Source organism: Thunnus thynnus, chromosome 15 (assembly GCF_963924715.1).
Source record: "Thunnus thynnus chromosome 15, fThuThy2.1, whole genome shotgun sequence".
Taxonomy (NCBI): Eukaryota; Metazoa; Chordata; class Actinopteri; order Scombriformes; family Scombridae; genus Thunnus; species Thunnus thynnus.
Genome location: NC_089531.1, coordinates 13,165,093 through 13,409,607, shown reverse-complemented (window position 1 = coordinate 13,409,607; position 244,515 = coordinate 13,165,093). Strand labels below are relative to the sequence as shown.

Sequence of the window (244,515 nt, the reverse complement as noted above, 5' to 3'; positions counted from 1 at the left end):
AGTTATTTGAAGAGGGGGTAACAGTGGTGCTGAGACAAGTAGGACCAGCCATGCATGTTTAAGCACTGTATGAGCCTTTCAACTAGCCTGAACATGAACCCTCACTGCATGACCTCAGCCACTCCACAGTTCAACAAGACGAGCAAGGGCTCTTATAAGTATAGTTGGATCAATCAATGTAATAATTGTGACAGATTATACACAGTTGATATACCTTCAAAAATATAATTTATTAGTACAGTTAAAGCCCAACTGTGGGACTTTTGTCTCCCCCCTCTGGCAGTGAGAGTAATTACAAAAGCACTGTCAACACATGCTTACATCATAGGCTCCACAGCAGCATACTCTGTCACTACTGTTGCAACTGTAAAACGGTGGATATTTTTTTTTGACATCGTACAACCCCAGTGAAATGGAATGTTTTACTATCAGAATTTGATCCATTTGGTCAGAACATTTGAAAGTGCAGAAGAGCCGCATGATTTAATTATTTTATCCCCATTCAAATTAGCCAAGAGCTAACTGGACGTTAGCCACTCAGCCAGTGGAAGTCTGGTTTGCATGCTCTGCCCATAGAGCATGCGCAGTATACTATGAAATACAGAGAGATTTATCTGGCAGTGGTAGGCTTAATCAGCATTGTGTGAACTCTGTTGTCTTGTTTTTTATGAATATGTATTATTGATGTCCAAATTATACATATGCATGTGTATGTTCTATGGGGGTTTTGCACATGATTGGTCTTCATATTTGCATACATAATTTTTTATGCTCCTATTGCATCCTACAAACAGTTAAACAAAAGGCTGTGGGAAGTTGTGACCTGACAAAGACTATGAGTGGCAGCTGGTATTCTAGTGTTGATAAGTTTAGCCAGTTAGCTTGATAAGTTACTAATACTATTAATTAAACAACTATTAGACCGCCCAGCTGCTCCTACTTACCGCTAGAAGTTAAATACGGTACCGATAACCTGCCAAGCTGCCAATAACCCACAAAGTAAGTTAGTGTTGGTGTCTCTGTCATAAGCCTGGTTGCCTGGTGGTAAGCCTTGTTGTTTTTCTAGGAGCCTGCTGGTCCAGGCTTTGAGGCTGCAGTACTGTTTACTGGGGTTTGGGTTAGGGTCAGAAATACAGCTGCAATACACTTGGAAAATAATAGAACAACTCAAAATATGTATGTTTTAATGTAATGTTAGTATATCAATCAATGTGTCACAAATTTATTGATAAAATAAATATTTTAATCATGATAATTATTTGAAGTTTGAGTTGTTTTGCATCACTGGCATAGTTTTTTTTTTTTTGAAACAGAAAATGTACCTGTATACCTGCGCAGAAGGAGGCTTGTGATTTTGTCCCCCATCACTTACACTGTAAGTGCATTATGAAGGGATCTTATAATGGTTGATATGAACAGGAGGAATGATTATGGCAAGAAAAAACAATTTCAATGTTAATTTGGGCATCTGACTGTTGTTTTAAGACAGACTTGAAAAACTGTGAACCCGTCCCCTAAGTCAGAGGTCATTTATTTTTTCACTTAACCTTAAAAACTATGCACAAAAAGCATTTAAAACCTCCATTAAACTCCAACAATCAACCCATGAATAAATCCTTTAAAATAGTATAACCCTCAATGTTTTATACTATTCTTTATACTTTCAAATTATTTTTTACAATCTAATCAATAAAATTACATTTAAAAATATAGATTTCCAATTGCTTGTTTTATCTGACCAACAATCCAAAACCCAAAGATATAAAATTTGTATGAAATTTTAAAATGGCAAATATTTGACATTTTGCTTAATTAATTAATGATTAAATGATTATCAAAACTGTTGGCTATTTATTTTATATTAATCAAATAATCAATCATTCTGTTTTTCAAATAATAAATGTCCTCTTCATGAGTAAAAATAAAAAAAGCATATACTTGCTCTTTAGAGTTTACTGCCTTGCTCAAGGGCTACTTGACTCAAAGACTTTTTTGTGTAATTGAACCTCAGATATTCGACCTCACAAACTTGTAAAGTTGCTGAGAGGTGTCAACAGCGCTGCTCTCCCCTGGTTTTTCCCTGTCAGTGACTCGGTCAGTCTCTAAATCATTGTATAGACTCCTACAGCAGATCACATTTCACCTTTGTCGGCCATGCACTCTCTGAAGCGGCAGGTGTCGTGTTCACGGTTCCACTAATGACTCAGACGCTCTTACAGGCACACTTGAGAAGCTGCAGTCACAATTACTGGGACGCTCCTACTGTAGCAGCTGCTCCTTGCTATAGTTTAGTGTTTCGGATATCATGGTCAAAGTTCATCGGTAAATGGTTAATTTTTTAAATAAACTAAACCTTTAACACATTATAGTCTTGACAGACAACAAGGACCAAATTACCAAATCATTTTTTTGTCATTTATGTTAGTCTTAAGCCACCGCTCCTTTTTACCATTTCATAGCAACGTATTGGAGTGCTGTAACTTTGTGAAATGATGGAGACAAACGCTGTCACAGAGGTGCTATACAAATAAAGTTTTATTGATTGTCAGAATAGCTGAAGACTGAACAAGACTGTTTTTCAAAGTGCATGAAAAGTGTTTCTTTTCTTTTATTTGAAAGGCACCATGTACAGTTTTAAACATAAATGTTACCATTTGATGCACTGTACCAGAGTTAACTTATAGCTAGTTTTCATCTGCAGTCCCTTGTCACAATTAAAACATATTACAGCACAATGACAAACAGTACTGAGCCAAAAAAAACATAATACAAAGAATAAAGAATAATATAGAATAAACATAGTACAACAGATACAAAATAATGCAGGATAGATAACACAAAGTTACACACAACAGCCCATCACACGTAACCACAATGTCAACTAGAATGACCAGTGAATACCAGTTAAAATCAAGAATATTTGTGTTAATAAGGATAAAATGTAAAATCAGTGGTTACAGAGCTGACTAGATTTTTATTTTGGTTATAAAAGTACTGAAGAAGCCGCAGCTCTTCATGTCGTCAGGTCGGGTGTTCAACTGAGTTGTGGCTGTTACAGAAAATGCTGACCGTCCAAATGCAGTGTGACGATACGGTACAATCTCTTTTAGAAGATATTCTGGAGGATTTTATAGAGTCCACAGAATGAAAATGCACAGAGTCACATAATGAAGGACGGGCCAAACTATTTAAAATATCCTAAACAAGGCACAAATTTAAATGTAATCTAAAATTCTCAAAACTCAAATTGAATTTCTTCAGTATCATACGGTTGACGTACTGTATTGGAGATGCAGGGTTTTCTCTAGATAGTGGCAGTATGTAATAGATAAGACCTTACTGTGTGTTCTGTACCTGCATAGTGCTTTCATTAAATACTACAAATAACAAAGCAGTTCAGTGAGAGCAACCTCCATCTCTCTACATCATCAACTTACAAACATGTCAGTGTTTTGGTATAAATTTTAGGTCAGAAACATTCATATGTCAATCACAGAAATGACATTACAGAGTATAAAAAAATGCAACCAATCTGGAAGATGTGTTATTTGGTCGCTCATGGTTTATTCCTGCCCGGTTCTTGTTTATGGGTGGGGTCCAGCAGCTTTCGAGTGCACAGTTTCCTAAAAGACACAATGACATCATTATTATTATTATTTTTATTATTACAGCATTGTATGTATGCTCACTTTCTGCTAATTTTAGATTTTTTTAGATAACCTTGTGCTTTTTTCTGACTTACATGGCTAGTGTGTTCTTCTCCACATAATCACATATCTCTCTGCGCCCAAACAGTTGTGCTGTCAGAGTATCAATCTCTCGTTTCCAGGCATCAGACTCAGTTTTTAAGGCATCTTAGTGACAAAGAAAACAAAAGGAAGGCTTCAGATCTATTCTGTAATTCTTACATTTCACCACACGGTGGCACTGAAAGCTGAGTTTAAATTATCTGTGAAGTAGTTGTGTGTTATACCTTTGATCTTGTTGTTTTCATTCTCTATGCTGGCCAGCTCATCATCTTTCATTTTCTACAACAGTGTGCGAGAAGTGTCAGTATAAACACAACATGACATGAAACTTGTGATATACAAACACTGAATATTTACATGTCAGCTTTAATCCTCTACAATCACCTCATACCTGTCAGACCAGTGGGAAGGCTCTAACAACAAGATGTGTCATGTGGTGAAAAAAAATACTCAGATTTAATTAGGTTATATACATAAATGTAGAAAATACTCAATTACAAGCAAATGTCCTGCATTTAAAATCCTACTTAAGCAAAAATACACAAGTATCAGCAGCTAAATGTACTCATTCTACAGAAAAAATGGCTCCACTGATAAATTTATTATTAAAGAATAGGTTCACACTTTTTCAATTGTGTCTTAAAACAGCAGTCAGGTGTCCATATGAACACTGAAACAGGTTTTCCTTGCTGTAATCATTCCTCCTCTTCATACTGGCTGTTAAAAGATCCTCTTCCGATGTGCTTTCAATATAAATGATGGGGGACAAAATCCACAATGTGTCCACAGTGTCATTTTGTTCAAAAATGCATTTAAAAGTATATCTGAAGCTTATATGAGGCTTCAGCAGTCGCATAAAAGAAGCAGCAGTAGCAGCATCCCAAGTAAAAAGTGCAATATTTCCCTCTGAAGTGTAGTTGAAAAGAAGTAGAGGTGTTAAGTTTAATAAAAATTGAATTACTCAAGTGAACCTTAAAATTGAGAAAATGTACTTAGTTACCTTCCACAAACTTCCCAAGGCTGTGTGAACTTCGTTTTCATAATGCATAGGATGATAAAAGTGGTTTTACAGTAGATGCAGGCTAAATATGTTTCCCAAAGGGTGCATAGTGTAGTTCACTGCCATATTAAGTGTAAACAGGGAAGTGGTAGCTCTGCATCATCAACAAATATATAAACTGGTGGTGAGTATTTGTTTTGCTTCCTGCCTTTAATCATTGATTTACTGATGTGTTTTACATGTTTTGTCCTTCCTCCGTAATGGTACTTTTAGCATTTGCAACAGTAAAATGTAAATGAAGAAACACAGTGAACATGTGATAAGCCATGCTTTCCTGTTATGTCATATTGTGTGGATTTTTTTGAGGAACAGAAGGGCAGATGCTGCATGAAAATTAAAAAAAACAAAACTTTTCACCTTTTCTGCTTGGCAGGCGTCATTTTCTTTTTTCTTCTTCTCAAACTCCGGAAGCACTCTGGCCACCATGCCCTCTATTTCCTTCACTAAATTATTCCCCAGAGCCACCAGCTTTTCCAATGTGTTTTTACGATAGTCTTCATCTGTATATTGAGTATCAAGCTCTTCTGACTGTGCTTTCAGCTTTGCACTCTCTCTGTTTAGCAACACCAGCATTATAAATTGTACCATCACAAACATCAGCAGTGCAATCAACACCAAGCTGGATAAAATCAACAGAACTCGCATTGATGCTGTTTTGGTGGCTGTGGTGCGGAAAGAGTCAAACAAAAGAACAAAGAGAGAACAATAAACACACGTGTAGATGCAGAGTGTACATCCAAGCTCTTATCACAGTGTGATAACAAACGTCATTTGACTTCAGACTGTCTACTTTCTGAGTCATATGTCCTCTTACCTTCTCTGTATGTAGTCCACTTTAGTTCCTGCTCTCACAGATTTTCTCTCCCTGAAGACTTCAAACTATCAAGGCAAGACAGAAGCTGCAGGCTGTCACTTGCTTTACCGTCAGTGTCAGTCAGCGTCCTCTCACATTTGCCTCCACCCTCTTTCTTATCAAGTTGGTTTTGAGTTTCCCATTGCAAAGAGACTCAGCAATTTATTTAATATTCAGTGTGGCTGGTACGGCGAGGCGATGTATGAAGTACAAATGTGCCCTCTGTATATGCAAATAAAATGATTTCACTGTGTAATGAGGAACTGTGGATTTCCCACAAGAGAGGAGCTGAGGGCTTGTTGGAACAATTGATCACACCTGTAACTAATAGGACTTTGTCAATGATTCTTGGAGGACCTGGAGTCTTTTACACAAAGCAGGTGTTTTGATTCATCTAGATTTTTCAGTAAAACATGGAACAGATCTTGTTATATTATTGCATGTATCAGACTTTGGTGGATTCCAGGTTTTTCCTATCAAAGTTCACATCACTCCTGCCTCTCGAAAAAGGTTCCTGAAGGCAAGGCTGAGCTGGCCTCTGACATGGGGCTCAGGGGGCGGGTTTAACCTGTCCACTTGGAAGTGTTGATTCCTTCTATCATTGTTAACATCACTGTATACTGAAAAGATGCAAATAGCAGGTTTGAAACCCATGCCCGCATACTTCACAGTGTCAGTCTGGTCTCACCAGCTTAACTGGAATGAGATGAAATGATCTGGCTGTTTGGGCAAACACTATGTCACAGAGCAAAGTTTATTACCTACAGTAACCATTATCTATTAAGTTTTTTTCTGTTTGTTTTCCCCTGTATGTAATCATGCATTCACAGATTTTCTTTATTTCACTTTCTTTCAGGTTCATCATTAAACTTGCTTGGTTTTTTAGCTGCAACCAAGGAGAGGCCTGACTTTCAAATGACTTTGGCAGTTTCACAGTAAAAGGCCATAGTGTATAGTACAGTTTATAGTGTAGTACTTATATAGATTATAGTATGAGAGGAGTTCTGGTATGTTTGGAGACTGTATGTGTTGTTCTTGGTCAAAATCCAAAGGTGACTGAGCTTTTTGTATTGCTGCTCCCAGACTATCACCACTCTTAAATCCCAACTTAAGACACACCTTTATAGAACTGCCTTTGAGTCCCCTTAATTTTTAATAGCGCGATAGAATTGTTAACTTTTATCATGTTAACCGACTTCTTGGTCATTGTACTTGGATGACTTGTTGGGAAAAGCACAGGTGTGAATAATAAAATTAATGATGGTTGAGTTCCATTTAGCTGCTTCAGTTTCAGGGTCCTGCTTTTGTGGATACTGGCTCACTGTCACACTGCTATGGTTTGTTGGGACAGTATACAGTATACAAATATACATAATGGTTCATTTGGTAAAATCACCCAAGAGTCAGAAGAGTGATGTATCTGGTATTAATATGACTTTGCACTGCAACCAAAGTGTGTATCTTTGATTTTGATGAAGGATTAATTGTTCCTTTCTCCTACTTGTTAAGTTAATTAAAGGTGACATATCATGCATATTTCCTGGTCTATATTTCTATTCTGCTGCTCTACCAGATTATATTTGCATGATTTACAGTTAAAAAAAAATCCTTATTTATCTTTTACCGGCCCTTTATGCAGCCTCTCAGTTCAGCCTCTGTCTGAAACAGGTAGTTTTAGCTCCTGTCTCTTAGCTTCCGAGGCTACATAAACAAACAGTAGTAGTAGGATTTTACTTCTTTTTCTTGTACTTTACTCAAAATGTCAACTTCTGTAGTACATATATGCAATACAAGCCTGAATCCGATTTGAAACATGTGAGTGGACAACGTGAACAACCTGTGGGACAACCTTAGCAACAAAGGCTAGGAAACGGACTATATTTGTGGGCAAGAAACAAACGTTTGTGTGAGCAATCTGATGTCATCACAAGGAGCAAGTAATGGTAACTTTTCAAACGAAGCGTTCAGAGCAGGTTGAAGCCTGTGCTCTTGACCATGTTTAATATAGACGTCCAACATCACAACAGTATATAAATGACAGGGAATCACAAAAAGCATGATATGTATGCTTTAAACCATTTAAATACCCACTGGATTATCTGGAAATAAAGAATCACCACAAAGCTGAAAACAGGGCATGTGTGAAAACAGGGTGTTTCTTAGATCAAGAAAAGTTGACATTTTGGAGATGCATGGTTATCATAGCAGCGAATGAGCAACCAATGAGAAACAAGTACAAGTATGAAACAAACATTGACATATCTGTGTGAAATGTGTGACTATGGGTTTTATGTTAACAACAGCTGATACATGTGCTAACAAACGACGCTTTTACCTTTTGCATTATGCTTTTTCAGATTGAATAAAGTGATCAGATAAAAACTTAATCTCTCTTAATCTCTCTTACTTTACACAAAAAGTAACAGTGGCACAATATAAAAAAACAATCCTACCACGTCACCGTGTCCACAAGTCTCAGGACAACAGAAAAGGGCTCTACTTTTCTTTATAAAAATGATCATGATAGCATTGTGGCAGCGCTAAAGCATTAAGCATTCAAACAGCTCACACCCACCCATTAGTCTTTAATTTTTCTTCTGGGTGGCGACCAAATGTCCGCAGAGTCAACAAGTGTTTTATTCTAACACTGACCAATTGCATATCAGTTTCAGAGCTGAAAAAGCAAATATCAAAGGCCACACAGGGATGAAGAATAATAATAAAATGATGATTTAATTTATTTTTTCTTCACTGACACGAAGTCCTTTATGATCTGATATATTACATAATATATGTAATTAATTTGATTCAGTTCCCAGGGGCAGAAACAAAAAAAGAGTCACATGTCGATGTATTGCTCACCTCTGAGCTAAAAGCTCCCTCAAAGCTGATTGGTCCGTGAGTGGAGAGCAGGATTTAAGCATCTTTAAATCCTGAACCTGAACCCCTGAATGCCTGCTGACCAGCTCAGGTGAGAATCATTTAGATATTTAGAAGTGTTGAATGAACAATTTTCTAAATATATATTTTTTTAAAGATATTTTTGTAAAAGGTATTGATTTTTTATGTTAAACCACTTAACATAACCTAAACTACAGTGATATTGTGAATCTTCTCAGGCATTTTTTTCTTTTTATGTGCTTTGTTTTTATGTTTTTAGATGCAGATTTGGAAATTGTTGACATTTTATTCTCATCTATTTTTTCTTGTATTTTTATTTCTACATATTTTTCTTCTGTATGTAACAGACAATACAGGGGAGAAAATGAAATAGGAGAAATGGGGTTACAACACTTTGCTGTTTATATGTAGAGACATGTAGTATTTCTCTTTATGTCCATTTTGTAACTCTGTCCAATGAAATGTAAAACTATAAACTATAATACATAACTATATATATAAAAACTGACTTTTTAATCCTTCTTCTAGGACCTCTTCACTGACAAACATGGGGTTGCTTGTTCTAATCTTTTCAGCTCTTCTGCTGAGTGGTAAGTTATCAAGAATTATTATTATTATTATTAATCTGGATCACAATAAAGTAAAATTTAATTTGAAGGTCTAATTCCTTGAATGAATAAACATACTTTGCCAATAAAGATGATTCTGATTCAGATACAAGTCATCCTCTGCACTAATAAGAAAATATTTACAACATACTTGGTTTGTTATTGTCATAAGTGTAACAAAATCTCAGAAAAGGAAGTAATGAGATTAGAGCTTCAGAAAATAAATCAGCAACTATCTTGATAATCAATTAATTGTTTCAGTCATTTTTCAAGCAAAAAATGCCAAACCTTTGATGGTTCCAGCTTCTCAAATGTGAAGATTTGCTGTTTGTCCTTTTCATACATGACAGTTCGTTGAATATCTGTCTCTATTGTGGCTCCTAAGAAACTATGAACACCATTTTTTTGGACTATATTTTAATATTTCATTGACTAGACGATTAATCAAGAAAACAATCAGCAGATTAATTGATGATCAAAATAATCATTAGTTGCAGCCCTAAACCAGATGTTCAAATATGGTCATGTATGCTCATACTAATATTCTGGAGAAACACAGTTGTTGCAATTCTGACATTTTTTTATGTGTGTTAGCAAATGAAACTTTGTTAACAGAAACAGTGTCTCTCTGAATTTTATGTAAATAGATTTTTTACTTTTTTATAAAGGATTTTGCACAGGAGGACCAGCCCCTCTAACACCAGAGTCAGGCACCTGCTGGGTCATGGGCAACCTCCACTACACCTTTGACAGCCATTACTACACCCTCATGGGCAACTGCACCTACATCATGGCCAGCAACTGCCATGTTGACGGGACCCATCCGGCCTTTGCGGTGGAGACCAAGAACATGAACGTGGGCAACGTACAGGTCCCAACAGTGGGGGCGGTCACTGTCCATGTTTACGGGTTCAACATTAATATTGTCCGTCTGGAGCTTGGTGTCGTGCGAGTGAGTTATTAAAGTTTCTTTTGTTGCATTGTGTGAATGCTGAATATTTTAATCTTTACAAACTAGCAGGCTCTTTTTTAAACTAGGCATAAACAATAATATAACATTTTTATTTTAACAGAAAATGTTTAAATTTTGTGATCTGCATCTGGATCCAGATTTTCATCAAACCACAAAACGCAGTAATGAAAACACTTTTAGCAGAGATGTTTCATATAAATGTTTGTATAAAATGAAACTAATATTTAATTGATTGATTTTCAGGTGAACTATCAACAGTGGAATCTGCCAATCAACCTTAACGATGGCAAGGTGAGGCTGTTCCAGAGAGGCCTGTACGTCGTCATGGAGACAGATTTCGGCCTGACTGTGCAGTACGACTGGCAGGAGTACCTCGCCATCACAGTGCCGGGCAGTTTTGCTGGCAGCATGTGCGGCCTGTGTGGCAACTTCAACAACAAAAAGGAAGATGACCTCATAACTCCCAGTGGTTCAGTGGCCAGCAGTGTGACAGCGCTGGGAGAGAGCTGGAGGGTACAGGGCGCCACAAATGACATCGACTGCCAAGACCAGTGTGGCAGCCAGTGTGAAAGCTGTCCTCTCAATGAATTTGAGAAATTAGAAAAGCAAATTTTCTGTAGCTTCCTTTTGCAAGATATTGCTGGTATCATAGGTTGTCTCCCTGAAATCGACTCAAGTGTCTTTGAAAGCAACTGCATGCTTAACCTCTGTAGGGGTGAAACAGTGAGCACGTACTTTTGTAAAGCTATTCAAGGCTATGCTGACATCTGCCAGAAGTCTGGGGTTAAAGTGCCTAATTGGAGGATTTCTTCTAAATGCCGTGAGTAATCTAAAAATTATAAAAATACATGTTAAAGGAGGAATAGTCAAGTGCTCATACAAACATTGAATCACCTTGCTGTAATCATCCCTCCTGTTCTTACTGACCTTTAGAGGATTTCTTTCTAGGGGACAAAAATGTAAAAATCTTTTCAAAGGTTTATCTGGCACTTATATAAGGCATATCTTCCAAAGTTACAGTTGTTTTAGTCCCAAATTCTCTCTTTGTGCTTCCTTGGACAGTGTTTCTCAGTTGCAGTGGAGGGATAGTATGAAAAGAGCGAAATTTGTGCTAAAACGGGTGTAACTTTGGAAAATATCTACTTGATTGGACAAATTTGAGCAGCCTAATCCTTATATTATCATTAAATGAACTTTTTGCACAGAACAAGGAATGTGGATTTTGTCCCCCGTCACTTACACTGAAAGTGCATTAGGAAGGGATCTTTTATTGGCCAGTATGAACAGGAAAACATTGAAACAGAAAAACCTGCTTCAATGTTCATATGAGCACCTGATTCTTGCTTTAAGACAGACGTGAAAAATTGTGAACCTGTCCTTTAATACGAGTGAATAACTGGAATCAAACTGAGGCTCTGTCTCCTCCTTGTTTATACAGCTTCACCAAAATGCCCAGAAAACAGCCACTATGAGTTCTGCGGGAGTGGCTGTCCTGCTACATGTGCAAACCCAAACACTCCCCTGAATTGCAACGCCACCTGTGTGGAGACGTGCGTCTGTAATGACGGGTTCCTGCTCAGTGGCACCAAGTGCGTCCCAAAGGCTCAATGTGGCTGCCTGTACGAGGGCCACTTTGTGGAAGCCGGAGCCTCTTTCTGGGGTGATGAAAACTGCACCGAACGCTACACATGCTCCGCTGGTGGACATCTGTCCCTCAAGCAGAGTAGCTGTCCCGTTGTGCAGCAGTGCAAGGTGGTGGAGGGGCTAAGAAGTTGCTATCCTGTGGACTATGCCACATGCATGGTATTTGGTGACCCACACTTGGTGACCTTTGATGGGCAGCACTACAACTTCCAGGGTACTTGTGCATATCAGATGGTTGGCATCTCCTCCAATCAGACAAGCCTGGATTCTTTTAGTGTTGTGCTGCAGAGTGATGGCCGAGATAAGAAGACTGGGTCTGTTGTTAAGCTCGTAGAGGTCAAGGTGTACGGATACACCCTAGTCATCAGTAAAGAACAACCTGGCTCTGTTTTGGTAACTAATTTTCTCATTTAAAAAAACATACTTGCAAGCCTGCAACTAACAATTGTTGTTCAAAATCTATTAATGGGCAGATTATTTTCTTGTTGAATCGATTGTTTGGTTTATGAAATATCAGAAAACATTTACATAGGTCCATCACAATTTCCTAGAGCCCAATGTAACGTCATTAAATGCCTTCTTTTGTTCGACCAGCAGTCCAAAACCCAAAGATATTCAGTTTACAATAATAGTAAGACGAACAGCAAATCCTCACATTGGAGAAGCTGGATGCATGAAAAGTTTAGCAGTTTTACTTGAAAAAAAGTTTAAACAATTGATATATCATCAAAATGGTTTCTGATTAATTTTCGGTTGATCGACTATTTGTTGCAGCCCTACATACATGTACTTTCTAATTCTATTAATTCATCATTAAATGTACAAATTACTTTATGATCATTTTTCTGTTTCATTACTATGTTTTAAAGGTCAATGGCGAGCTCTCCAACCTCCCTGTGACACTGGACAGCAACAAGCTCCAGCTTTACACCAGCGGCTGGTTTGCTGTCATCGAGACCGACTTTGGGGTGAAGGTGTACTACGACTGGAGCAGCATAGCGTTTGTCATTGTTCCCAGTACAGTCATGGGTGCGACGCAAGGTCTTTGTGGCAATTACAACCTCAACCCCAAAGATGACATGCAGATGAGAGATGGGAAACAAGCTGCCACTTCTGAAGAGCTAGGTCAAAGCTGGAAAGTCAGCAAGATCCCCGGGTGTGTGGACGGCTGCAGCGGCCCCTGCCCGGTCTGCAACGCCACTCAGAAAGCTCAGTACAACACCAGCAGTTACTGCGGCCTCATCCGCGACCCTGCAGGCCCGTTCCGTGACTGCCACTCGAAGGTCGACCCCACAGATTTCCTTAATGACTGCCTGTATGACGTCTGTCTTTACCAGGGCAGTAAAAACATGCAGTGCAAGACTTTGACTGCATATACAGCAGCCTGTCAGCTGAAAGGTGCCACTGTACACTCCTGGAGGTCGGCTCAGTTCTGTGGTAAGGACATCAATTTTGTATCAAGTCATCAAAACAAATTTTTATACACTCACTGTACTGTTAAACAATCTCCACCCTGCTTTGGTTCTAGATGCCCAGTGTCCATCAAATAGCCATTATGAGCTCTGCACCAACGAGTGTCTCAGATCTTGTCAGAATGACTCTGCTCTATGTGGAGCTCAGTGCATGGAAGGATGCGCCTGCAATGAGGGTTTTCTTCTAAGTGGAGATGAATGTGTTCCTGCCAACCAGTGTGGCTGCATGTATGAAGGCAAATACTACCAGCATGGACAGGTTTTCTACCCAGATGACCTTTGCCAGGAGGAATGCATCTGCAATGGCACAGTAAGGAGGAGAATCTCAACAATTTCATGAAAAGAGGGAGATTTCTGAGCACTTTCCTCATACACATCTCACTTGGCATGATGTCATGTAATATTTTTCTATCTAAAAAGCTGACTTTGTTGGGCAAGATCATTTCACCCAAATCACAAAAAACTTTGAAAGAAAACAGTCCCAAAATGTATAATTAGGAGTGTGAATTGTGTTGAGTAACTGGGACTTTGTTTCTGGAGTTAAATAATCCAGATGAGTTTTCAACTTCCCTTTAGTAACGCTTTGAGCAGCTCAGACTGGATTCAGTTCACCTCCATTTGTCTCCAGGAAAGTTGATCATTCAAAACCTTAGCACATACATCCAAAACTACCTGTATGGCTTGATTCCACTAGAAAATTATTTTGTGTCTTTATTATAACTATAAAATAAATAACACAAATTTTTCCACAAAGATTGTATAAAGCAGGCATGTCTTTCATTTTAGGTGGAGTGTAAGAACTTCTCTTGTGGTCTATATGAGAAGTGTGAGATGAAGAATGGCGTGCGATCATGTCAGCCTTTGGGAAAAGGCATCTGCTCCATCTATGGAGATCCACATTACAATACCTTCGACAACACCACATACGACTTCCAAGGCACCTGCACCTACATCGCAGCAGAGGGCTGTCACCTGAGTGGCACACGGCTCACCAGCTTCTCTGTGATGGCGGAGAATGAGAAATGGTACCGTTTGTCCGACAATCCCGAGGTTGCAGTTGCCAAACTTGTAGCGGTAGAGGTTTACGGAACCATCCTGATCCTTCGGAGGAATGAAGCAAAAATGGTTTGGGTATGTCACTAATATTGTCATTGTTTAAGGGCTTAAACTGAGCTTTGATGCACTTAGATAACTGTGCAAATGAAAATAATGACAACAAGAGATATTTAAAGCAGTCAAATGAGCACAGGTGTTCATAATTATTAGATACAACTGAATGACTGCATGTCAGATGATTTGAGGAAATTATGGATAATCAAAAAACTTTTTCTGTGCAGATAAATGGAGTCCTACATCACCTTCCGCAAAAACTCCTCAATGGTGCAATAACTGTTTATCAGGAGGGGGCTAATGATGTCATTGTGACTGACTTTGGCCTTAGGGTAACTTATGATCTGGTCTACCACATCACTATCTCTGTCCCTGGAAACTACAGAGGCAAAACCTGCGGTCTGTGTGGCAATTATAATGGCAACAAACAAGACGAGTTCCAGCTGCCGGACGGAAACGTGACCAAGGACCTCCAGGCGTTTGGAGCAGCATGGAAAGTGCCTGTGCGTGATGTCGTCTGTGAAGATGGCTGCAGTGGCGACCTTTGCCCTAAATGTGACAACTCTGAAAAAGCTGTATTTGAGGCAAAATGCGCAATCATCACCAATCCTAAAGGTCCTTTTGCTGGCTGTCATGATATAATTGATCCCGCCCCCTACTTCAGAGATTGTGTCTATGATGTTTGCATGGCTAAAGATGATCAAGCTACACTGTGTCACAGTATTGCTGCATATATGTTGGACTGCCAGGACTTCGGCACAAAAATTGAGAGCTGGAGAAGTCCTTCTTTCTGCCGTGAGTCTGCGCATTTTACTACTACAATATCTATCTCTAATCCACATCTGTTCAAAATTCAATTACATTCACTAAAAATAAGAAAAAAAACAACAACTCTTAACTCATATTATTTGTTTACAGCTTTTAACTGCACTGCCAACAGCCATTATGAAACCTGTGTACTACCTTGTACCTCTCCATGTTCCGGTCTCCCTGACACCATCTCATGCAACACGACTTGTGTTGAGGGCTGCGCCTGTGATAAAGGCTACTACAACAATGGAACTGGCTGTGTGCCCTTCGACCAGTGCGGCTGCTATTATAAAGGCATAACCTATGAGGTGAAGAGATAATATATTATTCATTTATCACAGGTTGATCTGATAAAGTAAAGCTGCAGATTTAAGACTGAAATCAGTCCATCAATAACATAATTTGGTCAAGCTTCTTTGTAAACGTTTGTTTGCACAAATCAAAAGCAACACAGAACTTCAAATGACATGTATCAATGCTGCAATAATGACATTTAAAGATTTTAGTTAAAAAGCTTCAGCAGAGCACTAGCTCTACTAGGTGCATGAAATTATTACTGTTTAATTATTTGTGCTGAAGAGGCTTTCAGGGAAGTTTGTGACCTGGTTTTTATCTTACTGGATGTGTTTTCACCACAAGAGCTGGAATTTTGATGATGAAAATAAAAAACATGCAGGTTTAATGCTGGTTTAACTGCTGTACCCCAACTACACTACACTCTATAAACTAAAAATTAACAAGAAGCATGATATGACCCCTTAAAGCACTAACCTCACCATGTATTTTCTGTCAATTTCAGGTCGGAGCGTCCATTATAACTGATGACTGTCACAGTATTCACACCTGTCAGGCCTCTGGAGTCGTCCTGTCCACGAATATGACATGTGACCCCAATGAGATCTGCCAGGTCAAGAACGGCGTGATGGGCTGCTACCGTCAGCAGTGCTTTTTGCAAGCCAACGGTACCCTTACGGCATTCAGTGGTGAAGTTTGCACAATCACAGTGCCGGGTTCCTATGAGATTATCCAGAGCTGTGACCAGTCACGGTCAGCAGACTGGTTCAGGGTGGTGGTGAAGTTGGAGACTTGCACTCCCGGAGTCAACACAATTGTGGCTGTTCATGTGTTCTTCAATGGAGTAATGATCACACTAAACACCAAACACGATGTCTGGGTGAGTGTCTGGACAAAGCCATGACAATATTCTTACCTATCTTACCTGAAAAATGTATTTATTACTATAAAGTGCTCAATCTGTGTTTACAGATTGATGGAAGGACCATGACTCAGACCACTGTCTCCCAAAATAATGTAACAGTGGAGGTTTCCAACAACACAGTAAGCATTTACAGCGCCTCCAGCCTTCAGCTGTCCTTCAGTTTAACTAATGAACTCACCATAAGTGTCAGTGACAAAGTTGCTGACATGGTATGCGGGGCATGCGGGAAACTCAGGCCTATTGACACAACCCCACAAGATCTGAGAGAGAGACTGCTGGGCTCTTTTCATGAGCTGCGTAATGCTTGTCCATCACTGGACTTGGTGCAGTGGACGGCTCCTGATTTCCCCAAATGGTGAGTGACATTATTTACTTAAAAAATGGCTGTTTGTAGTGTGGGAAATTTTTACCTGCTCAGACATTATCAATATAGTACTGATCAAGTTGTATAATCATTTACTTTGGAAATTAATCATTCAAATATCATTTGTAAAATCATTATTCTTCTATTCCAGCCTTTCAGTCTTACTGAACGGACAAACAGTCAAGCTTAATCATTTATTTTTGTAATGTTAGATGTGCCTCAGAATATAGGCACAGGCAATACAGGCATGTATGTGATGTCTACTCTCATAAAGATATTAGCCAATGCAAAACATCATTAGTTTCAGGATGAAATGGGGAAGTGTGGGGATGCAATAAGGGAGAGCAGGATGGTGGTGTGGTCAATGAAGTATGGATGGACAAGACAACTCTCTAACAGAAGATATAATGATGTTTTGATGGAAAACAGCTAATCATGGTGAAAAAATACCCAAGGACACAAGATACGTAAATGTGTAAGGTTACAAGAGGTACAGTGATGAGAGTGGGTTAATGTTTGACTCCACAACAGGAGGGGTAGAAAAACATTTATTTATAAATAAATGTGCTTCAATGATACTTTTTCAGTTGCTCCATTGACCAGATCGGTTTACATGTACACTATTTGAATTTACAGTAAACCTATTTCTATCTGGCCCAGCTGAAGGTTTTATCCCACAGTAGCACAAAAAGAACAGAAATAGGAAGCAGTTCTCATAGACTGAACCAATTCTCACTGTGATTGTCTAATTTTTCACTCACCACAAAAAACCCCACACATTACGACCTTAATAACAAGAAAATAGCCAAATTAAATTAAATTGGTTATCTACATGTTTGCTACACTGACATCAAACATATATGATTGCACCTATGTTTTAATAGTAAAAGATTTTTAGAGCGTCTGATTGCAAATATATAATATGTTTGGAGCTTGTATGCAAATTAGATGATGATCATTATTCTTTTTTCTTCTTCCTGGACTTCTATATGCAGATGATATGATAATTATTATTACTAATATATTATATTTTAATAGCAGAAATGTCCATTTAACTATCTGATTAATCTAATTTGTCTCTTTTTTTCAGTGGGTTGTAAATTCCTGTCCTGCCAGCTTTTTATCAACTGTATTGATCAAGATCCTCCAAAGTGACAGTGCCATTGATTTGTGAAATTATCATCAGTTGTATAAATAATCCTATACAGTATATCCATATTAATCCTGTTTCTTGCCATGTTTAAATTTACAGAATTCTAGAAAATATGTGCACTGTAATTAGTCCAATAACATATATTTTGCACCATTGTACAAGGTACAGCTTTCAACTTTGCTGATATTTTACTTGTGTGTAATTACCAATATATTAAGTGCTGCCCATAATAATGACATGCAGAATACTGTATGCTCAATAAACTATTTGTTCAATGTCCGTGTCCCATTTGTAATTATCTGTGTGAGAATGTGATACAAATCTGTCCACCAACCATTATAACAAGCTGCTGTAGCATCAACATTTTTAATTACATTTAAACATATTTAAGGCAACAAATTACAGGAGCTTTTCCCGCACAGCACACTGTTAAATAGTCTGTTGTTTGGTCAATAAAGATCCCTTTCAGACATGTTTTCAAACATAAACATATCCATACTGCTTTAAATAATAATGTGTATCTGATATGGCTTTCCCACAAAAAAGTTGAATTATCTAGTTAGAAATTCTTTCCCTCATTGAAAAATCCAGAATTTATGATTATGCAAACATTTTTAATTTCAAAAGTTTAACTGCTGGATGCATGACATCTCCAACACTGAAAAGTCCAATATGTGCACTGGAGACTTCAGGTTTCCACATCACACTTGTGTAAGTTGCATACTGGATCAGGATTGGCTCCAATTAAGTTGTGATGTCACAAATCATGCTCACATGCCTTAAACTCAGATTCAAGATGAGCCTAGATTTTCTCCTTTAGCAGATGAATGTAGAAACATCCTTCTAGTGTCAAACTCTGCATGTACATCATTCTGCACAGTGGTCAAACATCATAGTGAAGTAACAATAAGCAAAACACATTTTAGAGTGGAGAGCACTTTAAATAATATAAAATATATCACATACACACCATGTAAGGTGGAAAAATCAAATATATCCCTATTTTAGAGGAATTTTATTGTTTCATAAATCAAATGTCTACCTGTAGTATCAACTAGAAGTATTGGCTTTCTTTCAACAATTGCTCTTGCACATTAAAGGAAATGTACTTTTTATTTTAATTTGGTATTTTTTTCACTTGCGATTTCCATGTGTACCATATGTTTGCATGTACTGATATGTTTTCTTACTACTCCCCTTCACAATTTGAGAGTAAACATTGCAAGTGGACATTACATAAAGGAGAATGCATCAATGGAGTGACAAAGTAGCAGACCAAAAAAATGATGATATTGACCCATGTCCAATCAATTTAAAGATACAAAACAATTTAAAAAAAAAGATCAAAAAAAGAAAACTGATGTATTGCCTGATAATCTTTGCTCATTCCAAACATAATTATTCCTTTGCTCTTTTGGAGAAGCAATTTATTTAACTAATTTTATTACTTTTCTTTGTCTTTTTCTTTTACCCAGAGAGACAGTATTCCCCTCTGAACATAATGACACAGTTTAACCAGGGATGAAACAGCTGTGGCAAATACATGTGGGATAAGTGAACCTTGAAAAGACATTTTGGATTGGCAAAAGTGACAACTTATTTTTATTTTTTTCTGTAATGTAAAATGTCTTGTTTTCTAAAAGGGTAAATAAATATTAAGACTACTAATTTATGCAACTTTGTACAGCATATCTGCTTGTCATTTTGACATCTAGAAGACATCTACATTGTTTGATCAAATCAATTTATTTCATGCATTCATACATCATACAGTTTAAATCATATAGAAATAAATGAGTCAAATTCGTATTCACCGTTGAATGTGAAGTTTATTATGCAGTTAATTGATCAACTTATTTCATTAAAAGTTTGATGAATCTAATCAACAGTAATATTGCATTTGGTGCTGATTTATTGTTGAATTTCTTGTAGATGATGATATTGTTGCTTTGTTCTTGGGGTGTTGAGAAGATGATCCTTCATTTACAACTCGCTGAAAAAGAAAATGGATTAATTGAATTGTGTTAAATTGCAGTTCACATACAGTAAAATCCTCAATCTATGAACCCACCAGATCTCAGACTATGATGATATTCGGAAATGCTTTATAACTGTTTTTTTTTCGTCATTTTCATGCATCATGAACCCAACTATAATGATAATGAAAAATATAAGATTTCAAAAAGTAATTCTGACTCTTAACCCACTGTCACATGTTTAAAATTCATCTCATCTGATACTCAAAGCTAAAAACAGGAACTACATTATAACCAGATGCTGCTTGGACCAGTCTGTATTATACTCACCAGGTGGGGAAGTCTTGTGCAGCAAATGTGGCCATGTACTCCTGCATCATTGCCTGCGAGAGGCCCATGGTGTCTCGGGAGGGGAGGAATTTGTCACATGCTCCACACAACTTGCCTACCATGCTGTCACCCGCAGTTACAATGACTTCCTGGGTGTTACTGTAAGACAGCTGGAAGCCTGACATCCCCTCAATCACTATAGTTTTCTCAATGACTCTCACAGAGAAATTATTTCTGTGCAAGCTGGGGAGAGTAACCTTTTTGCCATTGACCTGTAAACAGCATCAGAGTCAGATTTTATTGTTAAATGTGGGTGTGTTCAGATATCAAGAACACCTGGTATTGTTCATATGATGGGTGCATGCTTATAGGAATAGTTTAACATTTTGGGATAGGTGCTTATTTGCTTTCTTGAAGAGCTAGACAAAAAGACTGATACCACTTTCATATCTGTCTTCTCAATATGAAGCTAGAGCCAGGGGGTGGTTAGCTTAGCTTAGCATCAAGACTGGAAGTCACTGCTCCCAGCCAAAAAAAAGTCCTGCATTGTATCTTGTCTTTTTTTTTTTTTTGGTTTTTATACAAGTTAAATTGATATAATGTGTTAATTAGTGAGCTTTAGAGGTCCTGGTGGATTTTCTCAAACATTTTTTATCCAGTCTTTATGCTAAGCTAAGCTAATCATCTCCTGCTTCCAGCTTCACATTGAACCAACAGATATAAAAGTAGTATCAATCTCTTCTATCTCTCGGCAAAAAAGTGAATATGTGTATTTCTCAAAATGTCTAAACAACTCCTTTAAAAATACTTACCCAAGTGTCCTGTTTGTCGTTAATAGTGACACTCAGGTCACTGAAGTAGACATAAACAGCAACAATGCTCTTCTCACCAGTCACACTGCATTCTTGGAGCTGGACCACAACTCTGAACCATTCAGCAGATGATTGGTTACAATGTGTGATGATCTCATAAGCCCCCATGACAGTGATAGTGCCAGTCGGCCCACTGAAAAGAGTTATGGAGCCTCCAGCCTCGATCCGGCACTGTTTGGGATGGCAGCCCATGATACCATTCTTGATCTGGCAGTACTCTGTAGCACTGCATGAAAAGTCCTCACACTGGACTTCACCAAATGCCGTACAGCTGCATCTCTGCTGACAGTTGTCAGATAGCACAGACTCTCCAATCTAAAGAAGAGAGTAAAGCAATATAAAGTATATTATTCTTACAATGTGTGATATACTGAGGACAAATTGTTTTTGTTGTATCTCTCACACTGACATTATGTAGACCTCTGATACTGTACATGTTTGGTTGCTGTAAACATCAGGCATAACTTGAATATGTACAGTACTGTATATGTAAGATTTTGGATTTGTTGGGTCCATTACCTGCAAACTGTTAACAAATATACTGTACATTTCCAGCATGCCATATATTTTAGACAGATTTTCAGATAGCGGTTTGAGTCATTGGTTTTTATTAATTTCCAGATGCTAAAGAAACCAACATGGAGAGACTTAACACTTGCTTGAGATCAGTAAAAAGATCAAAAGTTTTGAAAAAAAGAAACATTGTCACAGGAGTTTTCAGAAACCAAAACAGAGCTTAAAGAAGAGTGAATATTGGACTTAGGTTTGTAAGGTCATCAGAAACATGCTTTCAAATGAGTGCAAATGTTGTTCCGTGTGTGTATGATGTGTGAATATGAAACTGTTTGCTAACAGATTCCATAGAAACTTTGATACTATATCTATGTTGTGTTGACAGCTTGTTGCACCACAGAAGACAGAAAAAACGTACAAAAGTCTTAATATTCACTGTGATTGCTTAAAATTTAAGTTTCAGAAATCAATGCAGACTAATGGACACCTGGAAAGCAGGTATTCAGTCTGAAATCTTATGACATGTTTTGGAAATTAGCAGTAATGTAGTATCTGTGTTTGTACCAAAACTCAAACCGGAGGCTACTTCAACTTACCTTATAGGTACGTCCTTTGTAGTAACAACCGCACTCCTCCTGGGCAACACAGTCCGTCCCATTGAAGTAGTAGCCTTCATTACAGGCGCAGCCCTCAGCACAGGTGGTGGGGCAGGTGATGATGTCGGTGAGACCAGGGCATGGAGAGGCACAGGTTTCAGAGCAGATCTGGTAGTGGCTGTTTGCTGAACAATTAATAGCTATGAAAGAAAGCATATTAGCAGATTAATTGATGCAACAGTAGAATATCATGAAATTCCTTGAATACTAAAAAGCAGACAATGTATCTGTATAAAAAAGTGTCATTGTGTTGCACACAAAGTGAATATATATTCGATGTTAAAAGTGCCCTCTGGTGTTTTCTTGTAAAGAATCAAAACAACAGTACGTACGGCAGAATTCTGCTGTCCTCCAGTTGTCAATTTTCACTCCAATAGTCTGACAGTCAGTCATGTAGGCTGAGATACTGTGGCAGAGAGCATTGCGGTCTCCATGAGACATACAGACATCATAGACACAATCTCTGTAGTAAGGCTTAGGATTTAGTCGGCTCTGGCAGGCAGCAAAGGGGCCATGAGGATTTGTGATGATTCCACAATCCTTCTCAAAGATTTCCTTTTGTGCACTGTCACATTTGGGGCACTGGTCGCCGGCGCAGCCATTTTCACAGACCACTCCAGGCACGGCCACTTTCCAGGCTTCTCCAAAGGTCTGGATGTTCTTGGTCACCTCTCCAGTTGGCAGCTGGAACTCATCTGTTTTGTTATCGTTAAAATTGCCACATAGACCACAGGTTTTGCCCTTGTAGTTTCCAGGAACAGTAACTGTGACGCGGTAGACCAGGTCATAAGTTACATTCAGGCCAAAGTCGGTTGTGATGGCATAGTGAGTACCCTCTTGGAAGACTTGCACTTTTCCATCGAGGTTAAGAGGAATGGCTGTCAAGGCGCCATCCAGCTGGAGAACAGAGAGAAAAAGATCAGCTGTGTCCCTTTATAGTATGAATGGAACATCAAGTAAATTAATCAACTTTACTAACCATGACCGTGTTAAGTTGATTCCTTCTAAGGATCAGGGTGTGGCCATACACCTCCACAGCAACAAGCTTGGCTACAGACAAATTTGGTGTGTCTGTTCTTGTCCACTGCTCATTCTCCACCACCACAGAGAACTTTTCAAGTCGTGTGCCCTCCAGATGGCACGATTTAGCTGCGGAGTACGTGCAGGTGCCTTGGAAGTCATAGTATTGGTTGTCAAAGGTTTTGTAATGTGGATCACCTGAGATTGTGCAGGTTCCATTTCCCACTGGATGACATGATAGAACATTGTTCTTCTGCTCACATGTCTCAAATAGCCCACAAGAGTGTGGCTCACATTGCACCTAAAGTAACAGTGACATTTTATAGGTTTTTAGAACAATTAAAATTGATAACGAGTCAAATTTGATATAAAATGCTATTGTATATAAAACTCACTGTGCCATTGCAGGTGCACTTCTGACGACAACCTGCTGACAGAAAACTCTGTCCCTTCGTATAATATTTGCCTTTCTGCATGCAACCACACTGCTCAAGAGGCACACACTTGTGTCCACTCAGTAGGAAGCCATCTTTGCAAACCCATCCTTCCTGGCATGGCCTCTTGCAGTCACTGGGAGGTAGCCCCGTGGCACAGGTTGCATGGCAAACATTGCCGCAATGTTCATATTTACTGTTGTCAGGATGCATCATCTTAGATATGGGACAGAAGTCTTTTGCCCTCCACTGGGACACATTCACTCCTTTCTGTTGGCATTTTATAGTGTACTGTCTGAGATGGCTACACCAGGAGCCTCTCTTGCCATTGTAAAGGCACATATTGTACACACAACTCTTGAAAATGCTGTCAGGATTTATAATGGCATGGCATTCACGGAAGGGGCCCATAGGGTTTTGTATTAAACCACAGAACTTATCTGACTCATATTTCTGGTTCTGGGTGATGTCACAGCTGGGACAGTCACTCTTGTTCTTGCAGCCATCAACACAGCCTGGGATCTCGGCAACCCTCCAGTCTTTGCCCAGTTCCTCTACAGATGCCGCCTCTGTGCCATTCTTCAGCTGTAGGTCATCTTTGGAGTTGTGATTGAAGTTGCCACACAGGCCACACATTGCATCAGCATATGTACCAGGGACTTTGACATGTACTGCTGAATGCCAGTCATAGGAGACTTGCAACCCAAAGTCAGTCTTGATCTCAGCAAAGTCACCAATTAGGTTGACTGTGATGTTTTTGAGATGAGTGACAGGCAAGTTGGTGATTTCTCCATTTATCTGCAAAACAAGATTGTGTAATTCAAGATGGGAGATACTTTTAGCACATAAGATGAAAATAATCAACCATACAATGATACATTTGATACACTGTATCTCACCAGGACTAAGCCATTGTGCTTTCTTGTGATGACAATTGAATTTCCATAAACTTTGACCTCCACCAGCTGTGCACCAGAGCTAACTCTTTTGCCGTTGGCATCATTTTGCACAAGAACCTCAAAGTGCTGTAGGGAAGGATCTTTGGAACAGACCCCAGCCAGCTGATATACACAGGTGCCCTGGAAGTTGTAATTATTCCCATCAAAGGTCTCAAAGTGAGGGCCACTGGTCATGCTGCACTCAGCGTAGGCCATCGGATGACATCCGCTAAGGCCATTGGCCACCTTGCACTCAAACCCCTTGTGACAACCTGGGCTCTTACAATTAACTGTCTTGGTAGTTTGGTTGCATGTGCACTTCTCGGTACAATGGTTGTCAGTAAAGAAAGACGCTCCAGCCTCTATGTAGTGGCCTTTGTACAAGCAGCCACACTGAGCCTTAGGGACACACTTGGTGCCACTAAGCAGGAAGCCCTCGTCACAGATGCACGTCTCCACACAGCTTTTGTTGCACTTTGTGGCAGCATCTGGGTTTTCACAGGTGGCAGGGCAGGCATTCCCGCAGAACTCGTAATGGCTGTTCTCCGGGCATGAGGGTGGAGCTATTTCAGAAAAAATTACAATAGGTCAACATCACAGAATGAGGGTCTAAGTCAAACCTTCAGCTTGCATATCATGTGATTTAAATGACTGAGAAACTTAATGACTGACTCCTCAAACTCATCAAAATAATTACTCACAGCAACGGGCGAGGCTCCTCCAGTCATAAATTTTGATTCCCGCCCTCTGACAGGCATCCGCATACACTTGCAAGGTGTTACACAGGAAGGTCTTCATCCCCTCACCCATGCACACATCATACAAACACATTTCATGAAAGACTTTGGGGTCAATGACAGCACGGCAGTCACTCAACGGTCCATTCATGATGTGAGTGAGCAAAACACAGAACATCCTGTCAGTCAAGCTGTCAAAAAAGCTGTCACTGTCACAGGTGTCTGACTGCCCGTTGAAGTCGTCTTGACATTGAGCATCATCTGGTACACCACGAACCCTCCAGCTCTTGCCCAGGGCCACCACACTGTTGGCCTGTGTGCCATTAGGAGTCACCAGATCGTCTTCCTTTTTGCTGTTGAAGTTGCCACACAAGCCACACACCCTGCCAGAAAAACTGCCCGGCACTGTGATGACAAGATACTCCTTCCAATCATACTGCACGGTCAGACCAAAATCTGTCTCCACAATGACAGACAGGCCACTCTGGGATAGCGTCACCTTGCCATTGTCCAGGTTGATAGGGAGATTCCACAGTGTGTAGTTCATCTAAAACAAATTGACAGGTATTTTAAATCAGTTGAATGAATAACATTTCTTCACAGACTCCATGAATAACACAAATAGTTCATTTTTAAAAAGACCTTACTTACCCTGACAAGGCCAAACTCTGACCGCACAATGGTCATGGTGTACCCATAGACTTTAATGATCACCTTGCCGACAAATGTGACTTTTGAACCGGCAAGTTTGTTATTCTGAGCATCAACCTCAAAAGCTGGATGTTCTCCATCAACCTGGCAGTTCTTGACCATTGTGTAGGTACAGCTGCCCATGAAGTTGTAGTAGTTACCATCAAATGTGCGGTAGTGGGGATCACCCATTGCCCAGCAGGTACCGGTTTGGATGACTGGTTTTTTGACACATATTGGGGATTTTCCTTTCATCTGGCACACTTCATCTTCTGAACATTTCGTGGTGCTGCAGTTATGTTTTTCTGGCACAATGTAAGAGAAACAGAGGATTAATGAACAATTTGACTATACTATACTACCATGTCATATTATGCTACACTATGCTGGACTGTATCATTCTATATTGTTATACTATATGCTATGCTGTAATATACTGTACTGTATACCAAACTATGCTATACTATACTATGTTATACCATGTTATACTTTGCCAAGCTATGCTATGGCGTGCTATACTATTCTGTGCTGTACTGTACTCTACTACTACGCAATGCTATGCTATGCTATACTACGCTATCTTAATACTATACTATGTCAGTCCCTCCAGACAATTACAATTTTGCGGTTGCAATAATTAAGGCAAATTCAAGTAATCTCCGCAATATTTGCAAGAACTTGCAATTTTGCTTAATTACCACAACTTTTCTGCACGAAATGGCCAAATAAACAGACCGCTTGTGATTTGGAACAATTGTCAGAGGGACCTCTATGTTATGCAATGTTATATCAGGCTATGCTATACCGTGCTATGCCATGCTATGCTATACTATACTATATTATGGTATGCTATGCTCTGCTGTACTGTACTGTACTGTACTATACTATACTGTTATTCTATGCTGCCATGCTATGCTATCCTGTATTGTACTGTGCTTGATGACATGCCATTCTGTTCTTTAATGTAGTGCATAATACTATAATATGCTGTGCTATATGCTCTACAGTATAGCACTATACTATATTACACTATGCTATGCTATACTACACTGTTTTACACTCACGTTACTTCACAATGTTACATTATGGTACGTTATGCTATACTACAGTATACTATTTTATGTCATGCTATGATGTATTATACTAAGCTGTTTTATAGTTTGCTATGCTATACTATATTATGCTATGTTTAACTGTGCTATTAGTACTACTATACTATACTATACTTACTATTATACTGTACTGTACTCTACTACCATGCTATGCTATGCCATGTTATATTGTCTTATCCTTACACTTATATATACTATGATATGTCATGCTATGCTATGCTACATACTATTTTATGTTATGCTATGATTTGCTATGTTACAGTATTCTGTACTTTAATGTACAATGCTGTGCAGTGCAACACTATGCTAATGCAGTACACTCATTTTTTAATTACCTGCTGGGTCAGCAGATGCAGGGGATCCATAACCGTTAGCATAAGCGACACCAAAACTGTAGACGCCAAATGGAGAGCTGGGGTGAGATATCTGATAGAAGTTTGCTCCGCTGCTGTAGTACACCTCAGCCCAGGAGAAGTCAGTCCCATCTACTTTTTGCCAGTTAATGTTTGAAGACTGGGACTTGGGGTCAATTTTGATGCCACCCAGGTCTTTGCTCTTAGCCACAACTATGATATTGTTGTAGAAATCCCTCTGTCCCTCCAGGGAGTAGGAGGTGCTGAATTGACTTGTTGGCAGTATAGTCATGAGGAAGGGATCATAATAATTGTGTGTATACTCAGGGCCCCCATTGAATTGGAAGAGGACCTGGACGCCCTTGTCAGATGTCAAATACATAGCTTGAGGCCATTTAGATTTGAGCTCAAGAGTTTGTCCTGCAAACATTTGGTAACTATGGACCTTTCCATCTACATTCATGGTAATATTGGTGGACTGAGATGCTTGGACGAAAACACTGTCATGTGAAGATGTAAAGATGTAATGATAAGGCAGGGGTGCAATGATAAATTCTTTTCCCCAGCTGTTTACAGGAAGAAGTTGTTCATAGACGTGGTTGCAGGTGGTGTACTTCTGAAAACAGCTATGTCCCGAAGAGACAGCAACAGGAAGGCGTGAGACTACTTCAGTACCACTCAGATTATCTTGACTTTGAACCTGAACACTCTCAAACGCCTCTAGCTTTATGGTCATCTTGCTTCCTCTCCTGTAATATTTCCCTTGGAACCTAACAGAGCCCTTCAGGAAAACCTCAACAGTGTTGGGTTCCTTGTGGTTGGTAATAGAAAATTCTTTAAAACTGTCTGTCTGAGGGCTGGAAGGAGTGAATATGATGTACTCTGTCCCCCAGTCCTTTATTGGGTAAACCACAGAGGTGTCTGCTGTGTACTTCTTGAAGTTGAGAGACATCACGGTGACATCTTGGCTAGCCTCAACCAAAACCGTCTGATTGGACTTTTTACTGCCTGTCATCTCTACGCTGTCGGGCAGCTTGAAAGATACACTTTTACCAGGATCGATTTCCTTTTCATAGACCTCACCCACAGCAGTCACCTTCACCTTGGTGCTGCCCTGAGAAGTAGGAAGAGCTGCAACCTCAACCAAGAAACGAGTATCCCTACCATCATGCCCAACATTGTGCATGAAAGATGTGGCAAACTCTCTCCCTGCTGGTAGAGCAGAGCAGAGTCCTGCAAAAAAAATCACAAGAATGAATAAATGGAAATTAAATTGCATAAAACTAACATCATCATCTCATCATTAAATGCAAGAAAATATTGTAGAATTGTTTGAAAAAGTATTGTTTCCCAAGTTTTAGGTGAAGGTGTATTCCTTTGAAATTTGAAATACAGGAATATTATATTGTATATAAACGTTACCATTTCCTAAATACCTTTATGTGTACTTCCTTATTTGCATACAATGAAAGCATGAATAGTTGTAATAAGTAGTTTTAAATCTTTTTTGAGAAAACAAAAAAGATGACTTACCACTCAGTAGTAAACCCACAAGACAGCCGACCAGCCCTTTCATCCTTAGACCTGAAATAATGTAAACATGTTACGACCAAAATTAACCTTTTTTATTACAGTATGATGACAATTGTACACACACAAGCACCGGTCTTGGAGACTATTAAACACTTTCTTTTTGACTTGTCTCTCTTTGTGTCACTCTTGAAATTTTAAACAATAAATATAGAAATTAACTGTGTGTAGTTATGTTATGTTTATTTGTATAGTGACAAGTATAAAGCATGAGCTAATGCCACATACCACAGCATTTAATGCCTAAGCTAGTTTGCAATGCCCGTCCCTATTGGCCTTTAAAATATAAAACTCACTAAACAGCACAAAACACAAAGAATTTAAAAACAATGATACAACAAAAATGTCATAAAATACCAAACATCAGATCATTCATTTAGAAAAATATGTAAAATGTTGGAATAAAATTTGTAGGATGGCACCGTTCACAAAAATCTTAGGGGTGTGTTTGTTTTAGCCCAAACAGCAGAACTCCAGTAATAATAAAAAAGTGAAAGACATGTCTTCAATAACTTTGATGATCTTTATTTGCAACTAATAGACACAAGTTTGCCTCCAGGCTACTAAAAAAAGAAAACTGTAGCCCACCTAAACTTTGAGAGGCAGATTTAAGATATTCATACATTTGTAGTAAGTATAAAAATCTTTCAAGCAACATGAAAACAATCATTAAAATGAATCTTACCTGAATCAGAAAATCAGGGATCTGGATGAGTAGCATCATGATTGATGGCCTTTTATTTGTCTCGGTGATGCGGAGAAAGCCAATCAGGGAGAAGGTGTCACGTTACCTGCACGGATGCCAACTCAAAAACCGCCCAATCACATGGCAAAATTTTTTTTTTGCATGTGGACATCCATCACTTGTCAGGTGAAAACTTTTGTTATTCAAAATCATCAACTTGTCAGGATCACATTTCAGGCTTGATGGCAGCTGCATTTTTGACATTATCGAGTAGATTTATACGACTAAGAGGTGGGAGATGGTTGTTCAGAGTATTGAAACATCTGATTAAATGAAACTTATAAACTTATAACAGGGTGTATAATAAATGCGAACAGGTTATTTTAAATAGGAGAGGGATTTTTCCATGCAAATATTAAAAAATTACATCTAAGTTTAAAGTTTCAATCTAATATTAAGAACAAAATACATAGAGATCTGTCTCTTTTGGTCAAGGACCTTTGATACCAAACAACAAAAGAAATGACAATTAAAAATAAATTTGACTACAGGAAAGCAACACAAAGGATAAGTGCAGTGAGTCACTGTTTAACAGCTGCAGATTGCTTGTTCATGATAACACTGCATATGTTAAGGGTGGTGAATAGTCATATCCAAAGTTACACCCCAACAACCACCAGAAAACAAAATAGACCAATCAAACAATGACAGACACCTCTATTTTGATGTTAAGATAAATTTATTTGATATATTAAACGTTAAAGATAAATTATATCAGTAATAGTAGCTGGATTGCAATCAATCTTCAGCACCTCCCTGTTGGCACAATGCAATCAGTGGAAATAATTGTGTGTGAATTGTTTGAATTTTAGGGAGTGAAAAACTATTTCAATGATTCACTAATCCTTGGGATCCGCTCACATGCAACAAGTCAAAACACCACTTGTGGATTCTTAAAAACAGTCACGTGAGAGGACATGTTTTGCATTTTTGGTGTGTGTTGACCATCCTTTGATAAGAAAAGGCACACTCAGACAGTTTTTGGCAGCAGGGGTCAAGGGAGTTTACCGTAAGGGCTGTTAAGTTTTGGGAAAGAAATCTGGTTTTGATTATCATGCTGGTCTGTGCCATGTTTCTCATGTCACTTATCCAGTCAGCAAAGCTTTTCTGAATCATTTGATCACACCAACGTGCTCAAGAGAAAGAGAGAGAAAAGTGTTTCCCTAGTTTTGGTTCATTTTAATAAATATGATATAAACATTCATGTTTATTTCATCCAGTATGAAAAGTGTTGACTGCACATGGAAATCAGACTTCTGACTTTTTTCAATCAGTTCATTCTTTGCTCCTGTAGCCGCAGACTTTTGAGACTGACCTTGGAAAAAGAGCAACTTGTAGAAAAAGTTTTGATGGTTTTGAAGGTTGCACACATCAGCAGATATCACTTAAGTTCAAACTCATCTTGTTTTTGCACCTATACCATTTTTTTAGCCCATGTACAAGTACTTACATTTCGATACTTGCCGATAGAGTATTGATATGAGTACTTAATAATACCATTACAGTTCTAACAATGACTTTGAAAACATGTTTTATTTTCATCAGATGCTCCTCACTTTCTGACTGTAACAAAATTAAATATACAACATGATGCTGTTGCTGACTCTTTGACATTCAACTTTTTATTTTCCTAAACAAACATGGCACTGCAACCACGTTTCACTTAAATGTAACCTGTAACCCATTCAGTAGATTTCAGTACCAAACAACACACAACTGTAGCAGAACAACTAACATGATATGTTATCATATGTTAGTGCTGTCTGTGAGGACTAAGCCTTTTTCAGAAAAGTGACAGACAGGATCTTTTTGATGAAAAGAAGCTTCTCTGCATAATCAGCTGTGAGCTTGTTTCTGTTTTCATTTATATTATGTGGCACTGAGTGAAACAGCCTTTCACTTTCCACACTACTTCATGGTACTGAGAGGTGTCTGCATGACATTTGTGCCAGAGTGGAAAACCACACTTTGTTAACCACCCAGTACTGCAGTGGTTTGTCTTCCCAAGAAGTTGTGGTCTCTCCAAACTGAATGGCAGCACCCACTGGTGCACTGCTCAGTATTGTTGATGCTTGCTCATCTGCAATCACATCAAACACACTGTCCAGACTGCTGCCGGTCTGGGCCTTGCCTCGCCTTCTAGCAGGTAGTTCCCCCAGATTTTCCTGCTTACTGATACTAGCCACATACCACATACCCGATATTGGTATTGGTATCGGTGCATCCTTTGTTTCTCATCATCCCCCCACACACACCAACACCTCTTCCACCCCCAGATCACTTCAAAGCATTTCCCGCCCACAGACTCAATCCCCTCGCTATATAAGCTGGTTGCTGATGTGCTCACAGTATCTTTGATTGACTTGCTGAAGAGAAATTTGCTTTTTTAAAAACTCCAGATCACCACCATACAGTTATGTTTTTGATTGGAGGCTTTGCAGGATTTTGGATAATTGCACTGATGACTCTTCACAGTGCAAATTTGGGAGGTAATTTCATCCTAAATGTAATTTTACTTGTTGTAAACAGTTTTTAAGCTGCACTGCTGTAATACTATGATGTTCTGTTTCCACAGAGACCCAAAGAAACTCTCTCAATGAGCCAGACGTCCCTTTCCCGCCTGCCCGTCCCACTGCTCAGAATCTTGCTGCCATTTGCCATCAGGGTCACGGTCGCCCCAGATACCCGGCCAGCTTCTTCCCGGGCTCCGGTGCCAGCCACTTCCGCCGTCGTGGAAACGCCATCAACCGGCTGGAGTCGTGGTACAGTTTGTGCTGCAGTGGACAGGTAGCACAGCAGAGCAACCAGATCCTCTGCTGCGCCCAACAAGCTGTGAGTCTTTTTCTGTGTTTGTATGAAGTTTGGGGAAGAAAGAGAGAGAAAGAGAGGGCAGATAGTAGATGTAGATAGTTAGATGAAAATAGGAGACAGACACAACTTTGACTGTGGAAGTATTATTTTGCACATATTTCACAGTTTCATTAAATGTTACAGTGAATTACCAAAAACAAATAGAACAGATTTTTGTGATTTTTTTTAATCTGCTGCACTAATCACAAATGCAAAAATATCAGGTGTTTTCCAGATGTTTTTCTGTTATCTTTTTGCATTTTATGTGAAATAATAGATAAATAAAAAAGCTAAAAACTGAATTTAGAATATTCCCCATGCACATACTGTTTTGTAAATCAGTATATAAAACAAACAAACAAACAAAATGAGAAAACAAAAAAACCTTTTGTAATTACTTTTTTAATTTCTGAAACAGGATCCATTATCAATAAATGTTAATATACAAATATAAGGATTTTAAAGGAAACATGAGCCAATTAGGTAATGTAAATAAGATTAATAGTTTGTTTAGTTTGTTAGTTTTAAATTGCTTTTACCTGGTGTCACAGTATTTTAAGAATCTGCAACAGTTCTCAGAAAGGAAAGAAATTAAAAGCCAAATGACATCAGGGAGAAACTAAAAGAAAGAATCCCTCATCCATACACAGAGAGCTTACATGGTATGTGATACAGGAATAGATTATACCGAGTGAGCAAAGTGAAGTGGAAATGTGACTTTTTCTGGTAAATAAGGTGAGGAATCACAAAAATTGTTTTCTGACAGTGGAAACAAGCTCTGTCCCAGTTCTGTGGGGAGGAATATGCCACCATGACTCTTGCATATGAGTGCTGTCAGGACAAAGGAGAGGCGCGGTGGACGTGCTTCGACAGCGAGCTGCCAAACCCCAACTACAACCCAACACCGGGCTACACTGCACCCCAAATCCCCCAGGAGCCAGGATTCACCTTCAATGCAAATGCTTGTTAAAGGTGAAACACAAACTCACTGTAATACATAAAGAATATACATAGAAAATGAAAAGTAATAAGAAAGCAGTGATATAGAAAAGTCTCTATGGTTATAAGATAAGAAGATTACCTGATTAAATAAAGGCTACTACTGTATATATTTGGTGAGAAAGAGGGGGTTAATGTGCTCAGGGCCCATTTGAACACATAAATAAACCTGCATCATGTGTGAGATAATGCTGGTTTAATTATATTTTGAATTGTTCCTGCAGGTCCCAGGTGCTCAGAAGAGGACAGGATGTGCTTGTTTGTTTTATGCTGAGCCATTCAAGTTTTATCTAGACCACTCCTTACTTTAACCCAGCTTTGTTGAAACAACAGAAAACACATTTTTAAACTGCAGTTCCAAATTTTCACTGTTTTAACTCAAATAAATTGTCCCCTGAATGGATTTCACACAGTTTCTGACATGTAGTATTCTTTGTTAGAAAAATAAAGGATGAAATAAAGAAACTAAAACTCTCATGTGATCCTTTTTACTGAACAAGCTACTTTGTAAACCTAATTTTGGAGAGATATACAGTTGTCAGCTCCAAAGATAAAAAGAAAAACAAAAGGTGTTAAGCTATTTAAAAAAAAAAAATTTCCAGGCTGGCACACATGTGATAAAACATTCACAAATATGTAATTGTAAATGTTTCCACCAGGAGTCACTGTTGGTTGTCACAGTTGGGTGTGGGACATTCACAGATCAGTGATCAATAAGAAAAGTTTGTGCGCTTCTCAGACTGATCGATCATCTGTAGTAAAATTCAAAATCAACATTTTGAAAACATCTAAACGCTGTTTGACTGAGTTATGTAAGGATATATTGTTGGTGTTACTGTATGATAGTGGAGATCATTAGACCACAACAACAACTAGAGAAGGAAGAAAGAACGACCAGCTGACACACTTCCTGTTTGGGTCTGTTACCTTCAAAATAAAACCAGACCAGTCTGTGGAAACACAGATCATATTTGTTTGTATTTAAATGTCACACTTAAAGAGTGGGAACTGTGAGTTATATGTGTGATCATAATAAAAGTAATAAATACCATAAAATGTGGCATTTGTACTGACAGCCGCATGTTTTGTTAAATGTTCCTTTTCCCAGTCACACGTTCAAATTTAGATAATCACTATTTTACGGACTGAAAATAGTTTGAAATGAGTCTAAAACTGTGTCAAGAGGCAGATATTTACACAGGTGTTGTTTTGCTTTTTCGGAGTGGTAGACTGTGTGTAGCATAATACATTTAAGTTACTTAAAGGACCAGTGTGTAGGATTTAGTGATATCTAGTGGTGATCACTGAACCAACCAACCAACTGAATAGCCCTCCTCTCACCTTCTCTATCAAGCAACACTACACGACACCGCCCCGACCCCTGACCCCTAACCCTATCCATCCCCCTCATCTTGACTAAACCTAGTGGGTGTGTCATGTAGATGCTGCACTTTCATGCTACGGCTGCAGCTGGATACTTGAGTGTGTAGGAGAATCTACGGTGGCCACGAAACTTGCGAAAAATGCAAAAGGCCCTTTCTCGAGCCAATGTTTGGTTCATCTGTTCTGGGCTACTGTAGAAACATGGCGGTGCAACATGGCAGCCTCCATGGAAGAGGATCTGCTCCCTATGTAGATATAAAGGGCTTATTCTAAGGTAACAAAAACACAACGATTAAAAACACACTTATGAATATTATGTTCCATTTCTGAAAAGTCTGTTCCGCTAGATGCCACTAAATTCTACACACTGCACCTTTAAATACAATTGTGAGATAGTTGTACTTGAGTATTTCTGCACTTTATATTTCTAATTCACTACATTTCAATGGCAAATATTGTACTTTTTACTCCGCTGCATTTAATTGACAAGTGTAATTACTCTATTACTGTACTGAATTTGCAGTTTAATATTTTGTACACCTATAATTAACTTATGACACATGATGCTTTGTTATACATTAAAATGTTCCAACAGAACTTCAATCAAGTTAAAATGCTTACTTTTGATACTTTATGAATATAATGCTGATAAAAATGACTTAGTTAAGTAGAACTTTGAATGCATGCCTTTAAAAAACAAACACTGTTTATTGTGTTTTTAACAATTAAAACACAAAACATAAAATTATACATTTATAATAAACAATATGTGTCATACAATTCAAATATACAATACAGAGATTTTTTAAGTAATTGAATGCACAACCTTTCCTTGTTTACATTGTGGCATTGCTTCTTTTACTTACAGTAATTTAAGAATATTTACGTACTGCCACAGCTGGTTTGTGGTACAGTTGCCTTACTTGAGAATTTGAAAATGTAAACCTTTATACACACATTTCAAAAACTGACTGGTCTTCAACCTTTTTTGATGTGTTTCTTTGCAGAATGTAGCTTTAGATAAAACATTTAAATCCTATTGTATAGTTAAAATATGTTTTATAGTTAAACCACGTCAATATATTCATAACTGTGAAACAATTATTACAAATGAATCCATACTATTGATTATGATTATATATGATTGATTGATTGATTATATTGATATTGAATCAATATAACAACAACAGCAACAACAACAACAACAACAACAACAACAATAATAATAATAATAATAATAATAATAATAATGGTGATAACAACAACAACAACAACAACAACAACAACAACAATAATAATGATAATAATAAACATTTTTTTATTAAATACATACAATCACTTTTCATTCTGAAAGAACACCACACCGGATGAGCTGTCGTTGCTGCGGTTACAGAGCAGAACTTCCGCACTGCTTCCTTGTTTATTACTTTTAGGGATAGTTGGAGCTTTAGAAGTGAATCAAGTTTATTTTTCGTACTCTGGATACGCCGACGACTCTTCCACAACATTTCCGAGTGAGTTGACTGACTTTTTGAGCTGTTGTTAGGTAGTTTGTGTGTCTGAGTAGCTTGGCTAAAGTTAACAGAAAAGTTGAATGTCGTCAAAATGAAAATGAAAATTGCGAAAAATGTCGCAATTGAGACGTCTCGGTAACAGTTAGCTAGCACGGTAACTTGTCCGAACATGCTCTGTAATTACCATTCATTAACTTTTCCACAAGGTACATTGTTCAACAGACATTTCGTTGCCATTAAAAAACACTACCGTCAGCTGTGTTTATGATCAGTTAAGCTCTTTCTTCATCAGCAGACACACAGTCAACGTGGCTGTTGTCAATATTTGTAGCATGAAGTCATCTGGAGGGCTTTTTTTGTCCACACAGGTCTACGGTAATTTGAACTGCTCGCACAGAGAAAGCGGACCAGGATCTGAGTTTCACCGCTGAACCAGTTTGAGTTTAGTTTCTGGTCTGAATGGCCACAGCTGCAGAGGAGCCTCCAGGGCTGCAGGGCCACACTGGAAGTAAGAACTACATTATTTTACACTTACCCTCCATTGTAAGGGATAGACCAGATGTTTTTTTTTTTTTTTTTTTTTACATGAGTTGATATTAGAGCTGCAATGATTAGTTGATTAATCAATTAGTTGCCAACTATTAAATTAATCGCCAACTCTATTGATAATCGATTAATCGTTTGTAGTCATTCTTTAAGAAGACAAATTCTCTGATTCCAGCCTCCCAAATGTGAATATTTTGTCGTTTCTTTAATCCTCTATGACAGTAAACTGAATACTTTGAATAAAGGATTATGTTTGAGTATGTCATCTTGGACTTTTGGGAAGGAGAGATTGACATTTTTCATCATTTTGTGACATTTAATAGAATTAATAGAGAAAATAATTGACAGATAAACAGATAATGAAAATAATTGTTAGTTGCAGTCCTAGTTGGTAATAGTTCAGTTGTCTCAGCAAGTCAGCAGCTTCTCATAAATAGTTTATTGATTAAGGTATCACAATATAATAAATCATCAGGTCCAAAGAACACAATTAAATGATAGCAGCACATTATCAAAAAACAAGGTCATGTTACAACATTTTCAGGCAAGTATGCAACATGATTAACTCTCTTTTCTGTGCCTATAAAGAATAAATTTTGATAAATTGAGAATTTTACTCCACTCTAGTGAGTCTGAGGGCGTAACAGTACATGTCTTGGATTTAGAGCTGCAATGATTAGTCGATTGACAGAAAATTAATTTTCTACTATTTTGATAATTGAATAACCATTTTAGTAATTGTTTTCAAATAAAATACCAAAATGAGTTGGTTTCAGGTTCTCAAATGTGATGATTTAATGATTGTCTTTGTTGTACATGATGGTAAGGTCTTTATCTTTGGGTTTTTGACTTTTACTCAGACAAAACAAGACATTTGAAAAGGCTGAAGAGGAACTATTACGAATATCTTCTGACATTTTATTGACAAAACAATTAATCAAGAAAATATTCGGTAGATTAATCGATAATGAAAATAATCGGTAGTTGCAGCCCTAAAGCGGATACAGCTAATAAATTGGTAACTTGTGCTTCCATAAATCTTTGCCTGGCAAATATCCATGTCTTTATGTTTATTAATACTGTTCAATAAAAAGTAGAAAAAATAAAAAAGTCTTTTCAAATTCTACGCCCTCAGTGTTACTCAGGGTTATTTTCTCTAACTTAACAAAGCTCCCCAGTTACAGAGGACATTATACAGCTGTTTTCAGATGCAATATAATATTCCCTGTGATGAGTTCACTGAATTTGGTAGCCTTTAAAGACTCTCCATAAGACAGACTAGAATTCAAACTAGTCAACTGACTTTTAAGTGTAAAATCGATGTAGTTCACCTTCAATATTCAAAACAGAATACAGCTGTTTTCTGCAGTTTTTCTGCATCATTACACAGTCAACACTCACAATTGTTTAGTTTCACTTTGTTCTTGAGCCTTTGTAAACAGACAAGAGTGAAATATTTCAGCCTGGTGTTGACTTTGGACACCCACGAAGTTTTTATGATAGTGATCAGGAAATTCATTGGCCTTATTTTAACTCTGACAGTAATAGCATACTTATCTAATTCCTCCTATTGCACGCAAAGACCTGCAGAGTCAGTTCTGGAGGAGACTGTCTTCTCTCAGAGGTAATGAACGAGATTCGTTTGCATGCTTGTTTCAGAGCTCAGCTGCACTCTCCTTCTTTAACATTAGGGAATGATAAAAGCTGTGTCAGTGTGTTGTGTTTGATAAGAATGCATCCAGTGTGAGAATTGTTTAAGAACCCACTTCCTTTTCCTAATTGTCTATTTTTTTTATATAACTTGTATGTTTCCTTTTTTCTCTCTCTAGATTCAACTGGAACTCGGAAAAATGTTTCTCCAGAGGTGAGAAATAGCAGTTTGGAGGATGTGCGTAATCTTGTGTCAGTGTCAGTTGGGAAACATGCACCAAGTTCACCTCGACAGTTAGGAATTTGCAACAATTCTGCTGACACATCCTCTATTCCTTCCTCTTTGTAACATCACTGTTTTTACTTACTGCTGCAGTTCATTTCCTCTAGTAATTCTCTCTCACCATGTTTCTACTGACAGAGTCCAGGCACTAGCACCTCTCAAACCATGAAAAAAACAATCGGCCATCGTGGAATCGATCCCACTGGGGAGACCACGTACAAGAAGGTGGGAGATCAGCAAGACTGACACACATTTACACTCATTCCCCTCCCTGAGTTACAAAGCATCACTGATTGATCATATTAATCTTTTAGTCAATAAAATATCAGAAAATGGTGAAAAATATCCATCACAGTTTCCCAGATTCTGAGGAGACGGCTTCATATATCCAACCAACAGTCCAAAAACCAAAAAATAGTCAATGTACAATGATATAAAACAGACAAAAGCAGCAAATGCTCACATTGGAGAAGCTGAAACCAGAATATGTTTGGAATTTTCACTTAAAAATTACTTAAAAGATTATTGGTTTATTTAAATAGTTGCCAATTAATTTTCTGTTGACTGACTAATCTATTAATAGACTGAGCAGCTCTGCTCTTACTGCTATATATGTATGAGAATAGTGTAAACATTAGTACATACACAAAATAAGACATTCTTTTCTCTTCAGCACTTCTGCATTTTCATTTGATTCATGTCAGTTTTCTGCATCTTTCAGACAACCTCCTCGGCCCTGAAAGGTGCTATCCAGTTAGGCATCACTCACACGGTGGGCAGCTTAAGTCAGAAACCTGAGAGAGATGTGCTGCTGCAGGACTTTGAAGTGGTGGAAAGCATCTTTTTCCCCAGGTGGGTCTTTTGAAATAATGAATGAATGAGGTTTAGCTATAAAGCTGACCAATATGTTTTGTCTGCACTACACTAATACTCCTCTACTTAACCTCCTCTGTATGTGGTGTAATCCTCCTTCTCTTACTGGCAGTGAGGGCAGCAACTTGACACCAGCACACCATTATGGAGACTTCAGGTTCAAGACGTACGCCCCAATTGCCTTCCGCTACTTCAGGGAGATGTTTGCCATCCGGCCTGATGACTACATGGTATTACTGTTATTACTGCATCTGCCATACCCATAAAATATGAAAAAAAGTTTGCAGACCAGTAAATCTAAAAAAAAAGGGAAAGAACTCTGTGAGAAAGAAAGAGTGATTGAGGAACTGAAAAGAGTGAAACTAGGGAAGTGTAACGTAATGGAGTGTTGACTCAATAGAGGTGGAGCTGCCGATGTGAACATATGTCTGATCACTGTGCTCTGGTCTGGTTACAGTATTCTCTGTGTAATGAATCGCTGATCGAGCTGTCAAACTCTGGAGCCAGCGGGTCTCTCTTCTACGTCTCCAGCGATGATGAATACATCATTAAGACTGTGCAGCACAAAGAGGCAGAATTTCTGCAGAAACTGCTTCCAGGATACTTCATGGTGAGATTTGATGAGAGGCTATAGGTACAAGATGATGATCCCACACAAAGAAACTATTGATTAACCTCTCATGAGTATCCCCCTGTCCATATACAGACGTGGCCGAAAATATTGGTACCCTTCCACCTTTTTTTAAAAAAACTAATTTTTTTCTGTATTAAGTTGAAACTGAGAAGTATATGGTATCCATCATTCTTTATTTCACATTGAATATAACTGAAACTTTGCTTTTGATTTACAACTTAACATATTATTTAATACAATAAAACAAATGAAAATCGCAAACTGGCCAAAAATATTGGTGCCCTTCACTTAATGTTTTGTAGCACAGCCTTTGGCGTCAATAACTGCAGGCAAGCGCTTTCTGTAACTCTGAATAAGGTTTCTACACTTCTCCACTGGTAGTTCAACCCACTCTTCTTGCGCAAACTGCTCTAGTTCTCTCAGGTTTGATGGGCGTTGTCTCCCAACTGCAGGTTTCAGCTCTTTTCACAGATGTTCAATAGGATTCAGATCAGCAGGCTTCTTCAAAACGGTCCAATGTTTTCTTCTCATCCACTCTTGGGTGCTTTTTGACATATGTTTGAGGTCATTATCCTGCTGAAAGACCCATGACCTGCGACTAAGCCACAGCTTTCTGACACTAGGATGCCTTGGTAGTCTTCTGCACAGATTCAAGGCACCCAGTACCCTCTTGCCACCACGTCCAGAGATGTTGGCTACAGTTCCATTGGCCTTAAACTTCTTAATAATATCGGCAACAGTGGTCACATCAAGCTCTTTGGAGATGGTTTTATAACCTTTATGTTGACCATGCTTGGCTATTACCTTTTTTCTAATGTCTTCAGACCACTTTCCTTCTGTTTTCCATGTTCAATGTGATGCACAAAACAGCAGATTGAGTCATTTTCTTCTCTTAAACTGGCTTCATGAGTGATTATAAGATTGAAAACACCTGTGATACTAATTAAAACACAATAGTCTGCTTAAAGTATCACTACAAATCAATTATTTCTTACAACTTCTAAAAGATACCAATAATTTTGTCCAGGCTATTTTAAAATGTCTGCGTAGAATAAGTATGAATTCAGTTATTTTCACAACTTTTTTGTTTTGTTCCACTGTAAACCAAACATAGACATGCAATTATAATATAATATCTTTTCATTTCAACACTGTTCGGGGTGAATGGTGCATTATTTTAATAAAATGCAAAGGTACCAAATACCAATTTCGGCCACATCTGTATTTGTAAAATTCAATATTTTAGATACAACTGGTCCCTGAAACTGCATCTCTTCCTACTGTGTATTTTTGATATTACAGACTCCAGCCGAATATCGATTCTAGATTATTTTTTGGTCCATGCCTAATATGCAGAATATAAGACATTACTGTTTAGATTTTGACAAAACCAGGGGAAATGATGCATTTACCACTGTGTACTTGCATTTTCAAAATTATATTGATTAGTGCAGTAGTCTTTACGTTATATGTTAGAATAAAGGTGAAATTTTTGTTACATGATTTGTTTGGGACAACCTATTTACTTTTGCCTGAGAATGTTTACTTGTTTATTTTATTTATTATTCACTTCCTGGTCAGTTGCACTTCTTTTAGTTTACTTGTCATATTTTACCCTTCTCTCTCCATCCCTTCTTCTCTCCTCCAGAACCTGAACCAGAACAAGCGGACCTCATTACCAAAGTTTTATGGACTCTACTGTGTCCAGGCAGCGGGTAAAAACATCCGTATTGTAGTCATGAACAATCTGCTCCCAAGCGCTGTGCGAATGCATTTAAAGTTTGATCTAAAGGGCTCCACCTATAAGCGCCAGGCCTCAGCTAAAGAGAGAGACAAGGCCGTACCCACGTACAAGGACCTGGATTTCATGCAGGTTATGCCTGATGGGCTGTTACTGGAGGGGGACAAGTACAATGCTGTTTGCAAGACCATCCAGAGAGACTGCCTGGTGAGAACTGTACAAGAATATCTTACTTGACATAAACATTCAGTCTATTTGTTTAAAATCATGCCAAATCTTTCTAACCTCAAATTATTTGTTTTATTTGATTTCCTTCCTCAGCTCTTGCAGAGTTTCAAGATTATGGACTACAGCCTTCTGGTGGGAATTCACAACTTAGACCTGGCCTGTCGAGAGAAGGCCGGCGAGGAGGCGGTGGCAGGGGCTGCGGACCAGAGGAGGCCACAAGGCCAGAAGTCCTTGTACAGTACTGCTATAGAGTCCATCCAGGCAGAGGCGGGGAGCATGGGACCACTGGACACAGGGGACCAGTGAGTTGAGACAAGTTCCTGTCGCCACAATGAATGCGGATTTTATTAAAAGCAGCTGAATGTGTGTGATGAGAATAATAACAAAGCAATAAATTACATTTCTTGTTGTTGTGCTTTATAGAACGGGAGGAATTCCAGCACGAAACTCAAGAGGAGAGAGGCTGCTGGTGTACATCGGCATTATTGACATCCTACAGTCTTATAGGTAAACAATGCACATGTTTCTATAAGTTATTAGTTCAGTCAGAGACACTTACAGTTCATCAAGGCATTGGTCAAGGAATTGAGAGACCTTTTAAAGAATGTGAGTAGCAACAAGGACTCTTTTTGAAGAACTAATCCTGCTCTTAACAAACACACATGACTGTTAAATCTTTGTTAAATAAATAATACCAAAAACGGGCGGAGATAAGTAACAGAGCTTTGGCTACAAAAAGAGTTGGCATGAAGGTATCAGTAGAATAATAGTGAAAAGTATCAGGTTATAATGGCCACATTGTTCACCTACATGAATATGATTGGATGTTATTTACTGTTACAGCTGGTAGCCAAACACCTGATAAATGAGCCAGCGATTGTAAAATATGAACGAGGCAGTGTGAATGTGACCTCTGTAAGTAATCAGTTCGTGTTTTATCTTTCAGATTAGTCAAGAAGCTTGAACACTCATGGAAAGCCCTCATTCACGATGGGGTAACGTACTTCTACATGCCTTAGTTATCTTGTTTTAATTAAAAAAAACAAAACAGATGTTAATTTGTTATTCTTTTTCCTTTTCAGGATACTGTTTCAGTACACAGACCGAGCTTCTATGCAGAACGATTTCAAAAGTTCATGTGCACTACGGTCTTCAGGAAGATCTCATGTAAGAATATACTTGAAACACTGTGTGTGTGCATGAGAACATGTACATGATGTCAGCGGCATGTTATACCCATGATTACCACATTTTTCTCTTGTATTTAGTAAAGACCTCCCCATCTAAGAAGCGCCGTTCAATGGCCCATGGTCCGTCAAAAAAGGCAGGCAGCGCTGGGCCTTCTCTGTCAGCAGCAACCAGCAGCAATAACCAGCATCCTGCACTCCAAAGTCAAGTCAACTCCGAGACCAAAGAAGACAGTGAGGGAGACAATGGTAAGAACTGGAAATATGAGAATGGGGTTTTTTCAAGTGCTAGAAATAGGTTATGTTTACTGATAGCTGCAGAGATTAAGTCTTCCAACATGTGTCAGCATGTGAAGGGCTTCTCTCATAACAAAGTACTCATAGTTTTATCTTGTTCCACCCAGTCATGCAGTCAGGTCGTCCTGACCTCCTCCCAACGACCTTGCCACTGAGCAACACAGCTGAAACCGCTGTCTCCACCTCCTTGGGAAACTCAGAACTTGCTCCCACAAGTCAGTCTCCGCCTCACTCTCTGGATTTGAATAACACACATAGCAAAGACCAGGAGCCTGGCGCCCCCAAGAGGTAAGAGGGAAAACTACATGTGAAGATTAGTATTTTAATATGAGTTCTCAAACATGACTGTAGATTGTACAACTGATTATTAAATGCTTGATATTCAGGTTGAAGTGCATTTTCTTCCATCATGCCAGTGTTAAAAGACACCACAGTATTCTGAATACATACCAGTTAGAATTTTACACAATTTTAAACAAATTTAAACAACACAGCTACATTATCTTATCAAATAATATGCAGGGAGCAGCCAACAGATGCACTGACTGATTGGTTAGGTGCTTTGTTATATTCTGGTTCTTGGATCTTTGTGCCTCAGACATAAAAGCATACTCATTTACCACTTTATCGAGTAGACGTAGTTAAAACTAATGCCTAATTGGTTCAACAAAATATTAGAAACCTCTCAGTATAAAATGATACAATACTATAGCCTCCAAAATTACCATAACGTTGAGTAGACACCTCTCTAAAACAGTTTGAACAAAAACTGAACATTATAAACTTCATGATGGTAGGATTTATTGCAGGAATGTTGTGTTAGACTGCATTCAATTTAGCTAAGTGTACCTATTAAACTGGCAGCTGATTGTATATTTATTAATAAAAGTATTTTAGGTAATAATGAGTATTTAGTGACACTGGCATTTCAAATTATTAACACTATTTGAATAGATAAAATTCCATCATAAGTGCACTTTTTTGATTGTTTTTCTTTATATCCCAGTAATGTAATTTGTCTGTTTTTTTTTAAACACATTCAAACCCTAGCCATTGTAGTTTTTGTACATTTAGAACTCGTTCACACAAAGGCAAATTTATAGGTATAAAAAGTAGAAGCTTCTAAATCAAATGGAAAATATAACTGATCACGATTAACGAGGAGCCAGAATTTCAACTTTTCCAAATTTTCACACCTGAACAATCCATAACTTAAGTGTATCTGTTTCATTGGTAGACTTGTTGTGGCTGCTACACAGATTGAGAGTGAAGACTGAACTCAAAAATTGGCAAAAACTTCCCTTAACAAGACCTTCAGGAAAGTCAGCACGTGTTTAAGCAGTGCAGCATCTGTAGAGTGGCCACCTCGTAGCAAATGTCAGAAACCATGAAAGCTTTTTAAAAGTGTATATTCAGTTGATATATTTTTTTCACATAGGGTGAACAAGAAAAACCTACTTGTTTATGTGAAAAATATGAAAAAATGTATGTTTACCAGTTAAAGTCACTCACACTGCTCCTTTGTTGCTTGCAGAGCTCAGTTTGGGACCCTTGAAGAAAGCATCGGTAGTGAGGATGTAATCTCACTCAGTGACATTGTTCCTAATGCAAGCAAATGTTCTGTAAGTGGATAGAATTTCTCTCATTTCTCCGGCTTCTCTGGACACTCTTTTCTTTACGCTGAGTGATTTTCTAACCTGGTATTTACTTTGGTTTACAGGTGTAGATGTGGGAAAGCAAAGTGGACTCAAATGAACGAAACAAAGGGAGGATGTTTGGAGGAAGGATGAAATGTTACACCGCTCCCTTGGTGTGATACGAGGTACAAAAATTGAAACACCAAGTGGGATATTAATTGTTTTTTTTGTTTTGTTTGTTATTTCTGCACTTTTGATTTCCAAATCTCAACATAGTAAGTGGATGGTTGTGTTCTGACACTAGTTATAGATGGGTACATTGATGCTGTGGTTGATGAACACTATTATTCATCTGTGAGATATGATTTTATGCACAACCAAAGATTCTTCTTGGCAGTGATGTGCTCAACTAAGCCAGCATTCGGTGTAACAGAGTGTCTTTATTACCATTCTTTGGATTGGGAACACATTTTTTAATAAAATTATGTTATTGTTTTTTTTTTAATTGACTGTAGTCCTACATGGTAAACCTCTGTTTTTTTTTTTTTTTGGCTTACTCTGAATGCAAATTATGCTGGAAAAAAGAGGTGATCCTCAGCTTGTTGCTATTTAAACAGCTGTTGTAATGGACCTGTATTATTTCAGAGACTGTGAATCCAAAATGTCACCTCTCATATCCAGGTCAAAGGATGGTTTTTAATGGAGGTTTTTTTTTTTTAATGTTTATACACTCCACAATCTGTTATCATTTTCAGGTTTAGTGTGTAGACTGGACCACGACCGACAGTGTCAACTGATTGCTTTTGATCTGGGGTCTGTCTCACAAAGCAAGATTAGCGAGTTAGCAAGTTAACTCTTTTTTTGATGTCACAAAGATGGAGTTCAAACTGAGTTATGTTGCCATGACAACTGATACAACAGACCAAACATACACGCCTTAATTTTTTCCCACTTGCATTCCACAAAGACCTGCCCTACTCTGCCTCTGATCGGCTTGTACTTGTTGCCTTCATTGGTTAGGTTGGTTAGGTTTAGGCATAAAGAGTGAGATGGTTAGAGTAAGAATATCAGGGTCAGAGCCAATCAGAGGCAGAGTCAGAGTGGGTCTTTGCAAAATGTGGGTGGGGGAAAAAAATAACACAACCTACACAGGAGCTTTTGGAAAATTATATATGAAATAATCACGTCATCGCTAATAAGTTGTGAGGGAGACTGAGTCAATATTTCTACAGGATCCAAATGAACAAAAACACAAGTGTCAAAGAGAACAGAGCAACATGTTTACTAACCAGTACAATCACTTAATTGTTTATTACAATTTATTATATTAAAAATGGCAATGGAGTTAATGTTTGCAGCGTGACAGGGCTTCTAACAAACAAATAATAATAAATAAAATTTATTGCTGCATAGTCGTCCTGTTGGTTCAGTGCAGACTTATCTATTTACGCACATTTCTCTCACTGTGGCTGTGGAGAACATGAAATGACTTTGTAAATAAGAAGTAGTTCTTAATTATTAATTCTTGACCCAATGATATGACACTGTCATATCAAGGAATGTCATTGTCGTAGTCGGTGTCATTGATGCAAAGCATCTGAAACCAGCTCCCACTAATATATCATACGATTACAGAGCTGCACCACTCACAGTCTCAGATCTGCAGTTCTGGACCTGCAGGTTCAGTTCAATTCCACACTGCTCTAAGGAAAAAGTAGTAACAGCAGCACTTTAGACCTACAGATGTAGACATGCTTAGTTTCACCATGCACAGGAAAGAAACGTAACTTTTTCTGCAACTTTAACACAGGTATCATCTAAAGCCAGTGAGTGTTAAAACAGTATTTTTCGGATAGTGTTTTATATGTGAGTGTGTGTATGTGTTTGCTATTTTATATTTTTGTTTTAACCGCACAAATTGAGTTTTGTCAACTGGAGCATTAAGTGTAGGATAGAGTAAAGACTTTATGTTGTTCTCTGTCCTCCTGGTTGCTACAGAGCGGGGAGTCCCAAGCAAACTTTATTTGTTTAGTGTGGGATATGCAGACCAAAAGAAGGTTGACCGAGTTTTGACTTTGCTGCTGAATATTAATATTTGAACTATAAAATTGGGTGTTACTGCATTTCCTTAAAGCATTTTTATTTACATTTTTCCACAATCTTCAGTAGTTTTCAGTAAAATAATATGGATTATACAAATTTTAGTAATCCATTACTTTCTTTTTCTAGGCTACTTATGTCAACCACATATTAAAGCCTCTATATATTCTCACTCTATATTTATGATGTATTGCCTTTTAGTATTTGATTATCATGCATCCATGTTCCTGCTTTTTATATTCTAGTGGTGCATTTAGTATTTACTAAACATTACTTACATTAATCGGTTACATTAATCATAATGTTAATATAACTTTTGTTGCTGCAGTTTCCCCACAGTGATAAACATTTTCATCTTATCTCCTATTAAATTTGCTGCTGTTGATTTGTTGAAAACATACATGTGATCGGCTTGTAATTACAAACCATGCCTCTGTCATGTGCACAAGCTCATTGCCGGACTAGTAAACCCTGCTTTGTGAGACGGGCCCCAGCTATGGTATAGTTGTTATTTTTTTCCACTAGCAGAACATGGTGATGGCTGCCTGATGTGTAACGGTACAAAAAAAGACAATACTGTTCAACTACTTTTTGTAAAGTCAAACTAAGACGTAGTTCACTGCCACTCGAGTTGGTTTTAGCTCTCGAAATGAGTGTACAGTGTTTAAACTTGATATGATCACTAATACTTGCCCAGAATTACTGAGTTATTTGATATAATTTAAAGTGTAAACATGTATTGCAATGATTTTTTTTGTCTGATAGCATAAAAGAAATCATGAATTTGAAAGATGTGTCACTTATGCAATACGATTCTTTGTAACATTTGTAGGCCTGAATGAATGTGCAATAACTTTAAATGAATTGAGAATTTCTAAACCAAGATGCGATGAACAAGCGCTGTTTAGGCATTTTAAGGCATCCTGTAAATGGTACATAGAGGGTGTTTAATTTTGTTCTTAATATATCAAACTGTCAGACAATGATCTGTCCCAATATTGGAAGTGAAACTGTGCCTTATTATAAAAACTTAAACTCAAAAAATCAGTTACACATGCAGCCTATGAACCGAACTGTTAATAGTTTACTTTAAGTGTATTTATTATGGTATTTATTACTGTATGTCTTGCTCTGTTTTCCAAAATGTTTGTTAAACATCATGATGGAATTGAAAATGGACCTTCAACAAACTTGTATCTAAAGGCATGTTACTCTGTTGTCTGTGATGATTTTGGTTATAATCATAACAATTGTTAAATAATCCTGTATTTTATTTTCTGTTTAATGTGTTAATTATTGTCCACTTGTCTTTAAATAATATACACATGTGCACATCTGTATGCAAGAATCACAATGATGCCTTTTCATGGGATATGAATTTACAATTATTGTCTCCTGCTCTTTTAGAGCTGTACTGTTTTCATACATATGTATAAAGTTATTAAAGAAAATAAAGACATGTTGCTCTTGTTTGCTTATATTATATAATACAGATGTTCAACTTTTTATGTCTGTAATAGGGTTTAATGATATGAGACAATATCAATCTGTCAAAAGTCCTTAGTTTAGTCTGTTCCTTAAATATTGTTCATATCTCATGGTGTATTAGATTCTTTTGAATAATGTTGCAGAGTCAATAATGTTGCAAAGTATTTCCATAAAGGGAGCCTTATGGAAATACAGGATTTTTATATGATTTTTCCCACCATAGGTTGAAGTAAGTTGATTAGTCAGTAATCTAAATTACTGAAATTACTAAGTTGATTTTTCAGAAGTGTACTAAATCACAATATAGTATTTTTTTTTACTGTATGTTATTCTATTCTACTGTGTTTTATGCTCAGCTGTCTCTATGGCAACTGAGCAAACGATATCTGCTGATAGACTGTGAGATGTGGTTGAAAGCCTCAAAAAAAAAAGCTAGTAGATGGAACTTGAGTTAAGATTTCTGAGCTGTGACAACTGAGCAGACTCCATCCGCTTTAGAGGACAGTGACATGCACTTGAAAGTTCAGGAAAAAAGCTAGCAAGTGCAGTGGTGGAAGTACTCAGATCCTTTACTTAAGTAAAACTACACAAGTAATACAGCAATGTAAAAATACTCCATTACAAGTAAAATTCCTGCATGAAAAATCCTGCTTAAGTAAAAGTACATAAGTATTAGCAGCCAAATGTAGTTAAAGTATTGCAGTAAAAGTAGTGGCTTTGTCGCTCTGATAATATTATTATATATGACATCATTAGATTATTAATACTGAAGCATCAGTGTGTAAGCAGCATGTTACTGTTGTAGCTGCTGGAGGTGGAGCTAGTTTGAACTACTTTATGTACAGTTAACTAGTTTAGTCCAACCTAGGGATTGGGCCCCTCCAAAGGGTCAACAGATAAATCTGAGGGGTTGTGAGGTGATAAACGGGAGAGGAAAGAAGAAAAAACAAAGTTCTGATACATAAATCTGTTTTCAGGTTTTGGACTTTTTGCTAATCTTTGATTTTTAGTGAAATATTGGATCATTTGAACATTTATTGAATTGAAACTATGTGAGAAGTTTAGAGGGAAAAATCACTATTTGGTGGAGCTGTTAACAACTCATAGACATCTGAAATGTGACCCCGACTACACACTGCTTTTTGTAAGACGTCACAAGCCAAAAAGATCAGAAACCAGTGGTTTCATCTTTAACAGTTTGTTATGTTCTAAAAGCTTGTTATATTATCCATTGTGTCAAATCTTCATCTGAAAAGTAACTAAAGCTGTCAAATAAATGTAGTGGAGTAGAAAGTATAATATTTTCCTCTGAGATGTAGTGGAGTGGAAGTATAAAGTAGCATCAAATGGAAATACTCAAGTAAAGTAGAAGTACTTCAACATCGTAAATAACTACAGTACTTGAGTAAATATTCTTAGTTAAATTGAGTGATGAGTTGTACTGTTTCATTCTATTCATAAACAAATTACAGGCATTGAATTGTAGGTCACAACCACTGACCAATCAGGTGCTGCTTTGTTCGGGCTTCGTCCAATAGCATGTGAGCTTGTAAGATTACAACAGAGAGCAACAAGAAGTTTCCAAAATGGGGCTTGAAAGTACTATGGTCTGGTAAGAACTCCAAGAATCTCTTTTTAATATAGTTGCTGATTTGTAAACGGCTCGTATTAAGACATGACAGATGATTACGCATTTAGGTAGTTCAAGAAACTGGATTTGGTGCAAATGTCTTCGTCAACTGGGCAAAATAAATGACAGTCAACCGTTAGCCGGCTAACGCAGCGTCGACCGGCTGAGTCATTGTCGCTAAAGTTAGCTTAATTAGCTATTTTAATAAAGTATATATGTAGATATAGCATATACGACCACTTTAATGAAGATTGTTATTTATATTTAAGTGCTTTATATCGAAATCATCAACTGACAACCTTGGTTATTTTGTTTCTAGCATAGACATACTCGTCATCATTTGCTAATGTTAGCAAGCCGTGCTAACCTTGTTTCATAATATAACGCCACATATATAACTAGTTATCATGGTGTTACCTCCTCGATGAACACGGTAGAACTTTCCACGGTGGAGGTGAAGGTTGAAATGTCTGGTTAATATAAACTATTTAACGTTAAAACGTGTAATAAAGGTCTTGGCTGACTTGGAAATGAGATGTCAGCTGCTAACGTTAGCTGGTTAGCAAGTGGAGCATCAGAAACACGTTTAAATGATATTTTCCTCACAGTGTGGACAACAGTGAATACATGAGAAATGGGGACTTTCTACCCACAAGGCTACAGGCTCAACAAGATGCTGTCAACATTGTCTGCCACTCCAAAACACGCAGCAACCCAGAAAACAATGTGGGCCTCATCACAATGGCAAAGTAAGCTTTTCTTTCCTTAAAGGACGGGTTCACAGTTTTTCCAAACTGTCTTAAAACAACAGTCAAGTGCCCAAATGAGCATTGAAATATGTTTTTCTCGCCATAATTATTCCTCCCGTTCATACTGACCATTAGAAGATCCCCTCATAATGCACTTACAATGTAAGGGATGGGGACCAAAATCCACAAGCCTCCTTCTGTGCAAAAATGTATTTAAAAGTTTATTTGAAGCCAATATGAAGCTTCAGCTGTCCAAATTGGTCAAATAGATATCTGTCAACTTTACAGTCTTTTAGTGCTAAAATCCCTCTTTGTTACTGAACTTCCTCCGCAGCTCAACAGGGAAACACTGTCAGAGGAAGCACAAAGAGGGAATTTTATGCTAAAAGGACTTTAAATGTGACAGATATCCATTTGATATGACTAACTCAGACTACTGAAGCATCATATAAGCTTAAGATAAACTTTTAAATGCAAAAAAAAAAATGACTGTGGGGACACACTGGATTTTGGCCCCCATCACTTACATTGAAAGAGCATTTGAAGGGGATCTTTTAATAGCCAGTATAAACAGGAGGAGTTATTATAAGGAAAACCTCTTTCAGTGTTCATTTGAGTACCTGAAAGCAGAACAGAACGTAATTTTGATACTAATACTTGATTATCACTATAATACTTACCTATAGTTTGTCCTTTCATAGCGCACTTACTTTCTTTCACATTGTTATTTGTTGAGGGATGGCAGTGGATTATTTACTGTTTCTTGAATGCTTCCTTTATGTTTTTATGTAGTAACTGTGAGGTCCTGACCACACTGACACCAGATACTGGCCGCATCCTGTCCAAACTCCACGCTGTCCAGCCCAGAGGAAAGATCTGCTTCTGCACAGGCATTAGAGTGGCTCATGTGTGTAGCTTTTGATGTTTGTGATTTTAGTCCATCATTTCAAATGTAAAAGTAGGGCTGTACCTAGTAATTATGTGACTCTGCTGTCTGCAGCAGCACTGATATTTTTGTTTTCCCTGTGTAGCTGGCCCTGAAGCACCGACAAGGAAAAAACCACAAGATGAGGATCATTGCCTTTGTTGGGAGTCCTGTGGAGGATAATGAGAAAGATGTGAGTTAGAAGTCTTCTGTCACATTTTGTGCTAATCTCTCAGGAGGGAAATGTGTTTTCCCAACAGATTATAATCTCTGTGTCTCTTTCTTCTTGCTCCTGCAGCTTGTTAAATTGGCTAAGCGCTTGAAAAAAGAAAAGGTGAATGTGGATATTATCAACTTTGGAGAAGAGGTGAGGAATTATTTCAAGGTTGATGCTTCATTTTATTATCATAAGGCTGAGTGTATATGTTTTCCTTAGAATATGTATTTTATTGTCATCTCCATATTTGACATGTCTTTCCATCAAAACAGTTTATCTTTTAATTGCTCTTACCCTTTATCTCCAAAATGTTTATCCAGGAGTTGAACACAGAGAAGCTGACTGCCTTCATAAACACTCTAAATGGAAAGGAGGGGACAGGCTCCCACCTGGTTACAGTCCCTCCAGGACCCAGTCTGGCTGATGCCCTGCTCTCCTCTCCCATCCTGGCTGGTGAGGGAGGCTCCATGGGTCTTGGTGCCAGTGACTTTGAGTTTGGTGTGGATCCCAGTGCTGACCCAGAGCTTGCCCTGGTAAGCAATATACTAGGACCAAGCAGTTCTATTTGTGAAGATGTGTTACATTTAGAGAGGTATTCACTGGGCCTTTTCAAACAAACTTGTTATGATAGCTCAAAAAAAACAAAATATGGCACATGTAGTAATCTGATCATAGTTCAAATAAACATGTTCATTAGCTTTCAGGGACCAGTCTTAGAAACCACTGACCCACATGTGGGAAGCAACATCTGCACACAATTAAGGAATTTGGGATTTTAATAGACTAATATCATTGCGACAAAGGTCTTTCACCCAATTCTAGTCACACAATAAAGTCAGATGTTTGGTCTAATGTGCAATGAAAGGGGAGGAATGTGAGAGAAAGTTTCAATTCTGGTATGCAGCTGCACTCTGTTTTCCTCTGTTATCTTCACACTATAACTTCAACATTCTCTCTGCACTCTGCAGAGACGGCTGAGACACAGACCCTCATGCTCTCTCTCCAAGTGCATGTCTTAAGAAACCCCATACTTTGATGAATGAGCAGACCAGACCTCTATTTGTCCATTTTAATATCACAATATTACAATTTATTTGACAGAGGTCTTTTATTAAGTAGATGACAACTATAGATGACTATGATCATCAGTCCGAGACTGAAAAAGACAGCCTGCTTTTCCCTCAAATTTTAAAATGCACTATTTGTACCAGTTCATTTGTTTGTAGCAGGTTTAGCAGCTTTTTTCATTGCACCATCCCATCATGTGGGATGGTGCAATAAATGTTGGCACCACCTAATCATTTTAGACCAACCTTTTTGCTACATGAGAGTTGGAGGAATATCTCTGGCATTGTTGCATATTGTACTCCCACTTGCGGGTGAAATGAGCCGTTTCTCATTTACTCTGATTTGTCTGAATCAAAATAATTGAAAAAAAGTTATGACTCTTGATGCCTTTTGCCTCATTTTCTAACTGTGCGGTTTGTGTGCGTCCACACTAGGCTTTGCGTGTATCAATGGAGGAGCAGCGACAGAGGCAGGAGGAAGAGGCCCGCAGAGCTGCTGCTGCTTCTGCGGCCGAGGCAGGCGTGCCCACACCCAGCGCTGATGGTAAGAGGAGGATACGTTTATGGATAATATCACCCTTGAGACAGTGCTGATAATATTAAGCTTTAGAATTTGGTGGAATGACACTTGTTGGTCCATTTCTTAGCTTTGGTTGATTTTTCTCACAGAATCAGAGGAGGCTTTATTAAAGATGTCGGTATCTCAGCCTGAGACCGGCGCAGCAGTGCTTCCTGACTTCAGCAGCATGACAGAGGAGGAGCAGATAGCCTACGCCATGCAGATGTCTCTCGCTGGAGGAGGTGAGTTTCACTGGATCATCATACATATATATGCTCTTTCTATAATTCATAGTTACTCTTACATTCTCTGGTGTGTGGGTTAAGATAATAAGTGATGATTTTTTTTCTATTTTGTGAACAGAGTATGGTGAGATGGACACAGGAGCTCCAATGGACACTGCAGAATCAGCCAAGGTGAGTCATCATGATGTTTTAAATTAAATTGTAAAGCAGTTGTTTATGGGTAGTTTTTTTTTGAGCACAGGGTGTGAAGTCATCGTGCCCTTGTGTATTTCAAATAGACTTGCAAAGAGGGATGAGTTATTTTGGGCATCCAGGGTCCTGGAAGATAAAGTCCTGTTCATTTTTCTGCTTCTGACAATGTTAAGTGACTTGGAGCACTTCCAACGCATGGATGGGCATAAAACCCTCCTGGTTGAATGATCAGTACCAAAAAACGAGCAACTGCATCAGAAAATATCTGGTTCTTTGTCTTAAAAGAAGTCAGTTACAATACTGTGTACGTAAAAACATAAAGAGGTGGTTTCAGAAAGAAACTTAAATCAGTTTTATATGCCGTTAAAGGGTAGCCAAAGATTACACTTTGAAGAATCCTGACATGAAGCAGATAAAATCAGTTTACTTTGACATTGTTGTGAATTTTGGATGACTTATTGCCAATTGCAGCAACACAGCATGTTTAAATTTTTCTACAGCTCTGATTCACACCTTTGTCTGGTTTCTTAATATCAACAGCTGCAGAGTCTCATGTGTGTCATAAAGCTATCTGCCAGACTCCTGTGTTTCTGTGTTGTGCAAACTGGAAGATATAATTTAGAAAACTACACATACAAGATGAGTTTTCATTGAACGGGCTGTGGGATCACACACAGAAAGTCTTTGTTGATCCCTCTTTCACACACTCACTTGACTGGGTGGTGTTAAATTGTCTTGAACTTTACAATGTAGATTTTTCCCACAATTTTAATCGTGGGAGATTTTATCTGCTTGTGTGTTGAGAGGAGGGTGTGTCGATCCATAAATGTTTTATCTATTCCAAGAGATGCCTTACCTTTTTTATCTTTTAATCTTCTTGGCAATGAAAATTCTTAACATTATCACAGCATCTAGTAGTGACTGCACAGCAGTGCCTCGAGAATAAATTCACACAAGGCGCAGTGAGAACTTGAAGGTATTGGATCTAAAAAGTCCTTTAAAGGTGCCCCGTGGAGTTTTCTTGTAAACAAACAGAAGTTATGTTTATGGTCGGTGTTTCTCACCAAAAAGCTTTGTGTGTATCTTTGAGACAATTTGCTTCCCCATAAAACATTGTTAAAGTAGATTTTAAAAATATTCAAAATCCTGCATTTACTACATGTGTTGCTGCGTTTCTCGGCACGTTACTGCCACCTGCAGATGAGAGGAACAGTGTGAAACCATTTGTAGGAATGTGTATCGTGTAGCACGTGCTCATGTGCATGTATAATACAAACAAAAAGGGGAACGACTCATACAAACATTGCCTCAGAACACTTGTAGTGGTCGGAAACACCAGACTACTTTTTTTTTTTAATCAAAAACTAGCAGCTGTGTTTGTGTGCAATGTCCATCCGGTAATTTGTGTTGTGTTTTCCTCATTAATGTACTAATCCATTGTTTCTCCTGTTGTTATTAACCAGGAGGAAGACGACTACGATGTAATGCAAGACCCAGAGTTCCTCCAGAGCGTGTTGGAGAACCTGCCCGGTGTCGACCCGAACAATGAGGCCATCCGCAACGCCATGGGCTCCCTGGCCTCCCAGACAGGAAACAAGCCAGACGGCAAAAAAGACGAAGAGAAGAAGAAATGAGATGAATGAGAGACTTCAGACATTGACTAGAAAAAAAAAGAACAATTGCAGACTAATGCAGGATTACTTTAATATACACAAAGATTGCTGATGCATCGTCTGACTGACAACCGAGCATGAGACAGCACTCTGACTTGTAATAATACCAACGTTTTCTGTCAGACACTCAAAAGCACCAACATAAAAGAAATGTAAAAAAACCTGAATATGACTATTGAGTGTCAAATCTGACAGCCCCAATTACACAAATTGATTTAATCTCTTTAAAATGTAATATGGATCTATTCTCCAACTACCTTGTGCGCTCTTTATCTTTCCTTTCTCTACATGGTATAATTACTGATTTACCTACCAGAAGGGCGAAGAATTTGTGATGACAGGCTCCTAAACGACACAGTTATCCACACTCCTGTCATGTTTTTGTGTTTTTTGCAATAAAAGCTATGTCTAAACATGGTGCCTTTTGACTGTTTTTGTTGCCCTCAGAGCCTTAATAATTGTTGAGTGGGAAGACAAAAAGGTGTGATCGTGGAAAACCCATCACACTGCCCAGCTCCAAAAAGGTCTTGCATGGTGTTTAAAATAAGTCTCGTAAAGTGGGTCATAAATATTATACATCATTCCCAGCAGAAATAAATATACGTGTCGTTTGCAGCATCCTCCATGCATTTTTCCAGCGCTATCACAGCCTGATAGGATGTCTGCGGTCATGTGACGGGAAGCGCAGCATTTTTCAGCTGAAAAAACGAGCTAGGATAGTCGGGAATCGCATATCCAGGTAAACAATCAAAATGCATGAAATATTAAACGAAAAATCCCCATCCCGGCCATCCTTTTCTGTGACACCGTCGACCCGCCACTCACCGGGTTGACCTCGCTGTCACACCACACCTCAAGCAAACCAGCTCCGGTCGCTTTTTAATGGCGAACGCTAAGCTAGTTAGCTAAATGACCCCTCTCTATTTTGGCTGCCGCTCAGCGGCCAGCTAGCCAGCGTCAACCGGGGAGGAATATCGCTAGCTCAAAAATAGCCGAGGTTGCTGCAACGAAATGCTTTTCTGCTCAGACTGTCACTCAAATAGTCACCGCTGCAGCGTTTAGCATGCAGTGAGGAAGCAGTGTGTGTCCCATTCATAGTAGATTACTGCTGAGCTTCTGCTGCCAGAGAAGCTGGTTTAGTTGCAGAAACGCCGTCGCTTAGCGTGCTAGCTGGCTAATATAATGGCTAGTGCAGGATAACAGGCTAACCTGCTGTAGATTATCAGCTTGAAGGTGCATGACGGAAATTTCATGCGCGACATTTCATTCAGAAATATATTTTTTAACGACCAGAAGTGCTTTGTTGATATATTGCATGTTGGTGTTTTTGTTATGTCACTGTTTGCAAAAATGCTAGCAAGCCAGAGCTGATGGACAACAACAGATTGATGCCAGTATGCTGTTGCTGCTTTCTGTTACCATGTCTGTGAATTCATGTTTCCACAGGAGTTAATCCCGGTATGGGGGACATGAAGACCCCAGATTTTGATGACCTGTTGGCAGCATTTGACATCCCTGACATAGATGCCAAAGAGGCCATCCAGTCTGCTCCAGATGAGGCGGAGGGACCCCATGGAGCCACAGGGGCACCTCTGGGGAAATCAGACAGCGTGGTGGGTGTCGGGTCATCCTTGAGAGCGCCGAGCCCCTCCTCAGACCCCCAGGCGGACACCTCCATCGTGAGTGTGATTGTGAAGAATAAAGTTCGTATTGAGGCTGTAGATGGAGGGGACGGAGACACAGACCAGGACCCTATTGATGTGATCGCAGGGGTCGACGTGGGTCCTCGACTGGGCGCGTGTGCCCCAGGGATGGCTGAATCTGAAGCGCTCAACCACAATGGTTTTGGGGCGTCTGGTGTTTCTACGCCTCTTCCCCTCAGCCAGATGCAATCCAACGGGGCGCCGTGGTCCATGAACACCCCTAAAGTGTCTTCAGAGGCGTCGGCTGCTGGTGCAGCTAAGTCACATAAGCAGGGCGGAAACATTTTCAACAGACTGAAACCGCTTGTGGCACAGGGGTCCGGAGATCCAGTTGGCCGGGCGAGGAAGATGCAGCTCCTGCAGCAGCAGCAGCAGCAGCAGCAACAACAGCAGCAGCAGCAGCAGCAGCAGCAGCAGGACACGGGCCAGGAGAGAGCAGATGGAGTCAAAGCTTCATTACCTTCATCTTCCTCACTATCAGCTGGCTCTTCTCCTCTGGCGGCAGGTGGGCCCGTTGGACTAGCTTCCCCTTTCTTTCCGCCTTCCAAGCCTCTGCTTCCCACTCCCCCCTCTGCCCTCTCGTCACACCCGCTGCACTCATCTCAGCCTTTTAACGGAGCCCCTAAAGGCGGCCCTGCCGGATTTCAGCACCAGCAGATGGAGGAGGATGATTCTGACCCGGATTTGGGGAGTCCGCTGGTGATCCAGGAGAACCCGGACTCCCCAACTTCTACACAGCTGAACCGTCGCTACAAGTCTGACTCAGTCTCGACTCAGCCCACGTCCTCTACCGCGTCTCACCCTAAACCCGGGGACACGCCTTCAGGGGCATCTCTGACTTCATCGACCCCTCAGTCCGGCTCAACAGAGAATCCCCAGCTGGAGGACCGGCATCCAGAGCACGTCATAGAGGAGAGAGACTCGCCAGAGAGTCCTGAGCCAGAGATGCCAAAATCAACTGCTCAAGTAGCAGCCAAGAGGTGCTCCAGCCCTGCGGTGGCCTCCACTCCACCTCCCTCTGAGCTGCGGGAGCCCAAGGAGGAGGAGGAAGAGATGGAAGTGGGGAATGGGGTGGACAGGGTCGTTGATGGCAAAGCTGACAAGGGAGAAAACGCGAGAACAGGCGAGGAAAAGATGGAGGTGGATGATGGCAAGGCGAAGCCCGTCTCCACTGAAGGAGGAGAAGCCGGCGTCGCTGTACCTGCTGCTTCTGGCGCTCCGTCGCGACCCCTCAAAGTCAGAATAAAAACAATTAAAACCTCCACGGGTGGAATAACCAGAACTGTCACAAGGGTGGCGCCTAAAGGTGGCGCCGCAGGGAAGGGTATGGACCCTAAAGCTCAAGCTGGGGAGCGCAAGGTATTAGGAAACAAGGCCCAAAAAATTGATGCCTCCCAAGGTCACATGACATCCCAGCAACAGAAAGTAAGTGCTCTCAATGCTCTGCCGGTGTCCACACTCGCAGCCAGCAGCGTCATGCTCGCCGCTGCCACAAAGGTCCAAAACAAAATGGCTGCATCCGACAAGGCCAAAGTCTCTGCCACGGCCGTCAGCATCACAAAATCAGCTGCGCTGCCTGCAACTCCTGCTGTGGCCTCCTCTCCCAAGTTCTCAGTCGCCGCTGGTGGGATCAGTGTACGCACCGCCACAAAAGGGACAGCTAACGGAGGTAGCGGCACCATCATAGGCGGCACCCTCCAGCCAAACAAGCCTGCCTCCATAGTCAACAGCACGGGCGCCGTCATCTCCCGAAGTCAGTCGAGCCTGGTGGAGGCTTTCAATAAAATCTTAAACAGTAAGAACCTGCTGCCTAGCTACAAGCCCGACCTGTCAGCGCCCCCGCCACCAGAGTGGGGTCTCCCTCTTCCAGCCACAGGGTACCGCTGCCTGGAGTGCGGAGATGCTTTCGCCCTGGAGCGCAGCCTGGCTCGACACTACGACCGCCGATCACTCCGCATCGAGGTGACCTGCAACCATTGTGCTAAGAGGCTGGCCTTCTTCAATAAGTGCAGCCTGCTGCTACATGCCAGGGAACACAAGGAGCGTGGGCTGGTCATGCAGTGCTCGCACCTGGTCATGAGGCCTGTCACTGTGGAGCAGATGATCGGACAGCAGGACATAACACCCATCGGTGGTAAGTAGGGCTGCAACTAACTTAGTAAATATTAGTTGTAATAATTAGTTAAACTGCCACATATTTTTACACTTTTATATCAGAAAATAGTTTTAAAAAATGCCAGTCACTATCACCTAGAGCCCAAAGCCAAAATTTATTGAATTCACAATAAATTAAAGAGAGAAAAGTAGAAAATCCTCATATTTTGAGGAGCAGGAAACAGATGCAAGTTGTTGCAGCCCTGGTGGTAAGAAAGTTTTGCATTAAGTGTGTGTAATGCTTTTGAATTCATTAATTTATGCTTTTTACATCATACATTTTTTTTTATTTGTGTAGAATCATGAAAGAACCACAACAATATGTTAGTCTTGTGATGATTTGTCATGGAAAAAAAAAACCCCTAAACATATCATTCATTTGTGATCATCTTCATTGACAACCTCACATTTATTTATCTCTTCTGACTGCCACCTCTTGGTTGACCAGGACTACTCTCCTCTTCATCCTCATCTCCTCCAGTCTCCTCTCCCTCCACCACACCCGGGGGCTCCGCCATCTCTGCCAACTCCAGCCCGATGAAGGACGCTACGTCTCCGGCTTCAGCTCCACCTCGACCGGTCCGCCGCGCACCCCAAGGTCCCCAAGCGCTGATGCCTCTGCCCTGCAAGAAGGCGGAGGGGCTGCAGTACAACAATTTCAAATGTCCCGAGTGCCAAACACAATTCTCTGGCAAGGCCGAGCTGGTCACGCACTTCCAGCAGATCCGAGCTGCCCCCAACTCAGTGAGTCTTGGTGTTGAGAGAGAGAGCACTGTATGTATCGTGCTTCTGGTTTCTGCTGTTATGTAATGTTGGAGGTTGTTTTTTCTCATTTTTTTTTTTTTTTTGACTTCTTCTTTTGTTCTGTTTCAGACGTGTACACAGTGCTCGCCTCCCATGATGCTACCGAACTCGTGTGCCGTGTCCGCCCACCAGAGGATCCACAAACACAAAGCACCTCATGTCTGTCCTGAGTGTGGGGGCATCGCCCGGCAGGCTAGCTTCCAGACCCACCTGGAGGAGGCCTGTCTGCACTTTGCCAGGCGCATTGGCTACAGGTGTGGAAACCATCATCACAAACAAGTTGCTATAAGATCCTATAATACTACTTCCAGTAACGTCTTGCCTTAATTTGATACCAGCAGCATCAGGCAGCAGTATTTACTTTAGGAGACAGAGCACTGTGTTTCGTAAAATATACTAAAACTGACAAAACAGTCTCACCACAGTGTCTATTTAGTAGCTGTTTTGGAGCTTTTGATCATATCATTCTGAGCAGATGGGGTTTGCCAAGTTGTCATGTCATTTTAGATGTTTAAATTTCCATTTTTCTGAGTACTTTACATACTTTTAAATGATTTTACTTTAAAAGTTTAAATTTAAAAAACTTGACTTCATTAAAAGTAATTCTGGTGGGACTAGCTTGAATGCTTGTGGTGTAATGATCAACACCATATCTATTACATATCTAGTATCAACATATACAGACGGGTTATAAATGAAAGGAAAAACCTGAATAAATGAGTGAAGAAACATAACGAATGCAGATGCTGCACACAGAAGCACTGCATGGTACAGTTAAGCAGTTAACATCCAATCATGCTCTGTGGCTTGTATAAAAATGCTGAGCAGGCCCGTTTTACTCTGGTTTTGCATCAAGATTGAAAGAGGAAAAGATCTAAATGACTTTGAAAGAGGGTTCATTGTTCGGATGGCAGGAGCTTCAGTCACAAAGACTGCTCCACTGACTGTTGTGTTTCAATGGGAACAGTGACTAAAGTGACATCTGCATTTAGATCTATGGGAAAGTTGTCAGTAAATAGGGTTGGAAAATGTGGTTGTATATTTGATGACTGTGATGCAGTCAAAAGCAGAAGAGAAAGTCTTCCTCAGGTGACTGAGAAGGTCAATGCAGGACATGATCAGACTCAGCAAGAACAGTCCGTCGACAATTGCATAGAGAGGGATATTATAGTAGGGTTGCAGTGCATAAACCCCTCATTACAAAGATGAATGCACATTTGAGAGTTCAGTGGTGCAAAAACCATAGGCACTGGTCAACAGGGATGTGGAAAAAAGTGATATAGTCAGATGAGTCATCCTTCACCATATTCTCGAAAAGCATGCATGTGTGGCGTTCACCAAGACTACGGTAGAGGCCTGAATGCTTGACCCCTACAGTGAAGGGATCCGGTGGCTCTGTTATGCTTTGGGGGGCATTTTGCTGGCATGGTTTGCGTCCACTTGTCCCCTTAGAGGGAAGGGTCACTGCAAATCAATACAAAGTTGTTCTGAGCGATCACCTTTATCCTGATGGGAGTGGTCTCTTCCAGGATGGCAATGTCCCAACTCACAGGGCACGAGGGGTCACTGAATGGTTTGATGAGTATGAAAATGATGTGAATCATATGCTATGACCTTCACAGTCACCAGATCTAAACCCAGTTGAACACCTATGGGAGATTTTGGTCCGACGTGTTAGACAGCGCTCTCCACCACCGTCATCAAAACACCAAATGAGGGAATATCTTTTGGAAGAATGATGTTCATCCCTCCAGTAGAGTTCAGAGATTTGTAGAATCAATGCAGAGGCACATTGAAGCTATTCTGGTGGCACATGGTAGCCCAACTTACTAAGATACTTTAATTTGTCACCCGTCTATTATAAAACTTTGAGTTTCTATTTATTCCATTATTTTTCCAAATTAAAGAAAGAAAATACATTTATATCCCAGATTTACACAACAGCTGTTTTAGATGTCACACCAACAGGCTGTGACACCATTATAGTAAACTGTTTTGTCCAACAATGGTAAAAATCATAGATGACTAAGAAAACCATAAAATGTTTGCATTTGAGAAGCTGAAGTCAGTGGATTTTTTAAAATAAATGTGCATATCGATGAATCTGAAGTCGAAATCAGTTCAAGAGAATTTTATTTTAAAATGAAGTAAGAATACATCCTTTTTTCTTTTTCTTTTTTTTTTTTTTTGCTTCGTCAAGGTGCTCGAGTTGCCAGGTCGTGTTCGGAGGGTTGAACTCCATCAAGTCCCATATTCAGACTGCTCACTGCGAGGTCTTCCACAAGTGCCCCAGCTGCCCCATGGCCTTCAAGTCTTCCCCCAGCGCCCAGAGCCACATCAGCACCCAGCACCCAACGCTCACCGGAGGACAGGCCAAGTGCGTGTTTCCCCGCCTCTACCAAATAATCCATTTTCCACCCACACATGCAGAAACATCTCTCAGCAGATGTATGAAAGTTATGAAATAGTTCCCTGCAGTGTTCATTTTCTATCTTGTGTTTCTCTTCCTTTTTTGCAGAATGATCTATAAATGTGTGATGTGTGACACGGTTTTTACCCAAAAGCCGTTGCTGTACATGCACTTTGACACTCATTTAGCCAAGCAAAAAGTGCACGTGTTCAAGTGTCCTGACTGCACCAAGTTGTACGCCCAGAAAGGTTCCATGATGGAGCATATTAAGGTGAGTTTGTGACTATTCATAGATTTTAGATATTGAGATAAATAGATATGGCAAGTTGTCAAAAAAAATCTGAATCTTTTGCCTTCATGTGTTGCCCATTTGTTGCTTTCTACAATGAATGTGGTGTCAACAAAGGCATACAGTAATTCTTGGATCGGCCTTAGCAAGGTTCCTCTCTGCTGACCTTGTCCTAAGTTCTATGCCAAGTACAGTAGTGAAAATAATCACATTTTTAAAATTACAACATGTGCAAAATTGTTTTTTTCCTAAGATGGAGGATTGAAAAAGGTAAATTAATGTTTGCAGCCGCTCTGAACGCTTTTATATGTTCTCATACTGTCCCGTCATCGCTCTCAGACGGCTCACAGAGGCCCGTCAGCCAAACAGGAGGCCCAGTCCGACACCTCTAACCCTGCCTCGGCCCCAGCCAACACATCCGGTCCCTCCGGCCTCAAGTCGAAATCCTCGGGAAAAACAGACAACTCCGACGGAGAGGACTGGGGGCGAGAACAGGAGGAGGAAGAAGAGGAGGAAGAGGAAGAGGACGACGACGCGGATGAGGACTACGAGGCTCCAGGGGGGGCTCACACGACCTCGGCGGGGGGCAGCAGTCATCCAAGCGCCCAGACGGAGTGGACCTGCCCCCAATGTCAGACCACCTTCACCGACAACGACGATTATCTCAGTCATGTGAAGATGGAGCACGGCAAGGTGTGACATAACGCTCTCTTATGCAACAGGAAGTCAGTTTCATGTGATTGTGTTCTGTCTTATAATATTAGTTAGACAGAAAATTAAACTTTTTATTTCGATGCAGCATCTAATTATCACTGTTAAACCAGCTTACCTGTTATTGCCCTGGAGGCTGATATTAATTTTCCTTCCCTTGCTGTTTATTTAACATTTACTTATCTTATCTGTCTCTCCCTACGTGTGTGTGTGTGTGTTCGTATCTGTGCTGCCAACTCCATAGTTCCCATGTCGTATTTGTGGAGGCACGTTCAGCACGTCTTCCAGCTTGAGGCGTCATGAGCGTGTCATTCATGAGGGCAACAAAAGAGTCTTCCATTGCCAGTGAGTAACTTTTTAGAATTTTAAACTGAGCTAAAATTGTTATTTTCAATGTTTTTATAATTTGGGTTTTTCTCTAAAAAGACAGTTTTAGTTGGTTAATTGAATTATCTAGCTGGATTTTATTATAAACTGTCTTAGTCTCAGTTTTAGGCATTTAACCCTGGTAACCCTGCATAACAACTTTGCAGATATTGCACAGAAGGAAAACGCACCTTTGGCAGTCGGTTCTTACTGGACAAACATATTCGGCTCCACCACAGAACCCCAGATGGACAGGTGAGACAAGACTGTGTGATATTATTTCTGTTTGTGCACATGAATAAACTCATAGGGATGTGATCACACTGGAAAAGTGACAGTCAGTGTGCAATCTAAAAAGCTTGATTTGTTTGTCTGTTATTGTACAATATTGTCCCACAATGTACAAAGGAGGTGGAGAAGCTGCGCACAGATATATGAGTAGGATGAATAAATTGCAGGTGGTGGTGAGACGGCTACATATAGAAAACAAAAAAATCAATGTTAAATCTTTGGAAATACATTTGTTTTTCTCTTTGTGAAGTATAATTAGCATTGACTTTCCAAAATGACTAATTGATGCTTGTCAGGATCATTGTCTGATTGTATAAAACAGTAAAATCAGTATATTATGACTGGTATATAGTACATACTCTATATTATGTAATATGGAACTGGGACACCTCAAGAGCGTTCATCAAATTATGAATCATCCTTCCCTTTTTTTCTTACCTTGTCTATGACTAATGCAACCGCCCGGTCTCACTTGCCGTTCTTGTGTCCTCAGGGTCCCCCCATGACCAGGAAGCGTGCAGCCACAGGTGGAGAAGGTCCCAGCAGCTCCTCAGAGCAAGACGGCGAGGGTGGACCTCCTGGAGCCAGGGCAGGGGATGAGGAGGAAAACGCCACAGAGGACGGCGAGGACGGCGGTGGTCCCGCTAAGAGAACCAGGGCGTCCGTAGCGTCGACGTCTCTGACACCCGGCGAGTTAGAGGAGGAAGACAACGTTTTCCGTTGCGTCCCCTGTGGCTTCTCCACCGAGGACGGGGCGGAGTTCCAGCGCCACATCCCCCAGCACCGGGCCGACACCGCCTCCTTCCAGTGCCTGCAGTGCGGCGTCTGCTTCGCCTCGGCCGGCTCTCTCAGCAGGCACCGCTTCATCACCCACCGCGTGCGGGACACCCAGAGCGACACAGACCGCGGCACCCCGCGCGCCCACGGCTCTCCGGACGGCTCACCGGCCGGCTCCCCTCAGGCGCAGGGAGAGGACGGAGAGGGGAATCTGAGCTGCAAAGTGTGCGGCCGGCGATTCGACAAGGCCACGGACCTCAACACCCACTTCAGGACCCACGGCATGGCCTTCCTCACCGCACACAAGACAGACAAGCCCCAGTAGAGGGGGGCAGATCCTCAAAGGACGGACAGACGAGGAGTTACGAGGGTCAAGGCCGAGAAGAGAAGCTGTAGAATATGAATGTTGATCCTGAGATGAAAGCGAGCTGCTTCGGGTCTCCTGTGCAGTTTTTTTTTAGCCACCATAAACAGTTTTACTCTATCTATGGCACCTCTTCTGTGCGATTGTAATTGCATGTTTGATCATGTTACTGGTCACATAACTGAACACACCCGTAATAAACTCTGGAGTGGAACGGTTCTTGAACAGCCCCCCTCCCCCCCCCCCGAGCAAAGCATTTATACATCAGCCATACTGTGTCTAATAACGTCTCGTCCCTCTTCAATCACTCATTCTGCACTGACTGTAGCCACCTGCCTGTTTGTTCATGTAACACATACTTTAATACATCCACCTCCCACTGTACTCCTGACAGCTGTAGTGCCGATATTTTTGTACTTCACATTGCTCATGGTATTCATGCTTGTTCGCCTCAAGTCCATGCTCATCTCGGCGGCTTTAGATCACTTTTATCAGCTCCTCCGCTTTCTCTGAAGCCGGTAAAACTGATCTCACGCCGACGTCTGAAGCATGAAGGGGAACGTTTGAAGAATTTGACACTGATTTTTATGTTGCTACAATATTGTAATATTTATTTATACAAAACACATTACTGCTGTTGGTATTTGTGTGAGTCAGTTGCGTCAAATCTTGCTAGATATAGTGCGATTTACCAACGGAGACATGAGATGAGAATCTCTGAAGGCATTTCTTTAGGAGACGAGGTTACTGGAGGTCTGTAACCTGTGTAGTGTGAATAATGTGTGATGTCGGTATTCGTTAAGCTAGTAGCAGAAGAAAAAGAGAGGTCAGGCTTCCTGCCAGTAGTATATCTGTAAGAGTTTGCCATGTAAATACATATAATTACACTAAAAGAAAGCGTTCTGGTTTTAGTAACTTGCTATGATAATGTGAATACGTATAGTATTTGTACTTGTACTGTTCCCTTTTTTTCCAAACAATTTGAAGTTTAAAAGAAAAAAAAAAGTCCCCCCCAGAGGTAGCTATACATTGTAATTACAAAGCAGAGGGAGAGCGAGGGGGTTGTGTTGTCTTAATGTGTATGAATACAAATGTTTATCTCTTTGAGACAGTTCTTTTTTATCTACAGAATCAGTGCTTGCTGTACTCACATTTCTTTTGTATGTTTCAAAAACAGCCTTCGCGGTCACATGATGGAGGCCTATGAGTGGATTTTTTTTTTTTGTTTGTTTGTATCTTTTATATGTCATATCATATTTATATAGCTCAATAGTGGAAATTTCATGTCATTTTCTTTTCCATGGTTGTGGTCTGCTTGCTGAAATGCCATACACTTTTGTGCTGTTTCGAAATAAATGTGTAAAAGAGACGATTGACTCGTGCAGCAGGTTCCTCTGCAGAGTTGAGGGTCGCATTCAGAACAGTGTTTGCAGCTTTTTTTTTTATGTTCATGTGGCTTCAGTTTCCTGCTCCAACTGCATTCACCAAAAACTCAAATTAATCAAAAATTCAGTTGTGCTTTTTTTTTTTACATTAAGGACCAACCTACTTGTTCCAATCCATCAGTCACAAACACATACATGGACAGTTTCAGTGGGTATTACATCATAAATAGCATTTACTATAATAAGGACATTTTTTTTCTCTTTTACATGGTTCATTTTTATCTCTAAGTGGGTTTTCCACAGTCTGGCTCCACTCCCTCCAGCTCCAGCCCCGTCTTGCCTTCAGTGGCCTCCTGACATGAGGTCTGAAGCTCAGACGGACTGGGAGGATGGTGAACTTCAATCATCAGCTGGTAGATCAGCGTTCCAAGCAGCGCCCCCACACAGGGGGCCACTATTGGCACCCAGCACCAACCACCTCCAGCCCTGCGAAGACAGTTAATGGAGCAGTTTGTAGCCTTAAATACAGCAAGAGTTTCCATTATAATCATGATGTTGGACAACAAAGAGAAGAAAATTAGATGGTATAAACAGACAAAAAGTGTCTCAGTGTCCTGACTGAGACGACTTACTTGAAAACATCGATTCCCCAGCCGGCAATGTACGTGAACAACCGAGGCCCAAAATCCCTGGCTGGGTTGAGAGCGTAGCCGCAGTTTGAGCCCATTGAGATGCCGATAACCAGCACTGCTGCTCCCACCAGGACAGGCTGGAGACCATCAGGGAGGGAACTGTTCCTCTGGTCCCCGAGAGCCAGGACACACAGCAGCAGGGCAGCTGTGCCTATCACCTGGACAACAAGGGAACCGTTACGCATGTGCAGAAAGGTACACATCATGTCCAGTATTTAGAGCAGGAACAAGATAAAAGATTCAGTGAAGGAAAGATGGAGCATGTTAGATTAAAGCTCCCAAAACTGAAAAAGGCAGTGGTTCGATCCTGTTGAATAGTTAGTTGCAAATATGCAACACTTAAAAACCCTCAATGTCATTTCACAACCAGGGTTGTTTCCATAAAACAACATATAAGTTAAAAACACCTTCATACAACTATAACATGCATTATAAAAAAACAGGAGTATCTTTATATTTGTATGTTGGGGCAATGAGTGCCTCCAGGTGGCTGTGTAGTAGTGTGTCTTTTACGCTGATGTGAGGGATGAACCTTTGAAACAACCAAAGGGGAGTGACAATATCAATCTGACCTGGTCTAAGACGCCTCCCCACAAGCTGAGGTAGTCCGCAGGGTAGGTGGAGAATATGCCAGCTGTGGCGGTGGGACCTGTCACTGTCAGCTCACCTCCACTGTACGCCTGGATAGCATCTGCAAACACCTCACCACACATGCACAAACACACAAAACACACAGACAATTACCAGAGTATTTAGAGTATATCATACTAAACATGAAAAGATATGTCTGATATGCTTAAATCCCTTGAAAACAATGAGCCAATCCTGCTAACAAGTATTACGCCTCCTTTGTTGTCCAAAAACTATTCAAAAACACTTCATTTAGCTGCATTGATGCACTGGGTGATGTGTTCCTTCATTCCTCCATGGACACACACGTACACTGTAGTTTATTTTCAGCCACATACATCATGCTGCTGCCATAAATACTCACATGTGTATTCATCCGCAGCTAAAAGTAGTCCCCAATAAATGCACTTTTTTACTCCAGTTTCAGTAATGTTTGCTAAAAACCACAGTGTCCAGATGTTTTAGGAGATAAAGGAGCCTTTTTAAAACATGAAACCACATATTTATGATTTGTTTCTAAGTAGGAATGAGTGGGTTTAAGCATCTAGTGCAATATTTGGGAGATTAAGTGATTCTGATTGCAGGTGTTACTGTTGAAGACTCACCGTAGTACTGCAGGCCAACAGTGGCTGCAGCCAGAAACGCTCCAAGCACTTGGAAGAAGACATAGAAAGGCAGCTTTAACCAGGGATGTCTGCCCAAAACGCACAAGCTCAGAGAGACAGCGGGGTTCAGATGAGCACCTTACAGAAGGAAAATAAGAGAATTAAACTTTCTAACATTTAAAAATTATACGTCTTTTGTCTCCTATACTGGAGATATAAAACACATCTTTACATGCTTATTACAATCTGTGCAACACAAAGCTTTGACCTTCATATTAAATACTATAGGTGACAATTTTACATATATTTTTACCTGAGACTCCTCGTGACACAAAGACCCCAAATGTTACTCCCAGAGCAAAACCCAAATTGATTGACAGGTAGTGCCCCTTCTTATCTTGAGTTGTTGTCACCTGAGCGACAGAGCCACATCCAAATAGCTGTAATTGAGATGAAGAGCTGTATGAACAGAATGTAATACTGAGTGGAGAAAAAAAAGATACACATCCAAGAACCTGAATCTGCATGACTCTGTTGTCTCTAAAGGCCAGTAAACACACAGCGCTGCCTTGGTGCGATTTTCTTTTTTATGAACTTCATTGCTCAGGAAACTGCTTTATGATTTGTGTTGTAAATGTTGATTGCACTGGCAGGCGGGACAGATAAAGACTATCGAGATGAAACAAAAGCACACAAACTCTGCCAAATGAGAGACAAACATCACTGATGAAGAACTCTTGCACCACTCTCGCTCCTTATCTTCCCTTCTGTCGCCTCACCCATCCTCACCTGTCTTCCCTCCTGACTCACTGTCACTCTCTCTTTTTTTGTTCTGTCTTTCTTTCAGGCCAAAGTCCTTAGTTATCCATTGGGAAGATTCACTAACTGCTTCAAAACACAAAAGTATGTAATTGTTTTGGGAATGTTAAATACTTGATGGTTACTATAGCGACCGAGTGAAACAAATGCAAAAGCCTGGATCTGAAACACAAATATGAGTCTTTGCCTCAGCATGGCATTTTAAATAGTCCCACTAGACACTAAATATGAACAATTACTGAAGAAGATGAATGTTCTTTGTCTTTTGTACTGAATCTTTTGCCGTACAATGCATTTATACATTAGAAAATGATACACCAAAGTGCCTCATGCAACTAACTGAAGTTTAAATCCATAAAAAAAAAAAGAAAAAACACTTACAATCAGGACGTACACTCCGAGACATTCAGCCATGCACTCCCTGACCAGCTGGTTTCTGATCCGACACTTCCCCAGAAGTCTCTCCATCCCGGACATTTCCTCTGCACCGTCTGGTGGCCACAGATGAGCTTTCAGAGCCGGGACGCTGTCATCAGGTGGATCTGACCTGCGGAGTACTGCACCGTCCGCCTGACTGAGCAGAGTTTGACCTTTCATACTGGAGCTGTAAGCTACGTCACTCACTTTATGGCACGGTTGAGTTGGTGGTGTGTGTGCATGCAGCAGAGGAGAGTAGTTCACTTTGTAAGACATCTTTTTTTTAAATAAAAAAAAATATGCGATTGAAAATACTTCACATTGGTCTCATGCAAACAGGCCTGATCCTGGATAACTGAGCTGGTTTGTTGTGAGCTCACCTGCTTGGAATTGCCTCTGATTGTTCCTCTCATTTGATTGGTTATTAGATTTCTACACTTTTTGTTGTTTTTTTTTCTTCTTCTCGAAGTGCAAACACTCCTCAGTTCAGCATTCTTCATCCAAATCCCGTCCATCCTACTATAAAATATTTCAATGTATTTATAATGATTTGTGCCATGTTGCATCTATGTAAGTAACCAACCAATAATGCTGATAAGAAATTAACTTTTTGGCACAGTTTTCTCAAATATATATCATGTATTCTGTGATAATCTGTCTTCTGACAGTCATGGTAGAGGAGAACAAACAACAAAGCTTGTACTGATTTCAGGTTTATTTTTATATGATGCATATCAAAAATATACATTTGTCTACCATTAGTGTTGTCGGACTTGTTATGTGGAGAACATTCTTATCAGTTAAATTCTGTTCAGGTTACGCCAATCCAATAAACTACTATCACACCACAAATCAGTGTAGGAGGTATCGTGTATGTCAGCAGATCATCATACTGCATTATAAAACTATAAAATAATATTGTATTAAAACGATGGACAGAGTTATTGTAGAAAAGCAAAGCGTAGAGTAATACTACAAACTCTTCCTTCCTTCCTATAAAGATGATTTCACTTCCTCTGGTAGGAAGCATGTGAATGGAGGCGAAGCGAAACAGGATTTGAGTTTATTTTTCTCAAGACTTCAAGTGCATCCTGCATGTAAGGTATTTATTTCCTCATCATTCAGATCCTTTTCACCTGGTCGAAGGAAGGCCTTGCTTGCAAAAATGAGTATTTATTTAAGCTGCTCGTGCACAGAAATCAACAAACAGAGCAAATAGCATGAAGTGTCTGTGATGTAACATGAAGGTGAATAGCAGAGTGTTTTCCCAATAAAGGGTCATCAAATCAGGTATCAGGTATCGATGTCAAATATAGTGGGAAGAATAGACTTCCAAAATGGACAGAGAGAAATAATAAGATTGGAAGTGATTTGCTTGCAAAATTCAGTTATTTATTGAATTATCTTCATGTAACAATGCAGCTATTCACATTTATCTTTTCTTGCACATTTGGTGATTTCTGCACATTATAGACTTAAAAAAGCAAGCAAGCTGCTCAAACTTTCTTTATGTTGTTTTCATTTGGGGAAAATGGAAGGAACACAGGACTCTGTTGTCCATAACATCATACAGTACACAGAACAAAGAGGAGAAAGACCTACAAGGCCTCAAACCATCACACAGGATGCATTAAGTGCTTTATGACCCAGCCAGGAACACACATGTGTAAGTAGCTGAGGGAGGAAACAGAGTCAGCAGCAGGTTATATAATTCCTGTATGTTAATTAAAACGGTTTGCAAGGACAGTGTCTTTTGATGTTGAGTGCAGTGCCTGCTGTTTAGGGAAAAATTGAAGGTATCGTTATCTCCACTCTCCTGATGAAGGCAGATTTGCCAGAACACGAGAAGCAGCCGGAGCAATCAGACCTTTTGATATTTCACACATGAAAGAGCGCCTTGAATTTTTAAAAAATGTAATTGAACATGAATAATCATACCTCTGTATGAAAGACATCTCCGCCGAAGCTCGTGGAAACCGCAACCCTGATCGAGGTCACACTGACATGTTCATTACATGGGGGCTTTTTTTAAATGGAGAGATGGAGAAAGGAGCCCTGATTATGTTTGATTTCAAGAGGAGAGATTACAGGCTTGCTGTGACCAGGATGGCATGCAAAGATGTGATGTGAGAACAAGCTGAATTTGGACTTTTAACAGTGCTGCTTTATTTCACTTCAGTTCGCCGGTATCTAATCTCAGAAATTCCTGACAGAACAGTAATTCCTCACAGCTGAGTCGAAGAAAGTATATAATAAACTTCTGGTTTAGGAAGGTTGTATTTTAAATTCCTCTAAAAAGTCCATCCTTTGCTTATGCTCTGTCCAAATAGCTTTGTTTCAGTTCTCTCAGCCTCCAGAAGACCAAAACCAGTTCATTTTCTGCTGATTTTTAGCACAAATTAACATTAAATAATGGATCACATTATCATTAACTGCAATATATGCATCCTCTTATTTGAAATGTATGCATTGCAATTTATATTATTCACAACTCACAATCCAGGAGTCATATAAAAATTGATTTTTATTGTTAAAGATAGTTTTTGCAAGTACAACCCAAAATCTACAATTTTAGAGACAAAAGCATTAACACAGAACACACATCCAGTATTAAATTTTCACTGTTTTACTCAGTTGTAGACTGCAGTGTTTGCTAGTTCCTGAAACCACAGCATTAACTTACATTCAGTAAAATAAATATCCAATACAACAGTTTTTGGCTCATTAGCTGTGGGCTAAATGACATCAGAGCTGGTAAACCTAAATCAACTAAACTAAAAAATAACAGGGAAACAACAACAAAGTAAATATATTAAGATTCTTTATTTGATTCATCACACACACTCACATCTGTATAGATTTGTCTACAGGACAATACAAAAATAAAATATGTAACTGTGGATTTGTTTGGTGCCTCGTGTCTCGATTTGTCAAGATCACTAGTCATCGGGATTGGCAGCTTCTAGTCTACGTGGTCAGTTGGAATCCATAATTCAACACATTTTTGGCAAATGTCGCTCATGCAACCAGTTTGTCCATCTATAGAGAAGCAGTATAAAGTTCAGAGTTTAGAGTTCAGATCCTTTAAAAACATACATAGGATGTGAAATAGAACTCACAGCTCTAAAGAAATGTTTTCAGGTAACGTTTGCTATACTTAAAGCAGTCCAGAGAGTATACTTCATTCGCTTAACATGTTATTTAAACCCTCCGAAGAACTTGGAGAATAATGAGTCATCATCCCGCATGTCCAAAAAGGGGCGTTGATCACCTGGAATAAAAACAAGAAAAACTGCATGAGAACTAGATCGTGCTATTATGTTGGTCAAAGTAAAAAAAAATACTCTAACAACCTGTAAGACAGTTTAGAAACACCCACTGTGTATAAACCGACCTGGTAGGATAGGCTCAGGTTGATGGTTTGCTCCATTCAGGCTCGTAGGACCTGAACGGGTCACTGTTGTCTCCTCGTTGCCTTGGCCGTCTCTGACTGTGCGCCTCTCTTCTACAGTCTGTCAGACATCAAAACAGACGAATCATCAACTCACAACAAGTCAAAACATAAAATAGGATTACAGTGGAAGAAATAAACATTTAATTAATTTGTGCACTGATATTGTGTCAGATTACTATATTCATGGCCTTTTTTAGGATGTGTCATTTCTGTCATGTTCCACACACTGGACTAAAAAAAAACTGTCCATGAAACATTTGGAAATCTGCTTTGAAAAGTGTATTCATGTAAAATTAATAATAAATGAAGATAAACTGTATCTCTCACCCCGTCAGGTTTCACCACCTTAGTGACAGTGACTGACTGGAAGAAGGATCGAGTCCTGGGCTGGCTCGGTGCCTGGCCAGCAGGTGGCGACAGAATCTGATCCAAACCACCAGAAGACACTGCTGAGTCCAGATCTGGAGAGGTTGGGGGGGCGAGAAATCTGTTGAAACTCGAGGCAAAAGCACAATTTTCCTTTCTTTAACTGGAGGATTAAATAAAAACATCACCTACCTCTGTCTTCTTTGCGCTCGTCCTCTGGGGGTTTCTGTGACTCTCGTCTCCAAATATCATTAAACTGTTGAGACAACATAAGAACATCTAAGAATAGTTGATACATAACAATAAACACTATAACTTCATGTTGCCATTGGATCTAAATAACAACAGAGAAATGCAAGTAGCTGCTAACTTTTTCATTACCTTTGAAAAAGGGGTCCAGCCATGAAACGGTGAGCTGGGGAACTCTGGTGACTCATAAGAAGGGCAGCCATCATTTCTGGGCTCTCTAGACGGCCCTGTTTGGGGCCCTGGCTGGTCGCTGTGAGGGGATTTCAGCATAAAGTCTCGCAGGGGGTTCCCTCCACCTTTCTCTGGTCTGTCCTGAGGTGGTGGTGGTGGTGTTGGTGGTGGCATGATACTGGGAACATCTAGAACGCGAGGGAGACACAGTCTGTATTTACAGCCGGGAATCGCTTTCAAATCCAAAGTGTTTCCTTTTATAATTAGATTTTTGTAATCATACTCACTATTAACATAATAATTCCAACATGTGTAGTCATTTTTAAGTACAAGCTAGTAAAGAGATGCTTCATATTGAAATTGTAAAGGACTGGATCATGTGTGTGCTGAGTTTTTATACCAAAGTATCCAGACTCTTGCTGTCTGTCCCAGCGGCCCAGCTGGGAGAATATCTCCTCCATCTCCCTGAGGACGTGGCCAAACGCCGGAGGCTCCTGGATCCTCATCCCATCGGGGCCGAAGCTGAAGCCAAATCTCCAGGTGCTGTCAAAGGGGTCCTGCTGATCCCCCCGAAAGCCATCATAGTCAAATCCATCCTCATCATCATCATCATCCTCGTCGTCATCATGGGTCATGGCATCGAAGAAGGGGTCCCTGATACACAGTGGTGGAAAGTAACCAAGTACCTTAACTCAAGTACTGTACTTAAGTACATTTTTAAGGTACTTATACTGTATTTTCATTAAATGCTACTTTATACTTCCACTCCACTACATTTATTTGACAGCTTTAGTTACTTTTCAGATGAAGATTTGACACGATGGAAAATATAACAAGCTTTTAAAATATAGCAAATTGTTGAAGATGAAACCAGTGGTTTCCAACCTTTTTCACTTTTGACATCTTACAAAAAGCAGTGTGTAGTCAGGGTCACATTTCAGATGTCTATGAGTTGTTAACAGCTCCACCAAATAGTGATTTTTCCACCTAAACTTCTCACATGGTTTCATTTCAATAAATGTTCAAATGACCCAATATTTCAACAAAAATCAAAGATTAGAGAAAAAAAAACTGAAAACAGATTCGTGTATCAGAACTTTGTTTTTTCTTCTTTCCTCTCCCATTAATCATCTCACGACCCCTAAGACTTATCTGGTGACCCTTTGGAGGGCCCGACCCCAGTGGTTGGGAACCACTGGACTAAACTAGTTGACTGTATATAAAGTAGTTCACACTAGCTCCTCCTCCAGCAGCTACAACAGTAACATGCTGCTTACACACTGATGCTTCAGTATTAATAATGTAATGTCATAAATAGTACTATATCGACGAAACGACTACTTTCACTTTAATACTTTATGTACATTTTATGTACTTTTACTTAAGTAGGAGTTTTCATACAGGACTTCTACTTTGAGTAATTTTACATTGCTGTATTGGTATTTTAAGGATTACTTAGTAAAAAAGGTGAGTATTAATGTTATTTATGTGCATTAGATACGCTATATATCATTGCCTGTGATGTCAACTCTTCATAATTATAGACTTTAAAGTAGTTAATCAGGTGTATTAATCGGCTTCTAGCCTAAATCTCGTAAATTAGCAGACTATAGATACCACTCGCTTAGACCCCTGTTGTTTCCTGGCACAGAAACTCTTAATCTTGTCCTTGAGAGAGCTGAAGATGCTTTAAGAAGTTTCATTATCCGATACAAGTTAAAGGACTTATGCTAGCTTCAGGTTAGCTACCCGACAGTTGCTTCTTCTCTTCACTTCATAAACTTACCTTCGACCTCGGTAATGACCTCCGGGTACTCCGAAGAACCCGCGAAATAAATCAAAAACACTCATTTACCCACAGCTTTAGTGAAAAAAACTAAATCATAACAAAAAATATACGCGCAGCAAAAGACACACTGGAGAGAAAAAGGACAGTCACAGTTGTCAACAGTGTCGTAAAGTGCTCGATGTTTCGGTTTCGGAATGACGCAAGCTGTCGTAATGCTGTTACCGTAGTGAACACAGGAAACGCGCAGCAAAAACAACAGCACGTTATAATACACCTGCCAAACAGTTAGAAAACTTTTGTCTGAAATGTTCATATCTGAAAAACTGAGACGTTCATGGGTGTCAATTGTTGTCAGTGGTTGAAAGTAAATACATTTAGTCAACCCTTCTGTGCTAAAGTAACAATTTGAGATACATCTACATCACTTCAGTACTTCCATTTTGTGCTACAACTATTCTGTACTCCGCAACATTTTAGAGGGAATATTGTACTTTTTCTTCATTACATTTATCGTAAAGCTATATAATGCTGTATAAAATATGATACATTGTTAATGATTAAATGGCTCAACAGTTAAACGTGATTCAGTAATCAGTTCTGCCTGGACAAACTACTATATTGAAATGAAACACTTAATAATGGAATAATATATGTGAACGGGCATTTTTGAGTTCAAGTAGGCTACATTTTGCCCGTAATATTTCTGTATTTTTACTTGTAATGAAACACTTTTTGTAAAGTGTAACTTTTAATAAAAGGATCCACTTCTTCCACCGCTGCCTGTTGTAGTGTTTGCTAAGTGAAAGCGATCTGCTGTTTCCTAGCAACGTCGTTCCATCCCAGAGTCTGGAACGTTCAGGGCGAAACATTCCAACACGGACTGTGACGTCAGTCAGTCCAACATGTGTAAACTGCGGTTTTAAACGGTCATCTACGCTGTTTGGTGATTTCATTGATGAAATCTCAACAGCGGCGTGTGCACTGTGCACTGTTTAATGCAGATTTGTGTGTGTGTGTGTTTGTGAGATACAGATCATTGTGAGTGACAAAATGGGTTAAACTGGGTGTTTTGATTTGTAACTCGAGCGTCTATCTGTATAAGTCATATTTGTCGCCAATTAGAGCTCATCTGTTTTCTAAACATCCGTTTGAATGCTAATTAGTCACCCTGGGATACACAATGCGATGAAGCCTGTGCCCTAAAGCTTATCAGCAGTGGTGAAAATAGTACTCAAATACTTTAATTATTCACTAATTGAAAATATCAGTGTTAAGATGCGTTACAAGTAAAAGTGCAATCTGCATTCAAATCTTTAAAGAGCATTTTTGTTTTGACACTTGAAATATTAAAAGTAAAATGACTCATTATGGAGGCAAAATAGCCAATTACAGTTGATTTTTATACATTATGTTATTGAATTACATGCATTAACATGTAAGAAGCATTTTAATGTTTTAATAATGTTTTAAACAATTTATATACAGTTAGGTGATTTCATTCAAAGTATAACAATATTTATATTTCAAAATCTTAATCTGCAGAGTAACAAACTGCTAAAATAAATCTGGTTGATTAAAAAGTACAATATTTCCCTCTGAATGTCGTGGAGCAAAAGAACACAAGTATTTTTTATTTGATGCTACTTTATACATAAGTACATGTAGCAGAACAGTTCTTGAGTATTGCACTTAAGTTACTTTCCACCACTGCTTTTCACCTCACTTCTGATAATTAACACAGTGCCTTTTACACCTCATGAGGCAACCAGGACACATTACTCCTCAGACATATTCATGTTAGGATCAGCAGCACGGCTGTATGTGAAGAAGAATGTGAAATGTAAACACACAAAGAAGAAACGAAAAGAAAAATGTCTGAGGAAGTGCTGTGTTTGGAGTTTAATTTGGTACTGCTGATCCTCAGGAGCCTGTTAGATAACGGAGGCCGATAACAGAAACCCCAAGCCTAAAACCTTCTGACTGTCAGATGGTTTCACTTGTGCCAAACACTTGATGACACAAGACTCTTTTTTTTCCTTTTTGTCAATTCATTGTTCCGCTGATATCCGATACCAGCGATGAATTAACATTTCAAACTGCCAGATGAATCAAAGCCAACCTGCAGAGTGACAAAAACAAAAACAAACACTGGGCTTCTCTGTCAAAGCATTTGAGGAAAAAAAAAAAGATGCTGCTGTATTTACAAGCCACATGAGAAACAAATATAGTTTCTTAAAAGACATTCACATCCAAAATGATGAAAATGTCTTTTTCTTGTTTATTTACTTAATATTTATATATTTTTACAAAATAAAAAAAATATATGAAACAAAAAAAAGCTAACAAGTCTGCAAGGATTTGAGAAGGAAAAGGAGAAAGCCATCGAACAAACAGGGACTACAGTACTTGTGTTTTTTTTATATATGTACAAGACAAGCTTATCCATTTAAATTTTTTTTAAAACGCACGGTACAAAAAGGAAAAAAAAAAAAAAAAAAATCACTGACAAAAAACCCATAGTACAATTCTGTCCATCAGTATTCAATGCTGCAGGTTTCCTTATAATGTCGGAGAGGCGGGGGGGGCAGGTGGTGGAGCGGGGGGGAGGAGGAGGAGGAGGTGGGGGGGCTTCAGAAACAAACAAAAATGAAACACACTGGAAGGCAGATTGGGTGTGTATTGGCCTTGGAAATCATTCTCAACATCTCTTGCAGAATAGATGGGACCTTTTTATGCAACATATTTATAATTCATGGGAACAGTTACTGTACAAGTGTTGGATAATGGTTTAAGTTTTTTTTTGTTTTTTTTACACTATGAAAAAATACTGTGCTAGGCAAAAAACAAAGCACAGTACACAACCACGGCCCCCGTGTGTACAAACATGCACGCAATCACATGACAAACACACTTTCCTCACAGTCCAAGCCAGTGAGCTCGCTTATATGTCTATATATAATATATCTATATTTGGTAAAAAATAAACTTCACAACTCTACCAATTTAGAGAATTGTTTCTTCAAACTTAAAATGACATAAAAATGAGGAAGAAGAAAAAAAAAAACATTAAACAGCAATTGAGCAAATTAATGTGTTTTGAGTATTTTGTGTGGGAGGGAAGAGTTTCCACCAAAAATTCCAAGAGTGGGGAGTTGAGGGTGAGAAATACAAAACCAGCCTGTCCCCCCACCTTCAGATATTACTTCATTCCTCCCCATCAGCAAGAAAAGAAAACAAAATGGGGGGAGAAAAAAAAGTCAAGGAAAAAAAAAAAAAAAAAAAAAAAAAAGACCGTACAGGAAACGTTCATTCTTTTAGAAAACAGTTCTATGTTACATACGAGTAAAAGAAAAAAGGGTGGGGCGTGCGGGGGGGTGGGATGGGGGAGTTAACACAATACAAATTCCCAACACTCAATATTTCACCTGTTGACGGTGTATTTCTATAACCATTAAGCTCTGACCTCCCCTCTCTTCTAAGCCCCTCCTGTCCCTCCCACCCATCCATCCATCCATCCATGCATCATTACAGTGCTCGTTCTCTCGGCACAGCACCTCCTCCGACCGCGGTCAGAGCTGCAGGAGTGCTGGGCCAAGAGACTTGGGGGAGGGAATCTCTGCAGGAGGAAGAGGGAGTTTATATTTGGAGACTGTTTGCGGAAGGAGTGATGAGCCCCCTCCCAGCTTCTGTCAACATCGCGGGGGCTTCCGACAGTGGATGTTAGTTCGCCCCCCAGTTGTAGCTGTTGTATGCCGACTTGTTGATCTGAGATTTCTGCTGAATGGAGGCGTTCTGGCTGCGCTGTCCAGTGCCGCTCTGTTGAGAGAGGAGAGATTTATGCGCTGGGCTTACTCAGATGTGTGCTGCTCGGTGACATGTTGAGCTTTTATACACACACACACACACACACACACACACACACACATACACAATGATTTATCATCTACAACTTGCATATTTGCAGGTGCATAACAAAAGACTGCAGACAGGGAAAGCACAGCGCTACACGGAGCGATGGCTCAACTAAAACTAACACAAAGTAGCCTGTAGAAGTCTATATAAGTCATTTTCCACTGCTAAGCTTTTGAGTATCCTCTCACTGTGCTGTCAAGTCTGCTCTGACGTAGAAACACACACCCCAAAAACAGTCAGAAAGCAGCATCTTCTATCATTACCGCAGTTAAAATGAGTAAGCTTTCAAAATCAGGTTAGTGTAGGAAAGAAATCTGATTACTGATCTGCTGCATGTACAGGTGGATTTAGAGTAACATGGTTATTTGCCTGCACTGACTGACTTATCACAAAATGCACTAAGAGGAGTAATCAAGAAGTCATATGGACTGACAGGAACTCATTGAAAACAGAATGAGTTACCTGTCCGTCCATATGACTTAATATGAACTCCTGAGTTGGTTTGTAATAAATAAGTGTGAATGTGAAACAAACCAGAACTAAAAAAGGCAACAATAAATCATCTTTTCCTTGAGTTCTGCAGATATGAAACCTACACCGACAGATGCAGATGGCACAAAAACAGAGACCCCGGACGAAAAACACGTGTAACTCTACCTGTCCGTCCTGCTGCAGGTGGTGGTGCAGAATTTGAGAGTGGGGTTGTTGGTGCGGCGCCAGGATGTGCATGAAGGGGGCCGGGGCGTAGCCAGCGGCAGCCGGGGGGTTGATGGGTCCCCCGCTACCCAAAGCTGAGGGCAGGCTGAACGAAGCTGTTGGCGTGCCAGCGTGGAAACCCTGCTTCTCAAACGACTACGGGGAGGAAGTGAGAACAAGAACGGAGGTGAACATTTTAGCTTGATTCAAACAACTCTACTGGTCGCGATTTCACTTAATATCAATGCAGCTTCAATTTTAATGCAATTTTATAATATGCACGGAGAAACAATACTGTCTACAGCCATGCTAGCAGCCCTTTTTTCTTTCCTAAAGCAATGCTTTAAGCTAAATGCTAACATTGGCATGCTAATATGCTCACAATGACAATGTTAAGCAGGTATGATTCCCAGGTTGACTGTATTAGTTTAGCATGCATGACTAGCACAAAACACAAAGTATGGATGAGCCTGATGGGAATGTCATTAGTTTTGCAGGTATGTGGTCATTAAGCAGAGTATTAGTATTATCCGAATATTTGAGAGAATAAATTGGAAAGAATCACCAAAATGATTACAATTCATCTTGAGGGGGACATGAATGTGTGACATTAAGAGTCATACTGCTTGCATGGCTAAAAAAATATCTTTTCCTGTGAGGAAGGACTTTAAATATTCATGTTGTCTCTGAATATCCAGAGCAGAGGAACTTGTCTACATCCTGTACTTACCTGTGTCTTTGTGTAAACAGACCCTGAAATATCAGGTACCCCCGTGTTGCTTGATGTCACAGAGACTCCTGCACACACAAAAAGAAACAGGGAGCAAAGTTAAGTCCAAAAACTGGCCAAACTGGGTACGTAAAAGGGGAAAACCCAGCAAACAAACCACGACCAGCCACATAGTTAGCTATATATTCTGATTCTGACCAGCATAACTGCAATATGGTGTATACTAACAACATCAAATCTAATATCTATAATTCTGTGGATTCTTAATATATTTAGGGATGAAATGCTTCAATTTCAGGCATTGCAGTCTGAGAAAAAAAAAGATCTTATCACTTAAAAAACAACAAAAGTGAATACCAGGAAATGTCAGGTGTACATCTATGACGGTCGAAGTTCATAGATGATTTCAGTAGAATTCCCCTTTAGTGGGGAAAGTGAAGAGAGATGAGGTAATGAGATGAAAAGGGATGAGATGAAGAGGAAGAAGGGTGAGAAAAAAAAGTGGTGTAGCAGCGCCTCAGTTCCAGTCAGCTACAGTGTTTGAAGTCTGACTGTATCTGGTGGTTACTGCTCTGGTTGTTGTTGCACACACTGACCCCCCGTATCACCATGGAGACGCAGAACAGGGTCAACTGGTGTGCAAAACAAGACAGACACTGGACAGGACACTCAAAACTTAAGATTTCATTCTAGTGGTGTTTTCGTGTTAGTGCCTTTAAGTCCCTAAAGGAGAAATTGAGAAAAAAAAAAAAGTCTAATATTAAGAGCAAGAGGACTAAACATTTGGAGAAATCATAACCAAATTTCTGACTTAGCACAGGACAGATTTTCAGCTTGTAAAGCAGAAATCCACCTGAAGGAGTGAGCAGTTTATTCTCCACATAAAATTTGGGCTGCAACTAATGACTATTATCATTACTGATGAATCTTCTGATAATTTCTTAATTGTTTGGTTTATAAAAATGTAAGAAAACAGTAACAGGTTTTGTCTGACCAACAGTCCAAAAACCAAAATCATCATAGATAAGAAAAATAAATAAATAAATAAATAAATAAACACAGCAAATATTTACATTTGAAAAGCTGGAGCCAGTGAATTGTTAAAATAGTTGTCAATGGACTTTATTGCTAATCTACTAAATGATTGTTTCAGCTCTACATAATTATTCTCTATGCTTTCCGATGGGGCTCCATTATCGATTAATCTGTTGATTATTCGTTATATATTATCTTGATTAGTCCTTTTGTCTTTAAAATGTACAGAAAATGGTGAAAAATGTTGATCACTATTTCCCAAAGCTCCAGGTGCAACATAAAACATCTTGTTTTGTCCCAACCAACAGTCCACAACCCAAAGATATTCAGTTTACTGTCAGAGGCATTTTCTATTATAGCATTTTTCCTTAAAAACAATTTATCGGTTATCAAAATAGTTGGTCATTAATTTTCTCCCAATCAACTAATCACTGAAGCTCTACTTTCCAACTATTTTTCTGCTCCTGACTTTTAATCACCTTTGATGGACTTAAACTAAAGCCCCTGTGATGGACAATGTCAGTGCGAATGAAAATCAAGCTGATGAAGAGCAGCACAGTATGAGAGTGAAACAGTGAGTATGCCATGTTTTCTGCTCCATACAATCACAAGGCAATCAGCATCAACACTTTGGATTTCAAAGTAATCGATAAAAAAAAAAAAAAAAAAAAACTTGCACTGGGTATCACTTCTTTCAGTCATTTTGCTCAGTTACAAATTCTCTTTAATTCTCATGTGATTCGTCATGGAAATGCCACAACACAAGAGTCCAGAGATCATCTGTATCAGAGCAGAAATACTGATGATCAAACCCTCAAGCACAGCTTTACAAGGTAAATTTGTTTTTATTCAGGTACCAGAGCTGTGTGTGGTGGAGTGCACACTGATGCAGCCACTTCTGACGAGAAGCTCTTCAAAATATTACATTCACGCACTGTCACAGAGCACAGTATTATTTTGTAAGTATTGTAGACATCTCGTTGTCCTTTCTCTCCTGGGTTACAACCTACTTCACACACAGGACAGAGTGTTTGCTTCTCTGGAAACCGACCTACCAGCAATGACAACATGAGTGAAGAGCAAGCAACACAGAAGGGGGGAAAATAAAAAAAAATAAAAATAAAAAAAGGGGACAGCATCAACCACAGTAACTCATCATCTGTTTATGGCAGTCATAACGCTTTTGATCTGCCACGTTTTTGACTCCAAACCTGATAATTATGCAGCATACCTGTCAAGAATATAATAACCAGATTAGCCTGATGATGAGTTGCTCTGGGAGAGAACAGGTAACAGACACAATGGCAGACAAGGCTTTTAAGAGATGCAGGCTGCATTGGACTGTCTAAAAGCGCATGTAGTGTGACGGGTCTTCCCACAGGCGCAGCTCATCAGCGATGAGGCAAAGGAACGAGAGCAAAGAGGGGGGGGGAGAAGGATGGTTGGTGACACAAGGAGGAAGACGGGAGGGACAGGGTTTTTTTTTTGTTTTTTTTTCTTTGTTGTTGTTTTAAATTTGGCATGTGGCGGCACTCACCGACTCCAGGCCCGGTGACAGAGCTGGCTGGCTTGTTTTGTGCAGAAGCGGCAGCGGCCACGGCAGTGCCGTATCCGCCCTTACAGAAATCCCCACTCCCTGAAGCCTGGCCCACATCCTCATAGCCTGCAACAGTCAGACACACAGCCGCAGCCCACAGCGTTAGACACACCAGGCAGGGGAGGCAGACCTGCCTCAGATAGCCTTTGCAAATAATTCATAGCGTTTGTTTTAAACTGTGTACCACATGGGCAGGTTTTACCGAGTTGTGACAATACAGATGGTGTCAAGCCCTCCAGGAAACACACTTAACTGACATCTGAATGCTTTGCTGTAATTAGCTGAACTTAAGACACCAACTGCATTGTCCTATGTGGCAAAGCCTGCCCATCCGTTACAACCAGCAGGTCAGAATCAACGCTAACCATCATTTGCAAGTACTATCTGACCCAAGTCTGACGGGAGGAGGTGGGGGGGGAAGTGAGGGAGCAGGCAGGGTGTGTGTGTGGGAGGGGGGAGGAGGGAGGGGAGGTGGAGAGTGAGCTTGAGTTGGGTGATGGCAGAAAGCAGCAGATGATGCAGCTCAGAACAAATAAGGTGCCCCCCGTGTGTTGTGACCAAAAGTGAAGAATTGAAGTGTGAAGATAAAATACAGCATCACTAAAAAAAATAAATAAATAAAAAGAAAAGTACATAACAGAAGGCCACTGAGGGAAAAACTCCTGAAAGAAAATGGGCACAAAGGGGAGTCATATGAAGAAATGTGGGAAAATGATAATGGGTGCTCCTTTGGTTGATGTGTTTGTGATGAATGTATGTGCAGGTGATGGGGTGTATGGTGAAGCCCTGAGGGGGCAAACTTCACTTACTGAAATGAGCAAAGCAAGCCATGGAAGACAGCAGGAGACCAACAATCTAACCCCTCTGTTATTTAAACTGGTATAGCCAGGTGCCACTGTTCAAGCCCCCCCCACTTCCCTTTCCCCCCATTCGGTTTATATGCAAGTCCCATAATATTGCATCATGAGAAGCCATTGAATAATAAAAAAAAAAGCAACGTTTTCTTGCTGAATTGTTGAGGCATGTTCCTTGTGTGCACAAGCAATGAGAATTGTGTACGAGATGTGAATGCATTTGCCATATTCGGACACAAACAAACCTGATCGTTATTCATGCTCTTTGGTTAAACTTTGAGGTCAACAGTTCAAGTGAGAATCAGCAGGCAAGACTGTTCCATAAACCACAAAACAACTGCCTTGACACAAGCATCATGTTTAAGCTTGCAGATGCTGCAGAGCTCAAATGAAATATGCACTCCACACCAATGAGCAATCAATGGGCTCATTGTGAGAATCGGCACAGAGTTATTGGTATGCAAGTATAAAGAGCAGGACCTGCATGACCCGTTAAAAACATGCCGTTTCATTATCGTTTAGTGTCTCACCAGTGCTGTATCCATGGGAACCATAGCCACTAGCCTGCTGGAAGGGTGTGGCTGATGCATTGACGCCGACATTCACACCGTGCTGCTTTGACGAGGTAGGAGCCACCTGGACGAGAAGACATTTCACATCAAGTCAGAAAAGGGAAAAAAACTCGACTAAACAGACAGATTGGGGTAGCCAAAGTTCGTTTTTAAGCGGCACAACAAGAAAAGACATGATGGGGCATCAAAATCCATGGTTTTAAGGTCAGAAAATATTCATATTTATATGAAAATGCAGCAGAATAGATTGAAGTCTAGTTAATTGTCTGTTCCTTGTAAGAAAACACTACAAACTCCAACTCAACAAGCTGACATTTGGATACTATAAAAAAAAAAAATTCTCACCGGAAACACAGCAGGACCGTACTGGAAGGTATTGGGCAGGCCTGGCATGCCAGTGTAGTATGGGAGGCTCGTGTAGCTGTAGCCAGGTGGCAGCGCGGGGTTGAGGAAGGGCTGCTGAGTGGTGTGATGCGTCTGGGTCTGATTTTGTTGTGTCTGAGCTAATGTTGTTGCTGGGGCCGGGGATGATGCATCACCTCGACCGAACTTTGATAAGTCGCCTGAAAATTGGGGAGGAGAGCAGATGACAGACAAGGACAGAGGTGGGGGGAAATTACTGCAGGTGTCAAAGTACAGAGATTGCAGGTGAAAACAAGAAAATAATCACATCACAGATAAATAAAGGACACAAAAGGCTTGTTGTGAGGTGGCTGCTTGTTTGTGACCACAGATAGGTGCGCTGTCATCCAGAGAGGCTCAGTTTCAGACAACAACAAAATCCTTTCAGGAAGTGAAGACTATCATAGAAAATTTGAAATAATAAATAAGAGATCTTGTCTTTCTTCAAAGGAATGGAAAGCACATAAAGCTTCTTCAGAATGCAAAAACTGCCCAACAGACACAGTAAGCTTAACTTTTATTATGCAAAAGCCGATTTAATTGTAAGAGGATGGCTCACCAGAATAAGGGTTGTTTGTCAGGCTGCCCTCTCTCCCAGTCAGTGCTGTTGTGGGGGTTGCGAAGGGGATGCTGTAATAATCCTGGAGAAGTGCCAAATGCAGAGAGAAAACATCATTTTCATGGGTCAAAGAATACTGAAAACATGTTGACAACATGAAAAAAAAATTACTATTACTTCTGGTTTAATTTTTGAAGTTGAACCGTGTTCACAAAAAATCAAAACTCACCAGCGGTATTCTTGTCTGCAGCATCTGTAGGTCATCATAGCCGTACACCTGAGGCTGAGACGAAGCAGGAGTTTTGTTTAACAGTTGTGTTATTGTATATCATGTGAGCACATGTAAAGCTCGGATTGTATTAAAGGTCGCACAGAGTTTGTCAAGAACTTACTGGGTAGGCGTGCAGTAGTCCAGGGGCCATGATGTATGGGTTGGGCAGTAGAGGGGGCACTCCGGGTGGCAGGTTTGGAGGTGCTTTCCCTGAATGCACAAGACCATGTAAATATAAATAATGCACAGATTTGCTCAACAAGCCAATGCTATTATATCTATAACCTTTTACACAACTATATGTGAAAATATTTCCTCTTATTTGCCAGTGGAAACTCAAAACAAAAAGTTAAAATCTCATTTGTAAATAACAACGCTCCAGCCACATTTCAATTGACGGGGAGATCTGTTGAATCAAACCACGACGTGCTACTAATTTCTCCCTGAACTGCATCAATAAATGACAAGACTGCATTATACCACGTGATAATCTGCACCGGCAGAGGGAGCAGAGAAGAAAACAAATATAATGTGTGTGTGTGTGTGTGTGTGTGAGAAAAAGGAAAAAAAAAAAGCTTCAGAGGAAAAACCAAACCGAGAGCAAGATGAGTCAGAATGATGGAAACACAGCCAGTGATGGTGATGAAATGGAAACCAATGCATCCAGCCCCAGACAAAACAATGTGCTCATACCAAATAAAGTCTCAAATTCTGTAATCAGTTCTTGAGCAACCTTTTTCTGTAGATGCACCACTATATCTTCATACAACCTGCTGAGACAACCCCTGCAAAATAAAGCTATCAAGACTACAGAAAGATACCAGACAATCCCCATCATCCTCACCATCAACCATAATAGCTCCGTAGCTTCGTCACCATAACCAACAAGCTCTCACAGGCAGAAGTAGATAAGAGATGTAATCATTTGTCAAATATATAGATCAGAACAACAAAGACAGATATAAACTCCACAGACGAGCTCTGCTCAATGTACTTAAATTATTTTTTCGGTTCTATACGCTCTTTAAAACTGACAGCCCACTTTACCAGCAAGTTAATCAGAATTGTGCAGCTCTGACACCAAATTACAGAGGCTACCATAAACTCACTGGTACTGCTACCTGTATGGTGACAGGGGCAAGTCAAAACAAGCAAGGCAGACAACATGAAGAGCAACAATAAACCATCATTTTCTGTTATTGTTCAGCAATGTTACAATGCATAATCTAGATGCAACATTGTCTGAAGGGGAGTGAATAAACAAGTTTTTTTTTTTTTTACATTGTATTCTTTCTTCTGTGTTTGTCTAACCTGAGGATGCTGCAGAGCTGCGTGTGGATAAGGAAGTAGCTGAAGAGGGAATGGTCGAGGCCGTAGAGGAGACTGAAACAGTGGCGGCTGCTGCAGCTGGGGCGCCCATGGAGGCGGTGTTGAGGCCCATGGCCAGACTGCTGACAGGGCCGAGACCAGAGGGGGCTGAAACTGTGGCAGAGCCCACCGAGGAGGCCTGAGGGGCGCCTAAGGACACCTGCGCAGCAGCCGAGGAAGAGGAGGAAGGGACCGATGAAGATGCCACAGCTGAGACGGAGGATGGGAAGGAGGAGGAGTGCAGGCTTGAGTCACCGTCTACGCTGGGGTGCTGTAGAGACGGAAGGAAGAAGAGAGAAAGATGTGGTTAGAATTGATGAGATTATATTTCCATTAGAGTGAATGGACATCTAATGTGTCCATCTGCCATCACAGATGGAAGGAGATACACTCCCCTGCGCAAGCATGTACACACAACTGATGGGTTTTGTTTGCTCATTCAATAGTCTTACAAATGTTAGACCCATGGGGTAGGTCCTGGTTTAAAAACAGACATGTGCACACAAAGAGCTCACCAGTAAGCTTGAATTAGATGTCCGGACTGAAGATGGAGCGTGGCTGTTCTGTTGTGATGGGAGAGAGCTGTAGAAAGATAGAAAAGTTCAGTGCACATTTCTTATCACATCTTGAGTTCCCTGAGAGGTCATAAAATATGATGCTTGTTAATGTCCTACTTTATTATGTGTGCATTAAATTAAGCATCTCACTTGTTGTGTTGAGGAGGGGGGATGCTGCTTGGTGGCATGTCTTCACTGTGCCCCAGAGCGCTATGGGATGTCTGATTGGATGCGGTCAACAAGGAGGCAGGGCCACTGTCCGTCAAAGTGCCCATGCTGGAGACTGATGCCTGCGTGACTGAGTCAGAAGTCGGCTTGACCGATACTGCAGAGCCTGCTGCAGCTGGGGAGAGAAAAGATTTAAGAAATGGCGTCAAGTTCAGTGTGATTGGAAAAAGTTTCCAAGATAGTTTCAACAATGTTTTGAAGAAGAAGAAAAAAAAAAAAGAGCTTTATAAATAGAAACTTACCTTCCACAGACTGTGTTGCTTGTATTGAACTGAAGCCATTCTGTAAAACCAACAATGAAGGTGAGCTCACAGGTTTCTATGGAAACAGTCGATTCATAAGTTGAAGGGTGTTGGATTCTTGGAAACAGTCATAAGAACCTTGTTTGATATGCAGAGCATATTTACAACAGGACAAGCTTGGAACCAGTAGTGCATTACAATGACCACAACCTAATAAAACAAACAAGCTGAAACAATGAGGGGAAATGATATCATCTACACTGAGTGTGCAGTTTCACTTTGACACACCTGAAACATGCTACAACTAGAGCCTTGCAGTTGTAAGCCTCCACCAAACAGCCAAGTTGCAGTTTACATCCGTGTCTGTCAAGACTCATAATATTTGTAATGAAGACTTTGAAGGAATTTAATAAAGAAAAAAAAAAAAAAGGCATGAAGTTTGACCTTTGACCATCAAATTCTAATCAGTTCATCCTTGAGTCCTAGTGGACGTTTGTGCAAAATTTTAAGAAATTCTCTCAAGGTGTTCCTGAGATATCATGTTTACGAGAATGGGATGTATGGACTGACAACCTGAAAACATAATGCCTCCGATCAGGGCTGTCACCAGTGCAGAGGTATAAAAAGTGTGTTGAATTCAATACTTGATCATTGGCTCCTGATATTTTTACATAGTACAACATGCATAAAACTAGAGTATCATCTCTCTTTACTGTGTATCATAATTTTACATTTCATGACTGTTTAAAAACCTTTGACTTTGATGTGATGTGTGTGAAGCTCTACAAATCTAAATCTAGCTTTCTCACAGTTAGACATTCACACTAGGTGTGTTCTGGGTTAAATCAAAGTTTAAAAGCTGCTGGTACTGAGTTCCACAGGACCAAATCCTCAGAGCACCATACTAACACACAAGGCCATATCACATGCTTTTATCAGTTTAAGTAAAAACGTGGGAAGCTTTGTCCTTACCTTGGACTGCATATCCTTCTGAGGGGAGGAGGAGACTGAGGGAGGGTAGCGCCGTGTCTGAGGCGCTCTCTGATCATACAAGTCCATCTGGCTGGAGTTGGAAAGAGCTGGAGTCGACTCACTGCAGATAGCGATGGTAGTGACAAGACCAAGTTACAGAACAATATAGTTTGTTCTAAAAGTTGTGGACATTAAATACTGTTACATGTGACATGTTAAAAGAACAACATACAGTTGCTCCTCTATTAACATTACACTTGTTCGCATGCTGGAACACCTTTACAAAAGTTACAAATGTATGGATCTACCAACCTGCTGGGGCTTGTGTAGAGACTGTTCTGGACCTGGTTGACTGGTGTTGTGGTGGCTGGGGTGGACTCATACTCTGGTAGCACTGGTTCTGACCCAAACTGCAGCGCCCCAAACTGAAGATTTAGGCCAGATATGTCTGTTGAGCCGGGCATCTCCACCGCCATTGCTGGAATCTGAGAAAGATGAAGAGCATTTTCAGCTTCAGGTAAAGCTTTCACCAGATGCACATTTTGCAGATCTGTGGGTGTTGGGGACAGACTGTTTGTATTTTCAAGCTTCCTTACAACCACCATACATGTTGTAATTTACCTTCGTTGTAATTGAGGTTCTCTTCTTCTGCTGTTTGAGTTTGTGTTGCTGCAAAGGCAGTGGACTGGAGCCCTGGGCATCTGAGGAACTTGGAGAAACTTGCTGACCTAAAGATGGGATTGCCGCCATTTTGGGAAGGGAGGAAGCAGGTGGAGGCACCACATGGGGTGAGGATGTTGTTTGTTGGGGCAAGGAAGAAGCCGAGGAGACAGAAGAGGAAGGAGGCAGGCCTTTGTCCTGCAGGAAAACATCCAACATGGACGAGGTTGAGGTGGCGGCCTGGTAGGGCTGCCGCTTCGTAAAGGGTGTATGGACCGCAGACTCTGGCTGAGTCTTCATATCTGGGCAAAGAACAAGTAAAAAGGAAACACAATTAAGGATATGAAGTGTTTCAACCGGGGGGATTTAGTTAGCTTGACACATTCAGATATTTTTCAGAGTAATTACTGTAAAGTGCCATCTCACCATATTGTCCCAGTGAGGTGGCACTGGTGTCCCAGGATGAAGGGGCTGTGTTGGGAGGTCCAGGCTGGGAGTGCTGGGCAGCCAGCTGAGCCAGTGCCTGGGCTGTTTTATACTGCTCCAGGAACTGAGAGCCAGTGGTCCCTGTGCTACCTCCTTTAGGATCCCCCACATCCCCAAAACTCTTGCCCAGCATGCTGACCTGCGATGTCGGTACATAATAAATGATTGTTAACGTAATACTGCAATTAACGGGGATACATTGTCATAATTATGGCGTGATATTAATGACCCTATTCTTTACATTATGTTAAAATCTAAAAGCCAGCATTCATGTACAAAGTTAATTTCAAAAAAAGCTTGTGTTTTTGTTTTTGGAGGGTCTCACCATGCTGTGCTGGGTGTAAGGGGTACTGGAGGATGTTTGGGAGAGTGGTACTCCTTGTTTGGAGTTGCTGAAAACCAGTGACTGGGACAAAGAAGGGGGCTGGGTGCCTTCCATGGGGGGGTTCTCTGTCTCTGAGGAGGAGGACGGGGGAGTCTTCCCCAGGAGCACCGCAAGATCAATCCTATAGAAAGGAAGAAAATAATCATTATGACAAGAAGACATTTAAAAATATGTGTCAAGTGAAGCAACATTCTATATTTTATTTATCGTCAATGAATCCAGTGAAAAGACAGATCCAGAACCAACAATGTGTTAGTGAGTCTCTAAATACTGTAAATACTGTCCAAGCACTTCCCAAAATTGGTTTCCTAAAATAGCTTTTTTGGTCTCACTGTGGAGAAAAAAAAAAAAAGTATGCACATTAAAAAAAACTCAAAACACTCACAAAACAGGAAACATGGCAGCAAGAAGTAGAATCTGCACACTACTCTGTTTGTGTGAATTCTATTTTTTGCTTAACCAACAATTTATTTTAAAAAGGTATTCAGTCACTCACATTTTAGAGATATGTTTGCTTACTTGTTACCGATTTAGCGTTAACCAAAGACTCCAATAATAAGTCAATCATCTAATCAGAGCAAGAACGATTAGTCAATTGACAGAAAACTAACTGCCAACTATTTTAATAATTTATTGTTTTGTCGTTCAAATTCTGTGGTTCCAGCTTCTTAAAAGTGAATATTTTCTTGTTTATTTTGTCTTTTATGACAGTAAACAGAATATCTTTGGGTTGTGGACTGATGGTCGGGACAAAACAAGACATTTTAGGTTTCATCTTGGGCTTTAGGAAACTCAGACATTTTTCACATTTTCTGACATTTTTAGACCAAACGACAAATTGATTAATCAGTAATGAAAATAATTGTTAGTTGCAGTTCAATGAGTTCGAGTTCAATGCTAGGCTGACGTAGATATGAAGTCCAGTCACTTTAACTACATTTAAAGTGACTTTATTAACTGGAAACAAAGCAAATGTAATTTATCTCTCTACCAATCATTTTGCTGGGAAGCATGAGTCATGCTAATAAGCGCTAATAAGCGACCCACCTCTGTCCTTTGGTGATGGTAACATTCTCTTGAGGCAGAGGCATGGACGCCACACTGGAAGCTGTGAATATCTTGGTCTCTGACAGCTGCAGAGGAAGAGACAGTAGAAGATGGAAGAAATGATTTGGATTAAAAAGAGATGCGACTGTTATGACTTAAGACTTTTCTTTAGAAGTGATCCATTTAGCTTAAGTGCAGAGACATAGCAGTTGCATGAGGAAATACTCACATCCTCATTCCAGTCCTCAGTGCCCCACTCCTCTGTGGCAGTCCTCCAGGCACCTAAGAGTCGAAGAGAAAATCAGTTCAATACTATCACGATGGGCAAAGAGAGCTTCAAACAGAATAAGGAATGCATATAAACAAGAGAACTGAAGACAGGTTTACCAGGAGCAGAGTCGAACTTGGGTGGGTAATTTGTTCCCTCTCCTGCAGAGTATTCCAACCCTGGAGAAGTGAGGAGATCAAAAGTTGAATATCATGAAAAAGATATGATTAACCTTTAGTCAGCTGGACACACAGACATGTGGACACTAAGACCCGGGAAGATACCAATATGTCTGGGATTTGGGCATTTGTGCATGTGCATGCAGCATCAAAAAGCGAGCGTCTTTTGAACACAAGTGAAGCTTCCTTTCATCTTTACTGCAGGAGCTTCTTTAGGATGCTGAACTTTTTTTTTTTTTTTTTTTTTTAAACTGTTTGGATGGTAAACAGATGCATCATTGATAAGATTACCCTCTTTTATTAGAGGGTAACCCTTCCCTAATAAATTAACTTACTAGCTCCCTCCTCCATCTCCATGCTTCCTGTGTTGTTCCAGGTACTGCCCCCTCCATAGTTTTCTTCTGTCTGGGCTGGCTCAGCGTAGTCAGCGGGGTTGAATGTTCTGGGGAAAAAAACAGCGATAAAAGAGTTGAGTTGAGAATTGAGTGTCTGCACTGACTGCTGAAGGGCTGTCAGCACTACTAAAAAAAAAAACATCAACCAAAGCAGGATGCCCTCACACAAAAATCTGTTGTTTTTTTTTTTTTTTTAAACTTACCAACTAGGGATCAGAGTTTTGAAAGCAAAAACTGACCCCAATTTAGATTTTCACACTACTTCTGATTTAGTTGGTCTTGTGCTTGCATATTGCGCTATAAGTACTGTTCAAATAAATCCCCAGTACTGCCGTTATCACTGGCCTTTTAACTTAATAGAGACACTTCAAAAAGAAGTGACTGGAGGTAGCAAGAAGAGGGAAAGATAAGAGAGTTTGAAGTGAAACCATTACAGTCTTTGAGAATATGTACAGTGGGAGACATGCAAATGAGGAGGAGTAAGCAACTAAATACTGTTTTGCTGTTCCTCAACAACTCTTTCCCGGTACTTCATGTCTTTCATTAATCTGACACATCCATGTATGCTGAGAGAATTACAGCTGGTGCAACCTAGCAACATGAAGACGTACAACACTTTTCTTTTTAAGTCAAACCAAGCCAAGCCAAGCAGCTTTCTGTTTTTTTTTTTTTTTTTTTGGTCTAAAAAAGATCCTTCCTGTGGAAATCTGGAGGCATTTATGGCTTGCGTGAAGAGATTTAACATCAAATTTCAGGAAGGTCATATTAATACCATATCCTGTTATGTTATCCTGAATGAGGAGTAACTCTTTCTGTTTTCATAATGTCTTCTTGTTCAATCATCCTGTTTTATGGCACTCAAATGTCTCCCTACAGAAAGCAAGAATAACAGACACACCAGAGGCGATGCACTCACCTCTCACCTCCTGCAATATCATATCTGGGCCCCTTATCAATCTGGCTTTAGAGGGAAAATAATGGCAACAATTACAAGAAGCATAACAAGTGAAAGTAAAAGATAAAGCTTTTTTCGTTTTTTTTAATACCACAGTCCATTGCAGCGGCGTAAGCAAAAATGCCTTCGATTTGCCTGTGCTGGTACTAGAACAAACACTCTACACCTGTCAGTCACTCTACAATGCAAGGCAAGCCAGTGTGCTTTTAGTCATGGTGGATCAATAAACAAGCCAAGAAATCCAACAGATCAGATGTATACACAATGCAGCCACAAACAGTGTTTATAATGATAGATGTTTGGCAAGAGTAGTAATACTTTTCATTGATGCGGCGTATCCTTAAATAATCTGCTGCTTCAGCTAAAACCCATAACTGAACAACCATTCAACCAACAAGTCAGCATTCAATAACTCTTCCACTGAAAGAACAATCTCCGTCTCAATCTTATCTTCAAAATCTTATTTGGTTGCTTTCTTATTTTCTTTAAAAGAAGTGAAACATTCAACCAATAAAAAGGGATTTCACAGCACTGAAAAAAAAAAGAGGAGGAAACCGTCGCCGTGGTACGAGCAGAAACAACTGGCTACGTAATGAATAGAGCTGTGTTCTCTTGTTCTTAGTAGTCACAGTGCAGAACATCTCTTTTACACCATCGGCATTGATTTATGCAGCCATGCCGGAGTCGGTGGCCAACATCACTCTGCATATGACACCCAGACCTCCATATCATATAGCAAGTTTCACTATCAAAACAACAGTCGGAAAATCTGATGTTAGTCTGAGATGCATTTCAGATAACCGGCTTAGCAGTAATTCATTTGGATCCTTCGAGTTGAGAATCAAATTCAAGGCTTTGATACAATTTTTGAAAACACATTTTGACTCAGTGAGGATGAGCCACAAATGTATGTTCATTAAATGAAAAGAGTCACAATAAGAAACTCTGTTGCTCTGCAAGGTGAAAATAGACAGCACCCAATATATTATGATACTAAACAATGAAGACTTTGATCAAAACAGAGTTGTTCAACTGGATGATGGCTTTTAAACAGATCTTAAGATTGAACAGATTTTGTACTGAATGAAAAAAGTAATGTTTTTGCAACCATGTGAACCCAATCTTACAATGCCAAAATTCAGATCTCTGTTGTGATTAAGTAGTTAGCTACTTTGTTAAGTAGTAATAATGGTAAGTTAACTACAAAGATATTGTGTAATTCCACAGGTACTTTGTGTAGCTTTTTGTAGTTTGTGTTGCCTTTCTGCTCAGTTATCTAGCTAGTATTACCTATTAGACTAATTACCAGTTGCACATATTAGCCAATTAGTGAATGAGTTGATGAGCATGTGTCTGAAGTTATTCTGTTTTCTGCATCACTGTTAAAACATTCTCTCTGAAAAAGAACAAAAATAACACATTTGGCCTACAGCCAACACTTGTGGATAACTGTTTGATCTTATTGATCTCATGTATCTATGATATTCCTCCGAGCATCGTAGTCATTTAAGGAATGAACCAACTTCAGGACAAATTTCTACAAACAGCTGATCAGTGCTGAAGTAAGGTACCCGTTACGCTTGTGAGCTCACAGTATTCACAGTATTCACAGTATGCTAACATTTCTAAACAGAACATGTATGTTAAGTGGACGGTACAAGCTGTTGTATCATCATCATCATCATCATCATAAAAAAAAATAAATAAATAAAAAAGAGAGCTACTAGCACGAGCTACCAAAGACCCCACACACAGATGCCCACAATGGTTTTATGACAGTAATAAAGTGATCAAAGTTCTTATCCACTTCCTTGAAAGCCAAGTTTCCTTTAAGTCACCGAGTTTAAATGACACTAAAGCCAAGCTGGTAAACTGTCTGCTAGAAATAAGAAGCAAAAGCATTCACAGAACTGTTGACTGGAGTGGAGTGGGGGGGGTTAGGTAACATGAACACATCTTGGCTAGTACTGCGTGCAATTGCAGCAAGCGCTCAGTTCACCAAAACAAGCTTACAAACAAATTTAAAAACAAAAACAACAAGCTTAAAAAAAACAAATTTATAACCAGTCTGAAACAAAGCATGTTTTAGTGTTCCTTGAGATATCAAAGTCAATATCTGGGTCCACACTTAAAGAATATGCTTACAGCTGTAGGACATTTTCACAGGACAATATAGGCTAAAGCTTCCTTAAAGACACATGAGGTTTTGTAACCTCATTGTTATTGTGTACACTACTACTACTTGAGCAAACCTCTAAACCACAAAAAAGCTTTTTTAGTTTCATTCTGGTCATGCTTCTACCTTCTGAGCTTTATATTTATGACACTGTTACCCTAATTCTGAAGTAAACATTCAGTTCCTTTCAGAGGAAGAGAAAATTATATTAAGGCTCCTCTTGGGAGGGAGCGACTCGGCCGTTGACCTCACTAGAGAAACCACATCATGTCACATGCGCTGCTTCAGCAGAACCAAACAAGAAGATTTAAAAGATCCATAACTGCAGAGTAACATATTACACCTTACTGTTGATCATCAACAGCAGGATATTAGTTATGACAACTCAAGTCCTACTACAAATCAGCCACTAAATCACCACAAAAGAATGCCATCTAAGTTGAGAAGTACTTCCTCTGTTATGACACCTACCAGTGAAGCTGCCAGTGTAAGATGCCAACTCATCAGCTGACATGTTATTAACTGCGCGCACACACGCATACTGATACACAGAACAGGCAAAACACAAGCTGAATAATGCTAGAGCCAAGGACCAGAGAGCAGAGACTGTTCAAAGTTAACCAATTGGGTTTCTGACACTCTACTGAGTGGGACTATCCAAATTTCACTTTAAATAAAAATGTTTAGACGCCGTGCGCTCTATGGAGAGAGGTATCCGGCCCACGCTGTTCCATTTCATTGGCTGATGTATGTCCTCCCTCCTTTGGATTAAGGCTAAACAATAGGCTGGGGTCCTGCTCTCTGGTGACCATGGCAACAGGTAAAAGTGGAACAAAAGGCCCTCTGGTTTTAGGCAACGCAGGTGTTCCCTTACCCCATGCCCTGCGCTGAAAATCTGCCGCCTCGCCGTCCAGATGCCCCTGGGGAAAACAACGAGAGCCAACTTGAGATTCTAAGTTTGACAGTTATTGTCACAAGAAATGACGGCCACGGTTGAAGTAAAAATAAAAAAAAACGAGATCCTTCCTCATTTTGAGGAGATACATTTCTGTCACCAAGAGTTCCACTAAAAGGATTACAGCCACTTACCAACAGCCCCTCTTCCTCTGCCCCTTCCCCTTCGGCCTCGCTCTGCGCCTCTTCCGGCAACTCCGGCCTTTCCTCCATCCAAGCCATTTTCCTGACCACGAACTGGAGTTATAAAGAGAGAAAATGTGTTAAACTAAAATGTGTTAAAATATGTGGTCCTGTATGAGAGCCCAAGTAGCCCTTTGTTCAAAATGAAGATGGACGACAAATCTCTTGCTGGCCATCGTTTCATAACACAGTTAGAGATAAGAGGGGTCTACTGCTGTGTCTCAACTGACACTGAATTAAAAAGGGCAACAAACATGAAGGAAAATGAGCTGTAACTTCCTAGTTTCAACTAATGTGTTGTTGGCATAAACAGCAATGTTATTCTATATACTCATCGCAGCATGGGATAATGGAGCTGAAATGTGTCTTTATACTACTCTAATTGGTTCAACGTGTGTTTTCAATCACAAGAAAGTGCCATTTTTAAAAGGCTCATGTTTTCTTTCAGTAGTTTTGTGGCACCTGTGAAACATTTTAACTTCGTCTAACAGACAGTAGCCACACTGTTCCCACAAGTTAACAAGCTACTGTTATGCAAATCTGTGGCTCACAAACTGCAGATAAATTATAATCCATGTGTTTTACGCCTCTCTCGCATGCTCATGCGTGGGTCACAAGAGTGCAGCTTGTTTTGATCAGTGAAAACAGTCCGAATTAACAGGAGAGGAAATTATCTCATGTTGTAAAAATGAAGCTTTTGTGTTGCAAAATTGGTATTTTAACTATCCAGAGCACAGTGATGCTAGAAAGTCCCCCACAGTCATAGTAACAATGCAGACCCTAGACAATTAAAAAATAAAAAATAATAACTCAAATTGAAAGTACAAGTAAAGCAACAGTAAGAGCTTGGTTTAAAAAAAAAACAAACAAAACAAACGCTCACACTCTCGTCCCCTGCTGGCTCCACGGCCCTTGCGTGGAGCTCCACCTCGACGACGTGCTACATCTTTCTCTCCTCCTTTCTCCCTGTTCTCTTTTCCTTCCTCGCCGGTCTCTGCCTGGCTAGTCTCCTTCTGGCCTGACATGCCCTTCTTCTTCCCCACCATCTCCCAAGAGTCCTTAAGGAAGAAATACAGACAATGTTACACCTTTGTTCCTTTAAGTTCAAGTACTGCTAGACCCATTGACTTTACACCGAGTCAGCAAGAAAGAAAACATTCAATGAAGAGAACTGATGGCCGGTTCAAGTGTGCTCGAAGACCTGTGCCGTTACAAGAAGACATTGACTAGGTTTACATCCACAAATATTATTCCGAAAAAGACAATATTCCTACTGAGCTGTTTATATGGCTAATGAAAATGAATATTCTACTGATATTCCCGTTTACATGCAGAGGGTTCGTCTCTGCTCCAGTGGGAACGGGAATCACAAGATTTCTGCAGGCAGTAAACCAGCGAGGTGAAAAACATTAGTGAGCTACTACCTGATATTTATATGTGATACTGATATGACTGATATTATAAATTTATAGTTACAGGCACATCCAGTGGCTAGGTTGTCCCATAATGTTTACTATACTGCTGAGTGTTTTTGGTGCATCACACCGAGTCGTCACCGTCAGTCCGTGGCTGGATGTCAGGATAATAACCAATCCCCCTCTGTCCCTGTCGTGGAGAAGGCCCGCTCTGTTTCTCCAGCCCGCCCTGTACATCTCTCGACTCTCCTCTCATTCCTCTCCTCTGTCTGCCTTCCTACTCCAGCATGTCATTTTTGCCTGCGCAGGGGTGCGTTACACAACCAGCCCGTCATGCATCTCTATCCCGGCCTTGCAAACTGTTGGCTAGTTGGTTTGTTTACAACGCACAGAGCTGACCGTAAGCAGGCAAGAGGCCGTGTGTCGCAAACTGCGGTAAAAACCCCGTCTGAGATGCATATTCTGAATGCGATGTATATGTGTCCAAAGAATGCCCCTAAAACCGGAGTAATATCAACATATCCCACATGTCTTAATTGGAAAATGCTACATTAGGAATAAGGTTTAACTCAGAATATCCAAACGGAGTATGCTGTTTGCTTGACCTGTATCAAATTTGGAATATTGTCATTTTCGGAATAATAGCAGAATATTAGTGTGCATGTAAACAAAGTCATTGTGTGACAAAAAGTTGTGTGGACTAGACATGGATGTAACTACTTTTAATTGCAATGTGAAAACAAAAACAAATTCAGTTCTACTTGTCGGTAATTTCCCAGCAAGCCATATTGAACCAGCTCATTTTATCCACTGAGCCTGTATCTTGACAATCCGAGACCTTATCAGGTCTGACTAATGTGGTGGCAAGACACATTTCCACTCTTTTCTGGTTTCAGCTTCCTCTTGTGTTCTATTTATTACATTTATATCAAAGCTTGAATGGAACCATGAGGGCTCATTTAGTTGCAACACTTGTGTAGTGAGGCCAATTCATACAGTGCAATTAGTCATAAATTTGATTACTGTATTCACCTCTCAACCATTTAGTTGATAAGATGCAACAGTTTTTCAAGTTGTTAAAAAGAATTTATTTTTACTTATGCAGAAGTGACATGGTGACCAACAGGGAAAGTACAGAAATTCGTTTACAGTTTACGACTTCTTTTTCTACCTTGTCTTAACAGGGAAAACCCTGTCTCTGTCAAGGTTCGTACAACACTATACTTTCACAGGAGCACTACTCGCAAAGCATTCACTGTTAGGACCATATAATAGTTATCTAACCCCATGTAGCACTGATTTCTCCAGAATCTGGCCCTCGCGGCGCTAAGCCCTCACACAAAGCCAATACTCACAGTGTCTGGGCTACCCTCCAGCAACACGTTAATGGCTCTGTTGACATCCCCGTTGCAATCGTGCAGTGCGATCATGGACTCGTCCTGGTCTTTGCCTGTGATGTCAATCAGCTGGAAAAAAAGAGGAGTGGAGTAATGAGACACAGAGGTGACCCCTGGCTTACACTCTTGGCATCTCATTTAGAAAAAGGCTCTTATGCAGACATATGGAGAATGCTTGTTAGAAATTATATTTCAGGACATAGCAATGTGCAAAGGTAAATGTTGTTTCCACCACTGTGGAAAATATGTAAAAGAAAGTGTGAACTGTGAAATTATAATTTCAGTAGAGGGTCAGAGCTGAAGAACAGCAATTGTCCTACCAGAAGGGATTCAGTATCTTGGTATGGACCCTTCATGGCCTTGAACACATGTAAAATGGTTTAAGTCCATTTTCTATACAGACTGTGACACCCTGCCCCATTAAAGTTCTTTGAAATTATGGTAAACTAGTCTGCAAAACAAACCAAACAGTCTTATCAAAAGGGTCTTGATGACCTGTTTACAGAGTTAGATGATCTGCTTTGTTTGCTTTTTGTTTGTTTTTATTGTGAAGCACTTTGTGACTTTTGACCTTAAATGACATTTTAGCCTCTTGTTTTGTTTTTTTTTTACTGAATCATTAATGGTGGACAAACCTAATTTGATTCACCACCAGATTCTTCACAGCAAAATAAAAACAAGCCACATGGGTAAAATAAAAACATTATCTGGCTTGAGTGAAGATAGGTAAACAAGTGTAAACTTATCTTCAATAGTCTGAAACTATAGAGGTTAATTTGGTAACAGCAGCCAGTAATATTCAAGATATCAACTCACAACTCAACCCACCACAAACCAAACACAAGGGAAATAATGGACCAAAAAGATCCTGGGCCATGCCCCTTCTTGATAACTGAGGGAGAAAGAGGTTTTCCCATCATTAGAATAGCTAAAAAGAAACAAATTTAAATCTTAAGGCTATCCCCAGTACAATATGATTTTAATAATCGTTCTTGAGACGGATGATTTAGACAATCCATCACCATTGCAGCCTTATTATAATTTCTAGAATGCTGCGTCACTGTCTTTCTGCCCTTGTTTGCATCTGACACTCCAAATATGCAAAGCATAATATAATACTCAAGCACACTCAAGACAAAACACAATAGATGTGATATTATATGTGCCAGTGCTATAAAACGAAGTAATGCTTTACTGTTTTCAAAAGGAGCAATAGAAACTAAACAGGGAAGCCGAGTGCTGATGAAGTGTTACAAAAGGATGCTGTGCGTCTTCTCACCTGTTTGACCTTCTCTTCAAAGTCTGCATCATTGTGGTCTGAAATCATCTGCGCGAGTCGGATCTGCTCTGCGGTAGCCTGTTCGAAGAGGAGTGAAACGTCAACTATTGTGTCGACAAAAAGCACAAGATTTGTATTCTTGTGAAAATACGAAAAGGACAAACTTGTATTGAGACATCTACGAATCTCAAGGTCCAGTGGATACTCAAAAATTATGATCAACTGACAAAATTCAAAAACTTAGTTGTCTAGACTGTAATATTAATATGGTAACACCCTACTAGAAATTGGAAATCCTCACTAATTTCGATGCAGCAGTGCATTAAATACGTACAGAACAATAAATGTCATAGTCTGCTTTGCCTCTGGCTGGCAGAAATATGCTCACACAGAAAAATCTCATGGGAACTTGTAGGATCTCACACCAGCTAGTATGTGATAGTACACATGTTAAATTACCTGAAGGGATATGAGATTTTAACAAAACACAGATGTCAAAAACACAAAACCTGACTCAGTAAAGTCATTAGCTGAAAAATAGTGAACATGAATTGTACTCTTGTCAGCAAGTTAGAGCACTAGGCTTCCTCGGAAAAAAAAGAAACAGAAGTTAAGCTTTTAACTTACATTCACAACAGGACTAAAGTTCCCCTCTCATTATCCCTGTACTTCTTTTCAGAACAGTCATAACTACACCTATTTTATCCCATCTTACAATAAGCATTGCCGTCACAGGTTACTGGCAGTCTCCACATTTGGACCAAATCTGTGATCCAAGGACGCTTCAACTGCGTCATAATTATTACAGATCTGCGATGTTATCTGGTCAACTCAGATCAGTGCAGACTGAAACTATAAATCCCTTCACACTATCAGATAATCTGTATAATCAGGTTTTCCCTTCCTGATTATCAAAATATTGTGTTAAAGTAACAATCTCGAAGATCTCTGGTTTGCTCTCTTTAGTGACACCTATGGTGATAAGCGGTAATTGCAGATATGTTTTTGGACCTCACTTCCCAGAGATCCAAACAGTGACACCTGTGTGACGTCAGTAACCGTTTACGCGCAACACTAGCAGAGACCAGAAAAAACAGTGCGCCGCCTCACACACGAGTGAGCTGAAGAGCGGGTCTGTTGTATTAGCTCTGCCTACCCTCTCTGGCGGACCAACCGCTGCTGGGTGATGAAAAAAGTGTCACTAACTGTGCGCCACTTGTGATTTGTCCCGGGAATGTTGCCACCAACACCCAGTATGTAATACTCATAACACTGCAAATGCAAGGGCTTTCATCAGTGGGCCATAGGCGCAATCACCATTGTGTTACCTCATTCAGCGATAGATAGTGACATAACAGACATTTATTTGAATGGAAATCTTCGAGATTATTGCTTAAACAGTCCTGATTATCCTGTAGTCTGTTACCAGCTTTAGCCTACTTTTATCTATATTAAAAGGCTAAGTAATAAGGCTTCGGGCATCTGTTTTCATAACATCTTACACAACAGTAATACGAAGCAGTTAATGTAAGCCATCCATATAGTATTTCAAAGTGTCCAATTGTTGATATGTGGTATCATTTCAGCTGCTTTGTAGCCAGAAACTTTGAGTCATGTTTTGTCCATATGCATCCCAGCTGCAAATCACTGCACCTGGGATGTGTGACAGGTGTGTGAAAGTGAGGGTACCTGAGGCCTCTGCTTGTGCTGTGTCTGGCTCTGTGTCTGGCCCTGTGTCTGCTCCCAGCTGCCCCGGGCTCGGTTCCCGCCCATGGACGTCATCATTTACAGTATATACAAATAACAGTATTTACAAAGGAATAACACCTGAGGAGAGAAGGATGAGAGAGGCGTTACAAAGAGCTATGACCTACTTATGTCATGAACATGTCTGGTACACTTGAATACAACTTCCTCAAACTGTCTGGTAGCTTATTGCCTGGTGGAGGGAAGCCAGCAGTGGTATCAAGAAGACACCATCAGTTTTGTTTCCAGAGACGCCCAAGACAGACTGGAAAACGTTGAAAATTACGTTTTTGAGCCATTTTCTAGGTCAATGTCTGAAACCAAAGCCAGCCGCGGGTTTGACCCGGGAAATAAGAGTGCCAAGGTACACTGAGTGCTGCTGCACACAAGGCTTATCCGTGCATAACATTAGCTTACTTATTTACCTCTTTAGAACATGAAACAACGCTTTCTACATCAAAATAGCCTTCGCGGTGTTGAATGAACCTGTATTGTGAAATGACAGTATAGATAAGACTTGCACTGTACTGAAATGGGAGAGACTAGATGCACATATAGTGAAGACAGCCAACATCATCTCTGTTTGATAGCAAACTGTTAACCTTGCTATCGACAGCGGCTGCTTAATCTTGCATACGTTACGTAAAGAAACCCGTCTGCACTAGCCCACAAACAAGCCTAAACCCAGGGCCCGTCGAACACATCCAATTCTATTAGCCAGCCACATGGCCAAAAACGCTAGCCAACTAGCTAATACTTGAGGGGAAAGCAGCCACTTCTGGATACTCGGTGGGCTTCCGCTTCTCTCGGTTTCACCTCATGGCGACAACGAGGCTAACTGTAACAGCCGCCAGCTAACCAGCTAACTAAGTGCCGATTAACAGGCTACACGGCACTGAGTTGTTAGCGTTAGCTGACTTAGCTTGATAGCCAACAAGTTAATTAGCTAATCAACAATCACCGATCAGTGGAGCTTTCATGTTTGGCCAGTAACACCAAAAACGCCCATGTTGCCACTAGCTGTGTCTGCTAACGTCTGATAGCTGTGCTAACTTAACGAACAACCGTCGTGTCGCACAGCTAGGAGACGTTAGCTTACTTTAGCGAAGTGGCAGCTTCATAAACTGCAACATCCACAACCTGTCGGGCCCCGGTGTAATCTGATGGCTGGGCTCTCGACGTGGAAAACACCGAGGCTAAAGACAGGCCTACAGGCCGCTAAAATGAAAATAAATAACAGACGATACTGACCAGAAACCCGGCTCAATATTAAGACACCGCTACACAACCGACCGACAAGTGGTCACGTTGTCGACCTTCCAGTCGGATTTAGGAAACAGGATATAATTCCTGAACACCGAGTTGATACAACTTAGTTGAGAAAATATAACGAGCCGACTCGCTCACACGATAAGCGAGAGACTGTGTGAATTTACCTGTTTCTTTTCCACTCTGACACCACGGAGAGCTGCGTCACGTGGTTCACAGGGGCGCTTCGAGGAAACTGGACCCACAACATGTGATCACACACACACTCATAAAGCTTTATATTATCAACAGAGCTGTGACATGGCAGGACAAGGGATGCAAAACAAATATAATAAACTAAACTGGCAAACAGAGGCCCGTGAAAGGCTCATATCATAAATATATACATGTATTTACAATATGACAGTCAACAAGAGTGGTGGAGCCATGGCCTGCATATTTAATAATACTTGATAGTACCCACTCATTGATTTGTGTTTATTTCATTTTTATTATATGTTTTAGCAGGGGAGAAAAACAGCAGAGCAATGTAAAACTATTACTAGACAAAAAGCAATAAAAATATAAAACAATACAGGCAGAAAAGTTAACAAGTTAGACAAAGAATATTCTTCATATATATGGGCTGAAACACACCTATTTTTAAGAGTGGATTGTCAATAAAAGAATACAGCATTTAGCATAACAATAATAATTATCATAATAACAAGCGTAAACACATTTTACATGTATACAGTCAAGTTACACAGAATTCAGAGGGAACGATAAGGTCGAAAGAATCAGCACAACAGGTATGAAAACAGATAACAAAAAACCTTCTTTAATAAAATGAATGAAATAAAATAATAACAAGTCTATAGGTATAAGTATGAACAATAAATACAGCATATGTACATAAAATATATTCAAGTATATAGTATAGGAGTGTACAGTATATGCAATATATTATATACCCACACTATAATAATACAATAACATGAAATACGGGCAGATGTAGTATATAAAATACAATGCAATCAAATAGTAACATAAAAAGTATAATATAATAAGTGTTAAATATGCTAAATAAACCGCTACTACAGTATGTTATATCATATATATGATATAATATAATAATGTCATATATATAACACAGTACAAGGTGCAGTTCAGAGCTGCACCGATTAGACAATTAATTGTTTAGTTGATCCACAGAAAATTGATTGCCAACTAGTTTGATAATCGATTAATCATTTTGAATCATTTTCTAAGCAAAACATTTTTTAAAAATCCTCTCATTCCAGCTTCTTAAATGTGAATATTTTCTGGTTTCTTTAGTCCTCTGCGATAGTGAACTGAATATCTTTGAGTTATTGATCAAGTAAAACAAGATATATGAGGTTGCACCTTGAGCTTTTGGAAACGATTGACATTTTTCACCATTTCTGACATTTGATGGACCAAAAAACTAATCGATTGATCGAGAAAATAATCGACAGATTAATAGTCAGGTTGTCTTGCTATATTGTTGTAAAGGGCTTGTTTCAATGCATAACAGGTAATCCATTTAAATGTGAAAAATCTTATCCAAAATTACTCTTTATGTTTCCATTCAAGGTGGTATAAGAAACAGTATGCTATACAAAATATACATGGTAACAAACAGTAGTGGGGTTAATTGTCTGATGAAATCTTGAGGCTAAACAAAATATAAATATTTTTTTTATATAAAATATATAACACATTTATGTTTACAATATGTAAATTTAAAGTCCCCCTCCACTCATAAATATATTTTTCTTCTTGTTCCTACAGTTGGATGTTTGAGCTTCACTTTGCAGAATGATGCATGTGGAGGCTAATCTATGCAACTTAACTGAGTGTGATGTGGAAACTTGAAGCCTCCAGTGCATATGAGAACAGACTTTTCACTTAAGGAGGAAACATCTTTTGTCCAGCAGTTAAACTTTTGTTATGAACAATATCACACATATTCAATATGTATTCAATTCAATATGAGTCATTGAATACATATTCAATGACTCTGGATTTTTCAATGAGGGAGAAGGAAGAGATGGAATTTTAAGGTTTTTATGAGGTAATTTTACTTTTTTTTTTTTTTTAGGAAAAAAACATTAGACACTTATTATTATTCTAAGCAGAACATTTTAAATGTTTTACAACATGTCTGGACGGGGATCTTAAAACTAGAGGTTTGTTTTGACTTGACTGGTCCTTCTTACGCAGTTATTACGGTAATTCGGAGCGTCGTAAACCAATGGTCACTGTCGCACTGCATGTTTAGCCAGCTAAAGTGCGCATATCATACAGGATGTAGTTGAAAACCAAGAGCAGTAACATAATGGATCCTGCTTAGTTTTATTTCTGGAAATATATTCTCAAAACTACAACGAGTTAAATATTTGTAGTGTGCGCTGCAGTGGGTATTCATTTCGAAACGGTAACATTACAGCCGACATAAACATGGCAGAATCATCGCCGTTATCAGGGGTTAATGTTGTCCTGGTCATGGCCTATGGCAGCTTGGTAAGCAACTTAACGCTATAGTCGTGTTTTTGCTTGCAGCTAAACGCTCGTTTGTTGTTGTTGAAATGAAAAGTTTGGTTTTGTGCGCAGGTGTTTGTGCTGTTGTTCATCTTCGTCAAGAGGCAAATCATGCGCTTTGCAATGAGATCCCGCCGCGGACCACATGCACCTATCGGCCACAATGCACCTAAGGTAAAGTGAATCTCCCCTTGTATGAGCTACGTTTCCTCTTGTGTTGTCAGAGAATATGCCAACAATATGCCAGGCTTGAGGACAATGGAGTGGAGGTGCTGCTGGGTCTTTGTAGTTGTCACATACAGGTGCTGTTTGAATAATTCAGGTGCACTGAGCTTATTCCATCTTGTGGAGGACTCATTGCATCACATCCCGGATGAAAACCTGATAAAGATCATTGTAAATACATATTGCCGTGTGGCATATTCCACCCATGCAATGAGCCCTTCACAAGCTGGAATAATATACGAAGCTTCTCTCGGTGCAGCAGTTCATTGTTTTTTTTTTTTAATTTACAGGGTTTGAGGGAGGAGATCGACTTCAGACTGTCCAAGGTGCAAGAGATCCGCTTTGAACCTCGTCTCCTGTCAGAAGAAGACGACAGGCTGAAGCAAGGATCACAAATCAGTCAGTCACTCTCTCAGTTCATCTTGTCTGCACCTGAATCTCTGTGAAGCTGAAATTGTCTTGTATTGCGTAACGTAACTTACATCTGTTTCTATTTTAAAGGTTGCTATAATTACTTGTACAGAATGAAAGCTCTGGATGCCATCCGTGACTCAGGTGAGAGATACGCTTTAGTGCTTCTCAGTTTTGCAGCTGCTATTCTTACATATATTCTCACCCATCATCATCATCATCATCATCCTCACAGTTCATTCACAACTTGTGTGAAAGGCAGCAGTTCCAACAGCTTTAAAACATAAACATTGTCTTCATTACGTTGTGTTTTTGTAATCATTTGTTAGATTAATCTCTGAGTTAAATTGAGTTTTTTTGCATGACAAAGCATGAAAGTTTCATCTGTTTTAATCTTCACTTTTTTTTTTCTCTCTTTCCTGTTCTCACCACAGGAATTCCTCTGCTAGAGATAAGCCGCAGTCCCAGTGCTTTTACTGGACGCAACTTCAGGAACTGGCTGCTGGAGCTGCGCAACTCTCACTCTCTGATCAAGAGCAGCCGCAGCGCGCTCATTGACCGCTTGCTGGAGGGCTACGACAGCGCTCGCCACGGGACTGGGGTGTGTACGAGCGTATTTGTTTGTGACATTGATGGATGATGAAATGAGTTCAACATCTTTGTTATTAGCTGCTGTAAATGACTTTTAACTCGTTGTTTCAGGTGTTTGGGGAAGCTGAGTTTCTTGAATACCAGCAGGCTCTCGATGAACTAGCTGATGTGTAAGTGCTTTTGTACTTGTCTGGTAAAGTTGTTAGAAGAAATGTTTGCTCACTCTAACAGACCAAGCTGTTATCGTCTTCATCAGTTGTTTTCCTGCACTGACTGCTCATCTGACCTTTTAAGTTCATGACATGACATTTTCAAACACTTTGTTCTCACTACAGCTGTTCATACTGCTATTTACATTGCAATTATTTCCATGTATAAGATTACTTGTACTAGTATTAATATACTGTATTTCTATTGTATTCTATAGTAATTCCCCTTTTCTCTCTGCCCCTCAGGGTGAAGGCCTATTCCAGCACCACCAGCCTGGACCAGCATCACCAGTCAGCAGCCAAGGACCTGACAGGCTCTCCTGTCCGCAGCACTCCCTCCACCATCCAGGTCACCTACCTGCCCTCCACTGGCCAGCGCAGCAAAAGGCCCAAACACTTTCTGGAGCTTAAAAGTTTCAAAGACAACTACAACACACTGGAGAGCACCCTGTGAGAGACTGTTGTTAAAGACTGACCTGAAAATGTACGCATGGTGTGTATCCATGTGTGCAGAGCGGTTACACTGGAATACAAAAAGACTGTTTTCAAGTTGAGTTCATCTGTGGTGAAAAATCTTGACTTGACTTTTCCTTACAGTACGCTCAGATAGGGCAGTGTCTGTCATTAGCATTGTCATACACAATATTTTTCAAGTAATTTAGGAGAATTACGTAGATGTCATTTTATATCAACTGTAAAAATCTCGCAGTCAAGATTTTTTTCTCTGATAATGGTGAAGCTCTTATGGACACATGGTTGACACAAGGCCTTTGTTCTTATTTTGGACCTAATAAGTGTGTTGGGAAGACAAATATGATTGTAGCCCACCAGGCGAGTTTTTCACTGTCATTGTCATTTTTGTAAACGGCAACACTAACAGCAAGTGACCTGGATTCATTTTTGTTTTGACTCAAATGTAAATATGAATGTACCTTTTTGATTCATTGTGTGTTTGTATGGATGTAAGATATTTATATGGAATGTGATAACTTATTTAAGTGATATTGTGTGATTTGTATTTATGTGAGGTTTTGTGGTTTGAGATGAAAACCTTACAACCCAGTTCCTCATATTCAGTGTCTTTAATACCTCCACTAGGTGGCATAGTGGTGCAGCAACAGAGACCATAAAAGTCCAACAAATCAGTCAGATACTAGTCTTTTACAGCATTTAAATAAAATTTATTTACCTGACCAAGTCTACAATAAATGGACACAAACAGCATTTCAATCTATCTACAATGTTCACAGTAAATTGTTACATTTAAAAAAAAGTTAATCCTGGACTGCAATGTAAATTATGTCAAAGACAAACACACAAACAATGCAGAACTATGTGAGAGGTTATTGTTATTAAATATGCAACTGTTTAGCACAAAATTGGATACTTATTGTGTTGAGGCAGCACTTGGCAGCGAGGATAGTAATATAAAGTATGATACTAACTAGCCTCTATCTCTACACAAAGCCTCTAATAAGTATTTTCCAACATAACTAAAATAAATGAAGTCAAAAGTCCAAAATATGAAACAGTATCATCACTCTTAACTCATTATATTCAACCTACTCTACTGTCAGAGAAATATATTTAAGTTAAACATAAATCATATTTGCAGCATTGCCGACGGCATGCTTGCCGATGGCAATGTGGTGCAAAGCACTGAGGAATTTGACCCCTGACCCCTGATGCTTAGGATTCTGGTCGAGTAGGGTGTGTATGAAGAAGTGCTGAGACGATCAACACAAAGTGACTATTTGTACATTTGTCCAAGTGAGACTTTTACAATATTTACAGAACAGTTTTTAATCTCAACCTACCTTTTACATTGACCTGTTGAAGCAGCTCATTTCAGATTCTGCATAGGGGAAGAAGTCCAAGGTGGAAAACTTTACAACACAGGGAATTTTACACAAGTCTTGCTCCTGCCGCTGCATCTTGAAGACTTGCTGACAAAGTACACACTGCACAGATTTGTGTCTATGTATATCGTCTAAGAAGTGGAGTAAAATTCTTTGCATTGCACATCTCCCTCCTGGTTCCCTTTTTAGGATTCCTTCTACCGTCGGATCCCAGTTTGAATTCCCTCTTACTTTCCTTGTTTAGAGTCTGTTTGGTGAGAAAGCCAGAGAAAGGATGCAGAACAGCCTGAAAGTTACTACAAGGTGCTAACTAAAGACCTATGTGCTTTGTCACCATGAGGTCTGTTAAACCACTGCAGACCTACGTTTTACACACTGGTAGGTGGTTAAATATATATTTACACAGTTTTTTTTAAATTCTTGTCATTCCTTTGGTTTTCACTCCGTTCAGGACTTGATCTCGATGACTTTGATGAACGGGAGGGCCTTGTTGGTCGGTGTCGTAGGTGTGAGTGGTTTACTGTGCAGAGAGGAAAAGTGAAAATTAATGAGTGTTATGAGGAGATGTAATCTGAGCCTAAAATGTGACTGTTTTCTTATAATCATGTGAGTAGAAAAATTTGCAGGACTGGAAACTGGGAAGTGAGTACTCACCTATAGACGACCTCTTGCTTGTTCTCGCTGGGTGTCAGGTCCAGAGAGTCCTGGCCGCCCAGGAAGTACTCCATGTGGTCATGCATTTCTCTGTTCTGCAGACAGAAACAGGACATAGTTACTAAAATGTATGTTCGCTCACAGATGCAGGATGCAATTACAGAAAAGTATGAAGGTTTTACATGCAGCTTTTCACCTTTTAAACTACATGGAAAACACAGTTCTTTTAGTTTAAGCAAAAAAAGGATTTAGAAAAAAACAAATTATGTATTGTAAGTATTATAACAAGCTTTTAGTGGAATCATTCATATTTTAACAGCAGGGATATGAGGCTCCTGACCTCAGCTTCCAGGAAAGCCACCTTCTCCTCCAGATCCCTGATGACTCGATCTCTCTCTTGGATGACCGTCCGGGAGTTCTGCAGCTGTATTTCAGAGAAAACAAACACACACAAACAAATAATGAGACATGCTCAAGAGAAACACGGCTCACTTTTCCAAACAGGAGCAGATGCAGCATCACTTATTCATGACAAGTGAGTTTCTGTTTCACCACATGTTTCCGCTTGGCTCCATTCACTCAAATCAATTACCCCTTTATGTGTCTGCCTTCTCGAAATCTAATTTCCTCATTGATGGCTTCCTGTGCGTTTCTCGGCACTGGAGAGATCATTTACATTATGCGGGGGTGTGTCTGTGCACTTTGCACTGCTAGACAACAGGCTTGCATGCGTAAATACCTGCTCGATCATGTGGCGGACTTTTCTCTGCTGACTCTTCAACATGTCGTCAAGGTGATGAATCTTTTCCTTTTGGATGGCCAAATCCTTCTCGAGCTCTGCACACCTGCAAACACACATGAACATTTTGTATGAGAAAACACTGGCAACCTAAAGCAGATTGATATAATAAATATATAATAGAAAAATATTCTTATAAACAACATGTTTTCTAATTGACTAGAGCGAGTTACTGTATATTACTGGCACTGCCATGACTACAAACTACTCATTTTTTATTCATATTAGATGATATGAATTGAACTGAATTGATGAATTTGACCATATTGGCAGGGTTCCTAAAAAAACAAATGGTGTACAACATTTGTTTGTTAAATAATATACTTTATATTCTTATTATTCATATTTTTCCTTGAGATTTGGCTTGTTAAAAACAAAAACAATCAATAACAGTTAACTAGTTAATGACTAGTTTTTCCCATCTCACCTCTGCTCCTTCCCCTCTTCCTGCCTGCCTGCTTTAAGTTGCAGGAGCTCTGCCTCCCCTGACGCCATCTTGTCTTTGAGGATGCTGCTCTCGATCTCCATGCTTCCCAGCAGGCGCTGCAGCTCCTCCACCTTCTGACCTCTCTCCTCGGACTGCTTCTCTGCCTTCTTCAGCCGCTCTGACTGCTCAGCAAGACGGACATGGTACTCGTTGGATTCCACCTGCAAGGGGAGCAACAGAATGAGGATTGCTTTGGGGTTTTCTATATGATATGTTGTGGTGATATATACGCTCCTCAAGGTTCATTACAACTTGGGTCTCATTTTCATAATTTTGGGCCATCATTGCTACTGGATCTGGTAACATTATAATCACCAACAATGAACAAAGAAACCACTTTATTATGATGTAAAACTGAAAACACCACAAATTTCAGTAATAATTCCTCATTGCGCTGTGGCAAGTACATTAAATTAAACTAAGATGTTGGTCTGTAAATGGTGATGGGCGCTTATAACAAACAGTTTGGGTCATAATTTTACTTGGCGCTTGTTTCCTCCTCAAAATAAATTTGGCTAACCTGCGGGTTTGTTTAAACACCTGTGTGATCATTGGACTACTTATGTTTTTGTGATATTGTCCATACCATTGTCGATACCAGTCTTAACTTGTTAAGTACAATGTCATTATAACCAATAGGAATAATGGCCAAAATTATGAAATGGGGTCCAAAATTGTAATATTGGTAACTGAAATCATCATTATTATCCTTTAAAGTTTAAGATTTAAAGTCCCCACACACCTAAATTACCACCACTGAGCAAAAGTCTTTGTAAAGATAATGAGTTTGATGTCAAATAAATCTTCAGAAGAAGGTAACTCCATTTCAAAGGTTTACCACGAAAAAATAAAAATATTAAAAGTTAAAAAGATCCATTCTTATTGTCTTGACTCAAAAAATTGTCTTGCTCCACAAACTACTCAGTAAAGAAACAACTATTCAATGCTCAGTATTTTAGAACGTATAATACTATCACCAGTAGAGAACAGTAAAGAATGTTATATATTTTATAGTATTACACTTTTACAACATATCTTGCTTTTCATATTATGACGCACATCGCCTGATTAGACCTTGTATTAAGACTGCATGGTGTTTGATATCTCGTTCAGTCTTTGATTAGTGTTTTCACACCCCTACAACACTATGACATCACCAACATACGCCTAAGTAATGGTAATGCCTAAGTAAGTCAAATCAGCTTAATGGTCCTTTAAGATGTTATACTGTAGATGTTTGTGTGATAATATTTGCTTTTTTATGATGCCCACATTACTTAATCCTGTCTTAATCACAAGTTTTTTTGTGCCAATGACAAGGACTTATGATTAACAAGACAAGTTATAATTAAAACTAAATGGTTCAGTGTTCGCCTGTTCTATCAATATAATGTTGGTGCCAGTAACACAATAAAGATAAATAGCACTTGACCTCACCCAGCGTGTGACAGAGCATCTGTAAAATGCAGCTTAGTCACCACAGAGAATTCACGTGTCCCTACACGACCTAACAGATGAATGAATGAATGAATGAATGTACTGAGGGCAAAAACCAAAACAGTGGAGGATCACAGGAAGAAGGATGAAATCCAAAGATAACACTGACAGATAATGAGGACGATTAAAGAAACCAGAGCTGAGTAGCAGAGGAGTGAGTCACAGCTGAAGAAAAGGAGGCGTGTCATGTTACTTATCTGGCAGACTAACCTGTAGTCTCTCCTGCTCCTCCTGATGCCTCTTCTCCATCTCCTTCAGCTGCGCATAGAGACGCTTGGTCGCCTCCCTGAGCCTCACACTCTCCTCCTGATTATCCCCGACCTGAGAGGGCAGATAGACAGAAAGTGACACTCTCAGTTAGGCTTAATCTGGCAAACTACTTGAACCCAAGGGCAAGGCAGGAACTAACAAACAGATAAGAGAGGCTGCTCACAGGCCATATGCTATGTGTGTAGAAAGGTTGTTTAATCTTGCCTGAGGTCACAAAATCATTTACGCTGTAAAGTAAAGTGGGTAAAATACTTTATCTTGCCAGACAAACAGTGCAAACATTGCATCAAAGCTGTGCAATCTGACAGATAACTTAGAATACAGGGCAGTGAAAATTGACCCCAGTTTACCTACATACCACACACACAGGTCACTGGGTATGTATAACTACAATACACACACACCCTGCTCTGACACCACTTCCTTGGTAGGATGATGGTGTTGCGTTACAGGAGGCATTATGATGTGCTGAGTCTCAAATAATGCATGGGAAACAGGATATTGCGCTGTGTGTGTGTGTGTGTGTGTGTGTGTGTGTGTGTGTGTGTGTGTGTGCACACTATTAGTCAGAATATAAGTAAAGCCTTCAGCATTATGTGTGTGGTAAGCTTTGTCATCAGCTTCAGAGAGCCTGGCACCCTTTTTCTTACGAACAGCAGGCAGCTGGCTGCTGTTCGTGCGAAACAGCTGGAGGGGGAGACGTTTTTCCATGATCACTGTAATGTCTGCCATTTAAATACAAATTTGAATGTATTCAAACTGGTTTCAGTTGAAATTGGCTTCTGTAAACACAATGCAGCCATTTTCCCCTGGTTCATTCAAATTAAACCGATCAATAATCAGATGATAAAAACTACAGCAAACACTCTTCTGAAGATGTTAGAGAAGGCTGAGTTATGATTAGCTTACATGAACGTCTGACTCAATGAAAACAGTGTTGCCATTGGTGACATCTGGTCGGCTGCTGGACCGATTGACTCTGTAGCCGTTGACTGGATACTGAAGAAGAAAGAAGCGGCCGGTTAGTGAAGTTAATGCTGTATTTCTCCTTCTACTCTTAAAATGTGCAACTACTGCAGCAAATGAATGAAAAAAACAAAAACATGCATTAAATCTAGAAGAAAATGCTCTATGTAGATGAAAATACATGCAAATAAAGAAACACATACACAGCATTAAGAAACACAAGTTGTACGCAACAATAGAATTGAGTTACAGGTCAACGGAATTTTAAATAAAATAAATAAACACAATTATTAATATTTCTTATAATACAGGAAATAATAAAACTTGTGTAACTTGTTTTCTCGCATCAATGTTGGAAAGTGGAAGTGGTCAGTGTGTACACTGGTTTAGACTGGTTTAGACCCAGAAACTTTTGCTATGTTGTGTTGCGTTTCTGTACTTTCTTACTTTCTTTATTTTAAATTGGTGAAAGTGTTTCTTTATTTGGTCATAAATCGATTAGTAAAATTGCTGTTAATTGATGCGTTTTCTGTTGCTTGCCCAAATGATGATCTGTCTAAGGCATCTCTAACTTTAATGCAGGGGGACGTGTACCTTGTTGTTATTGCTGCTCTGTCTGGCGGCCATCTGCTCTCTCAGAGACTTCAGACAGTACCTCACCTATGTATAAAAAACAACACACATCATGCATTAAAAACATGTTATGAAAAAACGCCACACTGTCCTTCTTGAACCTCGCCAGTTGGGTCTTAACATTATCCTAAAACAAACACACACACACACAAATATTCTCCGCTAGCTGCTGAATGTTGAGTCATTGTCTATATGTGGTTTCAGGGAAATGTTGCTCATCTCTGTCTGTCTCGCACTGACCTCCTGGATCTGCGACATCTCGTCTGTTAGCATTCTTACACTCTCCTCTGGCTCTGGACGGTTTTCAAGGTAAACCTGGATGACACGACAGCGGGAGTGTGTTAGTGCAGGCAAGTGTGAAGGTGCTCGACCTGCCTACTACACAAACAAACACAACTACACAGAAACAAACTCGCTCACCTTGATGACTTCAACTTTTTCGTCTGTGGGAGTGATGAGTTCAGGTGTTTCTTCCTGCTTTTCTGGTTTCTGTGGCAGCACTACTGCTATGCTGCTCTCCTATGTTCAGTAAAAAAAGTTTAGTAAGCGTCCCGTCCAATAGTTTTTCTTTTCATTCATTTAGAAACTAAATGATTTCCTTCTTTGTACCTTGCTGCTGTGTCGCTCCGAGGTTCCCGACTGATCCTGATCTTGTCGAGTGAGTCTAAGCCACCTGCATCTCTCCTGAAATGGAAGATGAGAGGATAAAAGGAACCTGATGACTAAATGGAGGGATGAGGATTATGAGAAAGACAAGACTGAACTGGTATAGAGAAAGGAGAGGGGCTATAAATGAAAGGCACAAGTGAAAGAGTGGGTGGAGCAGAGAGGGGGGGGGTTAACCATAAAAACTTCCCCTTTCTGAAGATACCACACACTTAGACTGTAATGCTTAGCAACCAACAATGAGGGGACATTTCCAGTGTATCCTCTGGGCCCACGTCTTGTGGTTATGACCAAACAATCCACTCCAGTCAATGAGAAACGGAAACCAGTACTGTCCAGTGTAGCCAAAAATTCCCAAACTCTCAAAATATCTCTGACTACTGAGTCACTCAACCTCAACTTTGTCTCCTTGGCAACAAAAAACAGAAAATGTGGAAATTCTCTTTCATGTATCGCAGAGAAAACAGTTTGGGTTAACAGCAACACAAACAGACCAGCAATTCTAGAAAAATCCAGATGGTCGGATTTACTTTTGACCCACAGACTGAGCTTGGTGGTCTCTTCTATTCTATTGTGTAGGTATGTGTAATCTATTCTATTCTATTCTATTCTATTCTGGTCTGAGGGTATGCATATTCAAATTGTTCCTATACTATTCTAGTCTGGTCTAGTCTGTGCTCTATTCAATTCCACTTTTTTCCAGTAGTTTTTCTGTTGCATTTGCATTTAAATGTGCCCTTTGTTGGATCCTGACTTCTTTTTAATTCTATGGTTTGTTATAATAAGTTGTTTTTGATTGGATGCCTGCTTCACCTGAATTACTTGTTGACTGATATTTGAGATATTTTCCTGATAACCTGGAAACACCTCCATATGCTTTCACTGGAAGTGTGTAATGATCTGTGGTGATCATATCCAATCCAGTGTAACTGATTCACAATGTAGAACTTAATCTATGTAGCTTGTAAGATCATCCGCTGACAACAATCAAATGTTGGCATTCAAAAAGTACAAATTGTAGAACCCAGACTTTCTTGAACTGTAAGCCAAAACACTGCAGTATGTTTTAAAGTCAAACAAACAATCTGTTTATGAGATACCTGATAACTCAATGATGTCATGGGAAGGTAAAAAATGCCAACTTCAACAATCAACCTTTCCCTAAAGCTAACAAATACTTGCCTTGAGCATATAATCCTCCTTGGCAACACCCATTTAAGTATTTGGACTCATGGTTCCAGAGAAATGGTGTTACTCTTTGACTGAATACGCAAAGAAAACAAATCAACCTGCTGACGAGTGAAATTCATTTCAGGTGAAGGATAAAAGGCCGGGTGCAGATAAGTTATGTAACACAGCTGCCAGTGATTTTGATCTTATAACCAACTTGTTGTGTGTTTGAAGATGTGCAGGCACAAATGTACAGTATATACAGTACGTGTTTTGTACACTGCATGCATGTATATATAAACTGTAGCTCTTAAGAGTCTACAAAAGCCTCCAAACTACACAAGCTGAAGAATTAATCAATATCGTATCGTATCGTATTGTGGTGTTGCTTTGAGTGCGATCATCAGTGGCCTTAATTACCCTTTTTAGGGCGTTGACCAAAGATTACGTTAGATAGCAATCAGATGAAGAACTGAGCTGCACAAATGGCTCATAATTTTATAGCCAAAAGCAAAACAAAATGCGAACAAAATGTTCTGTAGATGCTTGGACTGTAATTATATTAACTTCTTTGTTGAATTTGTTTGTAGATTATAATATCTATAAAGTTTATAACAGTCTATAGTAAATTCTTGCTAAAAAAGAAAGGAGAGAAGTCATGTTTATTTGTTTTTCTTCTGAAGAATACAGCTTCAGTCATAAAAATGTCTTTTCCAGAAGCGGCTTTTTATTTTCCTCTCAGAGAAGTATTTTTACAGGTTTTACAGCCAGGTGTGATCCTTCCATAATACATCAAAAACAAGAGGACCAGATGTTTTTCCCATCTGTCTTAAATCATGTGATGTCACATTTTATTTTCACAGCCTTGAAGTAATAACCGCTAAGTTCCCCTCTGCAAAATCACATGTTTTAATGTCACCATGTCCGGCTGATGTCACCCACTAAACTGCTCCACAGTGTTGCTACTGCACACTTAATAAACCCACCTACACACATTTAATTGCCTCCTGTAAGAATGACACCTGTGGTTACAGTGCGGGAATAATAAAGAGGCAGTGACACATTCTCCACATACCACAGCTTGTTGTCAACATTAAGTGTGAAGATGCTGTTGCAATAATAACTTGAATGGTATGCACATGATTTTGTGAAATCACACGCAAACTCATGATCAAAGACTACAAGAATGTAAACTGTATGCATACCAGAGTTTTGCAATTGTTCCTTTATTATTTTATGAATATGTAATTTTCCACACTTGATAGCCGAGAACATAAGATAACAAACATGCTTCTTTCAACCACCCCTTATTTCTAAAGAAAAGCCGCTTATTGTATCCAGCTTCCAAGTAACACCACAGCAGTGCAGCCATGCATCCATGGGAGGTAACGTAAACACGAATGGATCAGAAGTTTAGCTGAATGTTAAAGATCTATGCGATAACTCGGCACAAAAGCAACATCCTGGACAAAAGCTCTGAAGTTACAACTACAGTCTGTCTGCAGTTTTGATGACAATTGACAAACATGTGATGTAAGATGCCTGCAAATCATGATGGAATGAGAAATGTGCAGAACAACAACATTGTTTTTATCATTTTGTTCAACATTAACAAAAAATACACAAGTTCTTCCACAGCAGAGTAATGCTGAAGGGTCAAAAGTTAAGCAAATACTCTGTTACATCATGCAGGAGTGAATCTGATTATTGGCAAAGATTAATAATTTACTATAGAGGAAGTACTCAAATAGTGCTGTAATGTGTGTGTGTGTTAAGCTAAAATGGATATCGCCTTTGTGCAGAGCATTGTGTATAATCCCTATCAAATATTAAGAATATTACTGAAATAAATAAATGCTGTAGATGATACATTGTGTGCTTTAAACTTGTTCTATTCTTTGTGTGTGTGTGTCACTGTGACACGTAAAAACCTGCCTGTAAACCGTTAATGGTTTGAGAGAGTGTGTGTGAACATGCCTAACATAAGTCATTAGGACACACAGATGACGTGCAACCCAGTACGCCACATGTGAGAAACACATTTGTTTACTGACGTCAGCGACCAGCTCTCTGATATGCTTGTCAAACACAAGCTAAATGGTTAAGCTTGGAATGGCAGTTCTTTTGTGTGTAATTGGGTGTTTGAAAACCATCTGAGCTGAGGCGGTGACAGGCAGGCTAAAATTTGACTCTGCAATCTGAAAGAGCGGCAGCTTGAGGGCTTCTCTGTCCCAGAGAGACAAAGAGGTAGGGCAGACACACCCTGGGACACAGAGAAACACAATGTTCTGCATTTCTCCACACGCAATTATGTGTTTCTTTGGCATTCACTCCATTTGGCTGACACTCATCAACAGAGCTTCAAAATGAGCACAACTAGAATTGGTTGCAATATCTATAAAATTAAAATTATAGTTTTGAGATTCATAAATTGCAAATTAATACATACAAAAGTCTGTGCTAAGTTCATTAAAGCTTTTTTATGTGCTGGCCCAGTAGGATAATCCTCTGCTGCACAGCAAGAGCTGCATTTTATGAGTTTGGCAGTAGCAACAGAGATGCCTTTAATGGTCCTCAAAAATATCAGAAACTGTAGCCTACACTGACTCCAATATAAGATTATATTCTGAATGCTGAGCACCAGAGTTAATGTCTACTTATCATCAAATGTATCACTAAACTTTATGCATTATCACTTAAAAATGCTTGACTGCTCAGGTTGCAATGATCTAGTAGCGCAGGGGTCAACATCACTCGCTGCCAACGAATGATTAATGGATGAAAGAGAGTTTTATTAGCCACCACTCCTACCAACGGTGCTTATTAGGTGATGTTAGAGCCCAAATGGCCTGCGCATTAATTGTGTTCCAAGATGCAATTAAACATTTAATCACTGCATACTTTTTCGGTCCTGGCCTGTCCAACTGTTATGTAAGCTGTTGTTAAGTCCTGATGTAACGACCCTGCAGTTCATGTATTGACAAGAAAAAACTGAGGACTTCAGTCAGAATATACATGCAATGAGGAGAATGAGCATGTGAGGGTGTTTTGGCAAGTAAGCAGGTTATACTGTCATATCAACTCAATTTAAAACTTCTTCTGCTTTGTTCTAATCAATACCTTCTCTTTGCCGCATGACCAAGTGCAAACCCAAACTTTTCTGGGGACAAATTCACATATTATCTTACCACTGGGACTCCTAAATGACGCTAAACATTTTTAGCAATAGTTCCTCTTAAGACCAATTTGCAAAGCTGCTGAGAGCACCTTTTACTGTGAAGGTACGCTGTTGCTATGGACATCATGCTTCTGAATGGATTTACTCACTATGTCTAAAGTGATTAGTTGACAGGTGACTGCTCTGTGTCAGTCAATGTGGAATAAAATACTTATCAATACAGGGGAGTGAAAAGGTACTACATTGGATTAAATCAGATTAGATTAGAAAATTTAAAAATTCTATTATCAATAAAATTCAATTTATTCAAAAATAAAAATTCAATTCAAAACTATGGCTGCAAGGCTGAGTGGTATCCCTGGGTTTCCGTGTCTGTAAACTCATTTCACACTACAGTTGACCCCTTGGTTTAACGGATTTAAAGAAAAACAGCTTTAGAGATAAAATCTACACCAGCAATTAAGGTGTTCATCTGTTGTTCCATCACGGTTGATTGATTCTCCCTCTGGGGCATGTGTATACGTAACACAGGTTCTCATGAATTTGATAAGATCAAAAGACAAATTTACTAGCGCGTCGTGCATAACATACCATGCATACATTAGCAACATCTAATGTATTCAATACAAAGAAAACCCTCAATGCAATAGTGTGCAGTAATATATAAATGACATCTGGTTATTTGGTCAGTTGCATGCTTCTCGGTTGCATGCACACACTGCAAATAGTGCATACTGTTGGAATGGACATGGCAATGAAATTTAACAGCAACAAAACAATTAAGTTTGTTGAGTCAGTCGTATCTTAATATGAATCTTATTTTGCAACCAGAAACCACCATGATCAGTGGTTTTCATCAAACAGCAGGTATGATGGTCAAAACAGCTTTGCCCTATTTCACACAAAGTGTGCTCACATGTCATTAAAGTGTCTCCTTTAATCCGCTGCAATAAAGTGATTTCTAATGGATTTGACATCCGTTACTGGTGTGAAACTGTTGTTATAGTGGGAAAACACAGAGGCACAAATGAGGTGTTAAAAAAAACATTCTGGTAAACACTCTACCACTGGGGACGCCTATTCATATTTCTCTTCACAGATCAGCTCTTTAACTGAGCAGCAGCAGCAGCGAGCCCTGAGGGAGAGTCTGTTTTCTGTCTCTGGTGTCCTGCTTTCACCATATCAGACACTGGGGCAGGAACACAAGGCAGTGCTACAGCTGCTGTACTCTGTTACTCCTGCTTATAGCACCATTTAAAAAAATCAGAGTGGAACACAAATTAGATAATAAAGTACTGCAGATTATTTTCTCAATTAACTGATTATTTAATTAATCTAAAATGCAAGAAAATGGTGAAAAATGGTCATCACAGTTTCCTAAGGCCCAAAGTGATGTCTTGAAATGTTTTTTTTACCACCCTCAATCTAAAGCTCAGAGGTTTTCAGTTTATTGTCACATAAGACAAAGAAAAGCAGCAAATCCTTCCTATTGAGAGGCTGGAAATAGAGAACTTTGTCATTTTTGCTTGGAAAATTACATCAATGATTAATCCATTATCAAAATAGTTGATGTATTGTTAATAATAGTTCATTTTTGGTTGATCAACTGACTCTTTCGGCTCTCTAAAGTACAGGGAGGTAAAACTGAGTAGAGAATAAAAATTTGTCTAGTTCAGAGCAGAGTACATAAGAAAAAAGTGGTAAAGAATTAATCTAAAGAGAAGTTAAGCAAAGAATACAGTAGAATACAGTAGGGGAGATAATATCTCCTTATCTCTGACTGTCAGTTATTCAGAGCATGTCGTCTATATGGGATCAGACCTGCAGCTGATACGAAAACAGCCAGTTACAAATCTGCCCAGCATGACTCTGACGTTTGGAGGTGACATCACCGCTTCACCTCAGTGTCCAGGCTAGCAGAGCATCCTCGTATTGTCAGTGACCTCCAGCAATCAATACATGACAAATCAATTCTTGTTATGGAGCTGCTCACTCCTCCATTTACCGGTTTAGAGATGATATCACTGATGCACTCAGCTGTCCAGGCTGACTGATACCGAAGGCGACCAACTGAATATATAAAGCTATTCACTGAGTGACTCTGACAAACTGTAATTCATCACATAGTTGCTACGACCACAAAATATTATGTGAAGATTCACAGATAGTATATCACTATTTGCACCCACACCAGTACACAACAGTGTTCAGACAGCAAAGTGTGACTTCCATCAATCTCAGTCAAAACATAGAGAGTTTTATCACCAAGCAACATGACTACAAATGCAATTGATGATAAGAAACACCATAAAACACTTAAAACAACACAGTAACTTAACTTGTTGATATCAGCAAGTCATTCTCCAGACAATAAGATGTCGCACATTATTTATAAACTCTTCCCTTCTGATTATGTAATGTCAGCAGTGCAGATAGGTGTCACCCATACAACAAGAGCAAAGACAGTCACTGACAAACGAGGTGCTTTAAGAAGATTTAAGGTTGCTTTCTGTCTGAAAAAAAATCAATGACAATGTTTTCATCCCAGTGTTTCAAATAAAGTATGATGTGGATGAACTCACACTTTTTCCTTAGTGCCTTGTCTGCTGTATAAATAATGATAATGCACAAAAGGACAACATGTATGTCTTCAGTATGACAAGTTCCCTATGACGACATACCCCAACGAATATCGCTAAACATTTCACAATTCAAAAAACAGACAAAACTACAACCACATGTACCATCATGCACATCACACTCTACAAACCCAAACATAAAGTCTTTACTTTTATGTCATAAAAGGGTCATTCTGATATCTACCTGGGCAGACGAAGGTGTGAGAGTCTCTTCCTGATAGTGATCTGGGAGCTGTGATCCAGACCGTCTATGAGTGTGTGACTAAGTGCATGGGAAGCCACGGCTGTCTTGCCTTACATGGCTGGGTGAGGCTCCAGCAGCTGCCCAACCCTTTTTCCTCGAGACTGTTCTCCAGTCAGAGAGCTACTGTGCCAGTTCAAGGAGGCACATAGTTGGGAGCCTCCCCTGCAGGACTGCAATGCCAAGTACACAATGGAAAGAACTGGAAGGAACATTTCCACTGATCAGATTATACAAAGATGTTTGTTGATGGTGAATCTAAACTGCATGATGTTTCGAGGGCCGTGTAATGTCTTCATAGCCTTAATTATTGTTTTGTGTCCACGGTTTATTTGAATTCTTGAAAAGATGTGGCCAGCGATTCAGAGGTCCACCAAATTTCTTAATCAAACAGTCTAAAACGTCAGCAGTCAATCATTCACAGCAATTGGGTGAAGAAGTTAAACCTTCACCTTGATACTTTAGTGTAGCCTAAATGTATGTAAATATACAGTAATAAATGTCTCACGGCAGACAATAATTGACCAATAGATACAACAGTGGAATAAGGAAGGCTTCATTTATCTACCACAGGCTGACAGCGGTTGGTAGCAGGACTGTGAGGAATGTGTGGTGTGAGTTATATAAGAGAGATTAATGAAGCGTCTTTATATAACAGTCGCTGGCACGCTCAGTGTGTGCAGTGTAAACCCAAGTGTGCAAACAAAAGTCAGATGCCACGCAGTCTAAATACGTTCAAGTTTGTGTGGTCATGTGTCTGTATCTGATTATTTTGTGTTGTACACACAGAAGAAAACGTCAACCACTAAAATGATCTTAAATCTCCTACTTTTATTACTGAGGATGTATCTTCATGCTTAAAGGACGGCTTCACAATTTTTCACGTGTGTTCACTGCAAAAATGTATTTAAAAGTTTATCTGAGGATAATACGAGGCTTCAGCTGTCTCAGTTAGTCAAATAAAATTCAGATTAAGTCTTCCACAGTTAGGATTTTTAGTAAAAACATTCCCTCTTTGTGTCTCGACTGACAATGTTTTCCTGTTTAGCTGTAGTGGAAGGATTGTAACAAAGAGGGAACTTTGCACTAAAAAGACAGAAACTTTGAAAGATACTGACTTGATTTGAATAATTTGGATGACTATAGCTTTATATTAGCTTCAAGTAAACTTTTAAATACTTTTTTGCATAGAGGTAGGGCTGTGGATTTTCTCCCCCATCACTTACATTGAAAGTGCATTATGAAGGGATCTTCTAATGGCCAGCATGAACAGGAGGGTTGATTGCAGCTAGAAAAACATGTCAGTGTTCATCTGGGCACCTGACCTCATAATTCATTAATCTTTCAAATATTGTTTTTGATGCATGATTCATTGTTTAGTCTACAAAATGTCAAAAAGTAAAGAAAAAAGCCTGTCACTTTTTCCCAGAAGCACTTTGAAATTGCTTTTTTTATCCAACTAAAACCCAGAGATTCAATTTAAAATAATATAAAACAGGTAAAAGCCAAATCTTTGACATTTTTACTTGATAAATGATGTAAGTGCTTATTTGATTATCAACATTGTTGTTGACCAAGTTATTTTTCTGTTGATCCACTAATAGTTTCACCTCTACTATATCACAAATGTATGACTTTGTATCTAACATACAGTACATGTTACTGTACATGTTTCGTTTACATGACATCCAATTTGTGCAGGTGTGCACTGAACACTCTGTTATTTCTCAGGCTACTCTGTTCCTCATCCCTTTGTTGTGAGCAGTGTAAACATACAGCAGTGTCACATGTAAGCCACGTAAGTAGAGTTGGCGAAAAAACCCATAATAAACCAGCTAAGCTATTTTAATAATATCCTTGCATAGACCGTTCTTGCACTATAACTGTTTTTCCCAGAACGTTCTCACACCATCACAGCACACAGATCAAGTTAAATTCTTCTTGTCAAGATCAGGACAAAAACTATTAAACTCTTAAATGTGCTTAAGTGGAGTGAAATTGGTTTCTCCAGTGGAAATAGCAAGCTGTGAGGTTTGTAGAGCAGAATGCAAAAGCGGTCAAAGCTCATGTTGGACAATGAGATCACTGGACTCAGAGAAAACAACACATTCCTCTACAGCCAGTCACCAAAAATACTCCTTAGCCATCTTAAATTAATTGTAACAATCTGATTGAGACAAACCCTTACTCAGTCTTAAAGTCTTAAACAACATCAGAACACTCACACACTTATAATAATAAATAAAAACCATCTCCTCCAAATTGTGAAACCAGGAAGAGGTCTGAAACCTCCCTAGTAGAGTTCACCATTAATCATTTATTCTTTCATGTTTTATCTCTGCTGGAGACCATCAAAGTTGGCAGCAGCCAAAAATCCATTTGCAACATGAGTGCATTTGTCTGGGCACGACTCCTCTTCCTGCCAGGATATCTGTGTAAACCAATAATCTGTTCATTCATGCCACCATTCTGACACATACTGTACGATGCCATGATGGGGATGGGACATAACACTTAATAACTCAATGATTTAGGCAAATGTATCACTTTAACCATTATAGCAAGGTATAAAATGTAACATTTAAACTCTCTTTTGTCACTTCTATAAATATCTGTTACACTCTGATACCTACAAGGAAATGTATAATGAAAATATTCACTGTGCAACAAACTGTGAAAGAATGTTACTAAGAAATGTTACTATAATAAGACAGGTTGCAAGTGAGAAGAGGAAATACTAAAACCTTCTGTTATCAAACTGCCAGAGGCATGAAAACAACACTGTGCTTCTAAAGAAAATATTTATTATCACCCAAGGATCCTTGGCAACTTTCTTTATGAGTTCTTCAGAACTCCTGGCATGGAATTCTAGGTAAATCTACATTCCAGAATGTGTGGTCAACTGTTTTCTCACTGTAGCGTCTAACAGAATTAATAATGTTCTAGAACAGTTTGAAACTTAACACGTATCTTTAAGCAATAAAATCATGGCTGCAGGGTATAATTGCTTCATACTCCTCCTAATGACGTTTGAAGAAGGGCGTTCAAGACTGTGCCGGTTGTATTGCTGTGAAAGAGTGACCGGTGTGGTAAATTGGCTTTTTTCTTTTCAGTGTAAACACGTTAAAAATGAGCAGATATGGGTTTCCACACAATTTTTTCGAAGGCAAAAAGCATGTTAGAGTTTCAGTGAAAGTGCCACGTATACAGTAACACAGAAAGTCACTCTGTATGGAGAAGTTACCTGACGTTTGCACTCCTATACTGCCGTTGAACCTGCTATTTGACCTTCATGACTATTTTATGATATGTGATATCTGATAATAGCTTTAGGGCTGTGACTTACAGTTATTTTAGTTATTAATTAATCTGCAGATTATTTTATTGATTTATTAATGAATCATTTGGTCAATAACACATCAGAAAACAGTGAAGAACGCTCATCACAGTGCCTACAGCACAGGGTGACATTATCAAATTATTAGTCTTATTTTGTTTGTTATTTATGACTAAGAAAAGCAACATATTCTGACATTTGAGAGCCTTGAATTAACAAATGTTTGGCACTTTTGCTTGAAAAATTACTTAAAACGATCATGTGATCATCAAAATAGTTGCAGATCAATTTTCTGCCGATCAACTAATTGATTAATCGATTAATCGTTGCAGCTGTAAATAGCTTACATGCAAGAGGTATTTGTTTTTGAGCATACAAACAATAGCCGGTGAATTCCTGGCCAGGGTTAGTTTTATCTTTGAGAAGATAAAGGAATATCAGCAAGAAAACTCAATTTAATTCACTTCTCTTTTAAATAACTGTCATTTAATTTAAATTTAGCTGCTTCTTGAAGATATTACAAGACTTAATGATGTCAAACTGAAGAAGTCAGACTGACATACTGCATCCTGTCAGGCTCATACTGTAAAAGATAATGTTAGCTGTTTGCCATGATCATCTCATTTGCTTTTGGACAACGTAACAACATATACATGTCACATGACACAGTGTGCTGTGTTCTATCTGCATTCACGTAAGTTTTGTTGAAATTTAACGTGATCCCCAAAAGACAAGTGTGAATAGAGTTAATATATTGACGTGGGATCATGTGGGGACTCTACATGTTTGACGTCATATGATTAGTGAATAGTGTGTTTCTGCTGCAGGTGTCACTTAATTTTATTTTAAGAGTCCTGTAGGACTTTCTTACAAGTGAAAATGTCATTTTCATAAAGTGTTTCTTAGAGTTTTTAAGTTCATATAGAAAACTGAGCATATGTCCAAAGCTTTAAATAAATAAAACTTAAACACTCAGGATGTAGCCTATTGATATATTTTCTGTAAACCAGGACAGTCCAGATGTTAAACTAACCAATTATCGTTATCTGTCGCAGCTGTGAAACACTACAGCAGACATAAAGTGAGGTTAAGTAACTAGAAGAGTATTATTGAGTATCATATACAATTCACTTTGGGTAAAAACAGTTTTTATTCATCACTCACGTTACTTCTGTTGTTTTCCTCCTCTCCATTTTTCAGCGTCCGCGTCACGCCACCACTCATCTTCTCAATAGAAAGCGAAGTGAAGCCAAGATATTAAAAATGAAAGAGATATTAGCTGTTGAAGGTTTCTGAAAAATCAATCCCTGTCTGCCACTGAGTAAAACTTTGCACTTCCTTCCATCGCAAATAACGAAAACGCACAGGATGAGACACCAGGAGGTCTCTCTCTCTCTCTCTCTCTCTCTCTCTCTCTCTCTCTCTCTCTCTCTCTCTCTCTCTCTCTCTCTCTCTGTCCCTCTCTCTCTGTGTCCTCCCAGGTAGTAAAGTTGAACCCTGCAGGTCTTAAACATGCCTGCAACTTATTTAAATGGAATGTACTGAAGCATAAATCATCAGGATGTAGAAAGTTGTTGCAGATATTTTGTACTGTTTTATATCAGGTCTGTTAACTTGTTTGTATATTGCTTTTATTCTTCATTTTTCAATCATTTTCATATCTTATCTCTCTGTACAGACATACATCTTTATCACCCTTTTAATTTATATGTATGTCAAATTTGTCTGTATTTCATATATATTTGCAATGACACTTTAATCATAGATGTAATCCACTAGTTGTTTTGCACATACAATACTTGAATGCAAACTGATCTAAGGTGGTAATTTACTGTATCTTATTCTTATTATTGATGTTGTTATATGACTTAAATGACAAGGAACATGTATATACAAATATATGCAAACATCTCTCTTTTTACCAGTATAGACCAAAAAGGCTTTATTCCATGCAAGGTAATTTATGTCTGCCTAAAATTAAAAGTATTGATAAAATGCTTCAAGATGCGTCATAAGTGGCTAACATGCTGTAAAGTAAAAGCAGAGTATAGGGTGATGAAACCAAAACAAAATGTCTAATTTGTTCTGAGGATCTACAAATGACTATGGATGACAATGATTTTTGAAATAAAATGTCTGACCTCAGAGAAGCTGATGACTCCTCCATCCGGCAGACATTTGGTGTGAGAGCTGCTGAGCCACGGCATTTTGTCCTCAGTAACCTGCCTGATCCTCTTCCAGAATGATCCCATGTGCACTTGCTCTTCATCTGTCTTGATTTCAATGAATATCGTTCATTTTCCAGTAATTTCTCCGTTAGTAACACTGCAGCACTGTGAACCTACAGTACAGCACCTGTGATCTATTTCCTCTGCACTGCAGCTAATTCTCTGTCAGACCTGTAAATAGGATATAGTCCTGTTTGATAACAGTCTTGTCACATCAGATCAGGTGACTCTGTTCCCACTTACTCTTACTTATTTTCTAGTTAGGCCTATAGCTGAACTGATTTATCTTTGGTGGCATATGGTTTGCAAATTTAGTGACATGAAGTTTGACACATCAGCCCACAGAAAGTGTCTTACTTTCACCATTTGACGATGTAAAAACATTGTGATATTTGTTGAATAATGGATGACTTTTGGTTGAGGAAAATGCTGCACAAGACTTCATTTTTATGACCTTACTCAATAGTTGGAGCATCAATATGTTATAAACATGATTCGTATAATAAATTGTTGAAGAAATGTTGTAATATGTGAGGGTATAATTTAACTAAAGTGACGACATCCTGTATTTTCCTGTTGATACTTGCTTGTTTCGGGTAGGTGTGGCACAAAATGAAAGGAAATTTAGGAAAGACAAGAATCTAATCCCCAAATCTGGTTAAACCATTCAGTAGAAGCCTTTTTCATTATTTTTCCACAATGTTCTTCCGCTGTGTTTGACATCAGACATGAGCATATTTGTTTCATGACACCCAAATAAAAGTAATCACTTTGTACACATCACTGAAATACAATAACCTACAAGAATCTGCTTTGTGTGAGCCACGTCTTAAGGTAAATATGTGGCTGGTAAGTATGACACATAATCAGGCCAGCCCAAAGTATACACACATTGGTTTTATAGATTAATGGCTTAGACATTGTTAGATCTGTAGCCATCTTTGTATGTTGTTCAATGTGAAGCCAGGAAGTTATTTTAAACCTAATGTTTGCACCGGAAGGGTTGAATGTCACACAGGAATTGACATAAATCATACAAAATGCTTTTGGAAAAGCCAGAACTACTACTTTAAGCCTATTTATGTCCAAGTTCAAAGTTGTAAATTAGGATACAACAGGATGTATAAGCAGAGTAACAGTACAGCATTGTCTTTGTAATTCACAACCAGCAGGCTCTTTTAGAAACATGAACAATGTCAATCTCCCAAGTTGTAAAAGCCACCGCTCATTTTCTCACGCATAATCATTTGTCATCTGAGCATGTGTTGAACCACAAATCTGGATGTGATAAGCTATACTTATGGATCACTGAATATTTCCAATTTCAGAAAAATAAAAGAAAACAGCAAGTTTAATGAAAGAGTAAAGGAAAAGTCTCGACCCTGGGAAGACAGAAGAGAAGTAGAGAGAGACAGAGAAGTTGAATGAGGAGGAGTTGTGATTACAGCTTGATGTCTTCAGTAATTACAGTAAACCAACTAAGGATTAGAGACTCTCTGTCTCTGAGGGTGAAACTCAGCCAGAGTTAAAGGAAACACACTGCTTATCGCTTCTCAGACAAGCAGCAGAGAAAGACAATATAGATCTGAGACCAGGATATTGACACAGGACATGTTATTTTGAAATAATCAAACACTCATTCTATTGTCAAGTATTCTCTCACTCCGGCAGACAGATTATTTATTTTTTCCTCAATAAAATCTGACTTTTTCTTCTCTTTGGAATTTTGTTCTGTAAATTTAATTTACTCTCAATTGATTATAATGTGTTACCAAAATCTATTTAAGTTTCAGATGAACTGATGAAGCCTGAGTCTTTCAAATCTTCATCTTCTTTTGTCTTACGATATATGGGCCATTCCGCCGAATCAGTGCCTTTTTCATCCCCAGGACATTACATGCATAAATATGCATGAAATGTATCTGTATAATACATTATATTATCAAGCCAAGTGTCTTGCACTTTACAATTTGAAGATACATCATTTAAAAAGTACCTAGAACAATGAAAAAAGAGGATTTTAGCCCATCCCCTCTCTCTAACACTACACTTCACCCTGACATATAATAATTAGAATCCTTCAGAAATCTTATTTTTTTGTATTATAGTGTGACTCTATTTCAAATTTAGACATACAATACATTTTATCATTGGAAAATTCATGATATGTTAGTTAAAATTCACATTTTAGTCATGTACTCAGGTTTTCACTCAGTCCTGTTACCCTGACACATCCCCCCCTCTAAAAATTTGGGACACTTCACAAGGCACAACTGGAAGTAACATGATTCGAGTCTCCTGAAGGCCATAAGAAGATGAAAAATAACTTCTCTCACTCTATTTTTGATCATATTGTAAGTATAACTGAAAAATGTAAATCTCAATGTTCAGTCCTGTTACCTAAATTATTTATTAGATGTTATGTTTTTTGTTTTTTGTTTTTTTTTAAAGACAGTTTTGGTAAACCACTTGATGGTGCTTAGTTTTCTCATGCATAGCATTGATGCCATGTGGCTACATTTCATGTCTTTGCCAATGCTATGCTAAAAACTCAGTCCTGTTACTTTCAGTCCTTTCGAAAAAAAGAAAATATATACGGTCCATATATTACTCTGAACATCAGGTGGGCTGAATTGGCTTGCAGTGGTAGTCGCTGTGAAACCTGCTGGACGGCATCCGGCCTTGATCTTGTATTCTCTGTATCACTGTAAAGGTGTGAACTTGCCTCAGGTTTATTGTTGATTGATATGTTAAACTGGTTTCTGAATTAATACAAAGTCCCAGCATATATGTTAGGTCTGCTGTCATAATAACGCCAGTGCCTTTGAAATCTAATGTCTTTCAGACATGTTCCTTAATCTTTATAACAGTGAAAGGTTTTGACTGTCACTTACCCATCACACTAAGCTAGGGCTCTTAAAATTTGCATATAAGGCCAACAACAACTGTGTAAGAAGCTCCATCTCTTATTTCATTCTGTGATGCCTGGAAGCTCCTGGAACAAGAAAAGCAAGGAGATGATCCAAACCCCTTTTCTACTGGACTAGACAGTTACCGATTGATTCCTCAAACATGAATTAATTCTTACAAATTTTCTTATTTGACTATTTGACCCTTTTAGTTTTTCAGATGCATAGAGTCTTGCATTTATCTTTTGATCAAGGAATGTTAAATGGAGTGAAGAGAGGTGAATCAGTTGGGACATTCACAGGTCAGGACAGACAGTTTTCTTAAACTGGGTTCAGGCCTGCCGCTGATGACGTGTACACAAAGCAGCCAAGCCTAATGCAATGGCCGCACCCCTGGGATGAGATGGTTCATGTGGCTACCAGACCTAATGGATCAGAAGAGATGTTTTAAAAATGAATAGACCTCATATACTGTATCTGGTTGGTGTTGAAGGCATATGAAAACAAGTTAATGTATCTGGGGCAGCAAAGGTTCAAGTACCCAACCTGCTTCACCCAGATCTCTAACATCCTTGTGTTAAAATATAATGCATTTTTTCTGACAAAACTGTGAAATGCTGTGAAATATGACATGAGTATTTTCATTTGCAATTAATCTGCCAATTATTTTCTAAATTGATCACTCATTTAGTCTATAAAATAGCATTCAAAATTTTTCAGAGCCAGTGGTGATGTCTTCAATTTGCTTGTTTTGTCTGACCAACAGTCCAAAACCTAAAAAGATTTTCAATCCTCACATTTGAGAAGCTGAAACCAGAGATTGTTTCGTCTTTTTGCTTGAAAAATTACAGAAATGATTATTTGATTATGTAAATAATTTTCTGTCAATCAGCTAATTGACTAACTGTTGTAGCTCTACTTTGAAATAAAAGGAACAAAACAAGAAATCCCCTTTAACACAGGATGACTTGCACTCCTTTAAGGCTCACACAGCACAGTAGAAATTATAATACGTAAAAGTTACAACAAATAAACTGAAACTAGAACATGTATTGCATTTTAGTTTGGAAAAAGTTTTTAAAAAAGTAAGAAAATGAGAAAAGAATATAATATACCTCTTTTTATTGTACACTTGTTTCAAAATTTACTTAAGATATCTGTCAAAAACTTGGGGGAAAGCTTACAAAGCTCTGCACCGCATGTCAAATTTTACCAGCAGCTTAATAAACATAACCTAAAATTAATAGCATCCTCAAATTGCTGCTTGCACTTTAAAAGTGACATATTTAAAATGTAATAACACCATCAAAATGTCACTGAGAGAATATAATCAACAGGCAACATAGCCAAGAGCAACAAAGAGAAATGTGGAATGCTTCCAAATTTAAGCTATAGCGATTCTTCCCATAGGAATGTACAATAGATGCAAGCACAGGCAAGCATATGAAATACTATTCAAATCATTACAGCAGCAGAGGCACAAAACAGAAAATATGCAATGATGACATCAAGCGAAAATTGAGATACAGCTCATTTTTAAGGCTTTTGAGTGAAAACATGCACATGGACCGAGCTAAACACAAAGCAATATGTTAAACCACATTAAATAATGTGGTTGTTAAAGTAGAAAAAGGGAGAAAATTAATCTGTGAGGACACACAGTGCTACTGTACGTATATTTGATTGTCTCGAGTAACAGCTACGCACAGCTAATACAGTGTAAAAATGTAGGCTCAGTATTAAATGGCCTATAATTGTCACATTTAAAAGGTAAAAATGGTAAAACAATACACCACTTTCAATACACAAAGAAACACTTAGAGCTGCTCACAACACTGAGAGATGTCACTTATCATGCGCAAGCAAACAGATAAAACCAACAAAGACCGCAACAAAACAAAAATTAGTTATTTTTTGGTTTTAAAGTGGTTTATATTCGTAACTCTGGCATCACTGGAACTAAACTGGAAAAATAATTCGCTACCATATGAGCTCTGAGCATAAACCTTTGCTACCACAGTAAATATACTCAATACAATGAACACAGTAAAAATCTCTTTTGAAAACATGATTCAAGCTGAACATGTACATGAAGTAAACCCTTTTATTTGAGTGTAATAGTACCTCTTCTCTTCAACATAACAGAGAAACAAAAGACAGATAAAACATGAAAGTAGTGAAGCAATCACAATCACAGCTGAAGGCTCAAAGATGCAATCTAATTATCCTGACAACCTGTCTCTGTTGGACTGCCGCGCTAAAAATAAAAAACTGAGAACTACTGCAAGGCAAGTTTGAAGTGCATGGCAACTGAGTTCTTCACACAAGCGAGTCCGTGATGCCCTGAGTACCATCCTCTGACTATAAGTTTATGCACTGAAAAACAAAAGCAGCTCTTTTTCTGCTTGCCCTCGTCCTCCTCTAGCAGTTGGTGGTCTGTAGGTGGCTCTCGTTCAGGATGGAGGTGATGTTTGCGTCATAGAAACCGTCCTCGTCCTCAGAGCTTAAAGCTGAGGAGCCCAGGGCTGCACGATGTGTTTGCTGCACCTTCCGCCTGTGAAAAATCAGGAAAACATCAGCAAATCCAACAACATTGACTCAATGAGCACATGTCCAGGTAGTTACTATAGAGTGCCACCTAGTGGAAAGAAGAAATTGAGCATATCTATAAAAAGTCATCTTACATTGTGTGTGGAACAAAAGAGTTCCCAAATGTGTGAAAATAAGTTGACTTTTTTGTACTTTAGCTCATTCTCCAGCGCTGTGACTTTGGCCTGCAGTGCCTCCTGTAGTTCCTGCTGCTCCTCCAAGTCTCTGAGGACCTTACGGCGGACCCCCTCCAGACGCTCCACCTCTCCCTCGCTCTCGTCCACCTGCCGTTTCAAGGCCTTCACACGCAGAGACAGCTGGGAATGGAGAGGGAAAGGCAGGGGGTTAGAGGGGAACAGAGGAGGTCACAGGTGAAGACGTGGGCCACGAGGGATGAGAAGGGGTAGAAGGTGGACAGGAAAGTGGGTAGAGGGGTATGTAGGGTTGTAGGCCAGCAGCTAAGACGGTTGAACATCCATAAAAAAAAGGCTGGGGCGGCAGGAAGATGATAGGGGGGAGAGAGGTCAGGGAGCGTTCTGGTGTCCGAGTGAGGTTGGGTTTGGGTTAGGAGGGATACAGATGAGATTAGCTTGTTGTAAAAGAAGCAGTTAACGTCTGTTTGAACTCTGTCAATGATTAAACGGCAGGTGCAGGTCCAACAGTATCTACATATTATTCTTACTACAAAATGAAAGGCAAGTGAATTAGTGCTAACACAGAGTCAGGAAGCATGAGACAAAAATTTTACCCATCTGACGTTTGAAGGAATAGTTCTACATTTTTGGTAATACATTTATTCACTTTTTTGCCAAGAACTCTTATGTCTGTATGGAAAATATGTAGCTAGAGCCAGCAGCTGCTTAGCTTAGCTTAGCATAAAGACTGGAAACAGGTGGAAACAGCTAGCCTGGCTTAAAAACCGAGATGTAACATGTTTATTAATGAGCTTTAGAGGTGCACACAGACTGTTTCTGGTCTTTATGCTAGTAAATTAAGCTAACTGGCTGCTAGTGGTAGCTTTATATTCACATTATAAACATGAGAGTTGTATTGATCTTCTCATCTCACACTCAGTATAATTTCCAGTCAAACTATTCCTTTTGTTTGATTATCAGTATTTATAATTCAAACATGATTAACCACTAAAACATACAATAAAGATTATTAGCATGCAAATCTTAAAATTTACCTGATCTCTCTGCTCAACATGCTGGTTTCTCTCCTGGTCTAGTGTGGCGTTCAGCTCCTTCAGTTTCCTCTCCATTCGTCTCTGAGAGGCCTGGATGCTGCTTTTCTCTCTGAGTGCAGAAGATCAGAATTCATACAATATAACAACAATACAAAAATATCTTCAAGGATAATTTTTATTTAAAGATGGGAATTCACCTGAATGGGCCTTAGAATAATTTTTCTTTACTCTCTCCACTTCCCAGGTGTTCTTTGTGAGTATGGGAGCTGATTTTTGTTACTTTGACTCATCAGAATACTTCTAAAATAAAGTAGGTCTCCACAGATAGTTTCTTTTTTTGACTCTTCATGAGTCTTCAGTCATACCTTTCCTCACTGCGCAGCCTCTCCTCCAACTCCTGAATTTTGTTTTCTAGCAGAGTGATCCCAGCTGAGGGACGAGTCTGTCCCTCCATGTCCGCCACGCGAGACTTCAGCTCCTTCACCTGCAAGGGGGAGCGATATGGTGACGTTGGCAAACTGCACATTTTACAAAAAGCTGTTTTAAATCTCTTGTGTGTACCTGTCTCTCTAGTGCACTCTTGTCCATCTCCAGGTCATGTCTCGCCGAACGCTCCTGCATCAGCTCTGAACGAAGCTGGTCCACCTGAGGAGAGAAAAGTAGAAGAGGAGACAGTGTAAGTAAACCAAACAGCTCTTATCAGTTTTACCATAACACAGGAATACCTCCAGCTAATTTGCATGTGTATTCAAATACTTTTATGTGGGTGTGTTTTTAGCACCTGGTCTCTGCTGCGTGTGATGCGGTCATTCAGAAGCTCCACGCTGCTTCTCTCCTCATCCAGCTCGATCTCCAGTGTCTTTATTTTATCCTGTGAACACACACAAAAATATAAAAACATACTGTATCATATTTCTTTTAATCTTGTCAATCTGCCTGTACTCAAAGCTACTTGATACCTCACATGCATGACTCCCCTCAGCTCATTTTCTTTCCCCTTAAACTCCCTTTTCTGACACGTCACTGTATCCCTGATTTACTCCTACACCATCTTTAGATCCCCAGTTCTCGACCTTTGACCCACTCCGCCGGCGGGAGGCTCACCTCCAGGCCCCTGACCTCCCTGGTGCGGTCAGTGTAGGTGCTCTTCTCCGTTTCTAGTTCGCTCTCCAAGTGTTTGAGACGGTTGTTAAGAAGGTCTCTCTCCAACTGGGCACTGTCTCTCTCCTCGCTGCACACCAGTAGCTCCTTCTTCAGACGAGAAACCTGAAGTAAAACACAGGGCATCATTATATATGATGTTTTTGGGAAGATTTGCGCTCATTGTCCTGCATTTTCTGCCTTCATAATCCCCCTCAACCCACACTGAGAGAAACTTGCATACAATATCAAATTACATTAAGTATATACAGTATAATAAGATATTCTTTCATGCATGTTTTAAGCACTTTTCATCCTCATAGAGCTTCTGTCCTGTAAGATACTTTTTTATCTCCAGTTTTGTTTCTCTCCCCTACACTCCTAAAAACATTACCAAAAATATATCACATAGTAACACTTGTAATATCACCTTATATACTCTTTAAAAAGTGCTAAAACGCCTTTAAAAGTCTTTTGAAAATAAAGAAAAACAGTCTAACAGTTTGGTTTCAGCTGAACAAAAACATTTTGGAATATTTTATTATATTTCAGAAGTTCTGGGTTTTCTCACAGAAACAGCTTTACATTTCTCTTTCATCCCTGATTCTCTATTTTAATATTTCAACATTTCTCACCTCCTCCTGCTGGGCCTTGAGGTTGCTCTGAGCTCTCTGCAGCTCAGCCAGCCTGTCCTTGTTGTTGCGTTGAGCCTCCAGCAAGTCCTTCCTCGAGCGCTCCCTGTACTCGTCAAGTTGTGTTTGCAGGGTGGCCACTGACTGACGGGAGTCCCCCATCATCATCTCCATCTGACAGCGGAGGAAGTAGAAGGAGAGAAATTGAGATGAATGACAACATCTGTACATACCAGTGAACTGAGATGTCAATCTCACACACTCACAAACCTCTTTGTTAATCTTCTCCAGAGCTCGGTCCAGCAGCCTCTTCTGCTCCTCCAGGTCACTCTTGCCCCTTCGTAGCGCCTCTCTCTCTAGGTCCCTCTCCTCCAGGCGTCGGGTCAGCTCGTCCCTCTCTTTGCTCAGGCGGGTGGATCCTCTCTTGGCCTCCTCCAGCTGAGACTTCAGGGAGCGGTTCTCATCCTCCAGGGCTTCCACCACCTCCTCGGTGTCTGCGCTCCTGGACACACTGGAGTGAAGCCTCGTCTGGAAAATGAAAAAACATACACTTATGTGCATGAGTTTATAGCAAGTGGACTAATGTGTGTTTTTATTACTGTAGGTAACGTATATTTTATAAGGTCATTCATGAGTCTTGCATCTTATTAGGACATGTGCATGTTCAGATTACACTTCTTTAAATTTCATTGTCATGGTCATTGCATTCAAACCATAGATTCAAACTCAAAGTTTACTCCTTACTCTTGTCATGTGTTATTTTTGAACATCCTTGCACCTATAGTGACCTTTGCACGACTATGCTCTTCTCACAATCATTTAATCTAATACCTTGCTGTTCCAACATGTATGCCGCACAATGCACATCTCGTGCAAATTTATCTCAGAGGGATTATTTTCTGAGCTCACACGTTTGAGTTTTTCCTTGAATCTAATTTACTTCAAATCTCTTCGGGTGAAAATAGAGCCTGTGTGGGAGGCCATTTGCTCTGTTCTTGTATAGTGTGGCTGTTTACATGATTTTGTGTGCATTTGTGTGTACAGCTCTTGTGCAGTACCATGCGGGCCAGCCTCTCTCTGAGGCGAGTGTTTGCCTCCTGGAGCTCCAGGTTGGTGTCCACCGCTGTCCTTCCTGAAGAAGCTGACGACTGTTTTAAAGAAGAGAAACATTCATTCTTTTTTTTTTTAAATTTATCCAAACAAAAACTATAATCTCTTGTTTATATTATACATTAAATCCATTTCAGCGATGCAAGAGGTGTTCGTATTATTTTCACGCCATCAGTGTAATTTCTTTTCCACAGAACCCCCCAGATGTTGCTTCACCTCCTTTGCCTTCTCGAGAGCCTTTTCCAGCTTGGCCTTGTCTTTCTGCGACTGCTCCTTCATCCCGCTGATCTCCGACAGCAGCTCGGCCTCCCGCTCTCCACTTGCTTTCTTCAGGGCTTGAAGTGCTGTGCTCTTCGCGTCTAACTCGCTCTTTTGTTTGTCCAGATCGGCGCGGGCCCGCTTCAGATCGTCATGGCAACGCTGAAGCTCCTTGGGATAAGTAATCAGAGATGAATAATGTGTGTGAGTAAGAGGAATGTGCCAGGGCGTATTACAATGTGTTAATATGAGTATGGGGTATGTATGTGTGTGTGTGTGTGTGTGTGTGTGTGTGCAAGAAAGATGAATGAAATTGATGAGAAGTGATTTTCAGCTACAGGAAAACCCACGGCTGCATTACTACCCCGACAGATTATAAAAAAAAAACACTGTAAAACAGAGAAGATGAGCCCCTGCATTTCACCCACACATCGAGCATAATCTGCCGCGTGACTGACATGTGAAGTACCTCTGCTAAAGCACTGTTATCATCAGACGCAGGCATTTTTTTCTTCATGGCGAGCAGCGAATCCTGAAGATCCTTCAGCTCACCCTCAAATTCCTCCTTCTCCTGACGAGATTTCAGCAGCCTGCAGGAAGAAAGAAGACCTTAAAGAACACACAGTGGAAACGGTTGCTCTATATACTACAGTACACATATGCACACACACTGCAAGACCATGAGCACAAACACACATGTGCGCACACCAAAGATAGCAGCGACAAACGCCAAACAAAGCACAAAGGAGTGAAACTACTGCTTTAATCTATTAAAAAAAGTCACCACATCCAGATTTCGCCTTTTGATTTAAGTTGAAGATTTTGATTGACCCTAAATTGAGATACACCACTTACTTATGTATTCAAAATCAATAATGTTCATAAGAAAATCAAAATGTGTGAATGGATGATTGACAAACAAACAAACACAAAAAAGACTGACCATAAACAAGCCAGTTTTTCAATGTTGATTCGTTTGAAAGATTGACATGATTGGGTCATTATCACTGGATTATGGTTAGTAAGGGTTCACCAATCTAATGATCAAAACATCATCAGACACAAAATCCACTCTGATATATGAGCTTTTCAAGTGAATTTCAAGGAACATATCTCAAGTTCAGATTTGCTGATTTGAAACTAGGCTAAATCTACTCAAACCAAACACAGTGAGACTGATTCTCTCTCTCACATTTGACCGCTGAAGCGCTTCCCGTTCCTGCCGAATGGAAAGTCAAGTGAAAGAGTGCATGCATTAAAAAATAACTCAGGAGAAATGTCGTATTGCACGACTGAATCAAAAAAAGTTCTCACAGTATTTTCAGTACATCCACATACAGTTTTCAATGTGCAGTTTAGACTATTTGAACTAATGATTCAAAAAATTATATAAAAAAAAGATAAATAAATAAAATCTAATGCAACAGAGTGTGTTTGATGCTTGGCCAAGGCTGGAATATGTTACAACTGCAACTACAAAGCCTGTTTTAAGAGATACTGTAGCCTTACTGCTGATGTGTACATTTGCCTATTTATGGTTACAAAGCAATGGTACAGCTCTATAATCTACTTGGTTCAGCTCATGAGCTCAGAATTATACGGTTCTATCTGATATCTTTAAAATAATTAATTTATCCACATATTCATGGTCGTACTTTGTGCTTGTGTGCTTTTTTTTTTTTTAAAGAACTCTTTGATGTTAGACACTGAAAAAGATACAGAATGTAAAACCTACGACGGCAAAACCTTTAAATTCCAAGCTTGCAAATTGACTCATACAGTTATCTAACACCAAAAGTCACAAAATGTTGGTAAAATAGTGGTAAATATGGCCATGTTTGCAAAAAAAAAACAACAAACTATTAAATACTGTTGTGTTTCGGTGACATCATGTGATTTATGCTGACCGAACAGGCTCACAAATGCGGTCTATATTTATACAAACATATGACTCATAGACACTAACTCCTCTCTGGTGCTGTCCAGCTCCTTCGCGGTCACTTCCAGCTGCGTCTTCCACTGCTCTCCCTGATCTCTGCAGCTGTCCAGCTCTTCCTCCAGGGTCAGTATAGAGGCATTCACCCTCTCCCGCTCCTCTTCGATCTGCTCCTGGGACTGTCACACACACACACAATTATTATAGAGTTATAGGAGCCAGTGTATAACACAGGTTTATTCCTGAATTTCAAATGCCTTTGTCATTATGGTGACATATAAAAAACAGTTCGCACACCCAAATCTATCCAGTTTTCTTCTAATTCAGTTTCTTTTTCAACAAAAAAACAGATGTTTCAGCTTCTTGCTTTGATCAGAGTTTCTTGATTTTCTAGAGAATACTTCTAGATAAGAAACAAAACCATAAAATATCAGAGAAGATGGAGCATGATACATTTGGCACAAACAGCGATCCAACTACTTTAATCCCAAATAAATCACCTCATCACAAAGCAGCTGTCAACCTGTCTCCTTACTCTCTGCTCTCAGGCTGCAAGCTACTTTTTTCCTGACACTGCTGTTACTGAATAATGATCTATTCCTGTAGATACATATATGATTCAAATTTCCTCGACATCACATCCTACAGTACTCCAAAAATACTCCACTGGTACAAACTGAAACTCTACAGTAGAAACTAGAAAAGTTTTATATGATAATCACAAGCAGCAAAATTCTCTTTTCTAACTTTGCACACTGGGCTCAGACTGACCTTCTGATACCCTGGCGAAGTGTTTGAACACTGACTACATGCTGACACATTAAACAGAATGATGAGACAAAGCCTGGATGTATAATAGGGAGATACGACTTCAAAGCACAATTAAATATCACCTTAATAATGCATGCAGGACACAAAGAGTGCCTGACAGGTACAACCTGATTGTTCTCCCAGTGAAGTGCATATCTGTATCTGTACAAAGAGATCCTGTTAGAGACAAAATGCTCTGACGGTTTCTATCTTAAGAGTTCATTAGCAGGCTATGATGTAACAAAAAAAAAGAGAGTTTCAGTTATCAGAAAGTGAGATATTCATCAGCAATGTTTTGCTGTAGCCACTAAAGAGGTTATAAATCCTCCCTGGTTATTTATTCTGTAATCTGCAGGCTTAGTTTGACACTAAAACAATATTATGATGATAATCATGTGAAAAAGGGTGAACATTTATCATAAATGATAAATTCTGACATAAATATCAAAACCTCTTATTTTGACAGTGTTGACAATGTCGATCACATGTACAAATGTGGGATTTTTGTGGTTCATTCAAGACTTCCTAGAGTGTAAGAGGTGTTTACTCTACAGTACCAGTCAAAAGTTTGGACACACTTTCTCATTCAAGTGAATGGGAAGGTGTGTCCAAACTTTTGATTGGTTCTGTATGTCTCTATATGCACAAGAGTATTCAGTTTAGTTAAAAGTGTCCTGTTTGTTCTTTGTCCGGTTTATTGAATCACTTGTGTTGGTTCAGTGCAGACAGAGTTACTAAACCAACATATGCTTGTTTTATTAAGATGGTTACTCCAATTGAGATTATAATCTCTTTTCCAGGACACATCGCGTCAAAAACACACCAGGACATGCTTATCCTACATCAAAGGAAATGCACAAAAATACAACTAAAATTATGCAGGAGGTAAAAGCAAAGTCACAACTCACATGGATTAACCTCTCCATTTATTTGGTATAGTATTGATGAAGTTGCAAATTTTATTTAATGTCTTTTAGTTTTACTAAACAATATACGTGTTGTGTACCATTCGTGCACTACTGGGTGAGCCACTTTTAATGTCCCTTGGGTTTTCTTTGCCTTAGCTACACAATTTTTATTCCCTTTATCTCCGTTTTAATCAGTTTTTGCTAGCAGGCTAAGCTTGAAACTACTGAGCTGCTGGTGATTCCAAAAATCAGATTTCTCATTATACTGCACAACAGTTTGATTCTGGTGAGATCTGTTCAAAAATACAAGTTGATTTGATTTCTTTTTGCAAGAAATGGTCTAATAATTTATTTGTGTCAAACTGACTGATTATCTGAACGTCATGGAGAAGTGAACTGACAGAGGATGGTGTCATTCACCTGTGTGACCTGCTCCATGGTTCTTCTCAGGTTCTCCATGTCCTGGCTGTACTGCTCCCTCAGAGCCTCCATCTCTCTGTCATGGCACTCCACCTCCTCCTTCAGCGCCCCCTTCAGGGCCGTCAGCTCCCGCTCCCGCTGGCGTAGTGTGTCGTCCTGGCGCTGACGCAACATGGCGGCTTCGGCCAGGTCTGCCTGCAGAGTCATCACATCCTGCAGAAAGAAATTCAAAGATAGTCAGATAGAATACATTTGTGTATATATATATACACAAATGTATGTACAAATGTGTGTGTGTGTGTGTATGCCTGGAGTATCAGTACCGTCTCCAGTGAGTCTGAGTGAGGTGAGTTTTCTGAAACCCTCCTCAGCTCCTCTTGAAGTTCAGCTAGCTGATCTTCTTGTAGGCGCAAACGAGACTCGGCCCCCTCTCTGGCCATACGCTCCTCGGCTAGCCTACACAAACACACACACACCAATCAATCAGGTAATAGTGAAATTATCCTTTCACAAAAAAGCTGCAGGAGCAATAACTAGAAGCTTAGTGCTGGCTGTTAAGTGCGTATACTATACATCCACATCCACACACGTCCTTACTCATCATGGGCCTGTTGCAAGTCTTTCATGCAGAGTCTGAGTTTCTCCTGGAGCTCCTCAAGGTTCCCCTTTTTCTGGTTCCCATCAGATCCTCCCCTCTGTGCACATAATACACGCACACACACACACACACACAAAGTGTATGAGAGAGACCAAGGGTGAGACAGATGAAAGAGGACAAAGAGAACACAGAGACAAAGAAAGGAGGCCTGGAAACATCGCAACAGAGTGTCACTGTCGACCTTGCAAATACATTATGCACTCTGTATTATCTTGAACCATAAAGGAAAAAAAGCCCTGCATTGGATTCTTTGCCCTAGTTTCTGACAGTCAAAAAATCTTTGGGAGAACAGGCCCTGCCAGCGTGCTCAGACATCGTCAAAAAAGACGAGATCTCCCCACATAAGCAACTCTTTCTGACACGCTGCAGGGGAGCTGGAGCCGAGGCTCGTTTGTCGCCCACACCACTCCGCTGTTTGTCAAGGCTCCCTCTCACTGAAAAGAAGGTATAAGCGCAGCTCGCCCATGAAACCTCTCTTATCCTCCTACACACTCATTACAGGGACGCACACACAGACACAGAAGAGGGAGAAGGAGACAAAGCTAGGCTTCTGCTCCTCAGGGGACCTCGAATTTCTGTTACTACTTATCAGTGATGGATCATAAAGATATATTTTGTACAGATTTGTTTCATTTTCTTCTTGTCCCCTCCCCCCCGCAGGACAGTTTATAGATAATCCCGTTCTGGGACATCTCAGTTTCTCTCTGTCCTCACAGAGATAATTAACAGAAGATAACACAATTGAGAATACGTGTGAGATCTTTTGAGCACTTTGAGTGAATTGCATCAGCTGTAGCCTTATGTGCATAATTATGTATTGCAAACCAGATTCAATAAAAGCCTGGTCTAACATAAAAGCCTGAATTGGTGTCAATGAACCTCTGCTAACATCCAGTCCTTTGTCATTTACATGGTGTTCACTCTGCACACCACCGTATACATTATATTATATATCAGTTGCTTTGGACTCAGGTAACCTAACACTCCAGCATCAGATCCTCAATTAACCAGAGGAACAAACAGAGTGTCAGTGCATGAACTCCATCACTATCCCATTGACAGGCATTAACTGGTAACACTGCAGTGAAAACACACCACAAGCACTCAGAGAGAACCACATACATTAGTGGTACTGAGGGAATGTCAACCTCGCTCCACATTATACTTGTGAGTCAATACGCTTCGAAATGCAAATAACCTTTTGAAATAAAAGGCTAAGCATGTATCCGTATATTAATCTTATATTAATCTCAATTTGGTTGTAACACAAATGCCCCAAAACAGTCTTTGTTTTGATGACATGTTAATCTGGTCCTGCACTGATCTTATGTTTTGGTTTTATACAGACAAAAGCAATGTTTTGGTTTAGAGGCAGAGCTGGAGAAGAAATAGCCTTAGGCAGAAAAACTGTGTAAACCCCTTCACCCTGCAGTCTGATGCTGTATGTGGACGTCTCAGTAGCTGTTTTTGCTTCTGAAGAGTCTGAGATGACTGCTGGTAGAGATATCAGCCACTAAATTTACTAAGATGGAGAGCATGGCTATGGATATTAAACACTTTGTATAAAAGAACCCCTAGGAGAAGGATCTGTCTCAGCCGGCAAGCCAACCCCCAGCTGGTGCAGGGTTCCAGTCCAACTTAATTATTGATGCCTCTCAATGACTGCAACCCTCAACACGCTAGGACCTCAACAGCTTTCCTCTGCAGGTGCATTGTTGCCAAGAGACAAGACAGGCAAATAATTCACAGACAGTCATGGTCACACACACACACTGAGAAGTACATAATAAGGGATCATACATAATCAAGTGCATGTAATACGAGAAGGTAGGGGCACAAAGGAATAACGTCTTTATGTAGATTTATGCAAAAGGCTGCAAATTTAAAGGACGTATGCTCAAAAAAAAACACAATCCATTTTAACAAGATGTTACAAGAACACACAGGAGCAGAGGTGCCCCTTCATTTTCATATTTTATGGCCTGTAAAAGAGGATCCTCTAAGACAAAGTGGATGAAATAGAAACTTCATATCCTCAGCAACAGAAAAGAGGACAGGGTGCCAACCATCTGTTAGCTTCATTACAAGAACAGCCCTGTTCAGAAGAAGACACACCAGACACTCAAACCTTTTGTTTGATCAACATGCTGAACCTGCACACCACAAAACCTAATTAGAACATGTACCTGCTTAGCTTTCTGTGAAGTGGCAAGCTTTTAGGTTAGATGGCTGCAAAATATACTATACTACTAGTACTTTTAATGCAGCTGCTGCTACTATTACTTCAACTGCAGCCACACTAACAGCTATATTCAAAGAAGTCAGGGTTTGCATAAAAGGTCTGCTCTATCATCAATAACTTCGTAGTTTGAACCATATTATTTAAATACAATCTAAAAGAGTTTATTCTCGTTCACTGTCTAGCTGCTACTCTTATAGCTTGTATATCAGTTTCAAAGAGTTCAACAGGTTGCAACCAGCAGCCAGTTAGCTCAGCTTAACACAAAGACTAGAAACAGGGGTAAACTGCTACCGTAGCTCAATCCAAAGGTAACAAAATCCAACTACCAGTACCTCTGAAGGTCACTGATAAACATGTTATATCTTGTTTGTTTAATCTATACAAAAGCTGGGGTGTAAAAATGACGTGTTGTGGTTTTACAGGAGGTCAGCTGCTGTACACTTCAAGGAAGTACCTGGCTGAGTAACTAATAAGGTATATTATGTCATTAATTGTTGAGCTTTAGAGGCACTGGTAGGTTGATTTTGTTACCTTGTGACATGTTTCATACCTATCACAGGTTAGCTGTTTTTCCTGTTTCCAGTCTTTGTGCTAAGCTAAGCTAACTGGTTGCTGACTGTAGCTTCATATTTACCATATGAGAGTGGTATCAATCTTCTCATCTAACTCTCAGGAAGAAAGCGAGAAATCAAAATGTCAAACCATTCCTTTAAAAAGTCACAATCTGTAACCCAAATGTAAACAAAAAGGTCACCTCCTCATATAAATTCAAAACACAAGATTGGAACTTGATATTATTCTCAAATTGATTGAAATATTTTAATACAAGGACTAACAGTAGAGGAACATTTTCAACTCAAAGATCCAAGCCTTTTCTGAGCTTTCAACCACATGTCATGCTCTTCATCTTCATCATAAATGGAAGTGGCTCAAGTGTTATTATGTGACCTACTAAAAGTGTGGAACACCTGAGCTAGTTCTGTTCAGAAAAAGCTAATAAGTTTACCTTTGAGTTGACATTATTTGCAGCGCATACTTTTTCTAAATTCAAGAATTAACTTCCATGCTTGTTTTCAACACGTTGCTCTTATTAATGTTTTCTTTCCCAAAATTTATGAGTAAATCTCTGTATGTGAAAGTACTTCATATTTACTTGGTCAAACAGATTAAGGATTAGGGCTTTAAGGTCTTGTCATACCTTTAAACTGCCAGTTGTCTCATAGACACTGTTGACCTGTCTTTTGAGGGATCCCTCACTCTCACTGGGGCTGATGAGGAAACAGTGGACAGAGGATTAGATTGGATTGATTATACTGTATGTATTCATATAACAATGACTCTCGCAAATCAGTGTATCATGCTTGTAGTTTTATTTACCTCTCTTTGAGGGAGTTGGAAACAATTTGCTTAGCTTGAGCTTCCTCCGCACTGATAACCTCTTTGTTTTGACTGAAACTCCTCGGAGGTATCTCCTTCAAAGAGAAAGTGAGCAAGGTAAGATAACAGACACAAAACAAAGAAGCAATTTAATACCTTCAAATAGCACATCATCTCTGCATCGCTTGCACTTACTGGCTTTTTTGCCACAGCTGGAGGGGTGTCCTTGGCAACAAACTTCCCTGGTGACTTAAAGCTCGGCTTGGGGGCCTCTTGTGCCGTCACCTTGACAACAGATGCAGGGCTCCTTCCCAGGCTACCGCTCGCTGGGGCAGATGATGCCAACGAATTAGAGGAAGAAGACAGAGGAAAGGCGTAGGGATTCAGAGTCGGAGAGGTAGGAGAGGGAAGGGAAACCTCAGGCTGAACATCTTTTCGGGCATCAAGACTTCTGGACCTCCTGCGTTCGTCAAACCTGAGCCGCTGCCTCGCTCCCGGGCGGCCTCTGGTCTGCGGGGTGCTGCCCGGCGTTCCGCTGTTGAACTTGCTGATGAGCTTGTTGATGGGAGCCAGGGAGTTGGTGTCGATTGCTGGGGCAGGATTTTCATCAGTTGACGCTGGAGGCTCAGGGAACGACTCTAAAGGCGACGCTGTACTTTGTTTTTTCCCACTGTATCGTCCCAGAGAGCCAGTAAAACCCACGCCGTTTTGTTTGACCCTTTGGGCTCCCACACCGTTTATTTTGACCGGTTTTAATCCTGCCTCATTATACTCCTCATTACTAGTCCGATCTTTATTTTTCTCCGCTTCACTGGCTGTTGCTTTGAGTTGGGGTTCAGGTGTTGACCTCTCTACCTGTCCTCCTCTGCCAGTCCCGCCCTCCTCCTCCCCTTGAGTTCCTGCTTGCCCGTCCCCCGGGGGTCTTTTAAGAGGGCTCCCGAAAATCTCCCCATCCTCATCCTCTGCTGGAGAAACAGGGGAGCGAGTTGTATTTATAGGAGCGCCGTAGGGGTTTGTGAATTCTGCTGGTTCTTTGCTTTTGGGGAGGCTGTTGTAGGGTGAGGGTGGCCCTGAGCTGGGGGTCGGAGTGTTTAGCTGAACGCCATACGAGTCACCTTTCTCACCATCTTTCAGGACCACATAAGGCTGCCCAGAGATCCCCTGAACCCGCACTGCCACCCCGTATTTACTAGAGGGAGGAGTTGCACTGATGTTTCCTTTGGATTTTTCAGGATAACCTCCGCCTGTGTCATGGAGATCCTTGATGAAGCGGATCTGAACGCCATAGTCCACAAGTGGCTTCCTATCAGTGGAGAGGGTGCTCATGTTGACTTCCTGGTTTCTGTACAGACAGTCTGGGCAGACAGGGAACAGCAGAAATGCAAATCAGGTGAATCAGTGGAACAAGTTGCAAAGTACACTGAACATGAAAGTCTAGATGTTAAGACCTTTTTTTAAAAATCTGCAGAGGATTAAATTCTCACTGACCCCGTAGGTTCTAGTATGATGTGCTTCAGTCCTTTTTGTTTTTGTATTTCATTTCTTGCTACTTCCAAGCTTTACACACAACAACCACTGCTTTTTTAAAAACTTTTATCACATCTATTTCCTTGTTTTTTTGTGTAAATCCACCACTTCTCCCTAGGGAGAGTCACTCTGACTCTGCTGAAATATCACATTACTGGTATATTTTGATGAAGCTGTCATCTTCTCTCGCTGCTCTACAGGCTAAATTCCTTCTTAACCAGATTTAATTGTTTTCATGCCATGCCAAATATGCCACTGGGGCACTAAGAACCTCTTTGTACAGGTTGAGGCCTACTTTTTTTTCCAGTGGGTGTGTTCAGAGAGCAGGAAAAACAAGGAATAGGAGTACGAGAGGGTATGCATGAGACACCTCGGACAAAATAATCAGTTATTTGTACACTGCCTCTTATTTAAATACAGTAGGCATGCTGAAGTACAGCTGAGTTAATGGTTGCTATGTATTTGAACAGGTGGAAAACAGAGAGGGTGAGAGAGATCTCAATGTCACTATTGATGGCCACAGTAGCAAACAAACCCCTGATACAGTGGCATGTTTTACTGACAGACTTTTAATACTGGGTTCAATGATACCAAATCTTTATTGCTGTTTTGAATTTACATGGGGCAGCAGCTAACAATTATTTTCATTATTGACTCATCTGCAGCTTATTTTCTCACAGTTGCTTGGTTTTGTCCAAGTTCAGAAAATAATAAAAATACAAAAAATGTATCAGAACCCAAGATGATATGTTCAAGTTCCTTGTTTTTTCCAACAATCAGTCCATAACCTCCCAAAATATCCACTTTACTATCCCATATGACAAAGAAAAACATCAAATTCTCATATTTGAGACGGTAGAAGTAGCAAAGTTTAGCATTTTTGCTTGAAAAACGAAATAAATGAAAGAAGTGGTCTTTAATTTTCAGTTGATACCCTAATTGCTTCATTGTGAACTGTTTCAGATCTGAATTTAAACAACACAATCAGTCATATTGTAAGCAGTACACTCTAATCAAGGGTTTGTTCTTTTATATAATATCACTGTTGAGATAAATGGAGGTATATTTTATGTAGAGCTGAAATGATTAGTCACTATATTTGTCCTATTTGCACTATACTTGTTATTATTGTTTTTTTTGTTATTGTGTTGTGTTGTTATGCCTTGTTATTGTTCCCCCCGGCCCCCCGCTTAGCTTAACTTGTAAATATTTAAGTTCTTAGTTTTTTTTTTAGTATTTTCTTTTATCCAAGTATTTTTTAAATCTTTGTTGTTGTGTAGTACTTGTATATGCCATCACCAGGGTCTGAGAAATGGCATTTCATTCCTCTATATATTTGGTAAATATGGCAGAATTGACAATAAGGTTGACTTTGACTTCATCAATTAATCAATCAACAGACACATAATTGTATTACTATTTTCATCAATGATTAATTGTCTCATTTTTCAAGCACAAATATCAAAATGATTAAAATAGTTGCCGTTCAACGATTAATCAAACTGTTTCAGCTCTATATTTTAACAACCCAGTCTGTCATATTGTAAGAAACGTACTCTAAGCATGTCCACCTTCTATACTCTGAAAATGAGCCTGGTGATGAACACTATGAGAAGGTGAATACTCCTCCTATTGTCCAGGCTCTGTGGAGCATTAAACACTAGGGGCTATGTCAGGAATGGGCCTCCTCTCTCTCTCTCTGCCTTTGCCAGAGTCTCCCCAGTCACCAGACTTCAGAGTAGAGTCACTCAGGCGTAGACTGTTTACTTTGAGCTGTGCAGGCACACACACAACAGCCCAAGCTTATGCACGCACACACACACACACACAAACACACACACACACACGGTCGCAGGTAGTTGATCTAACAAGCATCGTTCCTTTCAGTGGCTCTATATGTGGCAAGAAAGTACTAAATAATATACAGTCACATCATCACATAATAGCTTCATAACATGCAGTAAATGTTATTTCTCTTGCATACATTTTCATCTTTAAGCGCTGCTGAGCTGAGAGTTCGCCATCACACTCCGACTCCAGCCTGTTTCATTTGTCCGTACCACCTATAGCAATCCCAGATGTGACTCTCACAGGAATTAAAATGTAACCGACAATCGGTTAAAGTGTAACACGCAGCACCTCGACCAGCAGCGAGGTTAGATTAGTGAATCAAAGTCAGCCTTTGTCTTCTTCTAAAAAACATTCTTAGGATTCCAGACGCTCCCTTTACACTCGGCATTGCGCGTGGTTTGCATTTGTATAATAAGGACAGATTAAGAGGAAACTGAGAATTAGGGCAGCATCAACTGTAAAAGCTGCCTTACACGTTCTGAAAACTGTCCTTATATGCAGTAAATAAAAAAGTGAGGAGACTAGTTAAAAGATGACGAACCGGAGACTAAAAATACGGGGAAAAACAAATTAATTCTCTCGTCTAACATAAAAACGAGTAACCTGGTTTGCCAGGATGTTGAATTCTGGACATCAAAACAACGGAAGGTTAAAAATTTGGATATATGATCGTCTATTTTCACTGCAGTCAGGTGCTCACTGGTCACACTGAAAGCCCCCAGGTATAAATATGTTCCTTGAGCAAATACACACATGTTCAGCAACCGGTAGCCGAGCACTGCGGGGCGACAACTGGTTCACCTCCTCTCATGCTCTTTCTCTCTCTCTCTCTCTCTCTTGTCACAAGGAATGGCTGTGTCAACAGAGACAGGAATGTCACCAGACGGGCCTATCTGCCATCACTCTTCCCTTTCTCCTCACACAGCCACTTCTCATTTTCCTCTAGCCCCGTTCCTGCACCCCTCTCTGCTTCTTACCGCGCTCTGAGCTTCAACTTTCTCCCTCAGTTTCTCATGCCCTTGGGTAACTGAACAAGAATACATGTTACTTTGATGCTATAGGGCTGGGTAATGTGCTTGAAATATTCAGAGGACTGGGAACTTAAACCATTAGTCGAGCAATCAATCAACAGTGAATTAATTGGCAACCTTTTTGATAATTGTTTAGGTCATTTATCAAGTAAAATCTTTAAGATTTGAAGCTTTTCTCTGCTTTATATCCTTGTAAATTTAATATCTTTGAGGTTTTGTACTGTAAAGAAGACAAAGACAGCAATGTGAAGATGTTACCTTGAGCTCTGGGATTTTGTGATGGGCATTTTTCACCATTTCTGACATTTTACAGCCTATTAATAGATTAATTGATAGTGAAAACAATAATTTCCTGCAGCCTTAAAGATTTCTGAAATGATATATAAATCCTAAAAATATATCAAATATCAGCACAATCAGATAATGATCAGATAAAGCATAACAATCACATGTGTTAAAGAATCAACTTTTTTTATTTGTAATGGTGTGAAATAAGTCATTTATATAACTGAATTTTAATAAAGGAAAATCACAATATGGACATATGGCCATCCAATTCCACTAAAATCCCTATTTGACACCCAAAAACATGTCACATCGATACCTAAGAAGTTGTTTTTGGGTTGATATAGTACAAACAAAAGCCCCACTAGACAAACTATTCTTGTCACCACTATTGTTAGGGGCAGGTTCCCTTGTGTAAAATAGAAACAACATGATAATGGAGTCCCTCATTAAAAGGTACATGTTTACCCAAACACCTCAAAGTGAACTTGGAGTGTGTGCCCCCAAGCACACATTTTAGGTCAGGGCTATTTCTGGAGCCATTTATTTCACATGTAACTGAGCAAAAAAAAAAAAAAAAAAAAAAATAGCAGGAAACAACAGCAGCTTAAATAGCTGTGAATTATCAGCTTTAAACTAAAGTGTTGGCCAGGATATGAGTGACTATCATGAAGCTTATCTGAAATTGCTCGTGTTGACATAACAATGTACAGGTAGCCAAATAGAAAGACTACATTGTGTTTTCTCAGACTTGAGATTATTTACGCAACTCGACTCATATATTGAATAATATCACTTTCAAATTCATATCAACAAGTCAGATAAAGATACTTCAGTCCGAGGAAGCCATTACAGCTGAACTGCACCTGTCTACTCCTGGATTAATTGCGTCACACCCACCTATCCGGTCAGTCAGTATCGGTGCGCGTCGAAACCAGCGGGCTTGTTTACATGCGCCTGGGGGGACCACGAACCGAGCAACAAGAAAGATAAACAACCGACCCACCTGCCTCGCGACGACCCGCATCCTATTTGAAGCTTTTACCTGCTGTAATAACCTCTCATATCCTCTTTACGCGCCGCATGTCGGATCCAATTATAGACCAGCACACAGAGCCGCATCTAAAACCTCTGAAAGCGAGCAACAAAAGGCTTTCCCCCCACCGCCCGGTGCTTGTTTTCGGTCATTATCGTTGAGCAGTGAAAGCTGAGCATGGGAAGACGGCTGCCAAATCCAATCACAAAGCCACAGGTGTCCATCTCTGCTTATCCAAATGTTGGAAAACGCCCGCTCAGCAAAACCGGGGTTTACAGTATTGCTCATATACTTTTCCCACTTGTAATAAACAAGCGTGGATATACAGTAAATTAGGCAGCAGCTGTGTTAATTTCAGACTAGGCTACTTATTCTACTGCACCTGCAAAGATGATCCAAATCTAGAAATATTCCTCCTTCTTCCCAGAAGTCCCGAGTCTTCTTACAGCAGCAGCAGCAGCGGCTCTGTACAGTGTTGGTGGGATGAGAAGATCAATGAAGAGTCTGAGGACATCGGGAAATTCTCCCCCCGCTACCAGTGCAACCTGTTGCCAGCACGTCGGATAGTCATCGTCCCGCCTCAGGACCCGCTTCATTGGTGGGAGGCTCCCCGAGAGGCGGCGCCTGCTGCGGCCTCAGTTTCATCTCTGTACACGGAGGGTTAATAACAGTGTGTGACCTGTTTCCCAGAGGTGGAACAAGTATTCATATGCTTTACCTAAGTAAAAGTACCAATAAAGCAATGTAAAAATACTCCATTAAAAGTGAAGTCCTGCATGGAAAATCCTACTTATATAAAAGTACTAGTATAGTAAAAGTATTAGCATCAAAATGTACTTAAGTATTGTAGTAAAAGTAGTGATTTTGTCCCTCTGACTGATATATTATTATATATGACATCATTAGTTTATTAATACTGAAGCATCAGTGTTAGAGCAGCATGTTACTGTTGTAGCTGCTGGAGGTGGAGCTAGTTTGAACTACTTTATATACAGTTAACTAGTTTAGTCCAGTGGTTCCCAACCTTGGGGTCGGGCCCCTCCAAAGGGTCACCAGATAAATCTGAGGGGTTGTGAGATGATTATGGGAGAGGAAAGAAGAAAAAACAAAGTTCTGATACACAAATCTGTTTTCAGTATTTGGATATTTTCTCTAATCCTTGATTTTTGGTGAAATATTGGATCATTTGAACATTTCTTGAAATGAAACCATGTGAGAGGTTTAGAGGGAAAAATCACTATTTGGTGGAGCTGTTAACTCATAGACATCTGAAATGTGACCCTGACTACACACTGCTTTTTGTAAGACGACAAAAGCCAAAAAGGTTGGAAACCACTGGTTTCATCTTTAACAATGTCGTGTTTTAAAATCTTGTTATATTATCAATATTTCCCTCTGAAATGTAGAGTGGAAGTATTTGTAGCATCAAATAGAATAAGCACAAGTACCTCAAAATTGTACTTAAGTACAGTACTTGAGTAAATGAACATATTTACTTTCCATCACTGCCGTTTTCACAGCCGTTTTAGTTTGAAAGTGTTTGCATGGCACTAATGGGATATAAATATATCTAACACACACACAGATCACCAGGAGTACTGATCACTGCTGAGCCAAAACTAATTAACTATTGATAAGGAGGTTGCCATGGTAATTTAGTTCCTATAACTACACTGCAGCCTATTTAGATGTTAAATTGCAATTGTAAATATAAAAATAGGTATAAATGACTTTTTTTACACTTTGACTTACTTAGCTAACTCTCTCAACTTTCAGGGTTTTTTTTCTCGTTTTCAAGTCACTTGGATTAATTCTCTATACACAAATATGTTACTCATACTGTATGAATATCACTGTTAAGATAAATGATCTTTTATGCAGAGCTGTAATGATTAGTCAATAAATCAATAAGTAAATCAACAGATAAGTACTTGTCAAGCATTTTGATAAATCAATTAATCGTCTGGAGTCATTTTTTAAGCACAAATACTGAAAAAATGTTTCACATTCTCTGGTTGCAGCTACCTCAAAGGGGGATTTGCTGCTTTTCTTTGTCACTCATTATTTTATATAGAATATCTTTAGTTGTTAAGACTTTTGAACAAAACAAAGACATTTGAAGATGTCATCGTTTGCTTTGGAAAGTTGTGATGAGTATTTTTTCCCACTATTTTCTGACATGTCATTGACTGAATGATGAATTAGCAAACTAATCAATAATGAAAATAATTGTTAGTTGCAGCTCTATTTTCATGTGTCTATGCGAAAACGTCTGTGCAAAAACTTGAGTATGCTTGTAATTTCTTGGAAGAACCAAGTAACTTGACACTAACAGGGACAAAATTGTGAGATTATTTTAATTAGTTGTGTTGACTTGAAATGCAGTTGTTGATTTGCAGAGAAATATCTGAATTCCAGCTCCAATTAAATTCAGGTAAAAACATATTCCTGGTTATTCATCATCAATTAAATACTGGAATCATTTTCTCTATATTTGTTGAATTGCTTGTAGATAAACTGCCCATTTAAGCTGACTGGCTGCACTTACTAAAATACTAAAGGCTCCACTGGCTTAAATGGAATTAATTTGAAGTTCACTCATTGAATGCAGTCTGTATTTTACCTGCGATTAGTGCTAAATTGCATTGTTCTTTCCCAGAAACGTCCTGGAAAATTATTAACAATTTACAGACCTGTAAAATAAAGAGTGTTTTTTTTTCACAACTACAGTATTAAGAATCAAAACAGCCAATTATTCCTCTAAAGGCTTAACAAATTAACTGTGGAAAAAATGTTTAGTCATTTTTTAAATATTGGCTTCACAATAATGTTTAGTAAGCCTTTAAGCCAAAACTGATGGTTTAACACAGCGACCCTCCACAAAAACTTAAAGCAAACTGGCACTAAAACAAAGATTTATCATTCACTACTGTAAATAAAGTTAAATAAGGTTTAGGTTACGACTCAGAATCTGAGCATTATGAAAAAACAAATTACATTGGTATCTGTTTTACTGGGTTTTCCAACCCTCATTTTAATACAACGATTAGCAAACAATTTTTTAAAAAATGAATAAAAACAGACATGGACAAGTACAAAAAAATCTGTCTTTACTTCAGAGTTCAGTACCTTTCCCTTCCCCACCCGGTGTGGGACTCACTGGTTCCACCAGGAGGCGCCAGAGCAGAGCAAGAGCACAGCACAAATACCAGTACAAAATAATAAAGGAACAGCTGAGAGTAAGTTAAAAGAAAGGCAACTTGGACATTGAATAAAGAAAAATGAGGAAAGAGAGAAGGAAGAATAGTTATAAACACCTTATACTGTGACAGAAATGTGAAAAATGGGTATTTTTCGCTCTTTAGTTATTTGGTCTACTTCAAGGCCTCCAGCAGCGCAGAGGCCAGAATATAAACATAAACAGATCAGACAGTTACTGCATTGGTTCACATGCACCCCCCTCCCCTCTTTTTTAAGAAAAAGGACTATGCACATCTGATATGACATGATGTCACTACTTGCTATGCCAACACCATCCAAAAGCACTGATTTCACAATCCATGTATACTGCAGAGATTTAAAAAAAAAAAAAAAAAAAAAAAGAAATAGTTGACTCAAATGAACTGTAGAAAAATCAAAACGTCATACTGTTTACAACCAAGACACATATGTTCAACTCATTATTTTGTTCATTGGTTGACTCTGCAGCGTGTTCACAACTGACGGGAGTTCCAGACAAATATTTTTGTCCTAATATTTACAATTATTTCGGTGGTAAAATCCTCTGTGAGGTGTGAATGAAAACTCAACCCGGATCTCCTTTGGATTAATCAGCACTGGGTACAAAATGACAGATACAAGAAGAACAGGGTCAAACTGAATGAATGTATGTGTGCAGGAATAGTCAAAAGACCTTAAAAATAGATTTTTTTTTCTCCCCCCAATTTATATTCATGTCTCACAATACACTTGCTACTGAGATTTTACACTGCAATATACTGATGATTCTCTTTTACTTGGTTGCAGTATAAAGGCTAAAAATGTGAGCGGGCAGTGCTAGAATGAAGCATTTTGATGACATATAAAGCCGTGAATTAACTGATGAATAAAATTCAAGGCCCTTTAGATGTCCAGGCACTCTTGCAATTATTTTTTCAATTTTCAAAATGTGATATTTCATGGCAGTTTTAATTTATAGCTGTGACAATTTGAGAAAAATATTGATACTGTTGAGTCATTTCATCAATTGAGGGAATAACTGAACTTTGCAGTGATTTTATTACCCGCCTAACACGTATGTGTGTGTGTGTGTGTGTGTGTGTGTGTGTGTGTGTGTGTGTGTGTGCGCATGTGTGTGTTTGTTTGAAATATCATCACACTCATGTGGTGCATGAGTGGGGCGAGTCAATCTCAGTCAGTCAGTCAGTGCGGGAGCTTCCGTGCCAGTCAGTCACAAATTGTGTGAGGTAGAGTGTTGGTGTCAGTGCTTTGCTGGTTGGCAGGCTAGATGTCTGAGGGACTGTGTCAATTAACATTCATTATGATTCGTCTCATATCGGGGGGTGGGGTGGGGTGGGGGGGATCATTTGCCTAGAGTCACTCAAAGTGCTATATATAAGCATGAATGTCAATGAGTGTGTTTCTCTGTGTAGTGAACGAGTAAAGGGCTAGTCAAGAGAAAGTTGGGCAAGTAGCTGGCATGACACACAGGTCACTCAGATCAGAGCAAAGAATGTCTCTATTTGTCCTTACGCGTTGCACCTCCACGCTGCTCCTTTGTCATCCACTCCTCAACTCTCATTAGCTGCCACCAGCTGGCCTAATCCCTGGCGCACAAACACAGCCTGGATGTCCTTTGTCTTGATGCAGAAGTCACAGGCCCAAACAGCGGCGCTCTCTCGAGTCAGCAGCCCGTACGCTGGCTCTGTCAGACCTGTGCAGTCACGGTGGAACCAGCGTTGGCACGATGCCTCGCACAGGATGGCGTCCTGGTCGTCATGCACCTCTGCCATACAGAGACCGCAAGGAAATACCATCCCCGGGCCCCCGGGTTTTCCGGGGCCAGAACCTGGCCCGGTCGAAGGGGCGGCAGGGCCAGGGGGCAGGGGAGACTGGGTGTTCGGGGTCGAGGTGGAGTTAGAGGGGGGATTGGGGTTGCTGCCAGGAGTGTTGCCTCCGTTGTTGTTGGTCATGCTGTTCTGACCTGAATTAGAAGCAGCATTTGACATGGGACCACCAGCACCAGGAGTGTTGTTCTGCTGGCTGTGAGGGGTGGAGCCAGGGGCAGAGTTAGGTGGAGTGGATTGTTGCTGCTGCTGCGTAGAGTTGTTAGAATTGGGGGTGTTTGTATTGCTGGGGGGTTGGAGCTGATTGGGTGGTGGATGCTGGGGCTGGCCCGATCCATTCAGGGGACCAGTTGGAGAGGAGTTGGGGTTATGCTGTGGTGGTGCTGAGGGAGGCTGACCGGATGTGTTGGCATTGGGCTGCTGGACGTCAGGGTGGCCAGGGAAGCCTCCCCCAGGCTGTGGTGGGCCAGAGTTAGGAGGAGGGCCAGGAGTGGTATTATTAGGAGGGGGGCCATTGGGATTTAGGTTAAGCTGTTGCTGCTGCTGCTGCTGTTGCTGCTGCTGAGGCCCAGGCGGTGGCCCTCCGCCCCCGAAGTTCTTTCCATCCTCGTTGCCTGGTCCTGGTGGACTAGGGCCAGGATAGGAGCCATCCTGTGAGGGAGGGAATTGTCCTTGAGGGGGCATACCTGGTAAGCCTCCCACCATGTTGCCTCCGGGGCCACCACCCATGCCACTCATCATGTTCATCCCTGGACCAGGCCCCATGCCACCCATGGGAGGCATGGGCCCATGTGGGGGCCCTCTGGGGCCTCCACCACCAGGTAATGGGGGGCTGTTGAATGGGTGCCCGCCCTGTCCGTGCTGCTGCTGTGGAGGCATACCAAATCGAGGGTGGGGTGGCCCACCTCCTCCGGGACCTCCCATAGCTCCTGGAGACAACATGGGGTTGAATCCTGGCCCGGGGTGCATGGGTGGACTGAAGTTTGGTGGTATATTGAACTGAGAAGGGCCACCAGGGGGGAATCCACCACCTCCTCCTCCTCCTCCCCCACTGCCGCTCCCACCGCCCCCCCCAAAGCCAGGCATTCCTCCAAAGCCTAGCTGGTGGTGAGGTCCAGCGTTAGCTGGAGGGCCGAATGGTGGCCTCCGCCCAGGCTGGCCGCCGCCTGGTCCTGCCGGGCCTCCCATGAAGCCCATGCCTACGCTCATTCTTCCACCTCCTCCATACCCACCTCCTCCGCCTGCACCTGGACTTGGAAGAAATGGAGCTCCACCTGGTCCACCTGCCCCACTAGGTCGAGACGGGGGCCCAAAGTCATCGTCGAAGGGGTTGGAGGCGACCAGGTGGTCCACCATGGGGGTCGGAGGAGGTGCAAACTCAGTGAGGTGAGAGAACCCTGCCGCCTAAATTTAATAAGAAGAAAATATAGGATAAATGTTTGTTTTGTTTTGTTTTTTTTGCTTTTATGAGATTAGACAATTCAAACTTGTCAAACACTGAGGACGTGTTTCCTTTAGCAAAGTTATCATATTGAAAAACAATGATTACCTGTGTCGTAGATTTCCTCGCCTTCTTCTTCTCCGGGCTCTTCATCTGTGAAGCTGAAATAGTAAAATATGAGAGAAGGGGTGGAAGGGGGAAAATATAATATTAGCCACAATAAAAATAGACCTTCAGGTCTCATGCTTTTGGTCCACAAATCAAGTGCAGCATCACATTTGGATTGGCCAATACCCCTTAGTGACAGAGTGGAGCAGCTTTAGACCTAGGGCCTCTTTTATCCAAGTCCAACAGTTGAGATGGATTCAATGATGGGACATAGACTGGCATGAGGACAAGATGCTGAACATCCAGGCGCTATCATCACCAAAGTTATGAAGCCTTGAATCGCAAATGACCCAGGCAGACCAAATGACCCAGGCGAAAAGGGAGAAAGGCCGCAAACAGAGGCAGAAGAGGTAAGGTCAATGAGGGAGACAGGAAAAGACGAAGACATGAGAACGAGGAAACGGAGTTGAAGGTACATTGATAGCAAGATAGACATGAACCCCGTTCACAGATCCACTCTGTGAGAAAACAGCCACCACCGGAGACAGTCGTGAAGTTTACATATGGGGGAGGCGAGAAGGGGTTTGCTAACAGCACCAGTGCAGCCCATTGCAGCGCAGTAATGGATGATTCCGATCTGATTGGGAGATGGGTGAAATTAATTCCTACCTTTGCTTCGTTTTCCTTGTCCCGCCAGTAGTCTCCCCGATTCGGCAGCCATTAGCTAATATGACTGTCGGTGAAGTGGCATATCACCGTTCATATGCAAGAAAAAAAAAGTTAAAAATGACGACGTCTTGAAGGCTTTGAGCCGCGTAGGTGGAAATCTGCCTTCAGGTCATGTCAACACGCTAAATGATCATCACAGCAGCAACTAACACGTATCGGTAACTAGATTGTATTATATATCGCCGGCCCAGGTCTGCAAACTCTCCTTTCCAGCTGCAAATCTCTCGCCACGGTGTCTGTCACGCCGGGATTTGGTCACCAAATAAAACGTCAAGTAAAACTGAGCTGGTTCACGTTACTTAGCACAAGTTCGTCCTGTTGCAAGCCAGTTTCTGCTGACTGGGTGAAACTGGTTGCTTGCTACCTGGCTTGACTGCCAATACAAGCAAATTACAGAGCACCTCCCTCCCTCCCTTTCTAAAAATGATCACTTACAGATGTGTAACGTTAGCGGAGTACTCGACCAGCTAGCTAACGCGAGCTAGTTACTACCTTGGCTAACTGGCTAGCCACGTTACTCAATGTGGCTAGCTATCAGCGCTGAGATTTCACCACTGGATAGATACTCGAAACTGTGCTTTATCATTCCACATTCAATTTAGAATATGTGCACTCAATTTTTACTCATCACAGCATTTATGAGAAAAAGCAACCGATCACGTTTTTGAGAAACTGTTGTTTACTATGCTAACATTAGCTGGCTAGCTAACGTTAGCATGCCACTGAAGATAGCTAGCCATCTTGCAGACTTGTCTTGGAAACAAACTGTACCCTTTCTCCGTTGCTTGCTCTGCTGTCCTTTAAATTGAAACTCTCTGGTGTGTCATTGCCAGCAAACCAGTCCTCACTCGGTGTATGCTTGTTGATCCACCAGTCAACTATAATTCATTCAAAAACGCAAATTTTGCCATAATTATCATGGCCTTCAGTCGCCACCGGACAAAGAGGGACAAGCAGGAGCATCGCGCACCATGGAAGGTTACAACTCGTGGCGAAATGGGGGTGTTGATAGGGATCCTTCTTGAATATAAAACGCATTTTTGTGTAAATTATCATAAAAGTAAATGTTATATTGTATCTTAAATACCATTAAAATACTACGTTTCGAAAATCTACCGGCAGCACCACCGTTCCCGTTAATTATTTAAATAAACTGCTGTAGTTCGTACCTACTAATGGTACATATGGAGCAGCTCAGAACGGACCACTTTCCAACTATACTCTGTACAATCAAAGCAGGGGTGGACATTAATTAGACAGCCAATTAAGCACATTATCAAGTGACATATGATTAATATTGAATTAACACCCAACACGAAAATATTAATATAACTGTCAACCTCAATTTAGGTCGATATTTGAAAAAAAAAAAAAACATGCACATGAATGCAGGTAGGATACGATGTCTGTGGCATTATTTATGGCTCTAGACATAACCAAAAGTCACAGAAATACCAGCATTTGTATGCAGGCCTGTATACTACTCTTTGTTTACAATAGCCATTGTGATTTATCTATTTTAAATTACAGTTAATGCAGAGGTTGCAGTAATTAAGTAACTAAGTAGGCTACATTTACTCAAGTACTTTACTTAAATACTTTATTGATGTACTTATACTTGAGTATTTACATTTTATGATGCTTTATACTGCTACTCTACTACATTTTTAAGCACTTCCTATTCCACTACTATTCATAGTCAGTTACCAGTAATCAGGATGATAATGCCACTTTTACTCAAGAAAAAGTTTTCAATACTATTTCCACCACCGAAAGCCATAAAGGAAGGGACTTGACTTGCCATGTTGGACTATTAATCAGGCAAAACTAGGACGGAACTCTCAAAATGTTTATTCCACCATCCACAATTAAAAGCTTATCACCGCCCACCCGTTCCTGCCTCCCCCCCCTCTTGACTTCAGATACCCACTCCCCTCTATACTCCAGGCGCAGTCAGGAGCCTCATTGCGACAGTGGAAGGTTGTAAAAGACCAGATAAGCCACTGTGGGAATGGGACCACAAATCGGAAGCAAGAAAAACTTTGCCTTCTTTCGGGTCTTCCCACTCCGAAGACATCTCTTTATCCAAAGGGAATAAACTTTTCCTCTGAGCAGAAGAAGAAACAGGTGCAAGAAGCTCACAAATGGGATAAGTAGGGATATTTATTCTTTTTTTTTTACCTTGCCAAAAAGGCATGTAGGTATGAAAGTTTTTCACTTACAAACTTTTTTTTTTAAAGTTAGAGGCATAAGAATATAGCCATAAACTGTGATTTGACTCTTTAAAGCATTTATGACATGCTTTACAGTGAGGTGTGGAGATCCTAGAATAAAGCAGCGGAAGTCTTTTGTTAGAAAGGCTGTGATTTCTAAAGGTGCGTCTCTGGGGCCCTGGTGCATGGCGCTAAAAGGTGTCGGAGCAGGCAGAGAGCTTTACTGGTTTCCATCTGAGTTACAATGGCAAAGTGGTTCAAGGAGTTCCCCATCAATCTGAAGAATGGTACCGACAGGATCCGCTCAGTCTCCGAATCAGGCTCACAACCAAGAGCCAGTAAAGCCGGGCTGGTGGCCAGCATTGGTACCAAATCTGCAGGCTCTAAAACGGGTCATCGCAAAAACTCCTCTACTGACAGTACAGGCGGAGGAGGAGGAGGAGGAGGAGGTGGTGGTGGTGGAGTTGGATCTCTCCTGTCCGGGAGAAACCGCAAGAACTCAGCCATAGACTTGAGTAGAAACGGTGTTGGTTCCCCTAAAGATGGAAAAGTTTGGGACAGCCTCCTGTCTGGGAAGAGTCGCAAGAACTCCAAAGCGGAGCCAGTGTTTGAGGAGCAGCAAAGACCTCTGAAAAACTCCGCATCCGCCAACGCGTACATCAGCCGGCTGATCCGAGTGGACAAACAGGATAAAAGCCCCAACTTCAACAGCGGTACCATCACTAATCAAGTGGTACCGGAAGCAGAGAAACCAGCTCAGTGCAAATCAGAAACAGTGAGTTTTTACAGTTTGAAAGATCGGTTTAAGATGCTTTATATCATATATATTGTAGTTAGCACCCATAAGAGTGAGTTTCTTGTGGGTTTTTTCCCTATAAGGTGTTAATTGTCAAGCAAATATTCTTTAGAAGCTTAAATTATAGGCTATTAATAATGTGGCATCAAATACTTAATATGTAGTGGCAATTTTTTGTCATGTTTTTATTCTCACACTCAAATTTTTATGAAATATCCTAAGAAAATCAGTTTGCTGTGATATATGAGTGTTCAGCTTTTCAAATGTAACAGTACATTAGTGATATCCTGTGCTTTTTTAAACCTTTCAAGGCCATTCTGTTCTAAGAAAGTGTTTTTGCCAGTAACTATGCCACTGCTATTGGCTGATTTAGGTAGAATACAGAAGTCATTATGGACTATGGTGGAAAGTAACTACATTTACTTGAGTAAGTCACTCAAGTACAGTTTGGAAGTACTTGTAGTTCAGTATTTCCATTTTATGCTACTTATAGGTTTACTTCTACACCTTTACATTTCAGTGGAGTAGATTGATATTGTATTCTTTGCTCTACTACATATATCTGATAGCTATAGTTACTAGTTAATTCAAGTTACCAGATTTTACATACAAAACTTATGTTAGTATATCAGTTTGTAGAATATGAGAATTCTTACAGATTTAAAAACCCAACAGTATTTAAAGTAGTTAAAATGAGCTCCTCCTCAACCAGCCACAACATTAAAACTCTGCTTACACATGATCATATTAATAATTCAAATAATATAGAATATAAAAAACATTTTTGAAATAATGAGTACTTTTAATCGTGATAAATGTTTTGCTGCACTTGAATGCAAGACTTTAACTTGTAATGGAGTATTTCTACATCATGGTATTACTTTTACTTAAGTAAAAGGTTTAAATACTTAGATTCTACCATAGTTTACACCATATTTCCTTAGAGATATAGTTTTGCAGAATATTTGAGTGTTTCCCTTTAAAAATATACTAGAAGTTTATTATAGAGAGTCTTAACATGTCAGTGGAATAACAAGGGACTCCTTGATATCCTATACAAGATAACTTACTCTATAATTGGAGCCCCATAGGCCACATTTTTATCTGGTGGCAGGATGTCAAATGAAACAAAATTAACGTAATCTGCGGCACCTTTTTTCACATTCTAGCACACCCTAGTCCAGTAAAAATAACATGTGGTGTCATCAATGACAATGAGGTATAGCAAGGATCCAGTCCAAGCTCTGAAAATTGATATTATTGTTTCTGTTTCTCCCCTCCCCCTTTGTCTCTGCTACCCATTGTGTCCACTCCTCCCAGTCTGTCTTTCTATCTTTCTTTCTCTTCCTCTCCACCCCTCACCCTCACACCCACCTTCCTCGCCTTGAATACAAAGCTGTGGTCAGACATGAGGCCTTCTACCTTCCTCTCCTGCGTGTAATGTGGCTCAGTATTCCCCCTTCCCTCACCCCTCCACCTCATCCCTCTCTTTCACTTCATTCAGGCCCCCTGGTGAAGGCTATCATGTTATAAAAAGCATCGTGTTATTTGACACTCAGGCGCTAACCCAAAGTCCCCCTCCAGCTTGGCTTTGAAAAAAAAAAAAGGAGAAAGATAGAGAAGTCAGGGAGGTGATAGTAGTGAGATGGTGAGAAAAAAGACAGATAAAAGAGAAGAAGAATAAAATGGGAGTTTTATGTTTCAAAAACGGAGGAAATCCCTGCCCTTGCACTCTGATTCATATTTGCAGCAGCCTCTGTTGAATCCTACTGTGTGTCATAAAGTATGCTGACATCATAGTTCCCCAGTTAATAAAGAATATGAAGTTAGTGTCACAGGAGGAAACTTGTAATGTAAGACTCGACTTGTATTTCAGTGTTGACAAACTGCAAATGTGTGTTTGTGTTGAGTGTGTCCCACTAAACCTCCCAAAACTAACCGTCTGAGCCTGTCAAGCATCTGCTACTTGAATCAAACACCAACAAACGCCAAAATTTCTCTGGCAAGGGAACACAACTGGAAGTGATTACAGAGACAGCTCCATTTTATGGCCTGCTATTGTCTCTTGGCTACAGTGGCTTGTAAAATAAACAGAAGGAATGATATGGCACTGATAAGACATGACAGTCGGGCATGATTGGTGTAGTAGAATAGAGGTTGTTAGGAGATACTGCAGATATGAGTGTGAATAGAATGGGCTTTAGTGTCTCTTTAGAAAAAAAATTAACATGTGGTGGCAGGTATTCTTCTGACTTTTTAACCTTATCATCCGCCTGGAAAACATATGAATGAATGAAGTTTTTATTTTTGTGTCTTGCATATAACTGGGTTTATGAGACACCAGAAATTCATATAAGCCAGATCCAGAATGATGCGTGTATTTCAAATAATACTACATAAAAGTCCAAATGTAAAGAAACCAATATAAGGCATAACTTTAATCTTCTATATTTATTTGGTGACAATATTTTTAGCCACAGTTTTACAGAGTTTACATAATTATGCATTAAATAATTAAGGATTTCTGTGTATTCCTTGACCCAGGTGATCATCCTCGAGGATTATGCAGATCCCTTTGATGCTCAGAAGACCAGAGAGCAAAGAGAGGCAGAGAGAGTCGGGGAGAATGATGGTTACATGGAGCCTTACGATGCCCAGCAGATGATTACCGGTAAGATTTCTAGACTCCCCCCCCACTCCAGCGGAAATCTTTTACATTAACGCTGGCGACATTTCATTCAGTCGCTTATCTCTCAATCTTTACAGCTGCGTTTCCCCACGTAGCCCCTGTGTGAATGACAGGATTCACATTTTCAGTCTCACTAGGCCGAGCAGTGAGAACATGAACTCGCTCCCCCAGTGCTCTCTGTACCCCATGGGGTTGCCACGGCAACTGTGTTGCGTTCGGACAATGGGTGCAGTTTCCTGCCCCTGCTTCCTCTTTCCTGTCTCTGTTTCCTGGTACTATTCTCCAAAAAGGAAGTTGGCCCTCAGTGCCTCCCCCCTTTCGGACGCAGCTCTGTGTAACCCCCTATATGGGTCTGTCTGACCATTTATCAAAACTTCACAGCATCCAGGAAGACTGGTAGTCCATCGTCCAATCACATGCCCTCTCAACCTTTTCATTCCATCACTCTATTGTCTTAACTAAAAGGGTTACACAATAGCCTGCTGTGAATGTGAAAATGTTTTATTGCAGTGCTCTCCAGTAGGTTTTACTTCAATCAGTGCTCAATGCTACTTCCAGGCCTCCTCAGAAAAGTCAGCAGAGGATGTGATGATGTGACTGAGTCAATTTACTGAGGCTTTAATCATTCTGAGGAAGTGAGCAACAGGCGAATGTCACCGTGAATCATTTAGAAAAGCTGCAAGAGTAGGGCAGCACTGTTATTATTAGCACTAAATATAGCAGCTGACGTCAGACACCAGATTCAAATCCTATATTTGTGTGGGAATAATTTAAGTGTGGGAAGTTAATTGTCTGATCATGACTGACAGTATTCCTTATATGATCAGAATAAATCCAAATGGTCATATGTTGACAAGATGACCTGTCCGTGGACACTACACGTTACATAAACATAAAATATTACTGGTAGTGTGAACTTTTCACATCTGGTGCATTAACATGTTGTATGATATTAAAACAAAATTTCTATTATTATTATTATTATTATTATTATTATTATTATTATTATTATTATTATTATTATTATTATTATTATTTGCACATTCCACAAGCTATACTATTTATACTATGAACATCTGCACATTCCTCTTTTTGTGCAGTCTGTTCTCTTCATTTCAAACTTGTAGCAGCGCTTTTCACTATATTTCACATATTTTTATGTGAATTTCTATTTTATATTATTTATTATGACTTGACTTTTGTGTATATTTTGATTGTTATGCACCACAACACTAAGGCAAATTCCTTGTATGTGCAAACCCTCTTGGCAATAAACCTGTTTCTGACTTTGATTCTAATTCTGATGAACATCTTTTTCTTTTGTTTTTTTGTACAAGCATTAGTCCAAGTAAGTTCACATTTATTCAAAAGAATTACACAATATGATATAATATTATTGAAGATTCAAGATTTAAGCTTTATTGTCATATGCGCATACAGGTTGCACTGTACAATGATATTCTTATTGCTGTCCTCTGATTGCCTGAAAAGTTAAATAACTTAAGAATGCAAAACGTTTTGAAAAGAGAAACAACAGATAAGTTTAAAACAATTACCAAGCTACAAGTCTGATGTGTGAAATTGTGCAAATCTGTATTATAACTCAGCACAATATGCTTTTCTTGCACTGTGACAGATTTCTCTTGCACTGTCATCCACCTTTAGTCTGAATTTACCTGTTAAAACATGTTAATGGGAGCAACAACAGCATTTCAAACACAGGTATTAGATTTAAGAGTTTGAATCAAATAACTGATAAAATGACTCATTCACAATATCACATCATCATATATCACTAGTTATAGTTATTTGGAGGTTGCAGACTGTCAATAATCTTTTAATCTTTTTAAGCATGAAAGATTTTTCTTGACCTGTGGAAACAGTTTATCTAATAAAATAATGAAAAGCTTTAAGGTCCTCATAGCCTTCAGTGATTTTACCTCAAATAGAGATCGCTCAGGTGTCCTCATCACATGACTTAAAAATGATGCTGTGGCTGGTTTTGGTGTTCACAGACAGCTGATGTTTTCTGCTTCTGGTGTTCATTCAGTCTCTTGTTTAGAGTCCTCGCTGTTTCTCAGGTTTTGCATGTGATGTCATCCATCACTCCAGTCTTCCTCTCCAGAGGGGTCTCCTCATCTTTACTGTGTATCAGCGTATTAATCTTTAACCTCTTGTTTTCTATCTGTAAGAGATCAGACGTCGGGGATCCAAAGACCTGCTGAAGGTGTGTTTGTTGATGGAGGGGAGTGAGGGAACCGTGGCGGTGGAGGAAAGTCAGCCTGCGACATTACAGATCTACGATGTCCCGTATGAGGGAAGCGGTGACGGTGAGAAGACGGCAATCACAAGGCCAGAGCTGGATCCTCGTCCCTCCACTGAGTACGAGCTGCCCTGGGAGTGGAAAAAGGAACATATTGTCAAAACTCTGTCAGGTAAATCAGAATAAATTTACTACACAACTCCCAGTTAGGACTTTAGAAAATGCTTCAACACACAATGTTGTCTGAAAAAAAGCTAAAACACCAATCATGTCTGGGAATATTTTTTAAGTGAAAATGAAAAAAAGTAGCTGATGTTTACACCTTTCAAAGTTATAGTGTACTTCTGAATCTTCAACTGTGCAAAAAATAATTAATTTTTTGCTATTTAAGGTACAAAAAAAAAAAAAAATCATGATACTTGGTACTGTTTTGCTGAACTAGTAACCGGTAAAGTTTATGTAATGCAGTACCAACCCTGCCTCTTATCTGCCTTGCATCAATATGAAAAAAATTTGTTGAAAAAACTCAGGCCTGCGCTCACATTTATATTTCATATGCTGGGTAGACCAACAGCATACCGAGTAACATCTTGCATGAAACATCAAAGAGCTGTTTTCTTATTCTATATCTACTGGAGGATTCAGCACCCTGTTCAAACTCAGATATCGAGCCAGTCGTTCCTTTACATAGATTTCATATCTCCTCTCTTCCGCTACTCTTCTTCCCTCAGCACAGTTTGACAGCCCTGAACGGTCAGTCAAAGACGAGACACCTCACCTCACGCTCACTAGGCAGCCGCAACATCTGCCAGCACAGCCACCGCAGCATCAGCACCTGAGGCAGAAAAGTTGGACCCAGAAGATCCTGAAATCCTCCACTCACACCCTGTCCCCTTCCTCCTCCAACCCCGGAAGCAGCCCTGAAACTGAGGCCTGCTGTGTTGACCCCACCCTGCCCCTGGACAAACAGAGGTGAGGAGGTTTAGGTGCCCTTGACGTCGACCCAAATCCTGAGCTTAATTTCTGACAAATAGACACATGCAATACTATATTATTAAGATTTTAATATTATTTCTTATGTAAAGTTAGAATGAGTGTGCATGTGTTTCTCATTCTTGCAATAACCTTCGCTCCAGAATTTTAATACATTTCACTGTTACGTAAGACTTAGGTTCATTTCCAAGAGGGGTTTGTATAAAAATGAGGCTCTACACTTGATCAATAGCAGATGAAATGTAATCCCCCCCCCCCCTCACTCCCACCTTTGTCTCAGCTGGTACCACGGCTGTGTGACTCGACAGGAGGCGGAGTTCCAGCTGCAGTCCTGCAAAGAGGCTAGCTTCCTGGTCAGGAACAGCGAGTCGGACAACAGCAAGTACTCCATCGCCCTCAAGTGAGTGTGTGCTGAAAGTGCATCTGTTTTGTCTCCAGGGCTGAAATGTTAACTACTTGATCTCACATTACTTATTGATCACATACTGTACTGCAGTGTATGACAGGATTAAAATGTAATTGGTCCAGTTGTCAACTCAACAGCTTGGTGTGTTATAATTTACTTTAAAGCTGTTGACATTCTATATTTTTCTTATTTCAACAACCGCAATGGAAAGACCAAAACCGACAATAAATTTGTACTGCTAACATGTATTACCTGCGTAGCCAAAGTCTGATATAGTTTATTCCTCTGTGCCACAGACCTCCATTGTCCAATAGTATTAAAAACACATTATTGAGCCATTTCTTTGCACTGGCTGACATGTTCCCATTTTGAGTCAATCTCACATTCACCATCCTGCTGCCATAAATACTCAGTAGTGCACAAAATGTGTATTAATATGCAGCTGAAAAAAGTTCCCAACAAATGCACCATTTACTTTTATTTGAGTAATGTTTGCTGAAAACTACAGTGCCCAACTGTTTTTGAAAAATACAGGATACGACAGGGTAGAGAAGTTGGAAAGTAGTGAGAGATGTTTGTTTAGTTCTTTTTGTGGGATATTTGTTGATTTGTTGACAATAAGAATAATACAGAATGATGCCAGCCTCATCCTTTAACTTTAATCAGCTAAAAGACAATGAATACAATAAAAAATGGTAAATGAAATCAATATGATCAAGCATATATAATGCAAAATAAGCTCCATATAAAACACTGATTCATGTTTTATTTCTAAGAAGAAACTTGTGTCAACTTGTATTAGCTTTGGATTGTGGTTAAACTCAAATTCTTCTTCTTTCCTCTCCTCTCCTCTGACTCAGAACAAGCCAAGGCTGCGTTCATATCATTGTTGCCCAGACCAAAGAAAACGGCTACACCCTGGACCAGAGCAGCTGCGTGTTCCCCAGCATCCCAGAGGTGGTGCACCACTACTGCACTCAGCGCCTGCCTTTCAATGGCGCCGAGCACATGACCCTGCTGCACCCAGTGTCTCGCATCCATTAACTCCACCCCAGCTCAATTAGGTATACAAAACAAAGACACCTCTGGGCCTAAATGGATGAAATGTTTCCAAAAAAACCCTGAACTCTGATCAGTTCAAGCTCAATGTGTACTTCTACTGCTATGTCCCTCCTACTAGTCCTAGTTTATTATTTGTTTGTTTATTATATCCTACTTTTTCATTTTGTCATTTTTATTTCATCATCCAAAATATGTCTGAAAGCTGTGGATGTCTTCGTCTGTCTTTGATGTGCAGCTGATGCAAAACATCCAGGCTGCTGTTTTGCATGTGAACATTAAGGAAGCGCAGCACAAATGTCGAGGCACTTTTATTGAATAAATGTGACTTGGGGTTTGATTGATCCGGGATATGATGTTTTATTATACACTGCGGGCTCTATTAAAAGCTTGTTATTGTTTTTAAGTGAAATTCACCGTGAAGCAGAAAGTACTTTTGATGTGATGTGAAACTCATCAGTCTGTGTCTCTCTTTCCCCCTCTGGTGGATGTGCTGGTACACTGCACCAACTTTGCCAACACAAAGAATGATCTTCTTTCCTCAAAGTTTATAGTTAGTAAAAATCCATGCACATAAACATGTCATTCCACCTATTAAGATAAGACCAGCTGTTTTGTCTTAATGCTCGTAACTGATCTAATTTATGCCTTTTTCCTTGTCAGTTTTCTGTATCTATTGTCCCTTGAGGATTTCCTCTTGTTTTACTGTGAAAGAGGGAGTTGTTTCTATTGTATTATCTGCACTGTGAAGACCGAGTGATTCACCCCAATGCAATGTGCTTGAAGGGGCAATGGCTTTACACTAGTTAATGTTTTTCATTGGAGGACCGGATGCTTCGTTTGAATCCTTTTTTCCAGTTAAACAATCTTTGTTTATTCTGGGGAATAAACCTGCCAATTAATGTGATATGTGGTAAGGAAACATTGTGAAATTCATGTCTTATGTCAAACATTTTTGTCTGTACCTGGGGATCATTTACAGATACTCTATAAGTGCAAGAAAATAATCAGATATTGAAAGAAAGGAAACTCGAGGGAAAAAACAGGAAGCATATAAGAAGTGTCAGTCTTGTCATAGCCTTTTTACAAAAAGGTAAAGTTGTTCTCCCTCAGAGATGAATGCCCCCTGATGCTATGAGACTAAACAGCAAATTGAGAATAACTATATTATATATTTACTGTCAAGACTTATTTTTCAGTGTGTATTCTAAATGTAACTCAAACATTTGACATGATGTGTGTGCTCCTAATTTAGTGATATGCTGGAAATCATTTTGGGCAACTCTGAAGGGCCTGATGTTAGCCATTAGGATGACAGTAAAATATGATGTAACTGAGGCTAAATTTTGTCTTATACTTTTTGGAGGGTTGCCGTTCCCACGTCTGATGATGATTTAAGGGAAGACAGTTTGTAGTTTTTGGCTGAGGATTCAAGTTATTCGAGGATAGACACCTGCTGTACATTTTTCACCGTTGTATTTTGATTTGTGGAGACCTGTTGTTCAAACAGTGTAAAAACAGATTATAATAAAAAGGTCCTGAATCTTCAATGCTGGAGATCCCCTGTGAGTTTCTCTCTGATCGCAATAAATCAACAAGACGAACAGCGAAATTGTGAGGGTGCCTGTGTCAGCGATGTCTGTTCTAGAAGGGAATGATCAAAGCATCAAAACATCCCCGTTGTCCCTGAGGAACAAGCCTCTTTGCAAGATGCTGAAATGACTGAATGAGGGCATTTTTTTTTTAGTATAATGAATCTTTAAAAGTGAGGGAGAGCCTGATATTGATTTCAGTGGTTCCGTAATTTGTGTTTGCTAAAAGGGGATACATTATTGCTAGGTTAGGGTGAAGAGGTTAGGGCTAAAGTTCTAGTGGGGAGATTAAGTTTATCGGAGGATCATGTTTGGGACAAACAGCTTACGTACCTGCAATGAGCACCCCAGTTGCCCTGTGTAGCTCTAAGGTAAATGCAGCGCTAAAAACAGACAAAGAGTAAGAGTAGTATTATTACTCCCATGTCAAGGACACTTCAGGTGAAGGAAAAAAAAAGAGCAATTGACACCATCCCTCTCTCCTTCCCTCCTTTTCTTACGTATCGTCAGCCCCTCTCCTTTACCCTCCTCTCTCTGCCGGTGTTATCCGAGGCTGATATCTGTCTGTCACCTGTTTCTCCTTGACTCTCAGGGAGGACACTATCACTGTTTGCTTCTGGTTGGTGCCAAGAGTATGCGCTTAAATTTATGAGGGCAAGTGACCCACAGATTAGGTTTCATTACTCTAAGCCGTAGAGATAACTTTCAGTCCTCTCATGCATGTCGTGTTGTCTCATGGGGAACAGTTTGGCGCTGCCTTTTCAATGAATGAGTTGCAGGTGTCTTATGAGACTATATCAAAGCATATTCTTTATCAATTAGGACTGCCAAGCCCTTGTAATTCATATGTCTCCTGACTCCTCTCTGGCAAGGTGCTGCAGCCATAAGGTCTCCCTGCGGTCCTCTATAGAGATGGATTTCATGAACCTGAGGAAAGCGGGCCTTCTCAAATTCTACCCTGGAAGTACACCTGGAAAGGAATTAATCATCGGATTATATAGACCTGGAACCACCTACTGCTACTGTATACTTAAATTAATGATTTTATTTCATTCTCACGTGTACGCCATCCTATTCTCACGCAGTCGCTGCCCCGCTCAGGCTTTGCATGACAGCTTGACGTGATGGCTGCCTGATGGATGTGGTGACTTGACATCTGGGTGCTGCTTGACCTGCTCCGTTGGTAACCGAAGTGTTCCTGGCATCCTTATCAGATGCTTCGGGATTGGTGCCAGCGACATGGCCTGGCTTTGTGTTGCTCATCTCCTTTCCTGACACGGGCAGCACCTGCTATGTGTCTGATCCATCAGCAGAGACCAGGTGAGGCATTTTACTTTGAACTGCCTCACCTGGTCAGGTCAGGCGTGTTTCAGATACTGTTTGCAGGATGTGCTCGAGCCATTGTTTGTCCTAGTATGGTTGAAAAGGCCATGTGAGTGAGAATTAAGTAACTGCTCTTAAGCATAACTTGTGGAGGATGTCTATGCCACTAGGGTTCACAACCTCTACACCTCAGTTTCACTGGACAAACATTACATGCAACACTTTATTAGAGTTTCATTGCATTTCATAAGCACTGAGATTGAATTCAAAATGCACTCTGAGCCTAAAATATGCGAAAACAACACTATTTGTATGTGAAAGGAATTGAACTTTAACATAATTTTAATGACAGGTGCAAATACTGAATACTGCAGCTAAAAGGGGTTCTTTTCAATTACAAGCCAATTGATACTTACTTTAAGTACAGTACTGCAGTACTGTACTTAAAGGATAGGTTGTCTTCAAACAATAGCCAGGTGCCTAAATCACCATTGAAACAGGTTTTTCTTGCTGTAACCATTCCTCCTGGTAATACCGATCATTAAGGGATTATTTGATAATACATTATGACAGCTGTGGTAACTGGTTACTTTTCAGACTAAGATTCTAAAAAAAACACATGTGATCAGCTTATAAAATACAAATCACCGTGAAAGATTAAAGCTGTGGTTTTTGGCTTGTACCCCTCCTTAAAACATCTGTGTGCAGTTGGGATCTCTACAGATGTTTGAGTTGTTAGTAGCTCCATCAAACACTACATTTCCTTTCTAAACTTATTAGATGGTTTTATTTAAATAAAAAAGCACACATGAAAGAAAACTCTCGAAATTAGTGTAAATATATGTAGCAACTTTTGTTTTTTCTTCTTTCCTACAACATTAATCATCTCTCTCATTTATCTAGTGACGCTTTGGAAGGGACCCGACCCCTAGGTTGGAAACCACTGGACTAAACTAGCTAACTGTATATAAAGTAGTTGACCCAACCAGCTACCAAATTCAAATTCTACTTATTCATTGGTACATCACTATTAAAAATCTAAAAAATCTAAAAAAATCTATGTAATCTTTTACCCACTGGGTCTATTTTTCTGCAGAATGTAAAATACTTTTGATACTAGAAGTACATTCTGCTGAGAGTACTCTTCCCCTTAGCATATTAAATAATTTCCTTTTTTTAACCAACACACCTGAAGCTATAGGGAACAGACTATTTGACTTCTTTGGTGCTATTTGTTGCCTCATGTTGCCTTGAAAACTCACATTTTATATGTGACAAATAAAGCTAATTGGCACTGAACCTTACACATTCCTCCATTATTTTTTCTACCTCCTTTTGTCCCTCATGAAAACAATTGATTTATTGGTCCTTTGGAATGAGAAAGCAGGCTGATAACTGACATAACAGGTTGTTTGCTTCCCTTCAGGCTACAACAGAGTTAACAAACACTGACGCTATTGTTTTGAATCGTTACCTATCTGCAGGCTGTACATGTAGAGCTCAGATATTCAAACCACCCAATCAGAGGACGCCTTTGGAGAACACTGTGGAGGCCGAGGAGTTAAAGCAGATAGGCTGAACCCCGCCCATAGATGATGGCTGACCTGGAGTCAGTTTCTTAATATTGCTGAAGGTAAGAAGAGGAGCCATTTAAGCTCATCAGTGTTCAAGCACGATTACACCCAGAAGTGAAGAAGAGGATCTGTGATTGAGCCGCTCAGCATTTCTTCCTCGATCATATTTTAAAGCTGACGAGCAGTTGTAAAAGCCAATGAGGTGTTGATTTACTGATCTGTGTGTGTGAGAGAGACACTGAAGGACATTAAGTGTGCTCACAGTCACAGCAACTTGAGCATTCCTCTGTGATTATACCACTGCTTTCCAAGCTACATACTTGACTGATGTAGTCCATAAATTGGATTCATTCCCTGCCTTCGCTGTCTTTCCTTTATTCACAAACACACAGACACATACAGATTCACATAAACACTCTTTATCTTCCCTCACACCCTCCCTCTCTCTCTCTCTCTCTCTCTCTCTCTCTCTCTCTCTCTCTCTCTCTTTCTTTCTTTCTTTCTTTTGCTCTTTCTCTCTTCCCTCTGACTCTCTTTTGAAGAAGTTTTCCATGCAGATCCAAGTCAAACATCTGGGTCAGCTTATATCTAGTGGAACAAGACTTGCAGGATATTGTTGGCAGGATGTGTGAGCTGGAGCAGTTTACTCTGTGGGAATCCCCAATACACACACACACACACACAAACAGACACATGGAGAGACACAGCCGCTTACACGCCGACACACACTCACAGTTTGCTGACATTGTTTCTCCTTGCACCATTCAACTTGATTTCCAGGTGCGGCGATTCATGCTTTACATGTGGACGAACACTTGTGTTGTATGAAGGATTTTGAATTGTGCTAAACTGAACAGACAACACTTGATAGTTGGTTAAATGCCATGTTTAATATTTTGAAGAATGCACTGGTTATTACCAAAAAAAGATTACAAAATAGGCGCAAGAAAGGGGATAAATCATATTCTATTATTCAACACTGAGTACATACAGTACAATAATATGATAATCTGTAACTTAATATATGTTCACAAATTATTCATGTGCAAGAAATGCATTCTGCAAAAACCCTAACTTCTTTTCTCTTCAGTGCCATATTCAGAACTTATAAGAAACAGCCCAATCTGCCTAATTTGAGTTGAAAGTTGAAGTCGAGATAAAACCTCTACTATACGTTAAGTCACTCACTGCTCGGAGAACAGTGCAACTAGCTCCGGATATGCTGTGGTATGAAAAACTGTTGCAGAGGGGGGAAAAAAACTACTCCTGCTGAATTCCCCATGTTCTGTGAACCCACAAACTATCTGCTGGACCACTTCCCTCAGCCACGCAATCACATGTTGTACTTGTAGTATTTACAAATTGCATAAGATCAAAAATCCATTGCAACTCTGTCCCCTATCTTTCTTGATTTACAGCTCTTTTCCCCTCCTCCTCTTCTTCTCCCTCTTTCCTCCTCTCCCTCCCACTTTTCTCCCCTCGCTCTCTCTCTCTAACTGACTCAATCTTTCTTCTCTGCCGTCTCGCTGTCTTTTGGTTTCTCATCTGTTTTGAACTCCAGGAAGAAGTCATTGCAGGCGACTGTGAGGGCGCCCATCAGGATGATGAACTCAGTGAAGTCCACCTCCCCATCGTTGTTGGCGTCCAAGTCGTTCATCACCTTCTCAACTGCTTCATTATCTTTGGAGTTCTGTCAGTGGGGGAACACAGAGAAAAAGAGAGAGAGTTAAGAATGTGTGCTCTGTTTCGTGTGTGTGTGTGTGGGCATACATCACTGCACAGGCCTGCCTGTACTTGTGAGTCAGAGTATGTGAGTGCATACCTTCACTTGTGTGTCAGAGTATCAATGCATATTTGCAAGTGTGTCAGCGTACAGCCGCATACTTCTCTTACCCCTAAGTAGCTCCCCAGCTCCTCTAGTAGCAGCTCCTTCAGTTCACCCCTGCTCAGTGTGTACTTGTCGCCTTCCTTCCCTGAGTACTTGTGGAAGGTTTTTATGAGCATCTGCATGGCACTCTCCAGGTTGGAACTGGGCTCCTTGGACATGCTGGAAAGGGTATCAGGTCAAAAAGGTCAGAATCTGCCACAAAATGCCCGCTCCAGCCCCAGCTGCATGTGCGGTCACATAGCAATCAAGGGTGAAGCCACCACCAAGACAAAGTGATAGAGGGTAGGAAAACAAAGCAGAGGGGTTTTCCCCATTTCTAGGGGTCTAATAATGCTCTGTGTGTAGTGCAGAAGCTACTACTGACCCTAATTTAAGTATTCTGGTCACTGTGTGTGTGTGCGTGACTTTACTGGGTTTTACATTTCAGATGTTTGGATGGAAAGATGGAAAATACTTTGGAAAGGCTTTCGAACAATCTTACACACATTGTGTCCGGCATCTTGGAGCTTCTTGTGCTGGGCGCGTAGGGGAGACTGTGCACACACAGACACAGATAAGTCACTGTCAACGATGCAGAGTTTGAGTGTTAAAGACTTTTTCTCTTAATGTGTAAAAAAAAAAAGAAAAGAAAAGCACACTTCATGTCACCTCGTGCTGCATATAAAAAAAGTAGTTACTTTTGTCCTTAGGTAATCGCTATTGTAAGCTGAATTGGTAATGCATGTAACAATTGTCAATACAGTATCAGTAAAAAGGGGTTTCAATGTAAAACATGTCATGTAACAGCCGACACAAAATTCATCTGGTAATCACTTTCAGAGCCTGAGGTATCAGTGTATACACTGCCTTGTGCAAATATACTGTGCATACAGATAAGGTCATTCATTCACTTCCACACTCAGTCAGTCACCCAACTTTCAATCAAAGTTAACAGTTTAGGCTCTTTTCAGGACAAAAATAGAATCTATGAATCTATATTTAGTCTAATCCATATTGCACACAATACTGAGGGTGACAATCAACCCATCAATCTTCCTGTGCATGATTTATTAACTATTACAGCTATTACAAAAGGAGACCGGGATGCTAATGTCAGTCATCGGTTATTGCCTGCCATCATGCTGCGTGAGCATTGTACTGGAGAGGTCAGAGTTGTAGTCAGCAGGGACAAAAGAGCAGGCGAGTGGACACCAAAGCTGGCTAGTTGGAAAATCTATAGGGGTCATCTGTCTCAGTGACTGACACAATACAATAGGAAACCATGGAGACGAAAAATGCTATCAGTAACACAATATTGAGTATGGTAATAATGCATATGCACTATGTAATGTTAATGAAGGAGTAATATCCACGTTGAGTGACGTATTAAGTTAAAAACATGGTCCCAAAAAAGCAGGCTGAGTCAATTTCAGCAGGATAAAATATGTACTAACTGATCTGTTTATCCATACCTGCTATTAGTTGCAAGTCATGCATTTATCATACATGATCATACATTAATGCCAGCTTTTGTTATTTCTTAACACTGCTTTAAACACTTATTTCCATATTTCATTGAAGTATAATTTTCCTGTCATGCTCTTTTTCAGAGCTTGCACATCAAACAAAAATCTTCAAACGACGCCGACAGTTTTGTCTGCAGGTCTTCAGATGAGTGTCCACTACCCGCTGCTCTTAATTCTCCGAAGGTTTTTGATAAAGGCACATAAAATACTTTATTACGCTACAAGAAAACCATCAGATACAGAGGAGAAAGTACAATGAAGCAACCCCTCCAAGCTGTCTGTCTTACCTGAGTGTTGATGGAGGGCCTCCTTTGTCTTTGAAGAGGTGCAGGGGACAGAGCCAAGGCAGAGATGGATGGGGAGAGAGTTTGCCAGTGGCTTAAATATCACCTGTCCCAATTCCTCCTCCTCCTCCTCCTCCCCCCAAAACTCCTATACCCGCTTACATACCTGCTTCTGTTTCACAACCTTCCTCTCTCCATCACATCCATACAACTCACTCACATGCTTGCAAGCAGATAAACACACACACACACACATGGCCACAAACAAAAATACGTTGTCACAGTTTTATTCAATATTAGCCATTACACATGTTGCATAGATTAAGCAAAAAAAATGATACAGCTATTACATATGAAGTTGAAATAGCGGAGTTTCCTGGAGATGACAGTGGACTGAAATGAGTCCGATTGCTAAACTCACACACACCCTCTAGTACTTGGCAGGAAATAAACAGAGTACATCAACACACAATGACACAAGCCTGCGCAATACCCTGGGAATGGTCCCATAATCGCATAACAATTTGACCCAATGAGCCTTAAAAAAGAATCTCCATATACTTGTATGTACACTTGGAGGATTCTCTTTATCTATGTGTCTCTGAATGAATGAGACTCATTGTGTGGCAACGATAATCTGGCTGTAAACACTCCCTGTTGCAAATCTGCCGCGTTACGTTCCAGCATGTTTTTAATCTACAAGGAGTTAGGGTTGGGTGGAGTTTACACTATGGGAGAGTAACATTACTGCCGGTTCAGACGGTTCAACCTCTCTGAAAAAAAGCCCTTATAGCTCACTGTGTCCACCTGATAATCCAAATAGGTTAAAATACAAATAAAATTATTCCCAGATAATGTTTGACCCAAGTGTGTTTACTGCAAATTCCAGCAATCAGTTGGTAGTGCAAGTCAAGTACATTTAAAACATGCCTGTTGAAGTGAATTTTCATTGATCCAGTTTCTTCTTATCATTATTTTGAGAGCATAGAAAGCAGAGAGGAGTGATTAAAAAAACTGCAGCGTGTTTAAACATGCCTGGCCTATGGGGGACAGCAAATAAGCTATGCAGCTTTCCAGTATATATATATGTATATACAAGATGCAAGTGCCTCAGGCCTATGTACATGTTGAACAGAGAGCTAGCTGTAGATGGTGCAAGAGAGTGATATGTTACCATTAGTTACAGAAAGTACCTTGATACGAGAAGTATTTTGATATATATAAAAAAGAATATAATAAAAGCAATAATAAAATAGTCTAAATAGCCCCTAATGTCCAATAAGGTTGTTAGTCACCATAGCCCATGCAGGAAATGTAGCACTACGAGTATAAAGGCTGAGCAGAAAGTGTAAATGAGTATTTACAATGGGAGTGTCGCAGTGGGGCAGGGTGACCACATGACTCAGGTTTATTTGTCTTGCCCATTTTGCTGCTGAGCTGTTTCAAGTGCCAGGTGCTGTTTCGGTGCATAAGGTGCACATTTGGTAATGTGCCCAGAATGTGACTAAAGCACTATGTGGCCGGCCGGCCAGTTAGACCTATAACTTAGCAGGCTTGCAACACGAGCCATTTTCTCATGGCTGCATTATTGATGGCCAGACAATTTACAGATCATGAAATTGTAATTAACAAATTGCATATAATGTGACAAAGAACTAAGTTTTTCAAGTGATCTCCATAGTGGTCCAAAGGAAGAGTTAAATATAAAGTGGTAGCAAAAATTCAAGGCCATGTAGAACTTAAATAATGGCCACAATAATAATGGTAATACAATGATACAATGGCAATATCTAGCAAATACGTTTCTGATAGCATGCAATGTCTTTATGTATTAGCCTGTTGTAAAAGATCACACCACATAGATTCATATTGATGGCTCAGTTCTTCAACCTCTGACAATAAAACAATCCCTCTGACACTACCACCTTGTCTGATGGGCAGGATCACTGCAGCCTGGGATTACTTTCATCTTATTGTTTGTGTCCCAGGGTGTGTTAACCATCAAATACCTTATCCAGCAGTTTCCCAATGCCGGGGAATCAAAGATCCAGTTGCAGGTCAAACAGGGTCTTTAAAACTAGGTGTGACCGGCAAACAAATGTGCAAACCTGAACAACTGGTGTTAGAACCAGCAGAAAACAAGCAAAACAATGAGCAAATTTTAAAGAGATCGTCTGAAACAAAAGTCAAGTTTCTGCTCAGGCCTTTTCATTGCTGCTCCACCACTATCCAGTCCCTTCATATACTTTACTATCCAGCATCTTTATGGTTCAATGAAAAGAATCTGACTATTTAAATGCCATCTTTTGGCAGACGCAATAAAAGCATAATTGTATCATAAAGTACATGAGATAAAAACAGCCGCCAAGCAACACTTGTTATGTGTTTCTTGATTTTCTTGACATCTTGTTCTTCTCCACCCGTTCTAATCCAAGTGGATTTGGTTGCACAAACACGTTCTCTGACTGGCTCAGCACTTGTCTCTCCCCAGCCCACTTCCATGGGACTATTTTTGGCTCCCCCTTTGACCATAAGGGTCATTTGGTATGAATTCCATCCTTGAATCTTAATTATTTAGCCAAGGGCCACACCTGATCTTCCAGTTCCTATTCAATGACTGACTATGAGTGAAGAAAATATATGTGGCAGGTTCCAGTTGAAGTGAACCTTTCTGGGAAAAAGAGAGACAGAGAGCCCACACTGTAGAGTAGAAAGATGAGGAGGGGAGGGTGTGATGGGGCAGAAAGTACACAATTAAAGATGAGCGTCAGTAATGCAACACCTCAGCAAAACAATTTGTTTATTGTCATGCCAAATCAGCTCCAGAGCATTGTGAGTTGAAAGGGGAAAATATGTTAACTGATGTAGCTAGTGTTATGGACAGGATTTTCATGCAACCATTAAAGGAATAGTTCAACATTCAACATCTATACAAAAGAGTAAACAACAAGATATAATGAGATAATTAGTGACATTGTTACCTTCAGACAGAGCCAAACTAGCTGTTTTGCCCGGTTTCCAGTCTTTATACTAAGCTAAGCTAACAGGCTACCGGGTGCAGCATCATATTCAACTGACACATGTGAGAGTCTTTAAGTCTTGTTAAGAAAGCTAATAAACAAATTTCCCAAAATGTCAAACTATTCCTTTAAGCCATTAGCGCTCAGTAAGGTGTATACTGCAGATGCATGGCACAGCTGTAGAAGAAAAGACCCAGACAGAGGCAAAAGTGGGTAGAGGACGGGATTTAAACTGAACACCTTGTCTGCAGTGGTGTGTTAACATACAGTGACAATGAGGTCATGTGTGTCAGTGTGCTGCAGCAGGGGAATCATACTTTGCAGTAAGGTTTTCACAGGGATACGGCATGCACATGATAATGAGCATCTGCATGCTATCATAGTATTATCATAATGAGGTAAATGTGCTATATAGTGGGATGCACATGCTGTACATATGAACATAGTGGTAAGTAGTAGTACAAAGTAATAACTCTAATGTCATGTACATGTATTATTTATCATATAGGAGGAATGGGGTTTCTTCAGAGCTGGGTTTGTAATGTTTGTACTTTTACCGATATTTTGTATTTCAAAGTTGTGAGTACTTGGAAAAAAAAATCTTTAGTGGCTTAAAACTTATTTTTAGCAATGTTAATGCTGTGTTTTATGTAGTGTTGAATGTAAGCGTGTAGTGTGATTCAGATAGAGGAATGGATTGTCCCCTATGAGGTTGCCTCCTCTGTCTTCTTTTCCCCATCTTCCTCCCCAGCTGCAGCCGCCTCCTTCGTAGCTTCCTCCACCTTTTCTGTCTCCTCCACCTTCTCCACCTCTTTCACTGCCTCTTCCACCGCCACTCCAGCCGCATCTGCCGCTGCTTCCACTACCGCCACTGGCTTCTCCTCCTCCTTTGCTGCTTCGGGCTGCGTCTCTCCTTCTGCCTTTGCTTCAACCTTAATATCTACATTTCCGTCTGCTTTTGGTTCTATCTTTACTTCTGCAGTTGCTTCTGCCTTCGCCTCTTCCTTCACCTCTGGCTTTGCTTCCTCCTTTGCCTCTGCGTTTGCCTCTGGCTTCTCCTCCTCTTTGTCCGGGACGCTTTGTGCCACTTGTCCGGATGCAGAGTTTTGGGCAGGCTCCTCATCTTTGGCAAGGACACGCTGCTCGCTGAGCGAGACTGCCAGGTAGCCGACCAGCTTCATGTACTCCTCAAAGCCAACCTTGCCATCTTTGTTAGCATCCAGTCCCTGGCCCATGTTGTTGACCGCCTCCTTGCTCTCTGTGTCCTGGGTGGGCACACAGAACCATGAGATAATCAAGCATGATGACGAGTGCACTGTATTTCTACCTGGACTCTTACTGGTGACATCACCAGACACGATTTGTAAATGATACTCCATCGGTGACTCTACTTACATTATAATGCTGATGTATGTCATTCTATCATAACAGATCACTTTGCGTATTCACATATTACACCACCAATGGTCACGTTTAAGACTGGGCCAGTGCTAACACAAGACTACTGTGTCCCTTCTGTGAGGTAGTTACATAATGCAAGTGTTGGTAATATATCAGAAAGGGTCAATGAAGATTTCCTAACCGACAGGATGTTGCTGAGCTGGCTCTTGACGAGGCCCTGGAACTCTTTTGGTCCTAGACTCTCCTTTCCCTTGGTTGACTTCAGGAAGACCTTCACCACGGTCTGAATGGCTGCCTCCATGACTCCTCTTTCTGGGAAAAGAGAGAGGTCAAAAGGTCAAAAGAGTGGTGTGAGATAGATAGATAGATAGATAGATAGATAGATAGATAGATAGATAGTGATTAAACTTGTCGCTGTTATTGCGTGCTGTAAGGGAGGAAACTTCAGGATAGTCTGATTGGAAAAGCATTCAAGTGAAGGGCACATCCAGTGGAAAATGAAACAGTGGATCTCCTCCATGTCCCTGCGAGGCCTTTCGTTTCAGGTGTTGAGTCTGGAGCCGCATTAAGGGAGGGACAGTGACGTGAGATAAGCGGAGAGGGTGAGAGGGAGTCTGATTGAGAGACAAGCTGCGATGCACAATGGAAGTTCTGATCTTTGATAGGTCATCTGATCTACTGAAGCTACCGAGGGGACTAGGCTTCAGATTACCTAAGGGATTACCTAGTCCCTGTCTGCTCTTGTCTATCTCTCTCTCTTTCTCTTTCTTTCTCTCTCACCAGCTGCCTATCTCTTTTACGGTGCCACTCTCTCTTCCTTTGCCTGCCACTGTCTCATCCGCCCTCTCTGGCCTTTTCTTCTCCTCAAGCCACTGCCTTCACACTGTTCCACACACAGATACACGCATCCGGATGTATTTGACAGTGAGGCTCGATACTGAACAGCAGCTGATTTCCTTTCATTAAAAGCTTGCATCATTATTTGAGTATCAGTAGGTGACTTATATATCCGGTAGATGTAATCATAAATGTAGGTCTGGACAGATCTAAAGATAATTCACCACCTTTGTTTTACAACATTGCTCAAAATGTAAAACATGCCAGTAGGTGACACATCCTTACAGGAATTCCATTCATTGCTTTCTGTGGAGATCACTTAGACAGGAATTTACAGGCCAACTCCGAGCTAGTTTGCCCCAAAGCTATGAGAGGATATGTTCAAAGCAACTGTACAAGTCTGTCAGCTTCAGTATTCAAATGCAGCAGAGCAAACAACACTGCAACGGCTCCTGGTTTCAACAGGACGCCGCCTTGCTCATGTCCGCTGAGTGGTCATTTGTAGACAGCAAATTAGTATCTCAGTTACTGAAGTACGTGTCACACTCAAGCACCCTCCAACCGTGCATTTTCTCTGCAGCAGTCACCACAAGCCACGGCCAATTAGAGAGCCATGACACTGTAGCATAGGGCCATTAAAATCTAAAATTTCACAAGACCCCTTTCAGATTTTACTCATTGACCTACTGATCTCTAAGTGTCCTGCTCTGACGCACTCTGCCACCACATGAGAACTACTCCACAAGTTTGCATGCAGAGTGAGCCTATCTCATCAGATTGGCAATACAGCTATCACTGAACAAGGGTAATAATGTAATAAGTAAGCAATTAAGCTGTATAAATGTTAGATTGACGCTACTTTTTAACTTTCTGTCTATTTTTGTCAGTTTTTGTCATATGCTACACACAGATCCCTATGTAGGAACCTTAGGGGACTTCTTCCTGCACCGGTGACACACCCTCTGAAGCCTGAACACACCAGCGCCTTAACTTGCTCTCCTGTGCGTCCTAACCAAAAATAAACAGCAACGACATTTCTTCTATTATTGGATTGACAATTCTGTCTATTCTCACATTCATTATTTACCAAGTGGCCTGTCTTATGGTTGTTGCCTGCTTGGACACAGTCCAAACACGTGCCCCAATTTCGACAAATGAATTCGAGGCTTGCATCACCCGGCCCACGTCAGAGCTTCATCTTGTCCCACTCAGAGGACAAACTAATCCCAGGTATTTTTCTTAAAAGGCCCCAAAACAACTGCGCAAATAATTAAATATACAGGCCTACAACCAGAGGTTTCCCGTTTCCCCCAAGAGCCCAAAAGGAGATGGAGTGTTGCGTTTCCAAATGGGCGAATGTGATACGGTATGTGCGCAGAGTAATGACAATACTACCGCTCGTGTGGCATAAAATATTAACAGAGGAACAAGTTAGGTTGTGGCTGTAAATTGCAGGCAGCAGACGTACCGCGGCTGTCTTTCTTCTAAATCCTCAGATATGTTTGGAAATACACACGAGTGAACGTTCAAACGTGAGCACAACATTATTAACAAGCACCAGATCTGTCAAACTTAATCATTAACACCACATCCTAGTTTAAATATTGAAAAACAGAATTTTAAGAGGTTGTCATAAGCAACACAGCCCCCCCTCCTCCCCCCCTCAAAAAAATCCACACATATAGCCAATTTGTCACTCTTGTGGGCCTCTTTATAGAAAGCATATTGTGCGCAAAATGTTGATTTTGCGCAAAAAATGGGTTTTTACGCGCGATCCTCGTGTCCACTGGATATACTATGTTTAAACTCAACTCTCTGTCACCTCAAGTCATTTCAATTTTTGATGGGCTGGATGCATTTGATCGACAACTTGACAACTGATCTACATCAAAATATCAAATATCTTTCCGAGCAGAGAGAAAGAGAGAGAGAAGGGGAGAGCATATGGCAATCAAACAAGGCCGACAAAACCGTAAAAGTAAACGTAAATAAAAACACATACGAGCTACTAACTATTATCATTTACTCTTTCATAAAAGTGCAACGTGAGCCTAAAAACTTCAGAGAACTGCAGTCATTGAAAACGTCCTGCAGTCAGACGGCGGCCAAGTTTCATGGGATGGCTCTTGCAAGAGTATAACGAAACGTGGCAAAAACGATGAGCAAATACATTGCTTATACGGAGGAGAAACGTGTAAGAATCCAGAAAGACACATTCAACTCACCGTATATCGTCTGCGGGACAGGAGAAGTGTATAAATGTGCGCAAATTTGAGTTTCTGCCCTCTTCTCCGCCTTTCTACGCTGCTTTGAGCCCAGAGAACTTGCCAAACTAGTAGGACTGCAGAATCTCTTCCGTGATTTAGGTTTTTTTTTTTCTTTCCTTAAAACTTTTCCCCCTGACAAGTCAAAGGGCGTGTACCTGGAAGAGTGAGAGGGAGAATTGGGAATGTGGAAGAGCGCAGGAGAAGGGAGTAAAAGTGTATCAAAACACTTCTACTTCGTTTTTATTGGAATTATCTTTGGCTCATGGGCCAGCTGTTTCGCGTCATGTGTGATTTGCACAGTTTCACGCCAACTAGCCAGGCTTGTGGCTTGGAGCGGCTTCATCTGCAGGGACGAGGAGACAGGGCGGGTGGGATTACTTCATCCGCACAAGGCTCAGTCGCTTTCAAAAGTATTTCAACTATTGAAATGCCAATATAGAGTCTCTAAGGGTAAAACTTTGTAACTGAAATTATCATTCAGTGTTTTACAATCCTTTTTATAGAGGAGTTGTTTTACACATCTGTATGTCCCTGTGGTTGTTGCCAACAACAAAGAGATGTATTAATGGGACACAGTTTTCCACCATCAAAAGTAATAGACATAAACAGAATCATATTTTTGAAGACAGACAGATTTTGCAATGATAGAGGCTCAATCTTTTCCCAACTGACATTTACAATAATAAGAAATGACTCCAGGAAAGTGGTGCAAGCAGTAAAAGCAGTCTTGCCAGATTCTTGTCAAGGCTTTCAAGTTTTTTTTTTTTAAATTCCCTCTGAAGATTAAATCTTACTATGGGTGCTTCTTTTTCTGGATAAATGAGACACAAGCCTCCACTTTCAGATGACCCGGTGATTGGACTCCTCTATACAGAGTTGTCCACACAGGCCTGTGGCCACACTAGATGGGTACTCTGCTGCTCATTTTCTCCCTTTCTTTGTTGCTGCTGACTCATTTGCCCGTCATCACTCCCCCTTCACTGGCACCTTAACCTGTGTAATTTGGATACAAAGGTCACATTTTCTTATCTGTTGAAAGATTTTCTGAAACAGTGAGCAGCACCTTTTTTTCTCTCTCTCACAAAAATTAAAACAAAACTGCTGCTGATCCAGCCAACACGCATAACTCTGTCTAGACATCAGAATTAACACAAAATTACCATAATATTATAACTATAACATATTTATCTGCTAAACAAGCATAATGTAATTCAACTACAAAGCCTCAAAATAAGTCTTCACAAACATAATGGGATGCATTTGGTGAACATGTATTCCCATTATAGGCTCATTGACAGACAGTGAAGACCAGGCTTTGCTTTTCCATCTCAGCGGCTTAACGCTCGGACAGGCAGCTTTGTACAGGCATTATGAAGCTCTGTGGAACAAGATATGGTCTGCATGGTGTAGTTGTGGAAGCAGAAGGATTACAGGACCCTAAATCAAGGCTGCACACTCTTGCTAAAATGTGGACATGCAGTGAATGAAAGACAAGAGACAGAGTGTTGGTGGCTGAGGGTTCAAGACAGCGAAGCCTTTAATTCAAAGTTCCCAGCATTCAACAAATGGCTAACTAAAGAATTACATATGTGGCATTGGTGGAGTGCTAAAAAGAATTCAAGTGCCTTTGAATTTACAGTTGGACAGCTCGATTGAGTTGATTGATGTTACACAATCTGCTCAAAAGCCTGAAGAAGCAGAGCTCTACTGGCCGAAGCCACCCTGCTTGCTCGCCAGTTTTCCAATCAGCTGCCAGAACTCGGAGAAGGTCAGCTCCCCATCGTTGTTTTCATCCAGAGAACCCATGAGCTGGTCGATCGATGCAGGGTCGCTGGCATTCTGTAGGTGATCACAGAGAAGACATCCTGATCATTACAAGCTCTCAGTGGGCTGCAACAACTACAACTCTGCAAGACTGTCCTGCCACCTATTGGTTGAGTGTAGTAGTAAATACAGATGAAGTATAAAGTTGTTTACAGTCACACAAAGGTTCCTTATGACAAAATCCCTTAAAAATACACATTTAATGTGTATTTTTACTTAATACTTTACTTAATATATGTTGTTAAAAGTACAAAATGTACAGTATATTCTTTATATGTGAGTATATGTTTGAGTATTTTCTCTTTTCAGGATGACTGTATTAAGATATGTATAGAAATGTAAGATATGTAAGATTTAGTACATCATACTTAAATGTTTTGAATTAATGGATCACATTTTGATAACTAAATAACCATTTAAGTAAAAACATGGATCTGTCCGCTTTTCTCCATTTCATAACGTTGTACAGCAAATATGGCCTTTTTCACTTTGACTCGTCATTAGTAGGAAAATCACAGGTGTTACTTGTAAGATTAATAATGGCCTCGTTGTATTCAAGCGTTCCAATAAGCCATGACAGCGTGATAGTGAGCCAGCACGCACAACACCAAAACCCTGAGACTGAAGCAGCCAGAGGTGAATTCAACTATCATTAATTTGATTATTTACACCTGTGTTTTTCCTACTGCGACATGTCCTTATTGAATAACTTTCATATCAAGACAGTGACTTATAGTAGAGATCATATACTGCTAATTTGAGATGGAAAATAGGCATCATTTTGACATTGTATACACTAAATGGTTGATCATATAGCATATGACACATAGCTACTGTATATCAGACACCAACACACAGCAAGTACATGTGATAGTAAACTGGAAGTGATACAATATAGTATAATAATTGTATGTAAGTGAACATAATCACTAATAATAATCACTTAAAACTAAATATATTGTGTGTTTTTTTAAACACAGAGCATAAATTGTACATTTTACAGAACATGATGTAGATTTTTTCACATGATGATGAGTGTGACACTGCTCTCAACTTAGAGAAAGTTAACTGCAAAACTAAGTTGCAGCAAGAATAGATTTCTCATTGAAGGGTTACAGTGGAGTTTACAGTTAACTTAATATTCCCACCATAATGTGTCTCAAAGGATCGGTTCACAATTTTTCGAGTCTGTCTTAAAACAAATGTAAGGTGCCCATATGATCGTTTAAACAGGTTTTCCTTGCTCTAATCATTATTTCTGTTCATACTGGCCAGTCAAAGATCCCTTTCTAATGTAGTTTCAATGTAAGTAACAGGGGACAAAATCTACAGTCCTCGTTTTGAGTATAAAAATGTATCCTGAAGTTTATCTGAAGCTAGTATGAGGTTTCAGCAGTCTAAATTAGTGTCAAATGACTCAAATCAAGTGCATATTTTCGTAACTAATAGTCTTGATTTGACTCAGACTGCTGAAGCCTAAAATTGTGAACCTACCCTTTTATAAAAATATGATTACATCTCCTGAGGCCTCAAAAACCATAATGGTGCATATATATAATCCCCAGTTTTCTTAATGGGTTTCTGAATGTCCTCAAGACGAGAAGATATCAGATATCAGCAGGAAAAGTAGTTAAAAGCAACTTGTAAGATGTACCTTGACATAGTTGGGAAGCTGAGAGGTCACCAGGTTGGTGAATTCCTCTTTGCTCAGGGTGCTGGAGGATCCGTCTTTACCGGCGTATGTCTTGAACTGGGAGACAAGGGTGCAGATGGCAGCTTCCATGATGGTTTGTGCTGAGGCGTTACCTAGAAGAGAGAAAATCTTTCATTCTGGCATTGAAGTATACGGATGTAAAGAAATAAGAGAGGATGTGGTCTCACCTGTTGAGATGCTGTGTGGCGTGTTAAGAGCAGATACTCAAGAGCCTTCTCTGTCCAAACTGACGATCATCCCTCTCAATATATATGCTTCATCCTCATTCATTGATGCAGACATCAGCGGAAAACACTTAACCTGCCTTCTTCTCCCCCATCTGGAAACCTGCCCTTATCTCTTCCAGATTTCCACTACCCTGGGGGATGCACATTAAAAAAAAAAAAACCTGCACACATACACAGCTTTACACAAACATACACAAAACTGCTACTCTGTCCTACAAAGGGCAAATCTGTACTGATGATGGGACAAAACTTTTTCTGTTTGTTTGCAGAGCGAGGGATTTACAGATAACGTCATTGTCAGGCCGTTCTAATCAAGCCACTGAATCATGCATGTGTAAGCAGTAATTAGTTTATACAAAACATGACTCAAATAATGTGGTATTGAGGACAAACACACACTGTTTCATGTGTTAGATTTGGGAATTACAGGAGTAAATGTGTGTGGATTACCTGCAGAAAGATTAAAAATAGACATTGGTGACTTTATTTTAGATTATCTGGTAAATATTTTGCAGTTTTTTGCAGTTTTGGATCCATCTGCACAAGCTGAACCAGGTGGTACCTTGTAATAGAAATCATAGGCCTGCTAAGGCAAAAGTGAAACAAAATAATTCATAAAAGTTACAACACTGTTGTATTGTACAATGCTTCTACGGTGACTTGTTTGTAGTATTCAAAGAATGAATAGCTCTCGCCCCAGTTTCATAATGAATGCCTGTTCTCAGTCATGTTGCTTACATTCTCGTTCATCAGTGTATCGGGTCAATGACCGACCGCCACACTGGCTGGTTCTCTCACGTACCTGGCGAGCTGTGAGTGATTTCGTGCCTGTGAACGTGTCAGCACCTGCTGCTCCGAGTATTTAATCTGCATGTAAATATTTTAGTTTGGCATCACAGCTGTGATAATAGATGCCTGGCATGCCAACACTTCCACTTCCCACCAGAGAATGAGTCACACACGCCAAGTCACACATGTATCATTGTAAAGTTTTCAGTAGTAAAATAGTTCAAGCCATTCTTCTCATAAATACATGATATTATATAAATATAACAGAAAAACTGACATTCAACTGGAGCGGTTCAATAAAGACACTACTGACGTATTTAATGGTGAAAAATGTATTGAACTTAACACTGACTTCCTAAAAGAGGACATCATTGATGATGGGAGAAATCAGAAATGATGCAAATTTATCAATACATTTGTCCAGGGATCAATTACATGCAGTTCTGAGCCAGTTCCTAAATCATCAGTAAGCACAGAGCCATACTGTAGTCCCGCAAAGACAAAAGAAACCCCCAAATGTTGGTTAAACTCTCATAAATGTGTTTCAAGGAGGATTCATTTGTTTAGATTAAGCTTTCTTCCGATCACTTTGGTCTAAAAACTTTAAAAAAAAAAAAAAGTTTCTCTGTACAACAGCAGAGAAAACAATGTTAAACAAAAATCAGTTCCACACTTTATGTGTAAACCCTATGACATTCATTCTCTGCCCTACAAACAGCAGTAAAATCGCAAGGATTGTAAACTTTTCTTCTTTATCTTGCAGAAGCAAATGAAATCAAAAACCTCTTCTCCAATCGAACATATTTATAGTAATAAAGGCACGTAAGCAGTAGCTGGCAAGCTAAATTTCTGAAAACCAAAATAATGGATAACTTCACCATTTTCACATTCAATGACGTGTATGGCCTGGGACATGTACAAAGTCTGTGGTTCTCATTAAAAATACAGAAAAGTTGCAGTGTCGTGACAGAATAAATAAAATAATGAAACACTTCAAAGCTTCTTTCAATCGCTGAAAGATGAGAACCAACAATCACAATCTGTCGCTTTTAACTTCACATCCACCTAAACGGGGAAAACTTCACAATTACTGAAATAAGACAAGAATTAAAAACAAAAAAAAAAGGTAAATAATTATTTTGTCTCAAAGAAGTAGCCACCACTAGAAAGCAGTTCTATAATACTTAATGGATTTTGCCTGGCTCATTCAACGCATAAACTTGAAAAACTAAATGAAACGTAACAGCTTTCTCATGTTCATTGTTTTTCTAAAAACAAATAACCACTAAATTCCTTGTGTGTATGTCGGTTTATATCAACCCACTAATAAAATAAGAGGAAATGAAAAAAAAAAAAACCCACTGGTTTGGTTGCCAATCTCATTTAGGCGAATTTTAAAAATCCATTAACACGTAGGGGATTACTATAGGCGACTAAACTCTATACTTTTCACTCTGAATGTTCTCATGTGTTGGAGGTCCCCATGGCTACATTATAAAACTTCTTTAAAGAGAACTACTGTAGAATTAAAAAAAAAAAACATGATAGAAATGAAAAGTGAGAGAAGAAATCAGCTAGGTAAATGTGAATGTTTGAGAAAAGTGCTAAAGTGGTTTAGCAGTTATCAATTCAATTATGGCTATCGCTAGTTTGTCCTATTGCTTTTTTTTTTTTTGAGCAGCATTTCACGAACTGGTTCCTGGTTTTTCCACACATCGGCTGTCAACTGACATTTGGGAGTCGGAGGCTGAATAGCCTGTCAAACCCAACGCTTAGGGCTCTCAAACAGTACTCTGTGTGTGTGTTTGATCAAATCTACTCAAGAGCTGCTGATGCAAAACTGGTCTGACCTGATCTGATTCTTATCACTGAAAGACCTGGGATCTGATCCTCTGGGATTGGACAATTACGCCCCACTTGAGGCAAATGGTATCTGCAAAAATTTCTCAGCATTTGTCGTAACCTGCTTGGAGAAGGGGCAGGTTTTTTTTCACACACTGGACAGACAGTCAAATGCCAGAAAAAGTCAGTTAAACATGTCTTTCTGTCATTGACAACGTACCTAATACTATATGACATATATGAACAGATTTAACCCCAAACCCCCCTAGAATTATTTGCAAATACCATCTCCTTAAAACCATGTCTTTTTGTGTGATCTGAATATTATCAGTTTACATTATGAACTGCAACATGCACTAGGTATTGAGAAAGCACTATATAGCAGAGGAAAATCCACACAACACATTACTGAAGGACTTTGCATTAGGAGGCATGGCCTGACAGAGGTAGGTAACAACAACTAAGTCCAAAATGACAAGTACAAGTCTAGCTTATAATTAAAGACTCAGAGGGACACGTTTATGAGAGGCACAACCACTCTGTACCAGAAGCTTTTTTTCTACTACAATTACAGCTCTGAAGAGGAGAAGGTAGGCAAGAAATGTCCTATAAAACCACCACTTTTGCTGTATCTTTGTGTTGTATTTTACTCTTTTCCCCTCTATGTTTCTTTTTTTTTTAGGCTGTGGCAGCAAACTTCCACAGGGCCTCTCGTTCAAACTCCTCCATCTCCTCCTCCAGGGAGTCGTCGTCCTTTTGCCCATCTTCTAAAACGTCCACCATGTCCTCCAGAATGTCCGCCACGTCCTCGGCAAAGTCGCTGAAAAGAACCCTGTCGTGGATAAACACCCCGTCCTCAAAGAAGTCAGCGGTCAGCTTTCGGATCTTGTCCTTGCTCTCGGGTGAAGATCCTTCGAGCTTGCTCAGGTAGCCCTCCAGAAGCTCCTCGAACTCAGGTAGCTCCACTGCGTAGAGCCCTTCCTTGCCGGCGCAGTCCTCCACAGAGCTGCAGCCCACCTGGGGGCGGACGTTCCGTCTGAGCTTCTGCTCCTGGTCTCTCCAGAAGTCCTTGTTGCTGTTCTGATGAGGCTGGCGGTGCTGGTGATGGTCATGCTGCTGCTGATGTTTGTGGTCGTGGGACTTCTTACCGGGCCGACCGTGCCACGGTTTCTCCTTCCTCCTCTCCTCCCTGTCCATTCTGCGCTCATCCTTCTTCCTCTCCCACTCATCCTGGTGTTTCCTCCATGCCTCTTTGTGAGTGTTTTGCTTTTGAGGCTTCCAATCCTTCTCCTTCCTCTCTTCTTTGTCCCTCCATCCTCCCTCTTTGCTAGGTTTCCAGTCTTTCTCGCCTCTCCACTCCTTCTTCTCCTCTTTCTTCCAGTGGTCCCGCTCTTTGTTCCCTTTCCACTTTGACTCCTGTGGCTTCTTCTTCCCCCACCTCTCAACTTGTTCAGAAAGCTTCTTCTGGATCTCCTCCAAGCTGTCCCTGACTCGCTTCCTGTCGCCTCCGTCTTTTTTCATCCCTTGCAGCCTCTTCTTGCTTTCCTCCAAAAGAACCTTCTGCCTCTGGAGTTCTTCCTTCAGCCTGCCTCCCTCATTTTTATCCTTCCTCCTCTCAGGTCCAGCTGATTTCAGATTACTCTGACCATCTTTGTCACCAGGCTGAGGGGCTGAGCTTGAGGTAGCTGGAGGCATTTCCTGATCAGCTGCAATGGATTCAACATATAAAAGTTCGGTTGACTTTTGTAGCTAATTATATGAGAATGGTCAAAAGATTTGTATTCTGAGGACTACTTTTTTAATAATAATAATAAATTAACTGATTCACTTCCTGTTTGCCACATCGTACCTGTGAGTTGGCTGAGTTCAGTCACCCTCGCCCTCAGACTCTCCAGCTCTTTCTTTAGGTCAGGCAAAGATGACAGCTCCGCCTTCAACTTTGTGTTTTCTTTTTCCAGATCTGCTTTATGCTTTTCATCACCGCTTGCTGCTACTGCCTTCAGCGCTGAGTCGAGTTCTTCTTTCTGAGACTGACGAATGAAGAAACATGCTAAGTGCCTCGGTCAAATCCAAGTGTTGCTCAATTTGGGCGACGATTGTAAATGTAAATATGTATGTAAACATACTATCTATATCTTGTAGTTTATTGAAACACCATGATGGGGTAAAACAACATCATTAGCCTCAATATGACTGTATACTGACCTGTAGTTGAGCCTCTAGCTGAGCGATTTGTTGGTTTTCCTGTGTCAGTTTATCCAATAGCTCTTTCATATCCTGTGGATCACTGCTAAGTCCGTCCTGGATTGAAAATCATTGGCAAATGAATAATACACATACTTTTAGATAATCCTTATTTTTCTCTAGCATTTATCTTTAAAGTTTTAAGACAGTTTTATTGGTAGGATGGTAGGAACAGACCTGGCTTTGTTCTCCATCACTCAGTTCGGAGGCGTCAAAGTCACCTGTCGGATAAGAAAACAACACATCTGTCACACAAGTTGTAAAAAAGACGACTGTTGTTGACACACAGCTGCTGCGCTTTGTTGTGAAATGCGTTCTATGAGCATGGACGCTACGTTTGTACTATGCAGAAACTATTTGTTTAGGCCAAATTTTTGTCATTCCATGTCAGAAGTGCGATACAGCAACCTAAGCATCCTTTACTGTCCACCCAAGCAGTGATAAAGAGTATTATTGTGCAATCCAGACTGCGTGTTATTTGCCTTTTTCTGCTGCCGCTGCATGAGGAGTGAGGGCAGATAAGTGCTTGGATAAGCTATTGAGTGTTAGCCAGCTAGAGTAGAAGCTTACAGTGATGTCTTATCTTAAGTACTGGACCTACCATTACCCAGGTCAGAGAGGAAACCTGTTGATACAGTACAGCTTAGTCAACAAGATCTAAAAACAGACATCTATCATTTGCTGAGAACTGCAAGTAAATGTGCTAATGTAAGTCGTGAATACAGCCATCATCAAAGGAGGGAATGTTGAGTATATTATTGTATTTTTTTAACACTATTGACAATAAAATATAGTTAAATCTCTCAAATGTCTCATGCAACTGCTGTAAAGCCTCTACCAAGCATTCAAGACCAACACCAAGCATTCAACTTAAAATATACATCTTAAAATAATAGAAACATATTGTAAGTTACAGAAAACATAAACAAGATAAAAATCTAATAATAAATGATATCAACATAGTTTAGATTACATTGTTAATGTGGTGTAACTGTGAGTAAAAGCAATACACAAAAAGCAGAAGCGAAGCAGCAGTCTGAGTTAAGTGTGAGAGGAACTCACCTGAGAGGAAAAGGGAACCTAAGAAGAGCAGGACCAGAGCACCCACGATACATTTGTTCAAGGAGAACCATGGTTTTTCCTCCTTCTTCTCAGCCAGCTTGAATTCCACTTCCTCCTCCTCATCTTCCTCATCTGATGTTCTTGGTCTTGGTGCCTCAAAGGAGGGCACATTTCTCCTCCTCAGTCCCTCATCATAGCTGCTTGTGTCACCCAAGTCAAAACTACTGGATGGCTCTAAAGGAAGTAGAAAGGTAGTAAAATGAAAAAAAAAAGAGATCCTGAATATGAAAAAGCAAAACATCAGAGAGTTGTCACATTTTATTATTAATTTTTTTTGAAAGATGATGATAGTGAGGACTAAACCAAAACCACATGTATTCCAATGTGGCCCAGAGTCACTTCAACAAATCATCCTGACATCTTTGGCGGCAGAATTGTCAGAACTGGAATCATTTCCAAAATTGTAATTATCTACTGGCAGACTGCCACATACTAAATACCAAAATCTAAGTGAATACATGAGCTGAGAAATACATCACTGTGTAAACAGCATGTTAAAAATGCCTGACAAAAAGTCAGTACCGCTCATGAAAACGGATGGCATTTTCTTGCTAAATTATGACAACAGTAATTTCATGCATGGGGGTTTCTCATTTTCTCCCCTGTGTCTATGCCTTCCTGTCCCACTGATAAATCATTTTCCAGCTGCTAGCGTGACACAGATAAGAAACATGTTAACCAATTCTTCTGCAAGAGGACTCATTTTCCGCTTCTAGCAAGTAGTGCTAATTACAAAGGGACATTAACCACTTTCTTTACTCCAGGCTGTATAACCAACTGAGCAAAGCTGTTAATTGCTGCTGGGCCTTGGACCCCCTGGGGCCTCCACCAAAGCCCTGGATTACTGTGTGGAAGTTTGTGGTGATATGATCGATTGTAACTTTGTTATAAATATTCACCACTAAAGCATGTTATCAGCTGATATGATAAGGGCATTAAGATGGGTCTTGCTTTATTACCTGATCTTGAGGTTCTGTTTTAAAGAGGGGCCTTGTGTCAAAATCTAGTTGTAAAACCTTAATTATTTCAGCTGATATTGCATTTATATGGTGCATATTTCTAAATTAGTTTGTGTGGATCATCATACTACACACCAAACCTGAGGAATATTGGACACAAAGCACAGAGAGGATGAAAAAGGGGGGTAACAGGAACCCAGCAGCTCATTTTGTCCATTTTGTCCAGTTCCAACACCTAACTAAAATATCAGATGTTGAGAAATTATGTACCATTTATTTAAACTATTTTATTCTGTTGCCTGTTTTCCCCTTTGTCTGGCATTGGTTTCATTTATAAAATTAGCTTTTTAAAAAAATCATTTTGAGTTGTTTTTGCCCAGCTAGAGGTGACTCATAGGGATCGCAATGTCAGTCTATCCAACACTTTGGTCCAGAAGAACATACCTTAACAAACTTTAGGCCAAATTTCCATGAAGGTGTAATGAACACAGCTGTCTCTCGAGGCAACTAACAGGTGGTATTGACTTTTGGTCTTATTTAAGTAATATAAAATACATTTGGGAGGAATTGTGTGATTGTATCATGGGTATATCTTGCATCCATCATCCACTGTTCATGTAGAATAATCCCATACCTTCTTGTTCTTCTTCTCGCTCATACTGGGTCACTGTCTGTGATGGCTCCGTCTCCTCCTCCACAGCCTCAGCTGAACCGACAGTCTCTGGTGCAGGACTATCAGCGATGGGGCCTTCTGTCACCAGGCTCTCTGGGACTGGGCTTGGTGGCTCTGTACTCTCGTGAACGAGGCTGACATCAGCTTCAACATGAGAGGGAGGATCAGCGGCTGTAAGCGTCTCCGTGGGGATGTTAACCTCAGGTTCAACAGTGAACACAGGACTCTCCTCAGAAAGGCTCGCCCCAATATCAGCAGGCGTGTCAAGCACTGGCTCAGCAGAGACAGGGATCTCAGTCACGAGAGCAGCAGAGCTGAACTCCTCAGGCTCAGCTGGGGGGAAGTCAGGCACAGGGATATCGAATGGAGCCCCCAGATCAATGTTGGTGACAAAGGGTGTGGCACCAAGAAGCTCACTGTCACTGGGTGAACTAGTTACAATATCATGGATGACAGGAGGCTGACTCTCCAGATCTAGGTCTGGAGGGTCAAGGGGGTTGGGTGGAAGGGGACTCATCCGGGATGGACTGGAAGGGATGGGACCCTCACTGGACTCTGGAGAGGTCTCTTGACACACCTAGAAATAAAAGACATAAAAAGGTAAAAACTCCTGCTGCGGATGTTTTTACAGGGTTGTATATACATCATTGACATGTGATCTTTTGTAATAAAGTGATATAATTGTGTTCCTGGTGCATTTCGCTCAGCCAGCATTGTATTTAGCACTTCTCCTTTAGTCAATGACTTCCTAAAGTATTGTTCAGAGGGACTTATGACAACTCAAAGAGAAGGTCTAATCCTCTCACATTTAACCCTTAATTATATCTAAGCAAAAGCATTGGTATAGTGAGATCAGCCACCTTGCTGGGAACACAACATCCCATCTTGCCAAATGCATCACACTCTATTAAGGCTACTACTGGTGTATCTCTACCCCTTATATGATGGATTTCATCCTGTATGACTCTTAAATATAACTTTAACTGTAAATTTAGAGTACTGCCTCTTGATTGGGACGAGCAATTAAGTCCGGTATAAAATGTTGATGTCAAACATCTAAAAAAAGTTCCACTGTTAAACTGGGATGCAGCTATTCTGGAAATGAATATTGTCACATAGTATATGTGTGGTCAATAAGAAAAGGCCATTAAACAAGAAATTAGACCCAAAAATTAATCACCAACAGTTGGTTATGACAATGTAAATACCCTCTGGGTTAGGAGGTTTTGTTCTCTTAATATTGACTTGTTTAATAGTTGGCATGATATTCAAAAACACAGAAAACAGTAGTATGTGTGCTTAACTTGCACTATGATACAATTACTGCATAGTTTCATTGAATACCAACCTGATGGCCTTCTTCAGACAAGACAGTTTCTACTGGAATGTCACTGGGTTTGAACTCCGCAGCAGCTCCTGGAATCACATCAACACTACAATATGAAACTGCACAAGCTTTAAAAGCACTGTATTCAACAACCCTAAACACAGAACTTTAACGTGCCCCTGTACTTTTGACTTCGAATACCTGCCACCTCCTCAGAGAGACTGGGGACGTCGCCCAGGCTCTCTGTGCCGTCGTCCACCGGCCCGACATTCTCAACAGCAGCTTCCTGTAGAGTAAGAAGATCCAGAGAGATCAGACTCCCAACAAGCATTTAAATTAACACCTCGTACTCTTATTAATAACACTGACCTTGACATTTATGGCACACCCAGTATAGGCATGCATGCACACAGCCTGTGCAGAGACGCCGATATTTCTTGTTTATCATCTATCACGGTAACTGAACAATGGAGTTTTATTTTAACTTGTGATGTGCCATGTTGTTATCATAATTAACAGTGTGTAGCAAGTAATTACTGAGTCATATTTATCCCATGATGTTTTCTGAAATACAATGATTATGATTCCAGGTAGAAATTTCCGCTGTAGTTCGACAACAATAACAATAACATCCACCATCAAATGTGATAACACATGCCATTCCTAAACTGATATTGCGATATGAACTCAGTTGTCATATTTCATCCACCCTCATTGATATTAACTGGGTGGCCGAAATATTACAAACACCTCTCTGTATAATGCTTTACAACTCAACAGGATCACAAGCTAGGGCCTCCAAAATGTCCAAAAAAGTTGAATCAACATCTATCTAAAATGGTTTAAACAAAACTGAACATCATAACGTTCATGAAGGCAGGATTTAATGCAGGACGGTTGTATTAGACTGCATGAGTTTTAGCTTTTAAGATGTACCTAATAAACTGGCAACTGAGTGTATGGATACCTGAGGAGGATTTTCTGGTTATTGCAATATAAGTATTGTTCAGACAGACACACAGTCATACACAAATGCCTGCACATCGTTGACATACCGAATAAACAACGTAACAGACAATGGATATGGAAAACAGAAAAGCCAGTATCTGACTTGGCACTCTGCAAAAATTCAACATGATTTTACCATCATAGGCAGGCTCAGAGTTGCAAGCGTAGGCATGCCACATTTGACTTGACCTGTATTCATGAGACAGGAAAATAACCATCCTCAGGCACACAGAGCTCAGAGCAGAGTTTCCTGAGCTGGTTTCTCTGGTCTTACCTCGGGGGAAAGGAGGGTCCAGCTGTTGGTGGAGGAGCCACTGCTGCCTGAGCTGCTGCTGTTGTCAGACATCGCCCTCTTCAGGCTCGACTTGGCACAGCACGGGACAGATTCAGCTTTATTATATTCTGCAGACGACGACAGAAACGTGTGTTCATTGGACATGCCTGATAACATGCAGGATGCCTTGTGGGAGTTATCTAGGTGTAATCACTAATCTGACTGTAGTTATTAGTGTGGATGTGGGTAGGGTATTAGCCAAATTATAAGCATGCACAATTCTGAACGTGAAAACACACACAAAATGACAAGCTATGTCTCATTTTCTGCAGTATTTGATGTTCATTATAAAAAATAACAGACTAGGAAGACCCTACTAGGCAATAATGGTAATTAGGAACATAATACACCGCACAAACAGGATAAAGACCAGATTGTCGTTGATACAAGTTATGTAACGGTGTGGTGGCATCCATAACATACTGCTGCGCAGTTAAACAAAGGGTTCAGTCAGAAGAAACAGGAATCTCCTGATTATATTAATCACCGGTGCTTTTTTCTCCAGCCAACCATTCATTCAGACGCATCCATCCACTCCATCTGTGTGGCACTTAAATGACCAAAAATGGTCAAACCTCAGAAACAAGCAGTTCATTTCACCCGAAACGGGCGAGCTAATGTATATACTCACTTGTCGCAAACACTAGGTTAGCTATCTCTCTGTTGTTCACGTCTAGCAACCCAAATTAAGACGCAACATATGTTTTAGCAACCACATTCAATGTTCTCATATGATGGTAAACAAAGGATGGTAGGCTGACTCGTCCCACTCCCACTCTTCCGCGTTCTCATTCAGGCCCCGCTGTTAGCCAGCGTCCAAACACCTGCTCGACTCCATCCACTTAAACACAAAGAAGACGTTTTATTTACCCCACTTGCTTATACTTCAGTCCCCCGCAGTGTTTTTTCCTTCAACGTTTTGTTTTTTTTTTAGCATGAACAACGCTCCTCTCTTCCCGTGAACTTGGGAACTTTGGGAATTCCAAGCTGCGTCACGTCGACCAGACGCTTCTCGTCCAATGGGATTTCAGCTAAAGCTACGCTGAGCCCGCCCCTAAAGCGACGCTGGGCCAATCAGATAGAAGTGTCGTGTCAGGAAAAAACGACAGCGCATCCCAGCGTGATTGACGTCCGCAGGTGAGAGTGACAGGTGATGTGCACCAAGGGTTTTAATAATACAACTTCATATGTGAGCCTAGCTCTCAAGATGCATGCGTGCACATATATATATATAGATATATATACAAGTGGGAGAGACCAGCAGGACCAGCCACACACTGACACGTCTGCAGAGCTATATTTGACTGCAGGGACTTACCAGAGTGGACAACCCCTCCACTCCGGTTGCACCAGCATAGACATTAATTTCATCACCTGGCTCTTTCTACTTTATTATTAGAGTGTGTTTACTGTTTTGTTTGTGACTGTCACATTTACTTTTACACCTAGGCTTTCTGAAATGAAAACACACAAAACACTGTTAGGTTATTAAAGTAACTGGTTGACAATATAGTGTCAGATAAGTTATTTATCCCTCATTCTACCAACATATTTAACATACCAGGACTACTGACTGGGGTCCCTGGGGACTCCAAGAATAAACTACTGTAAGACACAACTACCACAGCAAAATGTTAACTTATTTCTTCTCAAATCATTATTAGTTATGTAATTAATGTCATCTAAAAAAGCACACTAATATTATTTTATAGTTAGGGTCAACCTAACCTACCAAGAGTTGTATTTAGAATCGTCGACAGAGCACATGAGGAAATCAGTGTGTGATACTTTGAATTAGGACCCATAGCAAACATGAATTCAATGAATAATTCCATCTATTAAAACTGCATAAGCAGAATTGGGTGCTTTTGACAAGGGTCCCCCAGGACCCCAAAACATTGGTATTTTTCAAAAGCAGTAATTAAAACAGACACAGAAAACAATGATATGAAGTCATTAGGAACAAAATGATTGACAAAGTCATGAAAAATAGGAATGATAGAATAAAGCACCTGTGAGAAATTACAAAAAGTATTCCTCTGGGGTCTGCAGGTACCTCAGTCAGTAGGATTAAGGTTTTTTAAGTACTCAGAAAATATCAGAATGTAGAATATACTCCATTTCTAGTAAAAGATTTTTACTTAAAGATCCCCTCCAGACATGTTTTAAGATATATGTAAAATACTCTACTTTGACTAATAATTTGAGACTGATATGGTTTTTCCACAAAATAAGTTAAATTATCTTGTTAAAATGTTAAAATTACATCTTCTCCTTCTCCCTCAGTAAAAAAAAATCCAGAATCTATAAATATACAAATATTTTTAATTTCAAAAGTTGACTTGCTGGACACAAGATGTTTCCAACTTCACTGTAAAGTCCATTCTAAGTGTTTGTGCACTGAAGGGTTCAAGTTTCCACATCACACTTGTGTAAGTTGAATACTGGACCAGGATCAGCTTCCAAACTATTTGTGATGTCACAAATCCTGCTTGTCAACCCACCACTTAAAATCGGATTTTCAGTGAGCTCAGGCAAACTTTCCACTTTCAGCAGATCAATGTGGAAACAGTCTGAATATGTGTCAAACCCTGCACATACATCATTCTGCACAGTGAAACTCAAACATCCAACTGTAAGAACAAGAAGAAAAACATATTTTTGAGTGGAGGGGGGCTTTAAGTACACAGAAGTATTATCAGCACACTGCACTTGAAGTAAAAGTCCCCTTCCATAGTGATGTTTATTGTATTATTATTGTTTTATCATTACTGATGCATTAGTAAGCAGCATTTAATTTTTGCCAGTGGTCATGGTGGATTCAATATTAACTGCTTTATATATACTGTTGGCAAGTTTATTGAATATAATGATGCATCATATTTTATAGACTGGTCATATGTAAATCTTAATCTTCAAACCAACTAGAAAATAATGCTCTGAAATAAAAGTAGAGAAGTAAAAAGTACAATCTTTCTTTCTGAAATGTAGAGTGGAGCAGAAAGGTAAAGTAACATAAAGTGGAGACATTCAAGTAAAGTATAAATACCTAAAAATTGTATTACAATGTAGTTACAGTACTTTCCACCACTGGTAGTTGTGGTAGACAACTTATCAGTGAAACAAATTTATTATTACTTTGTAAGCTTACTACAAAATCACAGACTCTGTTAAATAGCTATACTATACAGTACTTAGTGAAATCTTGATATTTTCTGACTTGCTCTCATGACGAGAATCTCCTTTTCTTACTTAATTTGTAAATAATAAGTGCTTAGAATTATTTGGCTCTGACCATTTGACCGTTTTCTGACTGTGATCTGTGTTGTTGTTAACTAAAACTTTAATAAATGTTTGATTGTTTGATCATGCAGATTATATGCTGGCAAATTTAGTGTGAAATGTTTTATTCATCTTTCTTAAATGCAGCATTCTATGTCTATGTAAGTATTCTATGTAAGTATTAATATGCCGAATATGTACACTTTAGTTATTGCATTGTTATTCAGGTGTAACAGTGGTGCTGAATGGCAAAACTGATTCATTTTTAAGATAAAGATTACAGTAGATATTAATAAAGAAGTATGGTATTTTAATAGAGTGTTAACCACTTACCGGGCACCCAGTTTTGTGCACAAGCCCCAAAATAATGTACCCAAAATAAGAAGGTTTTTGTTCTTCAACCCTTTTGGTTACAGTCATAACCTTGATCTCACTTAAAAGGTAAATCTTTAAATTTTTCAACCAAAAAGTCAGCATGAGTATAAGTGATCCTGAAAACAATGCTACCAAGGCTAAAGTGTCCCATGGGTGGGGCAGTGTTACGTAACTGGTTAAAAGAATAATAACTTTTGCAGTTCATTAATCTGACAATATTTCTGCACTGTAAGCATCATGTAACTCTTGTCTCTCTGATTGTTACATCATATTGTGTCACAATCCACAATACTACTTAAAATCTATGCATGATAATACCTTGAAAGCCTAATCTGGGTCACTGGTTATGCAATAACATTAAAGTGTGTCATGTTTTTTTTTTTTTAAACTTTATTTACACAATGGAATTTACAACAGGTTTACCATTCCAACAACACTAACAAGGTAATGTATGCTTGAGGTAGTGCTGATCATAATACATCAGTAAAGAAATAAAAATTAAAAGCGCACATAAACAAAATATAATTAAATAAATAACAAACCACATTCATTACATAAGGCGCTAGTTTTCACAGCTTTAGAGTTTGTGCAGTATTGAAGACAGTAAGGTTGTTTTGCTGGTGTGTATATTGGAATTTTGCTAATTTGGCTAATAAAGACATTTTTAAACAAATAATAATAATAATAATAATAATAATAATAATAATAATAATAATAATAACAATAATAATAATGATAATAATGAAAAGATTAATAATATAAATTGTCTTGACAGGCATTTAATCAGAAAACAAAACAAAAACAAACAAATAAAATAAATTCAATTTTAGTTGAGTATCTAATTTTCTGTTTTAAAAAAAAGATTAAGGTCATACAAAAAAGTGTGACTAAAGGTACAGTCCCAAAAAAAAGTGTTTTCGTTTCATCTTTGTGGTGACAGAATATAGGCTAAAAGTGTCAACTTTTAGCCTATATTTTACAATAACTTCAATTCCCTATACATACTTCTGCTGGAGTAGTTTGATAGATACTTTCTCTGGTTGCAGTTGACAGCAAGATTTCCATACCTGACAGAGACGACAATAGCAATTTCTCTAGGGAGTATATGAATGTTATATTATGTTTAGAATTCATTATAAGTGAACATATGACCCAAGTATGTCATGTTTCGATTGTGTTGCTCTGACTTTCTGCTATGGATATATTAGAAGAGCTCGTCTAATACATCCATGCTTTCTGCAGGATGTTTTCCTTACTATCATGGTGACCAATTAGGAGGCTCTATGGCGCTTACGACATTTTTCTGCGACCGACAGATCTGACCAATGGCAGACGTGCTCTCGGGTCCGATTAGCCAATGGGAGGAGGCGAGGTCTTTTTGAACGGTGAAAAGCGGGCTCTCAAAGACATTCGAGAGGGAAACAAAGGTGAAGCAGACATCTCGCCAAAGTAGGACGCGAAAACTGGAATATTTGACTTTTCCTCATCAGGATATCTTGGCAAATCACATAAGGTAACTTTTAAGTGGCACTCACCGTCTCGCACAGCAACAGAAACATTTAGCTGGGCGTTTACATGAGGGAAGTTGTCAAAGATAACGCTTGTTTTCGATGTTAGCTTAGCTAACCTCGCCGAGGCGATGATACCAACCACAATTTGCTGTCACGTTGGCCACTGAAATCTGTACTAATTTGCCTTATTTTTGATTTTGAATGCTGACTAACGTTAAAAACCTCTCCCCCAGGTTTCCGTCATGTCTCACAAACAGATCTACTACTCCGATAAATATGACGATGACAAATACGAGTACAGGTGTGTATGGCTCATGTTTATAACTTCACGACATGCAACTTAACTTTGTCAGTGTGTCAACGTTATTCTAAACTAATTTAACTGAAATGTTACTACGGTGACACTGTACAGAAACTAACGGCAATTATGTAACACCATACGTCATCATAACTTTAATCTGGTGCGCTCTTTTTCTGTCGATGTCCACTTTCCTTTTCTACAGGCATGTAATGTTACCCAAGGACCTTGCCAAGCGTGTCCCCAAGACCCATTTGATGTCAGAGTCTGAATGGAGAAATCTGGGGGTCCAGCAGAGCCAAGGATGGGTGCATTACATGATCCACCAGCCAGGTATCTTGTCTAAAGCTAGCTAGAGGTGATGACACATGTTGTTAGGTCAGACATTATGTGTTGCTCAACAACTTATCTGAAAATATACCAGGACTAACTCAAGGTGATGGGGAGTTTAGCAGACTGTCGTTGAGTTGCAGGGGGGCGGAAAGAACCGAAATGTAACCGTTTCAATTACTGACATCGAAAAATGTGTGGTGGATGTGTGAGTACACATCCACAAAAAACTTTTAAAACAGGTGCTGGACCAAAAAAACAATGAAAAAGGGAACTACAGTGTGCAGACTTTCTTTTTCCGTTTTTATACACTGTTTCTATTACTGAAAACCTCCTCATGGATGAAAATTCTAAGCACATGTGCTGAGCTATCATATATGAAAGGCCACGAATGAGTGTGTGATGCTTTTATTTTGGTACTAGGTTACTACATATTTTAAGATCCACTCCAGACATGTATTAAGATGTATATAAAACACTCTACTTTGAATAATTTTGTGTCTGATGGTTTTTCCACAAGAAAGTTCAATTATCTCATTAAAGCTGTCAAAATGACATCTACCCCTTCTACCCCACTGAAAATCCAGAGTCTATGAATATATAGTTCATTTCAAAAGTTTAACTGCTGGAAATAAGATGTCTCCTACTTCACTGAAAAGTCCATTCTCGGTGTACAGCAAAGCTGGTGGGTGTGTGATGTTAAAACGGGTACAGTTACACCTTTCTGAAGAGGTGGTACAGATTAGCGGTAAACGTTTCAATAGATTTGGAGGCCACAAACATATGGACAGCGGGTGTCAAACGTAGCCACACCCTCCATTCAAAAATGATGGAATGGGAGTTGGGTTTCCATATGTATGGTTCTTTGCTTATGTATATTGTGTACCTTTTTCTTCTTCTCTCCTCCAGAGCCACACATCTTGCTGTTCCGACGCCCCCTGCCCAGCCAGAAGTCATAAGGCAGAGATTCTCTGGGTCATTGGAAGATCAGTCCAACTTACACACCATCACAGATCAACTCATCTAAAGTAGGGATCATGCTGTCAGATTACCAGGCTCTTGTGTGGTAGATGACTTGTGATTTGGGCTGATCATGTTGGACCTGGAGAAGGACTATCATAGTTATGAACAGTGGTTGTGGAATGGAGTCTGCGTTGATGGGGAAGGGGAAAAAAAATCATCACCCTTCTCATGGGGGAAAAGACTTTTGCATGTGTTAACAGCAACACGCTGTCTGTCAGAAACATTCAAATCAGCTTACACTGTCCTTTTGACTTAACCTATCTGTCCAACTTGCTGAACCTGCTTGGATATTCCAGCTTTTTAGAACAATTGTTATAAGATATGGGGAGTGAAACTTGTTCAAACATTTTGACTAATTCTAACAGAGTGCATTCTGGGTCAAGCTCAGGTCAGAACAAAAGCCAGATAGAAAAGTTGGATCCTAAATGAAGTTTGTCTCTGAAACATCAAACTGCGGTTTTAAGTGACATGTTGCTGCTCGGTTTAAATGACACTGTAAATTGGCATTTAACAATATTTGTCATGTGCATGAAAATCCGCATGAATAGAGTTGCCTAGAAACTAGTTTTGATCCCTTTTTTCCATAAGAGCATATTTTGGCTTCTTTTAAAAGACGAATATCTCTTTAATGGGTCTGATGTACCAGTGAGCTGCTTAGTATTTATGAATGTGTTGCCCTTTCTGAAATAAATGTAAAACTTTTAAATCGTATTTAGTGTGGACTTGTGTTTTGGCAGTGCGACTACACAGTGACCACTTGACACATCAAAGAAATTGGGTGACAGCAGATACCCTTTAAATACTCTTATAGAATCAACCTGGATCATGGAGTTTGAGGTTGGAAAGCCAACTGCATTGATTTTGGGAATTCGGTATTTCTTTATATTGCGTTAAAGCACTTGTTTTCGTTGACCTTCTCGTTTCTAGTCACCTTCTGTCCCTCATTAGTGCTGTGTACTGAGCTGCTGCGCCGTCTTTGAAGCTGAATCTTTGCCTTGAAAAGTTCTGTAAACTAGTGCCTTTCTGTAAGGTTTGCATTTGTCAATTCTTTTTTTTTATATAATAACGTGTAGGTATAGATCTGTTATGCTTTCACAAGTATTAAAATCCTCATGGGCAAAGTTATGATTCATTTAGTCTTTAATGAAACCATTGTAATTGAATCTGTGTTGGTTTAAATCACTGTACCGCTAGAATTAATGTGTGTGTGTGTGTGTGATGGGGTTTAACCTTGTTTGGTCAAAAGCTTGACAATAACATCATTTGCTTTTTAGCATGCAGCAAAATGGGAGTCAATTTCTCATTCTAATATACACACACATTACATCAGTCAGTCCTGTAAAAAAATTTTTTTCTTTTCTTTTTTTTAAAGGGATCTTTAGTTTTTATGTCATCATTTAGTGTTTGGTGTAAATGAGAATTAAATTCACCAGGATATATAATTTTTTAAATTTTTTTTATTTTTAAACATTGGGGCGATCCCTTACTGCCCTTGCCATCCTTCATCAACCTGTTTTCAAAGTGAATAGATCACACTACACAAAGTGCATGGCATGATGCACAGGACCAAATAACCATCAGGTGATCATGAAAGCTTAGAAAACCTTTTTAATGTCCTGCAAATGGGCAACTTGACATTTAAACATTAATGTCAATATTAAAAATTAATAACAAAACAAAAGCACAGACAAACAATAGTCCAAGATCATCTATAGCAGCCATCATAAATATCATCAGAGTCCATGCAGGCATTTAAAGTGCATGTCAATAACTGTATACCAACAATTGTAATAAAAGTAAATAGTGAGCATACTGTACATCCCCAACGTATCCATGTGTTCCCCCAGACTCCTCATGACTACTGTATATATCACCCCGTGTGTTCTCACCATGTTGTTTCATGCAGGCTATATAAACATGGACAACACAGTGAAAAATATTACTTCATTACCAAGGTCGGAATTGAATTTTAAAAAAGGAATATAGGCTACCACTTATAAAAATGGAAATGAAATTGTCCCACTGAGAATGCTTGCTCACACTCACCTTCCTGAATCCCAACTGTATGAAAATAAATGTTAAATGTATGCAAGACAGGCCGAACATAACATGTTAGGCCTACAAATCTACTACTGTACATATCATTATTCTTAAGTTTCAAACATGTTGAATTAAAAACATCTGACTAAAACGTCTCATATCCCTTTTTCTTGAAAGATAGACTTCTGTGTTATGGTTGATGGCTAATTATGATCTGTTTATGAGCTTAAGAACTACCAAATATATCACTAAACACCTTGAAATGTTCTTGATTGCGCCTTGAAGTTGTTTTTGGTTGATACAGGCTCTGGATGTGTAATGTGACAAAATGGTTGATTCCCCAAAGATATTACTATCAGATCATCAAGGACCCAACACTACTGCACTCAACAATTGGCCAATAGTCCATCTACCCTGCTGACTAGTATATATCCCAATGTCAATCCCCACCTTCAATTAGTAGCATATAAAAGGGCAGCTCAGGTGTATCAGAGTTATACAGCAAAATGGGAGACATGGAGCTTGCTGCTGCTGCATTGTGGGATGGAATTATCTCCTTTCCTTTTGTAAAGCCTGGTCACGTGTACCCCATGCTAAAAGAGATTAGAAGGGAAGTAATTTTCCTTAGCAATTAGAGAATTCGACCAGCTCTTATCATGGCTGTCACTAAGATACTTCCGGGTCATTTCACTCAGTTAAAAACCTTCCTACGCCAAAAAAAAAAAGTCTATTCGATCGTAGCCCTTGTCTGCCTTCTCAGTTAGCCTGATCAGGTACAGGTCAGCCTGCTGTTCCCCCATGATCTTCCCACATACAACAACAAATGATACTCTTAATAAAAGATTTGTAAAATAGAGAGAGAATTTGTTATTGTTAAAAAAAAAAGAGTTGTTTTCTAAGAAAGTAAATGTGCTGTTGGCCCTTTAAAAATAGCATCAGCACATTGTTCCCAGGAGAGATTGTAATCTATAATAAGACAAAGAGACTTATACTCTGTCACCACCTCAATCTCCTCTCCTCTGATCCTAGATAGAGTGGGTGGTGGAGCATCACATTAAAATCTAAAGTCAGTTCTTTGGTCTCGGATGTGTTCAGATTCAAATGCGAGGCCTCACGCCAGTCGACAAAATAATTTAGAACTGGACCGTGTTCAACTTCATCCAGCTCTAATAGGCTGACCAAGGCGGTGTCATCCACAAACTTAATTACATGTTGTCCAGGTTATCTGCTGCAACAACAGTCTGTGTATAAAATGTATAGCAAAGGTGACAGCACACTGCTATGTGGTGTGTCAGTAGAGGTAAAACACACCTCTCTTTCCTACCCTTAACCTTTGACATCTTCCCATAAGGAAATCCAAAATCCAGAACAATGAATTCTTGGTTCAACAAGGACCTGCTGTATGTAACACATCATCAGATTCTCATTCTCATTAAAATAAACAGGATTTTTTTTTTCACTGTAAATGTATAGTTATTTATTGTCATGCATACACAAGCGCCCAGCCCACATGGACTTACAGTACAAGACACCAAAATACAGTCGCAGTAGTGAAACATTTATCAAACATAAACAAGTACAAAACTTCTTACATTATATCGCAAACAAAGAACGTCGTACTCTGTGTCATGCTGCACAAATAAAATCAGCCACACATAAGCTTCCCTCAAGTTTCTTACAATCATTCATCCAGAAGAACTCATCAGAAATGAAGGACATTTTACTAAACAGCAAAGCCCGAAACATCATCATATAATGAGCAATAAAAGATAAAATGGACTTCATCTTCAGTCTCACCTAAATCTTGTAGCAAACAGTCTTTTCTCTTCAGGGAGAGCAGTAAACCTGCCTGTTTCTATAACTAATGGTAATGTACCTGAACGTAACTGTGCACACAGATCTTTGACTTGTGGATAAATCACATGAGGCTCCACACTGGTTGTTTTCCATCAAGACAATATGTTCTCAGTTTAGGTTTGTACCAAACATCAACAGACCTTCTTTCTTTGTACATCATGGACATCATCAATAATATACTGTAATCTGTTTTGGAAAATGGAAAAGAATCAATCCAGTGCTACATGGACACAGAAAGTTAATCGGGTCTTTTACAACACTGCTTTAAAAGGTTAAACACTGCTATACCTGCATCATAACATCTTTCAATAAAATAAGTATGTTGTTCTGATTAGTTGCCTGTAATGTTGCCAATCCACGTTCTCTCGTATCTGTAATATGAGCCTCATCTACCCATAAATGTGTCTTTGTAATGTGTAATGGACAATATTTTTTGCTGAATGGGCAAGCCGTTGTCATGGTGTACAAGCATAAAGGGACAGGCGGGCACAGTATCTGCCACACATTTGATAGCCGGTGTGAGGGAGCTGTGGATTATTATTGCTGTGCAGAGGTGGGCGATGACAAAACCTAGGTTATAAAGAGGATATATTACATTGGTTTGCAAATCCAGCACTGTCAAATATAATCAAGATTTGGATCTTCATTTATTAGATTTAATAAAAAGATGTATAGAACCGTGTGCAATTATTATAACCCTGAAAGCCCTGTATAAACCTGCGACAGTTGCTTAGAGACCAGAGGCCTTGACAAACAGATGCACATAAAGATATGAAGAAAACAAACTGCATAATAATTTACACCATGGATATGTTAACATATTTGCCTTGAGGAAAAATCTAATGTTGCAATTTACATTTTAGACATTTAGCTGACATCATCGAGGGATTTAAAGCAATCAATGTAGTTCAGGGTTTTTGTTCAAGGATGCTCAATCGCTGAAGAAGGCGTACTATGTACTTAAACAGAGCTTCAAGCTGGACGAGGCCCTTCAGAGAGGAAAAGTGATACTGTGGTAAATTACGCTGATCATAGTGGAAATCTCGGTGTTGCAGTTTGTCGTGGGGCTGTGAATTTCTAGCAGCAACGCCTGTAGTGAACTTGTGAACTTGTTTGTAATGGGATGGTAGGTTTAACACCAGGTCATCCAGCTGCCTTTTCACAGTGAAGTTTGGTTACGTTATAAAGACAGGTATAGGGCTGCAACTAAGGATTATTTTCATTATCAGTGAATCTATGTCTATCATTTTCATGATGACTTGATTAGTTGTTGGGTCTATAAAATGGTGAAAAATGTCACTGCCTCTCAAAACAGAAGGTGACGCCCTCAAATGTCTTTTGTCCTGACCAACAGTCTACAAGTTAATTAGTATCATAGAGGACTAAAGAGACCAGGTGGAATAAGACAATTACAACATTTTTTCTTGAAAAAAAATGACTCAAAGCAATTAATTGATTATCAAAATAGTTGTTGATAAAATTTCTGTCGACTAATCGTTGCAGCTTCAGACAGGAGCATTGCACTTTTAACATTCTGCCTGTCTGAAGCTCGTAGTAATATGTAGAATTTTTGTTTTCTGTTAATACTAATGAAAAGTTAGATGAAAATGTGTTAAATGTATCAAAGGTCATTTTTAGAAAGATGCTTTTTCAGAAAAGAATTCCTTAAAAACATAAATAAAACCTTAAAAAATATGGTCATTCTCTACCATCAAAGGAGACTTGCAGTCCAATAATGTCATAAATCCTTGAAAATTTCATGTCCAAATTCATCCCGAGGGTCTAACAATCAAAAATGGTTCATTTGTTTCAGTGTAGGAAGTCCACTGCCAAAATGGGGGGTAGCTGTTAAAGAGTTAATGTCTGATTTTAGTGATGTAGTATGTTCAGTAGTTCAGTAATCATGTCTTCAAATGATTTGGAATATCTAAATTGGCGATTAACGTCCTGTTTGTTCATCAGCAGGTCCATTTGTTCTAGGTTGAATGCTTCTAAAAAGAACGTGGGAACAATCAACCCATTCACAAAACACTCCAATGCAAAAACAAAGGTCCTCCTACAAACAGGATATCACAAACATGGAGCCAATAATGACGCCTCTGCTGTGAAACAAGTTTCACAGTCTGGCCTGTGGAGGGCAGTGCAACACAAATCCAAAAAAAAAGCAGGAAACAATCCACATGAATTCAATTGGCTTTGTGCATTTAAGCAGCATTGGACACTAAATCTAAACCTATTGTATATATTTATGTTACTCAGGGTAACATTTATGCTTAGACTGTACCTGCCTCCTCTCGTTGTGTACATCACTTCCTATAATGTGTTATTGCTCCAAAATAACAAAAGCAAATCTGCCCCAGATGCAGGTAGACTAACGACTTTGCTGTGGTGACAGTCTCACACCGTGGGGTAGCAACTGCACAACTTTGGAAAGCATGGATAATGGAGGAAAGAAAATGTTTTGTGAATCACAGGCGAGATTTCTGACAATTCCTGGGAAATGTTGCCGAGGTAATCACCAGCCTGTTATGGTCAGCAATCTGAGCCTCCTGCTGAGATCCAGAGATGTGTAGTGGGCAGAATAAAATGTTTGACACCTTAAGATGGAAAAAAAGCTTGAGCATCTGCCAGGGGAATCTATGAATCATGCTGAAAATTGGTTCCTGTTGGAATCTTAAAGGCAAATGATAACTTAAATCTGTTACTGTATTTACAGAATAGCTCGGGGCAGCAAAATGATGAACCAATTTATCAGGCACATGACCTTTACTGGAAATATACCAGTCAGCATTGTTTATTTTTAATATTATTACTTATATTACTATCCTGATTTTCAAAGCAGGGTTTTAAAGCTCTTTGGTGTTCAGAGGATGTTTGACCCTGAATAAGAATTAAGCTGGGAAACATTTAAGTGGTGGAAAATTGGGCTACAGCTAACAAATCTTTCCATTATTGATTAAGCTGCAGATTATTATCTCAAATGACTGATTCACCGTTCGGTCTGTCAGAAAATGGTGAAAATGCCAATCACAGTTCCCTAAATCCCAACATGATGTCTTCAAATCTCTTGTTTTTGTCTGAACAACTGTCCAAAAGCCAAATATTTTCAATTAATTATCACATAAGTCAGAGAAAAGCAGAAAATGATCATTACTGAGAAGCAAGGCGGAGGGAATGTTTGGTATTTTCTGCTAGAAAATCAATGTTAACAATAGATTATCAACATAGTTGTTAATTAATTTTCTGTCAAATGACTAATTGATCAAGTGATTCATTATTTCAGCCCCAGTTGAGATGAATATTTTGGCACAAAAGCTGTCAAAAGATTTTACATCCAACCTCCACTGGCGACTGGATTTTAAGGTAGTGGTTCTTCTGTAATGACCTCTTTTGGAAGTTGGGCACAAAAAAAAAAAGGATTCTGCATTAACCCCATTAACCTATTTCATTTTTATCAGCAAGTTCATCAGGTTGAATTTTTGAAAATAACATCTAGTGGTTCCCAACCTAAAGGTCGGGATCCTGTAGAGGGTGGAAAGATGATCAATAAGAAAAGTAAGAAGTTAAGAATAAAATTACTTATTGTTTTGTTTGGGTTTTTTTTTCAATTTTCTCCAATCCTTGCTCTCTTGTAAAGCACTGTAGACTTTTACCACTTCAGATGTCTAAAAACAATTAAAATTAAATAAGGAGAGGGAGATTCTTCATTTCCAAGTCTTTGTTTAAGGTACACCTGTGCAATCTAATGCAATCCAATACAACAGCTCTGCCATAAATTCTCCTTTTACGAAGCTTCTATATTTTCAGTTTGGGTTGACATTGTCAGAGAGGTGATAATTCTCCTTTATTATTATTATAGAGGTCGTAGTGGGTGGTGGTGGTGGTGTTCTGGAGTGCAATATATTGAATGGTGTTCCTAATATTGTGTCCACCCCATTAACATACATGGGGCTTTCTTTATATTTTTTCAATATAAAGCACTCTAGTACACCACCGCCACCCACTACGACCTCAATAATAAACATAAAATAGAATTATCACCTCTCTGACAATGTCAACAAAAACTGAAAATGTAGAAGCTTCGTAAAAGGAGAATTTATGGCGGAGCTGTTGTATTGAATTGCATTAGACTGCACAGGTGTACCTAATAAAGTGGCCGGTGAGTGTACAACCTGTGATGAGTGGAGAGAATCAGCCAGTGCTTAAGTTTCAAGGGTCAAATGCAAAATTATAAACTGCATTTCTGTCATGCATGTTTCTCATTAGGTTATGTTGCGCAAATGAGAAATACAACTGACAGAGTAACTTCACACCAAACTAAAAAGCAGTGTTTTCCTGCCTTCTCTGGTTGAACATTTCAAGCTTGTTTGACCTCTAACCACATCCAGCAGTTGGCTTTGTTGCACCTGTCAGACATAAAGGTTTAAAAACATGTCCAATAGCCTTTGTGGGTTTTTTTTGGGCTGATTCGTGTTTTGGGTGTTTAAATAGGCCTATTTGTATTATATATTTTATATTTGAGGGTTTTCTTTTTGCTCAATGATAATCTCTTTTTTTCTTCCCTTTCAAAAATATCTTCTTTATGCACCATTGTTTGAATAAATCTTGCTAACCCGAATCTTGATAACCTTGCACCATCACCAGAACACTCTTGTTTGGTTATTGTTCCTTTACAAATCATATTCATCTACTTTACTTTAGATGTAAGCCCCCCCCCCCACCCCCACCTGCTCATGCACGCCTTTGCCTGAACCATTGATGAGAAAATGTACAATTTACATCTTGTAATCATGTTGTAATTGTTCTCTTTTAAATCCTACAGGGTTCCTTCTTTATTTAAATGAGTGAAACAGCCTAAAATAGGAGCGAACACTCACTGTTTGCTGGTACTGACAGTTCATTTTGATGACTGTGAGCCATAAAGATTGAGAACTAATATTGTAAGATCTGCATTTGAACTTACATGATAATATTTATACAGCATGGCAAAAATGATCATGACAAAGACTCATGGTTTGGTTCTGTAACACTTCTCTATGAATTATGGGAATCGACAATGTAACTCTATTCAATAAAGAGACCTTCCAAAAGAGCACTGAAGTGTTTTCGCCAGGTATATGAATAATTTAAAATCAAATGAAAAACAGTGAGAGGAAAGTGCGATGGAAGATAACGGGGTGTGAAGATGTGCTCAGTTAGGGATCGGAGGAGAGAAGCAAGGTGGAAGAAATTTAACAGTGAAAAGAGGATGTGAGGCACAAAGCGACGGAGCCAAGCAGGGCACAAGGTAAGTCTTTACAGGAGCAGGTAGGAGAGAGATGTGAACGGAGGAAAAGTACAGAAAGGGAGAGTCAGAGAGAGATAGAAGTGGGTGGAGAGAGAGAGAGAGAGAGAGAGGAGAGAAAGAAGGTCAGGCAGGGAGATGGAAAGTGCTCTGGCGAGGAGGGGTATTTATGTCTGGGTGTCGTCGGCACAGCGGGACGCCATCTAAAAGGAAGCCAAGTTTGTTAGAGAGTGCGAGAGATGAGAGAGAGCTGCTGTTTGAAAGACGGCTGATGGAACAAAGAGCCCGAAATTGCGCCATTAGACTGTCCAGTGAATCATATTCTAAAAATGAATTTTAGAACAGCACGAAATAATTTATAATACTAATCTATCAAAGTATACAAAAAAAAAAAGGCAATTCATTCTAAGGTTAATATTCTGTGAAACAACAAACTGTCTGTGATAAATTAATCTTTGAATAATACATTTCACAAAATGTATAATTTAGTTAATATGATTTACCGATTTGCCTCAGACAATGAAAATGAAAATATGAAATGATCTCCCACTCCGCCATGACACATGACATGAGACCTTGGGGCCAGAAGGGCAATTCTGGTAAAAATGAGTGTCATATATTAAATTAAAGCTCCTGGTGGGATCTGTCTAGAGGCAAAGGCACACTGCTGAGCACATTATAGAAGACAAAAAGAAGTGGAAAATAACTTGTTTCAAGTTTTAATACAATATCTGAAAAATCCCCAGTGTGAGTTTCCAACATGGTGTGTTTTTTTTTTTGTTTTTTTTTTTGAATGAAAAGGGAACGTCACTCACTCTGCAAAGTCAAAAGGTGCTTCAACTTTTTTTTTTTTTAAAGCGCTTTTGAATTCAGTTTAAGTTTGATACACTATAATGTTGTTTTAGGCTATTAAAATGACTTATAATGTGTCATAAACAAATCATAATGTCCTTATATTTAAGACAAACCATTTACAAAAATCATGTCCAAATTAACATAAGTAATAAATGCAATGAAGGTAAATGTAATGACAAAGTCCTGTATCTAATATGATATATAAACGAATTATTCAGGCGTTTTCACACATGAACATAACAAATTAACTTGTAATCAACAGCGCATGATTTTATTAATTATTGCCAAAATTCCGACCCCACTCTTTGGCTAAAATGCCGTTTAAGACATATTTTTGTCATGCCAGTTTTCTTAGATAACATTTAAAATAATCATAGATTCAGTCCAGTGTTTAACAGTTTCAGTCGTACAGAGAATTAATACTGCAGGACTAAATGAGGACATAAATTAAACTTCCAAGGAGCCGTGTTAAACACCACATTAATATTGTTGAACCGTGGCAGTATCGTAAAATGGAGTGAAAGTCATAACCACAAAAACAGACAGCTCTGAGGAAAGTCATTTATACAAAAGCTCTCAGAGATTTTCCTAGATTCTGTAGGCTAATTTTTTTTTACATTTCATCTGAAACAATATCAAATGTAGTATGAAAGCATTTATTTCTGGTTTTCAGGACCAAACTTCACCACTTAGCAAAAACATTCACAGTAATTTAAATTGTCTCACCTCCTTTTAACTCCTTTTAACGCAACATACATACAGTATATGACATAATGCAAACTTAGTTTTGATCTGTATTGGTTAATGAAAACTGATAACAACACCTGCTTTGTAATGTTATTGTTTTCTGCCAAAAATGTGAGTTTTCCACTAAATTATACCTCTGGCAGGAGTAGCTGTGGTGAAGGAGGGTCTGTTGAAATCTGACAAAACACCCGTGTTAGCGCAGTGTATCACTGAATCAATCCACAGGTTTTAAACCTGCATTCATTGATTTTTTTTCCTATTTGGGGGCAACTCAATAAGCCATGAACACAACTTTGACATATTATCTATCACCTTGTAAAGATCATAGATATATACATGTGGACACCGCACTGGGCGCTGCTAGTCATTGTATTGATGAGTCAACATGGCCGCCATATTGGTCCAGTCTAGTCACACCTCTGAATGCATACAAGTATATTAAAAGAAGAGATCTATCTGCTCTTACAGCTATCATAACTCACTGAACTGTCAGTCAATCAATCCATTTTTGAGCAGTTTGGATCGTCACAATTTACTAGACATTCACGTTATACAGAATACTTTGTTGATTGAAAATGATGGTTTTCAAACCAAAATACTTCTGTTTAATGTAAGGTAGCAGTAGGCTACTATTACTACAATAAATTAAAGATGAGCCTGCATTTTGTTATTCTCTTAGAAGTATATTATGTTTTCATATTGCGTCTTAAAATGGCTACTCTGAGGGATTTAAAAAATACAGGATAGAGTCTTTTAAATAGTCAGAACTATTAAGAATGTCTATGAATGTCAGCATGTTTCACATTTATGTTTTAATATATTTTTCACACACACTCTACTGACATTTCCCACTATTTCTATTTACATAAATTATTCCATACATTAATTTATATAATCAATTCATGCAAGTAGTTCCAGTGTAACAGTTACATATTCTGCTCAATCAACTGCTGGCTCCTATATGTGCATGTTGCTGTATCCAGGTTTGCTGTCAATAAATGGAATATTAAATAATAATAATAAATGGAAGCTACAAATTCACCTCACTCATAAATTTGCAATAGAAAGTTTAATGGCCACTTACCAATGCTTATAATGATTATGTTATATTCAGTTCAACATGTATGTTACAGTAGAGTGTTGTTAAATAACTACTCGGCCATGAAATTATTCCTTGTGCCTCGATTTTTGCATTTCTTGACATCCAAATGCAACACAAAAGTCTAGATGTGTATGCAAATAGATGATATTAGCACACAGTTGCTTATTTACACCTCCAGCAGACACAGAGAATCACTAGCATTCATTAGAATGAATGTAAGTCCAATATTCATTCTCCTATTAGCTCTGATTTACTCTCCACCGATGCCTGAGGGAATGTTTTGATTTTTTAGCTGCTAAATGCTCCACTGTGTTCACCAGCTAGTCGATACCTGTGTCTGTCTACTGTTCAGTGCTGGACATGTAGTGTGTAGTGGGTTTATTAGAGCTTTTTGCTTAAAACAACTGCCTGCTGCATCTGGATATGAGGCTGATGACAACGTTTAGACTGATCCAGAGGAGTAAAGCTGCAGGCCAAGCCGTAAAATCAAAACACTAACTGAAAGATGCTAAAACAGTGATAACTTCCTGTGATGCTTTCTAGAGTTTCTTTCTAGCGTTTTGAATATACTGCATCTTTAACATGTCCTCGTTTGTCCTTGTTTCCGCTGAACACCGGTTAAAGCTTAGTCAGTCGATAAGCAGGAGTTCCACCAAGCCCCCAAATGAGTTCATCCACTTAAGTGCAACTGAAACCTACTACAAGAGGTTAAAACCTGAGCCAGCGTTAACTCATCCACCTCCACCAATCACTCCTGTTGATAAAAAGGTGCTCTAATGGAGTCAGCCGGTCAGGCATTGATCTGGTCTCATGAGCGACTCCGGCACCTGTGGTGATACCGATTTTAAGATGTTTGGACCCAGACACATCGCCGGTTTGCTGTATTGATCTAACCTACAGACTCTTCTCATTGGACTTTATGGTGTGTTTGTGTAAGAGTTGTTCCATGTGTTGGCCTATTGAAAAGGATATTGAGATTGGCAGTGAGAGTTCTTTCATAAGCTGCGCTGTTGGGATTGCTAGCGGCACACTGAGTCCTATAGCAGAAAAATCAGTAGAGTCTGTCGATATGAGCAGCAGGGGTCAAGCTGCCTGTCCTTATAATGCTGCACTGTAAACACAGGACACAGCATTTCAGGATCTCTTAGTGTCCTCTCCATCATTCCCCCCGGAGGTAGCTTTAAGGCTGACAGAAATATTATCCAACAATATTTTTGGATTATGTCCTGAGACTCTATTCAAAGGGAATAAAGCTCAAAATGAAATCTACCTTAAACACTGTGGCACTGGCTCATGTATTTTCAAGAGCTCTTTGTCAGAGGCAGGTTATAAATCAATTTTAGGACAGAACGAGCGCTTTATCTTGGTTTTCAACCTTGGCAGATCCTTTAGGGGTCTTTTAAACATTAGTATATTTCTTGCACCGGCGGGTAGCGGTCGAAGCGTCTGGCTGCTCTCTTTATGTAGAACAAGGCGATTCAATCTGGGCTGATTCAATGACTCACTCGTATAAATGAGGCATATTAAACCGCACCTGTTGATGGGAGGTTGGGAGCAAATGGAGTACGTGTGATTGTGTGTATGCATGGCGTATTGATCCAGCTGAAGGAGAGCTTGGGAGGACTTCCACATGGCCTTGATGTGTGAGATGCCGTCTGGACCTGGAGACTGCGCTATTGATCAGCGCGTCGAGTCTTAAGTAGCCTCTCCATTCAGGCCCCTTGATGGCAACACACTTCCAAAATGACAGTAATCAATGGAAATGGTTAAATGACCCCACACAACTCAAACGTTATGAATTGCCTTGGCACTGTGGATTTATCTTTGTGGATTATGGAGCGCTGTCTGACTTATTGACCACTTGTGAGGCTACTTATCCTCCCTCAGGATAGACACAGTGTCAAACTGGAGCTTAGTGTTTATGAACTATACCCCCAGTGAGTCAGTGAATGTTTACTTCGCTTCCCTTGCTGCTGCTAAAGACCCACTCTTTGCATGATAGATGGGCAATATATGAGCCATTTTCCCCCTTTCACTCCTCACTGCTTATAATCCAAACACATTTGAGTGTGATGGTTGTCAAATGGTAGCGGGTAATCAGACAGAGACAAAAATGAATAATGCATCACAATATGTCTGGCTATCATTGTGTTGATTATTGTCAGAACGAGCCAGAGCACTGTTATTGCAATGAAAAGACATTCAGCACAGCTCTACAGCCCTACATCCAACAGTAAAATGTACACTGTCAGTTTTTCCTCAAACATATAGTTAGAATATACTGCAGTACAATGCCGGAAAGTTTTAAAAAGCAAGAATTGCAATTGTCAGTTTCTCCATCATATATTGTGAGCTCAAGGGAAAAGAAGGCAGTCAAGTCGTCGATCACTTCACTTTGCCCCAGTAGTGTAGACACATTGACAAACAGTATAATGCAGACAATTGAGATTGATACAACCGTAGAGACACACAGAAAGCTCTGGACGTAACAAAGCAGACCACAGCTGCAACACTGTCTCTTTACGGAAGCTCACAGACAGCAGTCACGGACAAGTTGGCTCAAGTGTTCAAACAAGGAGAGGAAATTTCACAATATGTAGACTGAAAAATGATTGAAACATTCACTTACAGGTGCGAATTATCACACCTGTCATTAGACAAAGCGAAAAATGGCAGATGAGTGTTAAAAATGTGCCCATTTGCAACAATTTCTCCTTTTGATTCATATGACGTGGAATGGTGAAAGCGGTGTGGTGATTTGCGAGGATCATTACAGCCAGAGGACAGTAATAGGAGGAGGACTTCTCACATCAGTGAGAGTGACAGGGACAGCGAGTGAAAGAGCTGAAAGTGTGAGAAACTAATTGTAAAAATGACAGCAGCATTTAGCCAATGTTAAACAGCAGAACTACAAGGTGGCGTGCTTCAGAAAGGGCACTTTATTGAATTGTTAGCCATTAGAGAACAAAAAAATGTCCTCTCACAATTGTCCAATGTTGTACTATTAGTGGCATATCGAGGGTTTAAAGGGAATTCAAGTCCACAAGTAAGAGCTGCAGTGTTATGAAAACCTCGGGGAAGAATGGACCTGTATGATAAAGTGGCATGAATGTCCACAGCATGCATATAAAAACTATAATCTTTTCTGACAAGAGTCTGACATTTCGGTGCCGCTATTGCAGTTTTTCAGAGCGTTACATGATGACAAGCTCTCTCCATTTTTATCTGAGCCTTAATGCTTTTAGCCCCACTTTCTGAATTAGCTGTCAGCTACTGTGGTCTCCTTCTAAATGCTTCTTTGGAGCTCAAATGACTGAATTAGGCTCTACCTTTAAAGATAATTGCTTAATTGGGGTCTTTTCATATGCTGTCGGTAGCTGAGGACCTGAGAAAGGCTCTGATAACTCTGTAATTATGCGGCTGCAGCAGATATGTACGCATTTGTGGCAGGGCTGTTAAGAATGAGCTGACAGCCGCATGCTCTCCCGACGTCCACTCTGCCTCCATGGACTTTGAGATAAAGCTAAAATTCCCGGGCCTCTTTCAACACAAATACATGAGTACTTGTATGTGTGTGTGTGTGTGTGTGTGTGTGTGTGTGTGTGTGTGCATGTCAGGACACATGAGTGTATGTCAGTATATGAATAAGATGTCAGAGTATGTATGAAAACAGCTGGGCTGCAGGTATGGCTGGGAGAAATCTTTGCCTCTTCTTTTATTCCTGCTGTACTGCCACTGCTTCCTATTTGAAAGGTGGAAGAACACTATTACACGGTACATCTTCTTCCTTCTAGTACAGCTCCTGGATACAAAGTGTCAGAGGAAGTCTATTTGTGTAAGATGTTTTGGAGGAGGAACATCACATACATGGAGGCGGCTTTCACCTGAGTCTTTTTTCCAAAGGGTTGGCTGTCAATATAACTTTGCCCGTAGAGAGTTAGAAGAGATGTGCTGTGGTGAGAGGGAGCGTAGGGGAGAGGTAAATACAGTTATGGTCTGAGGTGAATAACAGTAGGGTGGCAGAAGAAGAAGTGGGAGCCAGAGTGGGGAAGGAAGGGGAGAGGATAAGAGGAGGCAAGGCGGACTGGAGCCACAACGGGAAAGGAAAGGAGGGGGGGGGGGGGGGAAGATTAGTTTTGCTCCGGTAACGACAGATCATAAAAACACGAAGGGGAGGAAAGAGGAGATGAAAAAGAGAGAAGGGGGGAGGATTAGTGCCACTTCAGGAATGACAGAACATGGGGGAATGAGAGAAAGAGGAGTGGGATGGGAGATGGGAGGAATCCTGGGAGTTTAGTTAGGATTAGTTTTGCTTCAGGGACTGGGGATTGAATGAGGGAAAGGGAGTTGGGTGATCTGGGTGGCGTCATGAAAACAAAACCTCTTATCAATCAATTGTTGACAAAGTGAGACCCGGAACAATCTCTCTCTCTCTCTCTCTCTCTCTCTCTCTCTCTCTCTCTCTCTCTCTCTCCCTGCACTCCAAGCCCTCTGGGATGTGTATATCTACTGGACGTCACTGGCAGCACACTTTTAAAACTAATGACACAGTGGTAAATAAAGTGTTTCCAGGAACTGCGGTGAGTGACCATTCTGAGAAAAACAGTAAAAAAAAAAAAAAAAAATCATTTTTCACAAAATACAGTTTTGGCTCTGGACCCTTTAAAAATGAAGCAAAATTAATGTGCAACCTTTTTCAAAGATTACATAAAGATTACATATTTTATGAGCTATGGGCATTAGAAACCAAGATTGATTTTTGCCTTCTCAGATAGTTATTTTGAATAAATTTTATAGGTCTGAAGTTGTAAAATTATGCAGCACTTCACATGAAAATACTAAGAGAAATATCTGAAAAAAATATGTTTTTCTTCATCTTTGCTAACTTGTTATACCACAATTATACATGAATTTTCTTTCTGTATATAAAAATGGTGGGTAAACTAAGTGTGACTGACCAGAATATGGATCATGTCATCTCATCAGCGTATTCAAATTTCTCTTGTTTTCTGGAGATAGTCCAAATCACTTCTAATTACCTCCATCAGTCCAAAACAAGAAACTAGTTTGCAGCGCATGAATCAAAATGAGCATCTACATCTGTTCCCTTTTTGGTTGGCAGGAATCTCTTGTTACTCCTATTTTGCCTTGGAAATGAAAGATTTGCTTGTGAGATATTTTTTTCTTTTGGCTGAGGCCATCAGGGGAGCCTTTAACATAGAAATAATGCTTGACAGGGCATTTTTTCCTGTGATAGAGGGTATGAAAATTATGCAATAATAAAACATTTGTGCTGTTTGAAGTTTTCCTCAAAGTTGTATAGATAAGAGGAAAAGGGAGATAACAAGAAAGACTGCTAACTAGCTCCCTGGTTATTACACTTCTCTACATAGCAGACAAAAAAAAAAGAACAAATAGCCTTGTGTAATGGGAATAAACACCACGGCTGGAACACATCTTTGACTAATCAAGTTTCTTGGATGAAAACCATGATATAAAAATATGGCAATGACAGATGCCTTCTGTTTTTCTGTGCCAATATTTACATGTCATGAAAGCTGACTGACATGTTGCCAGGCCAGGTGAATGTTTTTATAAAGCTGCATATATTTCCTTCATACTGTGCCCTGACAGGAGGTGATGGGGGAGAAAAGAAAAAGAAAAAAAAAGGAGACTGAGAGAGAAAGCAGGAGTACAGTGGATAACTATGACTGGCCCATTAACAGGGCTGGTTGTCAGTGTCAGCGGGCTCAGCTGCGGACAGTGGGCAACAGTTGCAGAGGAACATTGTTAAAAAGGAGCAGCACTGTCAGATCTGGACATTCTCCTAAAGTGTACATGGCTGAGGTCACAGGGCGCATGGTTAACACTAGCAGAAGAGAATAACAAGTCCGGTGCTTTGTACAGATTGACTCTGAAGACTGTCCCTATGTGAATATCAAACCTCTACCATGACAAATAGGCAAAGAGGGCGAGGGATGAAGGGCCAGGCGAGAGTTGCGAAAAGAGGCAAAGCACGAGTGAATTGATGGAAAGAGGTTGCGAGGAGGGTGGGTGAGAGAGCAAGAGGATGTGAGGCAGATGGAGCGAGGTGACAGTGCAGGGAGAGAGAAAGAAAGAGACAGAAAAGGGGAAGGTTTGTGTTTAATTAGCGGCCCTGGAGAGTGTCTTGGTTGAGCCAAGGAGGAACATGGGATGTTCTCTAATTGGCCCTGCTCTGTGGAGAGGGAGGGAAGGAGGGAGGAAAAGCTAGATAGAGAGAAGACAGACACAAGAGGGAGGAGGAGAAAAGGAGGAATGACTGGACTTTTGTCTGGTTGGCTGCATGTTTATTTGGGGAAAGTGTTGTATGTATATTTGCTTTGTGATAGATATGTTGCTGTACCAATTACATCTTGGTCTACTTTAATTACCTAAGTTTAATTTACTTTAATATTACATAATACTATATTATATACTCTTAGTAGGAATAATGTTATTTTGGACCATTGTGAGAGTTATGTTACTATTTAATAGTTAATATTCAATAATAACTCACAGCACTATATCTATTATTATTATTACTTGTGTATAACACTAGTTATACTAGATTGACATTTTAGGAAATAAACTTATTCGATACCATCCCCATATTTGTCTGTTTAATATTTAGCTAGAGGCAGAAGATGCTTAGCTTAGCTTAGCTTAGCTTTGTTTAGACTCGAAATTGCACATAACTACCCCATAAAACCACAACTTGTCATCTTTACACATTGGTATTTGTACAGACACAAACAAACAAGAGATTAAATGTTAATTAGTGAGTTTTACAGGTGCTGGTTGGTTTTTACCTCCTGACAGTTAAGCTAAGTTTTTGCCTGCTTTCAGTCTTTAGGCAAAGCTAAGCTAACTGTCACCTGGCTTTAGCTTCCTATTTAACAGAAAAACATGAGAGTGGTATCAATATTATCATCTAACTCTCAGCAAGAAAGCAAATAGGAGTCTCTCCTAATATGTTGAACTATTCAGTCAGTAAGTTGCTCATTCTTGTCTCCTTGCTATTGTTTGATGTGGGACAGTTGTGTGTAGCGGTAGCTAAGAGTTTGGTATATACTTGCTTTGCTTGGGTTGAATTTAACACTACCAACCAAGAATGCAGGGCCACAGATATAAAGATACACTATACTGTATATGGACAATCTTTTCAACATACTTTTGGGTACTTTTGGTCTAGTTCTGTTTTAAAACTTTGAGCCCTTAATTTCAAGTACTGGGATCCATATTTCTTAATTCTTAATTGACCTAGCTTGACTGTTCTCCTTTATGTGACGACACATCCAACATCTCATTTTGAGGTAGATACGAAAACAGCCTTACAAAAATAAGTCCAGATGTCACTGTAGTGTATAGATGTATTTTTTTTAATACATACAAGGATAATTTCCCCACACATTAGTACAGTGAGGTCCCCAACCTGCAAGTTGCTCTTTAAGTGGGAAATCTTGGAATGTGGTTCCAATTTTGTGGAGACAGTTTGGAGGTCCTTTCTTGTTTCAAAATGACGATGCCCCAGTGCACAAAGCGAGGCCCATAATGAAATGGTTTCCCTATTGTTGTGTGGAAGAAATTGACTGGCCTGAACAAAGCCCTGACCTCAACCCCATCCAACACCTTCGGGATGAATTGAAAGGTCAGCAGTGCGTCAGGCCTAGTTGCCCAACATCAGTCGCTGACCTCACTGGTGCTATTGTGACTAAAATGGACAAATCTCCAGGTCCCCAAACCTTGTGGACAGCCTGAAAACAGAAGAGTGAATGCTGTTATAATAGCATATTAACGGGATGAGATGTTCAGCACTAAAATATGGGTGTAATGTCTGATTGCCCACATTCTTTTGGCCATGTAACGTAGATAGATAGAAAGATAAATGTAGGTGGCATGCTGTCACAATAAAAATACATATCTTTATAAAATTATACACCCACGTATTGACGTATTTCAAAATAGTGTGTGTGTGTGTGTGTGTTTCAGCTGCAGAGGGTCAAGGAGAAACTTGGTTGCCATGACACGCAACAAAGAGGAGAGGAGAGAAAGCTCAGAGGATATGAATAAGGGAGCAGGAGAGATGGATGAGGGGAGTGGGGAGAGGCAGGAGAGAGACAGAGATGGATGGAGTGAGGAGTCTAGCTGTACAGGGGCAGAACTACGGAGAGAGACAATTCACAGATGCACAGAGGAGATCTGGGAGAGGCTTTGGAAAAATGACAAGTCAAGAAGTCGGGGAAGGAGGGATAATGAGCAAAGACAGAGAGGAAGGAGTGCGTGTTTGTGTGGGAAAGGGAGACCGAGGCCAAGAGGGAGACTTGGAAAGAAAAGGGAAGTTTATTAGAGAGAATTCGGAGAGGGGAGTAAGAGAGAAATGCAAAAATATGGTTGATTCGGGAAAAGCAGTGACAATAACTGAGACAGAGAGGAAAAGAGAAACAAACTGAGACTCTACAGGGAGAAGGGAGGGTCCAGAAACAAATCAGGCCAGCTCAGCACGTTCTTCTTCATCCAACCCATTTAGGATGGTGGCATTATTCTAACCATAGCCTCAATCGATACTTGTGACAGCATATTGGTGATCAATCAAAGTGTCAGGACAGAATTGATCATGCTCAGTCAAATGTGACATAAACAAGGCCTTGCGATCGATACGATGTTAGTGTATTCAGTCCAAGACAAACACTCTGTATCTCAATTAACTGCTCATTTCGCAACTGTATACTTTGATAAAGAGAGTCATTTATGCACACCTGAATGTCTTGAAGCACCCGCTGGCCAAAAAGATTCAATAAGTATATCGTAAACTTGTATTGTTAACAAAATTGCATTTTATATATACGTTTATACCCCAAGAAGAATGCAAATTGATCTATCGCTTGTTTTCTTTTTGTTTTTCCTGTCAGGTGTACAGGGGGGAAAAGAGAAAATTACCACAAATGAGTACAAAGAAACATATACACCAGAAGCATTAAAGTTTAAGTGAGCACCTTATTGAGGAGACAATCAACAGAGAAAAAAGGATCTAGGGAGTTTTTTTTTCCCCCTGCAAAGTTAATAACACAGCACATCACAGCAAAACAATCAGATAGTGAAGAGCCACAAGAGGTGCCTTAATTATAGGTAAGAGCTAATTATGCTAGATTGAAGTTATGCTTGCTGCACAGATGTCACCATATAATGAGATAGAGTGGAGTGAGGGTCAGGAAGAGGTGCATAAGGCAATGGACCACACATCTTGATGCAGAGGTCACACCAGATCCAAACGCAGATTTAAAATCTTCATTAAAGCTCTGATAATTGTGCAGTCCATTGGATGTAAATGAGGCTTGAAGATCGATAACCCAACGCTGGGTTCAGTCTAATGGAGAAAAGAGTGACGGTGATACATGGTTATAACTACGCTGCTTCGCATTACGGATAACCCTTGCTAACCCTGTGTACCTGCTACACCTGCAATTAAATGATAATGCCTATGGGAGAGAGAGTGAGAGAGAGTCTCGCCGCTCAAAGCACAGATGCTTCTATCATAACTAAATGATACTCTGTCTGACCTCGGGTGTAGCTAGCCACGGCGCATTGGGAGCTTTCGGAGCTGTAATGCACCATTATGATATCGAACGGTCGATAGCTTCCCCCCAAACTCCTACCCCTACCCCCACACAAACCCCCTCTGCTCCTTCTCCTTCCAATCTATTCAGTGCTGATGCATCGAATAGGAGAGTCCAGGAAGGAGTTGAAACCCCTGAGGAGAAAGCAGAATGGCTAAATTGACCAGATTACTGAGACTAATTGGTCCAATCCTGAGGAACTGGCTCATTAAGGTGTGTGAGGAGATAACGAAGCATGCTACAGAGGGCAGGAGAAATATGTGAATAAACATATGCAAACACCATGCAAAGTACACAACGAGAGTATGCATGTATGCACAAATATACACATTCAATATGCACACGCATATTTGTACAGATAATGTTCATCTCGATGCACACACTCACACTCATAGAGGGTTTACTGGAAAATGATAAGCTCCCTGATTAACTCCCAATTTACAGCTTGGCACAGCTTGTATTAAAGCTGCTCAAATTAATGTCTTTATATTAACAATGGATGAAATGACTATGTGCACTGTAAAAGGGAGTCACGTGTAGTGATGAACCCAACTTCGGTTCACCTCAGTTCTGCAGAGATTTTTAGTGTCTCTCAGCTCATTGTTTTGTTTTTATGTCTACCGTTTCGGTTCACTCCCACCACTCTTATCAGTGTAATTCCCAGACACAGCAGGCAGCTGTTTATTTGTGAGAAAGCTCTGATAAACCTGCTAAACCTCCTGCCCAGCACTAAACAGCAGACAGAAGTTAGTGACTAGCTGATGAACATAGTGGAGCATTTAGCAGCTAAAGAGTCTGATATTTTAATCAAGAGTCAGTGGAGAGCAAAACCAGGGCTAAAGGAGAATATATTTGTTAGGTGGCCAGAAGCGCAACTCCAAATTAATGCTATAGTCACTCCATATCTCCTCATCTGGGCAACTGTTTGCTAGATAGATTGTTCACCATAACAACTTTATAAGTGACTTTGTCAATGTTCTGTCTACAGCTTTATGTGCTGCCCCCCCCCCCCCCCCCCCCCCCCCCCCCAGTGGCAAATATATAGTAGGTTTAACGAGATCTTTTTTAAAGTTTCACCCAAACTACAAAAACACATTTTCCCACTTCCTGCTAACTGAGATTTCTGCCTCTACTCCAACTATAACTATTTTTTTGCTAATGAAACGGTCCGTTAATTTAAAACTTTTAAGTATCAAAAACTTTAGAGACTTTTAAATGCTGTCAGCACCAAAACCTAGGAAAAACTATTTGCATGGTTACAGTAGATACCCCCGGCAAGTGGTTAGTTTTTTTCATAATTTAGGTGAACTGACAACAATCGGCTGTTCTGAAGGTTGACAGACACAGACAATAGATAATTAATTGGATAGATGTTTGGGGGGAGCAAAATGCCAAAAGAAGGAAAGAGGTGTGTGTTTCCTCGTGCTGAAGGCCTCCATCGCTTCATCGCCCCTTCACTCCACAGGCCATCCCTCCATCACAGAGTGAGAGAGGGGAACGGACAGCGTTGCCTGAAGCCAACAGAGCAGTAGAGCGAGCACAGGAGAGAAAGTGAGAAAGCGAAAGCAAAGGCGGTGGGGGTAGAGGAAGGCAGAGCCAGGTGTGGAAGAGAGGAATACAGACATAGAGCAAGAGAGAGACACAAATGCTACCCAGAGAAGTTGTCCTCCCCTCTGGTTATCCTCCATCACCCTGCCTGTGTTTTCTCCATCCCTGTGACTTCCTTCATGGCCCTTTGGCTCCGTGACCCCCGTGTCGGCTGCCATTTCTCAGCCCGACCCTGTCACTCTCCTCCCGGCTCACATGCAACCCACATTGGAGGGTCGAGTGTCGTCAGCGGAGCTTGAACCTCACACCATTGTTGTAAGACAGAGCAGATCCTGTGACGGACTAAATGTGACAGTTGAGCTGCTGACCTTTGGTCCGGAGACAACAGACAGAAACCGGCAGCCGGAGCAGCATCACCCATGCACACATGACACACAAGACAAGACACACACTCACTCATTCAGTTGTATTGTGTGTAAATGTGTGTACAATTATGTCATGCGGTCGATTGAATTGTAGTAATCCCATATGTTTTTGTTATAGATGTGTACAAGGCATATATGCATATGATATATGTAAAAATATTTAAAATCAAAAAGATGTTGAGGTCTCTTCCGTCTGTGCCTCTGGTGTGCCAGTGATAAAAACAAAAACTGCACTGTGAATAAGTCAGTTTTACTTTTGTTTCAACCTAGCGCAGGCTTCAGTGAGCAGAAAAGAACATATAAAAATATATCACACACAAATAACTGAAGTCTCTCTCAGTGAGGAAATTAGTACCCCATTAAGAGGTGTGACAATGACATTCTGCATAAAAATATTCACCTTAACAAGTCAAGTTTCTGTATGGAAGCTCATTAGTGCCACTGTTGAAACCATGTTTTACTGTACTATGCTATTATTTTGTTGGTACTTTTTCACCTAATGAGCTTTACTGTGCAGTAAAGTTGATATTGTGCTATAACAGGAAAGGTTTGTTGTTAAAATGACATATGTTGGTAATAATACAGTATATTAAAAAAAAAGATATTTTCATGATGAGATTTTTTCCTTTTCATGGTTTCAAGTTATTTCTCTACCAACAAGTGAAAAAAGTCCATTATCTCTTATTTTAAAGGAATAGTCAAACATTTTGGGAAATTGAATTGTTTTCTCTCCTGTCGAGAGTTAGATGAGCAGGAGATCAGCTTAGTTTAGCACAAATGCACAAAACGGGAACAGCTATCCTGGGACTGTTCAAACCTCAAAAACCCTCTTGCCAACACTGCTTAATGTGCTAATTACCACATTGTTTAATCCAAACACAAACATATATATAATTATATTAATATACAAAATTACTGGCTATCCGCCTGCCAACCAGTTATAATAAGACTTTGGGAAGTCACTGTTTCTGGCTGTTGTTTGTCAAGAAATAGTTACAACACATAACTCCCTGTAAAGGCTCATTTATGCTCAACGTTAAATACAGATATGGATACGAACGGAGCCTTCTGTCCCTGCTCTGTGTTCATTTCGTCCGTATTTATGCACGTTTTCTGAAAGCTTACAGATACGGATGAAACGGAGCGGTAGCACCGGAAATCGTGGATGCAGTGTAGCTAATAGTTCAAGTGAGACACAACAAAGACATCGATCGTCAATTTCTTTCATCGGTAATATTAGGGAAAATAATTCTCCGTCCACATGTCGCAATGTATCTAATGGCCTCACAGACTGCTGCCGTCTACAACACTGCCTCTGCTTTTGCCTCTTTCTTAACAGGTACATTATAATGACCTCTTCCACTGTCATCATGTTTGTTGTTGTCAGAAATTTTTGCCTCTGTTAATTTGTGAGTGTTTTCATAATGTTGTTGGCTGTATTTTTAAACTCCATGCTTCCAGCCTTTTTGCTGAAGCCCAAAATGTTGAACTATTCCTTTAAACATTCTTGTTTTGAGGAAAAACATGATTTTAAGATGAAACATTGTATAATCTTTATAAATATTGTATGTATTTCAGACAATGATTATATTTTAAAGTTGTCATCCCGGACTTGTTGGAGAGCTCTCTTTGGGATTTAGAGCAAATTACTCAAACATCTACAGCAGATTAAAGACTTGAAATCCCGTGAAATTTACATCAGCTAGAATAATTTACTTACCTTATTTGTTCTGAATGAACTATGTATATATATGCAGGCTGTGATGTGGAATTGCATACATTGTTTTCCATGATGTTAATACAAAAACCGTTTTACTGAAAGCGTTCGATGAAGCTATCAAAAAGAAGCTCACAACATTGTCGTCGTAGGAACAGCTGAATGAGAGGCTCACTTATGAACTACAGTACTTTCTAGTTAAACTAGCATTTGTTTTGTTAATATCAAGTGGTTTTTTAAAGGTTGTGTAATCCCTGTCGAGTCGTGACACTAGCTTGCCTCACATAACCGACTGTGCCAACACTGGCTGAAGTGAATATGGAAATTGCCAGGATAGGAGGTAAAAGGTTTTTCTGTCACAGCAGTGTTATGTAAGTTAAGGCTGAAGCGCTCCCTGAGGCATTTTTTCCCCTCTGGCAGTCATTGCTTCTGTTTCCGTCAATTCACTCTCCTCAGTCACTCACACTATTTTGCCACCTTTTATACCAGCTACATTTCACCTTCATTGTCTCCATCTTTTGAAATGCTCCACCTCTGAGTTCAATTCTACGGTCTGGTTTGTAATCTGGCTCTTTATTCCTGTTTTTTTTGACACACACCATCTACCATCTAATGTCTCTTCTTTTGCTTCTTTTTCCTTACTTAAAAAAATAGCCTGCATCCACTCTTTTCCCTTTATTCTTTTGCTTTCTTTCTCCCAATCGCTCACTTTCTCCCCCTCCCTCCTCCCCCCCTGCTCTCTTGCAGTGTTTATTTAAGCAGTTTCACAGTCACTGCACCCTGCTCTGACTGTGTAGAACAGTCCACGCTCCCTCTCTCCATCTCTTATGGACACACTTTGTATTTGTGTCTCTACATCTCTCTATCTCTGTACTCATCTCTAAACCCCTTTTTTTTCCCTTGTACACTTCTCCTTTACTTTATCCCTCTTTCCTTTCACTCTTCCTCCCGGTGCTCCCTGCTTCTTTAGACATTCTGAGATTCAGAGTTGCTTTAAAGATTTCACAGCCCCCCTCTGTCGTTGAAGCTTTTTAGATCTGAGAGGAGCAGGCAGCAGAAAACTGGGCCAGATAGAAGTAGGCATAGGCAGGAAAAAAATACATCTTTACACTTAGACTGTCTGAGAGACATGCAATTGTTAAATAAAAGGAAGATCTTCCCGGGCAGCTCGTAATTATCAAAAGAGATTGATGCCCTCAATGGGCAATTTAATAACCTGGAGAGGGCAGGGACTGTCGGATCTAGCTAATGTTTGAAAAGAGCAGCGTTAAGACACTAATCCCATTCATCTCAAGTTCTATATTCATTTTTCTTGTGTTAATAATAGCTGCACAAGGACATGTGAGCACTTCACTAGCATGGTCTCGTCATCTTTTTAGGTTTAAAATGAGTTTGTAATGAAATTAGATCTATCTCAAATACCTGCTGAGAGTAATAACAATTATGAGAAATATTCTCCCTAGAAAGTGTTGGCTTTGAAGCCAGACACTTTCTAGTGGGAGAACATACAGCTTGATTGATTTATGCAGTTTAGCAATATAGTGTAGTGTCCCAACACGTAAATTGAAAGCATTCCCTGCCATATTACTGCAATACTGATGAGACACTTCATAGTCGGAGTGCAGGCTTGATGCAATTGTTTTATATTTTGAGAAATATGCTTATTCGCTTACTTGCAGAGAATTAGATAAGAAGGTCAATACCACTGTCTGTTAAATATAAAGCTACAGCCAGCAGCCGTTAGCTAAGCTTAGCATAAAGACTGTGAACAGTGGGAGACAGCTAGGCAAGCTCTGCCAAAAGGTATCAAAATCTGCCAGCACCTTGAAAGCTTGTTAATTACGTTATAGTTTGTTTTTTTGGGTTTTTTTTTTAAATCCATAGCACATATTGTTTTTACTATATCTTGTTTCGTTTCTTTCAATAGATCAGCTGTTTCCTCATGTTTCCAGTTTTATGTTAAGCTAAGCTACCTAGTTGCTGGTTGTCATGTTCCCAAAATGTCAAACTTGCTTTAAAGGGGACATAACATGCTTTTTGTGATTTTCTGTCATTTATATATTGTTATAATGTCAGATATCCATGTTAAACATAGAGTTCCAAAAGTTGAGGTGAATGAGGTGAACGTATATGGAAATACTGCCTTCAAGTCAAAAGCCTACTCTGAACACTTTGTAACGTTACTGCAACTTCTTCCTCATGATGATGTCAGATTGTTCATGCATGTCTACAAACAGCTGTCCGTTCTGTGGCCTTTGTTGCTAAATCTGTTGCTAAGGTTGTTCCATGGGCTGTTGGTGTTGTCCACTTCCATATTTTGGATTGGATTTGGGCTCGAACATGTGTGGATGCATTTAAGAAGTTTATATTTCGAGTAAGGAACAGGAAAAAGAATTGAAATCCTATTGCTATTGTTTGTTCAAATAGACAAAAGTTTGCCAAGGGACTATTTCCAGAAACTAACCAATCAGAGCAGAGTGGGCTCATCGAGAGGGGGGCCTTAATGAGTCAAGATCTAAAACGGCCTGTTTGAGACAGAAGCTGAACTGGTGCTGCATAAAAAGCCAGTATAAATAAGATTTCTTTTGAACTGTAAATCATGCAAAGATATTCCAGTAGAGCCCCAGAATAAAAATATAGACCTGTAAATGTGCCTATTGAGTCCTCCACTGGTGCTTGTACAGATTCTAAATTTTACCCAATGACCCATCAGCAGCACAGAGGTTGTTTGGTTTAAAAACTCTGTCTCTGCATCACACATCATTCATTTTGGCATCAGTATTTCTGGACTTCCACTCATGCTTTAGAAGCGAGGAAGACATCCTTAAATGAGAGCTATTCAAATATTCAACCCTTCATTCATCAGCGAGATCACATTTGTTATTGTAATTCATTACTACGAGCCTCTACTCCACCACTATCACCCACCACCACACACACACACACACACGCCCACACACACACACCTCCAAAGCCCATCCCCTACATCATTCACAGCCCCATTGACAGCTAGAACACTTTGTAGTTCTATAGAATCCGTTGTGTTCTGTGTTCCCCTCGCTCTCAACACTACTTTCTAGCCCTGTGAGTCTGGGGAACTGTGCCGTCGATGACAGTAATGTATTCTGGCCCTCCCCGCAGGCCTCCATGGACTTGGCTCCCTTCCTCTTCTTTTCCTCCTGGGACTTCCTTGATATTGCGAGAGCTGAGGCCTGTTGACTACCTCCCCACCCATCCTTTTATAATGTGTTTCCTCCCCTGTTGATTCAGTCTTCCTACCTTTATTATGGGTTAATGTCTTCTCTCCAAGACCTGGCAAACGGGATCGGAGAGACTGTCAGAGATACCAGGAGTAAGAGAGAGAAGACACAGTGCAATATAGTCTCATAAAACTGAAACGCAGATTATGTGCTGTGGACCCAAATCATACTGAGATTACATTTCTGCTCCAAAAATTGGATTATGTGACAATAGCAAGATTTGGATTATGAAAAAGTGGCACAAATTGGATAAGCCATTTTTCATCAGTGTGCCCCATGGAAAGTTTATTCCGGCAGAAATCAACTAAATTTTTTTTTTTGACTCAGCACCTGGGTAAGAAAGATATGCATGTGTTTTGCACACTGATTACATGTTAAGTTATGGCAAGAAAAACAACTCCCATTAAAGACTGTGTCAAGTTTAGGGAACTAAAATTTGGCTGGGCAAGTACAAACTTAGAAATTAAAAATGCATGTTGCATAAAATGTTTTACCATTACTTGTGTATTGAGTTTTTAAATCTGTCTTAAAAGTCAAGTCAATTTTATTTATATAGCCCAAAATCACAAATTTGCCTCGAGGGGCTTTACAATCTCTACAGCATGCAACACCCTTTATCCATAGTCCCTCCCCCCAAAAAACCTTTAATGGGAGAAAATAGGAAGAAACCTCAGGAAGAGCAACAGAGGAGGACCGACATGCAACACATGCAATGTTATGTGTACAGAAGAGACTGAAATGACAATAGTAAATACAATATGGAAAATCAAGGTGACAATATCAGATAGATAGCAGACATACTGTATATAAACAATATGAATCTGAGAGGATCTTCAGCAACTTCCAGGTGTCACTAAATAGAGCCTTCTCTCCACCTGAAAAGAGGACAGACTACACATACATACACATTAAAACAATATTCACACTCCCATATGTACATTCAGAGTTGAGAGATAAGTTGTTGGTGGCTGTAATTGTTCCTCCTGTCCATACTGGCCTTGATGTGATCCCTAAGATCATGATGTTCTGTGCAAAAATACATGACCAAGTTCAGGTAAAACTAATGTGTGGTGAATGTATCTTAGAAAGTTAGTATTTCTCTTATTTTTTATTTCATGTTTTTATGTAATAGCTGAGGGAGAAAAAGAGGTGTAGCTCCCTCCAGCAAGACATAAGGCACAAGGTCATGGTTTAAAAACAGGGCTCTGTTCCTATATCTAACCAACCTGTGAGAACTGGGTTAAAAGAGAAAATTTAAAAAATACAGTAAATAAAAATGCATGTATGTATGTCTTGTATTCACAATTCCCTTACAGCTATACAATAGGTAGCATATTGAGCTAACATATTCATAGCATATGTAAATTATGCACTTAAAACATATCATAGAAAAACATAACCATATAGCAATTAAACTTAAACTCAAACATACCTCTACTTAAGGTACTTACTTCTTAAGAGGGGCTAAATCCTGTTTGCTTCATCCTTGCTCTTGGTCTTCTTTCTTCTAGATTAGTATACACTGCATATATATGTGTATATGCTTGATAATTGAACTCAAATGCCATTGTTCTTTTTGGCGCTTTTTGGCACTTTGCGTGCAAGATGTTTAATTAATTACATGTGGAACACTGGAGCAGCAGAAATAATTTCCTCCCCTAGGACTACTACATATTATAGGTAGGAACCAAAAAATTGCAAGGTGCCAAACTAGAAACTTAACTGATAGTGTGAGGGTGTTACAAAAGGGGTATCACATGCAACAAAGACCAGAATCTAACCAGGGACGTTGCTGGGTTAATGGTATGTGATTTAACCATTAGGCTACCAGCCTTCAAAAGTCTTTTTAGTGCTAAATCCCTCTTCTGTTGCATTGCTGAGCTATATGCAGGGTATTATTAACACAAATATGGAATTTCTTACTAAAAAGACTGTAATTTTGGAGGATACCCACTTGATTTGTCTAATTCAGACTTGAAATACATTTTTGCACAAAACAAGGACTGTGGATATTTTCCCCCATCTCTTACATTGGAGTCACGTTAGAAAGGCGTCTCTTCTGTATGGACAATTGCAGCAACTAATATCTCAATGTACGCACTATATAGGCATGTGAGTACTGTTAACACAGGCTGGAAAAAATGTGAACCTGTATCCATGGGTTAAATTGGGATTTGTTATTTGGGGGAGCTCTGTGATTTCAGGGTTGCCATCGGTGCAAAAATCTCATTGGTATCATTTGACAAAATGTAAATAAAATACCACAGAGTGATACAACCTTCTGCTCTGAACACAAAAACACTAATCAAAGTCATTCTAGATACTGTTGGCAGTGTGCAAAACTACAGCTGATGATGAAATCTTTCTGTAACTGCAGTCTCCTGTGAATCTGTATCAAATGTAGTAATGGTGTTACCACTAAAGGAGAGAATAATAAAAAGGAAAAGGAAAGCACTGATGGCATGACATCATGACAAATCGAACAACAGATTGAAAATGGGCCAATGGACAATAAACTTGAACTAGCTTGGCCATTCAGTTTGGTACTTTTATATCAAGAAATGAAATCATGATTGTATTACTGAGTGAACATATAAAAAAAGGTACAAATGACCTTGGCCTATCTAAACTAGATCAGTAGTGAAGTCTGACTTTTGAAGAAGTCTGTAAGCTTCCTCTTCTTTGCTTCATTCATTTCTACACGTAACTTTAACCACTGAAACTTTGACAGTTAAAGAACACAAATGTATGCACACACACATTATCTAAGTGAAAACAGTAGTGTAAAGAAGCTTAATAAACTAAAATTAAACAACGCCTTGTTCCTATGAGAGGCAAGACAAAGACTGCAAGCTAGTTCTTTTTCATTAATTAATGTTATAGCTAGGAAATGGTCAAACTAGCCTGCATTACCTAGCCATGGTGTAATTTGAGTTGCTCTGATATTTTACTCAAACCATGATTGTCCTGACAATGCTAAGAGGTTTCAATACGTGCTAGCTTGTTTGACAGTTTAACTCGAACTTTGAATTGTTAAGACAGAGAAAAGTGTAAAAATATATACAATGTTGAAGATATGCAAAGTTAAGCATTCCCTGATGACATTGAAGAGTGTAAGCCTATGTGCCCAATTTAACCCCTGCCCATATCCACCCAACTTTCAATTAAATCTCCTTAATTCCCACATTACAGAGTCAAACTGATGTCTGTCATCTAATCTGCTTTCTTTCACTTATTTTGCTCAAAGCACATACTTTCATTTGAACACATCATGTTAATTTAAGGAAATTTCAGGAGAACAGGCACTTTACAGTATGTTAATAATAGACAGTAGATTCACATCATCGCTAAATACAGTTGTCACTCTTCAGGATTGTGCTAAATCCAGTTCACATAGAGTTTGCACAATGAAAAGAGTGACAACTCCATTGTACCTGAAATTTTCAGGTACTTACTATCTGAGTGCAGACTCGCTAACTGCAGTGAGTATTAGATTTGTACAAGATAAATAGAAAATGTATTTGCTCCCACTGTTTTGTGGTTTTGGGGTTACGCAACACCTGCATTATACACTTAACACTTAATAGTAAGGAATGTATCTGTTGAAAAAAGCTCACACATTTAGTATTGGTGTCAGTTTGTCACATGATGATGGACAAACGCCTCTGTTTGTTTGTCTGCTCAGGTGAGGTACTCTCCAAAGCTGCTGAAATCAAAGACACTTTGATCACAGCTAAGGCATTATTCATTGGCTAAGGAAGGTAACTGCATTAACCTGTTCACACACACAGAGACACACAGACACACATACACAGGGCTCGTTTCACTCTGCTTTGCTGTGTAACAAAAATTGAAATTCACTCTCATTAGCGAATGGCTTGTCAATCTCAAACACTGACGGTATGAATGTTGCCACAGATGCACAGCGGGGTAAACCTAGGAGGAAAGACAAAACAGAAGACAGAGATTCTAAAGCAAATCTAAAGCATTTCATCTTTTTGTCAGCCAGTCATGATGTTAAGCATGTCTGCTGTGACATGATCAGCTGCCACTGCCAACAATTTGTAATACTAGCATGCACAAAGAGCACTGGTTGCTAGCTGTAGCGTGCAAGCACCCAGATGGCCTGTGTGTGCCCATGTTAAACAAAAATAAATGTTTGCATGGAAGAAGAGGCATCTGAAGAGTGATGGTGGTGTCTTTTTCCTCTTCTTTCATTTTCTTCATATCTCTGTTTGTGCTCTCTTGCCGTCTGCTGTGTCCCTGTGTTTGTCCTCCAAATTGAATGATCACATTGACACACCGATAAGTGACTTTACCTCCATTGCATACAGACATATACTTACACAAAGGCGACACAGACACATGGGCATGCGCACACTTACTGTACGCCTATAAAGTCATGACTAGTGCAGAAGAATGCATCAATTCACACAAACACACATATACATACACACACGGAAACAATCAGACCTGAAGGGAAACTCTATTCAGTTCTTGGTATCTTGGGTAAATCTGTTTGGCAGAGGTTGAATTTGGCAGAGCAGTTCCTCCACGGCGAATAACGTTGATACTAATGAGTTCATCTCTTCCACTCCCCTTTTCTCTCCATTTCCTGCTCCTTTGCTTACATTTGCACTCTTGTTCTCTCACTGTCTCTCCTTAGTCTTGTCCTTTGTGTCGATCTGTCTCTTTCATACACATCCCTTCCTATTTATTCCATCTCTGCTAGCCTCACTGTTTCTCTCTCCACTTCTCTATAGCCCCTCTTGGACTTCCTCTCTTTACCTGCACAGATGGTTCCAGTGACTCCTCTGAGTCTTAATTATTCCATCAATTACTGTGGGAAAATGTGCAATTAAAGTGGACAGTTATTCTGCGCCGCGTGGCTCCATATTTATTAGGGTTACACCTGATTTCAGGGGCTCGGGAGGTTTTTTTTCGACACTCCATGCCATCTTTTCTGTCACCTCTAGGTATATGTGAGGGACATTTTGGGGGTAATTAGTACATTTTCTTTCCCTAATCTTTTTCTGTATAGAAATTCCCACTAATGCATGAAATAGTATTGTGAGCATATGGTCAAATAAACAATTAGGTAACACATTGCAGTGTATCATGTATCTCTCTACATTTGATACTGTACAATCTAGTCTCGCTTTGAAATATGAGAACCCTCACTAACATTCAGATTTTGTCTGTTGGCATTGATCTGTTTTCCTGATGTGCCAATCTCACTCAGCCTCACTGTGCTCATTGCTGGCTTCGCAGCAACCTGCAGAGAGTATTTACATGGGAATGAGTTTGTCAAATCACGCGCTGTGGTGCAACCAAACACTTATGTGCTGCGTTAATCCGGTGGAGTACTGTTCTAACCCAACCTTTGGGTCCGTGACTCTCCCTCTGCTCTTCATTACGGGGCCTTAATCCTGACAGCGACACTCCACATACAGGGCAGCGTGAAGACGGACGAACAACAGGAGACCTGCTTATTCACCCAAAGCCCAAAGCAAACAATGCAGCTGCTACGGGTGGGTGATGCTGACAGTTAGAGCAGTGTGTGGGGGCTAGAGAGAGGCAGAGGCAGTTGGAGTTATAAGTATAGAATATATGTAGACCTGTACATGTGAATGACAAGTGATAGGGCAATCCAGATTAGTATCTAACGTAATGACACCCACAGAGAGAGACAGAGAGATAAGGGAAGATGTGAAGAGGATGCTTGGCTGAAGAGGAGAGAGAAGAAGTTGAGGGAGAGGCGAGGGTGTTGTGTGCAGAGAGTCAGAAGAGGAAGCTGAAGAGAACAGCAAATAAAAAAAGAGGGAGAAGTGGGAGGAAGGGGGAGAAAGAGAAGGAATACAAGTGAAAGATTAATAGGGAGAAGACGGAGATGAAGGATGGTGGTGGAGTAGAGTGAAGGGCCCATGGTGCCTCTCTAAGTCCTCCTAACCAATGAGGACCTGGATGCTGAGAGGGCTTGTTGACGGTGGGCAGCTGCTAGCGCATCATTTTGAAACCTCTTTTTTCCTGCTTTTCTACTTCCTTTTGCTTAGACTGCTTTTCACTCATTATGAATTGTTTATTTTATTGTTGGTTTGTTAGCAGCTCAATATCAAGCTGCTGTCTTGGCTTTTAAATAAGATCCTAGATCATAGTGGGAGTAACTTGGATTAAAAAAAAGGTGAATTAAAGTAAAAAATCTGTCTCCTCCTCTTCGCTCCATCTGCAGACTGGCAGTAAACGTACAGGGTGTAAGTGGGCAGAAGCCTCCTCCTCCTGCTCATTACTGAAAAGATGTGAAGGAAACCGAGAATAACACAACATGATTTGTGATTTTATTTCTCTCTATCTTGAGGGAATATCAAGTTTGAAGCCTCTACAAGTTAAAGTTAGGGAACATTAAGCGGCAGATGGGAAACAAAACGGGTCTATCTGCATAATGTGGCTAGTGAGTAGTGCACACCATCTACCAGACTTGTTCTCAAGCAAGCAACATCAGTCCCATCATATTGATTGACAGGTTGACAGGGGGCCACATTGTGTCACTTCACTGCAGTGTCAAACATTAAGTCCAAACTATCCCTCCATTGAAGTTCAGTAGTGAAGTACAGAGGAGAATGCATCGCGCACTGATAATTCACAGTTAATGGGAAGCAAGAAGAACAACAGGGAACCTTATCAGCTGCATGATGTAATGTTTACCAGCTTTTTAATTAATTATGAAAATTAGCCAAAGCAGTAGGCACACTGAGAAGTGAAATCTGATCTTTACGCTTATCGCAGCCCCGCAGCACTCACAGCGCGCTGTTTGAATGACATCTCACGCAGAATTCACAGTCCCACACACTGTCCCTCACGAGCCCACACGCATACTTACAGTACGCGCACTCTCACAAATATACCTTTGCACACAGAGACACATTTAAAAGCATCCACAGACACAGAAACACTCGCATGTGGAAGCTCATAAAGTTCACAGACTGACATTAATGTATGCAAACAATAAAAAGAAAACACACAATACCCAACAAAAACAAAATGTCATTGACTGGATTTACAGTTTTCAAGGTTGGAGTAAAATTAGATTTTGCCCTCTGATCCTTGAATGATGACAGAGCACTCATTAAATTCATCCGTCAAAATGGACTTCAAATGTGAGCTTGCCTGATCTATATTTGTAAGCATTGATCTGGGAAAAAAAAAAAAAAAGGTGAACCAAATATGCGCAGTGTAACACAAACAAGCAATTACTCCAGTGGCTGACATGACATTTCTGTGGTGTTAGTTGATTCAAAAAAACATATTTTTCTTTGTGTAGTGACTCCAATCAGCTATCAGCTGCCTCAAGCGTTTAGTCTTCAAGTTGTTTTTTTTTAACAGAGAGACTCTTAAGAATATGTGGGCTGTATATGA

General features: G+C 39.8%; 19 protein-coding genes, 2 long non-coding RNA genes and 1 other non-coding gene across 42 annotated transcripts; 11 read left to right on the top strand and 11 right to left on the bottom strand.

Moving 5' to 3' along the window:
- The first annotated feature begins 9,863 nt into the window (after positions 1 to 9,863).
- On the top strand, positions 9,864 to 18,195 carry LOC137198780 (IgGFc-binding protein-like). The gene is made up of 11 exons (XM_067612730.1): positions 9,864 to 10,123; positions 10,388 to 10,964; positions 11,583 to 12,181; positions 12,658 to 13,225; positions 13,317 to 13,570; positions 14,047 to 14,391; positions 14,598 to 15,165; positions 15,289 to 15,488; positions 15,980 to 16,354; positions 16,447 to 16,754; positions 17,854 to 18,195. The coding sequence occupies exons 1-11, from the start codon at positions 9,896 to 9,898 to the stop codon at positions 17,861 to 17,863; spliced, it is 4,032 nt and encodes a 1,343-aa protein (XP_067468831.1). The 5' UTR covers positions 9,864 to 9,895; the 3' UTR covers positions 17,864 to 18,195.
- A 1,536-nt stretch (positions 18,196 to 19,731) lies between these two features.
- On the bottom strand, positions 19,732 to 29,194 carry LOC137198779 (IgGFc-binding protein-like). Its single transcript, XM_067612729.1, has 11 exons — positions 27,530 to 29,194; positions 26,044 to 26,387; positions 25,357 to 25,939; positions 24,617 to 25,218; positions 23,679 to 24,515; positions 23,243 to 23,584; positions 22,596 to 23,160; positions 22,204 to 22,403; positions 21,035 to 21,409; positions 20,223 to 20,494; positions 19,732 to 19,909 (listed from the first exon to the last, which is right to left on the bottom strand). Exons 1-11 carry the CDS (start codon positions 28,824 to 28,826, stop codon positions 19,900 to 19,902), a joined length of 5,427 nt encoding a protein of 1,808 aa, XP_067468830.1. The 5' UTR covers positions 28,827 to 29,194; the 3' UTR covers positions 19,732 to 19,899.
- Positions 29,195 to 32,227: 3,033 nt separating this feature from the next.
- ecm1a (extracellular matrix protein 1a) lies at positions 32,228 to 34,205 on the top strand. The gene is made up of 4 exons (XM_067612728.1): positions 32,228 to 32,371; positions 32,458 to 32,714; positions 33,499 to 33,704; positions 33,956 to 34,205. Exons 1-3 carry the CDS (start codon positions 32,299 to 32,301, stop codon positions 33,700 to 33,702), a joined length of 534 nt encoding a protein of 177 aa, XP_067468829.1. The 5' UTR covers positions 32,228 to 32,298; the 3' UTR covers positions 33,703 to 33,704; positions 33,956 to 34,205.
- Positions 34,206 to 36,492: 2,287 nt separating this feature from the next.
- LOC137198775 (phosphatidylinositol 4-phosphate 5-kinase type-1 alpha-like) lies at positions 36,493 to 49,267 on the top strand. Of its 2 annotated transcripts, XM_067612724.1 has the most exons (17): positions 36,493 to 36,628; positions 36,997 to 37,136; positions 38,757 to 38,798; positions 39,004 to 39,038; positions 39,246 to 39,332; positions 39,829 to 39,959; positions 40,093 to 40,210; positions 40,438 to 40,590; positions 42,263 to 42,562; positions 42,677 to 42,885; positions 43,007 to 43,090; positions 43,530 to 43,578; positions 43,666 to 43,750; positions 43,852 to 44,019; positions 44,175 to 44,355; positions 45,602 to 45,689; positions 45,788 to 49,267. In XM_067612724.1, the coding sequence occupies exons 2-17, from the start codon at positions 37,088 to 37,090 to the stop codon at positions 45,791 to 45,793; spliced, it is 1,785 nt and encodes a 594-aa protein (XP_067468825.1). In that variant the 5' UTR covers positions 36,493 to 36,628; positions 36,997 to 37,087; the 3' UTR covers positions 45,794 to 49,267. The 2 variants fall into 2 exon arrangements, with proteins under 2 accessions (XP_067468825.1, XP_067468826.1); XM_067612725.1 differs by lacking the exon at positions 38,757 to 38,798.
- Positions 49,268 to 50,798: 1,531 nt separating this feature from the next.
- LOC137198776 (26S proteasome non-ATPase regulatory subunit 4) lies at positions 50,799 to 56,962 on the top strand. Its single transcript, XM_067612726.1, has 10 exons — positions 50,799 to 50,904; positions 51,531 to 51,671; positions 52,464 to 52,578; positions 52,703 to 52,789; positions 52,895 to 52,963; positions 53,134 to 53,346; positions 54,316 to 54,424; positions 54,550 to 54,681; positions 54,803 to 54,855; positions 56,340 to 56,962. The coding sequence occupies exons 1-10, from the start codon at positions 50,879 to 50,881 to the stop codon at positions 56,508 to 56,510; spliced, it is 1,116 nt and encodes a 371-aa protein (XP_067468827.1). The 5' UTR covers positions 50,799 to 50,878; the 3' UTR covers positions 56,511 to 56,962.
- A 100-nt stretch (positions 56,963 to 57,062) lies between these two features.
- Positions 57,063 to 67,839, top strand: znf687b (zinc finger protein 687b). Of its 4 annotated transcripts, none has more exons than XM_067612722.1 (10): positions 57,063 to 57,288; positions 57,996 to 60,386; positions 60,888 to 61,150; positions 61,280 to 61,464; positions 63,411 to 63,587; positions 63,729 to 63,891; positions 64,249 to 64,602; positions 64,865 to 64,965; positions 65,154 to 65,241; positions 65,771 to 67,839. In XM_067612722.1, exons 2-10 carry the CDS (start codon positions 58,010 to 58,012, stop codon positions 66,377 to 66,379), a joined length of 4,317 nt encoding a protein of 1,438 aa, XP_067468823.1. In that variant the 5' UTR covers positions 57,063 to 57,288; positions 57,996 to 58,009; the 3' UTR covers positions 66,380 to 67,839. The 4 variants fall into 4 exon arrangements, with proteins under 4 accessions (XP_067468823.1, XP_067468820.1, XP_067468821.1 ...); XM_067612719.1 differs by having other exon boundaries at positions 60,855 to 61,150; XM_067612720.1 differs by lacking the exon at positions 57,063 to 57,288 and adding an exon at positions 57,340 to 57,546 and having other exon boundaries at positions 60,855 to 61,150.
- LOC137199116 (small nucleolar RNA SNORA13) lies at positions 63,971 to 64,105 on the top strand. The gene has a single exon (XR_010931732.1). It is a non-coding gene; the product is annotated as a small nucleolar RNA SNORA13 (small nucleolar RNA).
- Positions 67,602 to 71,361, bottom strand: aqp10b (aquaporin 10b). The gene is made up of 6 exons (XM_067612727.1): positions 70,931 to 71,361; positions 70,044 to 70,170; positions 69,731 to 69,868; positions 69,068 to 69,186; positions 68,436 to 68,653; positions 67,602 to 68,289 (listed from the first exon to the last, which is right to left on the bottom strand). Exons 1-6 carry the CDS (start codon positions 71,240 to 71,242, stop codon positions 68,088 to 68,090), a joined length of 1,116 nt encoding a protein of 371 aa, XP_067468828.1. The 5' UTR covers positions 71,243 to 71,361; the 3' UTR covers positions 67,602 to 68,087.
- Positions 71,362 to 73,770: 2,409 nt separating this feature from the next.
- On the bottom strand, positions 73,771 to 77,189 carry hax1 (HCLS1 associated protein X-1). The gene is made up of 7 exons (XM_067612718.1): positions 76,993 to 77,189; positions 75,607 to 75,860; positions 75,168 to 75,394; positions 74,979 to 75,042; positions 74,748 to 74,881; positions 74,361 to 74,478; positions 73,771 to 74,237 (listed from the first exon to the last, which is right to left on the bottom strand). Exons 1-7 carry the CDS (start codon positions 77,055 to 77,057, stop codon positions 74,164 to 74,166), a joined length of 936 nt encoding a protein of 311 aa, XP_067468819.1. The 5' UTR covers positions 77,058 to 77,189; the 3' UTR covers positions 73,771 to 74,163.
- A 2,463-nt stretch (positions 77,190 to 79,652) lies between these two features.
- Positions 79,653 to 106,053, bottom strand: ubap2l (ubiquitin associated protein 2-like). Of its 7 annotated transcripts, none has more exons than XM_067612712.1 (30): positions 105,952 to 106,053; positions 104,459 to 104,596; positions 102,770 to 102,847; positions 101,449 to 101,559; positions 99,562 to 99,736; positions 98,631 to 98,732; positions 98,416 to 98,461; positions 95,327 to 95,371; positions 94,351 to 94,457; positions 93,956 to 94,015; positions 93,798 to 93,850; positions 93,569 to 93,654; positions 92,462 to 92,642; positions 92,077 to 92,275; positions 91,612 to 91,952; positions 91,303 to 91,475; positions 90,991 to 91,111; positions 90,019 to 90,094; positions 89,699 to 89,891; positions 89,507 to 89,573; positions 88,935 to 89,262; positions 87,745 to 87,833; positions 87,582 to 87,635; positions 87,353 to 87,434; positions 86,737 to 86,954; positions 86,350 to 86,455; positions 84,906 to 85,031; positions 82,334 to 82,401; positions 81,565 to 81,759; positions 79,653 to 80,811 (listed from the first exon to the last, which is right to left on the bottom strand). In XM_067612712.1, the coding sequence occupies exons 2-30, from the start codon at positions 104,552 to 104,554 to the stop codon at positions 80,716 to 80,718; spliced, it is 3,672 nt and encodes a 1,223-aa protein (XP_067468813.1). In that variant the 5' UTR covers positions 104,555 to 104,596; positions 105,952 to 106,053; the 3' UTR covers positions 79,653 to 80,715. The 7 variants fall into 7 exon arrangements, with proteins under 7 accessions (XP_067468813.1, XP_067468812.1, XP_067468814.1 ...); XM_067612711.1 differs by lacking the exon at positions 105,952 to 106,053 and adding an exon at positions 105,767 to 105,945; XM_067612713.1 differs by lacking the exon at positions 105,952 to 106,053 and adding an exon at positions 105,767 to 105,945 and having other exon boundaries at positions 90,019 to 90,058.
- A 1,983-nt stretch (positions 106,054 to 108,036) lies between these two features.
- Positions 108,037 to 110,957, top strand: LOC137198770 (protein C1orf43 homolog). Its single transcript, XM_067612710.1, has 7 exons — positions 108,037 to 108,310; positions 108,401 to 108,502; positions 108,844 to 108,952; positions 109,055 to 109,108; positions 109,399 to 109,565; positions 109,667 to 109,725; positions 110,011 to 110,957. Exons 1-7 carry the CDS (start codon positions 108,248 to 108,250, stop codon positions 110,216 to 110,218), a joined length of 762 nt encoding a protein of 253 aa, XP_067468811.1. The 5' UTR covers positions 108,037 to 108,247; the 3' UTR covers positions 110,219 to 110,957.
- Positions 110,934 to 129,506, bottom strand: tuft1b (tuftelin 1b). 4 transcript variants are annotated; one of them, XM_067612705.1, is made up of 12 exons: positions 129,325 to 129,501; positions 117,539 to 117,613; positions 117,350 to 117,448; positions 117,170 to 117,244; positions 116,891 to 116,956; positions 116,240 to 116,329; positions 115,271 to 115,381; positions 113,504 to 113,724; positions 113,017 to 113,122; positions 112,618 to 112,701; positions 112,278 to 112,372; positions 110,934 to 112,143 (listed from the first exon to the last, which is right to left on the bottom strand). In XM_067612705.1, the coding sequence occupies exons 1-12, from the start codon at positions 129,382 to 129,384 to the stop codon at positions 112,071 to 112,073; spliced, it is 1,155 nt and encodes a 384-aa protein (XP_067468806.1). In that variant the 5' UTR covers positions 129,385 to 129,501; the 3' UTR covers positions 110,934 to 112,070. The 4 variants fall into 4 exon arrangements, with proteins under 4 accessions (XP_067468806.1, XP_067468808.1, XP_067468807.1 ...); XM_067612707.1 differs by lacking the exon at positions 116,240 to 116,329 and having other exon boundaries at positions 129,325 to 129,504; XM_067612706.1 differs by lacking the exon at positions 117,170 to 117,244 and having other exon boundaries at positions 129,325 to 129,504.
- Positions 129,507 to 134,402: 4,896 nt separating this feature from the next.
- cgnb (cingulin b) lies at positions 134,403 to 154,816 on the bottom strand. 3 transcript variants are annotated; one of them, XM_067612704.1, is made up of 21 exons: positions 154,679 to 154,816; positions 148,762 to 149,921; positions 148,567 to 148,661; positions 148,388 to 148,457; positions 144,887 to 144,984; positions 144,613 to 144,745; positions 144,290 to 144,502; positions 142,182 to 142,330; positions 141,408 to 141,434; positions 140,685 to 140,805; positions 140,174 to 140,386; positions 139,906 to 139,995; positions 139,118 to 139,375; positions 138,851 to 139,021; positions 138,180 to 138,341; positions 137,857 to 137,946; positions 137,637 to 137,720; positions 137,441 to 137,559; positions 137,076 to 137,184; positions 136,040 to 136,203; positions 134,403 to 135,851 (listed from the first exon to the last, which is right to left on the bottom strand). In XM_067612704.1, exons 2-21 carry the CDS (start codon positions 149,890 to 149,892, stop codon positions 135,719 to 135,721), a joined length of 3,630 nt encoding a protein of 1,209 aa, XP_067468805.1. In that variant the 5' UTR covers positions 149,893 to 149,921; positions 154,679 to 154,816; the 3' UTR covers positions 134,403 to 135,718. The 3 variants fall into 3 exon arrangements, with proteins under 3 accessions (XP_067468805.1, XP_067468803.1, XP_067468804.1); XM_067612702.1 differs by lacking the exon at positions 154,679 to 154,816 and adding an exon at positions 154,161 to 154,287; XM_067612703.1 differs by lacking the exons at positions 141,408 to 141,434; positions 154,679 to 154,816 and adding an exon at positions 154,161 to 154,287.
- LOC137198767 (uncharacterized) lies at positions 154,421 to 155,049 on the top strand. Its single transcript, XR_010931676.1, has 2 exons — positions 154,421 to 154,512; positions 154,724 to 155,049. It is a non-coding gene; the product is annotated as an uncharacterized lncRNA (long non-coding RNA).
- Positions 155,050 to 157,389: 2,340 nt separating this feature from the next.
- On the bottom strand, positions 157,390 to 162,677 carry pygo2 (pygopus homolog 2 (Drosophila)). 2 transcript variants are annotated; one of them, XM_067612695.1, is made up of 4 exons: positions 162,412 to 162,676; positions 161,581 to 161,644; positions 160,912 to 160,964; positions 157,390 to 160,766 (listed from the first exon to the last, which is right to left on the bottom strand). In XM_067612695.1, exons 2-4 carry the CDS (start codon positions 161,630 to 161,632, stop codon positions 159,087 to 159,089), a joined length of 1,785 nt encoding a protein of 594 aa, XP_067468796.1. In that variant the 5' UTR covers positions 161,633 to 161,644; positions 162,412 to 162,676; the 3' UTR covers positions 157,390 to 159,086. The 2 variants fall into 2 exon arrangements, with proteins under 2 accessions (XP_067468796.1, XP_067468797.1); XM_067612696.1 differs by lacking the exon at positions 161,581 to 161,644 and having other exon boundaries at positions 162,412 to 162,677.
- Positions 162,678 to 163,019: 342 nt separating this feature from the next.
- Positions 163,020 to 173,609, top strand: LOC137198763 (SH2 domain-containing adapter protein E-like). The gene is made up of 6 exons (XM_067612698.1): positions 163,020 to 164,628; positions 167,194 to 167,320; positions 169,531 to 169,773; positions 170,333 to 170,573; positions 170,875 to 170,994; positions 171,861 to 173,609. Exons 1-6 carry the CDS (start codon positions 164,098 to 164,100, stop codon positions 172,042 to 172,044), a joined length of 1,446 nt encoding a protein of 481 aa, XP_067468799.1. The 5' UTR covers positions 163,020 to 164,097; the 3' UTR covers positions 172,045 to 173,609.
- Positions 173,610 to 177,435: 3,826 nt separating this feature from the next.
- s100s (S100 calcium binding protein S) lies at positions 177,436 to 180,369 on the bottom strand. Of its 2 annotated transcripts, none has more exons than XM_067612700.1 (4): positions 180,229 to 180,369; positions 178,922 to 178,997; positions 178,442 to 178,595; positions 177,436 to 178,238 (listed from the first exon to the last, which is right to left on the bottom strand). In XM_067612700.1, exons 2-4 carry the CDS (start codon positions 178,933 to 178,935, stop codon positions 178,050 to 178,052), a joined length of 357 nt encoding a protein of 118 aa, XP_067468801.1. In that variant the 5' UTR covers positions 178,936 to 178,997; positions 180,229 to 180,369; the 3' UTR covers positions 177,436 to 178,049. The 2 variants fall into 2 exon arrangements, with proteins under 2 accessions (XP_067468801.1, XP_067468802.1); XM_067612701.1 differs by having other exon boundaries at positions 178,922 to 178,969.
- Positions 180,370 to 180,496: 127 nt separating this feature from the next.
- s100u (S100 calcium binding protein U) lies at positions 180,497 to 187,982 on the bottom strand. Its single transcript, XM_067612699.1, has 3 exons — positions 187,709 to 187,982; positions 184,828 to 184,958; positions 180,497 to 184,510 (listed from the first exon to the last, which is right to left on the bottom strand). Exons 2-3 carry the CDS (start codon positions 184,945 to 184,947, stop codon positions 183,950 to 183,952), a joined length of 681 nt encoding a protein of 226 aa, XP_067468800.1. The 5' UTR covers positions 184,948 to 184,958; positions 187,709 to 187,982; the 3' UTR covers positions 180,497 to 183,949.
- Positions 187,983 to 189,253: 1,271 nt separating this feature from the next.
- On the bottom strand, positions 189,254 to 192,496 carry s100a11 (S100 calcium binding protein A11). 2 transcript variants are annotated; one of them, XM_067612694.1, is made up of 3 exons: positions 191,456 to 192,490; positions 191,229 to 191,380; positions 189,254 to 189,589 (listed from the first exon to the last, which is right to left on the bottom strand). In XM_067612694.1, the coding sequence occupies exons 2-3, from the start codon at positions 191,355 to 191,357 to the stop codon at positions 189,455 to 189,457; spliced, it is 264 nt and encodes an 87-aa protein (XP_067468795.1). In that variant the 5' UTR covers positions 191,358 to 191,380; positions 191,456 to 192,490; the 3' UTR covers positions 189,254 to 189,454. The 2 variants fall into 2 exon arrangements, with proteins under 2 accessions (XP_067468795.1, XP_067468794.1); XM_067612693.1 differs by having other exon boundaries at positions 191,229 to 192,496.
- A 124-nt stretch (positions 192,497 to 192,620) lies between these two features.
- Positions 192,621 to 202,955, bottom strand: pbxip1a (pre-B-cell leukemia homeobox interacting protein 1a). 3 transcript variants are annotated; one of them, XM_067612690.1, is made up of 11 exons: positions 202,684 to 202,955; positions 201,754 to 201,881; positions 200,673 to 200,757; positions 200,493 to 200,560; positions 199,106 to 199,721; positions 197,453 to 197,686; positions 196,992 to 197,015; positions 196,568 to 196,611; positions 196,352 to 196,447; positions 195,996 to 196,176; positions 192,621 to 195,852 (listed from the first exon to the last, which is right to left on the bottom strand). In XM_067612690.1, exons 2-11 carry the CDS (start codon positions 201,823 to 201,825, stop codon positions 194,825 to 194,827), a joined length of 2,448 nt encoding a protein of 815 aa, XP_067468791.1. In that variant the 5' UTR covers positions 201,826 to 201,881; positions 202,684 to 202,955; the 3' UTR covers positions 192,621 to 194,824. The 3 variants fall into 3 exon arrangements, with proteins under 3 accessions (XP_067468791.1, XP_067468792.1, XP_067468793.1); XM_067612691.1 differs by lacking the exon at positions 202,684 to 202,955 and adding an exon at positions 202,445 to 202,622; XM_067612692.1 differs by lacking the exon at positions 196,992 to 197,015 and having other exon boundaries at positions 202,684 to 202,952.
- Positions 202,956 to 206,857: 3,902 nt separating this feature from the next.
- Positions 206,858 to 208,797, top strand: cks1b (CDC28 protein kinase regulatory subunit 1B). The gene is made up of 4 exons (XM_067612689.1): positions 206,858 to 206,983; positions 207,215 to 207,282; positions 207,485 to 207,612; positions 208,519 to 208,797. The coding sequence occupies exons 2-4, from the start codon at positions 207,224 to 207,226 to the stop codon at positions 208,566 to 208,568; spliced, it is 237 nt and encodes a 78-aa protein (XP_067468790.1). The 5' UTR covers positions 206,858 to 206,983; positions 207,215 to 207,223; the 3' UTR covers positions 208,569 to 208,797.
- A 13,926-nt stretch (positions 208,798 to 222,723) lies between these two features.
- On the top strand, positions 222,724 to 232,312 carry LOC137198757 (uncharacterized). Its single transcript, XR_010931675.1, has 3 exons — positions 222,724 to 225,097; positions 228,528 to 230,365; positions 231,618 to 232,312. It is a non-coding gene; the product is annotated as an uncharacterized lncRNA (long non-coding RNA).
- Positions 232,313 to 244,515: the final 12,203 nt, after the last annotated feature.

Bases quoted from the DNA above. Each gene is read 5' to 3' on its own strand.
- LOC137198779 (XM_067612729.1), bottom strand. From the start codon at position 28,826: ATGCAATTTAATTTCCATTTATTCATTCTTGTGATTTTTTTTGCAGGA. The intron at 24,516-24,616 runs GTGAGATACAGT...CTTGTTTTGCAG, and splicing joins AGCACAATGGCTTAGTCCTG to ATAAATGGAGAAATCACCAA. The intron at 21,410-22,203 runs GTAAGTTGAAGT...TCTCTTCTTTAG, and splicing joins ACAAAGGACGTACCTATAAG to ATTGGAGAGTCTGTGCTATC.
- ubap2l (XM_067612712.1), bottom strand. From the start codon at position 104,554: ATGATGACGTCCATGGGCGGGAACCGAGCCCGGGGCAGCTGGGAGCAG. The intron at 92,643-93,568 runs GTGGGTCGCTTA...TCCTTTCTATAG, and splicing joins ACCATCACCAAAGGACAGAG to GATTGATCTTGCGGTGCTCC. The intron at 87,435-87,581 runs GTGAGTTTTGAT...GCACTTCTCCAG, and splicing joins TGCAGACAAGAATACCGCTG to GATTATTACAGCATCCCCTT.
- tuft1b (XM_067612705.1), bottom strand. From the start codon at position 129,384: ATGAGTGGTGGCGTGACGCGGACGCTGAAAAATGGAGAGGAGGAAAAC. The intron at 117,449-117,538 runs GTACAAAGAAGG...TACTGAACATAG, and splicing joins CGGAGCGACACAGCAGCAAG to GAGAGCAGCATAGCAGTAGT. The intron at 116,330-116,890 runs GTACACGTCCCC...TTTCTTCTTCAG, and splicing joins AGAGCAGCAATAACAACAAG to TATCCAGTCAACGGCTACAG.
- s100u (XM_067612699.1), bottom strand. From the start codon at position 184,947: ATGGAGGCAGCCATTCAGACCGTGGTGAAGGTCTTCCTGAAGTCAACC. The intron at 184,511-184,827 runs GTTAGGAAATCT...GTGCCCACCCAG, and splicing joins AGCTCAGCAACATCCTGTCG to GACACAGAGAGCAAGGAGGC.
- s100s (XM_067612700.1), bottom strand. The intron at 178,239-178,441 runs GTAAGAGAAGTA...CCCCACTGACAG, and splicing joins AGCTGGGGAGCTACTTAGGG to AACTCCAAAGATAATGAAGC.
- aqp10b (XM_067612727.1), bottom strand. From the start codon at position 71,242: ATGTCTTACAAAGTGAACTACTCTCCTCTGCTGCATGCACACACACCA. The intron at 70,171-70,930 runs GTAAGTGTTTTT...TCTCAATTACAG, and splicing joins TCGGAGTGTACGTCCTGATT to CTATTTGGATGTGGCTCTGT. The intron at 68,290-68,435 runs GTAAGTCGTCTC...CTGTCTTCGCAG, and splicing joins TGGGGAATCGATGTTTTCAA to GGCTGGAGGTGGTTGGTGCT.
- pygo2 (XM_067612695.1), bottom strand. From the start codon at position 161,632: ATGGCTGCCGAATCGGGGAGACTACTGGCGGGACAAGGAAAACGAAGC. The intron at 160,965-161,580 runs GTAGGAATTAAT...TTACTATTTCAG, and splicing joins ACAAGGAAAACGAAGCAAAG to CTTCACAGATGAAGAGCCCG. The intron at 160,767-160,911 runs GTAATCATTGTT...TATTAAATTTAG, and splicing joins CGAGGAAATCTACGACACAG to GCGGCAGGGTTCTCTCACCT.
- ecm1a (XM_067612728.1), top strand. From the start codon at position 32,299: ATGTTTTTGATTGGAGGCTTTGCAGGATTTTGGATAATTGCACTGATG. The intron at 32,372-32,457 runs GTAATTTCATCC...CTGTTTCCACAG, and splicing joins TCACAGTGCAAATTTGGGAG to AGACCCAAAGAAACTCTCTC. The intron at 32,715-33,498 runs GTGAGTCTTTTT...GTTTTCTGACAG, and splicing joins TCTGCTGCGCCCAACAAGCT to TGGAAACAAGCTCTGTCCCA.
- LOC137198775 (XM_067612724.1), top strand. From the start codon at position 37,088: ATGGCCACAGCTGCAGAGGAGCCTCCAGGGCTGCAGGGCCACACTGGA. The intron at 37,137-38,756 runs GTAAGAACTACA...TTGCACGCAAAG, and splicing joins GCTGCAGGGCCACACTGGAA to ACCTGCAGAGTCAGTTCTGG. The intron at 39,960-40,092 runs GTGGGTCTTTTG...TCTTACTGGCAG, and splicing joins GAAAGCATCTTTTTCCCCAG to TGAGGGCAGCAACTTGACAC.
- LOC137198780 (XM_067612730.1), top strand. From the start codon at position 9,896: ATGGGCAACCTCCACTACACCTTTGACAGCCATTACTACACCCTCATG. The intron at 10,124-10,387 runs GTGAGTTATTAA...ATTGATTTTCAG, and splicing joins TGGAGCTTGGTGTCGTGCGA to GTGAACTATCAACAGTGGAA. The intron at 15,489-15,979 runs GTGAAGAGATAA...TGTCAATTTCAG, and splicing joins ATAAAGGCATAACCTATGAG to GTCGGAGCGTCCATTATAAC.
- znf687b (XM_067612719.1), top strand. From the start codon at position 58,010: ATGGGGGACATGAAGACCCCAGATTTTGATGACCTGTTGGCAGCATTT. The intron at 63,588-63,728 runs GTGCGTGTTTCC...CCTTTTTTGCAG, and splicing joins CTCACCGGAGGACAGGCCAA to AATGATCTATAAATGTGTGA. The intron at 63,892-64,248 runs GTGAGTTTGTGA...CATCGCTCTCAG, and splicing joins CCATGATGGAGCATATTAAG to ACGGCTCACAGAGGCCCGTC.
- LOC137198763 (XM_067612698.1), top strand. From the start codon at position 164,098: ATGGCAAAGTGGTTCAAGGAGTTCCCCATCAATCTGAAGAATGGTACC. The intron at 164,629-167,193 runs GTGAGTTTTTAC...TCCTTGACCCAG, and splicing joins CTCAGTGCAAATCAGAAACA to GTGATCATCCTCGAGGATTA. The intron at 170,995-171,860 runs GTGAGTGTGTGC...CCTCTGACTCAG, and splicing joins AAGTACTCCATCGCCCTCAA to AACAAGCCAAGGCTGCGTTC.
- pbxip1a (XM_067612690.1), bottom strand. From the start codon at position 201,825: ATGTCTGACAACAGCAGCAGCTCAGGCAGCAGTGGCTCCTCCACCAAC. The intron at 200,758-201,753 runs GTAAGACCAGAG...CTTACTCTACAG, and splicing joins GGACCCTCCTTTCCCCCGAG to GAAGCTGCTGTTGAGAATGT. The intron at 197,016-197,452 runs GTGAGTTCCTCT...CTGTATCAACAG, and splicing joins AGGTTCCCTTTTCCTCTCAG to GTTTCCTCTCTGACCTGGGT.
- hax1 (XM_067612718.1), bottom strand. From the start codon at position 77,057: ATGAGTGTTTTTGATTTATTTCGCGGGTTCTTCGGAGTACCCGGAGGT. The intron at 75,861-76,992 runs GTAAGTTTATGA...ACTGTGTATCAG, and splicing joins GGTCATTACCGAGGTCGAAG to GGACCCCTTCTTCGATGCCA. The intron at 74,479-74,747 runs GTGAGAGATACA...GATGTCTGACAG, and splicing joins AGGTGGTGAAACCTGACGGG to ACTGTAGAAGAGAGGCGCAC.
- LOC137198770 (XM_067612710.1), top strand. From the start codon at position 108,248: ATGGCAGAATCATCGCCGTTATCAGGGGTTAATGTTGTCCTGGTCATG. The intron at 108,311-108,400 runs GTAAGCAACTTA...TTTTGTGCGCAG, and splicing joins TCATGGCCTATGGCAGCTTG to GTGTTTGTGCTGTTGTTCAT. The intron at 109,109-109,398 runs GTGAGAGATACG...TTCTCACCACAG, and splicing joins GGATGCCATCCGTGACTCAG to GAATTCCTCTGCTAGAGATA.
- LOC137198776 (XM_067612726.1), top strand. From the start codon at position 50,879: ATGGGGCTTGAAAGTACTATGGTCTG. The intron at 51,672-52,463 runs GTAAGCTTTTCT...GTTTTTATGTAG, and splicing joins GGCCTCATCACAATGGCAAA to TAACTGTGAGGTCCTGACCA. The intron at 54,856-56,339 runs GTGAGTCATCAT...GTTATTAACCAG, and splicing joins ACACTGCAGAATCAGCCAAG to GAGGAAGACGACTACGATGT.
- s100a11 (XM_067612693.1), bottom strand. From the start codon at position 191,357: ATGGAAGCTGCCATCTGCACCCTTGTCTCCCAGTTCAAGACATACGCC. The intron at 189,590-191,228 runs GTACATCTTACA...GATCACCTACAG, and splicing joins AGCTTCCCAACTATGTCAAG to AATGCCAGCGACCCTGCATC.
- cks1b (XM_067612689.1), top strand. From the start codon at position 207,224: ATGTCTCACAAACAGATCTACTACTCCGATAAATATGACGATGACAAA. The intron at 207,283-207,484 runs GTGTGTATGGCT...CCTTTTCTACAG, and splicing joins GATGACAAATACGAGTACAG to GCATGTAATGTTACCCAAGG. The intron at 207,613-208,518 runs GTATCTTGTCTA...TCTCTCCTCCAG, and splicing joins TTACATGATCCACCAGCCAG to AGCCACACATCTTGCTGTTC.
- cgnb (XM_067612702.1), bottom strand. From the start codon at position 154,287: ATGCGGGTCGTCGCGAGGCAGGTGGGTCGGTTGTTTATCTTTCTTGTT. The intron at 144,985-148,387 runs GTATGACAAGAC...TTATGTGCACAG, and splicing joins AGACAACTGGCAGTTTAAAG to AGGGGAGGATCTGATGGGAA. The intron at 135,852-136,039 runs GTACAAAAAAGT...GATTTTTCACAG, and splicing joins GCGCTGGAGAATGAGCTAAA to GCGGAAGGTGCAGCAAACAC.